Here is a 271,313-nt window from a genome sequence, read left to right on the forward strand (position 1 = left end):
GCTCCTTCTGCCATCAACTGCATAATAATGAGAAATTCAGCTGTTTGTAATCTTCATTTTAATAAGAACGCAGGTCATAGTGGAAATGAACTGTACCAGATCACTAAGAATAGTACCATTCTAACTCCCTAAAATGTCAGAATAGATGAGTTCTCTCTCATAATTAAATATAATTTATAACTTGGTACCATTTACCCCCAGTTCGAACCAGGCCGCCACCCTCTCTGTTTCGGTTCACGCTGCAGGTGAAAAATGTCCCACATTCAAAGGCTTTTCCAGGTTCTCACGGGAATGTAGTGGTCCTTTTTAGTTACCACTGTTGGCTGCAAGATAGAATTTACAACATAGGAATTTAAACTTGAGCAATTCTATTCAGAGTGTTTTCAGGATTACTAAAAGTGCTGTTGGATGTGTGATAATTGGCAATAATTCAGATTACTACCGTATGACGTGATTCTAAATTATTTCAGACGTCTCTGTTAAGTCGGAGAGCCAGCATCAGATTGTTCCATTTTCTGCATATTTACTGGATATTCATGCTGAAGCAAAATAAAAATTGCATCCTTTGCATGAAATGCATTTATTCACACAAATGCTTGATTCCCAAAACTAAGCGTTTGAAGGGGCTCAAGATACTGTGTAATGTTTGGACCACAAACAAATTCAAACTGAATGATTTTATATGAAAATACACCTAACTGATTCAGCGTAGGTTCACAGTGACCCGACGTTGATTCCTTGAACTTTCGGAGAACTTTTGGAGAGTTCACCAGTGTCCCACACCGAGGAATTCCCAAGTCGACACGATTAAGATCCTATGAAAACAAACAAAAAAGATGTGTGAAGACATTTCCCATGCCGGACTAGTTTTTCAGTGATGTATACGGTGTCTTACACTATATGCAAAACAGACCACCTATGATAATACTCCAGATACACGTATATACGTGTTATGAGCTATATATTCATTTACAAACAAAACTGGAACAAAAATTCATTAGCGTCATCAACGTGAACATCAATGTAAAGGTCCATTGCATCAGCATAATATTAATTATGTGATTATAGTATAACGGAAATGTTTTGGAATACCGATAAACAGGACATTGTTATTTAAATTCTAGACTCAAATTATTTCAAAAGTAAGAAAATTTTGGATTATTTAAAAATTTGTAATTAAAATAAAAAATAGTTATTCGGTTTCAAATCGTTAAATAGACTCATGTAATGATACCATGTCATTACATAAGTCTATTTTACGATTTGAAACCAAATAACTGCGTGTTAATTAAAGAAGAAACCTTAAAAATATATTTAAAGGGTGCTCTGGATGACTCATGAGAAAGAAAAGAGTTACAGTTTGGCTGCTGGTCCAAACCACACGTTTAAGAAGATTGGCGTTTGGCTTCCGTAGACATTAGCTGGTCCAAAGCGGCCTGTAAAGTGTGCCACTGTGAAGCTGGAGCATGGCAATCAGATGAGCTTCTAGTAGTCGAGGTGTGAGGTAGCACCTCTAATGACCCACATGAGGCACAGCCCTGCGACCCCTGTGCTCCTACCAGAGGGAGATGATAATGTATTTCACACATGACGTGTAATCTGGTAAATAGGAATTATTAAACGCAACCACGTGTTACTAAAGGAATCTTCCATTCTTAAAACCTTAAACAATCATTTATTAAGATGATGCTTTTCTCCAAAGCAGCTTACAGTCTCAAGCTACTCAGCACTACTTACCCATTCACACAGTGGAGTAATTTTACTAGGACAACTCAGGGTCAGTACCTTCTAAGAGAGTAGTAGAGATGGAGGTGGGATCTGAACCGGTGACCTTTAGATTCAAAGGGCACAGCTCTAACTACTACACTACCAGGTGCCCTTACAGAGCTTCTCCTTTCTAGTTTCTGTTAGAAATCTTCATAGTTTGTATGCAATATTTAGCAGCTCATTTCTGGAGTCGCCAGTGAGCCAATTGTTTCAAATCAGTTTTGAAGTATTGTGATATTTCAAAAAAGATTATTATTGAAATTATAATTTTAAAAAAGCACAATCATTAAATTCATCACATAATATGAAATCAAAAACAAACTTTTTTTAATCATGAAATGTAAGTGCTGTGACCAATCATTAATCCACCATGACCAATCATGATTTGGAAAAAATACAGCAGAAACATGGCACAATTTGCAAGTTATTTAACAGACACACTGGCTGTCTTTTTAAAATCTGGCTTTAAAGAAATAAATGCATCATGTGCCTCTAGGTTCATTACACAGTTAATGAGCAGCCAAGTAAAATCTACAGGCTGAAATACAGAAACCAGTGAAAATGGAAATGAAGCTATGTTTATTGTTTTGGAGAGGATAGAAAATTCACACTTTCTGTCCTGTGTCGAGAGTTTCCCAGCCACTGGGTATACCTTGAGGCAGTCTGTAGAGGTGTCACCTCGCACCTCTGAGTCCAAGATAAAATCAGGCATCTCCGACAGACACTCACAAGCCATCTCACTTCTGAGAAAGAGACCACAGAGACCACATGGACATGTCTCTTCCTCTGCCCAGTAGCTGTGCACGGGAGCAGTGGAACTATCTGAGCTCTGAGTCAGAGCTGGACAGCATATCTTCTCCTGAGACCATATCCCCAAGCTCCTGCATGGACTTCAACTTCTCCTCCTCGTGTCATCCCGCCATCTCGGTCACGACCTCATGCTCGACTCACTCGGAGACAGCTGAGACGCCCGGCGCCTCGTCTCAGCACAACCAAGGAGCTGCTCCGCCTGCAGGTAAGGTGACGAAGCCCAGGCTGAAGAACCCTAGCAAGCGGAGGCAGAGTGCCAGCGAGAAGGAGAAGCTGAGGATGAGGGACCTGACCAAAGCCCTCCATCACCTCCGCACATACCTCCCTCCCTCAGTAGCTCCTGTCGGGCAGACCCTGACCAAGATCGAGACCCTTCGCCTCACCATCCGCTACATCTCCCACCTGTCAGAGCAGCTGGGCCTCAGCGAGGAGATCCTCTCCCAGAGAACTAAATCAGCGCAGAGTCAGGGCTGCTGTCCGCACAGCTCAGCGCCAGGGTACCAGGGAGGAGTTCAGGAATGGAGACCCCATGCGCAGCAGCAGCCGGATCCATTTACACCCCGCTGTTCCCCGCAGCTCCCCAAACTGGACCACTGCATGTATGCAACTGTGCTGAGATCACCTGTGCAGAATGATCTCTTCAGCACAGGCTCAGATTCCATTCTGCAGCTCCCCTGTTCCACAGTACCTTCACAGCCATCTCAGGTATGGATCACTTCTGGTTTTACAAACTGTACTGGTTCAGAACGATTAGGTTTTCCTGTTAATGAGTGGCTTCTTAACAGTTTAAATGGGGGAAGCTGCCACTGGACCCTAAAGTTGCAGGTTCAAATCCCACCTCCAGCTGTAGTACCCCTGAGCAAGGTATACATGCCCTAAATTGCTCCGGTAAAATTATCCAGCTGTATAAATGGGCAAATGATTGTAAGTTGCTTAACATTGTAATTCCCTTTGGAGAAAGTATCAGCAAAATGAATACAAGTAAAAGTCTATGTGCTCAAGCAGGCTTTTTATTCTTAAATAAAATTCTGAGGAACACTGTGCAAATGATAAAGGAATGACCTAAAAACTGCTATCTTTTTCTTTCCATTTTAGGTATACAGCAAAGGCTTCCACTGTGACACTGTTGCACATGACTTTTGGATTTTGGAGCAAGCTTTACAATAAGCTGGACCTGCAGGATCGTTGAGATGAGCAAAAGAAGAACATTCTGTCTGACAGTTTTCATGTCACTGTATTTATTTAAACTTAAACTTTTGTAACGTGACAAAAATATTTATTTTAATTACAAATAATATATAACGTACTCATGCATATAATGCAGACGTGTGATTCATATTTTATTTATTTCGTTCTTTCTTTCAAGACCTCAGAATTGCCATATTTAACGCTTGGATAATTTTTACAATGCTTTAGCCTGGTGTTATTTCTTTTTTTTTTTTTTTGTAGAAAATACAGAAAAGCATTATTATGTATTGGATTGGATATTGTATAAATATAACATGATAATACCAAGATTGTCCACCAGCATTTCTGAGCACGTAAATACATGGTGAGAATTAAAATAGACAATGTCGCCCCTTGCTGGTACCATGTATTCAACCACCCTCCAGCATGATCATTAAACCGTTGTCACTTGAAGACAAACCGTGCTTGTTTTCATCATTTGCCATCTAAAGAGGTCTCATCCAGAATGTTTCTTTTCACTAAAACACCTACATGCCACCGAGAAAGACTGTATTAACAAGGGAGACCTCATATTTAGACAGAAAACCACTGAAAATTGCACCAAACTTGACAATGTGACAGTGACCGCACACAATCCTACGAAAATCATTCATTCTGTGGGCAAGTTAAAACAGTTCTTTGAGCTGAACATGGAATTTGTCATAATTTAAAAGCAAAATAGCTGAAATAAAATAAAACTGTTGCAGATTAACCGGGTAAAAAAACATCGAAATGCGACAGAAAACGTACAATAATAAAGTTGTAATAATGGACACCAGCTTGTAACCTGAAGGTTGTTGGTTCAAGGATAAACACACTGCTGTGAAGTTCTTAGGTACACATACAACTTCATTAATGAATAAGAGTCACACACGGACAACTGCTTCACAGCTCACTGGTGACTGCAGCTTGGAAACCTTAGAGAATCACTACCTTGTTAGGAGATGTGTGTGAATATACCAGAAAGAGGCCTGTGTGTTGTAATTCTGCCCATTTACATGAAGCGTGCTGAAGCACTTGTATGTTAGATGGATAAGTGCATTTGATGTGTAAAGGAACGTCTTAAGGGTCGTCTACACAGAGCTTAGAAAAAGTGTTTATTTAAAGGGAAAAAAACCAGAGCAAAGAATTCGCATTGCTCCGATAATTAATCCTTTAACTCCTGCTTTCAAATAAACACCATAAAGCTACATAAGGCTGAACCGTTTCGAACTGCAGCCAAAGAAATTATTCCTCTGAAATGGCAAGTGGGGGAGAGAAAACATATACAAAACAGAAAGAGTCAAAATTATTGTATTATTTAGTTATCTCAACAACTGTGCAAATCACAGATTTTCAGTGGACAAAAAATTCTGGTAAAAATTTCAGTAACTTTAAACTTCTGATTAATTTTTAAGGCTTTGCTTAAAAAATGATTCATTTTCGTTTCAAGGCTCTCAAATGAATAATCACTCATTGAAATCCATAACAAATGCTATTCGGCCAGTCAGTCAAAGATTTATTACTGAGAGTAGTAAAACATTCCAGCAATACATCTATTAGATTTACCTATATTTACCTTCGGGACAGACACATGAAATGATGCATGTTCTGAAAAACTGTTCTTTAAAAGATAAAAAGAGTGCCAGTAAACTCCATGCGTTCACAGCAGTTGTGCCACAAGCATCTAAAAAAGAGGTATTCAACATACGCAGTGAGGTGTAAGACCATAAGACCACAGTGTGTGTTCTACTTGACACCTTTTGAAACTTGGAGTAACACTTAACACTTTCTTCTGTGGGAACACAACCTACTGACTGACTCCACAGTCAGTGCAATCCAGGTACCCCTGTAGTGGCACGTGTAAAAGTGTTTAAAAAAGGCTGAATATTGAGTATAAAAGAATATTGTTCCATTAGACTTAAAACGTGGATTTTGTAATATGATTGATATTAACTCCGAATACATTGGACTATAAACGCACATTTCGATATACAAATATCTTTAAAAGTATAATCAAGGTATCTGCTCATCAAGCATTAAACCATAGGTGAGAAATACTAGAAACAGTTTGAACATACATGCTAATGAGTTATTACCTCTATTTTAGATCTAGTGTTTTAAGTATATTAACACCTTCATTGTTTTGAAGAGTGAGGGTTGGGTTGTGGTTTTCAATAAACATATTTCTAAAAACGAAATAATAAATGCATTATACATTACATATGCAGGCAGATAACGCAAGTTAGAAGCCGCAGAAGGAAATAACAAATAGGTAAAGGTTTTCGTAAAAAGTTCAGGCCCTCGAAGTAAAGCGCGTACATGAAGAAAAACAAGAACAATGTGAAATAAATCTGGTAAGAAATAAGCATCTTCAAAGCCACAAACTGAAGGTGCCAGAAGTTCTGCCTGTGTCTTCCAGGGAAGCGGTGGAGATCCAGCTGCTGTGTAAAGCAGCAGTGAGGTGTCATCTGAGGGCAGCTGGTGCACATCGCACCCCGAGAAATTAAGCCGAGGCATGCGGGGCTATCAAAACATTTTAAAAGTGCAGCGTGTCACTCTTCGTTGCTTCCTCCAGCATTTTCCGCGAGAAGTATCGCAAAGACGAGACAAATATGTAACTGGTTCGCATCTGAACCGCGGCCCGGCCGCTGCGCAAGCTCCTCAACCTGAGCTGGAAAATAAGCTCCAGAGACACCGAATCATACGGTAATCAACAGAGTACCTCATTCTGTGCCGTTCCAAACAATACCTTAGTGCTGAACTTTCAACAAATGAACAAACTGGGCTCTCGAAATGTTGTGCTGTACGCAATAAAGACAACGTAACGAATGTCAAACCCTAACCTACAATGCCACGAGATTGCGACTACGTTAAAGAAAGCGGGCAGAATTTTTTTGTCCTCTCGTGGCCGGCTCCTCGCACCCGGGCCCGGGAGAAAGTTCTTTCCCAGAGACCCCCCCTGCGCTTAGCGTGAGCTCTGCTCGAGGACTTTGAAGGCACAAGGTGTCTCTCTAAGGTGCAACATCGCGCCTCGCAATGCAGGATAAATGGCAGCACGGCGCAGACCCTCTCAGTATCACCGGCTCTTAGAAGAAGCGCAGCGGCCATGGACTGCCTTCTTCCGCAGCTCCTGCACCGCGAGGACGAGCGCCTGCCCTTCGACTGCGAGGCTCTGCTGGAGGAAGTGTGCACCAGTCTGGAAGCGGGCTACCGCAGTGTCTGCAGCAGCCTCTCGCCGGCCTCCTCCAGCGACTCCGACTGCTTCTCCCCCCTGGGCCTCCGGCGGGGAGCCGGACAGGATGCAGACTACCCTGCCGCTGAACAGTGCGCTCTCCAGGAAAAGATACCGCTGCTGACAGTCAAGGAGAACAGAAGGTCCAGGTCCAAGTATCCAGGGAAGAAACGGCAAAGTGCCAGCGAGAGAGAGAAGCTGAGGATGAGGGACCTGACCAAAGCCCTCCACCACCTCCGCACCTACCTCCCTCCGTGGGTGGCTCCGGCCGGGCAGACCCTGACCAAGATCGAGACCCTTCGCCTCACCATCCGCTACATCTCCCACCTGTCAGAGCAGCTGGGCCTCGGCGAGGAGATCCTGTCGATGAGAACTCCGGATGGTTTCTCGCTGTCCCTCACGGCCCCTCGGGACACCACGCAGAACCTGTACCGGGCATCTCCCCGTGCCGTGGAAGAGCGGGGAGCCGCGTGTCTCTCATTTTGCCCACATCTACCCTCTGAGAATTTCTCCGGTCAGTCAATGTCACATCAGGTATGTTCATTCATTGTCGCACTGCAGGCGAATGTACGCTCTTCTTGTCTGATGTTCAACTCAGTTTCACGAGCTGAAGTCAAAAACATATCGAGACGGCTGAAGTCACAGTTTGCAGAATAAATGCGAAAGAAGCAGCAAGCCAAGCCTTACAATCAACTCTTTTCTTCTCGTGTTTTTTTATTTTTTTTCCTGCAGAATCCCAGTGGCACCTTGTATCCCGCTGTCTCACAGAACTGCTGCGTCCCAAAACTGCAAAACACCTCCTATGGATATTTTTGACCGGCAAAATAAGAATCATCAAGACCAGTCAAGATCATTTTAAGAAGTCACAGCTCTGAACAATTTAGAAGGATTTGCAAAAATCTTTATTTGAGAAGGCTATTTAATGTGAAGTATTTATTGGTACACTTTGTAAATGGTGCTTATAACTATTTATTTCAAATGAGATTAAAGTGGCGTATTCCATATTTAGCATATTCCTTCCTATGATGAAGGAAATTGTGCTCACATATTTTTGTTGACGTATGCTCTGTAATTTATTATTGTAACACTGCATAGCAACATTTTTACCAGCCTTGACTGCATGTAACTTGTTTTTCGTGGGACTCATTAATCTGGCTTATAAAATGTACATATTTAGTATTTATAATAGTTCTCCAAAAGTAGTGCTTCAAAATGTATTTAGGTTTCCTAATCGAGCTACCTTAGGAACTTCTTATGAATGTTTTAGGAGAAAGTAAATATTCTATGCTCTACTTGTGTTTCACGTTTATTTATTCGATGCATTTCCACAAGCCTGTCCACAGAAACAAGTTTTTGCCCATGAACCTATATATGAAAGGAGCCTTTCTTTATATTGTCATACACATATTATACTTAACGGCTCTTAATTTTCTTCTGGTTTTTAGCAAAAAAGATGCCTTTCAACTTCAGTGAAAGCACCACTTAGGCTTGTTTTTACTCCAGACAACTGCAGGCATAGAGAAAAAAATCAGCTCACGTTGGAGTGAAGCAATTTGCTTCTGAAATTGATTTGCACAGTTTAAACACAAGGCGCGTAAGGAAAATTACAGAAAGCACGGACTGAGAAGGGAAAAAAGTATAACGTGTGGTGGAAAGGAGGTTTAACAGTCAGCGTGTGAGGTTCAGAAATGCAGCTCCTCCGAGGCGACGGTTTCCCTTGTTCTTCAAACAACGGGGTCCCTTTCAGCGGTGACGTCCCCAGGAGGCCACTTCCGGTCACACTTCTCGCCCCGCACCTGTGGTTTCTCGCCAAAGTTCTTGACAGACAGTGAAACGTGCAGCATTAGGGAGCACCTGTGACCGTGTCGTGTTGCACTCTTCAGCCAGCCACGATATTCTCTATTTCCGATTTGTACGCCACCATATAATCTGCGTTGTGCACCACGCGGAAACCTGCATTTCGGGGCCTTTCCGAATTATGGATACAACGGTGGTCATTTCTTACTGCCGACTGTTCAAAGTGTCATTTAAGTGCTATTTTAAGAAAACTATTCAGGCAGAGGCATGTTTTACAAAGAGGAATTAAACTATCGTTTATTTTTGCAAATAATTAGTGTAGCACAAGCGATTGTATGCTATTCTTTTACGAGGCAATGGTTGACTCTGAAAAAAATAACCATAAGGAAGGAAACAAATCATTTTAAAACACACATTGTCTGAAGCTGCTTGTCCCGAGCGGGGTCGCGACGAACCGGAGCCTAAAGGCTGGAGGGGGAGGGGACACACCCAGGACAGGACGCCAGTCCATCACAAGGCACCCCAAGCAGGACTCGAACCCCAGACCCACCGGAGAGCAGGACCCAGTCACCCCACTGCACCGCCATGCCACCCAATTTTAAAACACACACACACATTTTCAGAACCGCTTGTCCCAGATGGGGTCGCGGGGAACCGGAGCCTACCCGGCAACACAGGGCGTAAGGCCGGAGGGGGAGGGGACACACCCAGGACGGGACGCCAGTCCATCACAAGGCACCCCAAGCGGGACTTGAACCCCAGACCCACCAGAGAGCAGGACTGCGGTTAAAACAATTTATTATATACTGTATAAAAAACTGCAGGCACTGTTTTGGTTTTTCCAAAAGAACTGATTTTCAGTACATTGAATAAGAAAATATTTTCCACAGCTAAACTCAGCAGTAGGTTGTCCTTTTTATTTCAGATGAAGACACTTATGAACTATATACAGATATCGAATGGCTGTGTGTTTCTAGCTTCATATTGAAAGCACTCAAAGTGCACCGCAGTAATACAGTAAAGCTGTTTTCGGATAGGTTTTTTCATGGATCAAGTACTTTTTAAATGTAAGTACAGTGATTTAACCCCATTATTTCCTTTATAGATGTTAGAGATTTTTGAATATTATGTTACCTAGTGAGAAACTATTTTTGCATATTTAGTAACTACCCTTTTAAATTGAAGCCTATATGTTAGGACTACATAAATTAAAGAAACACATTTCAGAATTTAATATTGAATGTTTTATTGATGCACATCTTGCTTTCTAATATTTGCAATTATTATCACCGATGGGGAGCGTATAGGTGAACAAGAAACATGTAAAAATATAATCTGAGAAAAATACAATCCATGATCTAAAAAATCAAATTCAAGAGACCACAGGTACAACCAGGAACGGGAAACAATCAGCAGAGTGAGTCTGTGGAGCTGTCAATATGTTCCACTCCAGCAGCTGTCCCACTGAGATAACACAACTTCATTATTGACATTTCCCCAGTAACTGTTTGACGTCCTACTGAGGTTTTATGCTGATTCACTGGTAAACCACTTCAAAACTTCCTCTTTGTTCTTTGCCACCCACTGGATATTCGCTTTCGTCTTCTCAATAGCTTGTTCCAATGCCATTGTGCCAGAGCCAAACCCAGCCTTGGAGTTGTCCTTGAACTGCAGTAACTGTGTAACGGTAAAGAAAGACCAACTGTATTATAAAAGCAATTGTAGCTGAGGATGGGGAGAAGTCTTTGACCCAAATGTGATGTAAGAACTGGCAGCATTGTGATCACATGACTAGTTTTACAGAAAATAGTGACATTTACCTCCCTGAGATCAAATTCTGTTGAAAATCTCTTTGTCACTCCTTGTATAAGATATGGAAATGAAAACGAAGCCCCACCAAATCTATGGAAGTGAAGAGAAGCATTAGACACGACCCAAAATTCGGAGAAAAAGTCACTCAATCCTCACTATGATCACTGAACGATCGGACAAACCACACACACACATTTTCAGAACCGCTTGTCCCATACGGGGTCACGGGGAACCGGAGCCTAACCCAGCAACTCAGGGCGTAAGGCTAGAGGGGGAGGGGACACACCCAGGACGGGACGCCAGTCTGTCACAAGGCACCCCAAGCGGGACTCGAACCCCAGGCCCACCGAAGAGCAGGACCCGGTCCAACCCACTGCGCCACCGCACCCCCCTCGGACAAACCAACAGCATATAAATTTATGAATTTTTTTTATATGATGTTGAAGGTAAGTTTAAAGGCAATTTCATAAAATGTAATTTTCTATCTGCTGGAATGACCAGGACCTCAGGAAAGATCAGTGATAGTGACACTCGGTTCAACTCACTGTGAATATATATATTCCCATCTCGTTCTGACAAAATTCCAAGCCAAAATCTGTCCGACTACATTGCTAGCAACGTAAACAATTGTTGATGTAGCATCTTGCTTTCGAATTTTAGTCGGATCCAAGGTGTATTGCAGATACCTGGGTTGAGACATAATATGTAATGTGTTGAACACTGACACAGATAAATTTAATTTCATAGACACCTCTAACAGCAATGGCGATCAACCTTAGCCAAACCTGCCTGTTCAACAACCAGGGTACTTTTGTGCAAGCCAAGGCAGCCCGCAGCTTATCTGCCTCGCTTGCGATGGAGGCCCTCTTGAACATCTGCCAGGCAAAGTCCCATTCCTCAGAGCCTCCGGCAGCAATCGCACTGCAGTACACCGCCGACTTCAGGTTTGGATGAATCCTGGTAAACCCAACGATAAGCCAACGATAAGCCAACGATAAGCCAACGATAACCCAACGATTCTCACATTATTAGGTTCAATCCGTGAATTTTTTGTTGAATTGGGAAGGAAAAGAGGGCGTTGAAACTATGCAGCAAAAACATGGATAATCATGATTCACCAAACTCACGGGTTTTTGTCCGGGTTCTGCATCCATTCTCTAAACCAGCATGTTGTCAAATTCTGGCACTCCTTAAGACCGTTATTACAGGCTAGCATGATGATACTAGCCTGGTTATACCTGAACAAAGAAGACACAGAAACTCACAAAGAAGCACCCATTTCTGGTGGTGGTTGGCAGTGAAATACACTAAATCTCTAATTTTTAATGTGGAAAAATCCAGGTGCAGAAATGTACTACATTTCCTTACTGATCTGTGTGTCCAGCTGGCACTCTTGACCAATTTAATGTAATTGTCTTGAGGTAAGCAAAAACAGGAGCAACTTGTTTCCTTATGTAAGCCTGCAAAGCAGAAAAAAATACATTTTTATTCTTTTATTTAGTGATCGGGACAGGTTATTATCTCTGAAGCTCAAGGTTAGTACTATTAACAAACCTCCATTGGTCCATAAACTTCACTGCGATCGAACATGAGGAAGAAGTAGTTCAAATTTCTGATTGCTGCTGCCCATGGCATATACTCTCTTTCATGGGAAAGATATTTTGTTGTTCTCAGAGCCAGTGTTATCTTCTGTATTCTTGCTCTTTAAGAACAACACAAGACTTAGTGTCATTGAATTTACAGAAAAAACAGGTAGCAGCCCTATATACTTTATGAAAAATGTTCACCTCGCAAGACTGAAGGCATCATCCAGAATCTGGGCCCTGTTTATCACTGGAATATCCTGTGCACAAAGGTTTAGAAAAGCTTTCATGTGGAGTTTATTCCATTTACATTTTGCCATGAAAGAACTAAATTAAAAGTAAAGAAATTGCACAAATAATTTTACATCAGTTTAAATCATGATTCTTCTTAAACTGGAGAGCAAATTAAATTAACAATGTAAATGTGGACTAAACCAATATTGGGAAATACTACAGTGTATTCACAAAATATTCAGACAGGATTAAATACTTATGTCAATATAATATTTCAGTTTTTTTATTTTTAATAAATGAGCAAAAAAAATCTAAAATCCTGTTTTCATTTTGTCATTATGAGATATTGAGTGTAGACTGATGAGGTCTAAAAATTAATTTAAGCAAATTGAACATATGGCTGTAACATAAAAAATGTGAAAGAAGTGAAAGGGTCTGAATATTTTCTGAAAGCATTGTATACTTGTACTTCAATGTATATTTGCTCTGACCCAGTGACAGTTTTGGCTGAATTTTCATAAATAATAAATAAATAATCCATCCATGATTTTTTTCCTAATTTATTTAAATTACACCGATTTCTCATCTTACAAACACAACTGGTACCAGAAATCAGAAATTTGGTTTGCAGTCAGCAAAAGGTTACAATCAAGTCCTTCATCGGTGTTGTGCTTATGAATCCTTTCACAGTCCAACATTTAAAGTGCAAAATAATGCACCTGATGTTCTTCATACAAGAAGCTCCATATGGCAGTGACAAACACAAACAACAGAATTATCATTTTCAAAAGAACTGAAAGTATTTACCTTATGGTTCTCATTCAGCTGAGTGAGCAACTTCTCCCAATTGTTTAAATCGTAGTCTACTCTGTAGTATCCAGAGACATTGATATTGGCCAGCACCCATTCCGTTCCACTGGTTTTCATTGCACTGTGAGTAGCTGTACGATTGCGTATGAAAATACAAATGGCAGCATATTCAAAGGCAACTCAGAATAGAGAAAACTGAACCAAATCAAACTGAAATCAGAACGGACCTGTTTTACTCAGTAGCCAGTAGCGCTTCTTTTCCACACCCGTCTTCATCCAGTTTATTGGCACATACCACTCATAACTGGGAAAAGACATTGTAACAGGATTAAAACTTTTATTCATTCCAAAAACTCCTGTTTAACTGATTGGATCTTCTATTTTCAAAAGTCATGGCCATTCAAGGCCAATGAACTATCATGAGCATCTCATTCAGGTTGTTTTAGTAAGAACATACTTGAACTGGGATGGCGTGTCAACCACTGATTCAGGGTTGAGAAGAAAGTGCTTCTGGGACAGCTGTCCTGTGCGAGTATCAATGGTGACCACTGGGAAGCCCATCTGGAGCACCCAGCGGTTCATGATGTCAGTCACAGTGTGTGGCAGCTTCACACTGGGTGTACCGTCTACGGCCTAACCGAGAAATGAATACACTGAATTTATGTTTTACGAAGAAACTGACACATGAGCACTTTTTCAACACTACAGCAAAGAACAGGTCGGTAGGCATTTGAACTGGGTGCGTATGTGGGTAGGAACTTACTTTTTGAAGATGATTCCAGAGGTCTGTATACACTGTGTTGCCATAAGCAAACTGATTCAGATAAGTCTGAGGAGAGATATTTTATTTCAGCTTCAACATAATTCTGGTAAGTGTTTAAGGAGTAATTCCTAGCACCGTTGGTAACCTTGGGCAAAGGCATCGGCTATAAAGTATAAAAGTCAGTCAACTTGACCATCAGACAGCATTTTTTATACTTCTTGGGACTCGGCAAGTAACCAGCAAGATAGCGTTGTCAATCTGCAACTTATTATTCATTTTCCGTACTTTATTATTATCACCATCATCATCATCATCAGCTGCTTTTGATACTATTACTATGACCTTTATTTGTCAGTTTTAAAGCATTGGATTTCCTTTCCAGTATGGTTCTGTCGAGGCTTACGTTCAGTCCTTTGGCAAACACTGGCTCTGACAGGAAATTAGAGAGCATCCTTAGTACCGCGGCCCCCTAGGGAATACACAAAAGATGCTCCATCAATACGTGGTAAACTGGCACACACGTTGCGTCCTGCTGATCTCATTACAGGAAGGGCTACAGTACCTTACTATAGGAGATGGAATTGAACACCTCACTGATCTCCTCGGACTTGCTGACCTTGGCTTCGCTGGATGAGAGTGGATGAGAGGATGCCAGGGCATCAACAGCAAAGACCCTGTGCACTTCAGAGAGGACCACAAAGTCTTTCTGCAGAGGGAAAACAATCTCAGTTCACACAAATAATGACTTGTCTCTTAATACTCTATGCAACTTTTTCCATCAGCTCTCCAGATTTGGGAATTCCTAGGCAAAAGGAATATACGTTAAAATAGATCTAACGGTTTAAGAGGGCCACACAAAAAAAAAGTTTTTCCTTTGTGCATTGCCACTGAGAGATTAAAAGTACTTGAAGAAAACAGAAAACAGAAATTTAATATTCATTTTAATAAAGTGGTCTCACGATGTTCCAAGTGGGTTCAGCATAATCAACGCCAAGGTAAGACACGTAAGTGGCGAAGCCCTCGTTCAGCCACAGGTCATTCCACCATCTCATTGTCACAAGGTTTCCAAACCACTGAAAGAAAGAAATGTCCCAAGATCAGTCCAAAAAAACGTAAAAAAACGAATGATAATAAGGATAACGTTATTGTTTATGGTGGACAGACCATGTGAGCCAGTTCATGAGCAATTACGCTTGCCACTCGCTCCTTGTTTCCATTAGAGGACATTTTTGGGTCATAGAGGAGAGATGTTTCTCTGTAAGTAATGAGTCCCCAGTTCTCCATTGCGCCAGCATTGAAGTCTGGTAAAGCAATCTGGTCTGGAAGGAGGAGGAACAAAAGCTGGTTTGTAAAGCATTATCACATGGTCTGTCAAACAAATCATAAGGCGCAGACATGCGGGAACATGTGCACATTTTCAGATCACAAGGAATTACTAGACTACATTTTTATCAAGACTTTAATGCAGAAACATGCATGATGCAGTAAGTCTTCTACATTCATTTGATGCTTTTCTCTAAAGCAATTTAGAGCGTTAAGATTCTTACACTTACGTACCCATTTACACACACACAGTCTGAAACCGCCTGTCCCAAGCAGGGTCGCAGCGAGCCGGAGCCTAAGCCGGCAACACAGGGCGCAAGGCCGGAGTGGGAGGGGACACACCCAGGACGGGACGCCAGTCCATCACAAGGCACCCCAAGCGCGACTCAAACCCCAGACCCACCAGAGAGCACCCACTGCGCCACCGTGTCCCCTACCCATTTACAGAGCTGGGTAATTTTAGTGGAGCAATTTTAGGGTAAGTACCTTGCTCAAGGGTACTACGGGGGAGGTAGGATTCAAACCCGTGACCCTTTCGAAAAACATAACCATATTAAAAAGCTAAGACTATTATTCTTTTTAGAAGGCTCCACATGACGAGTTTTTTTATGTTCCATTTTTCATGTTTCATTTTCTGAGTCTCAAGATCCAGCACTTTTCCATGACATGAAAAATTCCCTGTTTGTGAGCAATGTGAGAGTCCTACCTGACTTTGGCAGTGGATAGCTGACATTGTAGTATTTCTCAAAGAACTCCAGAATGGGACCTGTCACATTAAGAGCATATTTCGACTGTCCTTCATCTGTGGCTTTTTTTCGAGCCCAAATTCGGACCTGAAATTGCAAATAAGGACACTTTTGAAATGTAAACATTTAAATTCTTGCATCCGGGACTTTGTTAAACTTGCCGGATATATTTCTTTATGAAAAAATGCAAAATATCATAAAAGCAATATGAGGAAGCAATTATAAAATTTTTTACCAAAACATTATTTTTCTTTTGCTCAGTGCTGACAAATGTAAAGTCACTGACAATAAATGCCAGCAGGTAAGTTGACATCCTCTTTGTAGGCTGAAACACGGTCTTCTTGACAGTATGGCCCTCTATAACAATCTGCTCTGTGGCTACAAGACAGAGCAGAGACAATGTACGGTGACCCAGAAGCTTCAGCAGCAGGAATTAATGACAGAAAACTAAATTCAACACCATGTATTATTAAGAAACAAGACTTCTCTCAATGCACCACTGAGATTTATTCGGAGAAATTCCATTGTCATAAGCATTCTTTAAAAGACACAATTTTTGTTCATTTTGCCAGTAATGCGACTTATACAAATTGCGTATGAATCTCCGTGCCCCCTATATAGGTATCCACATCTGAGTCACGTAGTACTGAAAATCTGTGACAAGGAGCACCGGAAGACACAAACCGGCTCATATTCCTTCACCACCTTGTTGCTCTCAGCGACACCTACGCAGCTGGATGCCGCAGAACAGCAGGTAGAACTGGGCAAATGGTGAAAGAGTGATACGTTGCCTGATGAAGCAAGTATCCTGCAGAATGAAAAAAAAGCAGCTGCAAGGTGGTAATATATTCCTACTGAGGATGTGTGTACTTACCACTCTCCATGCCATTAGATAAAGCCACCATGTCAGAATCGTGGATGAGAATGACACTGAACACAGCTTTCATCGCAGGTTCATCAAAGCAAGGAAAGGCCTTCCTGGCACTTGTGGCCTGCATCTGAGTCGTGGCAATAACTCTGGGTAACGGCAAAATTAATTTGAGAAAAACAGCGGCGGCTGACACTCATGGAAATGTGACCGATAGCGAGAAGAACTATCAAACTTTATTAACTAATAATTTCTTCTTTAAATTTAAAGAGGCAAGAAAAGAGCAGTCACGGTGAATTAGGTACAGTAAACACATGAAATGCAGCATGTTTAGATCAGTTTTGGGTACTTGTTCAGTTGAACTCCAAGGCACTGTGATCATTTGCTGTGTTTCTAGGGTTGTGCTGTTACAATGCGGTCCTTACTTTTTCGCACCATCCTCGTAATATTCACTCCGGTAGAAACCTTCCAGATCATCAGCCAACTCCCCTCGAAATTGCGTGTCCAGCTGGTAGAACTTCCCGACCTTCAGGTTGCCGTTCAGCTGAATAACAAGGAGCTGCGTCTTCTCCTGCAGCCAGGTGGTCTTCAAGGTTGGCACAGGTGAGCCATCTACGCTCAGCAATTTTGCGTGGTAGCCATCGACCATGGTCAGGTTCAGCTTATGGCAGTGAATGAGAATCGAGTCAGTTTCCTTGACGCACTTGAAAACCACACTAGAGTTTCCGGTGAATATGTACATCCCGTGCTCGTTGGGCTGCAGTCGTGGCCACAGGACAAGGCTGTAGTTTTCAGGTACCAGGGTGTCTGGGAGTCTGTATCTGTCCCATGGCTTGTTTGAAGGCGCAGCAGTTGCAGCACCAGCAGGGTGTGTCGTGGGTATTGCTCTGTGGTGACCGACTTTCTCCTGGTTTTTGGATTTCTCTTTGGCGTAGACAACGGACAAAGCAATGATGGTGGCCACGGCACCCGCAGCAAGCACGACAGCTGCAACGCCCAAGTTTTTGCTGACGTAAAAGCCTTTTCCCATTTCTTACAGCGATCGCAAAGCGGGGCAGAACATCCAGCCCGTAATCCTTAGGGCGCTTTTATTTGTGTTTGCAGCTGCCTTCTTTTGTCAGGATAAATAGCTTATTAATAGCGTGTAGGTTTGGTGGATGTATAGTTGTACTTTTTCGCTGCTGTCTGAAAGTTTCATAGAGACCTGGGTGATGAGACAGATATAAACATTATTTCTTCCAGGTTTCTCAAATATCACCTTACTGTACAGCCTTTACAATGCAATTATGTTATGCGGTTGATTTTTTCAAAATCCTGACCTAGAACACTTCGCAGCTTGATGTTTTAAGTCAAGCAGGATCAGAGAAATCAAACTAAGAAATATGTTAATATCATACGGTGCCATAGAAGAGTATTTGTCCCATTATACTTTTCACTGTTTCTGTAGCTCTTTAAATTTAACCAAATATTTGTCAGTTGAGGGGGACGTGGTGGTGCAGCGGGTTGGACCGGGTCCCGTGGGTCGGGGGTTCGAGTCCTGCTTGGGGTGTCTTGCAGTGGACTGGCGTCCCGTCCTGGGCGTGTCCCCTCCCCCTCCAGCCTTGTGCCCTGTGTTGCCGGGTTAGGCTCCGGCTCCCCGTAACCCCGTATGGGATAAGCGGTTTCAGATGATGTGCGCGTGTGTATTTGTCAGTTACAGTGAAATAGAGCACGGTATCTACACCCTCCTTTCTCCAACTACAAGTCGATGAACAGTTCTTGCCTATGCTTCACAGCAAGTAACATACAACTTACACTGTTTTTTAAACTTTTCTTAAAATTATGCTTGTATTTGGTATTAGTGAATTTCATGCGATATGTGGGTCAAAGAAGGAAGAGAAGAGCCGCAGGCAAGCAGTAGTACTATAGTCAAGCTCTGGACCAGGGTTCTATACTGGGCTTTCTTACTGGCACCGTTGTAAGCACTCCTGCCAGAGGAATGTGAACGCTCAGGTTCATGCACCAGCCATCCAGGCTCACCAGAGCAAGAGACTGTCTGCAATCTGCTCAGTGCAAAACAGAAACAGATGGTTGACGTTGACATTGATCCTTTTAGCAGATGCTTCTCACCACAGTGCCATAGAACTCAGAGTAAACAGAAGTGCCGTTCACCAACAGAGATACAATTTTAAAAGTACATTCACCAGGTCAAATAGAGTTTTTGCCAGCAAACGTTACGCTGATAGCTGCATTTAGAATTGATGATGTGCCCCTCATCCGGTCGTTGTCACATTAAACTGTCAAAGGTTTGCAGGAACAAACCAACTTTCCTCCCAATAACGTTTGCAAGTCGACAACCAACCGTACGTGAATAGAATGAGATAAAAAGAAATGACACCAGTATTGTTCTTATGTCGTTTCCATTGACCATTAGTCAACCTAATTAAAGGGGGAATCAGAGTCAGCGGTTGGAACACAACGTGGCCCGATTTGAAGAAGGCCTGTCCAGTGCAACTTTCAGTTAATGATGCCTATCAATCTGGAGAGGATTACTCAAGCATTTATTCAAAAATACACAAGTTTTAAACAGTAGTGAATGTACCTGGAACTGGAGGTCCGGCCAAAAATATCTAAATAAAATAATGTCAGTGTTAAAGTCCGTCCGAACCGCTCGCCCCACGGGGAGCCAGAGCCTAACCTGGCAACACAGGGCGTAAGGCCGGAGGGGGAGGGGACACACCCAGGACGGGACGCCAGTCCATCGCAGGGCACCCCCAGCGGGACTCGAACCCCAGACCCACCGAAGAGCAGGACCCGGACCAACCCACAACGCCACCGCACCCCCATCAGTGTCAGAGTAACTCGTGTAAAAAAAGAACTTGGACTTTTGAAATAGGATTTTGTTGTACATGATTCCCCAGATAATGTAACTGATGGCAGAGCAGGATGTGCAGCCGCCTCGCAGCACCTGGGTTGTTTGGGTGGAGGTTAAAATGAAGTGTAGTCGCTGGAGTTTGCATGTTCTCATTAGGTACGTGTGGGTTTTTTCTGGGTGCTCCAGTTTCCTCTCTCAGTCCAAAAACATGTGTTTCGGGTTAATCAGTGACTCCAAATTGCCCAATGGTGAGTGTATATGTGTAGCTACCATGTGATAGACTGGGTGTACTCTGATTGGCCTTATACTTGTAGGATAGGCTCCAGACTACCACGACTCTGACCTGCACAAGCGGTAAGAGTGAGTGTCACTGACTGTAGTTCTGTGGAATACTGAACTTTGTCTAAACTCAGTTATAAAACTGCAGGAGATTACTGGCAGGCTATTATGAGTCAAACCTTGTTCCAGCAGCAATATACTGTTTAACACAATCATGGACTGTTGACACAAAACATTGAATTGTTTCAAATTTGACATATTCCTGAATAGCTGACAAAATTAAAAGGAAACTGACTGAACATAAATGAAATTATGTTCATATTAATAAATTTTTGTTCAGTTTCAGCCAACCTCAGGAAACACCATGATTAAACAAAAACTGAAGCATAAGCTGGAGCAGCTGGTAGTGTAGTGGGTAGAGCTGCTGTCTTTAGACACAAAGGTTGTAGCTTCAATTCCTGCCTCCAGCTGTAGTACCACTCGTTAAGAGATTTACCCTAAAATTGCCCCAGTGAAATTATGCAGCAGTATACATGGGTAAATAAATGCCTGAAGCTGTCTTAAAGATTTTTCACATCAGATTTCGCACACATCGTCTAAAAGCAGATGTCCCAAGCAGGGTCGGGGCGAACCAGAGCCCAACCCGGCAACACAGGGCGCACCCGGGACGGGGCATCAGTCCATCACAAGGCACCCCGAGCAGGACTCAAACCCCAGCCCCACCATACAACGGGCCCTGGCCAAACCCGCTGCGCCACCCACATCAGATTTCAACATTCATTAAAACATGATGATGTTTTAAGGAGATAACCTTGTAGGGTTTCAAAAACTCTTTAGATGAAAATGCCAATACATTTTATCCAACCTAAGACACACTACTGGCCCAGAGAGTTCTCTTATACTTGAGAACAGTTAGCCCTGCCCGAAGTTCTGTGCAAAATGCCTAGTATGCCTGTTTACAGCAACCATTTTTGTATTGCATTACTAATTTCCTTTCATGTTTTCTGAGAACAGTTACACAATTTTCTCCTCAAATATGTAAAGAGAGGGATTTTTTTTTTTTTACCAATCCCATCCATTCTTCTGCACATAAAGACTGATTGAAGAGTCAAAAGTGTGGTTAAGGAGATGGTATATGCAATGAATTCCATTCCTGAGTACTGACCATACATACCATTTCTGAACAGTATGTAACCTGTGTTTGTAGCTCGAAATACACCTTAACATATGGCTTTAACAATGAAGCACTTATAATAGCCACGAATTGTTGTAGTTGGTCTTTGATACTCTGTAACTAAGATGCTTTGTGGTGACCCCCTTAGGTTCTGTTTGTCTGATTATGTTTTATATTCATACCAGCAATATACTTCAAAATACACACTGAAAGTCTTACACTGTACAAAAGATTGAAATATTTCTTAATTCTGAATGTATGTATACTATTTTAAAATACATTTGCTAAAATGAAAGATTTCCACGGAGATACACACACATCACCTGAAACCGCTTGTCCAATACGGGGTTGCGGGGAGCCAGAGCCTAACCCAGCAATGGAGGGCGAAAGGCTGGAGGGGGATGGGACACACCCAGGACAGGACGCCAGTCCATCACAAGGCACCCCAAGTGGGACTCGAACCCCAGACCCACCGGAAAGCAGGACCCGGTCCAACCCACTGCACCAGCGTACCCCCCCCCCCCCCCCCCCAAGGAGATACTAGATTCATAAAATTCCCCCCCACAGAAAGGATGCCATAACTTCCAATGGAGAAAAACACAAAAATACAAGTTTTTCGTGCGCTCAACTTCCAAGACCAAAATATGCAATGAATTGGGAAGATGTGATAGATTTTAAGTTTTCTCAGACATATTTTTCTACAAGCAATTTTTTTTTTTTTTAGCATTTTTAACTTCTATCTTTTCAGCTTGACTGGAACACTGACAATCTATTCCCTGACATACCATAACAATGTAACACAAACTCTCGTGTTTTCCCCAGTGCGTATTTGATTTCCAACACAATTCACAATATTAATGTGAGAAAAAATGAGACAGTCCAGCCAAAAATCCCTTTCCTCATTTGGACAGCAACAAAGTCGGTCTCTTTCCCATTCTTTCATTATTTGATTTACAAGGGCACTCATTTTGCGTAAATGGTTTAAATTTGCAAAACCTGCTCGCTTACCACATGCTTGTGCAAAATACCCGGGATGCCCATTTACCGCAGCTATTTTTGTATAATTTTGAGAAGTTCGTTGTCTTGACATTCGCATGAAACTGGAAATGTTCACAAGAACAATTGTCTGCAGTACTCTGTATGCAAACGATCGGACAACTTTTACGACTTCAACATTTTGAAAGACAAGATCACCCACGGACATTCTGAGAAGAAAGGCTCACTATACTTTCTAAAGACAGGATATTCTCTAGCATACCCCAAAACCAGCAGAATACCAGATGTGGATTCCAGGCGTGGAGCTCAGTACTTCATGCAGACGGCTGAAAAGCCACATAAAATCTAACACCCATCAACTACCATTCATCCATTCTCTCCAGATATGCATGTCTGCAGACCTCACAAAGTCTAACAAGGAGTGCGACATAGCAAGCAGTTATGAAATTTCCAGTGTGCGCATTCATGTATGGAGCATAGAGAAAAGTATGGAGGAAGTTCCAACTGAAATGTCCCACCTAATCACATACCTACATACACATCTCTGGAAAGAAATGATAAAGCAGTGTCTTCTACCATCAAACAAAGCTACATCCAAAATAACACAAACACAACACACCCAAAAGGGACTTACCCAGCGAAGCAGGACGAAACGAAAAGAAATGAGAGTTCAAGAACAACCAGCTAATCATCCGCCACAGATCCGCAGGCTCCTGCCAAACATGACGCAAAGCACCTTGGATTCATCTGGCAGAAACACATGTACAGCCTTCACTGCATGCAGGGCCAGCCGTGAGAAACAATGCTGAAGCAGACGAGGAAAAAGTAACACCCCCACAGTACTTTTTCCTACACACTGCCCTCACAGCTGGTAATCGCATATGCATATGATGTGTCGTTGCTATGACTATAGATTTTTTTGCAGGAGAAACATGTAATAAGTTATAAAAAGCAATGCCTGCAGCACTTAAATTACTCCACAAGTTTCCACCCAACTTACAGTGAAATCATACAATTATTTTCAAGAACCTGAAATATGCAACATGCTGATAGTGATCAAGAATGAAATTACTTCTTTTGCTCAGAATATAAAATGTCAAAGTAAAAACAGTGCCAAAAATGCATGTTCCTGTCTACTAACGAATTATTTGTAAACTTAAAAATACATAGTTCTGATTAGATTAATGGTTTATTTTCCAAGAAACAGAAATCACTTGATATACTGGATTTTATTCAAAGGATTAGAATTGTCACAATTATTCACAAAGTATTCAAAAACCAGTGGTACAATGATGCATGTCCATAACTTTAATTTTCTTCAATGGAAATAGTTTTCAAGAATGTATTTCTGAGAGCCTGACATTTTCATGACAGAGGGCTCATAATGAGCTTGCATTTGTCTCACAGCACTTACAAGAACAGTTAGCAATGGTACCACTCATCCTTTCAGATTTTTTGCAACACACATTTGCCATCATCATTAAAAAAAGATACCATGTTGGTGTATAGATCTTTGTACACAAGAAATTTGGAATGGAAATAAAGATGTTACATATTATGTATGACTAAAAAGGGAAAGCAGAGGGGGTAACTGCTAGCTAAATCAGTTATTTACCTGTTAACATAACTATCCTGAACAAAATTCTAAAACTCACCTTATGGCAATAAACAACACTTAACACACATTTCCCAAGCCATTGCTGCTTGTTAGAAATAAGTGTTTTCTGATGATCCAAAAATTCTTCCAATCAATCACAGCTACATTGTTTAGCTTGGAAGAGCTCAGTCTACAGCCTCAAGAGGTTAGGAAAGCCACAGAAACAATCTGAAGTGACTGGAGATGAAGCATTCAACGGTTGAACTCCAGCAAAAACAGTTTTTAATTTACTTTTCATCTGTTCCAGTTTTCTTGGCTTACACCTTGCCAAACCAGACAAGACCCAGAATCACACAGCAATTCGGCAGAACTGTCCCTGAGTTTTTCCTCATACACACCAAACTCATTACAGTCTTCTTGCTTGTGTATTCACATTGTTGCATCTGAAGCCATATTACCCGTCAATGCACAGCACTGTTCAAAATGTCTAATATGGATTCAAAAGAAACTACATAAAACTGAACAGTTAACAGGCCTAGTTTTACATTGTGCCTTTTTGAAATAATAAAAATGTCAGCCATTTAACACCCTTCAAGCCTGCTGTAGAACAGCATCATATAACATTGCTCGTGAGCCTGCAAAACATCCCAAGACTTGCATATAAACAAATGTATTTTAAACAATAATTACACATCTAACACCTACTAAAGTTGAATGTATAAGTTTAAAGTAGCATTAAACTATATGACTAGATTATCTTAAATATACACTTTAATTTATCTGACGCTTTTCTCCAAAGCAACTTGCATCATTATGCTACCTTCAATTATTTACCCATTTATACAGCTGGGTAATTTTCAGTGGAGTAATTATAGGGAAGTAACTTGCTCAAGGGTACTGTAGCAGAAGGTGAGATGTGAACCTGTAACCTTCAAAACTGAAGGCAACTAACCAGCAGCTCTAACCACTATGCTATCAGGTGTCCCAGAAAGATTTCAAGTCACTGTTCTCATCTACTTACACACATATGCAACAAAAGCTGCTGTGGTTCCAGTGTAATTATTACTGCCTGTCAGACCCTTAGGTAAGAGTTTAGGGAGGACAGGGAGGGTTTACATATCAGCTCTGTCAGCATCTTCTAATACATAATTAACTACAGGGAATGAGTGACAACAAAAACAAACTCCTGGAGGACATGTATTGTCTTAATGAAAAGGAATGGTAGGCTCTGTGCCAGCTCTCAGATCAGAAGGGGGAAAGGTTGGGCACTTTGATGTTGATGTCGCCAATGTTTATGTTTCGTGGTATCTCAGGAAGGTTCATGTTCTTCACTGCAGACACTGCCCGTGCCGGGGCCGCAGACAAGCCACCCTGGTAAATGACAGACAAATGGCTAATTTCAGTGCAAAGTGCTGAACTCAACGGTTTTGCTAGAACATGGAATAAACTAGACTTACATCCTGGATATAAAAACAAACTGGGTGCCAAGATGTCTGCTGACTGCACACCTATTAGCTATGATGACCCCGTTCTTTTTACTAAGGGTTCTATTTAGCATTCTACATGCTTTAAGCTCTTTAGACCAAAGAATCTGATAAATCCCACTTAACTCAGTATGTTTGCATGCAGTCTGTCTTCCAATAAGACTTCCTCTAAGCTCTAGCTCACAGGTAAGAAGTACAAAAGGCATGTAGACATAATATAATTTTAAAAAGTCATTATTAGGATGTACTATAACATTCCTTTTCCATAAATCTATTACTTGCAGGATGAACATAAAATGTCTCTCTGTAGTTTCTTACATTGATCTTTCCATCACTACTTTTGAACTGGCAAGCAAAAACTTGTCCAGTTGAAAGATGGGTAAGTGTCTCAGTACTCATGCAGAAAAAACTTCTTAAAAACTGAAATTCACCTCTGATTTCTCCATGCGGTTCTGAAGCTCCACCTGAGCAACAATCTCATTCATGTTGGTCTCCAGCACCATCCCACCCATCACAACCTCCTGAAGAATGTAATGAACCTGAGAGATGAAATGAAACTGTATATGAGCTATTATTTCTGCTTATACTTTACATAATATTTGTACAAAAAGAGCCAGCTATTATACAGTTAAACAACATTTAAAATTTTATCTGAAATGTGGAAAACACTCCCCTGTTAAGTTAGTTTACAACTATTACAAGTCAGTTCCATTGGATTGATGAATCAGTCACCAATGGATGACATTGTGCTCCAAAAATAAGATCAACTTAATAAAAATAACTTGATACATATAACCAACAAATTCTGTTCCAGTTCTAATGAGATACTGAAGTTGCTGTGTATTCATTTATTCTTCATCTATGGAAATATCCAAATGTTTACCCTCTGCAGTTGAAGCCAGACATTTTGCATGTGACCCTGCTACATTTAATCTAACTGAGGCTTGTACATCAAAAAAATACAGCAGATGTGGAGAGACTGGTTAAAAAAAAAAACATGCAATTAAAGAACAATTAAACAGATTTAACATTGTTTAAAAGCCTCTGAACAAAGGTCATACATGCCAAGATTGATTTTACCTTATCCATGTGAAATATGAGGTCTAGCTCACATACATTTTCAAAACATTTATCCAGGGTTTCCACAAAGACCTGTTAAAAGTAAATAGTGCAATAAAGTCACTTTAAAGTGCAGAACTGTGCTTTATTTAAGTTCAGATTTATTTTCAACATTAAATTTTCCATACAATTTTATATTTTAATGACAAAAAAAACATTTTAAAATTTTTTATTTTAATATAAAGTAAGAACATTTGTCTTTGTTTCAGTAACATTATAATATGTAACGATTCCTTGGAACATTTTATCTGAGTAAAAGTGCAATATGCCTTCTTTTAACTGTGGTAATAGCCAATTACAATGTTCCACCAGATTTTTTGAAGAATCACTTTAACTGAAGTGAAACAAAGCTAGTCCGAATATTAAGTAATACTGCAATAATAGGGTGCCTCATCACCAGATTTCTTCCTCCACCTAGTGTTAGGAAATGAACATAGCAAAAGCTTTCATTTACATTCTGACAGGCAAGGCAGGTTAACCAATTAATATGGAAAAAGTATTGGTTTGAAAAAGTAGTAGACTGCAAATTGCATCAGAAAAGTAGTGCCAATAAGAACAAAATAAACTGCAATTCCTACTACAGATAAATTGAAATATGTAGAACAGTCATAAAAATGTAGATTGTGCTTACCTGTATCAGATCTAGAATCCCAAGCTCACTTTCCGAAGAATCAACACAGAATACAAAGTAAAGTGTTGCATAGTGCCTGTAGATCAGTTTGTAGTCTGAGCCACCAATTAAACTGCATGGGGGGGGTTAAATTTTGTGAGAGGCAGCAAAAACTTTGGTAAATGTACTAAGCAGAGCTTAATATGACTGCAGAAATTCAACATGGCTTCAAAAACATTGCAAAATTCAATCTTTATCTTGGACTTTCACAATGATTCTTCTGCTGGGTGAGCAGGGCTGAGTGGGCTAAAGCATCCCTCCTAAAACCCAGACATTAGATGTTTGCAAGCTGCTGGTTTCATGAATCAGTACTTCTCCTATGGTACTATGTAAAGAAACCATAGAATCTCAGCACCTTGGCTTTGGGGAACTCTAGACAGCAGTTGTACTTGTAAATCAGGCTCCCATTTTTTTTAAATAACGGTAAGTAAATTATTCCCATAACCATGCTTTATTTTTATGACATTAGGTCAGGTACAAGAAGAAGTACAGTTCTTGTTCCACACCTTGGACAAAACATCACCTAGAACCCAGAACCCATATTTATGCCTGATGAAGTTCACTGGAAATAACAGGAAATTGCTAAATTATATAATGGCTATATTTAATGGAACCAAACAACCAAAATATGCAACATAATAATACAGATAGACCAGCTTTTTAATATTTCTCTTTTCTGCATTACAACATAAATTGTGATTATTCTGCTCTACTACAAAGACATTATTTGTAAGGCAAATCTATATTGCTTAGGCCTACACATTTATTTAATAAATACCTTCCACCTTCCAAGAAGTTGCAGACATTATCATCCCTCTTTGACACAAGATGAAAGGTTTCCCTTATGATTTGCTGTTGCATATCTTCTGCCTGGAAATAAATGACTTCACTTCAAACTTAAAGAAATTAAAAAATATTTCAACCTGAATTCTACAAGAAGCTAATTAGGCTAAAGTACTAGCAGCAGCACCAACAGCATTATTCAGGCCAAGGGCACTTGACTTGTAAACTTGCTGAATGTTAATGTGATGAAAATGACAAAAATCACACAATAATTTCATACCTCCTATAAGATCAAATAAAAAAAATAGCTAAGGCGAAAATTCCGTCAACGCAATTCTCTGTCTGTGTAAACCAGGAGCAGGCAGCTGAGCTAAACAAACACAAGAGTAAACGACTTACGAAATACTGGTAAAACCTGATGAGCCGCGGTTTTCCGTGGTTGTTGAAAATTAAAATGGCTTTTATCATCTTTGTCTTACTCTTATTCGATAATAAGATTTAAAAAGCGGGGAAAAAAAGCTCTTTTGAGCTAAACCCTGTGCGTTCAATGACTGTGTGTAACCTCTATGTCGGCTCGACTGGAAACACGGACCTCCGGAACCGAAAGAAAGCTCTCGCTATTGTTTCGAAAATATATCAAGATTTAAAACGTTTCAATGCTTCACATTCTGAGGAAAAAAAATCACATACACGAGCGTCTGTTGTATACATTTTTGCACTTATTTTTGGGGCTCTTTTTCGTGGTTCTCAGTGTATAGCTTTGTTTCCATTTTTTAAATTGCATTTTCAGATCCAACCATACATAATTGAAATCCAACAGCTAACAGAAGAAATTTGACAAGCAACAGAAAAAACACACATCTAGGTACTTATTTATTTGTGACTGCTTACTAAAAAGGTTGGTGATCCATTCTGATCCGTAGAAAAAAAAGGGGGAAAAAAGTGTTCACTGTATCAGAACGTTACCGTATGACTCTGCCGTCGCTTTTTATTGTTATGTGTTTCTATAATTTCCATCCATTTTAACTAACTCCTGTGGCAAGTGGGGGTTACAGTGAATTCATTGATTTAAGCCGGGAAACCTAGGAGAGCATACGTTACAATGTACAGTACTAGTCGAACGCTCTCACACAGAGAGAGAGAGAGAGAGAGAGAGAGAGAGAGAGAGAGCTTGACCATTCGAATCCACCTTGGGGTGCCTTGTGATGGACTGGCGTCCCGTCCTGGGTGTGTCTCCCCCCTCCAGCCTTACGCCCTGTGTTGCAGGGTTAGAGTTAGCAACAAGCGGTTCCGGCCAATGCGTGTGTGATTTCAGAAGCATTAAGTATACATGTCAAACACATAAAAACTGGCAAACCACAAAGACCAAACTCAGCAGGCTGACAGATGCAGACCCATGACCATATAAACACGCTGCGCCGTGGACTGTATTACACAGAGAGGTGCAATAATATCGTGCTTCTAACTCAGTTTAAATTTTGAAGCCAGAGTTATAAACAAAATACTTAACTAAAAGTATACACACGGAACGACGTAACTAAAAGCAACAATACAAGCACAGAAGCCGCGTAAGCAACAACAATAAGTGTACGGTGTGGTTCGGCTCGTCTGGGTAGTAAGTCTTAGTAAGTGTTAGTGTGAAAACACGCTAAGCTCTGTACGGACTATAATTTATAAATAAACACTCCGTCTGTTTTCGGTCTGTTTGTAAAACAATAAACAATTGGAAGCTATTTTTAAAAAGGCGAGCGCGGTTTAAAAGTTCGAATGATGAGCATTTGTTTAAACGCGCGAACCGAACGGCTTCGTTCCGACTGAGCTTTTCTTCCCGCTCGATCGATGCTAATTTGTTTGTTAAGATACTTTCTTTGCTAATAAAATGCAGACGAACCTACTCAAGAATTCCACGAGCGAAACAGTGAAAATACTGAGCTTCCTGTAACTTCTCATGGGACAGATTATTGAAAGTCTCTTATGAGAGGAGTCTCAATATCGTGTTTCATACTCCACCAATGAAATATGAGAAATTAAACGTAATTTCTGTCTGCAAAGTATAAAAGAATAAAGAAAAAAAATAATTCTCTAAAGCTCATGAGTTTAAAAAACCCCAACAATTTCTTGCAATGCTTCAGCTTCTAGATGGTATCGTAATTCTGTTGTTTCTATAAAAATTATTAGAAATTATGTGCGAAAGGCAACTGCTGCTGTGTTATTACACTTATATATTATACACTACTTATTGTTTACTTCTGGAACTTTCATAAAATACAAGCTGGACCCAAATTACAAAAAGCTGTCTTAGGGGCTGGAGTCATGTCGGTAATAACAGTAAATTGCAGCTTGTATTTGCCAGTTGAGGAACAAAACTAACCGGGGGGGTTATTCAGTTATGCAGATGATCTGTGAAGCAGTAAAATCTACAATGAGTATAACCATAGTATTTGTAGACCTTTCGTCTAAAAAAAAAAAAAATCACAATTTTTATTTTTGTTGGGGCGTGACTTCCCAGAAATAGTGTTTCTTGTAGAACTGGAGCAGTGGAGGCGAAAAAAGGGGGACCTTCTTCCAGGAATGTGATAAATTCTCCTGTGACCTGTGCAACACTCCCACATGATTCCAACATATGCTTCCGATTTTCCAACTAAGTACTCGCTCTCATGTCGGTGGGATGTGTTTATCATGTTGCAGTACGAAACTTGGGAAACACTTGGATGAGGGTTATTGTAGGAGCCGCACCAGTTTCGAACGGTAAGCGCTGCCATGATGATTTCTAAGGAGGACAGTGAGTGAGTGAACGTAAAACGGCATTTTTTGTGTACTCTCGAGAGACCTAAGAATGAATGAATGATTTCTGGAAGTGAATATGGAAGCTAAAAAAAAAAGAGACATTTGCTCTGAAATCATAAATAAATAATTTTTTTTTTTTTTTTTTTTTAAAAAACGAACTTTTTCACATGATCTTATCTGACTTTTAATGAGGTTTTCCCCTTACTTTATTGGTCTGTGGGGGCACTTTCCATTATCTATTCCCATTGTTCTGCTAAGGGAAGCGTTTGCTTGTGTGATATACTATATTTATACATAGTGTGTGCCAACCAAGCTAAAGAAGTTAGAACGGTAAGTACCCTGACACACTGTAAGACTGTAAAAGCGCGTGGAAGAGCCAGGGCTCCTTTCTCTCGAGCTCTTCCGCAGCACCAGTGTGACGATGTCGCGAGGAGCGCGCCGCGTGTCAAAGACTGCGGCGCGCGCCGCGGTCACGGCCGCCGTCCTCGCGCTTCTCCTCGCCGCCATTGCCGTAATCGCTGTGCACCAAGGAAAGTGGAAGCGGGACCCACCTGAGGGGCGTCCCGTCGTCGTCACCGCGGTCCTGTCTGAGGCGCCGCCGAACATGAGGCTGCCCAAGAGCCTGATCCCGGACAGGTACAGAGTTTACCTTCAGGTTCACCTGGACAGCAAGGCGAGCAACGTGACGAGGGAAACGTTCACTTTCAGCGGAAACTCCACTGTGAAATTCAAGTGCACGGAGGCCACGGCATGGATCTACATCCACTGCAAAGATCTCAATGTAACTTTCCTGCGTGCGATGGATGAGAAGCAGTCGACCGTAGAGGTGAAAAATGTCACAGTGAAAAAAGATGAGAGCAATTTTTTAGAAATTGAACTTAGAGACACACTGAGAGCTAATGAGACCTATTACCTTATTACTGCTTTTAGTGGGCCGCTGGTTCATGACTCAGCTGGTCTTTACATTATTGAATACAGAGAAAATGAGGGCAGTCAAAGGTAAGTTTTATTTCTTACCTCTTGTCTTTGTATTACATGTCATGTGTCTCTCATCATATTTCGTAAATCAGCCCCTCCGAAACATTATCAAACCTCAGTTATGCTTGACTTTTACTCACTACATAAACTTGTACAGAGCAGCACAGGCTCCAAAGACCATTGTGTTTCTTCTGTTCTGGACCAGGGTAAAAATGGTTTGCCTTAAATCATGAATTACAAGAAGCTGAGAAGAATAAACATGGTAATGTCACACCGAAAAGGAATGACCAGTACATTTCTATTAATGCTTAAGCGATGGACCAGACAAAGCACCGCATCCTCAGCAAACACAATAATAATAAATACATTGCACTCATGGCGAACAGCTGTTTCAGTTCAGTTAAGCTTCAGAAACTATTTATTTCGCTAAATATGCGTACCAGTAGGCTCCATTGAAATAAATGTTGTTTTCAAACTTGCCTCGGTTACTTGTGCTTATAAAAACAAAAATGAAAACCTGCATGAGCCATATAGATTTTAAGTGTTATTTTAATATGTTGAGAAAGTGGTAACATTAAACAGCGGTGCAATGAGGGCTGGGTGGGACGGTGGCTCAGCGGAGGCATTGACGTCCACAGCTCCAGGGATGTGGTTTTGAACCTGGGCCCTGCCGTGCCTGTGTAGCGTGTTCTCCTCATGTTTGTGTGGATTTCCTCTAGGTACCCTGGTTTCCCCCAACAACATAAAGACACGGAGAATTTGGAACTCTAAACTGCTTGTGCTGTGATTTGATTAAGCTTGGGTCCATGAGGGTTGCTTCCAGGAGGTTTTCCAGCTCTCCGTATAAGAGTTGGAAGTTAGACAAGAACTTAATTGATTCCATCAAGGCAAGATTAGTGAGATCCTTCCCTTTTTGACTAAAAAAAAAGAAAAGACTTCAGACTTTGACCTCGACAGCTAAGATGAAAAACAATGTATTCTTGTGTTTGCACTTCTCTTACTGAGAACAATTTGATCATGTTATATTGCATGGAAAATAAACTGCTGCCATAATCACACGTAGAATTTACTTATTACTGAAATGTATCTTGTACGTTTTTAATATTGTGGGTTGTTTAAATCCTCAGATGTTTATTGTAAATTTTCTTCAGATACCTTGCAACTAGCCATATGCAGCCTACAGATGCTCGAAAAGTATTTCCATGTTTTGATGAACCACATATGAAAGCTGTGTTTGAAGTCACCATAATCCACAGAAAGGATACTATAGCACTTACCAACGCAGCTCAGAAAGGTAGGAATATTAATTTTGTTATTCCTAAATATTTTTGGCATTTTGTCTCCATCTCATGACATTTTATTTCTCTTTTGCTACAAGTTATTGTTAAATATTGTATTTATGTAAACAACTCTTATTTCACCTTAATCTTGGACAATCAAAAGTATAAGAAGATTATTTGACTCACAGTTGTACTGTAGCCCAGTATTTTTCAGCAGAATGACATCAGTTTCAGAAGGTAACATTAAATGTCCAGAAGCATAAGTGAGAAGAGTACAAAATGTTAGACCTTGTGTTGCTATGAACTATTTGGAATTATTTATGAAAGTGGAAGTCAATGTTGATTGTTTCATAGACCAAAAATTACCTTGATAATAAATGAATGCTACAGCTTCAGCACAAACAAAAATTGACTATGAACACAATTACTGATGAATGAGAAAACATCCTTAGAGGTGGATAACAGATGTAGCCTAACACAGAACAAATATGAAACATTTACTAACAACTACTGAACAAGTGCTCATTTCCTGGTTATCTTGTGTTTACTGTCCAAACTAGTCATTTCAGTAATATCAATTGCAATGTCTACAGCTCAAGCGGAAATTAACATTGAAGATGAAGCATGGTTAATCACTGAGTTTTTTCCAACTCAGCATATGTCAACATATCTCTTAGCCTTTACAGTCTTTAATTATGAAGCCAAAATGACTGACTATGGGAGATATGTAATTAAGGTAGGTTATCTTACTGTACATTTGGCATATAATACTCAATACCAATTTAAAATACACATACACACTGGCTGAAGCCACTTGTCCCAAGAGGGGTCACGGCGAGCTGGAGCCTAACCCAGCAACACAGTGCGCAGAGCTGGAGGGGGAGGGGACACACCCAGAATGGGATGCCAGCCCATCACAAGGCACCCCAAGCAGGACTTGCCCACTCTTCTGCAGTTATTCCCAAAAATGTAGGGTGCGATTGGGTTTCTCTTCTTTCACTCTTGTCTCCAGTTCATCTTGTTTAAGTGTGGAATTAGGCACTTGGCCCAGGTGCATTCAGACTTTCGACTGGTATTGTAATTTACACCCACACATCCACATTACCCCCATATTCTTCTGCAGTCCTCTGAACAGTTGCAAAGTGCCAAATTTCTGGCTGTCTCACCTCCCCCTGTCCAAAGAGGTCAGAATCAGTCTTCACCTTTTGCAGTACCACCCTCCAGATATATCTAGCATAAGTCTTGTGTTTCCGTCACCTTTTTAACTGTCTGATTTTTTGCAGACATGGGGCCCACCTGAAGCTATTGTGGCTGGGCATGCAGATTATGCACATAGAATTTCTGGACAAATCCTCAAATTCTTTGAAGATCATTATGATATGAAGTATCCATTGCCTAAACTTGGTCAGTCTTTTTGTTTAGGGTAATATTTCATTGTGGTTTGCTCAGTAATTTGTGATATATACATATATATATATATTAAATATGTTTCCATTCGGGGTAATTTAGCGACGTTGAAATACCTGCAAGGGCATTTTAGAGTAATTGTTGCAGTACTTTGAAATGGGAATTTTCAAAACTGCTTTCCTGTTTTGCTTTTTTTAAGACCAAGTTGCTGTGGCAAAATTAGCAGGCAATGCTATGGAGAATTGGGGTTTGGTAATGTACAACAAAAAAGCAATTCTATATGAAGAGGGTGTTTCTACTACAACAGAAAAAGAGAACATTGCTGCAGTAATTGCTCATGAACTAGCCCATCAGGTAAAAGTGCACAGTGTGCACCTGTATTGACTGCAGTTCCAAGTATATATCTTTTTGTTCTTTTTAAAAACAAAATAATCACATCTCTGTTGTTACCTTGCATGTAAGATTTACACTATACAATTGTTTTCAAATAAATATGCTAGTCATAAGATCAAATAATTAAAGGTTCCAAAAGAAAACACCTTAAAATCTATACATTTAAATTCTGTGCTCCATATTTGTGTCACATGTTAGTACATCAACCAAGCTCCAATCTCAAACATCTAACAATAAATAGTAATTCAAAAGAACACATGAAAAGCACTTTTGAATACAATTATATATTATATGAATTTCAGATAATTTTTCTTGAAGTTATAGAGACATCCTGTTCTAAATGCTGTAGTTCAACTGTTTTTGAAACAGCATATGTCTGAAGATTGTGAATACTGTAACTATTGCAGTTTAAGTCCTGATGTAACTATCATAATAATCTTTTTGTTATAATATTCAAAACAGTGGTTTGGAAACCTTGTCACAATGAAATGGTGGAATGATTTGTGGCTCAATGAGGCATTTGCAACATATTACTCATACCTTGGAGTGGATGGAGTGGAGCCAGCCTGGAATTTTGTATGTTTTTCTTCTGTCTTCACATGGCTATATATACATACATACATACATACATTCATAGAGAGCATTCAGAAAGAATTAAGACCCCTTCTCTTTTTCACATTTTTAAATAAATAAATTTTTGCAAATTTATTAAAAATTTTAAAAACTGAAATATCAGACTGACATTAAGTGTTCAGACCCTTTGCTGTGACACTTGAAATGTACACACACACAGTGTCTACAACCACTTGTCCCGAGGCGAACCAGAACCTAACCCAGCAATATGGGGTGCAGGGCTAGAGGCGGAGGGGACACACCCAGGACGGGATGACAGTTTGGTGCAGGGCACCCCAACTAGGGCTCGAACCCCAGATCCACCAGAGGGCAGGACCCAGCTAAGTCTGCTGTGCCACTGCCCCCCCCACTTGAAACCTGGCTAAGGTGCATCCCATTTCTACTGATCATCTTTGATCAAAAATTTCTAAAATCCTGTTTTTGTTTTATCATGATGGGGTATTCAGTGTAGATTGTTCAGGGAAAAATTAATGTAAATGATTTTAGCATAAAGGGAGGTGTGGTGGCGCAGTGGGTTGGACCAGGTCCTGCTCTCCGGTGGGTCTGGGGTTTGAATCCCGCTTGGGGTGCCTTGCGACGGACTGGCATCCCGTCCTGGGTGTGTCCCCTCCTCCTCCAGCCCTCCGCCCTGTGTTGCCAGGTTAGGCTCCGGTTCCCTGGGACCCCGTATGGGACAAGCGGTTCAGAAAGAGTGTGTGTGTGTGTGTGTGTGTGTGTGTGTGTGTGTGTGTGTGTGTGATTTTAGCATAAGACTGCAACATAAAAAAATGTGACAAAAATAAAGAGGTCTGAACACTTTCTGAATGCACTGTGTACACACACTCATACACACATATATAGAAAAAATACTTTTTTGTTACTGTAAACATGTGTTTGTTCTTTTCAGAAAGATTTAATAATTAGTAACGAAGTTCAGTATATGCTACAGTTTGAGTCTCTGGACAGTTCTCGTCCCATAATCAAAGAAGAAGATGAAGTGCAAAGCCCAGAAGATATCGCTGAACAATTTGACATCATCACTTACAAAAAGGTTCTTCTTTCACACTCATAATGTACCCAATACATAGATATGCAGGTTTTACAGTAATACATGCATTGTTGGGGCAAAAGGCTTACAAAACTGCTCACTATGTTTTTCAGGGAGCATCAATACTGAACATGCTGTCAGATTATTTATCAGAGTCAGTCTTTGAAAATGGCCTGAAGGTGAGCAGAAGTTTTACTTTATTAAATGTTAAGAAAGTTATATTCAATTTTATTCTTTGCTCAACTCTTTAATTTACTTTAGATGACAATTACCAATTATTTATAATTGTAAGCATATGCTTTAATAGGAAAATACAAATATTTCAGTGAAACTGCACAATTTTGTGTAGAATATTATGAAATTGCTACAGTAATATTTGATATGGTTATCATATATATTATTCCTTATTAGAATGTGGATACTGAATTTGCATGTGTGTAAATGTATGTTTAAGTCATATTTAAAGGCTTTCAAGTATAAGAATGTAGACTCCAGGGACCTATGGGATCACTTACAGAAGGTATGTTAATTAAGTGCACTGTAAGTATCTTTAACCAACCAGTAACACTGAAGACACTCTAATTTGTTATGTGCTATTATGTACTATGTCATCTTTGTGTACTCAGGAAATTTTTGTGTAAAACTAAGAATTTTTTGTTACCCAGTTCAGATGAATATCTATAACATCACTGTTTCTGTTAACTGTATCTCTTCAGTGCTGATCAGTGTTGAAAAATAAAAGTTTTTTTTACTGAAATAAGTAAAGGATTATTTTTAACATGACTTTTAGGCAACAAATGACAGCAACAAAAATATACAAGTGGCAGAAATGATGGAGAGTTGGACTAAGCAAGAGGGCTATCCCGTAATAACCATTAACACCAGTTCTGGAGAAGTATCTCAAAGACATTTTCTTCTCAACCAATCTGCCGAACAAAAGTGAGTGTTTTTAAATATGAGTGAAACAATTCAGAGATACAATGGGATGCTCTTTTTGTGTGATGAGGGTAGGTTCTCTGCCTTGTCCCCTAACAATGAGTATAAAGGGAAACTTATTTTGAACAGATAAAAATTTACAATGTTAATTGTTTAGATTTTTTTCTTTACAATTTTGTTATGCTGACAATTACAATGGAAGTAAGTGCCCTCCCCCATTTTCATGTTACAGTCTTACGTGGCACGTTCCGATAAAAGTGATGAAGTCTGGTTTAAGGGAAGTAAAGCTGGACCTGCTGACTGTAAAAGGTCCAGGTAATGAATATTTTTATGTATCTGTTCCAGTAAAATATATGCAGATGTTTGCATATTACTGAACATTTATATTACTCATTGGCAAGGTGAGTGTATATACTGAATAATGTAAATTTTTAATAATTTTGTTGTGCATCACTGGTTCAGACTTTCATAAGAAAAATTCTAAAGTCAAACATATTTAACAAAGCAGGTGAATCTTAAGTACAATCTTAGGAATGTGAACTGTATCAGCATGCAGTATTCTCCCTTAACAGTTTCAAAGCCAACGTATAAATCCAGAGAAGAAGAATGGATCCTAGCCAATGTCAACAGTACTGGATATTACAGAGTTAACTACGATCTTGAGAACTGGAGAAGATTGGTAATGCAGCTTGAAACTCAGCACCAGGTAAATTTTGTGTACCGTATTTATTTCTGTCGTTCTTCATGTACAGCATATTCGCAAGATAGCCATCAAAAAGCTTCAGTTCAAGGCAACTTTGAAAGTAGCGGTGTTGAATTACCAGAGGGTAAATACATGTTAAAATGTGTGAAATACATAAAGACAGTTTGGTATCCACAGTGGGTTCACCAAAATGTAAATGGTATCATTCTTTTTACTGAAATTAACATTACTTATTTGTTTTCTATTTTATTTTCCTTACTTAGATACGGACAAATAAAAATGTTTTTTTCTGGTTTTTTTGTTAGTCTTTGTTTAATTACAGCATCATCGTGACCTACTATTTTTTCTTTGTACATTTAATTCTATTCGTCAGGAGATTCCAGTCATCAGCAGAGGGCAGCTGATTGATGATGCATTTAATCTTGCAGTGTAAGTTTGATATTATTTTATAGAAGATATAAATAAGGCAAGGAATTTTTGCATTGTTACTTCTATGGCATATATTAAACTTCAGCTAGTTGCTGCTGGAACACTGTCATGGCCCACTAGAAATTTACGGTGTTTTACAATGTAGCACAACAACACACACCAAATAGCAAAAATTGAAGTTGTAAAACCATTAATGGTGTGCACATGTTTCAAATGACTTTTACATTGTCAGATTAATTGTTATGTTTGTCTAATTAATGTTCTCTTTCATTTAGAGCCAGACAGATCAACTTCACTTTGGCACTGGACACAACCAAGTTCCTACGAAAGGAAACCGAATTCATTCCATGGAACTCTGCCATAAAATCATTTCAGTATTTGAAACACCTACTGGATTTTACTGAGGTGTCTAGCCCCATGAAGGTTGGTTTTATCAAGGAAAACTAGTCCAAACTTTACACTGACACAAGGTTTTTCAAGGCCTTCGGAAAATTCTGCAAGCATTTTTCCATAGTTTCAAAATATTGTTTGTGTGTTTGTATTGGTCTGTATGTACTTTAAAGCAACATTTTTAGAACCTTTATATAGGATGCCCACAAATGTTTGGTAATTCTTTGGTAATGTTTTGATTTTTATGAATTAATCATAACTTTGCAAAATTGTGGAATGCCAAAATACTTTGTTTTGCTACATCAGCATATTACTTTGTTTGTAACAGTGTTAATGACATCAGGAAAACATCTACTTGTATTCTAGGCATACATAAGGAAACTTGTCGCTCCACTTTATGACCATTTTGAAGCTTGCACTGTTAATTCAACAGTCCCAGACAGCCTGACTGCACAGTAAGCAACATGTCTACATTATGAGTTTCACTGCCTTCAAGCCAGGATGTTTATTACTGGAGGGTGTCACTGTCTTCTTGCTGTTTTTGCAGGTACAACCAGATTAATGCAGTCACCCTTGCCTGTAGCAATGACGTTACCAAGTGCCACAAGATGGCAACTGATGCCTTCAACAAATTGGAAAAGAACCCTGATTCAGAATGGTGAGCAGCAGCTTCTTTTATCCAGTTTGCTAGGTCTGTTGGAGAATTACTGGTAAAGGACACACACACACATTGTCTGAACCACTTGTCCCACATGGGGTCGCAGGGAGCCGGAACCTAACCTAGCAACACAGGGCAAAAGGCTGTAGGGGGAGGGGACACACCCAGGACAGCACACCAGTCCATCACAAGGCACCCCAAGCAGGACTCAAGCCCCAGACCCACTGGAGAGTAGGACCCGGTCCAACCCACTGCACCACCACACCCTCCGACACACGCACACTGACTGGAACTACTTGTCCCAACAAGCCGAAGCCTAACCCATCAACATAGGGCGTAAGGCTAGAGGGGGAGGAGACACACCCAGGACAGGACACCAGTCTGCCACAAGGCGCCACAAGGCACCCCAAGTGGGACTTGAACCCTCAACCCACCCAAGAGCAGGCAGAGGCCAAACCCACTCCACCACACCATCCATTGGGAAATGAGAATCATGAATATCTAACTCCAGATGTTTGTATAACCTGTGCTTGACACTTTACACTTTTGGAATCAGGTAGTTCACAAAATAGCATGAACTATGATCTAAGTAACTATGATTTATACAGTGGGTCCATGCGCAGCTGCTATACAGTAACTTACTTTTATACATATTCATTATTGTGATCTCAGTGAACTTCTTGTCTATTGTAGGATTCATCCAAACTTGAAAAGAAGAATCTACTGCACTGCCATAGCAGCAGGAGGAGAGAAGGAATGGGACTTTGCTTGGGAGATGTTTCAGAATACCAAAAGTATGACTGAAAAAAAAGATTTACTGTCAGCTCTGGCTTGCACTAAGCAAACCAGTCTTTTAAAAAGGTGAGGCTTAAAACTTCATCTGTACATGCATGATAATGTGCATAATGAATATTGCAGCAAAATTAGTACATACATTTTATTCCTGCCTTTAGGTACCTTGAATACTCCCTGGACCCAGACAAGATAAAGAAGTCTGATTTCTTTTCCATCATCCAATTCATTGCCACAAATGCTGATGGGCAGCAGTTAGCGTGGGACTTTATCCAATCCAAGTGGGAATACATTATCCAAACGTTAGTTCTCTAGTTTTTCTTTCCATTTGAAAAAGATACATTTCTAAGCTCTGACAAATTCTGTATGGAACAGAAATAGTTGTCTTGCAGTCTGTGTGACTATGGGTAAACGTAAGACGACAGTGTATTCCAGAGCTACTGTCAGAAAATGTTCTTAATTTCAAGGTGACGACCTGTAGCAAGTGTTTCAACCCTGGTCCTGAAAAACTCCATATTTGCTGGTAGTTTTGACTCTGAGCTGAGCTCTTATATAATAATGATTGAATACATCCAGCCATTTAAATAATGTTTGATTGTGCTATGAAGAACTCGTGAGTGATTTCCACTGCGTTATTCATGGAGTATCTTCAATGAATGAAAAATGCATAGACCATTATTTTAATGAAAAACTTATAAAGACAATGTACTTAATAATTGTTGGTTTTGCAACAATTGAGTAAGTACTGGATTGGTTAAGTTAAATAATTTTCAATATTTACTGAGTTTTTCTAAAATTTTCGGAATGATAAAATAAATGAAGTATCTTATACTGCGGTGAAAGCTCTGTTACACCAACACAGATTTGGTTTTACACAACTGAAATTGTGGACTTTCAATTAAGAATTCCAGAATGAAAAAAGAATTACATGGGGGTTTACCGTTTCAGTCTGTAAAATTAACCCAAACTGTAGGATTTTACAGTAGGAATATATTTGCCAGCAGGAGCATTCATTTATCCCCATTGCACAGTTTTTTTTATAATTAATAACCTACTTGGGTGTAAACTGTGCATTTTGTTATGGTCCAAATAATATTTTGGAATGCCTTAAGTCATGTTTTTTGAAGGAAATCACACTCACTTAAATTCTTCTTTTAGATATGAAGAAGAAGAAGTTCCAGTGATTGATCTAATTCATGGAGTAACACAGAGATTCTCCTCAGAGGCTAAACTGGAAGAGGTGAAATTGTTTTAGCCAGAATATGCTCATGCATGCAGATCTTAGCCTCTCCAAACACATCTTAACATTTCTGTGTTCCTCATTTGTTGTGCGAAAGTGTTGTTGTGATCCCTGAGAAGACTGAAGAGTGTGGCACTGAGACCACAGTTTATTCGGTGTATTCCAGAATGTCCAACATTCTTCTCTTCCCATCTGCGTCTTGATTCAGCTCAGGCAGTTCCTGAAGAACCAGGGGGAGGAAGCCATCCCTTCTGTCGTGTGGGCCCTGGAGTCCGCCATCGAAAGTACACAATTTAACATCCAGTGGGTGCAGGAAAACAAGCAGAATTTTCTGGACTGGTTTCACAGAGAGTCTGTAGCCCATTAAAATTCATCACTTTTCCAAAGGAAATGAACAAAGAATGCCTGCAATGAGAAACAGATGGAGTGGCGTGGAATGATGTTGAAACAATGTGTTCTGTAAAGAACGCTAAACTCTGCGAGGTCCTGTTTCCTAGACACATAATTTTCAATACAACAAGAGCAGAGTTCTTTTTGCATCTTTAATGATAATGTTTTATACATTGAACAGTGCAGTTGTATTGAAGTACTGTATAGTATGCTAAGTGACTATGTCACTATTTTTAAAAAGAAAACTATTAACTATTAACTTTTGCATTAAAACCAGTGTATTAATCTTGAAGGTATTCTTTTATGCAATTTTTTAGGATGTGTATTACATCATTACTATCTCAGGTACATGAATTATATAATCTTGGTACAGAGAACAATTGTAGTCTTGCCTTTCTGTTTAGATTTATAGCTGCAGTAGACAGATGCAAACGGGTGATCTCCTACTTACATGAAAGACAAAATTTTTTTAAAAATTCTGTAAACAGTACAAAACTGAATATAATGTTCGAGAGAAATGAAAACCATACAGACAACTTTTGGTTTCTCTGGGTGTGTTCTGTATTGCATTCATAATTCTTCTTGTTGCACTAAATCCATGCAAACACAGTCAAACGTGCCCAAAAATCCACTCTTCAGGGCTCAATGAAAACAATGTGGTCTCATGGTGGGAGTGTTGAGCATTGGATAGAGACAAATTGCAGGAAGCAAGAACTGGCTTGTAAAAGAGTATGTGATTCATGGATCTTAGGCCTTGGAGAATACTTTGACAGCCGATAACAGACATTCACATATAATTTCGTTATGCCTTCAAGAAGAGGCCGTATGGGAGAATTACAAATTAATGGAATCGCAAACAATGAGACTCTGGGAAAACATCTGGAAAAACATGCATCTCCAGAAAAGTAATCTACAGCTGATTGACTTCTCTTTGTGTTCCAGCAATGCAGAGCACTTCACTCCACCTGTTCTCAATAGGTGAAAATACACCACACTTCCACTGACTAGACAAACTAATAATCATTGTCCATAACTCCAAGACCAATGTCTGCTCTTCCCTCATGATTTCCTCTGTGCCAAGTTCCTCGTCCTAATGATGGTGATCATTAGTCAGTAAAAGTGTGAGGTGTTGTTCATGCAGTGCTACCAGCAGTCCATGTGGTCTCTTCTTCCTGTTGGTCCTCATGCTTCTCCATGTCAAACCATCCATCCAATTTCAATAACCTCTTGCTCTGAGCAGGGCTGTGGTGATAAGAGCTTATCCTGGAAGCACTGGGTGCAAAGCAGAGGGGGGTACATGTACACCCAGAGAAGCCAAGCCATTGTAGGGTAGCCCCACCCACAGTTACATTATTCATTTGGCTGATGCTTTTCTCCAAAGCAACTTACAATGTTAAGGTCACAATTATTACATGCTTACAGTCATTTACATAGCTGGGTAATTTTACTGGAGCAATTTAGGGTAAGTACCTTGCTCAAGAGTACTACAGCTGTGGTGGGGATCAAACCTACAACCTTTGGGTCCAAAGGTAGTAGCTCCAACCACTACACTACTAGCTGTCACTCATCCCTTCACACACTAACTAAACAAACTGCATGTCTTTGATAGGAAACCAGAGTACCTAAAGGAAACCCACACAGACACTGGAAGAACACGCAAACTCCACACAGACTGAGTTGGGATCAAACCCGTGTTCACTCACACCAGTGAGGCAGTGCTGTGCCACCATGCCACGCACCCATGTCAAACCACACACACACACACACACACACACACACACACTTTCTGGACCGCTTGTCCCATTTGGGGTTGCGGGGAGCCAGAGCCTAACCTGGCAACACAGGGTGTAAGGCCGGAGGGGGAGGGGACACACCCAGGACAGGACACCAGTCTGTCGCAAGGCACCCCAAGCAGGACTCGAACCCCAGACCCACCGAAGAGCAGGACCTGGGCCAACCCACTGTGCCACCGCACCCCCTCCATGTCAAATCAGAGTGATTTTATTTAAGTATACTGTAACAGAAGGGAGGCCAAGACAGTCACGTGCGGTGCTCGTTACGGGGTTATATTAATGAGTAGACGGGTCAGGGGACAGAGGGGCAAGGGGGAAAAGGGGGCACAGAGGACTGGTGTCGTGGGGGTGGTGCTCCGGGTGTGGGATCGGGGGCTGTGTGCTCTCGCTCGTGCTTCCTGGGCCTCCGGCTTCGTCTCCGGGGTCCAGGCTCCACACGCTCTCTTTCACTGGTCCGCCCGAGGGAAGAAATAGAGGACCTGATTAGAATCCGGTGCTGTGACTCCGGCTGGCCCTTAGCCCGCCCCAGCGTGCTACATATACATATGTCTGGCTCAACATATATTTGTTAGTATTATGCAGGAAGTTAATTTACAGGTGAAATCTGACAGTGTATTGTTTATACTACATTAAATCTGCCTAGAGAGCATGCTTGTAAAGCATGGTGCTGTTTAGAGGCACCTATCACAAATTTGGTGTTTCAACAAATGGCCACAAGGTGGCGATGTAAATGAAGAAAAGGGAACATTCTCAATAAATTAGCTGCTTTCTCTTTTCACACTATCTGATGTGTAGGAACTGGTTTCTGTTAGATTTTATCAGTTTAAATCCTTTTATTTTATAAAACATGTCTCAGCTTCCTGAAGCTTTTAGATTAAATGATATATGACATCACAGAATACTGCATTTATCTTTAAACTGGAAGTTCAAAAGAAGAATGTTATAATAAGGGCTGAACTGAATGAGCTCCTACAATGTTAAACAAAGCCATTCTTTTACCCTCTACCCTCTTACATGATCCACAATCCAACAAACCCAAACTCTTCACATGGAAATAATATGCATTTTTTTTTAATTCCTCAAGGAGGGAACAGCTTTGGCTTCATTTAGGAAGCCTGTTGTTACAGCACTGCAGACTGTGGGAGATCAGCTGTCCGTCAGCTGTTGGGCTGGTGGAGACATTTGGTGTTAAAGATATGTTTTTCAGAGGACCTTTAGAAAGAAGGGCTTCCACTGAGCTTGGCAGCTGTACAAGCTTTGTACATTGGATATCCTCAGGATGTCCTCTACGTGCACCTGGAAACCACACGTGAATTAACAACATCCTCCTTCTCAGCTGCTCTCCTGTAATCATAACTGTGTCAAACGGAAATAATGTTGTTGCTGTTATTTCTGCCTGGAAAAAACAATGTTTTTAAAAAATTATCCAAACCATAAACCACTGTGCTAGACAGTAAATGAAACTTGACAGAAGTGTAGACTTTAATATCTGTATAGAGTATATTTCTATATTAATATGGTTTGCATGTCTATATACAAAGGTTTTAGGATTTTAGCATTTTAAAAAAGCTACCTACAGAACGCTTGACCTGTAACAGACAAATGAGAAATTAGGGTTTGGTCAATTCAGTTTTTCTCTCCCTCCGAAACAAACTGCTTTCTAGAGTTTTGCATATCATATCTTTGGATGTGATTCATTGTAAAGATTCTGTAAGTTATATTCTTATGTCATCAAAACAAAGTGGCAATTCACAGTGAAAAATTAAAATACAAGAATTACATTAAAAAATTATAACCAAATTAAGTCTTGTGTAGTAACGTGCTGCATTTTTCATTTGCTGTTTCCATGCAGTGTGATGTTACCAAAGCCTGAGAGGGGCGTTTCTTCCAGTGTTGAATGGATGACAGATAACTCAAAAAATTGCTTGCTTCAGTTGATATTTCTGTGTAGTATTTCACATAATTAGGATGTTTTTTTTTTTTTTTTTTGTTCCAGATAAATGAATTAAAAAATCCTGCAGCCACCGGCAGGTCAATTAGGCTTCCTAGCCATCGTCTATTCTTTGCTTTTTCGATTCCTCCGGTCCGAATCCAGTCAAAAACAAACAGGCTCTCATTAGCATGTGCAATCTGCTGGTGATGAACATTTAATTCCACTTGAGTACACAGGGAGAATGATGCCAATGAGAGACTGTCAAGGTAGGTGGGCCAGCTGCCTCTTGTTGTGAATAACTGTTTATGAGGACTTAGCAAATGCAAATAGACAGGCATACAATTCAGTGGGGACTGCAGGGTCACAGCAGTACAGTGTGTACCAGTCAGACAGAGACCCACAGCATCTCTGGCCCTGGGTGGCCTTTAATATGATGTTCGTTTTTAAATTAGAAAAGCGAGAAACAAATGCTTGGCTTCATTCAGTTTCCTAAGGCATTCTTGTATGTTTTTGAATATTTCTACGTGACTGCTTTCATTTTGCTGGTATGATTAATTATTTCAGGGTGATTAGGTTTGATTATTCCTCAACTGTGGATTTTTCTAGGGGGGGCAAGGGATCACCAACTGTCAAATGGCACAGAATAGAATAAGACTTTCCAAACTTTGCAGGTCATCTGTTGTCCCCCAGCTGTTCAACTGGTACCCCTGTTCAACTAAAAATAAACATTCCCTTCCGATGCGACTGAAACACACACGAAACAAGAAAGGCCTGAGAGAGAAAGAAAATTCTAACTCTGTGAAACAGATTGCCCTCTGTGAATAAATCCAGGAAAACCTTGTGAGATTTAGAAAAAGCCAAAAAAGGGAGTTCAGGGCCGATTTAGAAATACTTTCCTTCTGCCGCGAGGTGGCGCCAAAAACACAGTGGGAGGCGCACTTGCTTCACTTCAGTGACTGCAGAAGAGACTCAGAGCACAGCGCTGAGAGCGAGGAGACCAAGACTAAATCTGTTTTATATCGTGTCTCTTTTTGCGTAAATATGCTTATGCTAAAATAATTAATATTTTCTAAAATAATTAATATTTTCCACAAATCAGCAGGGGACATACAAATTTTCACTGTAACTTTTCAGTCAAGAGGACCAACTCATAACCATTTCACATGATTATGCTCCAAATGACTGTGTGTGCAAATTTAAAAGTAAAAATGTAAGATAATAAAACACTGCTGTACACCGAATGTGTCATCTTGTACATGTAAGGAATGCAGAAAAGTGAATCATGTAAATTTGCTACTGTACTATTTTGTGAAAACATTAAACCTACGTCATCATATTTTCTTCTGTCTACCTTGGACAAATCAAATGTCACCACTGAGAGAATATGCTGTATGTAAACAATACAAACGTACCGTCCAGTGGCTCAATCAGCAATGTACCTATTTAAAGTGTCAAAACAATGTACAAGTTCATAATGAGCATTTTATGCTGTTACTTGTGCTTACATCGTCGCACTTTAATCTGAAACTAAATGATATAGGAAATTTGGTAACACAAAGCAGTAGCACATCCATGTTTTGAGTTATACACATGTTAACTTAAAGGTATTGTATAAACATTTCTAAATATTAATTAATATGCATGAATCAGCTCATAGCAAAGGCTGACAAATATGTCAGTATTTTATGCCAGACTCAGACTGCGTATTACAAATTTTTATGATAAGAAATTTCTATGGTAATTGCCTTTGTAAAGAATTACCAATTACCATAATACAGATATGCATAATATATTGAAATTTATTTATCCAATATTCAATTAATATGGTTTTTACAGAATCTAAATTTAATGATAATTCTTAATTTTCATAGCTATCACGCTTAAAATGAGTAATTTTTTATAGAGAAACTTATTTTGATAATAGTGTAGAACAAACTGCGATGTAGGCTACTGGCGTCCCATCCAGGTTGAAGCCCTTCTAGCCCAGAGCCCAGTGATTCCGGAATAGGCTCCTGACCTCCACCACCCTGACAATGACACGCGGGTAAAGTGAGTGAGTGAGAGATTTTTAGACAGACTGCATATGTACATTCATCGCGTTCATTAGCGCTGAATATATCTGGATGACAAAATAATTTGTGGGTGTGCCTTCAAATAATCCGAGTTCAGATTGAGTCTGTCTTTTTCTCAGCCTTTTCCTGGTAATATCTTACAGCCTGGACGTCCTTATAAAATCAGGCAAACACCGAGACTTTGGTGGAGCCCAGAAACTAGATGTAGGTCCTGACAACAGCTCCTTCAAGTGGTTCTTTTATAACGGTGGAAGTGAGAGCATGCTCAGACAAAAAGTAACAAGTTTATGTAAAAATGTGGCCTCGTGGCCAAGGAAATTATTAGTGTCGTAACAAAACCATAACACAAACAGAGCCTAAATATAGAGTGCTCTCGCGCCCACGGGCAACACTGGTTCACTGCGTGTCGTGCGCGCCTTCATCATGAATGGGGGATCCCACGGTTCGGTCCATGTATTTGAATGAAAGTCCGTTGCGGGTTTTCACTTTTTCCGCCGGTGACGAATGAGTCATAGGCAAAATATGTGCAGGGCGAAAACACGGAACTGGGGACGAAGCGGCGAAGGTTGGGTTATGGAATCTCGTCGCTGTACGGTCCTGTTTGTTTACAAAGGCTTTTGCACAAGGACCACTTTTGTTCTACAAGCATAAAAGGACACGTGACTCAGTAGCACACAGTGTAAACTTAAGATAAGAATTCAGCATCCTGCATTTGTACTACTGCTGGAAAATTTGGAAAGCTCTGAATATTTTCTACAAGATTTCTTCCTGTAATATCTCCCAAAACCATCTCTGAATGTCTTCCCAGATCAGATATTTCAATTCAAAATACATGAGATAGAACATTTTGAAATACATTTTGGTATTTTTTTTTAAAAAATATCATGTTTGAAAACGGGATTAATCAAGCCAACATCACTTTGAGGAGGTGTTTCAAATGCATGAGGCTGCATGTTAACATGATGAGGTAAAACAGCATTAAAGCAAATTCCTCCACTGTTTTACAAAACAGTGCCCAAGTACACGGGGTAGTGGCTTCTGAAGTTCACGTTCCTATTACTCTTCCTTTTCATTCCCCCATCCATCTTTTACACGAAAACATATGGAAGTTGATTGTCCATGTCACAAATAATTTGAGCAGTCCCCCCCCCCAGATGTTTTCGTAACTTGTCCATGGTGACACCTAAAAACTGTTTGTGTTCAGTACATCTAAATACAGTTATAATATACATGGGAGAATTAGTGGCCTGTTGATAATGCTAATGTGCATCTATTTTTATTCAGTTGCTCGCATGCAGTGAGTCTGGAAGTTTTTTTTTTTTGAATTAATGGATTTCTAGTGTGAGCTGAGGTTGATAAAATCACATAGCACATGGAAACAAGGGAAAAGAGGAGATGCGCTGCTCGTCAGTCCGCGCCTCAGGACTTATCCACTCCGGGTTTTTCAGCTCGCTTCGCCCATCGTACATGTATGTGTGGGGAGTGTGTGAAAGAAGCTGCCTCTTGTTTACAGCGCTGATTTTACGGAGCAGACACCGACAGTCAAGGCTGCTTATAGCGTGGCCGCTGAACTGCGCTTCTCCCTAAAACTGAGAAAATTACAAACGGCGCAGTTTCGCCGCATTGTTCGTGCGTACTATGTGAGCTGTAAACAAGAGCAAAATTACAGGTGCCTAGCATATTGGTGGTATTTATTTGGTGGCAAGAAGGATATTATCGAAGTAGAATTGTAATACCAGAGACGGGTCGTGAGAGCAGACGAAGAGGAGGGAGAGGCGGGGTGCAGTTGCTGTGGCCGTCTTTTTCTTTTTTTTTTTTTTGTTTTTGCTGGGTATTTTGGATGGATCTGATTTCGTCGGAGCGGCCCGTTGAACCGAGGATGCTCGACTTTTCCATCATGCACGGACATTAACGCACCTAACCTCGAATCCGGCCTCACGGCGTCTTCCACCTCCGCTCCGCCGCCGGTAACCCCCGGTGTTCAAGCGCGATGAGAGGACATACTTGGGCTTTTTTGACTCTCATTTTGAATAAGGCTAGCTAGCTACGTACGTGTCCTGCTACGTAGGCTACGAGGCTTCGGATTTTTTTTTTTGTATTTCTTTCTTAAAGAAATGGAGGCTGAAGAGGCGGATTACTATCAGACTGAATTCTTCAACTTGTGCTTTTTGTTAGCAGACAATCATACGTCGCTGCATCATCGACAAGAATAACAAACAAACAAAAACCCAAGTTTATATGTCAGCGCATTTGTATTTCTCTTTAACAGAAACGGAGACGTAGGAAATCGGAGAAAACGAGTGTAAACAGCCACTAAGCGCCCCGTTTTTCGAGTCTGAACGGGAATCGCGTGATGCCGGGCTGCTGAAAGCCGTCGACCAACCGCTCGCCTCTGTTCTTCTTGTCCCGGTTCCCCGCGTGCCTCCATCTTTCTGGAAAGTGCGAAGACGCGGCCGGCCCCGAAGTCCGGGCTCTTTGGCTGTTTTTGTTTCACTGTGGGCGACACGACTGCGGACATTCGTACAGGAATGTGGTTCGGGACAGAAAGGCACCGGGTGACCTTGTTCTGGGGTCTGCTGCTGCTGCTGTCCGTCTGCACGAGCCGCCTGTGGCCCGCACGCGCAGAGAGTAAGTTCGCAGCCTGCGTTATTGTTGGTATTCCTTGGCAGATATTATTGAATGCCGAGACTTTTTTTTTTTTTTTTTTCCTGTTCCGTTCCGTTATTTTCATTTATGCACCTCCAATGCTCTCACGCCCGCAGTATCATTTATATATAATGTAAATCATTTTTCAATTTGAATAATTTTGTCGTCGACGAATGTTTAGCTATATATAATTATACGTATAGACTAAGTGTATATAATATATATATATACCGCTTATTTGGTACTAGTAGTGTGTCAAGAAGTCGTTTTTGCCTACAGCTGAGGAAAGCACAGTTTACTCAGTGAACGATTACTTGTCTTGTAGCGAGTGAGGAAAAAATACGCAAACGTTTATGAAGTAATTTTTCATCACATTGTTTTTCATGGAACCGAATGATTGCAGAGTTGAAGTAGTTCGTTATTGAAGAAATGAAGTAGTGAGTGTGGTGGACAAGTTCAGTGGGTGGTTTGATGGAAAGAACACACTTCTTCATTCCACACAGACACGAGATGTGCGCTCCAGATGTTTCCATGGAATCCATGCGTCCGTCCCGTGTCCAGGCACTTCAGATACCTTTTTTTTTTTTTTTTCCTCTCCCTCTTTTGGTCGAATAAGTTGGGCTCATTAGTTGGGTTTTACTCCCTGTTTGTCCTGGTCAACATATTCAGCAGCGCAACCCAGCTGTTTTAACTATGTGTTTGGCTTTTTGCCCCACCACAATGAGGTCAGATATCATTCATTGGCTGTGTGAAGAACAATTCGATGTCTTGAAGCGCCGAAGATAAACTATTTTCCATTAACTTTTTGCTCCCCCATTTAATTGTAGCCTGGCTCGTGAGGTGGTGGTTATATCAAATGAATAGAAACATCGTGAATGTATTTGCGTTAAGTTCATAGGTAGGTAGGTATGCATGCTAGTTAGCGTCTAGCCGTTTAATTGTGGGTTACGGTTTTTTTTGCGCGTTTTACACACTCGTTTTCGCGTCCCCCGTTTTGGTCCGGTGAATTTCTGTAACTTTATATATAGTTTATTGTGCTTAGCTCGTGTGCTTGGGGAGCTGTCTTTGGAAGCTGGTGCCCAGCCGTTGGGGTTTGCGTCTGCGTGGTGAGCGTGAGGTAACAAAGTGATGGAGCCTGTAGCTCGTCAGTACAAGTTCGCACTCTTCCCAACTTCATACAACCGACGTAGATGTTTTTTTGCGATTTTTTGTGTTCCTGGTACACTTATGGTTTTAACACAGCTTTACAAAAGTCATATACGCAGTTGACCTGGGGATCCAGCAGCAGTTACAGTGGTGTGTAACTCCACTGAGACTAAATGTACACTCGTCACGTACGATTTTTGTAGATTGGCGTGCGCGCGCACGTGTGACTGATGATGGGGGGGGGCGGTTTACATACTAACAGTCCTTGTGAAGAAATGAACTTTTGCTGTCCTGTTCATACGGTCACTGTTACACGTAGCTAATTTTTATTTGTAATTTTGGTTTTACTCTGCACAAGAAGATACTACAATCGCTCCCGGCCACTCAGTGAGTGTTTCTCAACATCTAGTTTCATAGACAAGTGTTTCTTTAAAAGTTGCTCTCTGGTAATGTCATCATGTCTCTACGCTTTCACTGGCCATTTTGGCATTTGTACTTTTGTGTCTTACACAGTAACATACTACAGGATGTGTTGTGATTGGGTATTTCATCAATGAAATATACATTTTATAACTTTTTTTGACTTGAATTGAGGGGAAAACATGGTCCTTTGACTGTAAAGTTGAATTCCTAGTTCTGTGCTACAAATCATCAAAACTGGCTACGAGTTCCTAATAGCTGTTAAAAGTTCTGCCATTTTTATTTGTAATTTTGGTTTTACTATGATGTTTTATTACATGTAATCAGTTCCTTCTAAATACTTACTAGTCTTGACAATTAGTTATAAGAGCTCTTTAAGTCTCGTACATACAACTTAGTTCCTGTAATTTCACTACAATGTTTGTTACAGTATCAACTTTGGCTTTTTATAAATCCTCTGAACAACAAGGGAATAATTGGAGCAAAATATTTCAGATAGTTGTAGTTGAACACTTACCGTTTTGTTTAGTTTGATAATGAGAACAGCTCAACTAGGAGTTACTGAGCACATTCTTGATTGCAACATGATCACATGTATGCTTTTTAGTTTAGATATTGTTTGCTGCTTTTCATTTCATCTAATACATGTAATTGTTAGAAAACTTCTCTTCTAAAACTTTCTCACTATTAAACTCAATGTGCCTAAGATCTGAGTTATCAGTAATTACATCATATATGCTACCTAAACCATTGTTCTTTGTTCAGCAGCATAACTTTTTTAAATTAGTCCCTTTACGTCACTTTATTTTGGTAAGATTGTTTTTGCCCTTCCTAAAGCTTATTTACACTTGTTAACAGGTGTTGTTGGCAGTTATCAGTGTTTATTTTAATGTGTATTACACAGTTTGTTCAATGAACAGCACAATCAAGGCAAAGCAAGATCTTGTTAATCTGATGTGGCACTTACTTCCTATTTAGTAAGATCGTCATTCCAGTTGCCTAAATGTTTTGTTGATCCTGAGAAGCCATTATGTGGTGAGTGAGAAGGAAAAATGGAAAATACCTTATTCTGAAATTATTTTTTTTTGCATCCAACACTGAGTTTCAGCTTAGCTCAATGTTTGTGAAACAGGATATTTTATTTTATTCATTTAGCAAAATGTTTCAAGGTTTTTTGTTATAGCATAAGTTTTTGATAACCTTGCTTGTTTTTACACTTTGTCAGCTATCATTTTTGTTTTATGACTCGATTTTGATTTGATAATACTCTAGCTATGGAATTCAATTTTAGCTACTTATAATTCCATTCATGATCCCAGCAACTCAGTTGGAGATAGAAATACGTAGCTTGTGAAAATCTCAATTACTGGTTCCTCGAATGCAGATCAGACCATCAAATTTAGTAAATCAGGTAGGCTTTAGTCAGATTTTCCACAGTAACATCCTATATTCATAAACAAGTTATTTGAGTTGAACTCAATATGTTGCCCGATCTGTGGGAATCTGCTAGTGGATGATTTTAACCACATGCACATTACATTTTCCTTTTTTATAATTTATGTTGTAGTTTAAAACGTTTTAAATCTCACACATCCAACTAACGATTGTTTTAAGGTTTGTACATGCATAATAGATACCTGTATCTCAAATTAGCTTGTCAGCTTATCTGCCTTGTCAGTTTACACCTTAAGTATGGATATTCATTGAAGGACATGTAGGAAAGGTTCCAAAAGCCTATCATAACGGCAGCTAAATGAAGGTGGGCTTTAATGCAGAATAATAAAAGGGCTGTTCCATTTGGCCTTTGAATGTTGTTTTAATAGACCTCAGTGAGAAAGCAGCCAAAAGCACGTCTATAAGTTTGGTTTCTGACATTCTTAGCCGCTCAACTAAATTGTCCAAACCAGAATGTGTGGAAGGAATAATTGACTACATTTGGTGACTTGGAGTGGCACAGTGGTGCAGAGGGTAGTGCTGCCACCTTGGGTAGTGTGAGGGAATGTGGTTTTGATCCCTGAGTGGAGTTCGCATGTTCTTCCTGAGTCTGCATGGGTTTTTTTCTGCTTGCTCTGGTTTCTTCTCACAGTCCAAAGACATGTAACTGAGATGGTTTGGTGACACTAAATTGCCTGTAGTGGGTCAGTGTGTGTGTGAGTGGCTACTCAGTGATGACCTAGCTTCCTGTTCAAGGTATAACCTACCTCAGCCTTGCACCCATTGCTTCTGGGATAGGCTCCAGTTCACCAGACAGGCGGTTATTGAAATTGGATGGATGGTATCTTCGAAATCACAAATACATGATTGGAACATGATTCACAGTAAGTGATACATATACTAACATAGTTTGAATCACCTTTGCTAAAAAATAAATATGCTTCATTTTACCTTTTGGATTATAAATGATTAAATTTTGGGGAAAAAAAGTCACCTGTTATCCTTTGACCTCAACTCTCTTTGCAAGCTTAAACTTTGTAACGTGGTTTTTAATATGGCACCTTACACACTCTCTTTACAGGTTGCCAAAAAGCAAATGCTGTCAAGTGGCATGCTGATACTTGTTTGTGTCTTTTGTAAACGGGAAAAATTATGACCTTAGTCTCCCAGGCAAGAACAGTCCATACCCATGAATTATGTATTGTATTCCATATCCAGTATTTTACTTGACAGTATGTCATAATTTAGTGCAATTTCTCGTTCCGCTCATAACTTTAATATGAATAGGTTTATACAAAAGTATTTTTGGTTCAGCGTGGCTGCTACTTTGAAAATCTACTCCTGTTTGCATGTGTGTCAGATGTGTGTTCTTTGAGGTTGTAACGTGATGGGAGAATGGTTGGTATGACCAGTCATTAGTGTCATAATGGAATGGGCTAAATTAACTGAGAAGCAGTGGGTTTCCCAGCACCCTGTCGAGACAAGGACTGTAGGTACTGTTTACTGTGTAGTCTAATTAACTTTTTTTTATTCTATTGCTTTTAATCCTGCTAGTTTTCAGATAACTTTTTTGTGTAGTTTTGAATAAATTTCTGTTCAGTATGATGTGCCGTTAGAGCCGTGTAATGGTATAATACTTTGCTTTATCAAATAAGAAATTACTAAAATAAAAGGGGTAGATCTTTTGAGCAAAATGGGAATGCATTTTTCTCAGTGTTTACCCACAGTGTATTTGTTCAGTGGTTGTTGCCATCTTCAAGTGCATAAACCAAATTTGAAAGCTTTTGTCGTTTTGCATTTGTGTTGCTCTGAATGAGTTTGATTTCATAAAGACAGTGAAGGAAAACTGTGAATCTATAAGGATTAGATGTGGTTACAGGGAATATTCTCACCGTGTGGGCATGCTCTAATAGGACTACTGCTTGTTCTCATGTATTTTGTAAGCTATTAATTTTAATAACTTGGTTGTACTTATGAAATGTAGTAATGCTTTTAAGGTTCACCGCAGTGAATTGAATTTTTTCCATGCTTTTGCTGCCAAGTATCAACAAACAAGACTCACTGATTCATCAGTGAGACAGAAAGCTTGGGTTTCCAGAGATAGATGTATTAAAAAAAAAAAAAAAGTTAATATCTAAAACACTTTTTTAGTCAACACAAAGTAAGGCATCTTTGAGTTATTTTTAATTGGGTTTTGCTGTTCCCCTCAGTGGTTTCTGTACAGTCTGACAGCTCTTATGCCATATTTTAAAATCAGCCACCATCTAATACAAGAATGGAGTTGTCTTTGGGTCCATGTCAGCCCTTGTTTTACCTTGCTAGTTAACAGTATTTGTATGGGCTTCTTTAGATCAAGGTTTTCAAGCATTGCTGCTTATAACTTTGTAGTCCTCACCTGCAAGAAATCTTATTTTGAATGAAGAAAACTCTGCTATCCAGTGTTTTGGGTGTACTTGTCACATTTATTTACACTTTATGCAATTTCTTTGAACAGTGCAGAGAGAGACTGCTTATAAGTGTGATGCTTAAAGCAGTGAAAATATACCGTAACTGGCAACACCCAACAGTTGTAGGTCTGGTAAACCTTTGTAAACGATCATCTTTTGCCCTCAAGGAAGTTCTTTAATTGACTAGCAGGTGAGCTCATAAGTTCAAGGAACACTGAACCAAGCCATGATCTGTTTCGTTCAGTCTCTGTGCACAGGATGCTGTGCAATTGCTGTATCTGTTGACAAATCGCAGCATGATGGGGAGAAATTGTCGCTGTGCTACTTTGTCAGAGAGAGTCTTGTTGGTCACATTGCAGCTGCCAGCTGAAGGTCATAATTTATAATGAAGTCCTGGACTGGCCTCAGTTTACTTTCAGTGACCATAAAATGAGCATGTAATATGTAGACAGTGAATTAGATAAATGAGTACTATATGTTTAATAGAGCACATGTGGAAAATATCCATTTGTTGAATGCTTCTTAGTGGTTGCAAAGTCTAAGATGTCTCTTACTTAGTTTTCCAGAAAGGTAAGATAATGGTGCTGTTGTCTTATCTCCATTCCGTGGAGCTCAGGTAGAGGGATTAGAAAGGGTAGAAACCAGGGATCAGACTGGAGTTATGTTACTGGCTGGGCTCTGATACCTGAGACCTTATTTTTTTTTCTTTGAACAAGAGCAAAAGCAGCAAGGAAGCACATTGAGCAATAATCAGATAACTAGCAGCATGTAGGGGATTACTCCCAGCACAGGTGGGTGATAAAGTTCCCTTTCTGTCTCCTCTGTTCCTAAAGCAAAGGAAACGAGCATGGTCACCATTGGAGCCTAGAACTGGGTAAGAAGTATTGTACGGCTACATTTATTAAAATATGTATCTGCTTGCTGAATAAAACTGATTAAAAAGCCGTTGTGACAGTGTCTGTCAATATATTCATTCAGTGCCAGGCTTTGGCTTACTCTTGTGCAGTTCCACAACATTTAGCTGGAGAAGATAGTGTGACCGTGTTCCGAGAATGGGTCACAGAGGTCACGCCCAGCATGCCAAAATGTTTCCAGTAAACTTAGATGGCTAAGTAATTTTCTCTTCTCTGATACTAATCTGAACATAAAAGCTTAGCCTATTTCCCCTTAAACTTGTTCTCTTAATTTTGCTTGTATCTTTTGAATTCAGATTTGTATGTGTTTAATATTCCACTGAATCTAGTTTGGAATACAGAACATTTTAGTAGACTTTTTAGTCTTTTTTTTTTTTTTTAAAAAAAAAAAAAAAAACCTAAACTGTTTAATTGGCATTAATGACGTTAATGCAATTTGGTAAGAATTCATATATTTCATATTGGCACCAGTCCAAGGTGAAGTACTTTGCTGCGCATGTACAGCTTAATTTCTAAAGCAGTTAGTGAAGGACCAAATTGGGTACATCACAGCTGTTACTTGTAATGTGTATGCAATTCCTTTTAGAAGTATAGTATTTAAAGGTATCAGATTCTTATTTAGCATTTCGGAGCAGCTCCATCCTGCTGGACACTTCTGGTGTGAAGAAGCTATTGACTGTAAAAATGAAATTGAGTTCTACCACTGTGACAGAAATGTATTTCTTTACTTTCTGTGTGAAATTCTAGGAAAGCTTCAGTAAGGGAAGAATCTGTTTAGATGACCTTTTCTGTATTGTGATTGTTTACATATACGTAAACATGTTTTATTCACTTCTCCAAAGCAACGTACACCTCAGAGGGAAAAATACAAAAAAATGCATTACTTCAGCGGAAGGAGAGATTTGCATGCAGACATGTGATTCTTGAGTAATTGTTGAGGATTGTTGGACTTTAAATTTTTTGCGCTTGGCACTGGCAAGTAACTACTAGGGTAGTTACTGAACAATAAACTTCACCTATTGATGTGTTTTTATATTTTTGACTGTAAACCTTTTTCTTCAAGGATATTAAATTGTTGGTAGAGTTGATTTGTGGTCAGGATGAGTTAGTCAAGTTGTTTTCTGGCATCCTCTGAAAACCTTCAGTTTTGGCCTAATTTAGTTATTCGTCCCAAGTAAACAGATCAATCAAGCAAGACTTAAAGTTCCCTGCTGGCCTCAAGGTACTTAATCCTCCTTTTTGACAATGACTGGTATCCTGCTACTTAATGTGGGTATTCAGAATGACAAGGATAATATAGCAAGAAGTGTTCCTCTGACAATTGTCAAAATAAGCCATATCATCTTTTCCCCTTAAACCCATTCTTTCTATGTGCAGCTGACTGACCCTAACCTCAGATGCACTTCTTTGGCTGATATTTTTCTCTTCACATTAACTTCTGTTGCTCTGGCCAAGCAAGCATGTTTGACAGTGTAATTTTAATATAAATTAGTGTTCTGTTTGAAATATACAAAATACCTAAAAAGGGAGAAATGCCAAAATTATGTTGTAAACAACAATCTCTCAATGTTACCATGAACACCATAATGGTCTTACTTTGTAGTTGAATCAGACCAATAGATGCCAAGCTTGTGCTGTGGAACACAGTTCCTGGATGTGGATATTTTAATGGAATAATATATATATATAATATGCATGCATGCATATTTTTTTTTTTTTTTTTTTGTGACAGACAATGGAGCTCAGGAGTCATAACATCCTCTGTTTCAGGGCTGTGGTTGTATCGAATGGTTTTCTCTTTTGTAGGGTACAGGGCTTCAGTTTGTGTTTTCATAGAGGAATGTGGAGTTTTGAGACGCATGTGAGCGAAGACTTTCCTTTAGCCCTTGGGCTAAGAAGATTATCACTGTCTGCTCAAGACTGATGTAATTGGTATGTTTGAATGCAAGTCTAGAGGGTGCATTTCACAAGTGGAGATGTCCATATGAGAATGGTCTTGTTACTGTCTGATTGTTTCAAGTTCTATATTTTATGCAAAAGATAGTTTGTGGCATTAGAATTTTCAAATAAGCCTTTTTCACCCTTGAACTTTTTTAAACTTATACAGTAATTTGTGCAAAATGCATTATCTTTCCCCCCCGTTCTTTTAAAAGTATTTTCTTTTAATAACACATACTTCAGCAGTTTTCATGTTTCCTAGCATGTTGTCTTTTATGGGGATTCATAGTGTGCAGCTAATTTTGCAGGGCTGTGCTTTTTTATGCCGCAATTGGAACACCTTGAGGACTAAGCAGAACTAGGTCCTAAGAAGATCCAGCTGGAGGGTTATTTCCAACTAGTCAAATATAGTGTTGCATGTTTCCTCATGGCACTTCTCCAGCGTAACTTTTAGTGTATCCCCTGCAATGTGTGTTCTTTGCAGTATTTTGGCTCAATACCACAGCATTATCTTGTAGGTTCTAATTCAGCTGACAAACAGCATCAGTAATCAGTAAGACTGAAAATATTGAGCTCTTGTTCCAGTGTTGTACCCCATCCTAGCTCTCTTGCCAGGCTTCTTAGATTTTTATTAATGGATTCTGCCAACAGGAAGTGAGATCTGTATTTCTCTTCGACAAACAAATTCCTCTTTGTGTTCAGGTCTCTCTGGCTCTCTGTTTCTCTCTCTCTCTCCCTCTGGCATTCATGGGCAGTCAGGGGGAGTATCAATGAAATGGGAGACGAGCAGCTGGATGCCTTCGCTTCAGGGCATTTGTGATGAAAGGAAAACGCAAATAGTGGAGTGCAGAGAAGTAATCGTTTCCTTTCTAAATTTGGGAAATGACTTTAAACAGGGTGAAGTAAATGGAGCTCATAACTTGTATAAATAGTATGCTCAGTTACATTTGAATATTGTGTGACTGCTAAGCTCTGCTGAGCTATTCATGGATGAATTTGTTTACACTTAATGTTTTTGTTTTTTAGTCCATTTTATCCCTTTATGTTATTTAAAAGCGACTAGATTGGTGTGAACAGGCCTTTGGCTCGAGCAGACCATAAGCTTTACAAATATCCAGCTCAAAGCTCAGGAATTCGGTGGGAATTTGAGAGGAGAGTTGAAACCTTTGTCTCCTGGCCTTGGTTTTATATGTTGTGTTCGGGTGGACGCGCTGACCTAAGCTTCTGTAAGAACTTAAAAGGTTTAGGAGGGAAGCGCTGCCATGCCAAGACATTTCTCCTCTCGAATTTGCCTCCTGAGATGTTTCAACCTTTGGAAATGTTTGTGGCCCTGATCTCTGTGGCCCTACTTTAAACGTGCTTTGTTTTTCATCTGTGCACCAGTGTGGGGGCAGTTTGAAATTCCATTCCTGAGTGCTAGGTATGCCTTTACCAGTGGAATTAGTCTAAACTGTTTTGAACATTTTTTTTTTTTTTTTTTTTTTTTTGGCTTCCCTACTTTTAGAAGCTTTGTTTTTCCTATTTTTGTTTTGCCATGTTGTTCTCCTGTGCAGAATGTCCTATGCAGTCTATGCCTCCATTTCTCTCTGTATAGTGAATATTGATTGGTTAGAGCTTAAGTTGTACTGCTGCTGTCCTGTTCAGTGTCACTATAGTTCTCAGAGTTCTCCAATATAGGTGTAAATTGTGATGTTTAGCTAAAAGGAAAGAAATCCATCTGGTTGGTCTATCTTGGATTAATTTAATATTCGATCACCTGAGTATAGTTGAACCTTTTTTTTGTCTTTTCATGTTACATGGTTACAGCTACTAATGTCTGAACAAGAAATACAAATAGCTTGAGTGTGTCTGGAGATGAAAGCTTTTTTTTGCACATCTTGAAATTTCAGGCTAAAATATTCTTGGTTCTTCCTCAATATTTCCATGTTAATGTCTAAGTGTAATAAGTCATCAGAAGTTTGTTTTTATGTTTTTGGGAGGCACTTAAAAGTAGGCATGAAATGGTTACATGAATTAAAGGCCTTCTGAGTGAAGAAGCATGCCTTGATTGCTTTTTGTGTGCCAAGTATGGATCCACAGGGTTATTGGAGGTGAGGAAGTAGTATATTTCCAGAAGAGCCTGCAACCCAGGCTTGTTGAGGATACAGCCAGAAGTCTGTCACAAAGTAAAAGCAATTTAACACCATGTAAAAGAACCTTAAATGTGAAAAGTAATATGCATTCATTATGTACATCAGAAGTGTTGTACAGCAGTGATTTTACACTTCATGAGGTCAAGTTCCACATGTGCTGTGTGTGATTGTTTTTAGAAGACTGAACTGAAAAAGGGACTTTATTTTGTAGGAAAAATCTTAAAAATTGTCTTTTCCTTTCAGTCTGTAGTCCAAGTATCGACATTGGCAATGACATCGCTGAGTTCAAGAGGCTGGAGAACTGTACAGTGGTGGAGGGCTACCTGCAGATCTTGCTCATCGGTGATAAGACCAACAACAACAATCAAGAGGTCTTCCGCACCCTCAGCTTCCCCAAGCTGACCATGATCACAGATTACCTGCTTCTATTCCGTGTCTCGGGCCTAGACAGCCTCAGCGTGCTCTTTCCCAACCTCGCAGTCATCCGGGGACGCAATCTCTTTTACAACTATGCCCTGGTGATATTTGAGATGACCAGCCTGAAAGACATTGGCCTCTACAGCCTGCGTAACATCACCAGAGGCGCCATCCGCATAGAGAAAAACCCAGAGCTGTGCTACCTGGACTCCATTGACTGGTCACTCATCATGGATGCCGAATCTAACAACTTCATTGCAGGGAATAAACAATCCAAGGAGTGTGCTGATGTGTGTCCAGGTATTATGGAGGACAACCCTCAGTGCATTATGACCAGCTTCAATGACAACTACAACTACCGCTGCTGGACTTCTAACCACTGCCAGAAAGGTAGGAACTTGAACTGACTTCCTCATTCAGAGCTGTGCTAATGAGGTATTTAGTGCATTCTTTAAAGCTGAGAATGTATTTAAAGACTAATTTTAAAACAAAATCCCTACTGTAATTTTTGTCATGTAGGCCTCAATTTTAGTACAGGTTTGAGATATAGGAATGCAGTTATAAGGATAATTAAAATTATAAATTATTCAATTAATGAAATATTTGCATTTTTTCTTTTTTAAGCCAAAATGTACTTTTACTTGTTCGTCTTTTGACGTATTATGTGGCAGACTGCTAGAAAACTTTTTTTTTTTTTTTAAATATATCAAATGTGTCGAACGAGGGTTGACTTCTGGGTTCCGTGTCCATTCCTTTTGGTCTGCTGTATGTCCAGAAAAGCACAGAAGCTCACAGTGGTATTTTAAGTGTGGTTTTTATTTATTTTTTTTTGGTAGTGGGGATAGGGGGCAACAGTGAGATGTAGGTGTACATCGGGGCTTCAGGTCTCACATATAGTATAGAAATGATGCCTGCCCATGCACCAGGCTGGCTTTGTTGAAGGTACTTCTCATTCTTGTTGTGCAACAGCCCTACAGTTTGAAGTTTGGCCTTACTCTGGGCAACACCATGGACTCTAAATTTGGCGGGACACTAGCTTACTGTGCTCGCTGCACCCTTTTGTCTGCTCAGGGGTATTAGACTGGTGGGAACTTGCTTTTCATGAGAAAAGTCGACTGCCCACAACCCCACCCCGTAGTTACATTCCGCTGCTACCTTTGTTGTTGGAGTCCTTCCTCTTTGTGTTCCTAATGAATTAAAATAGGATATAAATTGAGCTTCCTGCTTTCCTTTTATCAGCTCTGTGGTGCAGTGACCTCAGGGGAGCTTTCCTTTACAAACAATGAGGTCCCTTATCTACTTGTATGTATCCTGTGATGAGCGCCGTCTGGGAACTTCTGCCTGAATAGACTACTCTAACTCTCTTTCGATTACTACTTGTCCTGGTCAGGGTCTTGGCAGTCCGGAGCCTATCCTTAGATAAGCTCATGCAAGGCTAAGGGGGTTGTACACTCTTGGAAGCTCCAGTCCAACACAGGGTAGCCTCACACACTACAGGCAATTTAGCATCACCAGTTTACCTGAACTACATGTCTTTGAATTCTGGGAGGAAACCAGAACACCCTGAGGAAACTCATACAGACATGGGGAGAACACACAAACTCCAAAAGGACTGAACCAGATTCAAACCTACACCTGAACACCCCACATGCTGCGAAACAGCTCTGCCACTTGCTGTGCCATCGTGCCTCCCCTAAATAGGTTGCTACCATACTGAAGGACCTTTACTTCCTTTCCTGCTCAAAGTATAATGGTTTACCTAAGAAAAGAAAAGCAAGGCATTTGACTGTGTTGCACTTGGAGGGGACTTGTTGCACTATACTATTAACCTGCACGTCAGTTTACTGCCCTAAAATTGATACTGAAACACAGGTCTTCAAAGTACAGTATCTGCTTAGCACAGTTGACAGGGCAATTTTTTAAATAATGAGCTCATTTTTACTAAATCACAATCAGTAAAAGCTTAATGGAGACATTAAGGGGTTTGAGTTAGGTTGGGTAAACATCTGATCTAGTTATAAATTTAAGACTAATGTTTCTATTAACTTGAAACTAAACTGAAATTAAAACAAATGACAGAATAAAAATACATTGTCTTCACAAAATCCTGGATGTGAAAATACATGTCTTTGCACCACAGCAGTTAGAAATTTTGGAAAATAGATGAGTAAAATGCAGTTATGAGTAAACTAAATTTTTAAAGATATTTTAACTTGACCTTTCATATGAGGGGCCAGTGTATCAAGTATGTTCCCTTTGTTTTAAAGCAGGTGTGAATATATGTTTCCCATGTACATGGGATTGTCTGTACTTGTGCTGGCTTTTACTCTGGTTCTACGTAACTTTAGCGATTAGCAAATTAGACTTGCCAAGATTTACTCTGGAGTTAACTTTATGAGAGAATTATCCCTTAAGTGTTGTAATTCTTAAGTTTGGATATATACTTCCTGTGCTGAGTTGTGCTATTTAAGTTATCAAGTTTATGTGCTTGGTTACTACCCCTTCTAATGCTTCTAAAAATAATGAACAAAGAATTTGGCCTGCAATAATCTCCAGGATTTCTCATGTGTTTCCAGGGAACACATAAGTTGGTTTAAAACCTGGGGTGTATGCTGTAACTTTTCAATTTGTCATTTTCAGCATGCAGTTATGTTACTTGCCATAGCAGAATGCAGCCTTGGGCTTGTGAGCATGTTTAGCTGAAGTTTTGCATTTTCTTTTGTTTTTCCTCTTTTTAATAATGGTGTAACCCCCCCCCCCCCCAAGCATAACCTATGTGTTAACACCACCCACTGTGTACATGCTGTTTAAAGTCTTTTTTCACATTTCAAAATTGTCCAAAATAAACACTCGAAGGCAGGGCTATGTTCTGGCTCACCTTATGTACAGTTTTTTTTTTTTTTTTTTTTTTTTTTTTTCCCCCCCTCTCTCTCTTTCAAACGACATGATTCCCCATCCTGCTGGTGGATGTTCTGCCGCATTACTGTGTTTGGCTTGTGGACTGTTCCACTGTGTCCTGTTCTGCATGTTCAGAAAGTTTCATCCAGACCCTTCATCTGGCTTAAATGGCCAGATTAAATAGTGGACAGTTTTGAAAGTCCTCTGTAAACAGTGCTGAATCAGGGGATTTTAAGTTTTATGTGCATTTTGGTTTTGCATTTTAACTTGGGTAAGAGGGAGGTAATTACTGAACAAGGACAATGAGTTCAGGTTCAATGATTTGGGTTCTTTGAATGTATGCTTTGCAAGAAAGAAAAGGTCGTCAAGTACAGATACAAATCCTTAGCCATGCAACTGATTGGATCTAAAATGTAACTTGCTTTACATAATGTTTTTTGTGTGTAATTACTTAAATTATAACACAGCCTACTTTTTTATACTTTTTTGACCTATTAAAAGGACTGTCTGCAAAAGGTATGCCCCCTTCTTGATCATTCACGAGCTTGCGTATGTGGGCAGAACAAGCTATTAAATGGCGTTCCCCTCCTTTCATTGTCGTCAGTTGTTGAGGTTTGAAATGTATAAAATAACACTGGGTGATATGGGAGATGTACTGAAAGACCAGGCCACATGGCTGTCTGTGTAGACGCACCTTACTGGTGTACTATAGGAGAGGTTTCTCCTTTAGTGTACAGGCTTCTCCTGCCTGCCCTTGTGAATGTTGTACAACCATCATACTAACTTCTGTCGTCATTATGGTTGTACTGAACAGCTTAGGCATGTTTGATCTCAGTTACAAAGGGTTTTGTACAGCTCTCACTTTCTGTAGGCCAAAATGTTTATAAGCATATTAGGAGGAGTTAAGATTGTCTAAGGGGAATAATTCTTTCTCCATTAGTCCTGTCATTTGTCAATATTTTTATTAAATTATTCAGATACCTGAGTAAGTTCACTTGTGAAATGCCTTCTCTAGCACATAATTTTAGCATAAATATGTAAGAACTGAACTTCCACCTTTTTTGCAGCAGTCAAGATTTTAAGGATAATACAGCAATTCTGTAAACATTTTACTGAGAGCACAAAATAATATGCTAATAGTGTTTTGAAGCCAGTGTCTAATTTGGAAATCTTTTTTTGTTTAATGTCATTTGGTATACATACAAAACTTTAGGTGTATCACCTTTTTGGTACAGCTTAACTCCTTTAAAGCAGTCATTGTAAATGGCTGGCTTGACATGCGTAACTTGCGTTTATTCAGTACACGCAAGGGTTAGTTTATGTGTGTGATGTGCAGTGATGATTCTGGTATTAAACTACAGGGGATAGGATGCAGGTTGGAGATTGACTAAATTGTTTTCTTCTGGTTGCAGCTTGACAATATGGGTTTGCTGTCTGGCTGCATTTGGTCTTTAGGGGTGGTGCAGCGGCAGAGTTTCCAGCTGTCTTTGAAGGGCAAACACTCTACCAGTCCTCCCCCCTCCACATAATTGCCTTGTTTTTCTTGAAGACAGATGTTTCTTGAAGGGAATGGGGTGGTTTCCAGTCACTCCGGACCAGCTCTTTCCTTTGCCTTTCTCCAATTACTCAGCCGAGAGCCACAGGCTGCCGAGGCTTGACCTCCTGGTCTTGTGGTACTCAACTGGATGATGTTTAGAAAATATACACAAATGTACACAAAATATAAGGAAGGAATGAAAACTGTTTTGTTCTGCTGTTGCCAAGCTGCATTTGTTTTCCATAGGTTCCCCCTCAGATCTCCTTCACTCTTGTGATTTAAAGCTTCTTGGAGAACATCTCAGGTGATTGTAGCGATGATGAACCAATGGAAGCGCCTGTTTTTCTACATGCACTGCAGTGCAGAGTCTGTTGGCAGGTGTTTGCAGAATGCTACTGCTTTCTTCTCACTGATGTATCAGTCATTCACTTGCATCCCAGAGTTTATGGGTTGGTGTAATTTTGCCTCGTTCCACAAAGGATTGAGGAAAGATCCTAAATTTGATATGCAGTGAAAGTGTGGCTCTGTACTTACTGTAGTTATTCCAGTGTTGTTGGTTTCCTTTTGCCAACTTGAAATAAAACGCATTCCACTTGATGTGTAACTTTTCTGAAGAGATGCTGCTAATTTGGTGTTCATGTGAGATGGTGGGGAGGCATTTAACAGTTACTGGGAACCTTCTGCTTGGGAAATTCATTAGGGCAAAGTGAATTGTTACTGAAATTTGAAGTGTACAAACTGAATTATGTAAAACCATTCTCAACATCTATTCACTTCCTGTATTGAGCAGCAGTTTTTATGTGTGGCCATTTCTGTCCACCCCCACCCCCCTTTTTATTTTATTTAAACTGCTGTCTAATGTCCTTATGTTGATGGTGCTTTTCTGTGTGGGGTTTTTTTTTTTTTTTTTTAAATTTATAAAAATGAGCTTTTTAAGATTCTGGCCTTTTCCTGGATTGGCAAGTCATTGCAGGAGCCTTCAGACATTGCTCCTGTACTGAGTAAAGTCGGATCTGTGCACCAGTCCTTGACTGCCCCTATTTGCTTGATAGTGTTGACAGGTCTAAGAATTCATCTTGTAACGGGGAGTCCTCTGTGGCTTGGTTTCCCCTAGATCAGTTTGGCCTGTTCAGTCCAGTGCTGTTCCCTGCTGAATGATTTGCAAATGCTGGTTGCCTGTACCAGAGCAGGGCAGCCTGTACAGTGATGATGCCCTTCATGTTAAAATAGGTTTATGTCATTCTCTCTACATTAACTCAGGGGGATCTTCAATTCCTGATTTATTTTTGCCAAAACAGTCTTTTGATTTGCAGATCTGTTTTCTTAATCGAAGTTAAGGTCATAGTGTCTCATAACTAAGAGAAGGTGAAGTTCTTTGAGTTGAAGGGACAAGAACAGTTGTGAGCTACAATCTACCATGAGTTAAAAGGGCACTCCCAAAACTAGGTTTCAATGTTAACTTATCCGACTTAGCTTGATGTACACTTTCATCCAACTTCCACAGCACAGAGTTGCCAGTAAGAAACTTGGCACTGGCCCTCCGTTTTGTTAGGGCTTCTACTGTATCTGTTTACCCCCCCATGCTGAAGATAGAGCTGAAACCTAAGTGTCTTTACCAAAAGTATGGTGAATAGTGACCCTTGTTTTCACACGTTAACCATTCATTTAGAAGATTTCTCATTAAATGGAACTCCCAGTATTGCTGTTGTATTTGCTTTGAGTATATTCTACAGCTATTGAACTTACTTTGTTCATTCTTCCCTATAATGTAAGTCTGTTTTCCTACAGCTGTTTGTTTGTATGTCAGCCTTTTGCAATATATGGTATTTTTGTCTTTGCTTTGAATACTTTGTCTCCCCTCCACCCCCATTTTTGTTGCTTCCTCAGAAGTAGGCAGTTTCTTGTCTCCGGGATGAAATTTAGTAAGGGTGTAATTTCCAGTGCCTGTGTGTACATGCAGTGGGGTAATGAGAAGTACTGAGTAGTTTGTTTGGGGTAGTGGGCCCAGAGTGGCGGCTGCTTGTCCCTTTAAGTGGGCATATAATTAGTGAGGAATGGCAGCTGGCTCCACCACCACTGCGTGGGGAGCGTGAACGAGAGAGAGCTCCGAGCTTGCTTCTTACTGTGCCCGTCGACTTGCTCTATCATTGCTGAAGAATGCATATGGAAAGTGGGGGTTTGGGCTGGGGGTGTACCAATGCTGATGGAGGTTAAAGGGGGAGGTGTCGGGGTAGGGGATGGTTGCCCATGCTGTGTGATCCGCTTGCTTTTTGTTTTTACCAGCAGCATTCCTGGCCTCTGCCCTGACATGCTGGGACAATTTGGGCTCATAAAAGAGAACAGGTGAAGAACAGAAAACAGGAAGTGCCAACAATGTATCTGTGTATCCTCAGGGTAGGATGAAGGTTCATCACCAGCCCACATGAGTGAGGGGAAGGGCTCCATGGGCCACCATGTAGTGCCCTTTCAACACGGCCTCCAAGTGCTGTGGCATTATACAGGCTGAGGAGGGGGGAAGGGGGGGAGGGAGATGCTCCCTTTATTCCCGACATCAAAAGCAGCATGTTGTTACTCATTAACTCTTCATGCCAGATTGTTAGTCCAAAGATTTTCTAAAGGTTCTTAATCTTCTATAGTTCTGCTTAAATTAACATGAGGGACCTGGTGTTACTTCCAGAAGAAATTTCTTAGCTTTTTGTTCAAAGAACTAAAGAAGCATTGACTCGGTAAGCTAGGAAAGATACTGCATGGTGCAGATGAATCAGGGTTACTCTGGTCATTTGTTAGGATGCAGAGATGCGAGTGGAAAACCATGGAAACACAGCACTGCAATGAGTAGACTGTACCATGCAGCCTGCATGGAGAAGCTCCTTTAACTACTACACAGATTAGCTACAGATGTTTGCTGAAGCCTAGTTCTCCAGACTTCCTCTTTAGACTTATATTTTGCAACTAGGAGAAGGGGCAAAGTCCCAGTCAGTACTCAGAACTAAAGACAGTTTTGGTATTTAGGGGTCGGTCATTGTGTGTGTGTGTGTGTCTGTCTGTCTGTCTGTCTGTCTAAGTTAGAGCTCAGGAAGTGGTGATTGCAGGGTTAACTTCCTCCCACTAGCTGGGCTGGCCTGAAAAGATTAAAAGAGATCATAAAATTACAAAGGAAACCTTGTGGCATTACTTGGCTAATTAAAATATCTCAGATTCTCCCATCCCCATTAACCCGGGACCGGGAGCATCCGAGGCAAGTCTGAGGACTGCAGCTACAGCCATTTCTGTTGGCTTTTGAGGTACCAGATCTGCCAGAACACATCTGCAGTTCAGTGGAAGAACTGTCTAAATTGAGACATCTACCTTCTTAGGTAGTAGTACACACACACACACACACACACGTATGTATTCATCTCACAAGTCTTGCCTCAACAAGGTAGGTAATGCCACATGGCTGATGAGTACCTGCAGCCAGAGGTGAGAAGGCAGGTCGTCCTCTGGTCCTCAAAGGGAATGTGTTCTCTCCAGGATCTTGGCACTTGGAACGTGCTCTCCAGGGCACGATGGAGAATAGCTTGGCTGCTAGCATGGTTTGGGAAGTATCCCCCACTCCTGCCACCCCCCAGCCCTTCCGTTGAGCCCATTTGATTTAATCCTTGAGTACACTATGGCTGTCAGCGCCCATCCTTAATGTGCACAGGTGGTTGGTTTGTGGCCCTGCTGTACTCTGTCACTCCTGGCAGACATGCCTGGTGCTCCCTTGGCCTCTGGCCACAGCAGAGAATGCTTTAAGGAGCCCACCCCCCTCCAAACAGCAGCCAAAGACAGTGAGTTGTGCTGGTGGAGCCACACAGAGCGAGCAACTGTTATGCTCATATTAAATGTATCAGAAATTTGATTTGAACATGTGTGTAAATGTCTCTCTGTGTACTTGAGATCCAGTTTGGCAGGACTGGGAAAAATAAGGGAGTGTAAGTCCCCCCCTCACCCTTAATTTTATTTATCTACAACCAGTGTTTTATTGTCACATGGTTACAGTGGAAGGGCTGTCTAAAGTGTTTTTAAAAGTCTTGACAAAGTGGCATAATATGAAGGTCTGTTTTACTGGAAAATAAGTTTAGCTGTGGTTTTACTCTGACTCAGTAATGCACAACTTTTTCATCCTTTTAGTTTTTCTTTGCCCCTACTATAGGAGATCATTTACTATATAAAATGTGTAGAATGACAGGCTAAAAAGGTCGCGTCTCCGAACAGGTTTTAGACCAGAATGATGCGTGTTTTTAGTGGGGACGAAAAATGTCTGACTGCCATTTTGTAACCTTCCGTTCCCGTCATTCTCGCTGTTGAGGCCAAATTGTCCCTGTAGTTCAGGGATGCCAGTCTGCATGTGGTCAGAGAACAGCCTGCATGTCAGTGAGGTGTGGCCAAAGTTGCTTTAGCAGGGCCAGTGGTTACTGCTGCTTCTCCACACATTGCTTAATGAGGAGCCTTACTTTCACACCTTTTGCCTGAAACAAATGCATGGGGGGCTGTTGGTTGGTAATGCTTCAGGCTGACTGTCATTGCTTCAGTGTATTGTTTCAGGGAGAGGAATTACTGTCTGTTCCTTAACTGTAAGAGACTGAAGACACATTCATGTAACCCCTTGTTAAGGACAGTTTTGCATTGTTGGGCACTCTGAGTCTTACTGAATCCTACTGGATACCAACATTTTGGTGTAACGATAAGTGGTTCAACATATGTTTAAATATTTTGTTGGGTTACTAAATTGATTTAATTGCAACAGCATCACCACTGGGTGACAGTGACATGCAGAGATGAGCAAAGGCAGCAATTTGGAGTAATATAGGAAACACCTGTGAGTATAAATCCAGAAGAGCAAATTAGTGTTTCTCAGAAGTGGTCAACTGCCATTGTGCAAGTCTGTCCAAAAGACTATGTACTTAAGTTGTTCAGATCAAATTATTTTATCTGATGGGAGAAAATTCATCACTAAGATCTTCCATATATAAAATGCAGAATACTATTAAGACTAAATGTGTAACTTTCAGTCGTCTTCTGTCAGTTCTTCCACTAAAATTATGAACACTTTTCCCATGTAATATACAAATTTCAACATATTTAAATTCTCCAGCTGATGATTGGTAAACATCCAAAGTGACATTTTAACTGGAAACTTTTACTGTACAATATTAAAAAACAAAAAGCTTTCATAGCAGTGCCCCCCAGTTGATTTGATTCTTCCAAATAATCTTCTGACTAGACCCCCTTATCAGTAGAATAGAGAGAATGAAGCCCCGAATGGATGAGACAGTAAATCCTAGAGGAAACAGGAACCAAGAAAGAAACAAAGTTGTATAAGAACACCTTTGCTTTTATAAGAATAACTTGGGAAAGCAGTGGGAGGTGCTTGGCAGTCAAATAGTGGAGCTTTCCTACATGGAGACACCTTAATCAGGCTGGGGGGGAAAAAAGCACAATTTCTTTGTTTGAAACACTGAAGTTTTCAACGTGGTCTTTCCTTCAAATGATTTCAGCTGGCAAGTTGGAAGAATCACAAACAGGAATTTTGAAATATGATGCTCCGTGGCTTTGCTGCAGCCTTCTTGGTGTTTCTCGTCTTTGTCAGAGTCACAGAAATCAGACCTGAATGCTCCTTGGATGGGTGTTTGAGTTAGGAGTGCACCCAGGAAGTCAGTAGTCAAAACTTTCTCTCTGTAGGAGGCAAATCGGCCTGTGGGAATGTGGTTTGTCCTGCAAAATTTAAGAAATGGTTCCTTTTGTTTTCGTTCAGTCCCAGTTTTCAGCTTATTTCAGCAGTTTTTATAATCCATTCTGTCTGGTTTTGCTTGGTACAACTCATCTTTCTGCTCCAAGATGGTCGCTGATTGAGCTTTTGATTAGTCCTCAAATTCGGGAATCTTGGATTCAGCCCAGACGGGGTTTCAAAACTATCATGGGGAGCTTCTCCAACTCACCATTGATAGTGTCCAACCAAGTTTTCATACCATTTCACTTAGCTTCTATACCTCTGATCAAAAATCACATTCATAACTCAAATGTATCACTTGACCGTATGATACCTTGTTCATCCATGCTACCTAATCTACCTCTGATGGTGAAGTGGAGTAATTGGCAATGGACTGGGCAGCAAGAGCCCTGATCTCTTCAAACACTTCCTATGTGTCCATAGTAATGTTTTGTACTTACATGGTCCCAGTGGGCTCTGGTCTAATTCCTTTCCCTTCCTGAAAGTGTGTTGAGAAGAAAATTGGATAATCTTTGCCAAATTCTGTTAATTGTGGCAGCTTAAAATCATCAGAGAGGGTGAAAAGTTTATCATTTTCGGGTCTCTGGAGTGGAGACAAATTTTATATGGCCATCTGGAAAACAGCCGTCTTTTACCCCACCCAGGTTATTAAATTATTCTAATAAGTGGAGTGGTTTTCTGATCCCATGATAATTATGGAAAATTAAGTATTCATTAGTTTAACAATTTCCTTACATGTGGTATGGCTTTTTCTGTGTGTGAATAAGTTAGAAGACTGTAGTTTGTCATTCACCGTGTGTCAACTTCCAAATGTGCCAAAACTTTGGCACTTCTGGATAATGTGGATAAATGTGTCCAGGCATATGCAGTTGTGATGTTTTACTCCACTAGTGATTTGTATATAATGCCATATAACTAGAACTATGAAAGTAGGTGTTTCGTATTTATTTATTCAATTCCTGTGTTGTAAATCCATAAATATGCCATGTAAATGGCATTTATTTCCCCCAATAAATGTCTGGCACAACAGTGTATTGTACAGCTGTTTCTGCAACTCTTAAATAATCTGAATATGTTGGAGTCTTGTGGTGTAGTCTCATTTAGAATATTAAATATGCTGAACTTGAACACAGCAATACAGGACAGTGTGCTCTAGTGTTTGGTTAATGTTTCCTCTACTAGATGGCAGACTGATGGCCTGCTCTACTGATTTCCCTGTGGAATTAGGTGGCGGTAACGTGGTAAGCAGGCTGTAGGGCCTCCCTTCACTGCCTACTTTTTTCTTCACATTCATGAATGTCAACTGGGTGTTAGGATCCAGAGCAGCGACCAGATTGGGTTGAGCCGGACCTGCAAGGACAGCAGACATCTGGGGATCCCCGCTGGTTCTGGTGGTGAATGTGGACCAGTCCCTAACCTCACAATCCCCTCAGCCTGGAGACAGCTCTATGATGGAGCACGCTGCCAGGCGATTCTCTGGTCTGCGGACTTGTTTGCATCTTATAAAAAAAAAAGCCAAATGCATGCTTAATACCTTACATGCGTCTGTGTTTCTGTAAAGTGGATGTCTCCCATCTTGAATCTATTGTCCAGTATAATACACGTGTTTCATCTCCAGCTCACGTGTAAGATCGCTGTGACTTAAGTTACCCTAGGCTTGCTTTCTTGGATCGGTAGTTTGTGAAGAGGAACCCAGCTCTACCAGCAAGACTGAAGACATGTCCTTTTTCCTCTTGATTAACTGAATAAAATCTAGAGTTTTCATCAAGCAGGGAGTTCTTGTGATGGGACTTAAGTGTTATGGCTTACTTTTTTTGTAACATTTTTCTCAGTGGCTCCCTTGTAACAGCAGATGAATGGCACATCTTCCTTTGTAGAGTGCGCACACGTTTTCAAATGTTCCTGTAAATGTAGCGGCTTGGCTCCACATGTTTCCCATGGCAATAAGACTTGGTGTGTGAAGGCTGGGTGGATTTTGGTATCAGAGGAGAATATAAGGTACACTTTGTAAATTGCTGTGATATTGTAATTCCCTGATATTTTTCACTGTGTACATGCTCATTCAGTCTAGCTTTGTAGGGTCATCTGTAGCATTATGCACAGTCTCCCCCCCAGATGAGTGCCTCATTCTGTTGTTACGGTGTTGATTAGATGAACATGACCAGCTGTTGTGCAGGCTTGCCGATCTTGTGCTGGAGAGCCGCAACCTTGGGTGCACAAATGGACTTGTATGATGATGATTATCATTAGATTAAGCCATTTGTCTGTCTGTCCTTTAGATGTTTATTGTTCAGTGATTAAAAAGTAATCTTGATACCTCTGAGTCATCTTGTGTTTATTCAAAATGTATTGTGGGAAATTATAAACCAATTCAAACTGGCTTTAAGTAGTCAATACTGGGAGTACCCTGGAATGTGTTTAACAGGTGAGGTAATTCAGTTGAGTAAAATGACTGGAATATGTTGAAGTGCAGCGTACATTGAAGAATATTTATGGTTTTGTGTAGCTGAAGCATTAAGCAGTTGTCTCAAGCCTCCTTTATATTCATCTCAAGTAAGCCATTGTCTTAACTGTATTTTGAATACATTTTTGATCCCTACCGACAGACTCTTTGTCTCCCCCCCCCCCCCACCCCTTTCCTTTCTGCTTTATCGGCTATGTTTAGTATTATTTATCATCAAAGGACCTGTATGTGCCACATGAAAGTTGCCAACATAGGTCACAGGGACCCACACAAATGGCAACCGAGTGATTACTGGTGGTTGTTCCTTAAATCTGTGATAAACCAATCAGCCGAGCCATCTTTCCACTTCACAACCCAGTATGGAGGCCGAGGGCAAATGTCCGCCTTCTGTACTCCGCAGCTACAGAGGTAATCTTACAAGCCAGCCTACTAAGGCAGGGAACTTGAGGCCTTCCTCTGAGGGCGCGCGTAGTAAAACCTCCCACTCCAGGAAACACATCCCTATCCGTTTATAAATGGACTAGCAGGGTGCCCGCATGGCTTAGCCCTCACCGGGAGAAGCAAGAAGGCAGCCATCTGTGTGGCACACCCCTATAAGCTGCCCTTTCTCCAGAGTCAGCTGGCAAGTGCTTTACGAATCCTTTCGTGCAGCTCCTTGACAGTCTTGTTTTGGGTCATTGTTTTGCTGTCCCTTTTGTTTTGAATGCCTGCACTGCGATAAGTTGTCAGAACTGTGCCCTTCCAAAGTTTATCCCATACTATTGAACTGAAGGTCATCATGTCCCTAATCAGAGTTCGCCATGGAATGAGGGTTGACCTGTTGTGATGACTGTGAGAAAAAGGAGAGGAGTTAGAGTTCAGCAGGGAGTCACAGCCTGCCATGCAGCTCTACTAGAGGCAGCAGGTGCTCACGTTTGCAGAGGTGCAAGAGGCACTGCGGCTGCTTTATGCTCACTTTGGCATCTTCGTAGTTTTCTTTCACTAGTTCCTGTACAGCAGAAAGCCCGGTGTTACATGGTCAGTCCTACTGAGAAGAGTGAATTTCCATTCTTAGCTTCCGGGTCTTGTGTTTCCTGAGCTTCGTTTTGCCGCATTGCTGAGGGAGTTTGAAAGTAGCTGTTCCATTAAGACTTGAGTTTTTCCACATTTAACTGTAACCCACTTTCAGGCTACTGTTTAACCCGTAAAGTGAGGACTGTTGTTGCTTTCTGTAGTTGGTCTGGGGACCCAAAGCAGCTGTAAGCTTTTTTATAAGTGGTACTGTACATCTATCGATATTAAACAGAATTATGGTATACTAAAATGTAATTGCGCTTTATTAAACCGGAATTCTGAGATATTGCTTTTCTCAGTGTTGAAAATTTTGGTAGTATAAGACAAGACTGGAGAATTCTCAGAACACTCAGTTTGAAGTTTCATGCTTTGTGGTGCAAAGTGATATTTAAAAGGAGAAATTTTTAAAGTTGGTAGGGATTCTCGGAATCGGTGCTATTCTTTCAAATCAGGCCCAGGCCTGTTGTGTAATAACCTTGGCTGGAATTTGATCTGTCACCTCCTCTTTGAATTTTGTCCTTGATGTAAAGGAATCCAGTTTGAGTTCTAATGACCATCTACAGATAAGCGTTGTGCACAAGGATTTGTTTTCAACCTAGTGAGCATTGAAACGTTTAGAAAATTCTAGTATGAGACACTAGATACCTTGTTTTGTGCAGGAAAAATACATGCTTTAATGGATTGCAATATGTAGAAAATTTTGCACCATCAAGCTGGGGATTAAATGCAGTCCTTTCCAGTGTTCTGTCTGTCAAAGATTACCAAAATCCCGATTGAAAGCACCTGATAGTAGTATTCATCTGTTTCCAGGCATATCTTAAAATGTAATACTTGTAAAAAGCATGTTTGGTCAGTTTGCTCTTCTTTTTAATAAATGTGAGCCTGTGTGTGTGTGTGTAGTCATTCTTTCCTAGGTATAGTGTTTATTATGACTGTAAATACAGCCAGTCCTGCTGTGGCTCTCACCCTTTCTTGACTTTATCAGAATAGCACTGTTGTAACTGTGTCTGTGTGTGTACAGTTTTCTTTGTTTTGGTGGAAGTTCGGAAGTAACACACTGCCACATTGTACTTTTGCACCAAACTGTACACAAACAGGAAAAAGGCAGTCCTTTCAGCATTCACAAGTACATGCATCAGCAAAGTGCTCCGTGTTACCATGGGGACAGACACCTCTGAGCTGCATGCGAATATTCCCCTGTGTGCTAGAAAATGCTGCTTGTAGCACAACCAATTAAAACGTGTGTGTATGTGCGCGCACACACACGCCTGTTTGGAATTTACCAGTGGACACATGAGACTTTTATGCACCAGGCGTAAAAGTGTCATGATGTGGTCCCTGGGGCTATCAGCATCAGTCCAAGAGGCTGACGTGTCTTCTGCCCAATCCATCCTTGCCCCATCTGTGCCTGATGAAAAATGCTTCCCGCTCTGCTTAAAATAGGCTCAGATTTTCTTCTACAAAGTGTTTATTTTTCTGTTGACAACAACACTATTTTAAGAAATGTAGGACTGTAACCTACTAAAGAGGTTATTTATAAATGAGTAGCAAAATTTTAGATGCTAATGGCTGTTCATTGTCTTTCAGAACACTTTTCCATAGTTCCATCCTTGTTTGGATTAATTTGTCTTACTGTAAATGCAGGGCTTGTTCACAGGTCCATCCTTCCTCTTGTGGGCATGTTCACACAGCTGACGATGGGGGGGGGGGGCATGGGCCACCACGAGAAAAGTTAAAAACAAAAACAGATCCGTCTCCATGTTGTTGTGAATCGGTAATTGCAGGGATGGCATTGTGCTAAGTCTGTGACTTTCCTTCTTTTTTGGTAACTTGACACACCCATTCCAGGAATCTCTAAGGAACTCTGGTGGATAAGACTGTGTTTTAGCTTTCCCATGTAATTACATAGTGTTTAGCTTGGGGAAGAAGACGGTTGTCATCAATTGATCCAGATAAGCTTGAGCACTGCACAGGGCCACTGCCCAACATGCTGTGTTCTTCACGAAATGGTACGTGTGACAAGTGGTCTCTGAATACTGACCTTACATTTATGTACAAGCATAAGAAAATGTTTTATCTTCACTTTAATCCTAACACTTAATGTAATTTTATCTAAATATTTAATGTCTTAGTAAAACTGACAAGGACTGTTGACCTACTAAACTGATTCAGTTTGCCTCAGATGTCTGCTTTAATGTTGCTGCTTTTTAAGTGTTGATCTGCAGTTTAAAGTGTACTTTGCGAAGTTAGCAATATGTCATTTCTGCATTAAATTATACATGTCACTACAAACACAACATGACCAGAAACAAAAATGTCAGAATCCTCTAGTGTCTTAACCTTTCTCCTGTCTGGTTTTGTTACATTAAACTTCCGCCTACCTTCGCTGCTTGCTATATTGTGAAATGACTGTTTTCTAAAAACAATATTTAGTTATGTTAATCGGTGCCCAAAATTCCTAAATACTCATTCCCTAATCAAATTGGCAGTGAAATGTATGTTTTTATAACTCCGTAATGTCATTCCTAATCAAATACTAAGTTCACGCTTATTTTCCAGTGTCAAACTCAGAGTTTGCACTGGGACTCGCTGTCTGCCATAGTTGGTTTGCCTTCTAAACCTTTTACATAAATGCCAGCTAAACCAGTATTTCTTCAAAGTAACTTAAAATGACTTACCCATTTATACCCTAGTTCAAGGGCACTACAGCAGTGGGTTGGATTTGAACTTGTAAACTTCAGATCCAAAAGCTGCAGCTCTAACCACTATTTTACCTGCAGCACTCAATTTTAAGAATATACTTTACATCTTCTGCTCTGGATTGTATGTATCTTATCTAAGCAAACTAATATTTTGTATGTGACCAAGTTTTCCATGTACTAAATTTACTCAGCATGTAAGCAGTTTTTTTGTTAATTTAAAGGGGTAATTGTTCTTGGTTGGACTTTTCATTTTTTTTTTTTTTTTTTTTTTTTAAGTGATTGATTCATGTATCTCTTTCGTAGTGAAATGTTGCATGATATTACCAGTCTCGACTTATTTACTTCATAGAAATGAGTTTGCTACAAACTTTTTATGCGACAAGGCTGCTCGATTCAGTCCTGGAGGTCTGACTCCAGGTGGTTTTTGTTTAAGTTGGGCAGTAAAACACATGATTTAAAGTTACTGTGTTGACTGAACTCATTTCACTCCCTTTCTGAGCTCTGAGTGAGTTATGCAGAGCTTGGAAAACCTTGTTACTCAGCCTTCCTAGACTGAGCAGATTCTTTTTGCCAGACCCTTGCTGCAAGTTCTGTCTGACAAGGTAGCAAAACTGCAGTAGTGGCTGATAAAGCTGAAGTTAAGAATCAGTGGGGAACCTCTCCTGAACCTTGTTTTCATTATAGCACACTAGCGATGACTCAGTGTGGGTGCCTCAAGAACGCGTTTTCCTTGCATGTATCTGGATGTGCTTTTGAAGGTGTAGTTCTTCACCGAGGCACTGTTTTGGCCCCCAAAGCTTGGTCGAAGCAGTCCGGGGAGAGAGCTGCAAAAATGGCAAGGGTAACAGATTCAAGCTTCAGTAAAGCTGATGTGCAACAGTTCTCTCAATATCATGTAACTTCTTGCAGGTTTAACATTTATAATTGGCCAAGCTGCTGCAGGAGGAAGTGCTTCGTTTGCTTCCATAATTGGTTTGGTTAGTTGCACATCTAAGAGCTTTTCAGGATGATGTTAGATAATTAAGATTGATATTCTACGGATTGAGACGTGCATTGGAGGCCCTATGCTCCGACTGGAGCGAAGAGGATTGAAGTAGATGATCTTCCACAGTGGAGGAGGTTGTAGCCTTATATCCTGCTGTCCTCCTTTGTTTCTGAGCATCTTCAAGAATTGAGTGAAGTTCTCTCTCCCCCTCTCACCCTCTGTTTTACTTGTTTTCATCGGACCCATTGAACTTCTGTTGCACGTGTCAGGCTTCAGCGTTGGTAAGGCGGTGCCATGTTTTGGCCGTGTTTTGGCGCTGTGTATTATGTCAGGCTCAGGAGGACTTCTGGGGCTTCAGTAATATGACTGTATTCCCTGTTTGGGGTGAATCTCAGGAATTCTCATTGTTTTCACAGTACCTGTCTTTTGAGATGAGCTCAGGACAACTGTGTTGGTCTGAAAGCTGTTGCACTGCTTTGAATTGGAATCTCATTTACACCTGTAACGTGAGGTGAAATAACAGTATAAAAATCTAAGGTTGGCTATTCTGATGTAGACTGTATTAAATAGCCATTACAATTCTTGTGTAAAGATTTTGTTTTTAGTTACCAACCACTGTATTACAATACTCTCCCATAACCAATTACCGTTAGTAGCAGCGGGTGACATGTAGTGGCAGCAGTTGCGGCAGCCTCTTGGTGCAAAGACAAGGGAGTCTACCTGCAGGAGTCCACTGAGGGAGGCCACCGTTACAGTTGTCTTCAAGGGAGCATGCGTCCAACATGTCGGCCATCAAAGTCTTCTACGGTAAGCGAGCCGTGCGGTTTCGCCACGGCTGGAGACCTGGGCACTCTTGCTACTACAGCAATCTGGTTTATCCTCGCCTGTCAAACCGTCCATCTTGCTTCACTTTCTCTGTGGGACTCTGGAACTGCCAGTCTGCTGTGAGAAAAGCTGACTTCATACCAGCCTATGCCTCCCATCTCACTGGACCTCCTGGCCCTAACTGAAACCTGGATCACCCCAGACAACTCAGCCACACCTGCAGCACTCTCTACTAACTATTCCTTCTCTCACACCTCTTGTTACTCTGGCAGAGGTGGAGGCACAGGCCTGTTCATCTCTCCCTAGTGGGAATATTCTGTTCTCTCTCTTCACCTGCATGATCTGTCTTCCTTTGAATGGCATGCTGTCTCTATCACTGCCCCAATCACTCTTGTTGTTGTCCTTTATCGCTCTCCTGGCCCTCTTGGCCGCTGCTTGGATGACCTTGACATCTTGTTGAGCTCTCTGCCAGGGGACAACTCTCCACTGATTCTCCTGGGTGACTTCAACCTGCATGTCGATGACATTCATTGAAGCGGCCTTCTGTTGCTCCTACAGTCCTTTGGTATCTCCCAGTCCCAATCCCCTCCTACTCACAAAGTGGGCAACTGTCTTGGCCTTTTATTTTCCCGCAACTGTGGCTGTCCCGTTCTGTCATTCCGCTGCATGTCTCTGACCACTTATTCATTTCCTTTCAACCCTCCCTCACCACTAACTCTTCGTCCCTTCCTGCACCCGCTGTCACCTTTCGCCGCAACGTAATCTCTGTCACCTTCCTCCTTTGCCTCTGCTACTCTGGCCGCTCTGCCTTCTGCTCCACAATTCTCAGATCTATCTACAGATGATGCCACTAACACTTTCTTCTGTCTTATCTTCCTCCCTTGTCTCTCTGTCCTCTTTCTTCTAGACCAGCACGCCTCATTGCTGCCCCATGGCTGTCTGATACGTTACGTGTTAACAGGACCAAACTGCGGGCTGCAGAGCGAAGATGGCGTAAATCCAAAACTCCATCGGACCTGGATGCTTACCAGTCACTCTTAGCTGGGTTTCAGTCTGCTGTCTCTTCAGCTAAAACCTCCTTCTTCCCCAACAAAATAGTCTGCATCCAAAAAAACCACACAGACTCTTTGCCACCTTCTCATCCCTTCTGTGTCCCCCACCACCTCCTCCTCCCTCTTCTCTCACTGCTGAAGACTTTGCTTTGTTTTTCAGAGACAAAGTCAGAGCGATCACTGAAATTCTCACCATCAACCTGCCTTGTGCTGGACCTCCCTGCAAAGCTATCCTCTCCAACTTCAAGCCACTCTCCGAATCTGAAGTCGCTGACCTCCTGATATTGCGCAGCTCATTTGATCCGATCACATCATTACTCCTTCAGAACATTTCCCCGCAACTCTTCTATCATCAACTCCTCACTCTCCTCTGGCTGTTCCCCAGCTGCCTTCAAAACCGCTCTAATTTCACCTCTGTTAAAAAAAAAAAAAAAAAACCTCCCTGGACCCCAGTCTGCTTGAAAATTGCAGACCGGTCTCTCTTCTCTCCCTCCTGTCCAAAACCCTTGAGCGGGCAGCCTGTGATCAACTGTCTGATTTCCTCACCTGGAACCATCTCTTTGATGGATATCAGTCTGGTTTCGAAGTTGGTCACTACACTGAGACCGCCTTTCTGGCAGTATCTGACGCTCTCCAAGCTGCTAGAGCTGCCTCCTTATCTTTGGTCCTCATCGATCTGTCTGCAGCATTCGACACTCAATCACTGGATTCTACTCTTCTCTTCTTAACCAGCTTGGGATCAAAGGTGCGGCATTAAGATGGTTTGAGTCCTACCTCTCTGACAGATCCTATCAAGTGGTCTGGTGGAGCTCCCGTTCTTCTCCTCTGCCTCTCTCAACCAGTGTTCTGCAGGGCTCGGTATTGGGTCCTCTGCTTTTCTCCATCTACACCTCCTCCCCCGGTCCGGTCATAGCCTCCCATGGATTCAAATACCACTGCTATGCTGATGATACCCAGCTCTTCCTCTCCTTTCCACCTGGTGTGTCAGACATCTCCACACGCATTGCTGCCTACCTGTCGGACATCTCTGCATGGATGTGGGATCACCACCTACAACTCCACCTCTCCAAAACGGAGATCCTCCGCCTCTCAGCTGACCTGTCTTCCTGTCACGACTTCTCGATTAAACTGGACAACTCACTCATTTCGCCTAGCTCCTTCACGAAGAGTCTGGGGAATAATGATTGATGCGAGTCTGTCATTCTCTCAACGTATCGAAGCCACAACCCGGTCCTGCAGATACATCCTGCATAATATTTGTAGGATTCGTCCCTACCTCACTACTGACTCCGCCCAACTACTTGTCCAGGTTCCCGTCTAGACTACTGCAACTCTCTCCTGTGTGGCCTTCCTGCTAATGCCATCAAACCTCTGCAGCTTCTACAGAATGCTGCTGTACAAGTTGTTTGATTTGCCAAAGCGCTCCCATGTATCGCCTCTACCCTTTTCTCTGCACTGGCTTCCTATAGCTGCCCGAATCAAATTCAAAACCCTGGTTACTGTGTACAGATGCATCAATAGAACTACTCCCAGCTATTTACAAGACTTAATCAACCAGTACATCCCAGCCAGGCCCCTTCGCTCATCTACTTCTGCTCGCTTGGTGGTCCCACACACGAAAGGCAAAGCTCGAAGGTTCTCGGTTCTGGGTCTGTTGTGGTGGAATGACCTTCCCCTGTCACACAGAACTGCGGAAACTGTCTATTTTCAAGAAGGGTCTGAAAACCCACCTTTTCCAGATCCACTTCGCCGAAGATCTCTCCATCTCATTTCTGGTGTAACTGTTCACGCATCGTAACTCCATAAGCATCCCCAGATACAATCTTTATTCAGCCATTACCCTGGCATTGTACTTGCTTATTTGTGTATCTTATATTTATTTAAAAAAAAAAAATAATAAAATATTGGTGGGAGGGTATCGGGATTTGTCTGTCCTATGTCTTATGCACCTACTCGAATGATGAACCTCGGTGCAGCAAGTGGTAGAGGAAAAACTAGGTTTGCTTGAGACTTTCATGTCTGCAGCTATGTCTCTTGTAATGTAATGCATAAATTGTACTTTTGCTGAGATGTATGTCGCTTTGGACAAAAGTGTCTGCTAAGTGAATAAATGTAAATGTACTGTTGAATAACAGTAACACTACTTGTCTGGAATTGACAGATTTAGGTCTTGAGTATTCAGCCCTGTCTTCTGAGGCAGCAGCGTCTGCTGGTGTCTACTTCATTTAATTCCTTTACTGAGCTGCTGTTGTTTCCCCCCCCCCCCTCCCTTGTTTCTCTGGTTTAGTCAGTCAGGTGCAAGTCAAATAGTCTGAATGATGTGGTCATTGTAGTTCACTAGTTCCAGAAAATTATGCCTGTTTCTAACTTTTAACTTGGGAAAAGACTGAGACATTGTAACGTACACAAAATACTGAAGTGGTCTTTTTGGAATGCATTAATAGTAAATGCTGCAAGAGTGTTTGCTTTGCACCAGTAAAGATGTGCCAATATTCTCAGCATACTGATCTGCAGAGCTGGTTCACTGGGGTGTCTGGGATGGTCTGTTTAGCACTGCATAGTCGTTCAGGGTCTGACTTGGCTTTTGAGGATTAGGAAAATGGATATGGTCGTGGGCTTTATTCGAACATACAGAAAACATGAAGTTTCTGTGGCTAATATGCATGCAAGTGGTGTATAAAGAATCCAAGAAGTAACCAAAATAGATTTTGTGTCTCAGGGTTTTTCATGTGCTGTGTAGCAGTGGAAGTAAGAGGATAGTAGTGCTCGGACAGTTCTGCAGCATCAGGCTTTAAAGTACCATTGGTGTCTCTTGTTAGGTTTTGAATGTGAACACTTTGACCAGCATCCACAATGTCACTGCTGTAAGTTCAAATTTATCCCCCTCCTTCAACCCAGGCTTTGGCTAGTAGGCAATGAGGCCTAGTGCAAGTCATGTTGGAGTGAGGCACACTGCAGAGGGAGAGCAGAGCACTCAACTTTGCACCTAGAAAAAAAAATTTGTTAGCCTCTCACTATTGCAGTCACCTTGCTGTGGTTTCTGAATGATCAATGATCTGCATGAAAAGAAGTTGCAGGTTGGCCCAGACTGCTTTGTTTCTCCTTAACTTTGGAATACAAAGCATGCAGCTGTCACATATTTCAGTTATGTCCAGCTTTAAAGAAATGAACAGTGAGTGAAAGATTTGGTCTCCCACACACTGTGGGTTTGGCATGAAGCTGAGTACACAGCTTGATTTACTGGGTACTGTAGTGGCACCCACTGCCTCGAGCAGTTCCAGGCAGCAACGTGAAGTGGTGTTTGAGTAGCTAAGATGGGAGAAGTCGAATAGAAGAAAAACAGAGGCACCTAATCACTCCTGAACTACGAGGCAGATTTATTCTTTTGTTCATTCTGACTAACATGTTGCGGCAAGGTTGAGTGTTTAACCCGATTTACTGTCCTTCTACAACTTTGTTGTGGTAATTAGAGCCTACCTTGGTCTTCGCTCATGTGTCCGAGCTACTACAAAACAAATCAGGGCTCGGATGGGGGAGCTCTCTATGCTTTGATCTCTCAAATGTTTTCTTCCATGTGTACTGCTGCTGTGTTGAGGTCCAAGGTCATGCCCACACTTACACCTTTCCTGTGTTTCAGGAGAATCACTTCCTTTGTTTTTGCCTACCATGTTGGAATACACACATGCTAGGAGTAAATCTGAACTCCTTTGCTACCCCCACATGGACCCCGTTGATGCTTTAGTGCTATTGCTGGTTAATTTGGCCAGGCCAATTTGAGGTTTCTTTTGTGTATGTCTGAGCGTGTGCTTGTTGTTGTGGGAAGGGATATTTACTATATCCGGGCAGTGGTTGTGAAGGGCTGTTTTTTTTTTTTTTTTTTTGTCCTGTGGTTATGGACAGCCTGGCATGTCTGCTTCTTGGGGTTCTCGAGGGCTGTACGACTGGAGAGGACTTTAAATGAGGACCACTGGGACACTGAGTGGGAGGAACCACCACCTGGGTTTTGGCTGCTCGTCGGTTACCATGCAACCGGTGTGTGTCTGCTGTAGTCTTGGTGCCCACCTCGGTACAGCACAGACACCCAACTCATCCAGATGATGGCCTTTTCTCCATCTGCAGGAAGTGAGCATCCAGTGGTGCTTATGTCACACCAGAGAAGACCTAGAAAAGTACATGTATATTCTCATCTACCTCGGGGTTTTGTCAAAGCACCACATTCCATGTCCATTTTAGGGGCCTGGAAAAAAGTGACTGTTTCCACGTTCCTCTTCCCTGTTCATTTGAGCTGTGTCCAGCACGACATGTCACTCTAACCCATTTCCACTGCTTTCTTGTTCACTCATGCTACGCAACTGGGCAACAAAGCGGAGTTCACGTTTGAGAACAAAATCGCACATATTGTGTGCACCTTTCTGTTTTAAGCATCAGTTTCTTGTACATGCTTAGCTAGTATTTGTGGGTGTAGCAGGATTCTATAAAATTAAAAAAAAAAAAATTTTCTCACTTTAAAAGATTGAATGAAACAAGTTATGTGTGGTTTGAAAGAGTAGTTTGAAACAGCTTTTACATTTAATTTAGAAGATGCTTTTCTCTGACTTACAAGCGAGACAACTCGGAGTAAACGAAAGTACATTTCACCCACAGGCAGAAAGGTAGAGATAGTCATGAGATTAACAACTTTTGTCAGCAGATTTTACACAAGTACCTGCATATGGGATTATCGGATAGGGGTGTTTTTTTTTTTTTTTTAAAAAGTATCGTAGTGAAAGTTTATGAAACAGACAGAACTTTTTTAGGGATGATAGAAAAACTGCTCCGGAAACTTAGTTTACATAACTTCTTTGGACAGTCAAATTGTGTCCTGTTGTACATTGTGGCATGTGTACAACAGAAGTATTACAGCAGAAACAATGTGTGCATCCATGCTTTGACTGGCTAATGGGTTTTGTTGTCTGCACTATCATTTCTACAGTTAAACTTGTAATATCTGCAATTCCTGTGGCTAGCAAAGTCATGAAGTTATGTTTTTGGTACTCTCTATAGTGTGTCAGGAATCCTACTTTATATTAACATGTTTGTAAGGACTAAATATTTCAGTTGGTGTCTTTGCAACAAGTCCAAACAGTCTTGGATTTCTTCCTGAGGTGGAAAAAAAAGCAGTGAAGTTATTTGGACTCGAGGTATGAGTAGAGGTCGTCCCAGGATTCCTCCCCTTGGTGAACCAGTAAGACTTGGCCCTGTATAACCTAGTGAATGTTGAGGGGGCAGTTAAAAAAAAAAAAAAAAGTCTGGACAAACCCAGTAGAGTCTTCCGTCACAGTTTTAAATTGTGAAAGTCATGTTTCGTCCTGCTTTTGATGTCTGTATTACTTTGAATTTTTAATTGAGTGTTGCATCGCTGCCAGGCATAGTGGAGAAATGAGTGTTAAGCTGGCAGATGGGTTTGAACAGCAGCCCATGTCCTTAGTAACAGGCTGATGCCACCCTCCCCATCTTTGGGTGGCCAATGGGTCAAACATGCTTAATAGAGCAGTAGATAGTCTGGACACCACAGCCCTGATCGTTGGCTGGGCTGCTGAGTTTGAACTGGCGTTCTGTGTTTTAGTGCTGCTAGTGGGATGCACTGGGTTAGGGCTGCTGGAAACTGGCCTGAGCCCCTTTGCTGATGGTGGTGCATCACATGCCTGATCTTTCCCCTCCAAACTTCCTTCCACCTCCAGCCAAATCTGTTCAGCTGTTATTTGCCTTGATGCTGTAATTCAGTGCCTTTGTTGTGCAGTACATATCAGAAATCAGCCCCCCCCCCCCCATGGTTCTCTATCACTCATTGTGTTTCTGTTCAGAGATTGAGTTACAGTCAAGGTCCTCCAAGTGCTTGGAATTTTTTCATCCATCTGGGAGCTCTTGCTGGTTTGGGGGGGGGTTCCTTCTCAGGTCAAAAGGGGCTTCAGTATTGTGATCGTCTCCCCATACAGGCCTTGACTTAAAAAGTACTGCCCCATCTCTTCCAGAGAGATGGCCTTGTATGTTGAAAGTGAGTCCCACAAAAGCCTCGGACTTTAACTCACTTTCATTATTCATGAAAAAGTCTTTCATGTGAACGCCATTTTGTGGTCTTCAGCTGAGGCCTCACTGCCTTGAAAAAACAGGTCTGTGCACCCCTGCCTCCCCCTCTCCCATCTCTCCATAATTAGTACTTAAAATATTTATACTGGTGCATGAAAGCATCTCTGTGTGTGTGCACAAGCTCCTCTTTCCCCTTGCTGTTCTCTACGTCTTACCCCCCCTCTCTCCTTCATGATGTTAATAGTCTAGGCTCAAATAGTCTCCTAATAACTTTCAAACAGAGTACTGGGATAAGAGTATGGTTCTCTGCATAAAAGATCGTCACAACTTTGTTCTAGCCTGTTGACCACACTAGAGTCAGGTAAACATGGTGATCTACTGAGTGCAGCAGAATTTTCTCTTAATAGTCACCGGTGCCAGTAATCTTCCTTATGAGTGCTAAAATACATCAGTTTTGTCATGCTTTAGAGGTAATATATTCATACGGTCAGGTTCCTGGTAGTACATGTTTCAGTATTTCTAATGTAATTATTTCAGAATTCCAGTTGTCTGTCTGAAACTGCTCGTCCCAAACGAGGTCGTGGCGAATCAGAGCCTAACCCGGCAGCACAGGGCACAAGGCTGGAGGGGGAGGGTACACACCCAGGACGGGACGCCAGTCTATCACAAGGCACCCCAAGCAGGACTTGAACCCCAGACCAGCCAGAGAGCAGGACCTGGCCAAGCCCGCTGCGCCACCACAGTGTACTCCACAGTTGTAGGCTGCTCTATCGGGGTTCGTCTTGTAGAGAGTTATTTGTTCGGAACAGAAGATTTTGGGGCTGGAAGTAGAGGACTTAAGACACAATAGCACAGCTCGTTCCCATGGTACAGTGAGATTACAGCCTTGATGTGCAATGGTGGGTTTCGTTGCACAATGGATCGTATGCAGTATGTTGACATGCAGTGCTCCTTGGGAAGAAATCCAGAGCACAAAGAGCTTTGTCGCTTGTTAGTCATTTCCCATCCGTCTACATATTTGCAGGTCTAACGAAAAATTGCAAAAGGAAGGAAGTGTTGCAATGGTGTCAAGTGACTTGGGTTATTTATTGTGGAAAGTGCAAGTGACCTTACGCTTTGTTTCAGTTGGCTTCACCTGTGGTTCATTACCTCCAAGACGTTTGACCCAATCTTCCAGCCTTCGTGGCAGCCGAAACTTTGCAATCTTTAAAAATGTGGTGCCACAGCAATCAGGCTGGTGCTCTGATGCAGATTATATATGTAGCTTGCCCACCTAGCCTAGTAGATCAGATGTTGTGTTGCTTGGCACTCCCAACTATCAATGTGCTCTTAGCCTAGAGTAGCACCAGAGATTGCCGGATCATCACAGGCACTCAGAACTAATTTAGCTCCAGCCTTAAAACTCACTGTCATATGGGCAGAGATGAGACAGAGAACTTGGTAAAGGGTGAAGTGTCCAGAAAGGCTGGTCCAGCCTTCTTATCACAGCATTTTATTTGCTGAAAGTCATCAATTCCCCCTTGAATGCTGACCTGGACCACTGAAATATTTAAGGATGCTGAAAAGCCTGCAAACACACTGGTCACCTTGTCTCTTTTAGCATGACCTACTTCCTGCAATCCTGTTGTGGATGAGTCTGTGTCTCACATCTTGGAGGTACTATTCCTTTGTGTGAGAGTGTAAGAAATGCATGTGCTGTGTGGCTTTAGTGTGTGTGTGTGTGTGTGTGTGTTTGTTTGTTTGTTTGTAACTGTTCTTCATGGTCCTGCTGGTATCATTTCTGCATTGTCCTCCATCTGGATGATGGTATGTGTTGTTGTTGTTGTTGGGCTGCCAGTAAGACCACTTTCAAATTCTGTATCAGCATAACAAAGGAGCTACTAATTCCCTTGATGACTAGTGCTTACCTGGTGTCAGTCTAAGTGAAACAGGACCAGTTGTGGAAACCAGAGTCACACATCAGCACATTGTTAGGGGACTTCTCTTGTTTTTATCTAGATTTTCTTTTCCAGGTATTTATATTGAATACTTGCATTGCTCTCAAAATACTTAGCTGTGACTTAGCTCAACAAAAAGGTAAAATCAGACTTTAAAAACAAGATGAACATTAATGGATGTGTGAATGAGTGTGGGGATGTGTATAATGTTGCTGTTTAAAGTTACAAAACATTTTCACTATTATAGGCATCATTTAGTGTGATTTCAGGGTGAACTTGGGATGGAATGTTTATCCAAAGCAATTGATTGAATAATTTCGTTATTCAGTTTTTCGATATTTTAGTTTTCAAGAACGAATTAGAACTAGTTAGTGGGGCATCAGTGTGGTATCTATGACCGACTTATCACATCACATTGAATCTTTGCATCTTTGGTGGAATTATTCCCATACTTGAATGTTCATGTACATTGCACATTTTGCTACCCTACATTTTTCATTGAGCACATTTCTGATTTTTAAATTTATGGCGGTTGCAGACTCACCCGTTCTTAATGGCAGTAATGTAGATGGCCTTTGATCCATGAAAGCTGGTTTCTGTGTAGAGGATTCCAGATGGCTCCCCTCCACTTCAGAATGTCAGTGTTGTGTCCCTCACACAGCATGTCCATGTTCTCCTGCTCCCTTCTGCAGGCCTCCCTGACCAGCTTCTTGCAGACTGGGAGGAGGTGAGGGAGGGGCCCAGGCAGAGAGATGAACAGATGTGCTGTGCATCAGATGGAATTACTGATATAAAATAGAGCAGTGCAGAATCATGATCGCTGACAGGCACGAGACTCCGAAGAAGACCAAGAACTATGAAAACAAAGCCCCCCAGTTCCAGCCCCCACATGCTGCCTTGTCCACTCACGACCCCTCTTCCACAAAACTCATGTCAGCAGCTGGAGTTCTTAAGCAGCCATTTTATGAATGAATGCGAAGGCGGGCAGAATGCGGGGAGGAGTGTCAGGTGGTTCAGCATCATTCGGAAGCGCTCGGCAGAGTTGATTGGGGGAAAGGGCTGTGTGGGTTGTGTTACACGTACAACACTCCTTTCCCAGACTTTTTCCAACTTCTTTGGGAAAGGCTGTGTTTCAAAGAGCCCCGCTTTGTTACGGCTTTTAGTAAAGCCCCGGTCTAGGTTGTAAACAAAGTAATTTGTGTACAAGTGTATGGGCTTACATGTTCTCAATTGCATCACGTGAGAGAGATCACTGTCTTTTGTCTGTTTAGGTCACATTGTGTCTTTTTTGTTTCTTCCCATGAGAAGCTGGGAAACGGACATGATGGTCTCCAAATTCTAGGTCTCCTCACTTAACAGTAGAGACATTAAACACTTTAATATTTTGTGGTGAGGATTTTAGGGTCGGACTGATCATTTGCTCTGTCTGCATATTGCATTTGTGTTGTTTTAATGAACATCGTTTCTTTGCTCAACACAGCCATTGGCTCATCCAATCTCTCTGTGTGAAAGCCTTCTGATGCTTCGGACTGAGCTGTGCCATTTGGGAAGATGCTACTGTTTCTAACACGATAGCAAACCTTTTTCAGCTGGGACACGGCCAGTGGGAGTTTCGTTTAGTCTGTAGATTCACTGTTTCATTGCATTGTATGTGATTACAGACACTTCTCCTTCACCCAGATTTATAATGAGAAAGTGGGCATCAATCTTGAAAGTATGAGAAAATGGAAACATGAACAGCATCTTACCAGGGCTCTTAATGTGTTCATGTGAGGGCAGTTGGAGGTGCTGGGAGACTTAAGTCCTTTCTGGTAGCTCAGCAGATGGGAGTGTGTGATGCTACACAGGCAAGGAGACCCTCATTAATGTCTTATTGCAAAACTCTTATTTTCTTTAAAGGTGTGGTTTCCACCTTAGGAAATGGGTAAAACCACAATTTACTATTTTTGTTTGCAGAATTGGCATCCCACAGCTAAGAGACATGTGTAATATATACACATACATGGAGGCCCCTGTTTGCCCCCCACCCAGCACCTGTCCCTCTGGAAGGACAGCTTGACACCAGGGTACTCAAATGATTGATTTATGGCTGTTAACCCCCCCCAAAAAAAAAAAAAAAAAAAAATGTTGAAGCTATTTTTAGGGAGATGGGGGGGGGTAACATAACACCAGTATTTTTATCATATGTGTGATTTAATAAAGCATATGCAGTAGCCATAATGTTCCATGAAAATGTCAATCAGAACGGTATTGTCACCTGAAAACACAATCACATCTGTAAAACAAATTATTTGGGGCAGAATTGTCTGTGGAAAAGACGTTTTAATAGGTTTAATGTCTTTTAAACCACATAAGTTCTTTTACACAAGTATCTAGAAAATTTCCTGTGAAATTTCCACCACACATTTTCTTAATTTAAAAAATTTTTTTACAGTAACGTAAAAATGGTTTATGTGAATTTGTCAGTCTTTATAGATTTTCCAGTCTTTTTATAACAATGATCGCAGTGAGAAAAAGCCAAACAAGGTGTTTGTGAAGGATTTGGGTTTTCATAACAGATGAGAAAGGTTACATTAATTTCAGCAGCTAGGTGGTAAATGAACGTTCGTAGACGGTGAATGACATTGTGTGTTCCATTCTGTCTAGCTGGTTAATTGCCAAGGTTTCATTAACCGATAGCTCTAAAATGACAAATTGACAATTGCAGCTTACTAGAAGAACATGGGAAGACTTGCATTGCACACAGCATCTCTTCCGACCCCTCATATGTGCTACGCAGCGAATACCTGGTCATGCCCTCAAACAGATGGTGTACACTCAATAGTTTTAATTCATTCCTGAATGAGTCAGGCTGCTCAAGCAAAACGGTAGAATATAAAGAAGTGTAGTTTAGTCCACAAAAATTGTAATGCAACAGTTGGCGCACATTATAATGTCCAGTATGTGACATCCTATGTTTGGCACGCATGTTCACTTGGAAAAGCACTGTGCCTAATTTATCTATATGTATTCTTTTCTCTGTCATCCTTGTGTGTGTGCCCTTGTTCTTTAAAATGACATTGTCCCGAAGGTGCTACGATGCAAAAAAAATTTGAGAAAATTGATGATAAACTTATCTTTTTGTTTTGTACAGGCAATCCCCTGCTTACGAACGTCCAACTTATGTACAACCCATAGTGATAGACTACCACCCCCACCCCATTAATGTTTTTACCCTCCTAACCATGGCACCAAAGTGTAAATGTGATGCAAGTGATGGCAATGCATCAAAGAAAAGGAAAACGATCACAATTGAAACTAAAGTGGAAGTAATAACGTGAACATTGAAATGCCAATTAACATTGGAAAAGCAAAGTCTCTCTCTCTCTCTCTCTCTCTCTCTCTCTCTCTCTCTCTCTCTCTCTCTCTCTCTCTCTCTCTCTCTCAGAGAGCACTCGGCTATAAAAGACACTTCTCAACCTCCTCCCAGTTGTGGTCTCTCACTCTAGACAACTGTCCCCTCTGCTCGCTTTGCTCATCCAAATGCTGTCACTCATCGTTCCACATCTCTTTGATAACGACCGCCCGCCTTGTCCCCAGACAATTTTGGATTCTCGTCTCTGTTCAGTTCGCCGATCGACCAACTGTTCGCTGGACCATGAGAACACATGTAGTCCTTCGTTTCTGAATAAACGATCTTGCACTTGGTTCCAGCCTCGGAACTTGTTCATAATCCGGGGACTGCCTGTGTTGACAAATGCACACTTAGCCTAATGATGCTAATGTGAGTAAACCAGCTGAGTTGGTAAAGTTAGTGCAGTGAGTGAACTGTTTTCTCCCTGGCCTAGTAAACCAAGATGTATTCTACAGGTAGTCCCCGGGTTACGAACAATTTCTGTTCCTAAGTCTGTTTCTGTTGGATTTCTATGTCAATCAAGTGTTTGTCTTGGTATATAGTGTACCTTTACAAGATATGCACTTGCTTATGTTTTGTGTGTGTATAAGTTTGAGGGTCTGAGATGCATTTGGTGCCCTAGAATATCAGTACAATAATGGGCTTGTGTAGTCTATTGGGACTGGGTTAAACTGCTGCTTCCTGAAAGTACACCTGTCTGCTGTGTGTGACTCATGAGTATAGATGAGTTGAACAGCAGCACTGCAAGGAGCTCCCGCTAAAGCATTTTAACCGTGTGAAAAGCAAAATCAGCAGTGTTGGAAGTCCCTATTTATCCCAATTTAGCTCTGACTGCTGTTCCTGTCTCCCACCCTCCCTCATCCATGCACATTAATAAACCAGGAATATATTGCAAAATGTTACACAAATGTTGTAACACTAAAGCTCATAGAGGCTTTTTCTTATTCAGCCATAACTTTTCAATTCTTGTAACAGCATTTTTAAACTAGAGGATGTGATTGTCTAAAACACAAACCTGTTACTTTTGATCGCATGAGTTGCAGTCAGGTCTGAAGAATTCTTACCTTAAAAGTATTTTCTCTCTTGATTCAGTTTTTCCTTTGCTTTAGATTAAATGGTTATTGCACTTTTGTTAATTTTTAATGACAGTTGCCAAGGGAGATGTTTTCTTTGAATGGAAAATTTTGATTTAGGCACTTTTTTTTTTTTTTTTCTTTTTGTCTTTGTACACATTTAAAGGATGACAGGCTGCCTGAAAGCATACCACTAGCTTTGGTGGGTTCCCACAGTCAGAGGAGAAGAACGCCAGTGGTTAGATGGAGCTTGAAACACTCAGCCTGTTCACAGTAAATCGAGTCTATTCAAAACCGAATGTGTAGGTTGCAAAATTTCCATTTAATATCAGTCTGTGGGAGAGCTTGGGCTTTAGTTTCTATCTAAACACTGTGCAGGCAGCATCTCATAGCTTTTCTCCCTTCTTCCAGGCTTTTCCAGGCTTTTTTGTGAGCTTCAGTAATTACCAACAAGGTTGAATAATTACACCCATTGATTCATTGTGAGGCTGTGCTTAAGTAATGCTGTTTATGAGTGTAGTCTCCCCTTATCGTTTTTGCATTTACTGCAATTTGGGATTGACCTATTACGCAGATGGGTGCATGTGCTCAGACACAAAAACCATACACACATACATATGCAACAGCTACTCTAGTAAAGGCCAACTAGAGATTTACCTCTAACAGACTTTCAGCTAGACTGCTCTTTATGTTTATTCATTTAGCAGATGCTTTTCTCCACAGTGACTTCCAGTGAATGCTATGGAATAGAATCAGGCATTCACCCAAGGTAACTTACACTGCTAGATACACTACTTGCAGTGAGTCACTCATCCATATACCAATGAAGCACACTTTCTCTTTGTAGCACACTATGAGTGATTTTAAAGTCACCAATACATTTGAAGAACATGTCTCTGGACTGTGGGGATGTAACCAGAGCACCTGGTGGAAACCCATGCATACACATGGAAGACATTCAGATATCTTACTGAGTGGGAATCGAACCTACATCCTCTTGAACCACCCAGGTGCTGTGAGGCAGCGATGCTGCCTGCTCTGCCACCGTTCTGCATGTTTGGCCAGTGAGTGTTTTTCCTTTGTCGTGTGTTGTATATTTCAGACTTCTCGGGAAACTACGGTGCAGACAAGTCGTGTGTTTGTTTGTTTGTTTGTTTTTTGGTTTTCCATTGTTTTCAAGCCACCCACTGTTTGTGTATGATCACTGTACAGTAAAACTATTACAAATGAATTTTGACCTGTTCAGGCAGTTGTTTGCCATTGACTTATGCACAACAGTGGCCTAGTGCCTGTTGGCTGGCTTAACAGCTACGTGTGTCAGACTTTCACAAGGTCCTGTTGCTTGGCTGTGTTACTGTGGGAGCTTTGAACATGATAGGGTAGGAGGGCATCAGATTCTAGTAGGAGGGTGTCCTCCTATACACACAAACCACACCGAGATACTATAAAGTGACACTTGCACCCAGATCAAGTAGAGTGAGTACTCAACAGCAGCATGAGAGGTCTTCTGCCAGACAGACTCACCTCCACGTGGGAGGATCTAAACTTCTCAAATATCCATAAAACAGTTAAATTGAAACTAACTACATACATAAGTGTTCATTTGATATATGTGTGTGTGTGTGTGTGTGTGTGTGTGTGTGTGTGTGTGTGTGTGTGTGTGTCTCTAGTTATTTTGGCTGTATTAGTCTTGCAATTTTGTAGTACTTTGCTTAAACTTTGATTATTTGGTATTTATTGACCCTACACTGAGGGGGGTGCGGTGGCGCAGCAGGTTTGGCCAGGGCCTGCTCTCTGGCAGGTCTGGGGTTCGAGTCCTGGTTGGGGTGCCCTGCAGCGGACTGGCATCCTGTCTTGCGTGTCTCCCTGCCTTGTGCCCTGTGTTGCTGGGTTAGGCTCTGGATTGCTGCGACCTTGCTCAGGACAAGTGGTTGTAGGCTGTATGTATGTGTGTGTGAGAGTGAGACCTTATGCTATCTACTGGTTAACACCTCTTCACTAGATCATACGTTTTATAATGTGTAGCATGTGAAGCAGTGATTTGGAGCATGTGACCTGTTGGTTTTCTTACTGTCACACTGGACACATTATTTCCTCCACTTAGACTTTCATTTGTACGGAGGTTTGAGGGTTAAGGGGTGCAGTTGTTAGCCTTGTAAATGTTTCTTGGCTTTCGTTTGTCCTAAGTGGATTCCCAAGTGATTTAATGAGATATAGAATTGACCATTGTTGTTGTCTGGCCCCCTGCTGGCCAGCTATGGCAGTGCAAAGCTGATCCTCTGTGAGCTGTGTGAGGTCTGAGGCAGGCGGGCAGGCAGGCGGGGGGCAGCCAGAGCCCGTAGGCAGTGGCACAGCCTTCCTTTCCTCGTCACTGTCACAAAGCCTGTCTTTATGTACCTCCTGCTGCTTCCATGGCAAAACACACTACAACAGAGCCATTGTCTGCTCGGGAGAAAGCGATGGTGCTCTGTTTCAATTGTTTGGCTGCATGTTTTTTAATAGTGGCACATGCACTTCCTGTCAGTACTGTTATGAGCTTCCCTTTCTCACATCCCATTTTCCTGCTCTTTCAGACATCTTTTTTTGATTTACTTATTTTGTTTTCCTTTTCTTTGTAGACTACACTCCTGTCACCCCTTCTGAATGGCAGTATTGTGCTGGTGAAAAAGTATTTTGTTGACTCCTCACCCTTGGTGCAGTCACACCGCTGACCATGTGCCTGACAGCTGACGCAGTTTACAGTTGGAAGCACTTGAAGATGCAAAGGCAGCGTGGTGCTCTGAAGCATAAAAGCAGAGCTCTCCACTTGTTTGTCACAGTGCAGTGCTGGCTGTCATCTTCACATGTCAGTGGGATTTGTAGTCTAACAATATAGAAGGAGCCCCTTACTGAATTAGTGTAGTGTGTTGTCTTCTAGATAGTGCGGCTTCTTGCTTTATCGGTATTTTATACACTTAAGCCTGCTTTAGGATAGGACTGCTCTTTTCATTTGGCCTGTTAGAGATGTCACTTGAGCTCTCTCATTTAGTTGAATCCTAAGTTTTCTCTCACTAGACTGTGTTCACAGTTTACTGTGATTATTTCTGGCACTTTCCTAATCCTTAGGGGTCTCCTTTACCTCCGGTTAGCTGGGATGGTGCTGCGGAGTAGAAGGCCCTCCACTCGACAGACAGAGACAGACTGATTGACTGACTCACCGGGCCTCTCGAGTCAGACAAAGGCCACCTGTCTGTTTCAGGGATCAGCGCCTGTGATTCAGACCTGTTTGAACGGGCCTCTGTTGACTCACCTATAATCTCTTACAGTCAAACATTGTGCAGGACTCCACTTGAGCAGAGAACTGTTTTACTGTTGTTGAAAACCGACTCCCCTTTCATTCATGGGGAATGGGTCAGAACACGTGCAGTAGCAAAACAGCTGATAAATATGTAGCAATTAGATCTGTAACGTAATAGATGTCCCTACCCTGCTGTAACCCTAGTATGACACCTTTGCAAATGAAAGTCTTGTCTATAGGTGGCAAACAATTGAAGTTTTTTGAGTTATGAGATGTAGAGCTCTGTGCCGAGTTACACGCTGCTATCACAATGTGATCCCATCTTCACTGAACATGTGGATCTCTCCTTCAGACTATCGACTGAGAACTGACATGTTCATTTGACATCCGTGTGCATTCCCCTAGAGCATCAAGACACATTTGCCTTTATACCTTTGCCAAACTCTCAGCTACAATGTTATTAGTTGTAAATTTGGCTTCAAAGTCTGTTTTTTTAATGTAGAATGTCCAGGAGGGGTGGGCAGGCATTGGCACTTGGACCCCAGAGGTTTTTTCTCCCTTGACTTTCAGTTGAGTTTTTTTTTTTTTTTTTTTCCTCCTCTCTCCCCCCCCCTCCGCCTTTCCTCCCTGGCCAGTAGACTTACTTATGGCTTAAATAACTGAATGGATTACTCTAGTATATAGTCAGCTATCTTATTTGTCTTATCCCTTTGTTCAACGCTCTGTGTGAGAAGAGTGCTTTCTGAAAATAAATTGAATTGAAAATTGAATGTATAACACCACCTAATGAAAATGTACTTTGCAAGCAAAAGTTGGAAAACCAGAGGGCCAAGGGCACTTTATCTACAGCAACATGCCAAAACATACTAATCTTTAGCTGTGCACCACCAGGAAGAGTTGGATTAATCAGAGATGCATTTTAATTTTTCTCTTGCGAAGAGTTAGATGGCCTGTCATGGTTAGAATTCCGGTAGACCGCATATTTGGATATTAAACCCCAGAGGTGGGGAAATGAATCAGAGCTGAATATTAGAGCATGAATCACTTGGGGTGGGCCTGCCCTGTCCTGTAAACATCACACACCCTCCTCAAGTAACACATGAGCAAGCTCTGTCAAGTGCAACCGATGTTGAGTCTCCAGTGTGTTCGCAAACATGGCAGCATGGGAAAACATGGAAAGAACCCTGTTTTCATAAACATTTCCCATTTTCGATCATAAGCCCTTTCTTGCTCACGCCAATTCTCTCGCTAACTTATGGCTGTCAGCTTGAGGACCCCAGAGTGGTGGGCAGAGACTGAAAATGGGATAGGTTGAGCAGAGGTGATCTTTTGTCTCTGAGAATGAGGAGGTGTGTGATGTCATGGACAGCGAATGAGCAGTGCCGACTGGGGAGTCTGCGAGTTCCCATAGTTGGTGGGCTGGGGGATGTCGGGGCTGTCCCACTGCATCTACATCAACTGCTTGCTCCACAGAGTGGACATCCAGGACTGCTGCCCCCTCACGCTCTCTGCTTAGGGAACTGCAACTATTGAGTTTGGGGTTGGGTAGCGGTATTAGCCTGGGAACATCTCCGCGAGCCCGTTCTCTCAGACGTGAAGCACGGCTTCTCCAGCTCAGCCTCCTTAAATGGCGTGAACAGAGGTGCCACAGGTTGAGAACTGCTTTTAACAAAACAAAAAACAGACCTTCATAACAATCATAAAATGTGTACAGTAGGGGGTAATTAAAGATGTTATGATGGCAGAACTATAAAGCTGATGGTTTCAGTTTGGGAACACTATCGTGGTGGCGTTATGGTGCTCCTGTAATAATATTCCCAGAGCTGTGCTGAATTTTTTTTATTGTTCTAACACTTAAAAGTTGTTTCCGTCTTCATGTTTTTTGAAAACAAAATGACTACACATACCCCCTGTTTGGCTCTGGCCCTTCTGAAACGAGATAAATATTAGATCAAGGGTGCCCAGTGCCAAATGGCAGATCTGTAGGGCAGCAGCCATCCTGGTGATATCCTATCCTTCCAGAGAGTGATAACAGACACATCTTTTCAGGCCTGAAATAAAACAAGATGCCAAAATGCAGTGCACTCAACCACATGCTACTTTCATGGGAGTGGCTCAGCAGCTTCGTGGGGTGTTCTTTTATTCAGAGGGGCCATGGTACAGCAGTGTAGGAGGAGGTGTCTCTGGGGCTGTTTTAAGGTCAGACAAGCACATGTTGAAGGCCGACACCCCCAACTCCCCCCAAGTCAGCCAAGGCACAGGTGCAGGCCAGATCATGGGGTCAGGGCTCTCCCAAGGCTCTGCTCAGTCATAGGGAGGCAATTCCTCTATCCACACTGACCAAACAATGTTTCCCTTCAGCGGAGACCGACCTAAGCTTAATGGCTCTGAGCAGGGTTTGTTTTTCTTGCATACTGATGTACTATATTTACTTTTTTCTATAGTATTGAATTGTCTACTTTATTTACTTTGTACTATTGAATTGCAACATTTCTTGTCCCAGTAATCATTTTAAAAAACTTGTTTATTTGCTTGTTGTCATCTCCGCTTATTGTAACTTTAATACGGTTTGATAACATCCCCGTTGGTGTGTCTTCGCCAAGCTGAAAATGAACAGGTGTGAGATGGGGGATGATACAAAAGCAGGACTGGCCCTTCACCACCCTGGTGTATTTCCCCATGATGACACCAGGACAATTTGTGTTCAACTGCCAGAAGACATTCTGCACTTAATAAAGACTTCTGGGATTGATAGTATTTTCAACAGCTACAACTGTAGGAAATGCCAGTGGTGTTCTGGAGAATAATAATTCTTATTCTGATTTCCGTACAACTGGCATATAAAGCCAGACTGTCTTGACATTACTCAGCTGCAGTTACTGGGTTGTTATGGATAAATGAAATAATTCTGCAATAGAAAATGTGGCCTTGGGAAACCAGATTTGTGGATTTTTAGATAGATGGGCTATATCAAGTTGCAGAAATTGGTTGCTTGTAATTTTCTCTCTCTCACACACACACACACACATTTTCAGAACCGCTTGTCCCATATGGGGTCACAGGGAACCGGAGCCTACCCGGCAACACAGGGCGTAAGGCCGGAGGGGGAGGGGACACACCCAGGACAGGACGCCAGTCCGTCGCAAGGCACCCCAAGCGGGAGTCGAACCCCAGACCCACCGGAGAGCAGGACTGCGGTCCAACCCACTGCGCCACCGCACTGTGTGTGTAATTTTCTTTGAACTTCTTTAATTTCATCAGCTCTGAACTACCATTGGTTCTGGAAACCTGTATTGTCTCAGCATCTGGTGTCTGGGTTTGATTTCCCTTCTAGATTGTGTCACACATTGCCTCATACAGCAGTATGAGCTTGAACATGTTTCATGGTCTACCAGATGCTATTAGGGCACACCATGTATACTGTGCGTTGTGATAAATCACAAGAGAAACGCAGCTTCCGATAGTTTTCCTTCCTAAAGCAGCACACGCTCTACAGTTACAGTACCTTCATTACTCAAGATAAGTACAAATGAGCATATTTTTTCTTGTGTATATTTTGGGCAGGTTGAATTTGAACTCTTTATTTGTATATGGAGGGAACTACATGCTTTTAATTACCGTGTGTGTAAATGTCTGTTCAAGCTAAATGTGATGCAGCTTTTTTTGATTCGTGCTGTGCATTGTGCCAAGCTTGCATTTTCATATTTTAACTTGCATAAATTACAACACTTTAATTACAGCCCCGAGCTGTAGTACTGTAACCATTTCTTTTGTTGAGTTCCTTTAGATTTTTCACAGGAAAAACCTAGTGTTTCGGTATTTGCCGTACGTTTAATTATTTTAGGCTACAGCTCTAGTGCAATGTAAAGGCAAGCTTGTATGAAACGAGTTTTATTCCAAAAGTTAATATTTTAACAGTCGAACAGGTTGAGTTATGTTGTTAAAGTAAATGCTGCATGTGTTCAAAGGTGGATTTTAAAAGCTTCAGATAAGGGTCACACCTGGCAGTAAGCCATGTGTTTGGGATGTAGCAGGGAGTCCCGTTACAATCTCAGAAGACGAGGTGTGAGGGCAGAGCAGTGAGAGGGAGGTACTTCTGTGCCAGTAAACACAACCTGTTTTTGACAAATATGCCGCCTCATGGCAGCCAAAATCAGCGGCCACTAGGAGTCCTCATGTGAACTTGGAGAGTGTCCTGAGTGAGTGAGTAGGGAGAGAGACAGCGGCTGCTGAGCAGGCAGGAAATTTACTCCCCGATTCATCCTCCATCTCCGCATCCCTTGTCGCTGCAATCTAGGGACATGTGGAATGAGAGCAGCCCACCGGGTCCGGCTAGCTCTACACACTCCGCTAAACCTAATCTCTCCCACTTCAAACTAGAGTATACAGTGAACCACAGTAGGACCCAAATGACGTCACTGATGATTGCTGTAATGATACATTACTTTTTGCTGCTCAAATGGTCTTTGTGTCCACAGCAGGGTATGTTGGGGGAAATTGAAACAAAGAAAATCTGTCCGTCATTCCTGTAAGTAGCTACTTCCAAGGCCAAACCCATCTTGACCCGCATGAGCTCCTGGCGTTCCTTCAGCTTTTCTGTAGTAGTATTGGCTCACTACCTGTGTTCTGCTGCAGGAGCGCAAGTGTCAGAGGATGTAGAGCAATGCAGTATTGACCCAATTTCTTTGTAGAAAAACAAACTTAAAATGAGTTCTTGTACATTAGGCTTTATATAACAAAATCTGAGAAATTAGTGCCGTCCCTACCTGAAACATTTCATTGACATTTTCCACTCAGACGTGCTATATTATAACCCAGTCATATAAAAAGGGCAAATTCATGATGAAGGTCTAGTTACCAGTTTACCTGAAATCAAAGAAAATCCATTTTTGTTTTTCTGCTGTTGTATTTCACATTGTGTGTGGTTGTTTAGGATGTCCATGACACTACCACGCTATGTATGGTTCAGTATTTCGAAAAATGGCTAGTCCACCGTTAGTTGGTAAGAACAACTAAAGTGGGATAGAAATTTCAGGACAAGGCTTTTTCCTTCCCCGAAATATGAGAAATACAACTACATTATCTAGTTGGCTGCTTATTGTATGGTTTTTGACTCTTTCAAAAGTGTCTCTTTAAATGAGGCTGAATTACATAAACATTTGCCACACCTCTCAGTTGTGGGCTTTACAGTTCTCGGCGTCAGGCTTTGTGTCTACGGTTACTCGTGTCCCAGTGTGTATAGCAGAAAGTGGAAGCAAGACAGCAAAGTTACTCAATCAAAGCCAAGGAAAAACTCACCTTGCTAACATTGTATTACTGGCATTTCACACAGGGCATACAAACATGTTTTGCTATTTTCTGAAATTTTGAATTTTATGCCTATTTCAGTGTTGGATATGAGGTTTTGTCTTTGTGTGCTCGTATGAAAATACAAGCAGGTGGAATACACCCAAGATTTTTGTTTGCAAATTTAGAATGTTTCTTCCTATCTTGTAAATTTGGAATGTTAAAAAATGTGTATAGTTCTTAAAACCAGACATAATTACATAATTATGTATTTCTTAAACATTTTCTATAAAATTTTGCCGCCTGGCTGAAATTTTACAATTTGCCTTTCCTTTTATTAGTAAATAACTTGTGCTTCAAGCATGTTGTAAAAATGCAGCTATTCATGTTCAAATGGTTAAGCAATAAATGCAATGGGTTTCAGTATGAAAGATAAGTAATGATGCAATGAATGCTTTGTCTTTGGACTACAGTTGAGGAAGCAAGCTAGGTACTGTACTGCTCATAACTAGAGCAAGAAGACTTTCACATGGTTTCAGTTTACTGGGTGAGGGTAAAACATGCCATCAGTGTTGTAAAATGCAATATTGAGATGGTACCGTGGTCATAAAACTTATCAGTTAAACATATCTTAGTGATAGCTGCCCACTTCCATTTAGTATTTATTAACCGAAACGTGATTCTGCTGAGGTGCTTTGTTTTTCTTAATCTTCAGCTGGTTCTTTAACAAAATGGTGAACTTCATGACTTTGAAAACAGTTCATTAAAATTAGCAGAGAAGCTCAAGCGTAGCTGTACTGGGGTACAAGAAAACAGTTCATAACATTTACTTCCATCTCTATGGAAACATGATGTGCTACGAGAGTCACTTGGAGGAAGTTTTTCTTGCGGTCACGTTTGGCTTTCAGAATTTAAAATAATAATAATAATAATCCAAATATGACCCCTGATGCCTGTTCTCTGTGTTGCCCCTGCCCATGGCCAGAAAGCCTGTGAACAATAACAAGAACGACTGTGAAGGAACACGGGCATGGAAGGAAGGGGTGTGTTGTTGTGACTGAACAGTGGTGATAGGAAATGCCTTGCATGCCTGAACATGGAGACCGGCACATAGCCCCTCTGTGCTGGCCTGCAGTGGGCCGTAGGTCAGCCGATGAGCAGCTCCCCCTTTCTTTCACTTCAAAGCACAAAGCTGTAATTACGTGGAAATGCCAGTGGAAATACCTTGAAGGTCCAGTGAACCTCAGCACAGTTTTTTTTTTTTTGTGGGAGAAAAACAGCTCTTTTAAACAGTACCATGGTGGGGACTGTGACACTCCTAATATGTAGCAATACTTAATAGACTTTTTCTGCTTGACTAATTGTGTGCTTTGCACTAGAAGAAACTAGAAAGTGTAAATGTGCCGTCTTATGTCTTTTCTGACTGTACCACACATAAATAGCATATATTAGAGATCATATTTTTATGTTTGCTTAGGTTCTTTTTTTTCCTGGGCTCTTGCCATGTGAAGATGAATTGTGTTGTTGTGTTTGGTTTCAGACAGTTCTCTTTAGCTCTGCACAGTTAAGGAAGCATTGGCTCTATTCTAGTTGAATATAAGTTGGTAAAATTACCAACCTTCCGCTTCCAGTGAGGAGTGTCACTGGTGGAGGAGGTGAGCTTGAGTAGGATGCAAAAGGTGGAGTCATTGCCCAGAGGTAACCTCCAGTCCAGTGCTGCGCTGATATGAGAATCGGCAGAAGAGCTCATGTCCTGTCAGCTGTTGCGGGAGCTGGTGAAGGGCAACATCTCAGCCATTCTTCCATCATAGAGCGTTGAGGCCCTTTTACAATGTGTTCTGGCAATTTAGGGTAATGTATAATGCATTATAGATGACTGTATTGCAGTCAATCTTTGACAAATATTAAATTGAAAAATGAGATAAAATTCATATGAACATTTTCCCTAAAAAGAGCAGTAGGAATTTGGTAAATTTATCACAGCTCTTCCATATACTCTATATTTTCATAATGAATTTCTTGTTCAGGTCATGGTGGTTCATCGCAACTGGAAAAAGATCTGTAAGAGTTTAATGTTCTTCACATTTTTATTAAAGTATCTCCAAGTGGCATTGATTTCTTGTGTAATGTGATCCTGATGCATTTCAAAAGGCTTAGGAAAGATAGTTTGTCACGTTTGCTTGCAAGTAGTCATTTTGTGTGGGGCTTGTGCTGGATGTAGTGGAATCAGTAGTGCTAGTGAGTACTGTAGCTGCAGTTGAATGTGTCTGTGTGCGTAGTAATAAAAGAGCTCTTCCAAAACCAACTAGGAGAGGATGGTGTTCTGAGACTTGTGGCTGCTGGTTCTCGCTGCCTCCTCTCTCCTCGTCTCACCACTGTTGCTCGCCTGCAAGGTCACCAACGGCCACCTCTTACAGCACAGCTCTCCGCTCACTCGTCTGTTCCCTTGTTTTCACAGCGCTCGGCATATTTGCATTCGGTTTGGCAGTGGACCCACACAATTGGAGCTCTGCGCATGGAAACGGTTCGCGAGGCATTGCTGGTTGCATATCATCACAACACTTTTGTTTTTGAGCATCTTCCCTTGTCCCCTTCCAAAATGTTTTCTTAGCGTAACACTTATGTAGGTCTTTCTTGTGCTTTATCGCACACTCTCGCACGCAAATAAAATGACAAGCGGCCACCATTGCCAGGAGAACACGGTTGCACGAGGCGGTTTAGTTTGTGCCATGGTCTGAGCTGTCTTCCAAGCACTGATAGCACTTTTTTGAGATATAAAAAAAAAAAAAAGGTGTGGTGGCAGTGGAGGAAAGCTTTTCTAAAAACAAGTTAACTTGATCTAGATTTCTTTTGTAAATGTCTAAATTAACAAATATAAAGGAGACAAGGGAAGATGGTCAACTGTAATATCACTATTGGAAAAACAGGGCTGAATGAAGTTTTACTGCCTAGGCTTTTTTTTATAATTTACTTTCTAATTGTGTCTCTATTTGTTTGTCTGTTTTTACTCTGCTGGGTGTCCAGGCAACCAGAGCAGCGAGGTGATGTCAGTGAAATAAAATCTTTCTCCTCCTCTCGCTCGCTCGCTCTCTCTTACGCTCAGTGTCCCCCAGGGTCTGCTGAACTTTTTAGGGCTGTATATGTATACAAGGATGGCACAGTGCTACAGGGAGTAGCATCATTGTTTCACTGCTCCTGGACTCTGTGTTTGGTTGTGTTCCGACCAAACCTGTGCCAGCTGTTTCAATTCAGTCTCTGCATGTTCATCTGGAACCATAGGTACTTCTCTGTGTGTTCCCTCCTCTTCATGTGGGCTTCGGCTGGGTTCTCCGGTTTCCTTCTGTAGTTCAAAGATAAGTGTTTCAGGTGGATTGGAAATTTTTAAATAGGCTGTTTTATGTATGTGTGAGTGAATGAATGTGTGTAACGGACTGGTGGCCCATCCACAGTGTAGTCTGCCTTGTGCTTTAAGCTCCAGGATAGACCACTTCAACCATGCATTAGACAAGTGGTTGCTGTTAATGAATGGATGGATAGATTAATGGATATGTATACAGCGCTCTAAGGCCCTATGCTCTGGCTGGAGTGAAGAGGATTAAGGAGATACAGAGCTCTACATTTACATGTATTCATTTAGCTGATGCTTTTCTCCAAAACAAATTACAATGTTAAGATACTTATTTACCCATTTATGCAGCTGGGTAATTTTTCTTTTAGGGTAAGTACCTTGCTCAATGTAACCTGCGACCTTTGGGTCCAAAGGCAGTAGCTCTAACCACTACACTACCAGCAACCTTACCAGCTTTATATTTTTATCTTGGATAAAACTTCTTTGTCCCCCGGTTTGTGCTTCTGGGACAATTCCCAGACTGCAGTGGCACCTAAACTTAAATTCAGCCTTAAGTGTTTACTGTAAGAGCAAATTTTCTTTTTCCTAGTTCACAAAACCCCAAACAATTGAATAAATTCTTAACTATATTAAAGCATTCCAGACCAATGGTGTTCCAGTTCATAGAAAAGTTCAGTGTAAAGAACAAAAAGGTGGTAACTCTGGACGGTCTGTGGAATGAGCCCCGTGAGCCAAGTGTTGGAGTGATCAACGGGGTGACATGAGGACAGAGGACTAGACACAACAGCATTGTTTACTTCTGCTCAGAGCCTGGCCTGCATCCAATAGTGCATGTCTGGCTTCCTCATTCCATTTTTCATCCTCAAAATAATTTTTTGTCCTTTTAGACAATGTGGAAAATACAAAATGGCCCAAACAAAGCCCAAGATTCAGTGGAGTCCTAATGTTTTGCCCTCAGCATGAAATATTATTATTCCCACATCTTTTTTCTTATGCTTTATAAAAATGCTATTAAGGTTCCTAGACAGGTAATGGAGAAAATGAAAGCACTGGAAACATTATCAGCCAAGCAGGGCTGAATGGTTGCTTTATCAGGGAACTGAGGGAACTACAGATTCCCTCTCTTCAGCCCAGTGCCTGCGGTTTTGTTAAGGGTACATAATTTACTGCTCGCAAGAAGGTCGGCTGTTTGCTACCCATGGGCACTCCATCGCTAGAGCTGCCAGTTTCTTGGTACCTGGTATGACTCTCATCACTGCTAATGTCAAAACACTTATTTATAATGGTTGCTTCATATGAATTGTTTGTAAAGAGATGTGTAAATATATTTAGCACAGAATCAGATTCACATTTTATGTCCCCCTTCAGTTGACTAAAAAAATTTCACGGAACAATATTGTACCAGGTACAAGGCACACAATGTGTGTGACACTGGGCAAAGACAACAGCTGAATAAATACTTATTATAGTGATAATCAGGCTCACCTGCAGCTATGTATGTTGGACAACTTTGCCTCATACTTTCAGTATGGTTTTTAAACGTTACCAGAATGATACTGATGCCTTTTAATAGTTTCGCCTATCGTTTTACCCCAACGTTTTCTTTGTTCTGTCGTTCAGACGTGTATGCACCAAATCTCTTGTGATGAAGACATGTTTACCAGCAGCTGTGTCACCGTAGTTAATGTTTACACACCTTACCTGAGATGCTGATAGCTACAAATTAATTGGTCCCATTATGCCTCCTTTGAACTATGTTGTGCTGCCAGGCTTGTCAAGATTTGCAGTGTTTTAGATAAAAGAAGACAGTCCAAGGTTTAGATGATTATGACTGCCTAAGGGAAGACGCATTTTAAATGTTAAAAAAAAGATAGATATATAGCACATTTTTTACTGTACCTCTTCAGAGTCCTCAGTTTTTTCAATTTACAGTAGTTTGACGGTTTTGTGCTGTAAGATATGCCTTAAATATATGCTTTAAAACCAATTACTGAAATACTTGCTCAGTTCCTACCTTAGAGCTTATTTACTTCAGTTTTTTTATGCTAAGGTCAAATTGCCCATTTCCACAGTACTTTCAGTCACTTATTTATTAGCCTCTGCCTTAGAATCCCCCCCCCCCCGCATGAATACATGGCCAAATCTAAAACAAGTAATTGGAAGTAAAGTTTCCCTTTCAGAAAGAGTGACTGTACCTAGAGTTGTGTGATTGACCTTATTGCCAGCACACACCTCAGTGAGAGACTGTCTTAATTTCATGGTAATTAGACAGAATAACGGGAGATGAATCTTCCTTCTCTCACACTGGCACGTTGAATCACAGTTACATTGTTACTGTACTGCAATTAATAACTTGGGGAATATTGCAATAAATGGTGTTTTTGTTGTGTAGAGCTGTGGCCTTGAACCAGATAACGCAAATCTTATTACGTGTCAGAGTCATATCACCCTCTCCTACGAGCTCTGGTTGTACCTGGTGTTCTGGGTGTGTGGGAGGTCTTTGTTGCATGATCAAGATAAGATCCCAAACAGCTCAGGGTGACATTAGCAGACTACACGGTTCAAGCTACGGCAGCAGACCAGCAGCCACTGTCCTTGCAGTCCTTGTCTCCTGCATCGTTGTGGTTTAGTATACAAAACAAATTGCTTTGTGGGCTAAATCATAGGATAACTATCCTGTTCAGGTGAAGCATGGAATACCATCTACATGTTCTGTGTGCGCATCTGAGCTGATGCACTGATGTTTCTTGTAATGTGAGAACTCGGCGTCTCGCTGGAGCAGCCTGCCCCTTCTGTGTTCAGGAGCCATTTAATCATTTTGTTCAGTTCGCCTGAAATGACCCCACAGCAAAAATCACTGTGGTATTTTTGGTATGTTTGTCAGAATTTTGTTTAGAGCCATTTCAGTTGGCACGTGGAACAGCTTCCTGCGCCGTGGACTCGGGACTGTTCGTATCACACGTTACGCTATAACATGGGAAGTCGTCATTTAAAAAAGAAAATGGTGACAAAATTATTACGTATTCTGGTGTCGTCTTTAAGGAAAATAGATTTGAAAGACCATTTGTTTGCTTTTCTGTGCTTGAATTTCAGTTTTCCCCTGGTGTACATGTATACTGCAGGGTGGAACAAAGTTACCAAGTGTTTCTCTCCTTTACTCTTAAATAGAATGCCTACCTTTCCAAACATTTTCATACAAGAACAGCCAAGAGTATGTAGCTGGATGTAGCGGCCAGGGGAACGCAGTGATGTGCCTCCTCTTAGTTTATTTGCAGTCCTGCAGGCCATCTGCATCAGCGGCTGCACGTCGGTCAGCTCCTGCTGTAAGGGGTCTTCCTGAGGGGCTGGACCAGCATGTGTCACCTTTGCCTAGCGTGTTTTCTTTGTGGAGGAGGTGACCTTGCCCTCAATGCCTACTCCAGGCAGACATGCCTGTGAGGGAGGCTCTCTGATTCTCTGGAGAAACAAATTTTTCTGTCTGGTTCAGGTTTCTGCTGTTTTACATAAAGACATGCACCTGCAAGCTGTGCTCACTGTGCCTGGCTGACAGATGGTGTATTTCCAGTGCACCATTTATGGTATCCCGGTTTTCTTGCCTTTTCTTGGTGCTCTACGGGGGTATTCAAGGCATGTTTTCTTTGGTTTACTAAAACAATTCTTCCCCATTCTTGAAAGGGCTCTATTTCTTTTCTCGTGCGAGTCTGCAGTTCAGTGGAGTGAATTAGGTGGAGTGATGTTTTTTGGGGGGTGGCGCTGTGGTGCAGCAGCTCTTTGGCTGTGGGATAAAATGTGGATTTGAATGCAGCTCAGTCTGTGTGGAGTTTGCACGTTTTCTTGGTGTTTGTGTGGGTTTCCTCCCAAATTCTAAAGAAATGCGTTTCTGGTGAGTTGGTGACTCTGGCCATAGTGTGTGTGTGTGTGTGCGCGCGCAATTTCTGCATGATGGACTACCTGCTGTCTAAGGTGTATACAGCCCTATGCTTCTGAGATACTCTGAACCACCACAGATCTATACTAAGCAGTACGTGACAATAGAAATAGATGTAAAAATGAGAAAGAAATTAGGAAAAAGAAAAGTAGAAAAAAATTTTCAGTGGAAAAGAATTCACTGAAAATTCAGTTGAAAAACTGCCTTCACTGGATTCTATTCAAAGTGAAGCCAGTTTTTTTAGTTGTGCTTAAGGCTTTGTCCAGACAGCCTAAAATATGAATTTTAAAACTGCGCTTCGTACTATTTTTAAAGTAAATTTTAGCTTTAAATTCGTCTATCCATTACTTTTCACCACCATGCCTTTCCCGATTTGGGTAATTCAGCACATCTTATTTAGAGTTGAAATCCTTATTAGTAAATTCTTGGCTTCACTAGAAGTTTAGCAGCAGTCTTGGGTGGGGGGAGAGGGTCAGTGTAGTCATTCCCCAGAGAAGTCTCTTCCATGTTAGGTAGTTCCCCACTCAAGTAGTGGAAACCCACAATGCCTGGCATAGCTGTGCATGTAGCAGTGAAGTGTGGAAATAGGACGGCACTTGGGATAGCTATAAATAAAATAACATATCCTTGATACCACGGTTGTTTGGTCACACAGGAAAACAGAGTTGACTTATATGGGTTGTCGAGCGTGAGCACTTTTTTTTATTTTCATTAAGCAATTTCTGGAAATTATTTATAACGTTTAGTAAGCATACTTAGTATTTGAACAGTCTGAGGTAATTAGTTTTGTCAATTTTTTTTCCATCTGTAAGTAGTTGCAATATAAGGGTCATGTGGCTGTTTAAGGAGTTATAAGTGCAAGTTCCAGTTACTCGCTGACCAACCAGCCGCTGATGTATCCATGAATGGATTTATCATGGCTCAGTGACGCTTCTCTTCAGGGTGGCCTCGGAACTTGTGAATAAAATGGGTGAGGATATAGTGCTGCTTGCTTTTACCGCAAAATCGTTAAATCAGAACCAGTCTTTCTCATCTGATATAATAGGTGCGTAATGACCAATTTCTTATGTTTGTTTAGAGGGACGCAGTACTGGTGCAAAAATGAGTAAACCTCAAGTTGCATTGGTTAAACCAAATGAATAAATATAAAATTAATACATTAGGATTCTAAGTTTATTGTAACATTTCAGATTTTGCTTTTCATCTTAGATTTCCTGAAATGTTTAGATTGTAGATTCTATTGTAAAAATCCCAGGATCCCAAAGTAGCTCCCTCTGCTGTTTCTCAGAATGAAATGCTGTCCGTATGAATTTTGGTTTGCTTTGCAGCAGTGCTGTTGTGCAGTGTTTGTGTTAGTCCCACAGATGTTTATGAAATATTCATCTGCAAATTGTGGCTCTTTTGCCTCAATGTTACACCAGAGCATAGCAGAGAGCTCATGAATCAACCCCTTTTGTCTCTTAACAAATGAGAATTAACTACCAGGCCCTTGTATACGCCCAGCCATTGTGTACATCTATTAGATTAATAAACATACCGCTCACTGTCCTAGTAATTCCATACATTCCTTTATATAACAGTATATAAAAGAAAAATCTCATTCGGGTAGATCTTGGGCTTGCCCTGAGTGTGCTGGGCATGATGCCAGCCCGGAGTCTGTTGCTAGGAGACCACAGGTCCAATGAAGACCCTCGGCCATTTACCTGGTGTGGAGCTGGAGCAATTCGTTTAGCTGGTCACTCCACTTCGGGGAATGATCCTGGGGGGGGGCTGTTTCAACATTTGGCCAGCCCTCAGCCCATCCTTCTGGGGGGACCCACCTCAGACAAGGGAACACTGCCAGGTCACACTGTCATCTCAGTGGCAGGCATCTGGGAGCGGTTCTGTGTAGGGTAGCTGGTCCATTTCAAACTCTTTACAGTGCAGTTGTTTGGAAAAAGAAGACACGTCAGTCAGTAAATCAGTCTTTTTGGCTTGATTTATTGCTGCTGCAATTCTGTATTTATTATGAGCAGACCAGTGCTAAGTGCCAGTTAAGGCAACATGCGTTTGTGAAATATGGCAATGTAAAAATCTGTTTTGCCAAAGTACTTAGAAAACAGGCAGTTGAAAGCTTTTCTGGAAGGCTGTGGAATCATGGTGTTTTTTTACTATGTTAAAGTAAAAGGCACTGTTAACAAGTAAACCAGCTGGAATGTCATTTATTTATGCCATATCTTCCAAAACTGACAAAATCTGTCCACAGCAAACATTGAAGTGTTTTATATTGCATTGTAGTGAGACAAGCAGATATCCTGCCCATGACCTGTTTACTTTTGATTCTTGTTCTACTAACAAAAGTCACATCTCTGTCATGTTTTTAGTGTGTTCATGCTCTGGTCGGTTTTGAGAAGTTCAGTGTTTATCATCCAGCAGTGGAGAGAAGTGAACGAGTCATGTAATTTATAGTGATAACCAAATTAGCTTTAACTTCAATTTCCTTTCTTCACATACATTGCCGAGATTCACCGAATGCTTTAGTGTTTTATTGGTTGTTGGCCTTGTGGAATTCCATCAGCACTGAGGGATTTTTCCGCAGTGGTTCTCTACACACAGAGAGAAGGATGCTCCAAAACAAACACCAGTGTCTTGTCTTACATGCACACCCCACACAGACACTATGCGCCCCAGCCGAAGCTGGGAAATCCAGCTATTAAAATGCTGATCAGCATCAATGCTTCTCAAGAAGTAGCAGAAATTCCCCTCCCACACTCTCCCCAGATAGCCTTCTCATTAGACCTGGACAAGACTCTCATATTTAGCTATAATGAGGCTGCCTCTGCAGCTGACTAACAGTGCTGATGTGTACGCTGTTCCTTCGTTCTCTATGCCCCTCTACAAGCAATTCCTGAGTGTTTACAGGGTTACTGCTTACTAATTGAAAAGTTGCTGTCTTGGGCTCCATCAAGAATTTGTTGGACTTCTTGAATATTTGAGCTGATTCTTAAGTTGGCAAGACATTGTCTTATGGTTTGGCTTGGGGGCTCATCTTCATCAAGTCTTTATTCCCCAGAGAGTACTTTAGTGTATTTTCCCTGTAACTGCAGAAGTTGCAAGGCAGTTTTTTTTTGTTTATTGCCAGTAATTTTTGTACCTTTCAAATTTTGATTAGTCTGTATGGTTCTCAATATTGAGAAGTGGCTCGAGACCTCGCAACCTTTTCTGTACTGATATTTCTGAAAATGTGCACCTGGGAACTTATGGCCTTTGTGTGCTATGTGTCTCTTGCAGTGTGCCCCAGCAAATGTGAGCGAAGAGGTTGTTCGGTGTCAGGAGAGTGCTGCCACCCCCAGTGCCTGGGCAGTTGCACAGTGCCTGACAGCGACGCAGCCTGTGCCGCCTGCCTGCACTACTACCACGAGGGTCACTGTGTGCCAGACTGTCCCCAAGGCACCTACAAATTTGAGGGGTGGCGCTGCATAACCATGGAGACCTGCTCAGAAGTACATCTGCCCAACGACTTGGACAGGTTCGTCATCCATGCTGGCGAGTGCATGCCAGACTGCCCCCCAGGATTCACTCGCAACGAGAACCACAGGTAAGTGCCTGTGTGTAGCTATCTAGTGCCAAAAGCCTTATTAATAGATGCAGTTAGTTGGTGATAATAAAGAGGACATACCACTTGAAAGTTGTTAAATTTATCTGGACATGTTTTATTGTTTTTATGTATGACAGTAATGGTAATGCATCATCAAAACTTATTTACTATACTAACCCTGGTGCTACATTTAGTGAGCTGCAATGCTAAAACAATGCACATCTGTTAGTGAACCGTAAAGACTGAGTTCATGTACAGGAGTGGGACGATGAAAACGCGGTGAACAAATCCCTTGAGTGAGCTGAGTGCATGGCATCTACCAAGTGTTAAATAAGCTATTTCTAATTCAGTAAGCTTATTAAAAGGCGTCTTAAAGAGTAGATGTTATATTGCCTCTTCTTGAGACGGATATGACATTAAGTCAATTACGGATATTTTAAGCCTCTTTGTATTTGCAGTTTAGACTTAAGCACATGTAATGCTCACAGAGATTAGTGATCATTGCATATGTTAGATGCTTTATAACCCTTTTAGGTAATCTTCAGAAGATGTGCTGTGTTGCCAGTTACAGAATTACATGTTTTGCAATTGGTCTTTGCTGTCTTTGGTTGTACATTTCTCATTTAATTTAAAAAAAAAAAAAAAAAAAGTCAGGATGTGCACTAAAAGCATCTATCACTTTGGGGAGAGTAGTGGTCTTGTATTCCAGGCAGAACCACTGAATAGCTGGAGGTGTGTTCTGGAAGTGGAGTTCAGGTTCTGGACCTGGGTTGATTGCCTTGTCCTGTGCACTATTCTCCCAGCATGTTCTGCAGCGCCTGCGATGGCCTATGCGACAAGATCTGTGAGGAAAAGGTCATCGACTCGGTGGATGCAGCTCAGTCTCTTAAGGGCTGCACAGTCATCAGAGGCAATCTGCACATCAATATCCGACGGGGCAGTAAGTACTGCAGGTCTCTCAGGCTGTCGAGCGTTCATTCCCTCCTTACACTTGAAACGGGTTCCCGGAAAACTGCTGCGTACACTGTTTTTGTTTGTTCTGCGCTTTGTTTGGCTTAATTGAACAGATCAATCTCTCTGTGATTTTACTTGCTTTGTCATTTTTATAATCATATATGAGTATTTATTCAACCTGAGCTTGTTGTCTGAATAATGTTAGTAACATTAGGGAGAAGATGCTTGCAAAATGAATCCACCTTTTGACATTCAAGGGGAGTAACTGTCCATCTGCTAAAGTGCACTCTGTTTTCTGCAGCTTCCATTAGACACAGAATATTGATCTAATTTTTTATAATGGCTGATTCAAGTCTAGTTAAGATTCAAATGAAAACCAGCTAACATGTTGGAGAACAGAGGTCCTGAGGTGTAGTGTGCATGAAATGTTATCCCAAAAACAGAAATATGTTGAATTAAAACTGCATTATTTGCTTATTAACAACAATATTTTAAAAGCATTCATTGCACACTGGGGTGACTTCTGGTTAGTGCGCAAAAATAAGTTTGGTTAAAATGTTACTTGAAAATAATCTCTTGATGTATGTGATGGAAGCTATAAATCAGTGCTGTCACCACAAAAGTCTTGTGTTAAACATTATGAATACTCAACTTGGGTTTGGTGGTGCTGTCTACTCCCAAGATAATATTGCATCGGAGCTGGAGAGCTTCATGGGCCTCATCCAGACCGTGACGGGGTATGTGCGGATTCGGCACTCGCACACTCTCGGCTCACTGTCCTTCCTCAAGAGCCTGCATTACATCAATGGCGAGGAGCTCCTGGAAGGGTACGACTGCAGCCTGTCACCATTTGAAACATTCATTTTAAAAAAAAAAAAAAAAAAGAAGTTTTTTAGTAAAACAAGTCCGCTATTGGTGTGTGTGTGTGTGTGTGTGTGTGTGTATGCCCTTTATTTATTGGCATTTACTATAGATGGAAGTTGGAATGCAGCTGGTTTGGCATGGGCAGCTGTAAAATTTCTAAAGATGGAAGAGAAGGTCATGGGAAGGCCTCTCCTCCTCTGGTTGTTGCCTCTCCCTGGATAGAGTTTCAAACTCACACACACTGATTTGAGAGCACTTGCCTTCCTCCCATTCCTCACCATTCAGTAGTACATGGACAGTTGCAATGTGTTGCCCTGTTTTGAGCCTGGCCATTTTTGAGAGCTGTTTTTTCCCTTTTTCAGTTGGGCACATTCACACAGGACTTGGTTCTGGTACCAGCTCTATGTGGTGGAATGGTGCTAAAGCTACTTTGACTTGACTTAGATCTGTAGAGGACAAGGACTCGGCCAAATATACTTTCTCAGTGGCAGCATTTCAGCTCAGTTCTGTAAGCCCATATCATCTGATCTAGTGTCCATTCTCTGCATTCTTACATTTCAGTGTCAAGCAATAAGCACTGTTTTAACTACCATATATTTGTGCCCCAGCCAATAGATAGGATATATCAACTGCCATATGTTTCATGTTAAGTCAACTGTTTGTGTGTGTGTTCACCTGTAGGATGTATTCTTTTTCTGCGCTGGATAACCAAAACCTTCAGTACCTCTGGGACTGGTCCCAACACAATCTCACCATTAAGGCTGGGAAGCTGTTTTTCCGCTTCAACCCCAAGCTGTGCGTGTCTGAAATCCGCAGAATGTGGGAGAAGACAGGCATCACTGAGAAGTTTGAGGAAGGAGACTTTCGCAACAATGGGGACAGAGCGAGCTGTGAGTAAATGTCCGATCACATCTGGGTTTTGTTCCAGCTGTATCGTTTTTTATTCTCCTCCTCATAAATGTGGGTTGTCAGCATTCTCCTTTTGTTTATAGCTGTTTGATTCCCCCCCCCCAACTCCCCATTTTATTTCATTACCCCGGGTGCACAACAGCTTATTCACTCCGGCATAACAAGTGTTGGTCAGTGTGAAGGATCAGAATGTATTCTGGAAACACTGTTGTCTGTGCTGACAGAGGTGATCCTGGCTTCAGTAGGCGGGGGAGGTTCAGTCTGGAAGGTTGGTTGAGAAAAGACAGGCCTGGGTGAACCTGAACAAGACTTCAAAACCATTTACCTATTTATCGAATGCTTAATGAGGTCATTAATGGGTATGTTTCTAGGCAGTACATTTTATAAACAAATTATATTCAGTAGATGGCAATGAACATTAATGAAAATCTTAAATATACATACAGTACATATAATTTAAAACCAACAGTGTAATTTACTGTAATGAACTGTAAACAGCTGATGCACGATAGCACTAACTGCAGTACTTTACTGCACTTACGTTTCATTTGTGCAACTTTCAAATTTTTTTTGGACACACTTCAGATAAATTTCATTATACTAATACTTTACTATACTTTTTTACAAAATAAAAATTGGATATCAAAATCCAAGAGCCATTATACTTTGCATAATGAAAGGTTGTAAATTGAGGGATGCCTGTATTTGTCTAATGTAACACTCAGATATTAGTTTTCAATTTACTCTGTCCTGGCTGGTGTGTACCATACCAGACAGTGCAAAATTCTGTTCAGAAGGTAGAGAAGTGTTTTAAAATTTTTATGCAAAAATGTTACATGGCTAACAATTTATACCTGCAACTGCTGCTTACACTGACCGATACAACAGTTTATTTTACTGGGTGTACAGTATTATCTGTTTAAGCTGACATCCCTCGCTTCTGATAGTGTAAGTGAAAATTTCAGCAGTAATGCATTGGCCTTTTCTTACAAAGGAATTGCAAAAAATTTTCCCAGCTGAACTTCATATCTGCCTGGCTCCCTTGCTCACTTTCATAGTCAGCCATTAAGAACATGTCTTTTGTGTTCTGTCCCTTATTCCCTGCTGGAAAATTTCTAACGCAGATTTCATAACTGCTGTAATAAACTTTTAATTTTTTTGCTTAGATCTAAATGGTAAGATTTATCATCGGTGCTAATTTGAAGACCTGAGTGCTCGCAACACACTTTCATTTAATAAATTGTGTTCATGTATAGAATATGGAGTTTTTGACACATCCATTTTTCCCTAAACAGACTCAATGCATTTTAACACTGGCGGTGCACATGTATTTTGATAATACTGAATGATGTGTAGATGATGAACCTTGAGCTTCAGTGCCACTTCTAGGTAACTCAAAATAGCCTACTCCAACAAAAGCTTTTGTTCTTTGTAGGTGAGAGTCACATTATCAAGTTCAAGGCCAACAGCACAAGCAGTAACAGGATCAAATTGACCTGGGAGCGCTACCGTCCCCCTGATTACAGGGACCTCATCAGCTTCATTGTGTATTACAAAGAAGCGTAAGTATTCTAGTGTTGCGCTGCAGCAGATATCTTACTCCTGTCTCTTTTTCATGAGCATTGTGTAACCACAGAAGAATGAAGGCTGCATTGGAGGCTGACAACCTATGAGCCTTATAGTGATGTTACTCAGCCTGGATCAACTGGGGAGTTTTCTTAACTTTTACTAAACAAAACATCCACAGTCACTCAGCTCCCCCTTACATACCCACACACAACAGTAGTGAAGTTGTTGAATATTAAATATATATCCTTAATTCACAAGTCAACAGAAAGCAAATAATTGTAAACTAAATAAGCCCACATGTATATCCTGAGTATAGTCAAAAATATTTTGGGAAAAATTTGAAATACATATTTCTAATTTTGGCATTTTCTTTGGTCAGTTATTAGAAGTATATTGGCAAGTGGGTGGTTTAGCTGTGGCTGGAATCGAAAGATAAGGTTGCCAGAGTTTTTGTTTTTTTTTTTTTTTTTGTTTAAGATTAGGAGGTCTCCATGTGGTTGTCCATGCAAATAGGAGACTTCTAATGAAAAACTTTTTTTGCAGTTTTTTGCAGTGTGACTTGGTTACAGAATATGTAAAGTGATCAAGAACACCTTAGCATCAAATATTGAATAAAATGTCATTTAAAGTGCAAGTAAATGCTGTAGATATCTCTGGAGAAGGTATGGTGCGTTTCTCTAAATGTTACCGTAGTCATTTATTTAACTGATGCCAACAGTAAAATCACTACAATGAATTTGTGAAACGACTGCGGTTCTTTCAGGGAACTGGGCATACAAAAGCTTGCAAAAGCTGTGTAGACATCTTTATTAAGGCAAACATCAGAACTGACAGCACAAAGGTATAGCTGACCATGTTAAGCCTGCAACAGAACATGTCTGAAATTACACTTAGATGCATTTTTTAATGTATAGCACTCCAGACGTGGATGCTTTTTCTAAACCAAGAAAGACATAGAAATAACATATTTTCAAAGGAAAGTGTAACATGGCTTTTGTGACAATCTGAGTAACAATGATGTAATACAGTCCTTTATCTGCGATTCTTCTCATGGCAGTGTGTTATGTACTTCATTTGCAGACCCTTCCAGAATATCACAGAGTTTGATGGTCAGGATGGATGTGGATCCAACAGCTGGAACATGGTGGATGTGGAGCTACCAAAGGACAAAGACTCTGACCCTGGTGTTCTGCTCTCCCCGCTGAAACCTTGGACTCAGTATGCCATCTTTGTCAAGGCCATAACCCTCGTTGTTGAATACAAGCATGTCTTTGGAGCCAAAAGTGAGGTGATCTACATACGCACAAAGCCCTCAGGTAATCCATCTTCCAGAACAGGCTTTGTAATTTCACGTATGCTTGCAAAAAAAAAAAAAAAAATATTGACCACCTCCTTACATTCACATTTATAAATCTAACATTTATGGATTTTAGCTGAATTCCTTTCTGATTCCTACCCCCCCAAAAAAAAACTTACACATTCTACTGGCATGTTTTTCTAAATTCATAAATATTTCTATGCAGACTTTCATGTGTAAATATTAAAAAATGTATAGAAAAACAGAGGCACTCAAACAAAAAATGTTGCATAACCATAACATGTTTTAAATAACAGAACCCTCGATGCCTTTGGATGTTCGATCCTACTCCAACTCTTCCTTAAAGTTGCTGGTTAAGTGGTCTCCTCCGCTCTACCCTAATGGGAACCACACCTACTACCTGCTTCGTTGGCAGCAGCAGGCAGAGGACAAAGAGCTTTATAAGCACAACTACTGCTCCAAAGGTACACTGGGAGTACAAGCCCCTGCTTTACTGCCAGACTTCAGTGCCTTTTTTTCCCTGAGAACACCTGCATTTAAGGCAATGACAGGGAATAGAACATAGTGTGCTGAGATGTAAGGCTGTGTTCTCATCAATAAGTGGAACACTTAGAAAGTCTTGTCACGCTTTGCCTACCTGTGTTCAACAGAGCTGAAGATCCCCATCCGCATCTCAGCCACAGGCGTAGGTGATGTGGAGGAAGAGAGCAAACCCTCCAAACCAGAGGCTGGTACTGGGGATGGTCCATGCTGCCAGTGCCCCAAAACTGTGGATGACCTGAGGGCTGAGGCGGAGGATGCCTCGTACCGGAAGGTTTTTGAGAATTTTCTGCACAACTCCATCTTCACCCCCAGGTAAGCTGACAAGTTCTTGCTTTGTAAAGCACTTGCATTGGTCCATAGGTCCTGTGTAAAAAAAAAAAAAAAAAAAAAAAAAAACACATTTACATATATATATATTATTAGCTCACACTTTATTCACCCAAGGTGATTTACAATGTACTAGATACACTACTATGGGTCACTGATCCATACATCTGTTGAACGCACTGTCAGTCGCACACTATGGGCGACTTAGTGACCAGACTACCTGAACAGCATGTCTTTGGGCTGTGGAAGGAAACTTGAGCACCCCGAGGAAACTCGCACGAATACAGGGAGAACATGCAAAATCCACACAGACTGAGCAGGGGTGGGGTCAAACCCATGCCCTCCTGCACAACCCAGGTGCTGTGATACAGCAGCAGTACTAGCTGTGCCACCCGTATACGTGTGTGTGTGTGTCTGTGTATATGGAATAAATAAATATATAAGGTTTTTATTTTGCTCTTGTAAATAAATTCTTTTGAACCTTCTTTACATGTGAAACAAACCTAATGCAGTCAGTATTTTGATGCAAATTTTTGGCTCTCCTGGTGAGTCAACAATTAAAATATTTCTCTATGAACAAAAAACACAGTGACCCTCCCTCCCTTCCATTTTTTCCTTCAGTGTTTCTTGTATTGTTTTGCTTTTCTTTCTTTGGCTTTTTGCCATAGTTTAGCTGTCTAGGAAAATGTAGATGCCAGAAGTTTGTCATGCTAAGAGGCCCTTGTGGATTTGTGTGTGTGTCTGTGCGTGCGCACCTGGCCCTCCAATCATGAGAGGCCAGCTTTATTGGAAGTGGAACACTCAAAGTGGCCTACAGTCTCAGAAGTGAGAAAATTCAAGATTTAAAAATCAAGGGTAGGGCACCTGAAAGGAGGAAATGTTTTCCATTACTCTTCTTTTCTGTAGTCTCCCTATTTTCATGCACACACACACACTGTCGTCAGCACTCTTCACAATGACCAGCTGCTAAGAAATGCACAGCAGAACCATCTGTGTTACAAATGAAGTGGAGTTGCTTGCCACTGCAAAGAATAATTGATTTGAGTCAGAAGTGCATTAATTTTGGGTGGGTATCACTAGCTGGGTGTCCGTTTTAAGAAATCCCCCTTTTCTAATTTCTTTTGGGGGCTGACACCATTTGTGACTCTTAATGATGGACTCAGTACCCTCTCATTTCATACACGCATCAACATGAAAGCATTTCAAGACTACAGCAGCTGGAGAGTCTTTGAATCTACTAGTTAAAATATTTACATTGTGCATTTGGTGTTGAGGGTTGCATACTTGCAGTGAAGGGTTTTTAGTTGCAGGGTTGGGGCCTTGCTAAGGGCGTTAACAGCTTTGTCCTTGTTGCCATTCAGTGGCAGAAGAGAAAGAAAATGTGGGAGGCAGGGGGACATGCCACAAGCTCCAACAATGGCCAGTGGGGGGAGGGGTGCGTGAGTCTTCTCCGGGTCATCTGGGGACAGTCCTGCCTTGCAGAGGCCATGTTTGCCTTGGCAGGGATGTGTGTAGCTCCATTGCTTGGGATAAATAAAGCCAGCCCTGGGGCTGTCCCTTCTTGCTCAGTGATGGGTACAGATGTGACCCTCCATCTTGGATAAGGTCGTCTACAATAGCACCCCTTCAGGCCTGTTCCTGCCCCCTCACTTGTGCTCTGGCTACCCACATTCTGCAGGATGTCCAGGCTGGGTAACCAGCTGCTCCATGTCGGAGCCACTGTTCTGATGTTTTTATTTCCACACACCTAACAGGCTTTTCTCTCTTGGTATAGCTACCTGTCAGTCTTTCTCCTGTTCACCTTTTTTCCTATCCTTCACCAGTATTTTTTCTCTCTTTTTCTTTAGTCACATGTTTCCAAGGATTCCTGAGATGGCCTTTTTTTTTTTTTTTCCTTTGGTGACCCTAGGAGGTCCAGCTTTGAAATCCTTGTAATAGCTGGAAAATTTGGGAAGGGAAATTTTTATTACTCATCTCCTTCAGTTATACATGCCATTTCTGGTTTATACAAACAGCACATACCGATCACCTCAGAGCAACCACAAAACCATGGTACTAGAATAACATCATCGTGATTGTTTTGATTTATACACTTGATTTATTCCTGATGCCATTATGCAAAGACTGGCCTTAACATAATGATCTTTAAGAAGTTATTGAAATATGTGTTTATATAGTTTGTGTTGTAACAGGTTGTAGATGTTACTGGTACAGCAATTAAATATTTTTAGTCCAGTGTTTTTCTTAAAATTGTTTTGTTTTATTTTCAACAGAATTTTGATGAATGAATTTGTTGTTGTGTGAGACTCAGCTGAAAAGAAAGCCAAAAAGTAAACTTTTCATACAAGTTTTAAGACTTTCATACATGTCCATATTCTTTCCCTCCTCAGAGTAGTAGTTACCTAGCATAACACCCTTTTTTTTTTTTTAAAAAAAAAAAAAAAAAATAGAGCCTTTAGAGAATTTATGGATCTGAGAGAAAAGTAGCTTACCTTTACCTGTATTCATTAAGCTTCTTGTTTACTCCCAAGTCCTAATTGCTTAGTCACAAGTATGGATAGATGAGGCATGAAGAAGAATGTGTTTAGTGAGAAACATCACTTGTTCATGGAGCTTAATGTGTCCCACACCCACCCCTTAAGCCTCCAAAAGCACTTTTCTTTGCTATTGCTTATAGGAGAAATACTTTTCAAAATTTCAAATTTTCAATGGAAGAGTTGTTGGAAAGCATTTATTTCACTATTTGGTTTCTTGGTTAGTTCTTTTTTGCACTTCCCATCAGCTGAAGTTCTCCATCTTCCTCAGGCCCCCAGACCGGCGTCGTAGAGATGTTTTTGGTGTGGCAAATGCCACCCTGCCATCTGCTGTGGGTGGGAACACCACAGAGCTGGAGGGCAACAGCACAGTCATAGAACCTCTGGATGTGGAATATCCATTCGAGGAGGAGACAGTGAGTGGGAAGGAATGGATGGAGATCTCCAACCTGCAGGCCTTCACGGTGTACCGCATTGACATCCACGCTTGCAACCGTGAGGTCAAGCGCTGCAGCGCAGCCGCTTTTGTGTTCTCCAGGACTAAACCGGCAGGTTGGTTGGCAGCTGGTGTGAGCACAACAGTTCCACCTAATGGATAAATAAACTTGCTGAGCACCACTTCACTGCTAAATTGTTACTGTTGTCCAGCTCTTTTGAAGCCTTACATTCTGGGTGTGTTATTTTATCAGATAATGCAGATGACATCCCAGGGCCTGTAACCTGGCATGGTGGTGAGCAGGGAGACGGCACAGTCTTCCTCAAGTGGGCCGAGCCCATCAAACCAAATGGGCTCATTTTGATGTATGAGATCAAGTATCGACTGGCTTCAGAGGTGAGGCTCAGCGTTTAACTGTAGCAAACTCCGCACTTTTTCTGGCAGAGCTCTGTGATAATGCTTGTGTCTTCTATGTTGCCCAGCCTGAGAAGCACGAGTGCGTTTCCCGGCAGCACTATAAAGAACACAAAGGAAACCGCCTGAGCAACTTGAGCCCTGGAAATTATTCGGTCCGGGTTCGAGCTACCTCATTAACAGGGAACGGATCCTGGACAGAGCCTGTGGCCTTCTATGTGCTGCAACGCAAACGTACGGCTCTTAGTCTCGAGCACACCCTTTACTGAACCTAAGTAGTTTTTGTTAAATTGTCATTATTTGTAATTTTACATGTTGTGTTTCAGCATTGTCTTTTGTTGATGCTGGTTTGAAGGTTATACACTAAGCACACTGCATTGAAGTAGGTACTGTGTTCATATTCAGAGCTTCTTTTGCAAATGTCTGTTTTTAGTTTAATCTTATCTTTTGTCTTTCTTTCCAACAGCACCACATGAGAACTTCCTCTATGTCATGATTGTCGTTCCTATTGTAGTATTACTAATCTTTTTCAGTCTGGTGACCGCCCTTATTCTGATTAACAAAAAAAGGTAAATGTGAAAAAACAGCAAATATTCTCTGAACTATAGATCCAAGCCACTGCATGGAATTCTGTAGTAAATATTTTTAAACTTGTTCATTATAAAAGTAATGTAGCTGCTTTGTCTTCTCAGGAATAGTGACCGGCTGGGAAATGGAGTCCTATATGCTTCTGTCAACCCGGAGTACTTCAGCGCTGCTGAGAGTAAATACAGAACTGTACCGGCTGAATTTGTTTTAGTCTACAACTGTGTACTGACCTTGTAGGTGCATTGACTAGTTGTACGTGGCAGTAACACACACTCTCTGCTCTGTCCAGTGTATGTACCTGACGAGTGGGAGGTGGCACGTGAAAAAATCACCATGTGCAGGGAGTTGGGCCAGGGCTCTTTTGGCATGGTGTATGAGGGCATTGCAAAGGGTGTGGTCAAGGATGAGCCAGAGACCCGTGTGGCAATCAAGACTGTGAACGAGTCAGCCAGTATGCGTGAACGAATCGAGTTCCTGAATGAAGCATCAGTCATGAAGGAGTTCAACTGCCATCATGTGGTGAGAGTGCCAGACTTGGTCTGGTTGCTGAGGGATTTGTTTAAATGCTTTGCCACCGATTGTTCCAGGTTTAATGCATGGTGCCTGATCATTCAAAGCCAAAGGTCCGCTGCTCCTGTGCTAACTCAAGCTTATCATGTCCACAGTCGGCCCAGCACACACCGACAATGGTTGTTAGAGGCTCGACACAAAGTGCCCTTTGTCACTGCACACCTAGCACATACTGTCAGTCAAAGCTATTGTTCCAGCTCGTGCTGGAATTGTGTAAAACTCTCTAAACTTGCTTTCACAGGGAAATATTTCTACAGTTGAATAAATGTGCAAAAGATTCTCAAAGAATGAGGTGGCCTTTTGCATTAAGTGCTTTTCGATGCTCAATTTAATTCATCTTTAGTAACAGACTACTGTTTATACTGACTTTCTTAAAACCTTTGTTGTACATGTATGAAAATGTGCATATTTCTGTTTTTTAACAGTTCATACAATTTCTTGTTTTGTACAAGTAATTCATTTATAATTTAAAAATGCATTCAGATGCATATAACTTTAGAGATTAAAATTTAACTGGAAAAACGTCATGTCGTGATTCTGGTCCCAGTATTAATAAATGCACCTGTGTCTAGGTGCGCCTGCTGGGAGTGGTTTCCCAGGGACAGCCCACCTTGGTCATAATGGAGCTGATGACTCGTGGAGATCTGAAGAGCCACCTTCGTTCGCTTCGATCCAAAGAGGTCAGTGCCTTCACTGACTTTTCCTCACTAGCTCTTACCCATTGCCTCTGCAACCTAAAAGCAGCCAGTGCTGAGTGGACTCCACATTCCAGTTTCCTCTTCTGCCACAGAACTCAAATGGGGACTCACTGCCACCTCTGAAGAAGATGATCCAGATGGCAGGGGAGATTGCTGATGGCATGGCCTACCTCAATGCCAACAAGTTCGTCCACAGAGATCTCGCCGCCAGGAACTGCATGGTAGCTGAAGATTTCACTGTGAAGATTGGAGGTGTGAGCTTTAGAATTTTTTTTTCAAAAGAAAAATAAAAAACACCCCCCCCCCCAAGGATTGCTTTTGTTCCTCCTCCCAATGTACAGTTCTAAAATGTTTTTGAAAATACTCTTTTTTAAATATGTACTTCTGCCAACAATGTTGAGATTCTGAAGTTAAGGTGCAGCTGCTTCCCAGCTTTGCCTTTCATTCTGTTTCTGAAGATCTTCCCAGTTTGTTTCTAACAGTTGACGAATGTACAATTTATATGTAGAAAACTTAGTACAGGATTCAAGTAATCAGAAACCTTCAATTGCTTGAAGATGGCAAATTTCATCATGCAGAGGAATAGCAGTTCTCTTTCTTCTCTCCTACAGATTTTGGAATGACACGAGACATTTATGAGACGGATTACTATCGTAAAGGGGGCAAGGGTCTACTCCCTGTCCGCTGGATGTCCCCAGAGTCTCTCAAAGACGGAGTATTCACCACCAACTCTGACGTCTGGTATGAGTGTTATTCCCTCTCATTCCTACATATGTAAATGTGCTCCTCGGCAGCTTGCTAGATAGATGATTATACTTTATTAATGTCAAGGGGAAATTGCACACATATGCAGCAGCACACATGCATAGTTACATAAAACAGAAGTACAGATAGTGTGCAAATAGGCAGTAAATTTTCAGACAAAGAAAAATAAAGCAGCACTGAGCACAATTGGTGATGAGTGACATCACATTCTACTACTGCCAAGCAAGATGATGTCGGGGAACGTGAGCAGACCACAGATCCATTCCCCAACTGTGACATGTTCAATACCAAACCACCCTCTCTTCATAAGCACAGCACTCCTCCACTGCAGCACCGGTAAATTCCGTCCGATGCTGGGGTCTGAGACCCTGTTCTCCCTTCTGTTGCCTGTCCTGCTCTAGCCCATCTGCAGCAGACAGATAGGGTAGCCTCTTCAGGACCAGCAAATGTACACACTCCACCATGATCAAAATTTCAGCCTACAGTATGTTAAAGCCTCCCACAAAGTGACGACAGAAGCATACTCTGCTCTGCTGCCGATAGCATTCATTTTGAACAGAGTGCAATGAACAGAATAATGCAGCTGGAATGGATGTGTGAACTTGTGGAACACCCCTCCATGGGATTTTGGGAAAATGTGCCAGTTCATTCACTGAGGCTTTTCTTAGAGGAGAACTTCAGAAACACTGCTAAATTTCAAAGTATAGAATTCTCCTATGCCATGTGCCATTTTTTTAAAATCAGTTACTGTGTACAGTTCATGGGTAGGAGCGGTTAAATTCCTGTTAAACCTCTGGGTTTTTTTGAACAGAAGGCAAACAAGCCCCATTAGAATTTGTGTGGATAGGCATACTCAAGGTAAATCTGAGCCGGTCCCTTAGAGCTGTTCCCATTGCTCATGTTATTGTTCTGTCTCCCCAAGTGTTTTGAGTCAGTATGTAATCCCACATTGCGATAAGAGGCCACTTCTGTTAGATGAGTGTAAAAGTCTCTCCATGGGTGCTTTTTTAATTTGTGTTTCTCAGACTGAAAGTGCCCCATGGGCCTGTCTCCTTTTCAATTTAAACTCATCCAGATGTTGTCAAATTACAAGTTAGGAAGCCAGCAAATCCCACCTCAAACCCCTCCATGCTGTATCTACTTTGATGTAAGAGAAATGAGAGGGAACAATGGAAGAGCTACCTCTTTACTCCCATTACATCCAGAGAGGGATGACCCCCATTCCCTTTACCCTCCCTCAGTTAAAATTCTCTCCGTGGCTTTGCCTTCTTAGTCACCGATGTTTGTGCGAATTAGATACAAGTTAGTACTGTAACTTTTATGCTGTGGTGTTATATCAGATCTGCTGCCAAATGTGAAAATGTGTCAGTGGAGAACAGATGAGTAATTGCTGGCATCAAATTGCTCTTTTTAAAAATTATTTATTTGCTGTCCCCACCTCTGTAGAGCAGTTTTCTGTCTGGGGTTTGGATTGTTGAAGGTTCTCTGTATGAATGGACAACCTATGCTTATTTAGGGATTTTATGATATGACAGTGATGGCCAAGGCAACTGGTGGTAATGGAGGATGGGACTGGGCAGGGGTAAAAACAGCACAGTTAGATGGATGTGAGTTCTGTGCACTTCTTTTACAGCATAAAGTATGTAATACAACTTCACTATATAACTTATCATACTTCATCTCTTTACCCTTGCTATGTATTTGGCCTTTGGAAGAAATATTAATCTGACAAATAACATTTTTGTCCTTCATAAGCATTCTAGACTTCTCTGTTGCTGAGAATGTTATTTTTATTCCTGTGTACTCAAGATGTTCGTAAGGACTGAGTATTGAAGGTGTCTCAGTAATATAAAAAGCTTTCATAAAACAGCAGTTATTTTTTAATCTGTCATAATTCAACAAACTTGCTGTTTCCTGTTGCGACAATTAGCCAGTTTTATATGTTGTGTAAGATTTTCTTCCTTCAAGCCAGATCTCTTTAAAATAGTACTGAGCTTCTACATTGCTGAGGTGGTACATCACTGTTGCTTTTCCTAATTATATTGTAGACTTATGACTGCAGATCTGGAGGTTAGTTGAGGCCATCATGTGCAACTAGTGCCTGTTTTCCATGCCGACTCCATGTGTCGATGCACAACTGCTCCCTGTCCCCCCCTGCAGGTCATTTGGAGTGGTGCTGTGGGAGATTGCCACACTGGCAGAACAGCCATACCAGGGTATGTCCAACGAGCAGGTGCTCCGCTTTGTCATGGAGGGTGGTCTGCTAGACAAGCCAGATAACTGTCCTGATATGCTGTAAGTACTCTCCTCAGTTCTGCTTGGTTTTGAAAAAAAAACTGCCCTCTGAAGGTCGGGTTCCATTTAGCTTGTAAACGTATGGCTTCACATATTTGACAAATACACTCAAGTTAACCCTCAGATCATGAAAATTCCTGTCTGAGATAAAGATGTGGACCCGTTTTTAATATGGTATTACAAGACTGGCTATACAAAGGCCCACTGACGCCATCCACACCGTGATATAAATAAAGAGTTGTGACATCATGGCCTGCTCCTCAGCTGGTTGACAGGGCTGCTCGCAGTGAGCCAAAGTCCATAGAAGGGATGCCAGAGCCGGTGTGTTGGCAATGCCTCTCATTCCCGTAGATTCAGAGGTTGGCAAGGGGGCAGATCACACTTCATTCTTCAGCACTGCCGTTTATCCCTTGTTTTCTTTTCCTTTTCTGTATCTACGCTGCACTTTTGTGCAACTAAATATTTATCTTTGTATGTTTAGGGCAGCAGGGAAGAGAACCAAATGATATTACTCAATTTTTCTTGGGGAAAAAAGATGTAGTTATGCTTGTCTGTTCCATTAAGAAATGGTAGGCGATATGCTTCAGATTTTTTGGCCAGTCATATTACTGAGGCAGCATTTTCTTGATTTTTGCATTGCTGGCTGTAGCATAAGTGAAAGGGAGGTGTTGCAGAGAAGCTGGCTTTGTATGGTGTGCCCCATGGAAGCAGAGCACCCTCCGGGGCAAGCCCTATAGCACCTCAACAAGGGTGGTGAGCCAGAGCGAGACGCAGCAATCGAGTGTGTGTTTGCTTCGTTTTAATGAGCCAGTGGAGAATTCCTCAGGGCTACAGAGTCAAGTGAGAGCAGAATGGAGTCGTACCACTTGGAGCCCTGATAGGGGTGAGCGAGCTGAAGAGTGCCGAATTCAGACAGCTGTGTGGCCAAATCCTTCAGTTTTCCACCACCTTTTCTTCTACTCATACCAACATTCAACTTGTAGTGTTTGAATTTTGCCCATAAATGTAATTAAGAAGGGATTGTTTGAACCCAATAAAATTCCCAGAAAGTCTTTGATTTGTAAAGGCACAATTCACAAATAGTCTGTCGTATTATTGTGCATGTACTGTTAATGTAATCAGAAACTTTAATTTGCAGTTAACTTAGATCAAAGCATGTAACAAGGTATTTTAAAGTCATTAATCATCATTTTAAGCAAAGTTCTAGTCCTTGGAAGAGACTCAAGATGGAAGCAATGGAATTACTTTCAGCACTGGGTCTATTTACAATACAAAGGCATACTGGTAAGGTAGTGACTGCCCAGTAACACATTTATTTTTGATGGCATTAAAATTAAGGTTAAGTTTACAAAAATGATGAATGTTTGTTTGTAGGGGCAGCATAATAAAAGGACTTACTGCCATTTATTTTCTGATTTCAATCAAGTGCACATAGCAACTGATAGCCAAGCGCGAACTAACCCCAATGATCAACAACCAGACAAGTTATTTGAGAGTGCAGGCCTGGGGCCAAGCATTACAGTCATTTTCACAGGAGGTCTTGGAATGCCTTTGAGCTATCTGAAGTAAACCTATATGCTCACTACCATGCAGAAAAACAAGTCCAACCCCCCAGCCCTGTGCACTAAGCTTTAAAAGGAGAAGCATGAGATTGACGTGAGCAGTGTGCTCTGGAATGTCTTGACCGCAGTGCCTCTCGCTATGGGGGCCATCACTCTTCCCTTCTAGCCACGGAGCCCCAAGGAAGGGGAGTTGATACGGGCAAGCAGAGGTGTTAGTTTCATGGGGCTCAGGGCTTCTGGGACGTACTTAGCTTGTTTGGTGTATAATTAAATATGCATTGGAGTAAAAGGTACCTCAGTGTAACTTCTTTCATTGCTGTTATTGCTGCTGTTTTTCCGTTCTTTGGATGTTTTCTTAGCAGCTTGGTTTGTAACACTTGAATTCATTTTATAGAGCATAATTATCTATAGACTGCAATGAATTACAATACATGCAATTCTGATAAAATAAATAGCAACCTAATGTAGTGATACTGGTCTTGTTACATTGACTTTGTTGCATCATTTTTATGGATCCTTTTCATTTTTACTTGTGAAATCCACTTGAGCTCTGGTATATACTGCCACCTGTGGATAAGAGAATGGAGTCAAGAATTCTTGCTTACTCACGTCTCATGTTTTGAATTTTTAGAAGCAGCACTTTCTAAGAATGGATTAGTGATGATATTGTCATGACAGTGTGTTAAAAAGAAATATTTAGAATATTATTTTCCCCTATTTCCCACTTATTTTTACTCCTCTGTTCTGTTTGCCTGGACATAGGTTTGAGCTGATGCGTATGTGCTGGCAATACCATCCAAAGACACGGCCCTCCTTCCTGGAGATCATCAGCAGCATCAAAGACGAGTTGGAGCCGCATTTCAAAGAAGTGAGTTTCTACTACAGCGAGGAGAACAAACCGCCGGACACAGAGGGCCTGGACATTGAGGCCCAGAACATGGAGAATGTTCCACTGGACCCCACCTCTAGTCGACATCCCATAATCGCTCCATCCCACGTCCCCACTCATCCACCGGGGCCCCCAGAGCAGGGCCCTACAGGGCAGCTGGGGGGTGGTGGTTCTGCAGCGGTCCTTACCCTGGACAAGCACTCAGGACACTCGGCAGCCAATGGGCCCGTGGTCCTCCTACGGCCGGCTTTCGATGAAACTCAGCCTTATGCACACATGAATGGGGGGCGCAAGAACGAGCGTGCCCTGCCCCTTCCCCAGTCATCCTCCTGCTGATCCAGTACGGAGCACACTCTGCTGGGCTGCCTGTCTCACAGGGCAAATTGCGGGAAACACGGAAGCCTCCTTTTCATGTCTCTCTGTGTAGTCCTTTGTCTTCCCTTCAAACAGAAAACTGAGGGGAGATGGACCTTTAACACAAGACACTCAATATTCTGCTGTACCTCAGTGGATTGTTTTTCATCTTTTTTTTTTTAAAAAAAATATACTATTATTATTGATAATATCAAATGACAATTGAGAAACAAAAACCTGCTGTAGCAAAATATGGAGGTGGAGTGAATGACTGAAATTATAGCATTGAGTATCTTTTCCTCCAGTCTGCAGAACTTTTTTGTATAGTTTTTGTTACTTTTTAAAATTCCAAATGGATTAAAATTAGTTGGGGCCTAATAGACTGCCTTTCAGAAAGGTAATGGGGAAAGTCATTAATAAAAGTCAATTTAGCATATCTGCCAGCAAATCCAACAGAAAAGCACTTTTTATGTGGGTTTTAGAGAGGTCATGCGTTTGAGCGTTTGTGTGTCTGTGTGCGAGTGTGTGTCTTTGTGTGTGATTCTATCCACATATATACATGCATACATTTTTCTTTACATGAGGGTATATCTCATCCCAACTGTTCCTCTCTTTACCGTTTTCTCTGGTGGTGTTTTTCCTTTTCCTATGCCTTTGGAGGGGAGAAAGTTTTGAACTACTTTCAGCATCAATGTTCCAATTTTGGTATGTGTGTAAAACTCTCAGGAGTGGGTCATCGAGTTCCAGTCTTCACCCCCTTTACTCATTTTAGTCACTTGAATGAGAAGGGATGGGCTCATTTCAGATCTGCCAAAATGTTGCCAAAACATTGTAGCCCTTTATATATATATATACACACACACACACACACACACACACACACACACACACATGCGCGCACACACACGCAGTCAATGCAAAACCAGTTCACTTGGTACTAATCTTTTGTCTGGATTACAGTCAAGGATGATTGTTTCCAGTTTGTGCTCCTCTGTCCATGGATGTCAGCAGGAGTAAGACAAAGTGCTGTTCAAGAAACATCGGGCCAACCCAAGACATACAGAAACAATTTCACGAGGGATTGGCTTCATGAACTAGAGAACAGAAAAAAATCACTTAACGCAACCTCATATAGATGTGCAAGAAGCACGTGTGATAATACAGAGCCTCTATAAAATAGACATTTCTATTAACGTCTTACAATTCTGTTAGACAAAAGTTAAGAAATTTGTCACTTTTATACCTTTTTTACAGTTCATATTTTTCAGTGTCTATAAAAAGCTGCTAGTTCTTTCCCTGTTTGGGGATATTTACACAAGCACCCCCTCAAGAAACACTTTCTTCAGGTTTAGTCTTTCCACTATACTTTCAGTACAGTCCATTTTATTAACTCTACACTGGCAAAGAATATTTTTTTCTCCCTTGTTTTGTTTTTGCCACACAATGTCCAATGCTTTGTTTTTGTTCAAAAATGGATTTTTGCTCCTCATTTCAGCCTGTATGATTGGCATCGTGTTATAGCTGCCTAGCACTACGCCTGACGTTGCTCAGTCTCAGGTCAAAGTGAACGTTTGGTCCCCTCCTGGTTTCGCATCGAGCCGTGTCCCTAGCCCTCACCACAACAACAAAAAAGAAAACAAGCAGTCTGTCACAATCCATAGTACCAAAGTTTGCAGTGAGTATTAGATAAGTAATTAACCACTTTTCTGTATTTCCAGTGTTCATTTGTTTGTCCAGTTTCCCCCGTTTTGTATTGTACACATTTTTTAATATCAGAGTTTGCCACCAAAGGATTATGAGCAAGAAACTGCAGTTTTTTGGCTACTGAACAAAAAACTTTACAAGCACTGCATAAACAGGAGGAGGAAAAAACTTTTTGGAGGGTTTTTTGGGAGGGTCTTTAACGTTTCAATTCAATTAGTTTAAAAATTGTGTTCAAGTTTGCTGGGCCACTTGGTGACAGAATAGTCTAATAAAATGGCATAAATAATACTTTAGTGTGACAGTTGACACAGTTTGACTGGGGTTCGAGTGGGATTTTTTTTTTTTGGTTAAATGTTTTGATTATTGGTTTGAATTTTATCCTGACTCCTGAAGATTTGCCTTGTAGAATTCATTGCTCCTCTTTGTGACTTGGAGGTCTTCTGTCTTTCTTCCTTTCAAAACATTTATCTACCTCACTCTTTTTTATACACGTATGTTTGTGAAAAGAAAATGCATCTCACTTTTTCTCATTAGCCTATAAGGACAATATTACTGTTCCCTGAATCCGGGTAAACCTCACAGACACTACAAACCACAAACTCAACAGACTTGGAATGGATTGGAGCTGTCTTTGCTGAATTCTCAGTGGACACATAGAAATGGGCTGTGTGTAAAATGGTCACTTTTAGGGGCAGGTCTGCAACAGCATGAACGGAATTTAAATCATATGTATCACTGGCTCAAAATCTGAGAGAATCAAGTGCTGTGTAATTTCTCTGTGGTGTGCAATGTCCATGAAAGACAGCTCCTCTCCAATCTACCGCACATATTGACTTTCACAACCAGAAATCCTCAGATCATACCGCTGGCTATGAGGGTTTTGCTATAACTGTATATGTATTTTATTGTATTTAGATAGATTGAAAACAAATCAGATAAATGGAAAAAGGAATCTGTGACCATATATGGTTATCCATACATTTGAGTGCTGTTTATTATGTTAGGTGACTAAATGATGAAAACAAATGGATGTTTGTGTGGCTTAAGCTTTGGAAAACTAAACCACTACTGAGATTGAAGAAAACGGCTGTTTTAATCAGATTTCAGGCAAGTTTAAGTGCTGGATATACATGCTTGCAGTGGATTCATCTTTAACTTTAGAAGACTTGCTGCATTTAAGTTCAGTTGGTTAACTAAACTGTGAATCTTCAAAAAAATTAATGCTGAAATGGAAATATTCATTCTTAGTTTCATAAAACTCTAAGGCAGCCTTCATGAGTAAGGTACTATGACTACAGCTGACCATTTCTCCCCAGTTCTGATAAAATACAAAAGCATGGGTACCCAATTCAGTGTGTCTCTGTGTCTCAAGTGGTTTATTCCCAAAGCTGGAGCTGCAGTAGCGTGGGGTATCCATTGTATGTGGTGGTGTTGCCTTTGCACTGTGGCACCAGAGGCATTTCCAGGGTTTAGGGCTTTCTTGTGGGTTGAGGGTCTAAAACCACCAGGGTTTGAAAGAAGGATGTGGTGAACGAGTCTAAATGGAAAGACTGGTTGAAAATAGATGGTGGGGCAACACCTCTGAGTAACCATGTGAGCTGCTGACTTGTCCATGTTTTGGGTGGGAGGGGGCAGAGGGAGGCACTGTGCCACTTACTAATAGCCCACATTCTATTGCTTTGCCTCAAGTTGAACCATGTGCCAGTTTAACATACATTGGAGTGCAGCTTAACAACCCATGTGCCACTCAACAATCAGTAGAGCATCTTGCTGTATCCCTCAGGTGGCACATCGTACACACTTTCTACTTGTCTTACTGCAGAGATCAGCCTTTCTGAAGGGGTCCTTTTAAAAGCATCTCATTGGCTGTTCTAACCAATTAATGCAGATTGCCTTTCTACAGTATTTTTTTGTTATTCTGGGGTGGGGAGGCATTTGAAATTTTTCAGAATTTGAATTTTCTGCCCTTAAAACCATTCCATTTTTCTGGCTCATTCCCCCAGTACAGTTGTTGGGTTTAGAGTAGTTCTCAGGGTTTGTGGCCTCTCATCCTTGTGAGCGGAAGTGGGGCAGGACACTTGCTACCCCTTGGCACCTCCCTCTGTTCTGCTGCTGAAAATGTTGCTGCTTCAGAGAGTACTCTGATAACATAGGCCAAATTTTTTTTTACAAGAATGCTGTTAGTACATAATATTGAGGGATGGTTTTGGGCACTGCCAATGTAACACCAGATCTGCATCTAAGAGTAGCTTATGATACCTGCTTGGGATGGAAACAGATGCTGGCAGCAAAAAGTTTGCTAATATAGTGAGAATGATGGAACTGTGAGGCTAAAGTGACGGACAGCCATTCCGAAACAAGCAAGACTGAGAAGAGATCTGGACGTTTCTGCGTTTTCCCCAATTGTTTCACATTATTCTGTTTTCATGTAGGAGCTGTTGGAGCTGAAATAAAGGAAAGCAATTGAAACTGGGCTAGTAGAGTGGCACACTGCTGAGTAAAATTTTTCTTTGTGGTATTTCAAATTCAAATCACCATTATCCTAAGGCCTTGCGCTTGTGTTGCGTAACTATATGGGTGCGAGTATATCACATTAGGTCTAGTGTCAAGTTTTAATGTCTTCAATAAAGATATCAGTGCTATTTATTTTCTTTTTTCATTTACAGTGATGCAAAGGACATAAGGGTAGGCCTGTCACAAAGTGAATGTCAGTTTACATGGAATGCTGCCAGAGTTCCTTAGTTTTACAAACTTACTAAAACATGCGTATACACCAACATTAAGGACAGCAATGTCTAGTAGATTACGGGTAGTCATATGACAGAGAAAAAAGGTAATGAAATTTAATAAGTTTACAAAACACTCTTGGCAATTTTTAGATTAAAAAAAGTAGTAGTTATTGCCAGTTCTATGGAATCCTGGAGGTGGATTGAATCATACAAGTTATTGTGATAGTTTTTTTCCATAACATCTGTATATGCAAACCTCAGGTTTAGATAAGTGTAATTAATGCATAAAATTGCAATAACATGCTTGAGGTTTATAAATATTTCCAGGCACTGTTTGTGTTTTTTTTTTTTTTTTGGCTTGGCATTCCTCCATGCTTTTAAAGGGGCCTTGATCTACTGAAACTTACTTCACCTGCATTCGTTTTTCCTTTACCTGCACCATTGCTCCAGGTTTGTGTCACTAAATTGAAATGACTTGTTTTTAGTTTGGCTAGTACTGTGTTTTCCTCAAAGTTCTACATTTGAAGGCTCTTGGCTTTTACCTAGCTATGGTGGGATCAACTTTTCAGTTATTTCTCTTAATATATATCTCAAACTTAATGGATTTTCTTTTCTTAATTTTGGATTTTTTGTAAGGAAATGGGAAAGGCCTTGCCGTGAAAGACTTTTACAGGCACTTGTTAGTGAAAACATTCATACATAGTTTTAGCTGCATTATACCTGAATAAATAGATGGTTGAAGAATATATGATGGATATATAATTAAGATTGAAATATATCCATTACAAGGTGCCTGTAAAAGTCACAAATTTGTATATACAATTGTTTGTTGAAATGTTTAAAAAAAAAAAAAAAAAAAAAAAAATTACGGAAGCATGCGAGTAATGAAATGGGGTTGGAAGAAGAATGGCTGCGAGTGGTGAAGTTCAGAGGAAATGCAATGACCTGGTTTATAAATGAGGGGAAAGTGAACCACTGACATTTAAGGTAAACCTTCTAAAAGGAAAATTTTAAACATTATATGAAGGGCTGCCCATCTTGGTTAATATAAAGCACCTCAATCAAAAGCCTTGATAGGATAATGGAAACGTACCCATCACTTGCACGCAATTTGTGCCCCATTAAGTTCAGCTCACACCCAAATAGACCAACATGAAAATATGAAACCGGCAGTCTGTGTTCTTGTCATATATATATTTATATTTTTATGTTTTCTGAGTACCATTTTCCAATTCTAATACAAATGCATATGGTATAGCTCAGTTCAGGCAGCGCAGTGTATTTTTGAGAACGGGTACTTGTTTGTCATTGCTTTTGAGAAACTTTTTTTTTTTTTTTTTCTAGTCCCTTTTTGAATACATCATTGGACAGTAAGCAATTTGATGTAAAGGTCAAGCCAACTTTTCCAAAGATTTTTTTTTTGATCAGTTACACTATCGTTGTATTGATTATTTAGGTCTGTTTGCTTAAATTATACGCGGTTTCTACTTGTAGGTTGAACGTTTTATTAAAATATAATAGAAAGATTTGCCTCAGTTTTGCCACTGGAAATGGATTATAAAACTGACACAAGAATCATATTTCACTCTTTTTCTTGTTCTAAAAAGATGGCCAAGAATTGCTGTGTGTAAATTATTCATACAAATTCCTGTGTTTATATTAAAATGAGTCAGTAGATTGAGAAGGTTTTCAAATGTTTTTGTTTTGTTTTTGTATATTCTGTTGTAAGAATTTATTCATGTTATCAATATATTCTGAATTCTTAACAATATGGGGAAAAATACTGTATTTTGAATGGTTGAAGCAGAGGAGAATTTTAGGTTCTTGCATTCTTGCTTTTTCTAGTAGTTAAATTACAACAAAATTTAAGTTAAATAAAAAATCTGTATGCAACTACCTTGATTTGTGATTGTTTAAATTGCTTTGCTAATGCGGGAAATTAGTTGTGCACAATGAATAGTAAGTAGATGAATAACAGAAGAAAGTTATAACAATTGTGAGTTGTTATGATGTGAGAAGGGCTACTTTGTGTTCAGAGCTGATTTGCTGATCAGCAGATCTATAGATCTGCAAGCTTCAGTTCTCAGGTTTGTATAGCCAGGCCTATAAAGAATGGTGAGAAATTCTGAGCCATGAACCTTAAAGGATTAATTTAAAGGCCATCCTTTTCTGACTCTGCTACTGCTGGTATTTACAGAGAACTGTCATGTTAGCGGATACCTGTTCAGTAACCTCAGGGTAAGAAGTCCAATTAGCTTAAATATTCCATAGGAATCAAATGGTCTTGCATTTTCGTGTAATTTTTATGTAAAGTTGTTTCAAGGGCCAAGCTATTTAGTCTTGTGAAAGAAAGCAGATGGCAACAGTTATAAATTCAGAAGCCAGCTGTCAGGAAAAGAGGAATAGCTGGTAATAGAAAGCATTTTTCCTTAGAATAAAAAAACTGACATGTCTTCAGTTCTGTCATTCATTTAAATGTGAATTGACTGCATGGAGTGTCATAGTGAGACATTTCTGCTTTTACTTGGTGTACAGATTATTTTACACCATAGTACTTTGCTAAATTAGAGATTTCCAAACATTAATGGGCTAATTCACTTGAACCCATGATAGAGGGGAAGATATGACTTACAGGCTTTTTCAATAGACAGTGTATATATATATAATAAAACTCACTTTCATTCATTCAACTTGCAGCTCAGTTTCAGTATGCAATCCATCTTTTTTAAAGATGTTATGTTTTGCAGTTTCATTTTTTGTTAGGATTTTAAAACTTCTCTCCAACTTCCTAGGAATCATCATATTATAATTGCCACACCAAGATTAATGGTAAGACTTGAATGATAAAATCAATATAATATTGATCTGTTTAACAATTACTCATGAGTCCCACAAGTACGGTATTTGGATCTGAATAGCCCTATACAGTACTTAATTTTTTCTCTGCAAAATCCATGAATGTGTTGTAACAGTATGTTTTACATGTCTACCTTAATCTTTTGGCATTAACCACTTTATTTCTGAATATGGACCTTTGTGTTAAACAGTCAAAATAAAATTCAGGCATTATATGTAGTCCAATATATAGTGGAATAACCCATGATGTCAAGTCCAACATCATGGATAAACTGTTCACCATAAAATGGAATATCCTAAGTTTATGCTTGTAGAACTTCTACGTTATTGAATTTTGTAAGTTTGAAACAACATATGCGACATTCGTCAGTGTCTGGCCATTTACGTGTACATTTTTTCCATTTAGGAGACACTTTTCTCCAAAGTGTCTTCCAGTGAACACTACGTAGCAGTATCAGGCCACACCTTATTTAGCCAAGGTGACTTACACTGCCAGACACACTACTTACAATGACTCGCTCATCCACAGACCAGTGAAGCACACTTTCTCCCTATCAGTCGTACACACACGCTGTGGGTGACTTTTAGTCACAATCCACCATTTTCCTTAACTGCCTATACAATCAATAAAATGTAATTATTGAGATGTATTTGCTGCGTAGGTCCCATGAAAGCCTCTGACATTGCTAAAATAAATTAACAATGCCTGGTAGGACAAATTTTTGAAAATAGATTAATGAAGAAAATATAATGAATATAAACAAATGGGGAGATGTTCATCCACCATCCATCCAATTTCAATAACTGCTTGTCCTGAGCAGGGCTGGGGTGAACCAGAGCCTATCCCAAAAGCACTGGGTTGGGGGGAACACCCTAGATAGTACACAGTTAATTGTAGAGCAGCCACACATACGTGCACACTAAGGGCAATTTAGCATCACCAGTCAACCTGAACTACATGTCTTTGGACTGTGGGAGGAAACGAGAGCACCTAAAGGAAATCCACGCAGCCACAGGAAGAAGACGTAAACTCTATACAGACTGAGCAAGGGTAAACACCGTGTTTTCCCCGTACCACCCATGTGCTGTGAGCAGCGGCGCTACTTGCTGCACCACCGTGGGGAGAGGTTGATATTTTTGAAAATTCATAACTCTGACATTTGTGACAGGACATCTTTGTATATGTGTTTGTATGCATATGTAACATACTCTTATGAGAGGGCAACTCAAGAGAATATGCATTAAATGCGAAATAAGATGCATTATGGGGTATCTGGGCTGTCATGTGTCACCTGGAAGACTAGTGCAAGAGGCACTAGTAGCTTAATGGGTGTGTAGTGCATTCACAAAGGATATTTGTATGCAGAAATCCATTTTTCAGATTTTTTTGATGGGGAAAAAATTGGGGTCTCCTCAGACTGCCTAAATGAAATGTAAGAAGTGACTGCCTTGTATGCTCCCCCCCTCACGTAACAGAGCTCCATATAATAAAAACCTGCCATAAGTTTGTGATGATGTACACTTTCTTCTTCTTACAACCTGTTTATAATTCAGTACAATGGCATTTATACCTGCCAAACATGTAACAGGTTTACCACACATATGATGTAAATATCACATTGGCGATTCCTCACAACTCTCATCCCTGGCTGTTGGTTCAGAGCAGTCAACGTGACAAAGTAAACATGGAATAAACACTCGCAGAACATTTAAGGGAATTACAGAGCACAATTTCATTTAACAATATACAGAAACTTCATTATGATTTGCGTAACTCAAGGGAGAACGACATCCTATGGCACTATCTCAATCCTTGATTACAGTCTAACACCACAATTGACACTCATTCTTGTAATTATTATTAGGGTGGGCTTGTAGTGAACTGCTGCCTTCGCACCCAAAGGTCCAAGGTTCAAATCCTACCTTAAGCTGTGGCATCCTTGAGTAAAGTACTTACCCTAAAATTGCTCCAGTAACAGTTACCCAGCTGTTTAAATGGGTAAATAATTGCATGTATATTAAGAATGCAAGTTGCTTTGGAGAAAAGTGTCAGTAAATGAAAAGTATCGCTAACACTTTTCTCTAAGGCAACTTGCAATGTTAACATTATTGAAAATTATTGTCTGTGATACTGCGCTGGAGCAGCGCTTATTAACAGAGGGAGCGAAAGAAAGTATAATATTAAAAGACAATCTGGAAATAATCAACATTATATATATACTGTATATAAAAACATGGTAGTGCTATCATTGCCTCCCTTAGAGACAGAGCTCGCCTATCGGTGTGATGTGACGGAACGAACACGACCTGCTTAACGAGCGACAAATCCGCACTTTCTCGCTGCAAGTCCCCTATTGCGCTGCCTTTGGCGCCACATTTGCGGCGCATTTGCCGTCTCGTACCAGCAGAGTGCGCTGTTTCGCCAGAAAGGCGGCGTGGCGCTCGCTCGCTCGCTCCCCGGCAGAGTCCCGGTTGATGGGCGGTCCCTCTCGGCTCGCTCCGTGTTCCCGGCGCCGCTGCACTTGTTTGCGCGGCCACACCTGAGAGCACAGCGAGCAGCCCCGCACGAACCTCCCGCTTCGAAAGCAGCCCCCTTCTTTTTTTAAAAAAAAAAAAAATTATTATTATTATTTATTTATTAAGCGTGACACCAGAGTCACCAAATTGTGTGCCCTGAGACCGAGAAAAATCACAAAAATGTTGCCGTTCAGAAGAACTTTCGAGAACGAAAAACTGCAGCTGCAGGAGCTGAACCACAGACTAGGTCAGTATCTGTCGAGGGTGAAGCAGCTGGAGCAGGAAAACTCCGTCCTTATAGCGGAGATAAACGCGACTCGACACGCCAGGGGGGCCGAGTGGGAAAAGCAGTACAAGGCCGAAGTGCGAGAGCTGCGGAGCGCCGTGGGTCAGCTCGCTTTAGACATGTCCAAGGCGGAGGTGCAGCGGGACAAGTTACGGCGGGAGGCGCAGCTGCTCGAGGCGCTTCTGCGCCAGGAGTCGGGGCTGCGCAGAGACATCGATGGGGAGCTCGGCGGCTGCAAGGCGCAGCTCCAGCAGTCCCACGTGGACAACGTCGCCTTGGAAGAGCGGCTGCTTGCGCTGGAGAACGAGTACGTGCGTCTGGAAGACGAGCACGGGCACGAGATGGCGCGTCTCCGGGAAGCGCTGCTTTTCCGCGGAGCTCCCGCCGCGCTCGCCCCAGGGCCAAGCTGCCACGCTCTGCCGGCGGTCACGGTGGAGGAGGTGGAGCGCTACGCGCTCGGCCTCTCCGACAGCTGCGCGGAGACGTTTGAGATGTACTGCAGGAGGGTCCAAGAGCTGGAGGAGTGCGTGCGAGCGGATGAGGCGAAGCTGCAGGAGCTCGAGCGAGAGAAGATGCGGTACGCCGCCGAGCTCGAGGAGCTGCGCTGCCGGGCCGAGCAGGAAAGCCGAGCGCAGCCGCGCCTGGAGGAGCAGCTCGCGAGTCTGCGGGAGCGCGCCGAAGTGGAGCTCGAGCACTACCAGGTCAGATCGAGCGTCCTCGTTGGAGGTGTCTTCGAGCTCTTGGCGGCGGCGGAGCTCAGCGCGAGACACACGCCTGCGCTTCCTTCCTTGGAGCAGTCTTTTCTTAAGCCCTCAACTCGTGTTTCTTTCCACATTTCATTTCATTTTCCACATACTCAGTCTGTAGTCGGAAGAACAAGCTTCCAATTTTTTTCCCCTCCATAATTCATACAGCTGGGTAAATAAATGTATTAGAGTCATTTAGGGGAAGTACCTTGCCCACTACTGCAGCTGGAGGTGGGATTTGAACCTGCAACCTTTGGGTCCAGCTGCAGTAGCTGTACCCCCTGTGCGACCAGCTGCTCTTTGTGGCGTTTGTCTTGTGAATTCTGTTTGAATGTTACACTTTTTATGTTCATCTGTTTGTTTTTATGAAATATTTAGCAGCATTATTATGATTTTTTTAAAAAGAATATTACTATTGTTTTTTGCAGATCACACCATAGGAATTTGTTAGTAACTGCAACTTAATATGCCTTATGTTGTTCGTTCATTAAGAAACATTTTGTTACAATGGTAAGTACTAAATTTGCCTTCTTTGTATGATCATGAGATGATTTTGCACATTTGGGTGGAAAAGTAAAGGTTTTGAACTCAAGACATTGTGTTTTTTTTAAACATATAGTATATGTCAATTGTTATTTGGGCTTAATGTACAAGAATTGTTTTTATAGTAGTTTTTTCCACAAAGGAATGGAGTCAATACTCTATTGCACTACACCTGTGGTTCTTGTCCTCCTTCAGGTGATGATAGAGGAGCTGGAGCAGGAGCGTATATTGTTGGCTAATGCTATTGCAGAAAAGCTGAAGGAACACCAGGAGCTCATGCAGGTCAAGATAGGTTTGGCCTTGGAAGTAGCTACTTACAGGTATGTCTATTCTGACTTTGTGAAAACTACTTATTATACAACTGTTGGTATGTAATAGAGATGGCTAATCATACTCATAGTTCACATCAGACATATCTAGTACGTGCACACTTTTCTTCAGTGTTTGCTGAATCAAAACCACATCAAAATTATTCAGTCTTCCCCCTAAAAAGGTGTAGGGGGTGTTAAAAGCAAGCTTACTTGAATAGTGAACTTGCTTAACTGTTGTAACTGCTTGGGGCACCTGTTTGATTCTGAGATGGATTTGAGGTTTCAGAAGATATGTGGTGAACCACCTGCTGACTGACCTCAAGGGATTAAGCTGTGTTACAATGCACCTGTTTTGTACTGCTGAGACAAATGTTCAAGTCGTACAAGTTGTGTAGTAAAGCAGCTGTTCCATGTGGTTGAGGTTTTAAAATCTATGTAATAAAGCGCTAGTTCTGTGTTTGAGTTGGATGGTAAGGTTGAAAATGCTTAATTTTTATTAAAGGTAAATGAAGTATGTATTCTGTGTTCACTGGCAGCATAGGGGTTCCATCCTGCCATGCTTAAACAATGATCAGGACAAGTGCACATTGTTAGTGAGGGTTAGGGCTACTTGGTCATTGCTTTCATTGATATTCCACATTACACAATGTTTGAATCCCCCAAAAACTAAATTAATATTTTACTGCACCAAGGTAAAATATAATTGTCACTTTGTCACAGTGCCGTACTGAGGATAGCTCTTAATAGATTAGCGTATAAAAAACTGTCAGCTGTCGGTATATTCTTGGGTACTTTCAAAATTTTTCCTTGATTTGACCTTCAGCATGGATGTCTTTGTTCTCTCTAGAGCACTACTGGAAGGAGAGCAAAAAGACATATACCTCCAAATAGATCGATATGCTGGAGAAGCACCAAGAAAGATAGGTATGGTCTACTGCCTTTAAAAGTAACATTAAAGAACAAATTATTTCACTTTTTTCCCCATATGTATTAAAATGTATACATGCTTCTGCATTCTTAAAGGCTCATCAGTAACCAGACAAGAAAGAAGAAAGTTCTACCCAGTAAACACAGGTTTTGAGAGCAGATACATGGAACAAACAACAAGGGTGAAAACCACACCTGTATCAACTCAGTTTACATCTTCTGCTGTCTCAAGAGCACTCCCTGTTACAGTGCCTGGTAGGGATTATCGAAGTCCTCCAAACAGAAGAGACATGCTTGCATTCAGTAAATCAGAAGTTGCTACTAGCTCTGTAAAACCAGACAGTTCTGACATCAGAAAGAATACAGTGGAAGAAAAGGTTGTAAGAATTAAAGAAATGTCACAAAATTCATTTAAGAAAGGTGTTGCAAATAAATTAAGCCCTATTTCTTCACCCACATTGGACCAGAAAGAAATAAATGTAGAGGAGTCAAACAAGAAATATGTTAGAGTTGTGTCACCGCCAATGATGAGTTTAAATGCAAAATCGGAGGAAGAGAGTGAACAGAAGGTCTTAGCTGGCAAGGTTACATTTAAGAAAGAAGCTGATATGAAAGTCGCTGGGAAACAAGGAGAAATTCCAGCTATGGCAAAGCTGGAGAACGTGCAAGGCTTTCAAAATGTTACAGAAGTAACCAAAGATCACCTTGCAAAGAAAGAACCACAATATGATGCTTCAGATTACTCACAGGTTAAAGATAAGTCAGACAGAGAAACAAAAGCATTAACAAGAGAAGACAAGATTGTTGAAATGGTTTGCCTGGAAGAAATAATTGAAAAAGTTATGAAGCCTGCAGGTTTAGACACAAAACTTAGCACCTCACCAGACTCAAAGGTTGTCTTCCATGTTGAAAAAACGGAAGAGGAGGATGGTACAGCTAGGACACAGATCATCTTAGAGTCAAAGGTAGAGGAAGATCTAGATGTCTCAGATGACTCTGTTTTGGACGAACTTCTTAGTAAAGGAGTCAAGAAGGTTACCCTAGAGGATATCAAAGGAACCCCTACAGGAAGCATGATTGAAAGTCTGCTTTCTTTCGGGCTAGAAAAAGGGGATGGCTTGGAAAGCAAGTCAGTTAATGTTGAGATCATTGAGGAACCCTTAGAAGCTTACAGTGATGAAGAAAGTGATGTCAAGCCAAAGTCAGTGCACTTTCAGCCTTCTTCAAAATATGTCAAAATTGAAGAGCTGGACAATGATCCTCAAACAGCTGTCCACTTTGGACACAGCGCTGGGGTATTGAAGACTTCAACTGAATCTGGCAAATACAGAAAAGATGAATCTGTACAAATGCAGGAAAGTCCAAAAGATTCACCATACTTCACCCAGATTCAAGAAACAGAATATTTTGTGTCCACACCAGATGATGCATCAGAGCCAGAAGAAAGTAGTTTGTCATCTTATGGACATTATAGAGTGGTAGATGACTTGTCCGATGAAAAATATTATCAACCAGAATCATCTTTCGACCAAAGGTTTGAAGAACTTGATAGTTACAAAGGTGCAGCTAAAATTACAGATATGACAAGTGAACATGCATTTAGTGAGCACAGATATCCAGAATGCATTATTGAGGAAGAAATTCAAGTTTATCCCACAGTGCAAAAGTCGATTCTTGAGCAATTGCAAGAAGAGACAAAGGACCCACAGCAGCAGTTGACAGGAGTTCTGAAGCAGGTCCAAGGAGAAGTGAGTGGGACGTTAAAGGAAGAGTTATCTTTTTTCACTAGAAATGATCAAGAATCCTCTGACAAACTGGCTGTGGATATTAAAAAAGTGCAGCAGGGTTCAGACAATAAAACAATGACCATTGTTGCAGAGGTTAATGTTTCCCAAACTCTGGAAGATCCTAGGCTGTTGAAGGAGCAGGGTATGTCTGAAGAGCAGGTAATTCAGTATGATGACCCTGACCTTGAGCACATCAGCAGTCGTGGAGCCAGTATTTCAGTTGGTGGAATGCAGGAAGGATATACAGTTAAAGTTTCGAAGGATCAGAGTATGAAAGTTCAGGGTATGCCTTGGGTTTCTGGTAACAAAGGACAGGGAGTAGGTTCAGTGAACGAGGTCAACAAATTGAAGACCCATGTGGAGGTTGGTCCACCTGAGAAGTCTTTCGGTTTCCGTTCAGATGTCAGTACGAGTGGCATCGAAGAAGGCCAAGCCTCCTATTCACAAACACGGAGAAGTGAAGAAACCAGTGGAATAGAGATGACTGAAGATGTATACAGCTACGTACAGAGCGGAACTGCGGGTGAACACAAGGGTGAAGCATTCAGCCAGAGTCTAGATGAGGGTAAAATGGGGAAATGGGAAGACTATACTAAAGCCCCTGTTGAGTTTGGCCATGTATTAAAAATCCAAATAACTCAGCCCCAGATAAAGACAAGTCAGGAAAAAAATGTGTATTTTGAAAATCCTGATGAAGATTAGTTAAGATGGTTGTATTCACTTAACATTTACTTAACAGAAATCCAGTCAAAGGAAATTTAATAGACAATGCAGTTTAGGTTGCGAAGTATTACAAAAGAGTGTACTTGTCTCATTTAATGGACAAATTCTCTGTTAAGTGGCCAAGTAAGCATGTAGCAACTAGCAGAGGTTTATACACACACACAATGGGCTGTTGGTAGTATTATGTGTGTTATGGGTAGGGTCGTGAGCTTGCATTTCAGGGTCTCCAGTTCAGTTCTTCTTCTGCTGTACTATTCATGAACAAGCTAAGATAAATTAATCTAGAAGAAAAATAGCTGTAATGACGTTTATCTAATACTGTGTGTCATTTTGGGCTAAAGTGTCTTCGTTAGAAAATATAATAATGAGTGAACAGCTGAGGAAATCTGGGCAAAATTTGCTCAGTGTTCTCTCTACTTTCCTAGAACATTTTTCGTTTCTGTGATTATTTACCGTGTGTGTGTGTTTTTTTTTTTATTTAAAAAAAAATTTAAATCAATTTTGGCCTTTAAGAGTGAAGTACACAAGTGACATAGAAAAGCTAAAATTAAAACGAAAATCTGTCATCAGTGTGCAGTTGTAAGTTATAAAGCACACGTAATGAGGAAAGATGAGCACAGATGCATTTATAAGTTTGTACAGTGTACAAACTTTGCCGAAACAAGGTAAAGATTGAAAATTTGCTGGAGGCACTGTTGGTGTTCTGAAGTTAAGCGGAAATGCATGTGAAAGAAAATGCAAATGGAGTGGGATACAAATCTAGCTTGTCACTTTCACCGTCACTTACAAACCGACTCGTCTGCTGGTTCAGCTCTCAGCGGACTCCGCTTTTTTCTTCCAGCAGTAGTCACTTGTTAGACGTTACGTTATCATTTTTTTAAATATTTGAAAGGCAAATACATTTGTTTTATATCGATAATGATATGATTATCATCGAGATGCAATTGTGTGTTTCACAGTTACTATTGTATTGAAGAATGTCTTATTTTTCTGAATTTGGGCTGAACACAGGCAACATTTTGGCAGTCTAGAAATGCATTGCAGTTCTCTTCATTTAAATTAATGAAAATAGTGTGCAATTAATAGAGATTTGCTTAATGTGCAGTCTCCATGGAGCAAATTGTGTTCGTTAAACTGTTGAGTATACAGTGCTTAAATGAATTTTAAGTCATGTTCCAGTAACGATACAGTATGTTTAACACAAAATATATACTGTATCCGATTGACAGTTGAACGTCTTCCTTTATGATATATTTTGTTTTTCGTTGAGCAGTTTTACAAGTAATGGTGTAACCATCACTTTTTGTTGTGCTTTTTTGAGAACTTCTCTTGCAGCAAAGCATTTGCTTTTTTTGCAGGTGCTCGTAAGGGGAAGTTCATGCTTATCGCATCTGGGAAATTTAACATTTACCAGGACATATCAGTACTTTGCACACTTCTTAAACATTTGACCATTTAATGTCAAAGTATTTTTTTTCTTTTCAAACACAGCATGCTTCTTTCTGTGGCTGAAATGCAGGATCTGGACAAAAACACCTAACAATATATGTATTAATACCAAAGACCTTATAAGGATTAGGGCCCCCTTTGCCTTAACTTGAGCTTTGTGAACCTGACAATGCACAGTCTATGTTGAGATTGGGTCACAGGGATGCTGACTCAATTCTGTGGTAATTTCTGAGGCTCTACTTTTGTGACTTTTAGTAATTATCCTGTGAAGTGTCCATCTATCCCTGCGAGATCCCTTTTAGCTGAGAACGCTCATCCTCTTTGCCGATACAATTTGTCAGTGTTCGGCATAAGCTGTCAGTATTTTTGAACTCTTCCTCTTGACACACTAAATAATTTTGGAGTTCTTGTGCCCAGTGCACATGCAATTTGAACACTGACTGTGTTCTCTGGAATCCTATTAGTTGCCTCATGCTGCTTTGAAAAGTCAATTGTTTTACCCCATACCTCTTAAATTTGTGAAATTGTAGGTATTTCGGTCTGTGTGAGACATTTATTGCAACTGGTAGAGTATCTTGTTTTGCACAAAATTTTGCCTCTTTATAGCTTTTTCGGGGGTGTGGTGGTTCAGCGGGTTTGGCCTGTGCCTGCTCTCTGGTGGGTTTGGGGTTCGAGTCCCGCTTGGGGTGCCATCCTTGGTGTGGCCCCTCCCCCTCCAGCTTTACGCCCTGTGTTGCCGGGTTAGGCTCCGGTTTGCCGCGACCCCGCTTGAGGCAAGTAGCTTCAGACAGTGTGTATGTGTAACTTTGTCTAATACAGAAAAACTAATTTTGTGGGTTGTTGGCATCTTTGTTTACAAATTTGATAGTTTGTTCCATTTTCAGCGTGCATAAAATGAAGACTTTTGCTACCAAGAAATTATAGTTTCTTTAAACTTTTTGTTAGTTTTCATTATAATTATATATAAATTTAACATTAATTGCATAATACATTCGTGTACTTTTTTATAGCTATCGAGAAGTTAACATTTTGAGAAATTCCAAATAATTTAAAATGCTAGTGGCAGATCTGAAGACTGAGGGTGAACGTAGTAACAGGAAAGTCAAAATGTACACATTTTGAATAAACTTGTTCAGTGTGCTTTTCCATTTTTGATTTTTGAGCAACTTAATTTCTCCATTTTTGTATTCTGTGGCAAATTTCATTTCTCACTTGCCACACCTGTGGGTACAATGAAAAATAAGTTGCCCAGCAATGCTCTAATACCTTCCTCAGTAAATTTAGCTTATGTCATTAGAATTGTTCATATTTTAATTGCAGCCGTAGATTATAATTATTCTTATGGAACATTTTGCATCTGCGATTTTCAGTTCATGCCTTAAAGTGAGATATCTTGCCCTTGCCCATTTATTGTGCTTTTTAAATCGTGGTGAAGTGGAAGCGTAGACATCCACAGATTCTGATGATGAATAAGGAGGTGCCTGCCTGCTTTTTTTTGATAACGAGCACAGATCTGTGTATTTTTAAAGTGAATAATATGAGAAATTGAACCCTTTGACTAGAATTTTAAGCATGGATTTTGGTTACCTTGGCTGCGAAGCAGGTGAGCCTTCGCCAATTCTGCAGCCACTGCAAACTTGTGTTCTTAAGCTGCATATTTGGAGGGGAAGCTGCCTGTTAATGGAGCTTAAGAATCCACACTGTGTTCTTTTCATTGGCTCACACCAGTTACCTTTGAACAGTAATGGTTTTACCCTGATTACAAAGGATACTCAATTCTAGTGATGGTAATATAGGAATTCTGAAATGTTGTGATACACACTATTTTTGCTATATAAATTTTGTTTCTACTTTTAAAAACAAACTTTCCACAACCAGTTTTGTTCAGAAGTTCAGAACTTAACCTATTAAATGGGATACCAGATGTACTGTTCTAGGCTGTTTGATATCCAAGACAAATCTGTCCATTTTTACAGCAGTAGTTTCTGTATTTACGAGTGGCATCAATACAATAAAAGCTCTTTAGTGCATCTTTGAGTCGGTCTTTTTTCCCCCCCCCCAAATACTGAAAATGAAGTTTTCTAGTTTTAAATAAATTATTTAATATCTGCAAGACTATTAAGATGTCACAGAGAAATCAGTTTCTATTGCTGAATATTTCTTGTGAATACTTGGTACCCGTGTCAGTGTTAAATCCCCAGCTGTCCTCATGGGATGCGGAACTGCGGGTTTCTTGGGTATTACGCAGGCTGCGCTGCTCGAATCGAAAAGCTTTGTGTGTAAACTCCCAAACACCTACGGGACTCCTGAAGGGGCTTGGGCGTGTGCGGCAGACCATACCCTGAAAAACCCTCAAGGACAGACATGCCTGTGGAGACAGGTGCCTTATATAGCGTAAGCCCTCAAGGAAATCGGGTGGCATTTAACCTCCTGGTCTGTCTTGACACTCCTGCTTCACCTATAAGTCAGTCACTGGATGTGGAACAAAATGAAGGTAGTGAGTGCTCAGAGCCAGGCATGTTTTTATTCTTGCTAAATTTCATTTGTGTAAGTATGTTGATGTATGCGAATAACGTGCAACGCGTGATGCGCTGCCCAGAAGAACGATAAAAGATGTTTTGTTCAACCATAACTGACCAATGGTAGCAACGTCCACAGAAGAACTGCCTGAAGAGATGAGAAATGTTTGTCTCTGGGGTACTTGACAGGCGTGCTTCATGCCCACAAATAACTGCCTCCCACCAGTCCGGGAATGCTTCTCACCCTCATGACAGAGTGAGTGACCAGCCTGAAAAGGTTCCGTTACAGATTTTGTTGGGAACGGGTCTCTGCTGCGTATTGGAAGAGCAGTTTCTCAGATTCTTCCTTTTCTCTGTTAGTTGAACAAGTTCAAGCACCGAGTCGTGCTCCTCGGGCAAATGAACGCTGTCTATTCCAGGCCAGCGGAGCCACACGGCTCATTGTTGGCTCAGCACTCTTATAGCTGGGTGGAGATTCCCGGCAGAGCACCTCCTGCCTGCTGGCCTCTACTTCTCCACTTTCTTTGCTCAAGGAGCATGGAAACTGTCTTCTGAAGTCCTGCTTCTCAGATATCCCATATTGTTTTTCTCAAATACTCTGCATTCTCAACTTGTTAAACATATCTGCAAACTTTAAGTGATGCGAGTAGCAGTTCTAATGCGTCGTCTTAATCTCAACTGGTGAGGATCTTTAAAACCGATATTTAAAATTCTGCGTTCTTACAACGTCACTGTGGTTAGCCAAGAGTCGGCCTCGACTCAAAGGTGTCTAACGGCTACATCGTTGCAGACCTAAATGAGAGAAATTTGAATAACTGCTATAAGAAATGAATTTTTCTTTTCCTAAAAGCGTGTCTTTTTCAGCCTTATTGTTTTCCTCATGCACTTATTTCCTTTCGTATATCAAGCTTTGGCCTTTTTTGAGTGATTTATCTTGCAGTGGAAAAGTCTTTTAGAAGATGTTGTTAGGAAAAAATAATTTCTCTAAGAAGTACATTTGTGAAAATTCAAAAAAGTTGTTGGAATTCATACATATGAAAATACAGAAACAGAAAATGTGAACGATAAATTTTCTCAACCAAAAAAACAGAAAGAAGGAATGGAAGAAACCAGCCTGGACTGCAATGGGGCTTTTTGTTATTTTCTTTTCCAAGCCAAGTATGATGTCATTGAGGCCCATTTTAACAAGAAAGGTGAAAGCTGAAAACTTTCTTTCAACTACAGGGTGCCTTGCTTGTGGGTACATTTGTTGTCAGAAACTCGATTTTGCTCCACAACAGCTTCCAAACTCAATGTAATTGACTGCACAGCTGTTGATGAAAGTAACTTGGTATCACTCTGCACTAATCTGGCAGAGGTAAACTAGGGTAAACCGGGAAGGATGTTGGCCGAAGAACAGAGGGACACTTTGTAGCGCCGGTGCCATAGATTCAACAACAAAGAATCATAGCAACAACCCTGCTAAGGTTCCACACATTATTACTTACAAATTTCCTTTGCTATTTGACCCTGAATTCGTGGAACTGTAGTACTGCATTGATGATATGAGACTCTTGCCTTCATATATGTTTACCCCTAAATTTTATAAATTCATATCTTCAGGGATACAACGGCTTTAGATGAAATTATTCAAAGAATTAGAGCTGTTGAGACTTGAAATAGAGTAAGGTTCCAACAATCATTATTTAATGATTATAATAATAATGAAATTATTGTAATTGTATTTCTTAATAAATATTAAATTTAATTTATTATTAAATATAACCTAGCTACATGCCTAGTTACCTCCCTGACTTCCTGTGTCAACTGATCATAGTCAAGTTGTGAGAAATTGTGTGTTTGTAAGAGTAGACGCAAGCTATTCATTCCTTTCTGAATGATCACCGGTGATGAGACTTGAGACCATAGCATGGGACAGGATGGGACATTGCTTCAGTGATCCTTGCTGGGAAATGGTGTAACTCGTTTATTTCACGTCACGTTTATTTCTACCACGTGGACTTGTGATTGACGGCACATCTTTAAAGGATGAGGTGGAACGTCTTAATGCTGCTTAATACACTTGATATTGATAATGGACACCCCACGTGCCAGTGTGATAACATGCAAAAGAAAAATACTTCTAATGTGATATTCTTGCACCTCTTTAAAGAGCCACGATGAGCCGGTAGGAGAGAAGAAACGCAATGCTTGGCACCTGGTTTAAAAAGAATTTCTCGTCTGACAGCTCCGTGCCGTCCTCTCACCCCTCATTCCTGGCAGCCCCATTTCAAATAGCTTTGTTAAAAGTTCACTTCTATGAAATTTTACATATACTGGCATTGCACTCCCTCACTTCCATCGTACAAAGTGCCCTTTTGGATGATTTCCAATACATATTTATATTGTGTATTTGTCATTCATTTCTCATGGATTTTAGAGAGTGCTAGAAAGCCTGATTTTCTCCACCCCTGAAATGAAATGTTGTGTTTTAGCCACATACTTAGTTTGAGAGATGAGTGAGGGGGTGGGCGAGCGGGCGGGAGGGAGGGAAGGGGCCGAGTTGGCGGGGGTTGCCGAGTACGGCTGAGATCAGGAAAACAAGCCGCACCCAGTTGTGCCCATGTGGAAATGTCTGTCATTTGTGCCAGTAGGTTCTGTACAGCAGGAGTACACCAAGCCCAAATGCCCTGCAAAACAGCTATACTGAAAGCAGCACCTGGACCTTTAATTTATGCAATTTACTTTTTATTCTGTTCTTTGATATTTTGCTTTTGTTTTCCTATTTTAATGTTTTGCTTGGGGGAACCAAAGTGGGGAAATGTGTTAAAACAAAATGATTTTTTTGCATACCTCACAGCCTTGCTGAATTCATCAGTGTGTCATGTGCCCTGTGCTCTACCAACAGTCATTTCTGATGTATCAGTCATCTGGGAGAAAATACCATAGACATTAAAATAGCAAGACACAAAATCCAAACACACAAATAGCAAGACACAAAATCAGTGTCAGTATTGAAGGAGGCGAGTGTCATATCATTGCTTCCTGTTCCTGTCTAATCCTGTAGGGGATATGATAGCACAGCTTGACATTATACTGTGTGTGTGTGTGTGTGTATTTATGTATCTATCCCTGTCCATGAAAATGTGCAGAATACAAACTGAAAGTCTCCAAGTCCAAAAGGGAGACACCACCAAAGGTGGTTGAAACAGTACAGCTAAGGTCCTGTTGGACTTCAAGTTCCAGAATGACAAGCAGTTGCTGGGCAACCAACCAGACATAGTGGTGGTCAACAAGGAGGACAAGAGGGCAGTTGTGATAGGTGTAGCAATCCCAAGCGATAGCAATATCGGAAAGAACCAAGGGCTAAAGGAAGAATTGGAACGGATGTGGAAGGTGAAGTCCGGAGTGGTCCCAGCGGTACTAGGAGCACTTGGGGCTGTGACCCCAAACTGGGAGAATGATTCCAGCAGATTTCAGGAACAACATCTGAAGTCTCTGTCCAGAAGAGTCCAGTCCTTGGAACAGCTAAGATACTGTGCAGAACCCTCAAACTCCAAGGCCTTTGGTAGAGGACCTGAGCTTGAGGAAGACACACACACCACCCCATATACTATTTTTACTTATTTTTCTCTAAACTCCACAGTTAATGAGCAGTAGCAATTAAGACACACTTGTACATAATTAGAGAGAAAAAGATAGGAATAAGAAGAGGAGGAAAAAAACAGGTGGTTCCAAGGGAAGTTGACTGCCTACCTGCCCTGGGTACCCAGCACTACACAGTTAGGAACAAAGTATAACATTCATTTTAGCTTAATACAACAAGTACCCTGGTGCATCTACTCAAACGCATATAATGAAAAGGCACAATTATGGAGTTTATGGAAGTTCTTCCATTTTTCAGATTGACCTTAAACAGAAATGAAATGTCCACATCTCTGCTGCTGTAGAATCCAGGTGGAGAGCAGTGAACAGTACAAGTGAACTACAGCATCTCCTCAAGATCCAGTTATACCTTCATAGGTCTGCTGTAGTGCTGCTATATCCAGGAGCCCAGGAACTATTGGAAAGCAGGACTGAAGCCTCCAGCAGCCTAGCATAGGCTTTATTAGGCGATCTAGTACAAGGTTCCAGAACACTCTGTTTATAATGTCTCTGCCTGCTCTCTTCCAAGTAGTGAAAGAAGCTCTAGGCACACCCACTGGTTGACAGCAAGGCCAAGAGCTCCGTGGACCAAAATAACTGGGGAAATCCTCCTCTTTTACCAAACATGTCCACTCCTAAGCTTGTGTGGCTACAGGAAAAGCACAACGTTATGCCTTTATTAGGTTTATAATCTCACTTTCATGGAAGGATTTTAAAGTTTCAAGATTAAACTTGAGAACGTCTGATGCGTAAGTACACATACAGTACATCAGCCCACAGGGCATATTAGTGCATTTAATAGTGTTCACATAGACCTGGTCATCATGAAAATGTATTTTAAATTTGTAGTAGCTATCAAATATAGAATTTTGCACTCTCTAAAGTAATGTAGCTCCTCTGGCAACATTCATAGTGATCAACAATGAACTTAACATGGAGCATTTGGAGCTTGATTTGCCGAACAGAGAATATCTCTATTTCAAATACTCCCTTCTTAAACTTGGTATATTTCATTTCACCATATGGGTTGACTATAAGCAGTTAATGTAAACGCAAAAGATTTAGTAGACATTTTGAATTACTTGTACGAGTTAATTTTAAGGAAAGTCATCAATGAAATTACGCTAGAGGTGTGCTGTCAAACACGGCACTCGTGTCCTTGGTGATGCTGTGATGCCGATTTAGAAATATAAGTAGAGTTTATGTGAGCCACACTGAAGCCACACAGTCTGGTATCGTGCATGGAATGATAACATAATGAAATTAAATAATAAAATGGGAGGAGGTCTGGCTTATTAGTTTATGCTGCAGAAAGCTTGGAGCCCAAAAAAGGATTAACATTTCCTAATGGGCTCTTAATTCAGTTTCACATTCACAAGCAAAGAATGGCCTCAGACGAAAACAACCACCTCATTTGCTCATTGCAAACGATTAAAAGAGCAATCTTTAAAATGGCCACTAATGCCTCAGCAAAAGAATAACTCGTAAAAATCAAATGTTTTGCTTCCGACTATAAAATCGTCATATAATTTATTGTGCGTTAGTTGCTGCACACGGATTTGTATAACAATGGACCACGTGCTAAAATCTCAGCGTTTCATTCTGACAAATGTTTATGTGTTCGACAGACATACTTTTACACGCACACCAAAATAAGCGCAGTTAAATCTAAACTCTGAGCACCAATGTAACTACTGGACTTGGAATAGAGAGCACTATATAGACCAGCAGTTACATGAACACAGGTCTCGGAGGCAGTTTGGGGGCCCTGAATATGCCTTCTCCATCACATCCTCCCTGGAGACCATCTTGACAGGCAGGAACGCCGTGGTTCAGTGGCTCTGCTCTGTGCAGCGTTCATAACCACGTGATTCTCTTTGTGAGCGGGCAGCCTTATAGGGCAGTAGTGAGGAGTGGAGCGCACTCCGTGGGGAATGTGTCCTTCCTGCGCACTCTGTAGCAGAACCAAGCACAGGCTCACAGCTCCCCTGTACAAACAACACGCGTCCTTTTGGCCTCGGAAAGGAAAATGTGACTCGACAAAGCTTGCCGTGTGGTCATTCTCTCCATTTAATAACGGGTAACGCACTGATACTGACATCAGTTTCACTGCAGCCCAAGGATATGGTCTTGCTACGGTAACAGAAACGAACGAAATACAAATATCGGTGAGCACAGCTGAACTTAAAACCTGCACCGTTTAAATAATTTCCACAACAGCATACCAGGATGTTCCAAGACGGCACGATATTGACGGATAACATGACTCAGACTTTCATTGTGTCTGGATTCCGGATCGCTTTAGGCAGCTTTTGCTTTCCACTATGAAACAGTTTTGGAATCTGGGTATTACAGACCTCTTTTGTGAAGGAGCTCAGAGTGACGTTCGCACAAAAACGGCAATACTGGGCAACGCAGTTCCAGCACGGAGAGCTTCGCATCGCCATCAGTGCGAAGCCTAAATGACCAATTATTCATTGTCATGGCATTGTGACAGTTCCCGATTTACCACTGCATTTCGGGTCTTACCTTCACTGCACCTCTTGGTCAGACACTACAGAAAACTACATGAACAAAGTTATTGGCCAGATATGTGTGACATGGGTTCAGTTCTTCCTTTCCTCCGACATTTTCAAGCAGCACAACAGTGAGACGGACCACCTTTGAGAATCTGTCACATCTGCTCCAGCCATTTATAACCCGACGTAGTCTCAGGCACACAATTTTTACACTCCTTCGGCAAAGCAAAAACCATACTGACCGTTGAACGTAAATCAAATACTTTTGGTCAGTTTGCTCGAGGCCGATGAAGAGTTAGTTGGAAAATGTCCATCTGGACCCGAAACTGCATTTTGTTTTCATTCATTGTTCCTCGATTAGTATGCATGCGGGGCGCTGTCAAAACACTGGGCCGCTGTTGGAGCCACAGGCTTACCTCTATCCAATGACGCTAATTATAGTCACCAGCTAACAATGGACACCAGTAAGCAAGCTCCCACAACAGCCAGCGTTTGCACATTTTTCTCAGTCTTTCAAAATGGGTAAACAAATGTTCGTGTCAAAAACAATTCTCCCCGTGACATAACGGTCATGTTTTCGTTTGCTTCACCTCCTGCTTTCCTGTAGCTTCAGATTTTCTGAGTATCATCTCTGTAGTTAAAACGCTCATGTAACCACGGTGAGTGGAGCCGCTGTGATACATTATTAATGCCGTTATTGATAGAGTATGTGGTGTTTCAGAGGTGCAGCCCAGCATGTCCACAGTGTACAGTCAGATGTCCAGTTGGGCCCCTACGTGGCCTCTCCTCAGACCTCAAGCTGACCCTCCAGGAAACTCAACAGATCATCATGAAGCCCAGGTCATGGAGCATTTTAATGGATTTGGCATTGGCAGCGGATCCATCATAACCATTACTTCCCATTATTATTATTACATTTATTTATTTAGCAGACGCTTTTCTCCAAAGCGACTTACAATGGATGCTACGTAGTGCTACTAGCCCACACACCTTATTCACCGTGGTGACTTACACTGCTAGATACACTACTTACACTCGGTCACTCATCCATACATCAGTGGAACACACTCTCTCTCTCTCTGCCACTCAAACACTATGGGGGAACCTGAACAGCATGTCTTTAGACTGTGGGAGGAAACCAGAGCACCTGGAAGAAACCTACGCAGACATGGGGAGAATACACAGACTCCACACAGACTGAGCAGGGTTCGAACCCATGTCTTCTCGCACCACCCAGGCACTGTGAGACAGCAGCACTCCACTGTGCTGCCCACTTATTATTATTTATTATTATTTCTTCACTAGTGTGTGCAGATGCCATGTCAAACACAGCTGTCAAATAACACATTTTACAAGATTTTACAGAACAAAGAACTGGCTAATTTTGCTTTACAGAACAAAAGATTATCATGCTCACAAATCTGGTAATGACTTTTAAATACAGGTAGACCATTAATGGTTGTTAACTTAAGGTTAACGTATTTGTTGCACAAACCGATTACGGTTTAATACTGTTTAAAATTAGGCCAATCCCATGAGCCAAGTATAAAACGTCGTATGTCATAAACAGCTGCACATAATATGAACGCGCTTTAACATTATGACGCAGATTCGTGTGGTTCATTTGTTGCGCTGGACCGCCCCCTGGCGGTCAAACTCTGTTTCACGCTGTAATTTGAAGCGCTTTCAAGTTCCGTTTCAGATCCGCGCTTGCGCCGCTTAGTAGCAAGTTCTACTTTTATTATGCTCGATTCGTTAATTTCGTGTGGGGAAAACATATAAAAGTGCCAAAACTCGCATACCATTTGTGCTTTTAACGTGCATTGATCCCTAATATGTGTAATACTCACACACTGACACATGATACCGCGGGAAATAAGATACTAGCGCCAAGCATATGACAGCGATGCAGAAGCATGCGAGCGCGAGCCGTAGCTGTCTTGAAGCTCGAACTGATGTCAAAGTGTTTAAAACATTGACATGTTTGTGACATTATTCCATTTATTTCTGGCTTCCGCTGACTGAGCAGCTGTTCACGAGCCTTTTCCTCGAATGTTTATCTTGTTCACATCTTATTAAAATGTAATTCGTAAATAACAATATTGACAATAATGTAAAAAAATAATATCATAATAATCTTAATTTTGGACCTCTGGCGATGAAAAAGGCAACCACCACAAACGTATGGTATGAGCTGCAGCGAATACGTGGTCGCTAATACTTCACAGTGGTTACTGGACTACAGAATCTATCTTCGGCAGCGCGACAACATTTTACAAAGACTACAATAACCGGGAGCCTCACTATGTGTCGCGTTTAATATACATTTTAATGAACGCGACAGGCCTCGCCACCAATGACGTCGCGGCTTGGTGACTTCGGCGAATGACAGCTGAAAGCGTCTGGAGAGGAGATCCGTGACTTCAGCAGCAATACATACTATAGACATATAAACCTGGTGAGTTTTAAAATGCGTTTGTTAGTGAACCTTTCTGTGGAGAAATGTCATGTGCAGAGAAACTTTTTGGCTTCCTTGGTGTCGGCTGTCAGCAAGCAAGCAGCTTCATGCATAAAACGGGTGTGTACGTGATGATGTCGATGATGCAGTGGGTGGACGGATTAGCTTAGCAGCGAGCCGAGCCAGGAGTCACCGTGGGAGAGCAGAGTCGGATGGGCTCGTAGCTGCGAACGCACGCGGAAATGTACGTTTCTCACAGGGGGAAAGAATCACGCAGAAGAACTGATGACGTGTTGTGAGGTTAGCTAGCCTAGAGCTGGAGGAGCTCAGCTTGCTGCTTACCGTTCTCGTTCGCAACTCTCAGTCAGTGAGTCACAGTGAGTGAAGTACTTATAGTAAACCAGAAACACAATGTTGGTCAGTCAGTCATGTATAGAAAACGGTAATAATGACATGTTTCGACCACTCAGCCGTGTTCTGTGTGAGCACTGAACATGGCAGTAAAACGGACCCCACCAGGCAGGCACTGTGTTGTTGAGTCTCTGTCTCTCTCTCTCTCTCTTCTCTCTCTCTCTCTCTCTTTCTCTTTTCCTCTCTCTCTCTCTCTCTCTTTCTCTTTTCCTCTCTCTCTCTTCTCTCTCTCTCTTTTCCTCTCTCTCTCTTCTCTCTCTTCTCCTCTCTTTTCCTCTCTCTCTCTTCTCCTCTCTTCTCTTCTCTCTCTCTCTCTCTCTCTTCCTCTCTCTCTCTTCTCCTCTCTTCTCTTTTTCTTCTTTCTCTTCTCTTTTTCTCTTCTCTTCTCTCTCTGCCCATCTTTGTCTGCCCTCTCCTCTCTCCCCACTTCTCTGCGCAGCTCCATGTGTTCTGTACACCATCGCATATAAACACATTTTTCACCATAACTTACATCTCTTTAACATGGAAGCCTAATAATTGTTGTCACAGACATGTTCAGGATAAACTACATTCATTGAAGTATTGAAACGCCAGCACAAGATATATAAGTTGTCCATCATATGTTTATGTACGCAAAGATGTGTTGCTCATTGTTCTTTGCTAGACAACAAAAGAAGACACTTTCAATGAAATAAGATACTTAAATGACTCTTTTCACGGAATGCAGTGTAAAAATGACAGTTGTAAACGGGGGGAATGCAGAGTGAGTGGATGCTGTTGTGTGCAAGTGGGCTACGTCGATCATGTATTTGTATTCTTTAATGTGTGGCTCTTCAGGAGGCAACAATGGTATAGCAGAAGAATCTGAACCCACGAGGTGATGGCCCAGCAGCTACGATGGCCTCGGAACTGCAAGAGACGATATCCAACGCCAAACAGGAACGACACAAGAACCTATTCCTGAACTACAGGAACCTCAACATCTTCCCTGTAGAGTTGCTCAAGGATGAGGGCCTGCAGTTCCTGGAGAGGTTGTACATGAAGAGGAACTCCCTCACAACCCTGGTAAAAGCTCTGCGCTGCCGCACTGCTCCATGCGTATCGCCCTGCCTTTGCTCCGGTATTGTACTGAGAATCAAAATGCCAAATCTCTGCTCTCTGAGTAGCAGTATATGGTAGCCGGGGGGGACGGGGGTTGAAAAATGCTGTCGAGCCACATTCAACTCATAGCTACGCTTTTCATGGTTTTTATGTCTAGGGAGGGTATAGAAGTATGAGGAAAGGAAGGAGGGAGGGTATGATGTATGGATGAGTGACCCATTGTAAGTAGTCTATCTAGCAGTGTAAGTCACCTTGGTGAATAAGGTGAGTGGGCTGATAACACTACATAGAGTTCATTGGAAGTCACTTTGGAGAAAAGTGTCTGCTAAGTAAATAAATGTAAATGTAATTAGTTTAGCACTGCTTTCTGTGTATGTCTCTGGATTGTGAGCAGAGGGAAAACAGGCAAATGTCACACGCTCTGAGCCAGATTCGGTCCTGGTCTTGAATGTGCAGCTCGGACACCCTGAGACACCGATGCAAACTGCTGCAACGCTGCGTTGCTTAACATACATACTGCCTGTTGCTATATAGGAGTACTTCTTTCTGCATTGCATTCTGACAGTTGTTTTTATAGTTGTACATTTTACAGCAGGACAACTGGTAGTATAGTGGTTAGAACAACTGCCTTTGGACCCAAAGGTCACAGGTTCAAGCCTCACCTCCGGCTGTAGTGCCCATGAGCAAGGTACTTACCCTCAATTGCTCTAGTAAAATTACCCAGCCATTTAAATGGCTAAATAATTGTAACCTTAACATTGTAAAGTCGCTTTGGAGAAAAGCGTCAGCTAAAAATGAATAAATGTAAAAATTTTAGTTCACTTAGTAGAGTAAACATGGTTAAAATGTCAGTACATCATACAGGAACCTTTATTATGCAGTTATGAATGCTGTGGAAATATTGATCAACCTTGTCAAGCCCTGTCTTTGATTGTTTATAATGTAGTTGTTTTTTCATGCTGTCCTGGTAATATATAATCTGCAGTAGTCTTGGGAGGATTTGCAAGATGAGGAAAAACAAAATAACTCCCACGTAGAAAATTTTCTAGTCCTTATTTTTTAGTAGGAAAATTGCGATGTGGATATTTTGTTTCCTAATCTGGTTGGTCATGGTACTGTTATTTCTAAAGAATTTAATGCGAATACCCCTTTTATATTTTCATGACAATGTTAACCTTTTGAAAGTTTTTGATCAACCTGTGCAGGTACACTGAAGTACACTTAGTTGCAGATTCAGTGCTTCAGCCGTTGCTGTTCATTTTATATGAGGTGTGCTATTCATACATTTTCTTCTGACCCCATTTTTTTCCACAGCCTGAAAATCTGGCTCAGAAACTCCCAAATCTCATAGAGCTGTGAGTACATTCGGACAGATTGTTTCATTTCCCCTTTTTTAATTGTAACTGTGGGGCTCATAGCCAGTCACTTAAGTGTACAGTGTTATAACTCAAAGCAAAAAAAAAAAAAGTTCACATTTCAGTGTTTTTGCCGCAGCCTCACCTGCTTTCATGTTGGTTTACATGGTCTTTTTGTTGTGATCATGTCTGAGGTTGCAGTCGCTCTTGATCTCTCATTTTGGAATACCCTCCTTTGAATGTCATTTGCAGCACAACACATTTTATGCCCGAAAGTTCAGCAATACAGAAAACTTACTTCCAAATACTGTATTGCGAAGTTCTTGAAAATACCCTGTGGAGGTTGGAGTGTTAAATTGGGTAAAAGTAATTTCAGTGCTTATTGCTCCATTAAAGTCTGTGGCTTGGCTTCATTTTATACGGTTTTGCCCCCTGGCCTTTGGCGATATAGAGATGGCTACACAGGAGTGCTATGTAGCAATAATTTTCAAAACAGACATTTAATAAAAGCTTGCTTCACTGAAGTGGAAATCTAGTTAGCAGAATCTCCATTCATCAAAGGTGTTCAAAGGTCTCAGTATATCGTCTGTTGGCAGCGTCCCCTTCTTGTTTTGCTCTAGCAAATTTTTGTAGGGAAGAAGAGAATTGATAAAAGTCCTCAGCTTGCGTTGACACCCTGCTGAATGGATGACGTGCATTTAAGTGTAGTTTCTGATCATTTTGTTTGCCTTATTAGCTATGATGCCAGCTTAGTTACCTGTCTCTTGCCAGTACAGTTAGGTAAGTTCTCGCTACTGTTTTCACTACTCTCACAGAGGACTTACTAAGCGTTGCTGTTGCAGTGTGATGGTGTGCTCAACACGGACACCCGATCAAAGCCGAGGTGTGTGTCGGCGCAGTTTGCCGGACTCTGCTGACCTTCCTTTTGGTCTAGAGGCCGTTTCCTTGCGATGGAAGGACCCGCGGGTTCAAATCACACCTCCTTCTGTAGTACCCTTGAGCAAGGTACTCATCTGAATGGGCACAGTAAAAACTATCCAGCTGAGTAAATGGGTCACTGTAAGAAGTATAGTATAGAAACCTGACTTTCGAATTCAAGTTCAAGAAAAGTTTGCTAAATCAATAATAGGCAGTGAAAACACTGTGGAGATGGAGAGTTGAATTGAGGTATGTTAGTCATCCACTAGGTGTCACTGAAAAACAACAAAAAAGAAAGGATTGCGTTCGCATGAGCGTGGTGTCTGGCACTGGGGTGTAACTGTACCATGGGTACATCACAGCTCTGCTCGGTCTGTGCACCATTGGCATCTCCTCCTCACGTAGGTTTCCTTCATGTCTTTCACTTTCCTCCCACAGGACAAAGCATGCTTTTTAAGTGGACTGGTGACCCCGGTGTGTGTGTGTGTGTGTGTGTGGCTACCCTGGAAAGAACTGCCATCCTGTCCCTGACTAGGACAGTGCCCTATGGTGTCAGGATAGGGTTAGGCAAATGAGTAGCATGGTGTCTTCATATTGCTATTACCACAGCTCTGCTGATAATCTGATGATTTGAGAGACAAGAGCGTCAAACTTTGTTGAAATTGATTACCGTTTTTTGTTTTACAGTGTGATGCATTTTTGAGACAATGTTCTGTATCCAAAAAAATCACAAAATGAAAAAAACGGTTTTGATAACAGCCGATGGTGACGTGCGACACCTCTGAGGATAATGAAAGAAATCAAAACGCATTTAGGAGAACAGAAACCTTCTGAAGATGCATGTTTTATTTGTATATAACACGTCATCAATGAGCTGTGTACAGTACCTTCTGCAAGCAGGGAAGCTACGACAAAAAGAAGTGAATGTTTTGTGTGGGGCGGCGCGGTGGTGTAGTGGGTAGCACTGGTGCCTCGCAGCCCCTCGGCTGCACTATCAGACATGGCTGGTGGTGGCTAGTTCCCCAGTGTTCGCCTGAGTTTCCTCCACGTGCTCTGGTGTCCTCCCGCAGTCCAAAGACGTGTTTCACGGGAAGTGGTGACTCTAAATTGCCCGCAGTGTAAGAATACATGAGTGAATGACTGTAATTGCACTGTGATGGACTGCTTTCCCATTTAGGATGTACCCTGCCTTGGGCCCTATGCTTTCTGTGTAGACTGTAGGCCTTCACAACCCTGCAGCCGAATAAGATGTTGAGGATAACAGATGGATGGAACGTTTGGTGTGTAAAAAGACTGCGGAAAAACAGATGTGCACAGCTGTTGTGGTGCAACCACTGTGTAGCTTTTGTACGAAACAGTACATTTTTAAAAGCTTTCATTTAGGGGCCGTGGAGCAGGGAACTGAGCACAAATCACTTCTGATGATGAGCTGTGCTAACCAGTCGTCTGCTGTACTTGTGAAAGATACCGAAATCGGTATAGAAACTAACAGTCGTTGATCCAGAGCAGTGGTTTGATCCGCAGTTTGAACCCAAATGCCGTAAGTTGTTTTTCTTCATAGTGCGTAGAATAAATTTGTCACATCATTTGAGACATGTGATGGTTGAATCCTGTGTTCTCTTTTTTTTTTTTTTTTTTTTTTTTTTTTTTTAAAGGTATCTACATTCAAACAACATTGTCATTATGCCTGAAGGTAAGTCTTATGTTGATTCAGAGTACTTTCAGCACAATACATTACATTCCTTTGAACATAATGATCAGCAGTTTTGCAGTGGAGTAATTGGGTGCTTGTGGGCTTGCTGGCCGTCATTAGCTAGCGTACAGAGACCCACACTACAACTTCTGTACAGCTGACATCTGCTGCTGAGGGAGGCATCCGTGTCACAAAGATAAGAATCGGATGATCACAACGGGGGAAATAGCGGTTTGCGTGCATTGCAACGTGCAGCCAATGCCAAAGACTCTGCTAGTAGTGCTGTTGCACTTATCTTGATTCACTAGTAAAAAAAAAAGAAATGCCTTTTGGCAGCCCACCTGTTTAACACTTTGCTGTCATGGGTGGTACGTGTCTCCAGCCTCCAGCGGAAGTGAGAAGATGCACTGCTCCCCAGAGAGGGGCCTCACACTACAAACATTTCGCACAGCCCCACAGTCATTTACACCTCCAGAAAAAGGGGATAGTCAAACTCTATTCGCTTTGTATGCTTGCCGGCATCCCTGAATCTGCTCTTCTGCTTCGGCCCTCAGCCATCGGCAACCTGGCCAAGCTGCAGTCCCTCGACCTCAGCGACAATGCTCTGCAGGTGATCTGCCCCGAGATCGGCAGACTGAGGTCGCTGCGCCACCTGAGGCTGGCAAACAACCAGCTGAAATTCCTGCCTCCAGGTATGCGGTGGTCACACAACTAGGCTCATGACCACCTTGATCGGGGCGACCTCCCACTGGACCCCGAGTCTGGGAAGTTAAACTGAATTACTGTGAAGATGGCAAAACTTAAAAGCTATGCATGTCTCCATGGATAAAAGTGTCTGCCAAGCTAATAAATGACTTAATTTAATTACTGCAGCACAACAGCCTGAGTGTTCGCCCATCTCTGTCCCTCCCCCTTTCTTCATTCCCTGCTGTTCTATTTCTGTATCTGTGTCTATATCTGTGTCTATAAATGGGCCCTGTAGCGCCCAGAGAAGAGAAAGAATGAAGTGTTGTGTGCATGACATGGAAAAATTCGTAAATTATAGTCTCATCTTTTAGTCATCCATCATCATCCTGCACATGATCTAAAAACATATGTGTGCCCACAGCGGCAATCAAACAAACAAACAGACTGAACGTGGTGTGTCTCTGTGCTGCTGAAAGGGATTATTCACAAGGAAGTGACCATAGATGTCTATTTAGGGCCTCTCTGGGGCAGTGGCAGAGCACTGCGGCCCATTTTCTGAACGCACACCGCACACACCTTGTTTGCCAGCCTGCCCAAGGTATCTTTTTATAGCCATGTGGGGCGGCTCGTTCCTGTTGCCCCTGGCAGGGAATTAGAGAGCTGTTTGTTTGTTTGTTTGTGTCTCTGGTTTTAGCTGGGTGTGTCCAGCCCTGGCTTTGGCAGCACTCCCCGCCTTGCTGCTATTTCGGAGCCGTAGCGGCTTGTCGTGGCGCGTCCGCCAGCAAGATCTGGAAGCCGCCCCTCTCCCCTTGGCAGCTCTGCTCCCTCTGCTTTTTGGCTTCCTAATTTAGTAACGACGAGTAAAAATATGTGCTGGCGGATAGGCTCCGGGATGCCTTGCAGGCCTGTGCGGAGGGCTTTTGCTGTTGGGAGGCTAGAGAGAGGGGCTGCCTTTGCTCAGCTCTGCTCCATTCGCCTTCCAGCTCCTGTTACCACCCTTTTAAGAAATACTCCTTTACAGTGCAAAATGCCAAAGACCAGCTAGCGCTGCCAACCTGCTGGAGTGCGTTCTCCTGCTGTACCAGGCTCCTGGTCGGGCCCGTCCACAGTGCTGGCGTGTTGTACTTGGCTTTTCGCAGTAAATAGCAGAGGTGCCAGAGCCAGGGGTGCCCCGCAGGAGTTCGTGCTCATGGGGTGTCAGCTAAGGCTGCTCAGGCTTGTGACATTCAGACAGGGGTACTGGGGATCCTGCAACCACGTGCTGTTGTGGCACAGCACGACACAGAAGGTCAGGACCAGTGGGGAGTGCAGTGGTTAAAGCTTCCAAGACCAAGGTTCAAATTCTTGCTCTCACTGTAGTACACTTGACCAACATACTTGTCTAACATTATACGTGTCAGCTAAATGAATGAATGAATGAAGACAGGCGATTCCAGGTTGCTCAAGGGACAATGTTTCCAGGCCTGATTTTTTTTTTTTTAAATGAAATGAAAAGTCATTAAGAGAGAGATTTTCATTGTGAGGCGTACCATTTAATAGTAACATTAACACGCACTGCAGGGACATTCTTAAGCTGCTTATGCTGAGGTGTTTTGGAACTACACCTCATCTAACTGTAATGATGCTTAATGTGACTGTTGCCATAACAATTTAGACAGATGTTCAGATCAGACACAGTGGCTCAGAACCACCACTTTTGGAATTTTAGAAACTTGCAACAGTGTGTTTAGTAGTTTTTTTGTTCCTGACTGTCATGTTACATGGCAATTTAAAATAAAATAATTCTTATTCCTGTTATGCTCTTAATGTAATTTAACAATTTATGTTACTGTCAGTAGTTGTGCAAGTAATATTAAAGTGCATCTAAACTCCTCAGCTATACCAGACGGCTTGGCATCAAAATAAGTTTAAAGTCCAACAGCACAGCTATGAAATGTCAGTTTTGAACCCAAGCTTTACGCTTGCTATAAACCCTAATTCCAGTTCTGATCCCTTTCACTTTGCCCAGTCACACAGTGGAATTTGTCATTTTGGAACAGTGGTAAAATTATGTGAGTAAATAAAACATAAGTGTACTGTTCATCTAGAAATAAAGCCTACTGTGTTGTGGCACTTGGAGTCTCTTATTCAGTGTTAAATCCAAGATTAGTGAAAGCTTTGCAGACAGCATGGCCTGTCTTGGGTACCCAGCTTTGCGGTAAAGCATTCAGTATGAAAATTCATGTACCAGCCGTTTTGCCCCTTTTGTAGCAGGGCATTTGTGGTGGGACATTGGTTTTACATGCAAAGGTTTGCTGCTTTTTCTCACAGTTCTCCTGGCAGGTTACATTAGGTCAGCTCCACCTGGTGCTCCACTAAGTAGGCTGCTTCTGATGAGCTGTCAGTCATGGAGGTTGTTAGGCTTGTTTGTCAGGCACCCTCTTGAATGTCAATGCAGTTCATGGCGTGATGTCTGCCATGTCTCCCAGAAGCCCCTGGAAAAGTTTCCTGTGTTGTCTGACTGCCTTTTTGGCTGAATTTCTTTGTCAGGCACCGGAGAGCTATGAGAGGCAATCTGCCTTATTTGGGGACCAAGAATCCACAGTTTATTGTGCTAATGCTTATGTAAAGGCCCGTGTCAATGCACATTGAGGAAGGTGGAAGGTGGCATGTTTGTTTAAGTGAGTTGTGGAGATGTGCAGGAATTCTCTCCTTGGTCCATGTTGCTTCCTCCAGCAGGGGACCAGGTATCAGCTTGGATTTCACACTCACTTTGATAAACTTCAGCCTGGAGAGAGTTGAAATGCAGCTGCTCCTCGAGTCAAGGTCATCTAGAGAATATACCCATACTAGATTCTCTTGGAAGTTGCTTTTTCTTCTTTTTCAAAGTAGTTAAAGTTGATGCGAGATGCTTAATAGCAGTTGCCAGCATACCCAACCCAATTTTATTGGAGGAGTTCAGGGTAAGTATCTTGTTCAAGAGTACCGCAGCTGGAGCAGGATTCAAACTCAGGTGGCTTGAGTAGTAGATGAGGGCTCCAGCGCCTACCTACCAGCTGACATGAAGTGAAATATAATTCAATTGTAAAACGTAAGAATATCTTGCGTGTGTTTTGTGGCCTGTTAGCTAGCAAAAAAAAACTGTCATCTTTACAGGTAAAATTAATTCTGTTGAAGAAATAAAGATTCTGCTTCATTTCAGATACGTTGGTTTCACGTAGAGCGAAGCGCGGAGGTGGTCCGGGCTGCTGCGGACAGAGCTACTTATGTTCTTTGCTATCAATAATAGAAGTAGGAGCGCCCACAGGGCCTCCCTGGGTGATAACGTAGGTTGGGGGAGGCTCTCATTGGGCGTGGGAGATTGATGAAGAGTGCAAGGGAGCGGCGTTGTCAAGGGGGTGGGGTGGCAGGATGGTGCTGTCCCAGCTGGGGGCTGACGCTCTTTAAACGACCTTCAAGTTATCCTTGTTTTCCCAGCCTAGGTCTCCAAGGGTTTCAAGGAACAATGTTCTTCTTAGTCCACATCCTCAGCAGCCCCTTCTCAAGAGCAGCATAGAGTACAAGTGGAGGGGGAGAGTGGCGGAGGACTGAAGTCGAGCAGTGAGGGTGTTGGTGTGCAGCGACAGTCATCTCACTGATTTACAGCTGTGTCGTATTGGTCATCGGACCGCGGTCAAGCGTGTGTCTGACGGGCTGCGCTCACGTCACACAACACACCCTGCTTACTGAAAGTGCTCAATTTGGAGTGGTGAAAATCAAGGACATGGTACTGACCTCCAGTAACTGTAAATTAATTTCTACAGCAGTGAGTGTTCACTAAGGGCATTTAATTGATTTGAGAGTCGGTTTTTAGCGGGAGTCTCCAGCTGTTCTTTTATTATTTAGTTTCGTGGAGTGTAAGCATTTGTCAGAATGAATGTGCTGATTGTGTGATGGAAACAGTATGAAATGTGACGGTCTGCTCTGGGGTAGTGTAATGTCATAGAAGGTTCCTAGTGTTACTGAAAAAGACATGGGCTTCTGCTCTGGGCTCCCCTGTCCATAGATTGCTTCCTGTCTGTCCGACTTTGTCCTCTCTCTCTCTCTCCCACGCTGACACACACTCTCACGCTGACACACAGTCTCTCTCTCACTTTCTGTCCCTTCCTCCTCCTTTCCCTCTCTTCGCACCCTTTCAAGAAACTGGAGCGCTGCTGTTAAAGTGATAGAGAGTCTAATTTGCACCTTTTTTTCCCCCTTGATATCAGCACCCTCCCTTTTTTAAGAAGCAGTACACACACTCACACAAGCTTGCCGCAAGTGATGATATTGCAGCAAACAGGTAGCTCTGAGTGCTGATGTCAGACAGTCTGGCCATTGTGGCTTTCGCTGCCTATGCTGCCGTTTGTCCCTTTGCCCTTGCTGGCAGCAGTTACGACAACATTCACGCTCCCGAGCACCCTGGAGTTAGCGCTACCATGGGGGGGGGATCATCTCTGGGGGCAGTAGCACATGCCCTGCTTTGCTGGATGACAGAGGAACACACTGGCGCACAGCTCATTTCTCACACTCAGTTTATGTGTACAACTCGTATTGTTCAGTTGACACCCAGACCTGTGTGCGATACCTTTGTTAGCACAGGAAACACAGAGAATAAGCCCCTTCCGGAATGAACATTTGCATGTGCTGAGCTGTTTCTCCATATGTCTATTCTTACTTCTTGGGAGGCCTCTGTAGCTGTGCTGCCATCTGTTTTCTATAGCCCTTCTTACATGAGGCTTTTACATTGCATCCACTCTGTTTTATGTAGCACATATCTGCTTCCTTAAGGTTACCTTTGAAAGATGGAATGTTTTGGCAGATTGTTTTCATGCAGCATAGGTGTCTAATGGATGTAGCATTGTGCAAATTTCAGCTTTAAGATAGTTTGAAAATGTTTGTACAGTGCCAGTCATTGGTTTGAGTACCCGTGGACAAACCTGGGTAATAATTATACGGACTAACTGGATAGAACAGTTAAAGCAAAGCAACTCACAAGTGTCCTATGTCTTGAACTTGCTGTAGAAGAGCTGAAAGAATGTGAGCTGATTTCCTTGAACTTGATAGCCAAATGCCTTGTGCAAGAAATTTCTTTCCAGCAAGACTTTGATTTTTGACTGGTACTGTATATTTAGACTAACTGAATTGCCAGAAAGACCTAGTACCAGACAGTAGAACCTTAGCCATTGCAAATTTTGTTTGCATTGCCTGATGTCACAGACATGATGCTTTTCTGCGAGTTGAGCCAAAGGGCACAACTTGCTTAATTCGCTCCTCTGTCTTTCAATGGTTCTCAGTGACGTTGGCCATTTTTATGTAGCTGGTTCTAAATGCATTGAATCAGAGGACCTCTAATGTATTCCAATGCCTTTGTGTTCTGTTGCAGAGATTGGGGATCTGAAGGAGCTGGAGACCCTGGATGTGTCGGTGAACCTGCTAAGCACACTGCCAGAGCGTTTGCATCACTGCCTCTCCTTGCAGTGCCTGACTGCTGACCGCAACAGCCTGCGCTCTGTCCCCCGTCAGTTGTGCCAACTGCACAACCTCAATGAGCTCTCCATGGCAGCAAACTGCCTGACCTCTCTGCCACTGGGTGAGTGACTGTCTCAGGGTAAAGGCTGTTAGTTCACCTTTGCCTTATGGTGCTCCTTGAGGAGCATGTCCTTCCTGGTATGATTGAAATATATCTTCTTTCCATGATGATGATGATGATGATGATTATTCTTATCATTATTAAATTATACATTTAAGTCTGGTGTTACAGCGAATAACTTGTTAAAGTTGTCAGCCGCTGTGGGAATTAGTCTTCAGTACCTGTTGATCTCCATTGGTGAGCCATTGATCCTGGCTGATTGTACACATTCAGATCGTGAAGTGAGAGAAATGCTTGTGTTCTCTCTGTCCTTCTAGCTGGCTCTGAAATCATTATTTTACCAATTTTTCCCATTCATTCTTAATAAAGAAGGTGCATAGCATAAATTCTTCTGCCTTGCAGTCACTTACCAAAATAAAGGACAAAACGTAAACACCTCAAGCAAATATGTCTTGACAGCGTGCAGCCTTCCTGGTGTGATACCTTTTCAAAATTGAAAAAAGAAGGCATGGTAAATGATTCAGATTGAAGTGTGTAAAGTAAGAATGAGGCCGGACTGCTAGAATGCTTCAGCTCTTAATGGGTGAGTCTTCTTAGAGGGACAAAAAGCCCAGTGGAAGGGGGCCCATTGCTACAGATTTTTATTCTGATGAATATTGATGAAAGTCTTTTGAAAGGAAAGCAGAGATCAAAACTCTTGGAGAAGATCTACTCCTTGGTTTCCCTCCTTCTAATGCCCTACCAGATTTTTGAGTTCAATCTCCAGTTCCTGAGGTGGAAGATAGAGAAGGGACATGCAGAAAGAGATGGATATCAGTACTAAACCCACATTTACCTTCTGAGTAAAACTGGTTATGAAACACCTTCACGGAAATAGAATTAACACATTACTATTGGAGTTCTTTCTTTAAAGGTTATGTTTTTTTAGTTGATTTTGGCTAAAGTTTCATAAAAGTCCTTAGGCAAAGTGTACAAAGTGTACAAAGTGAAAGATACAGCTGTGATGCAGAAAATGAGGTTTTAATGTTGAGTACCAAGTAGTTTTGAGACATGTGAAGAGGACCAGAAGTTGGGGGCAGGTTTGGGCAGAAGCGTGCATCCGCACAGCACAGTAGCCCTTTGTTGTAAAACCAGCACCAACCATTTCCTTCGGCACACATGGCCTGACCACGGGCCCCCAACTAAACACGGGACCCACAGCCAGGTCTCCCCCCTAAACTGCCTCAACGCCACATTTCACTGTCGTCTTACCACTCATTCAGGAACCCCGGTTGGCTACCAGGCATGTGCAGGCCAGACACAGTCCATAAACTTAGATTTCCTGGGAGCCATTTTTACAAAGCGGTTGCAAGGGTGTGGAAGACAAAGTGTATGCTTAAATAGCAGGACTTGGGCTTAGGAGCATGCGTTTATGTAGGGCAACCACACCCACACTGAAAAGTCACAACTGGAGCCTGAATTCCTGTGTTTTTATGAACAGCCCACAGCGATGGCAGAGCGCCTGGCAACTAGAAATTCCTCAATTTCCGGATTATAACACAATGTCTGTGATAGAGCAGTCATCATTTTCGTACCCGTCCAGAAGTAATTTTTTATATTAGTATCGTTATATTCTGGAACTCTGGAGTTTCATCGAGTGAAAATGTTGAGTGGTTCTAGACTGATTGCCTTTTGTATTTAAGATAAGCCCCCAAATCTTTCCTGATGCTTCTTCATCCCAATGTGAGTTAAATGGCAGATGCCAAACATCCCAGAATAAAAACGTTACTTTCACTTAGAGTCAACACTGGTACTGTCAATCTGTGCTTCTCTTTATTAATTTAATGAAAGTGGTGTTTGTTTCTCAGAGGACATTAAAACTCCCTCTGAATATGAAAATGATGAAAATACAGAAAACAAGTCTATTCTCCACAGCATGCTTCTATGTGAAAAAACATCTGTTTACCACAACATTGTAAAGCAGAAAATATACAGGTCCAAAAACTGGAATCTGAAGAATCATAATAACAGTAACCTTTTTGAGTGATTTTCTGGGCTGGTCTGAAAAGAGGAGCTGATTTAGTTTAAAATATTGTAATGATTTTTAAAACAAGAGTAGGAATGAATTTGCAAGCATGCTGTATAAGTCACACTGTCCCTGTCAGAATGCCTGCAGTTTACTTCTGTGCCTTCCTAAAATACAGTCTGCCTAAAGCTCTTACATGTAAATATGACAAGACAATTGCAGTACCTCACAATTTTGCAAAACACCACGTTTTTCCATGTCACATAATGCAGTTTGTTCTTTTTTTCAAGGAGCAGGTACTTTTAGCCAGACTGCTAAGATGTAAACCACTTCAGCTGGCAGGAGTCCGTTGCATACCTCTAATTATTGCCAAATGAATTACCATTTAAACAAAATTGCGCAGATCATACATTTCAGTGTAGGGGGAAATTATATGCAATTCGAGTACATGTCCTGAGCATGTATTTAGTTTCTTCTTTTATTTCTTGGTAAAGAATTGAAAAAATAATATTGTGTAGCTTGGGAGGTTTTTTCTGAAAAGGTCAAATGTTCTCATGAGCTAAAAAATTAATCACGCTGGCAGCATTTGAGACATGTTAGTCTGAGGCATGATCCTTTGTCATTAGTGGGGAGAAGGACTTTGTAAATTGATACAGAAATTCAACACATAATATGATCCTCTCCTGAAAGACCACTTAAAAATAAATTCAGGGGCTTGGAAAAGTGTGTCATCCATTAAACAACCTTTGTCTCTATGTTTATTTGCTCATTAGTTGAGCTGTGACTTTACTAGGAACAAATGGGAAAAACTTATTCATGAATACAGATTGGTGTCCAGAAAAATAAACCAGTAAGTGAAACAGATAAAGGTTCTAGTGCTTTAATCTTCAGGTTGGTCTCTTCCAATTTTCTGCAAGCTGTTGAAAGCTGCACTGGGTTTTTGCATAGACGGGCATGTGTCTGTAACACTTGGGCTTAAAGGTTTGTAAACCTTTTGGAATTATCTGGATTTCTGCATTAATGGCTCCTACAATTGTGATATGGTCTTCGTATAAGTCAACATAATAAACAGTCTGTCTTAACACACAGTGTTTTGCATTTCCATATCATTATTGAATAAATAGTTTAAACAATCTGGGTCATAGGTGGGAAAAGAATGTAAACTTGTGGGATAATGATATTTTAAAATGAGGATAATTGAAGTCAGGGGTTCCAGTCAGTTCACGTGTAGACTCAACTTGCTGTGCCATATGGGGGGGATAAAAAAAAAAAAACTACACAATATTGGTTGTAATATGGCCCAATCAAGTGAGATTTCAGTGGACCTCAGAAGAAGGGTTTTATTGGACCTCCGACGTCCACAGTCAGGCAGATAGTTTATAAATGAAAGAAATTCGGCACCACTGCTTACCCTCCCAAGGAGTGGGTGTCCGACGAAGATCAGTGCAAGGGTGTGGCGTATAATCCTCAAACAAGTAACAAAGAGCTCTAGGATGACAGTCTAGGATTTTCAAATGTCTCTTGCACTTGATAATATCTGTGTTCATATCTACCTTAAGAAAACTGTACAAGAGTAATGTTCGTGGAAGGTTACTGTGGAGGAGAACACTGCTCCCCAAAAGAAAACGTTACCACCTGATTCACATTTGCTAAAGACCACCTGGATGTTTCACAACACTAGTGCAACAATGTTCTGTGGGCAGATGAGACAAAAGTTGAACTTTTGGGGAAATTTGCAGTGCTTGGGAAGAAAAATACAAAAAACTGTGTTTTGGAAAAGGCACTCGTATACCAACAGCAAAACTTCATCCCAGTAGTTAAGCAGGGTGGAGGAAGTATAACGGTGTGGGGCTGTTTTTCTGTCTCAGGCTCTGGACAGCTTGCAGTCATTGAGGGGCCAGTGAATTATCAAGCAATTCTATAGCAGAAAGTCAGGGTGTCTGTGATTTGAAACTCCAAGTTGGGTCATGGAACATGACAGTGACTCAAAACACATGAGTAAATGGACAACAGACTAGCTGAAAGAAATTCCATATTTTACAATGGCCAAGTCAGAGTCCTGACCTTAGTCTCTTTGAAATGCTGTGGTGTGATCTGAAGCAGGCTATACAAGCAAGACATGCCAAAATATTCATGAGCTGAAACAGTTTTGCATAGAGGAGTGGACCAAAATACCTCGTAACTGCTGCACCATCTGAAAAGGAGCTATAGTAAGCATTTGCTAGCACTGGTTCCTCTAGTTACTAAAAGGGCTCATGTCCTTTTTCCAATCGATGACCATGATAGTTTAAACCATTTATTTAGTAAAGCTATAGCAAAGTAAAATGTTATGTGTTGCCTTTTAAAAAGATAGTCTTTCTTGTTAAGATTTTCATGAAAAAAAAATCACATTTCAAGAGTCATTCATGTGGCAATCTGGATAATTCCAAAGGTTTGCAGACTTTTTCACAAATATTGATATGAATAACAATAATAATAGTTGTTATAACTTTATTTATGGAACCTCTCAAACAAATTTTGCTGCTCAAAATGATTTACAAAAACAACAAGTTAATCTCCTCCAAGTAACCACTGTAATCACTCTGGAGTTAATTACTGCAGTAGCCAAATATGTTGTTTAATGGTTAAAGCTTTCTTCCAGTCAAAGGACCCAGGTTTTAATCCCACCTACTGTAGCACCTGGTTGTATAAACTAGGTATATGAGGTTAAGTAGCTTAGTGTACAAAATAAGTAATGCAAATTGCCATGATCAAGGTAATATATTATATTGATATGAATGTATAATATTGATGTTTGGATGAGTGACCCATTGTAAGTAGTGTATCTAGCAGTGTGAGTCACTGCGGTGAATAAGGTGTGTGGGCTGATAACGCTACATAGAGTTCATCGAAAGTCGCTTTGCAGAAAAGCGTCTTGTAAATAAATAAATGTAAATGTATGTAAATGTAATATGTTTAAAACTATAGAATAATTAGGTTCAGTCATTGTCTTCTCCACCTCAAGACTTTTCACTCCAGCCTGGTTGCTTTGCCTGCCTATGGAGATTTTGTTTCCAGCAGAACTTTATTAGTGTTTCCATCCATCCATTCATCCATCCATCCTCAGACTTTTGATCAGTAGTCCATGTGAGGGTGTCAAAAAGGAGCCACAATAATTGCATTTGAACAGATCTTTAGTATTGCAGATACTTTTTGACTTGTCATGTATGCATAGAGACAGGAGAAGTAATTCATACAAAGGCCCATTTGACTTGTCAGTCAGCTCTGTAGCAGTAATGCAAACTGGAGCTTTTCAGAATGTGCTTTTTCGTGGTGTTGTCAAGATGATCTGGAAGCAGAAGGAAGTCTTCTCAGAAGTAGACTGCCAGTGCTCTAGTTCTTCTGTAGTTCTCCCATTCTAAAAGCTGAACTTAATCTCTTCTACAGAAAGCTAAAGTATTTGAATCATCAGGAAGAATCCAGCCCTTCAACTCGTAGAGGAAAAGACTGATTGTAAAGTTTAACACCATGAACACCTGTACACATCTCGAGAAGAATCTGAAACTTGTGCCATGTGGAAAGCATGTGCTTATGCTCAGCAGCAAACTGCTTGCCAGGAGTTCATTGGCTCTGGTTATTTTCGGGATTCAAGTTTTGATCTCGGAAGTCTGAAGCATGTGGAATTGTTACAGTAATGGCCCTGAAAGTACCTCTTAAAATGAGATTTTGTAATATGGTGTTGCAAGTCAGATGATAATATTGTAGAAATCCCATTTGTCCAGCCTTATTGTTGACATCCCACAAGGAATGAAAGGAAATTGCTATAACATAGTGCTGAAGCAGGTGTTTGGGAAGCTTCCAGAGTTTGTACCTTTGTATGCAGTATGTGACCGTTTTATACTGTGTGGTGTTGCTTAGTGCTTAAACTGGTGTATAAGTTCATATTGCTGAAAGGTTTCAGTGAAAATTTCCACAAAGACTTTCTATTACAGGGCATCTTTATTTCATGCAATGATGTAAATAGGCATCTGTCATTTGTAAATGGAGCAGAGCATCTTCATTGCCTGTCACAGTTCAACAGATTTCCTGAAAGTAACACCTAACCTAGCCAGCCCCAGGGTCACCCCCCGTGCCCAACAATCCAGTTGCCTGCCTGGAGAAGTGTGGCAGTGGCAGACAGTCCTAATTGGAGGTGTAGCGTAAGTATGTAACCAGAGGTGAAGTAGTTAACTGTCTGGAACTGGAGAGGTGATACTGGGATGCATTCCAGAGTCATCTGCACCCTTATCTCTGTCCCCCTTTGAGGTGTTCTGGTCGGCTGGAGGTGGGGTGGGGGTGGGGGGCAACAGAGGGGTGCATGTCCCTAGGTGCCACACACATACCAAATGATAATGAGCCTGGCACACTAACGAAACAGGATCCTCTATCCCTCCGAGGGATTCACACCACCTCACTCCAGTGCCCCCCCCTTTAAGTCAGCCAGCAAGCGACTGCCAAGTCCGTCTTTCCTCATGGGCAACATGAAATATACCTTGTTTTGAGAAAGAAAAAAGAGTGCTTACACATTTCCTTGCCATGTGTCATGTAGCAGCATGAGTAGGATGAAATATGTGCACAGAAAAAGCAAAAAAGGGAGATAACTACATGATTGAGGACATTTACGGGCATACCAGTGTAAAGGTGCCAGTTCTTATCGATTCACACCGTTTAGGATCCTGTACAGTTCCTGCCAGTGTGCTGTATTTGCATCTTTTCAGAATTACCTTCGTATTAAATGCTTGGTAAGAGACAGATCAGGCATGTGTGGACGGGATCCTGTTTTCTGTCAAGGCTGTGTGTTTTCAGTCTGTTGCTGTGTCTTGCATTACTCTGATTTGCTGAAAAAGAATGAAAAGTGTGTTAACGAGAGTGTGCAGAGAATCTGCTTGTGGCCGAACCCCACGAGGAGTCACACGGGCATTACTGAAGCTTGTCCAGTAAGCTGGGAGAAGTGACTGATGACAGGGATGTCTCTGTCAGATTTAGGGCGCTCCCGGGAGCTGCAGTTCGTCTTTGTCGACAACAATGTGCACTTGAAGGGCCTTCCATCCTACCTGTACAACAAGGTGATCGGCTGCAGTGGGTACGAGATGTTCTCCTCTTTCCGTTCGTTTGCTCAGTGTGCAGCACCTCATTTGTGCATTCAGTGTAACTTCATAAAAGGAAATGAAAAAGAATGTTAAATGGCTTTGTTTACGTCGCTTTGAAGGAAAGCGTCTGCTAAATGAATAAATGTAAATGTAAACACTCCAGTGTTACTGATCTCTGAAGGACAGGGAATGTTTTACAGTATTACATTCTGTGTTAGGATGTACCTCTTTACTCCTGCAGGTGTGGGCTGTCGGTGCAGGTGCCCGATGGGAAGCTGCTCTCCATTTCCCTTGGGGATGTGAACATCCCGCTGCCAGAGGAGGTGAAAGCCATTGGCTCAGAGGCAGAGAGTGTGGTGCCCCTGGAGGAACTGGCCATGCGGGTGCTGTACGGCACGTACAGCCCGTTCCTCAAGAGTGAGTGCGCTCTCACTGAGCTGTGGCCGCAAGCTGCCAAACACTACTTCCTATGCCACACACACATTCCGTAAGCAGTGTGGGACGTATGTGGAAACCGCAGAAGGATCGGAGAAGAGCTCCCACTCGTCTCCCTGTTTTCTTTTCACGTTCCGCATTTACTCTGAGCTACCAGCACCGTTAATCATGCTCTTGAGTTCCTGAACAATATTTACCCTACCTATGCCTTCTGCCTGTATCACAGGTTCACTTTGTTAGTAATGAAACCACAAGGGGTCTCCAATGTATGTGTGTCCCATAAACAGATAATAAATTCATAGGAGTTAAACCACAGCCCTTCCGGGATTCAGCGTGGAAGTTGTTCCATATCCTGCTAGTTGCATTTCCCTAATATCGACATGTAAACAATGCAGAACTCAGAGAGCTGCTGTACGGTTAGATACAGTTACGTGTGCACCCTCACTCGTTGGTCTAGCACTTGGTAAAGGGTATTTCCATCTGCTAAACGTGTTGCAAGACCATACTACGTAAAATCATCTGATCAGTAAAATTGTAAGATTGATTGTTATCAGTGTTCCTGTGCGCTGTTTTCTCATTGGTGGAACCATTTGATGTTCGACTCCACCGTGTATACCCTACATTTCATTCTGAGATGCCATAGAAACAGAGAGAAAATATTTTGGCAACACGCAATTCTGCTGGATTCATATGCTCAAGCGAGAGCATATGAATGCATGAGAGAGAAAATGTCTTTTCCGCTGTCCGTCTGGCAGATAACAGTCGGGCTGAATTCAAGAGGACGGCGATGTGCCTTAATGTTTTTGAATATTCATCTATCTAGCTCAAGTCACAAATCACTGCTGGGTGGGAATATTTGAGTCAAATCACGTAGAACTTTGGGATGAATTTTACAGGTGGCTGAATCTCTGCATGCTGCTAAGAACTTGGCAGAGAGGGCCTCTTCAGTGGATCAGGCCACATGGAACTCATTACAAAAGGACTCTTTGGTTCCGTTAGAAAAATTGGGTTGGAACTAATTGGTGCAGCATACCAGGAATCCTAGTAATTTTATAGTCTGATTTCCTCAACCCGTGGGCTGCAGCCTGCTAGACCAGAGCTGGAATACACAGGATTAATGCAGGGAAAGCATTGGCAGTAGAGGCTCAACAGGGTTTCATGGATGTTTTACAGTCTGAAAGTACAGCCCTCATCTTGCCGTTGACCTTGAAAAAATACACACCCCTTTCTGTAAAAACGTGGTTGTTAACCGGAGAAGTTTTCAGTTAATCTGTAATAAGTATTTTGTGTTATACTGAAGTGGATAGTAACTTGTAATGTGAGTGTTGCTGGTTCATATCCCTGGACAAGCACTGCTGGAGTATCCTAGAACAGTGCATCTGACTTCATTTGCTTCAGAAAAATATCCAGCGGACCGACTGGGTAGGGACAGCTGGTAGCGTAGTGGTTAGAGCTACTGCCTTTGGATCCAAAGGTCGTAGGTGCGATTCCCACCTCCGGCTGTAGGACCCTTGAGCAAGGTTTTTACCCTCAATTGCGCCAGTAAAATTACCCTGCTGTTTAAATGTAAATAACATTGTAAGTTGCTTTGGAGAAAAGCGTCAGCTGAATGACGAAATGTAATGATTAAAGCTGACCAGCATACAACACTTTTGTAATGTGAAAAGCAAATTGAGTTTTTTATTAGATATGTCGAGATTCAGCTATAGGAAGGTGCAGGATGAAAGTCATGTTGTCTGTGTTTTTGCTCAGACTCAGACTTCCTGCCTCCCCTGTCGCTGTCGCTACCCCGGAGTCTGTTGGAGCTGTTCCGCTGCCCACTGGGACACTGCCACCGCTGCAGCCAGCCCATGTTTACCATCGTCTACCCCAAGCTCTTCCCACTGAGGGAGACACCGCTGGCGGGTGTGCACCGCAGGTAATCCCACCCGGACGCCGAGGAGAGCACTCCGTAAACAGTCCCCCTCCCTGCCTCAACCCACCCGGCCGAGAGAAGGCTGCTTTCCCTCAAATAATAATCTTTCGCACCTTGTTTTTTTGTGAGGACTGCGTTGCAGCCGGCTGGCAACAAGCCACTCGTACCCTCGCTGCGGCCTTTTCTGTCATTATCTGTTGGCAAGATTGGAGGCGTGAAGTTGCACAAACTTTTCCCTCACCGAGTGATGTGTTGCTCTTTGCTTTCAGTTGTTTCGCTAATCTGAAGACACATACTCATTTTGGGAATTGCTTTTCATCCACAGTAATTTGCCTCGCAAAAAAAAAGCAAAAACCAAACAGCAGCCCCCGCCCACTCCACCACCCCCTGTATGCTCCTGCTGTTGCTGCAGTCAGTGATGGGAAGCTGGTACAAGTGTCATCGAGAGGAAGGCTAATTGAAAGGGAAGGCGGCTGCGCTGATTCCCTGTGACAGCCCTGCTGTGCTGGAGCCAGGCGTGCCGTCTCACACTGGGGATCCGTACAGGGGCCCTGCTGTATCCACTTGAAACACGGCACTGTGCAATAACAGCCCCTGCCAACACCATTTGGGCTCACGCCAAAGGCTCCGCATCAGTTCATTAGGGGAAAGAGCCCTTATACCTGCCCTTCATTTCCTGAGGCATGCTGACCTGTGTGCCGGAGCCGACGTCAGCACCCCGGCTCTGATTAATCTCCCGGCGCTGCGGCCTCCGGGCCAGAATGCCTCAAGGTCCGAAACCAGCTCCAGCTCGGTGCCTTTTCGGTTTGCCTGAGCCGAGACGGTGGGTTAATCGTCTCATTAACACAGAGTCCTCGGGGACTTGTTGTGCTCCTGGAATCTCCCCTGTCAATCACAGCAGGCGCTACGTGAAAGTCTGACTCCTATCTAGTAATGCATGCGTTTGGACACAAGGGCCTGCAGTGCAGTTGCTGCAGACATCCGTGAAAGGTCCTATCTGACTGGAAAAGTGAGAGAAGGCCATAAAGTGCTGGAAGGATCACACAAATGCTCCAAGATTTAAAATGCTCTCAGCTGACACTGTTTGCCCTGAGCCTGTGGGGTATGAGCAAGGCTTCACACCCTCCGTTGTCATCTGCTGTCATATAATCCATTTTGTCCTCCTCTTTCTCTTCTCTGCCTGGCTTTTTTGCACCGCCTCTCGCTGTTTCACCTTCTTACTGTGTTTTGGACAGGACCACAGTAAGCTTTGTGGCCTACTGCTGTTCCAGCCAGTGTGTGCGGACATTCGACCTGCAGAGCTAATCCCCGGACCCCACCTCCCTCCCCCTGAGTGAGAAAACACACGGGGATTCCCACTCCGGATCAACTGAATCCAGACCCCTCCCAGCTGCCGATGACCTCCAAGTTGGAAGTCTCAGTCATCCTTCCAGCTCGTCGCACGAAGCTTGAAAGGAGAGCCCCAGTCATATGAGCACCAAGCTAAGTGCTCTTCTCTCTATGCTGTGATATGGATTTCATATTACAGCTTCTCCAGTCATAGTCTGTTGTTAAGATTGTGTAATACATATTAATAGCAGCTTTTACACTAAATGACTAATTTGGCTGAATGGAGTGTAATCAACATCAGTCTAAATAAGAGCTCCAGCACTTCATAATTGTGAACTGTTCAAACTGTTCTTCACAAATGAGTAACGTGCACTAGGTTTAGACAAAAATGATTGTTTAAATTATTTTAAATGTCTTTATCCCTCTCGAAAAGGAATGCGTCGTATTTTTGTAAATTGCGCCAGATGAGAGAGTAAAACGGAATCCCGTTAGAAAAGTAACATAAATCTGAGAAGAAACCTTATCAGAAGTAGGTTTTCTACTGAAATGCTGTCTAGACCCGGAAATCCCATAAAGCATTTCACTTCCTTAATACTGTTAGATTTTTTTAAAGTAATCAAACAATCTGAATACGACATTCAGAAAGCTTTTCTCAAACCTGGAAACCAGGATATTTATTTATAGTTATCTTTCACAATTATCTGATTTTTGCAGATCTCTGTGGACAGTCTGAATAAATACTTCTATAAAACAAATATTTTTAAACGTCGTATTAAAGTTTGCTTAGTGTTGGGACAGTGCATGCTGATGTGAATGTGTGCATATTTACATAAGTACATGTTTTGTTTTCGGACTTGTTTAATGTTGAATGTATTTCAGAACTTTTCCCCCACTGTGCTTCTGTCATTGTGTTTACATGGGTTGAAAAATGTAATGTGCCGTAAAGCCACCATACACACATTTACATTCCCATAACTGCAGCAGACGAGAAGCGTGATCTTATAAAAGGAAGAAGAGTGCTCCTAACTCTCTAATGCACGTCTGTCTGTAAGGCAGCCAGTCTTCTGTGTTGTCCCTAAAGCCCTATGGGGAATGAGGAGTAAATCCCTGCTTTTCAGTTTTCAGACACTCTCCAGATTGCATTGTTTATATTTTTCAACTTTGGGAATAACTCAACAAGAACCGCACATCTTACCAAGGCTCCAGTGTAGAGGGCAGCAGAGTTCTGTCCACGTACGTTCCGCACAAACTTGGAATGTGTTCCACAGCTCCAGGCAATGAGGTTGAGCACTGTGAAATAGAATCATAATTAGAAATGTCAGTTTCTGAGCTAAACGAAACATGATGGAGGTATTACAATATTAATACCTTATTGCCGCATTCCCTGTTGCTTGAAACACTTAACGCCACGAAAAATATCAGAATACATTGGTGAAACTGAAGTGGTGGATATGAAGCCTTTAGTAAACTTTAAAGTTGTGTTTTTAAATGTTTATATTTGAGTACCCTAATAACAGTTTTTAAAGTGTTATTTAATGAAGGGGAGGAGTGTACAGTGGAAAATCCATCCAAACTGGTTGCATTGTGTTGTATAATCTATTACCATTGGTTGTGTTTCTTTTAAACCTCAGCTATTGCAGATGACATGTTTTACATGTGAAGGTCTGACATGTAGAACTACGGTACAGTACTGGAACTAGAGTACAGTACGTATTTATACTGAGCTCAGACTCTGGTGCAAAGCAGTTCCCTCTGTAACATACTGACAAAAGGAAGCTATAATCGATGGACTAAATAGTATTACTTTGTGACTTAAACCTGACTAAAAAAGGTAAAAACATTTTCTCAGGGTCGAGTAATTTTAAGTTCCTTAAGACGCAGACAAATCAAGCTTTTCAGCTCAAGATCGGTTTTGCAGGCGGCAAAACAGGCTGCCGTGGCTGTGGGGATACACACTTTCTTCCCACAGAGCCGCCAGCGCGCACTGAAGACGTCATCCAGGAGCGCGGCATACCTTGTGCAGTAGGATCCTGTGAGACAGCAGAGAGGAGGGACGTGGCTGGACTTGCCCCCGACGACAGCCCCCTCTCCCAGCCCTGCTGTGCTGTGTGTAAGGAGCGCCATCCGCAGAGATTTGCAGGCACACTGTCAGTGCTCCACCTTCTACAGCCCCTTCTAAAGAGAAAAACAGCGCGGTACTGAAGCCGAAAACATGCAACGATTGGATTTTTGTTGGGAAAAAAAATGCCTGTACACAGCAGCCAGTTTACTTGGAACTTTGGTCTGAGTGAAAGAATAAAATATTTTTGTGGCGAGGGAATGCTTCTTACTGTGTTTTATACAGTGGTGTCACAGAGGTATGAAATTGACAGTAGCATGAAATTGCTCTTGTAGCTTCACACCTCAGTTCCAGGAGAAGTTCAAACATGCCACATGAAACTAAATTGCAGAAAAAAATCTCCAGTGTTGTGCAATACACAGTTACTTCTTTCCATTTTGACTTGTTCTTTTTTTTTTTTTGAGGCACCAACAGTCTGCAGAATGAGCTTTACTGTGGAGGACAGTTAAACAGAGGTGTATGGTGGGAAATCACAGTATTGTTTAGCTCAGCTTGGGACCATTAGTTCCACACCCTTAAAACCTGACCCTGCATCATTCATTAACCCGCCACTGAACGCTTGGCCTTGAAAGGGGACGGAAAAGTGTCTCGGGTACGCGGGGATGCACCGTGAGAGTGTTAGATGTGTCACAGTGATCTAAAATCTCCTTGTCTGCTCAGGTGGAAATTCTGGAAGTCAAATTATACTACAATTGGCACATTTCAATAAGCTACGATAGATTGGTGTCTTGTCCGGGGTGTACCCCAATGCCTTGCACCCAGTGCTTCCAGAATAGGCTCTGGTTCACTGCACCCCCCCTCAGGACAAGTGGTTACTGAAATTAATCAGATGGATGAATGGATGGACAGGAATTATAATAACACTCAGACGGGTGTTTGTTTTCCTTTATGATTCACTTGTTTCGGCTGTCTGTACCCTATGGAGGTGCACACCGGCACAGTTAATAGTGCAAGCCCTGAGCAACACATCTACCTGGGTGCGTGTGCGGTCTTTTGGGTCGTCGTAACTTTTCCTCCGGCTCCCGGCTGCGTGCTTTCGGCTTAACCCTCCCGTATTCTCGCAGCGAGGGGCAGAGAGGTAACGTACTGAGAGCAGAGCTGGGAAATGAGGCCACGTGTCTCTGCCACCTCCGCCCAGCACGAAAGCAGCTGTTTTATTGAATACATTTGTATATTTTAAAGCGCGCTGCAGTTACCCAGGCTCCTTGCAGACCTACTTTCCCTGAGACGCCCCAGAGGTCCCCCAACACCCAGCAGAGTGGATCGGGTCTCCTCGGGCTGCGCGGCTCCTACGGTGAATCTTTAATCGGCTGCGTGTCTCAGATGAAAGAGAGAAAACACCTCGGGAAAACACAAGTCAGAGGCGGCACCTCCCCTAACCGCAGCCCGCTTTGACATGCTGGGATGCTGAGGGGAGTGCTGCTCTTCTGCGCCGTGTGGCTTCCGCTGCTGCCGCCTCCTCAAAGCTCGGTCCACTCCAGGGCACAGGGTGTTGCTGGCCTTTCCTGCCGAAGAAATGGCCACGGGGTTTTGGGGTTTTTGGGTTTTTGTTACGCATCGTATTTGTTTAAGTTGTTACGTGGGTGGCGAGTCCCATGTTTCCTCTGTTTCAAGTCCATCTCCAAAACCCGCACTGCTGCAGGCCAGAAGAACCGGGATCATCTGCTGCTCCAAGGACTGTGCGTTCCCGGAGGCTAGCTGTAGACCTGCGTGCGCTTGTTTTTACCCAGGGCCCTGCAGGGTCCCTTCCTGCTTCTCCGGGGCCCTCGGCATGCCAGAATTTCCAAAAGGACCATGTTGTGCCTCTGTGAACTCTTTTTTTTTTTTTTTTTTTTTCCCCCCCCACATAAACTGCGCATTTTCCATTATTTCCCAGAGCTCAACGCTTCTGACGCAGCTGCCCCATGGGCACCCCACCTCTTTCTTTCTGTCCCCACTTGCTCTCGGTATATTCCGAGCCCACTCCCCACTCTGAGTCCACTGGGGGCAGTTGGGCGCCGGCTGTTATGGTATCGTGTTGCGGGTTGCTGAGATACAATGGCTAGGTGTGCCCGCGAGCCGCCCGGGCAGACAGAACAATGGCTCTAGACAGAGATGTATGAGCGATGGACGTGTCCAGGCTGCTCCGTCAGCGTGGATGGAGTGCTGGACTCTGCCTTCCAGCGACCCGCTCCCATATACAATGGAAGGTTGAGGTCAACATCATGGGAAACAATGTGAATTCCCTACATAAACGGATACAGCTAACTGGGCTATTTTTGTTTACTTTGTAGCGGTACAATAAGTCAGTATTTATTTTTACACATGCTGTTTGAAAGCAGTAGTTTGCTAAAAGAAAGATAAAATATTGTAAAATTATGCCGCAGAAAATATTTGCCAATATGTGTGCTGGCTTGTTTTTTCTAGAAACGTTCAACATAGTTCAGTATCAAGTCCCAAAAAACGCGGTGACTGAATAAATTGCCTCATGCGGGAAAATTGATTGGCATAAAAGGATGACATTGCTTAAGGCTGTCCTGCTTCTCGGCTCTGTTTGCATCATCCCCATCGCAACATGAATGCGTACAGGGCTGCGAACAGCACAAGTGTTTCTTTCCAGTATCAGCTCCCGTATTTACATAATGCACTGAAAATGTCTTTCTTTAGTTTTTCGTACAAACCGCATTTTTCCTTTCGCTTTCGGTCGTCACCAAAACCAAAATTAATGCATTCTTAGCCGTGTCAAAACACCGGTTCTCTCCGTGCCAAATGTAAACCTGTGTCGAAAGCAGTGAGATCCTCCACTCGCATCCTGCATATATATTCTATGGTCCCGTCCCTTAACCGCCGTTGGCCGTGAATTGGTTTGTGCTTGTAAGAAAAACCGTGATCTTCATTAATCTTGCTTTTTACTTTCAACATTCCTACATGGGAAGGTCGTGAGAGAATTTCTGGGTCCCCATAGCTCAGTGTCTGCCGTCGTGGGAAACAAAGGTCGTTAACCATACCTTGCCTGTCAGACGGTTGAACGGATGCCAGCGTGCTACATATTCAGGGCCCGTTTGAGCTCTTATCTTGTATTTCTAAAAAAACAAAATGTATTGCACATTACAACTGTCATCCAGCATTGTCCGTTTTCCTGAGCTCCGTCGAAGGTCTGACAGAAAGTTGGACCATGTGGCGCTGTGGGATCGGACTGCATTCGGGGGCACGCAAGACCTCAGACCGAAAGGCCTGCTTGTTGTGTGGGAGCTCCTCGGCGCTGATAAATGGAGCTTGGGGGGACGGCGCACGAAGAGCAGAAATCCAAGCCCACCGCCGACCGCTCAGGAACTGGCACGCGTTCGGCCGCATTCCTGAAACGGATCGCAAATGTTTGGCAAGGCAAAAGACAGGCTGACGGTGCGCGCGGTGTAAAATACGAGGTGATGCTCGGCGCGCGGGAGTAACGCTACGAGCCAGAAGCGGGAAATTATTCCAGAGATGGCAGGAGGACGACGAAGCACAGAGCGGAAGGCGTTGGTTTGCGAGGGGGATTGCGCGGGGAGGGGGGCGACGTCAGGTGCGAGGAGGTCTGACGGAGCGGCGCGGGCGCACGCTGACGGGTACACGAGAAAGGCCGCGAGAACGTCGCTCGGCCCGAGTCGCTCTCCTCACGTGTCCGCGTGGCATAAAGTGGGAAATTCACAGCATTAATCCGCGACAATTCCGTTTCGAACCCCCGAAATACTGAGCTGCCTTTGTCCACAACGGCAGCGCAGACGGAGAGAGAAAGGGGAGTGCTCCTCCTGCAGGACTCGGAGCCACCGACCTGCTCGCTCTCTGTGACACGGTGACAGCAACTCTCCAGGAGTCTCCGCTTCTCCTTCGCGTCACTCTTACGCTCATGCAAGCCACCCGGGCAGACCAGGAGCTCAGTAAAGCCGAAGCCCGAGGCGTCTCTCTCTGCATTTTGTACTCTCGCGCAGACGCGGAGCACTCTGGGTACCCCCGATCATCGGACATACCTTTAAGAATTAACACCAGACATGTTGCTGTGGGCCACATTTCCATCCGAGTCCACTTATGAACAGCTCAACTAAGCCATGTTTTGGCAGAACATCTACCGACAGAAGAACGTGAGCGACATCCGACCGAAAAGAAGAAGATCACGCCAGCGTTGCAAAAAACTGTATGAAGACGCAAGAAGGTAATGACGGCTGGATCAGTAATAGCTGAGCTAAATTGTTTTTAACTGAAAAAACAAACATCCAAACAATATTAAATGCAGTACTATAATAATACAAGTGTTACAAGGTGGAGAACTGCAATTGAACAGCCCCCTTGTTACCTGTAAAGGAAAGAGAGCCGGAATGAGAGTCGTCCCAGCAACACGACGCCAGTGTTGAGTTTGTTCATTGATTCCCTGTCGTCTACAGTCTCCTACCCGAAGATCCTGGTCTCTCACAACACTGGACATACTTGTATATACTACACTATTTATCTCTTACAAGTATTACGTGTGTTACGTAAAGAACAGCTTGGTCTCGAACCGACATGAAAAGTATTGAGTGTATGCACGGCGTTAATTATTCGGTGTCTGTGGGTGTGAGAAAGATGCTACAGGGCATGGTAAAATGAAAACATAATCATATATGCTTACCATATTTGAATCTTGTATACTCTGAAAAGAAAACATGAAAACAAAGCATGTTTATTTGCTAAACCATGTTTTTAAGAGATGGAGTTGTGCCACATGAGACGGGACCGACAAGGGACTTGGCCAAGATTACTGTCCATAACTATAATCTGGGATTCTGCATCATTTATATTTCTCCATAAATAACAGCAAATGAGTTATTTGAGCTGTGATGGTTCTTTATGGACCGTCTGAGGATTTACACACACCTGGAGGACATGATAACTGTCAGCATGTAGCCTTTTTCCGTAGGGCCACGAAGACCCGCGTGAAGGCCACTCCAACCCAGCTCGACTTCAAACGCACTGCCCTTGCGCTCCGAACGCCTCAGCACTTGTGATCTTCGCAACACGTTCTCTACACCGTTTCTTTCCAACAGCGGCTCACCGAATAACCTATGTACTGTACTTAGTACGCACCGCCGAAAGGAAAGCCACGCTCAAAAGGTATTAAATTCAAGGCAAAAAATTACACACCGTTTTTGCAGAAAACCTGGTTTGAACCCCTGTTCGCCACCGAACGAAAGCTACGCTCCTGTTACATTAAACGAGGCACTGCCTCTCTGTGTGTTTCCAAGGAGAACTGCAAGGACTGTCCGGCTGCCTCGGAGCCTTCTGGAATAACCTGGGGACACTTTCTGCTCCCAGGACTTTTGGCGCACGAGGAACGATTACAGTACAGGAGATCTGGCTGCGCTCTGTGTATCTGTGCAGGTGAGTAGTAACCAGGATGAAAACCTGGGAACGGGCTGAAGAAAATAAAATACCTACACCAGCTGCAGCAATTCTATTATTACATGAGGTAACGGAAATATGACACCTGAAAAATTGAGGTTCTTGAACAGCGTCACTGAAGGTTTACATTTCAAGACTAATTTACTGGTCTGCTCATTTTAATGTCTATAAAATGTCCCACTTTGGCAAATCCTTCAAAGAATTCAAGTGAGCAGAAAATGCGATGTCTGGGGCACCGGTGTATCGGCACGGTGAATTACCGAGTGTTACTCTGCCTGAAACGGCTAGGCAAGGACACAGGAAGCCCCCGGGGATGCACATTGGGCACGAGATCTGGAATCAGTGCCAAGGGTTTTTTTTCTACATTTTGTGCCAGACTGTACAAAAGGGGGGAAGACAAAGAACAAAACTTTGCGCCTCTCGGCATCCGCTCTTGATGAACATGATTAATAGCAGAAGCGTGTGCTTTGGAGGGCACCCTGGAGCAGAGACACACATCAGTCCTTGTGTGGAACAAGCTCAGCACCCCCTGCCACGCTCTCCACAGCTCCCACCGCCACCTCCTCTGCTCCCAACCAAATCCAGCCTGCACACTTCGGGGCTCATAAATCATCCCAAACAAAACATTGTGATGTGCTGGTCTGACGCGTGAATGTATTACCTGTGCCAGGCAGACAGATGCTGCTTAAATCCCCTGTGTCCACATTTTGTTAGTAGCCAAAAAAGGACCTAAGAAATGACTTAGAGGAAGAATTCTGGAAAATACAAACTGCTGGTGAGAGCTTGACATTTAAATAAGGAAGATGTGTAAGCAGCTTGGAAAAGGAGATGTGAACTGTACTGCCCCATTGTGAGTGACATTCCAAAGATGACCTTGCCAACCAAAGGATTAAATTATTTTGCTGATGCATGCAGGAATTTTTACATTTTTGAATACCTAAGCCTCCTTTCTGGCCTGGCTTGGCAGAGAACATGAAGATGTAGGAAACGCATTGTACTTCTCATATGAAACTAAAGGTCTTTGGAAAGACTGCAGGGTCAAGATGAATGAAAGGTACAGTAATCCTTTGATGAAAGAAATGAGAAATCGCAGTATGGTACAGTTTACATTTAAATGGCACAAAATCTTTGCAGTTAAATAAATTGTGTCACACAGATATTAATCTATTATGTGATGAAAGCAAAGGGGGGGGGGTGTGGTGGCACAGCGGGTTTGGCTGGGCCCTGCTCTCCGGTGGGTCTGGGGCTCGAGTCCTCACCGCTTCAGACAATGTGTGTGTGTGTGATGGAAGCAAAGCAAGTCGTTATAGAGAAACGTCGTTCGGATTACACTTATGTCACTGCAATTACACTGTGCATTAATATTTCATAGCCACATACCAGGAACGCAGGATTTCACTCCTCCGGTTGTCATTTCTCTTTATCTAAAAACTGTCAACATACGAGACAAAGGACAAAGGTGTCCTGTTTATGGGGAGCTGAGTAAACAATCACAAACGTGCTATTAACGCAGTCCTTTGGGGTATCTGTTTCACTATCACATCCCACTGTTCATACACTCAATATAGGAAGCCATATTGAAACCGTGATGAAATAACGTCTTTTGGCGCAGGGTTTCTTTAGGTTTTAATTCATTCCTTAGGTTTTATTATGGAAAAGATTGTTATTTTACCTCAGTAAATATGGAACTACTGATGTCTGTAAATAAATATAGACACACACTGGATGAAACGGTCACGGTGAGCTGGCGCCTAAGCCGGCAACACAGGGCACAAGGCTAGACGGGGAGGGGACACATCCAGGACAGGATGCCAGTCCATCACAAGGCACCTCAAGCAGGACACGAACCCTCAACCTCCCAGAGAACAGACGGGGCTAAACCTGCTGTGCCACCACATCCCCCTAGATATAAAGACTCTCATTTAATAATTATTATACGATTTAACTCATTTTAATGTATGTGAAGCACTAAGTATACTGTATATAATAGTCTTGACATTTCTAGACTGGATAATAATTTACAAAATTCTTGTTTTCCAGGGCTTGTATTTGATGACCCTCGTAGCCGACTGTATGTGGTGCAATGTCCGTGTCTGCAAAACTTGAATAAAGAAAAATCAAAACTCAAAGAAAGTTAAGCGGGCAATTCACAGATTTGCTGAGGGTACCTGGAAGAAGACCATGGTCTTAAGCATGTTCTTGTGAACTGAAGTGAGGATATGAAATGAAGTGTGATTTAAGGCAGAGTGTGGGAACAGATGAAGTGGTTGTGGGCTGTACACACCATGCAAGAGACTAAAGGAGGGGGAGATGGTAAACCTCTGATATCGCTGTGCTTTCATATTACACAAAAATGTGGCATCAATTCAACCAGCCTACTTGTACCTTCAGTGGCTAATTTTATGTAACATGTTTTGTTCTCATTTTTAATGGACTTTGTTAGAGAAATGTGTGGAAATTGCAGATGCATTGTCCTGATTGTTTGCTACTCAGCAGCTGTACTTGCTCAAGGACCAGAAACATTTGATTATTATAACCCCTTAATATGTTTTTTGGTCTGTTATTCTGACTTCTATTGACTATTGACCAATGGGTTTATTATTCAATGTCTCACTCATTTTGGCTTCCACCGTTAATACACCTTTTGCTTTTCATTCTCGAGACTCATCATTTCAACTAAAAGAAAAACGCAGGACTGTGTGAATTCTCTAAGAGAATTAAGGCCAACTGAAACCTGCAGAATACTTAGGTTATTAGTATGTTTGAACAAAAGCTTAACTCTTTTACCAAGGCTTCTCAACAAGTTGGCAACCTCAAATTGTATGCCGTACTGGATTCCCTCACGTAATCCAAAGAGGATATTTTCATAGCCCTTTTCTTTGTTAAAGAGAAACAAAACATGAAAAAAGCATTGACCCAAAAAGTCATATAATCTTTTTTTTGTACCTAATAGATATTGATCACAAGGTCTGGCCTATTGAGGATGACATTTGCAATAGTTTGACAGCAAAGAAAGAAAAAACAGCCACCGGGTCACATTGCAGAGGGAGATCAGTCCAGTCATATCTGTAGAAATGATATGATATTTGCCCCTTAGCTCAGTTTCTCACTTACAGTGATAGTAATGAGGGGAAAAGAAAAACAATGTTCACTGTGAGACTGACAGATGTGGCTGGTCCAGTTGGCCTCCAGCCCTCTGGCGAAGCCCTGTCACAAAAAGCATGCCTGAAACGTCAGGCGGCTGTCACCCAAATGCCTCTCGGCCGAAAGAGAGCTTGAGGAACGAGAGAAGGAAGAGGATGTGGAGTCAGGGCTCATCGAGGCAAAGATGAAGCTATCCATAGCCAGCTGGTCTGCCTCTGAAGCACAAGAGAGAAGGGATGGAGGGGAAAATGGTTTCTCTTTGGTGGAAAAACACCTGAAGACCCACTGCCAGCAGCACAATCTGTGATGCTATGTTGAAAAAAGAAAAGCTGTTCAGACATTAGGGGGGTTCAGAGACAAAAGAAAATACCAGGAAGCGTTGGACTTTTCAGAAGGCAGCTGTTAGAAATACACCATGCTTAGAGTGCAAAGTGAAAGACATCGCCATTCCATAGCGGAGGTGCCATTTGATGTAATGCAAGAATACGAAATAGAAGTGACGGAGGTGAGAAAATTTAACGTGTGAAAACAGTCTGAATTATACGGAAACCGCTAATGCTTGAGCCAGAGTAACGTGTTCACAAGTAATTTGCCATAGAACAGAGTGAGGAATCCTCACTTCTTACTGATCTTCAGATTCCAGATGGCCTGGTATTTGGTGTATTTTGCAGAGTTAAATGCCAGCGGATACTTTTGCTGCGGTTCTGGAGCACAATGCAGAATCTAAAAAGAGACGAGATGAAGGTGACTTAGTGAAATCTTATGGTGTTAGAGAGATTGCCATAAAAATGACCACTATTTTGATGCTTATTTTCAGTATTTTCTCAGCAAACCTGGGATATCGCAACCATAATTCATTTTTTTATGTGAGCTGACAGTTAAAACGACAAGAGAGCTGGTGTGCAGAATGAGACAGCCCCAGAAGAACCCCACCCCGCGTGGAAGATATGCTCTGTTACTAGATGTAGATGGAGCAGCCGTTCTTCAAAGGATCAGGATATGCTGACTTTTCCTTGTAAAGGATGGACAGTCCCATGGTGTGATGAGAAAAGAACACATTCCACACTATTATAGAGCTGAGTTTTTGCTTTGGGACCAAAGCACACGGCATGTTCTGTCGACTCACTTAACTGGCCGTGTTACTGTTTCACTTCTTTTTATTATTTATTTATTTATGTGTGTTATTTTTAGGTATTTCACGTCTGCTCTCCATACGTCCTGTGCGGTGTTCAGCAGGACACTCCACTACAGCAGATGGCAGTGATGCATGCAATATGCAACCTGCCGTAAGCGACAGAACGAGCAAGACGAAGAGCAATGAACCCTTGTGAGGCGCCGTCTTATAATCGATGTTTCGGTCCAGTCAGCCTCCACGGTGAGATGTTCCAGTGTGCTTCTGTTTATGCCAATGTGTTCTAATGAAGGCCGAGAGTTAGACCAAGGTTCTTTCTTGTAAGCCTCATCCTTCTATGTCGTAAGAAGTCTGATCTTTACAACATTTCAGAACTAAACTTCCGTCAGATGCTATATATGTGGAGTAGTACAGTACACCATTGTAAGGTCACTAGGAGCTGAGTGATGTTCAGTGCTGAGAGCACACCGCAGGAATGAGTCCTGGTCCTGCATTATAACAGGGAACCATGCACTTTCTTACAGACTTGTAAAAACACAACAAGCGAACGCAAAAACGGGACATGTCCTGTTTTTTAAACCAATACAGTGTCTGATACTGCTTTGAATCCTGTGGAGCTCAGAGTTACTGTTTTTGTGTCACATGCTGCTGTTCCCTTCAGCAGTATAGGAGGTTTCAAAGTTACAGGACATTAAAAAGACAACCCACATTATTTCTTTTCTCAGATGTATTTTTTTATCTGATAAATTATGGGATGGCCAGTGCAATTATTTAACTTTGTACCTTTTCAAGCTTTTTAATCTCCTCTCACAAGTTCACTAACTGGGGTCAATGTCTCTTTAAATCGCAGTAAAACCAGTCCCGGCAGGGCACCACACCTCTTCCTCAAGTCTCCTAACCGCTTGCGACTAAGCCAATTGCCGCTTGCGGTCGAACCTCCGCACGAAGCCAATAGGGTAGCAGCAAATCCCGAATACTTTAATTGGGTTAGCGAAGCGCCTCTTCAAAACCCGCCGCCCTATTGTTGCTGTAATCTGTGAGGATGACGTCAATGGTATCGAAGCCAACGGAGTGACGTCACCCCACCGATCCGGCAAAGCCAAGAAACGAGAAAACAAATGAGCAAAGTAGAGAAGTAAACTTTGGAACATGTTTTCTAAGGAATATTCATTTCGAAACGTAGGACTGGAGTGCACTTTTCGAAAAGCGATATTTTTTTTTTTTCCCCCCCCCTCACAGTTTATCCACCACCAGTTTTACATCTCAGCATTTCACAGCGCCTTTTCCATCGGCTGACACAAAACGTTATCAGCGACCACTTAGGCTGGGCGTGGGCACCTTGTTCAGCACGCGCTCTTTCGTTCTTCGGTGCACGGTGACGTCATACGACAGCTTGCCACTTTCTGCGCAAACTCGGAGACACAGTTATTTCAGCTTGCCTGTCGCTCGCTTCTCTTCAGCGTTATCATTTCTTAACAGTTAGGGCGTTACTTAAATTATACCGAAGCGCGTTAAATTTTGTTCACATGATTCATAGTCAGCAACTGGAAAAAGAAATAATAATACTAAATGGAAGCTGTATGCTGAGTTTTTGGGGTGTTTTTAACTCCTGAGGGTGGGCAGTAGAGTAGAGTACAGGAGAGGTGACTGACTGACAGTTGGAAGGGCGGAGCCTCGCGGTGACACGCGCCCGGCGCCCCTCACTCTGTCAGCCCCCCTAAAAATAGACGGAGTGACCGAGAGACACGCTGGTTTGTCCGCTTCTGTCCGTCTGAGACACCGATACACGGACACCACCGGGGGAGACCAGGGTGAGTAGCAAAAAATAGCAACGAACGAAAAACCGCACGGAGAGACTGTTGTGTGTGTGTGTGTGTGTGTGTGTGTGTGTGTGAGTGAGAGAGAGTCAGAGGGGGGGCTGACGCGTCCCTGTTATTTACACCGGAGCTTTTCGTGTTTCCACAGCTGTGCTGAGGTGTGTGTGTGTGTGTGTGAGTGAGAGAGCGAGAGAGAGAGAGAAACTGCAGCGGTGAGCGTCCTCTTCGGCTCATCATGAACTGCACTTCAGCCGCTCGAGCGTTTGCTGTAGTTCAAATCATCGCTGTGTGTGTCGTGTGAGGAACGCTCGAGTCTTGGCAATAATAAAAAGTCTTTTCTGTGTTTTGCGGAGTGAACTATTTGTTTGTTTTTTTTTTTTTTTTTTTCTCGCATTTCTCTGTGTGTAACTTAAGTGGCAAATGAAAATGGGGCGAGTTCTTGTCGAGCGTCATCCAGCAAAGATGTGGCGTTAATGCACCAGCGCAACTTGGACTCCAGATTCGTGGTGCTCGTACAGAGAAAGAAAAGCCTCGTCGTCCTCATCCTGAACCTGATCTTTCTCTTATGTCGGTCATTCTGATCCCGATGCCGACTCAGAGAGCCAGATTCCAGCATTTCTACCCAACACACACACACGGCAGTGCACTGAAGAGCACAGATCATCTGCGCACCGCGACGGGCTGTCAGACGGACACACGTGTGTCTCCCGTGGGGTTCTGCGAAGTTGGACGAGCCACGCTTGTCCCCCCAGTTCTGAGCCGGTGCGTTTGCTGGCCACTCTTTTTCAAGCAACATTTTACAAGCTACCAGTGCACTTTATTACTTTTTGTGTCACTGAGGGCCCACAACACAGTGACTGCAGCCCCCCCCCCCAATCTGGAGGAGAGGTGTGTGTGTGTGTGTGTGTGTGTGTGTGTGTGTGTGTGTGTGTGTGTGTGTGTGTGTGTGTAGTGGCTTCATGTGCCCATGCCATGTGTGGCTCATTGCCTTGTTTGCCAAATGTCTGAAGCAGAACCATACTACGTTTTAAAGAAACGTCATATTATTAGGCATCTTTATCTGGCCTAAGAAAAATAGTGTGTAACCAGTTGAGCATTTGTAGTGGCATCCCTTGTACTTATTTACATTGTTTTTTGTAAAGCACAGAGCCAGAACAAATTTTGAACCGAAGGAGTGGTTTCTAGTCCAGAATGCACCCTGTTTCACCTTGCGCTGTATGTTTCTGGGATAGGCTCCAGACTACTGTGACCCTGCCTTAGGATGAGCAGTTATAGATATGAGTAAGTGTGTGTGTGTGTAAATGTGTAAGATTATGTTAACAGTTGCAGTAAAATAAGTTTGTTGCGTATGATCGTTAACAGTAATATACACACTCAGTGAACAATCAGCGCAATACATGTTTTGAGTGATTTGCTTAAGTGTTATCAGTGTTTTTCTTGGTTACAAAGGTCTATATCGGAGTGACAGTATTGAGACTTTTTTTCTCACAGTCACGGTGGCACATCAGTGCTGGGCAAAAGCCTTGCACATACCGACAACTTGGTATCTGCCATAAGCTATTAATGCTGTTTAATTGACATAAAAATATCTGTTGTTCTTTCACGCCATGTTTTACTAAGGTTATCAGCTGCACCCAGATTTTTCCCTTTACTTAAGAATCCTTACATCATGATGTTATTGGTTCCTTTGATATTTGAAGCTACAGTAAATGTCTTATCTGCTGAAGCTCTTCTTCACCCTGGCCAAAGCTTTTCTTAAAACACATACAGTATAACTGCTGTGCATGAAGCAGTAGGTGGAGTTAATAATTAAGGACTTGGGCTTGTGACTAAAAGATTCAGTGGAGCTCTCAGGAAGCTGTTCCACTGTACTATTGATTATGGAATCTAAACTGTTCTATGTCATGGAATAAAATGACTAGTTGTGTGGTTCAATGTTGCATAAGTATAGAAAGTTTGGGATATTTTATGCCAGTGATGATCCATCTACTTATTTATTCTGGGCTTATTAAAGCAAACCTCAGAGTTTTGCCCATCACTTGTATGTACACCTGGATGTAATTTTGTTTGTGCAAAATTGTGTTCCTTAGATGCTCATTTGCAATGTTATCAGGCAGTGTTGCTTAAAGTAAAAATACTGTAATAAATCTTCCCGGTTGCAGTGGACCTTTCTTTATAGGTAAACAGCAACATGTTTAGAAGCATTTCCTTGTGCTGCAGTTTTATTCACTTATTTGCATAATTGCCTGTTACTGTGCATGTTTCATTCATTTTCCTATAATTTGTCTAATACCTAATCAATTTAAGTAGTCTTAAGTTGTTTTTCATAATCATTTTCTGATGCTCTGTATGTTATGGTTTATTGAATTTGTTTTAATAGCATTAGCTTTATTAACCTTGATCATTCTCTGTTGACTTTTTTTTTAGCTAGAGGCAGATAATCATGGTATGTTTCAATGTCCAGAAAGTATTGGGAGCACTCATTGCTTTTTGCTACCCAGTATTATTTCATTAAGGTGGACTTCAAAGTTCTAACTATAGATTTTGTTTTCTGTACAGTAGTTGTTTGTTGTTTTTTTGATTAATAAACTGTGAGATGTTTCCACTCAGTGTGAGAATTGATTTGACTTTGGCCATTTGTTTAGCGAACTGAGTTCAGTATTTTCTTTGCCAAAAGTTTTGAAGAAGCAGTTCAGAATGTGTCTTAGTTACAAGACCAGTTCCTTAAAAGGAAAATTCCAGTTGTTTTACTGTAAGCCATGATGGAAAATGATCCTTTGCAGTTATATAATTTCCAGGTCTGAGTTTTGTCAGAACTTTGTTAGTTGACTATAGGAGCAGCCGATAGTTGCAGTGATCATATTGTGGAGTGAAATGACTGATGACCCTTCATTCCTTATTCCTCACTTGAACGTAATGTTGATGTCGTTAGTATTTGGCTGCAGTCCCGTTTAAGGCAATGCAATAAAGTCTGACATGCTTGTATTTCGCTAGCTTGGTTTCGTACTGTCACGTGACGTCACTGTTGAAGATGATAGCTCTCAACACAGAAATGTTCCGTTTTGTGCCAGAGGTTTTCTTTCGTTTCTACTGCTAACAATAGTTTTATTTCCACGGAGTTGTTTATTTTGACAAGCAGAAAGGGCAGTAGCTAAGGATCTAAAGGAAAGCTTGGCTCTGTTTGGGGAAACATGCCAAAGTAATTTTGATATCCCTTCACTAAATCCTGTATTTTGAGGCAAAATCTTTGTATAAAAACAGTTTGCAAAGAGCAGTGGTTTACTCTGCCATTGTCTGTCACTGACGGTTTGCTCCTGTGTTTTGGGCTAGAAGTCACGTCACTTGGCATAATGAAGATGGTCATCAGCTGTACTTACCAGACTAGAAGGGTGGAGCTCATGTTGCATATAATGCGTTTGGCTGTGTAAACTTTGCATTCTTATGTGTCGTTTACATCAAAAGGGCCAGTATGAAAAGTAGACAACTACAGAATTTGTTGTCCAGCTCTTTGCATTCATCTGCCTTGAAATGTTTCAGCTGAACGTTTCTGCCCTTTCGTTTTGGTTTCGGTAAGCGCTTACAAAACGAAAAAGTATATTGCTTTCTTTGGGCATGAATGTGTTATTTGTAAATGCAGTTGAGCTGATGGGACGAGGGAGCGAAGCATTGAGAGATATACACGTGTAGCTTGGTTTTATTTTCCTTTCACCCCTGCTTTCCTTATGTTGAGTTATTCCTGGCCAAACAGAAAACAGAAATAGCAACAGTTCTCAGGGACAGACATCTTTTTAGCAGCAATTGGCAAGGAAATAGAAGCAGCTCTGTGTGTATTTTTATTGACACTTCGTCTCTGGCTTTGACCGACTGAATATTTCTAGTTAATTGCGTTACATTACAGGCCTGCGGGCCGGTTCGGGGTGCTGACGCTAGAGACGAGCTCCCGAGATCTGTCTTTATCATGTTGAACGAAAGATGCTTCAACAAATGCGATGATGTGCCCTGTTGCAGAGAGTGCAGGTCACGTGAAATCGGCGCGTGAGATAACTTGATAAGATGCATGATCGACCCTGGCACCGAGCGTCTCGGTTAGGTCTGGCAGTGGCAAAGAAAATGACACTAAATGTAGTGACTGGCTGCTCTGGCAAGTTACACTTCCAGTCTGTGACTGAAATCTGTTACGTTTGCAGCCGTCGGAGCGCGTGTGCTTGTGTGTGTGTACGCGCCGGATCGTGGATGTATGGATATGAAGGGGTCTCAGTGTCGTCTGTCTTGTTATGTTAACTGCACGAGGTTTGTGCACGGCGGTAAGAGGAGGGACTGGAGGTGGGAATTGGGAGAATTTACTTCACTGTACTCGTTTGTAACATTTGGCTTTTCAACGCGTGCCAGTCTGAGCTCCCTCCGTATGACAAAAAGGAACGTGTGTAGAGCGTGGGTGCGTTTGATCAGCCATTAATGCTGGTTGTGAGAAGAGAAGACGACTGTTTACAAAATGTCTTTTCTTCACTAACAGAACACTTTTCTGTCTCCTTTCCTAGGACTATATTCCCCCCCAAGGAAGGGAACGCTGCGAGAAGCTCAACATAAGGCAGTACTTTTAAGACTAAGGAAGGGAAAGACCCGGATACTCGTGGTCCAGTTAAGAGGAATCGACATTTCTCGTCACTGGGTAAGAGCTATGTTGTTTTATTTATTTATTTTTTTATTTTTTAAAAGAAACAAAACATTGTGCTTTACAGGTCTTATAGGGAGTCACGTAGCTGAGGTGTTCTCTTCTGTGGCTTGTACAACAGTAGAACTCTTCGTTGTACCTTCAATTCCACAGCACGTAAATGCACAGTGACAAATTTGATTCACCATCTGTCTTTATTCACATCAGTTTTTATGTTCCCTTAAGGTTGACATCACTTGCTTCAGCAGGGGAGGTAGAGGTTATGAAATTTTGATGTATTTTTCCTGAAAAAAAGTGGCAAAACCCTTAAAATGGGTTTCACTATGACACCCCCTGTTAGTGTCTAGAAGATCCTACAATCTCAGCACCAAAGAATTGTTACAGGCCTACTTTTTATCTTTAGTAAACAATATGCTGGTTTAAGTATCCTGTGCTGTGTATCTTTGTCACATTACTTATTTATGACGGCTGTGTACAATACTTACGAAAGACACATTTGTAATAATAATGTGTTGACTGCAGTGGCTTCTTGAAGATGCTGGTGTTTTTTTTCCTTTCTGAAACTTGTCAGGGTAAGCAAATACAGGAGAGAAAAAAAGAATACACCTGCATGTGTGTTACAAAATGAAGAATGCAATAGCAGTTGCCAGAACTGGTGTAGTTTTCATTGTGAAATCAAGTTTTTTTTTTTTTTTTTGCAGTGGCTTTCTATTTCATGTTTTACTGTCCTTAGACAGTAATGCGGACCCCTTGTCAGGTGGTTTTTGTGCATGCACCTATGCACTTTTACATTCAAAACCATATGTTTTACTTTTCTTTTTAATTCACCTTTTCTGGTGAGTCCAGACAGGGTTTCAGGCTTATTATTTGATGGCTTCACCATCAAGAAGTCTATTCCAACTTGCCTTTGAGACTGTACACTGTGAGATTGTGTTGCTTTTTCATTCCTATGGATAGTTTACTTTTTTGACCCTGATGGCACATCCTATGTGTACCTAATGCTTGGCACTCTTTATCTTTCATTAGAAACATCTGGATAGCGTTTAATGAGAGTAATAATATAGAAAAGCATAAATTGCCAACATACATGGGTTACATCGGATAAATTTGACCTCATTTAATTATCTTTGGCTTTTGGAATACATCCTCAGTCCAGCAGAATGCCAAGAGGCCCTGTGGGGTCTCTGATGAATCGCCTCCAAAATGGCTTCAAAACCCAGAAACCTCTGGCTGCCTCCTGTCTAACCACAGGGCCACATGGCCACATGATGCTAGACAGGTTCACCTATATGTATAAAATAAATAAAGAAATCAAACAGAAATGTGTTTCAAAATATTGGCTACTCATTCTCCTTTCCTGTAATCATATAAAACACTCTGTGTCAGCTCCTCCTAAGCTTGCCAAATAAAACCAACCATTAGGTTAGAAGCAGAAAGCTGAGCTTTATTAAACTCTCTGTTAATATGCAGTGATGAGTTCCAACCCAGAGGGCTGGGGTTTGGATCAAGCCCTGGCACAGGATGGTAGACCACATACACTTTATAAATACTCACTCCTTTGGTTACAGTTATTTACCCCCCTGACATTAAATAAAATTTACAAAGGAAATATTTGTGTTGAACAATAAATATTCTTTTAACATCTCATCACAGCTCAGTACTCTAATGTAGAATCATTAACTGTATATAAAATTATTGTAGTGTAAGGGAGAATGACCATTATTATCTAGACATGCCACCTATGTGTATTTCTGTATCCCTTTTCTAATTTTGTTTCTTTTATATGTTTTTAAACAATAACTCTAGTTTATATTGTAGGTATGTTAAAAATTATGAAATCCAGAGCACTGGTATTCATACAAGAACTGAACCATGATTTTAAACAGCTTTAAAAAAAAAAAAAACTGTAAAACTGCATTTCGCAATACTGAAATAATGCACGACTTTGTTTAGAAGAAAAATATATTTAGTTGAGGGGGGGGGGGGAAACATCAAGTAAAATTAAAAGCAGAGAGAGGACTGTAGGTGGCATGCTTTTGCATACATGGTGGTTTGCATAAACAAAACTTTCAGCAATGAGATTAAATGTAAGCACAGTTTACTTATTTGCCCAACATACTTACCTTTGTTGATTTATACAGTGCTGCTTGAAAGTATGTGAACCCTGTTTCGGTTATTTTTCTTTTATAACATAATAAAATAGACTTATGACATGTGAATATTAAACTTCTAAAGTGGATTGATTTACAATTGATTGTACTTACCTACTTGGTTTTACCAATGCATCTTGAGGTTCGCTTATTTTTGCACCTGCGCTACTTTCCTTCGACACAAATGAGCTCCTCTAAACCAACGTATGGAGCTTTGAATTACATGCCTCTTCTGTCAGATGAGAAAGACTGGTTCTGATTAAATAACCATTTTGTAGTAAAACTAAGGGGCACAAGGGGTTTGCATACTTTCAGGTTGCACTGTGTGGCCATAACGTACGAAGAGCTGGTTAGCATGTTAAGCACACATTGCAATTGCAGTACTCTGCCTTTCTCCTTACACCTTTATCTACTTATGAAGCCGCAGTATATGTTTTATTGAGTACTTTTGTATAACAGCAGTCTGCCTTAATGGCACAAATAATGCTTTCTTGGAGCTTTGTCTTAGTAGTGACAAGATGATAGAATCCAAAATGAATAGCTGGCGGACACAGGATCTATGTCCCGTTACAGAATGCGCTTATGGCGACCTTTCGCAGTGTCCTTCACTTACCTTTGGCCGTAAGCTTCTCCATACCTTGGCTTATTTAGCACATGTGCCCCTCAGCAGAGCAGCTTAAGGAGAGACAGACAGTGCTCTCCTCTGGCTCTTCCTGTCTGCCCTGCCCTTCCTGTAGCAGCCCTCAGTGGGGACACCCTTACCCTTTGGCCCTGGCTCGCTCTGAAAATCTGCTGTAGTTGAGCAGCAGCCTAAATCTCCAGTTAATCCCCTTGCTCTGATCAAACTCGTTCTCTACCTGCTCAAGGTCTTTGCTTTGGGTATTTGACCTTTGGGGTGAGGTAGCGTGGGGTGGATTTGGGTTTGTGTGGGATGGTGGAGCAAAATAATGCTGTTCGCAACATGTACTTCAAAGCCTTTCATTTGTTATAAAGCAAGGTAATTATTTATGATTAGTAAATCTTGTACAGTCTCATTAATTGATTAATTTTTATATTATTAATTTATACTGGGCCCTCAAGTTATGAACACAGTTGTTACCGGAAGTCTGTAACTGGATGTGTTAGTAACTACAAAAATTCAATAAAAGCTGAATAATACATACGTACCTCCACTTTCTAATGGTTTAGGTTCTGTAAAACCCTCGGTTGAAACTATAATAAATAAGAAATACTTTCAGTAGCCTACAGGATTGCAGTGGTCTGCTGTATCATGGGAACAGGGTACACATGAAGCCACTACATTTCAGTGCAATACTTTTATTTTTTTAAAAAATAATTTTTAAAGATTAAAAAAAACTACATTAAAATGAACTCTTAAGACTATTGACAATAAAAAAGCATCCTCTCCGTAGCCTCCCATTCAATGCTGTCGAACTCACGTAAGCACGTCCAATGTTTCTCAACTTCAGACCACTTTGTTTCTCTACACACTCAATAAAACTTAATATTAATAAAACTTAATAAAAACAGATGTCCCAGCGCACGTTATGTACAAATCCTGGATACAAATATAGCAAATAAAAAATACCCGAAGACTTTCCCTTTCGGTATTTTTATTCCACCAACTATGAGGTGTAAACACTGAAAGTGGAATGAACGAAAGCAGTCCTTCACCAAGTCATGGTGTGACAGAGAAAAGCGGGAAACGCTCCGCAACGCACAGAAATGGTAGAAGACAGGATGGTGAGGAAACTGGAATCAGAAGCAATTGGATACAAATGTTTTCCAGGTTATCTTTGACAGTTTGTAACTCAAATGTTTGCAGCAGGAGGAGCCGGTGTATAATAGGACATCTGTGGTGTCGGAGGATAGATTTGGTGTGATGTTTCGTCAGACTTCACTGTGGTGTCCTCGGCGTTGGATGTTATGGAAAAATAGTATTGCTGTAATCACAGCATTGCCATTGTCGCCGACACCCACCTGTAATAAGCACTCAGCATCACGTGTAAATGACAGATTTTTTCTTTTCATCAGATCGAGTCTTTGTGATTACATTGATCAAAATGATATAGCTGTGTTGCTGAGAAGTTCGCACGTTTTTTAAGTCCATTGCGCTTGTATTTTATTGTCCTTTAAGAGTGTAAATGCTTAGGTAGTCATTCAAGCAGTTTCCTTTTACCACTTTCTCCCCAGGGCACTCACACCGGGAGGGATTACCTTCGAATCGTTGAATATACATATTCATTAACTGATGTAAACTGTTGGTGTCAAAGTTTGAAACTTGTGTTAATCACAGTGGTTCTGGGATGTTTAGTATGGCTTCCCCTGCATTGTCTCCGAATAACAGTCATGGATTATATGGGACCTGCATTAGAGTTTCCTGTTTTTCCTTTCTTCCCTTTCCTTCTGCACGATGGGGGAAATGTCAGCTTTTTTTAGTCATTGATTATCTTTACCGAATCATACTATAAATCCCACATTGTCAGGTGCGTGAAGAGAAAAATAAAATTGTCTGAGTTGATCATAACTGAATGGGATGTTTGTGTACTGTAAGGGTATGGGGGGGATATGCAATAATGAATTGACTTAACATGTTTCACAAGTCTGCATTTTAAAGCTGTGCATTTGGATTCTGTTGTTTTTGGTGGGAAAAGATTTTCTTACTTGTAGAGGCAGATAGTATGTTAGGCACATCTGTCGTCCTGAGTAATTGTAGAGCAGCTGTCCATGCCCCACTGTTGCTGTTTCTCACCGTTCAATACCAGGCCGTTTATTTAGTATTTTAAAAACGTTTTTATAAGGCACGCCATAGTAATGCGGTGATTAAAGCAGTGAGGAGAAACAAGTTGCTTCGTGGGCCGTGATCACGGCTGTGATCAGGCACGAAGCGACGGGCGTGAGCAGCCCGCGTACGCGACTGCGAACGTGGACCAGAGGTTGGCGGTGTGGCGGTCCCGTGTCAGGACCGAGTCGCACCGCACCTGTTTTATGGGGGCTTTGAGGCCCCCCGATTAGTTCTGCTGTGGGCTACGTGTGTTGGGAAAGCAACAACAGCACGACGCGTGGAGTACACTGGCTACCTTGACAGAATGTGCTCTTTGCAGCATATAAACGTTGACCCCTTTCACTGCTGCTGCTCTTCGGTGGCTCGTACCCATTTCCATCTGCTGTGGAATTACCTGTCGAACACTTTGTCTAATAAAAAGAGAATGCTTTTTCTCCTCGTGACAGGTTTCATTGTAATTTGCTCCGTTAATTGAACATTTAAGATATCAGGCATTTGCGAATATTGTTACGGGTGGATTTTTGACGTTTAGTATTAGTGTGCTTTTTCTTTTAATAAATCGGAAATTGCCTAGTAGTTGTCAGTCTGACTTTCTGCGAACTGAGGATGTTTGCTAGTTAAAAATGCCCAATGTGTGGAGAAACTTGGCCAGAGCTCTATTTTCAGATCAGAACATTGTTTGGCGATTCCTTCTCATTTATAAGGGAAAACATTCCTGTGCTGAAAAGACAGATTTTTAATGAGGTGGAAAAAACAGTTCTGAAGAATACATTATAATGCAATTTACCAGATGAAAAGATCCTATAAAAGTGTGAGCCTACAAAATGTGCCCAAAAGATTATTCCTGATTTTGATGAAATGTCTTTCTGATCTGCGGTTACAGCCAAGATTCCTGTCAGCTTGTTACAAATTTCCAGCCTTAGCGCTCTGGATTACTGCAGTTGTTGTCACGATAGGGGTTTTGTCATGAAATAGTTGTTCTTCTTATGAGCAGCTCAAATCAAGAAATGAAAGCGTAAAAACTTGAAATGGACGTTTAACTTATTTAGGGGTAAGGTCGTATAAACATTTTTTTCGATGCATCTGTTTTAAATAAAGATAATTTGTAAGACCTCTCATTTTCATAACAGTTTTATTAATTTTGAGTTACAGTCTTGTGCAAAAGTTTTGTTAACAGTCTCTGCAGGGAACAGACTTAAACATGACATATTTCTTCATATTTATTTGCTGAATTCTTACTAATTGCAGAAAGAAAACGTGGCATTTGCAAAAGTTGTGTAGTGAAGTCAGTGGATTCATAAAATCATTTGTAGCAATGGGAAAGCTAATAAAGTATTAATGCTCTGCAAAATGCTGTGGACATTTAAACATTTAGCAGATGTACGTTTGCTGAATTGGAGCACGATTTTATGTCACAAATAGGAGCGGTCGTTACTGGATGTTGTTTTTAATCAGTAATCATTTCTAATGCATTTTCAAATGAAGTCATATTTAAGATTAAGTTTGGTTTAACAGTCATTCTCTGCGATGGGCTGGTGTGATTCTGGGATAGGCTCCAGACCTCTGCAACCCTGACCGGGACAAGCGGTTAACAAAAGTGAGCGAGAGAGAGATTTAATAGTCACTTAATATTTATGTAATGATAAATGTGCTTCTCTGGGCTGTAACCGTGACTCTAAGTGTTGTCCAATGGAAACCACCCATTTGAAGCAGCTTGTTTGTTTCCCTTTAAGGCATAGAAACGTTGTATTCCCAGGAGCCGTAGCCCTCAGTGCAAACACTCTGCTTTTGGTTGAACTGCGGCGTGCCTTTTGTTTCGTGTTTAAGTGCTGTTTGTGCGCTCGTATTTGTCCTGTCAAAGGTGCGATAGCCAGTGCCGTGTAACCGGCCTTCCTTGGCCTCCCTCTGTGTCAGGGTTCACCGTGTGCCACGCTCTGCTGATGTGCGTGAAACAGGAGACGGGATACCATTACTGGCAGCTCAGCTGCTCTCATGCTGTCTACTGCATCTTCTGCCCCAGCCTTTTTTCTTATATCCCTTTCACCCCAGTCAGCTGCCCACCTGGCAGGAAAGGGTTGGCCCGGGCAACGCCAACTCCCCGCACCAGTTTGCAGGCAGCGGACTGCGCCGGAATTGTGTCTTTAGTGGCTATATGCATGTACATGTGCACGCAGCGCTGTCCGTCTGCGTGGAGCATAATACTGTTCTATTTTGTGTTGCTGTTTCCTTCTGAATTGTGTAGTTAACCTATGTGTTTTATACTTAAGAGGGGGCTGCGGTGGCGCAGCGGGTTTGACCGGGTCCGGCTCTCCGGTGGGTCTGGGCTTCAAGTCCCGCTTGGGGTGCCTTGCGACGGACTGGCGTCCCGTCCTGGGTGTGTCCCCCTCCCCCTCCGGCCTTATGCCCTGTGCTGCCAGACTAGGCTCCAGCTCCCCGCGACCCCGTATGGGACAATCGGTTTCAGATGATGTATGTGTGCGTCTTATACCGTTTTACAATTCCTAGTGAAAACTGTTTATTGACGTCTTTCGATTAGCAAACTTTGCTTTGTGCGATCGTAGTTGATTGTAGTCTTGCACAATTTTGTATCTTGTACACTGAAATGATTGATTAAAAATTTAGTGATTCCTTTTTTATTTAGAATATTAACATTAAAATATGCAAAACAGAAAAAATAAATTTCTTAATTATGGCTTTTAATTAAAGACAGTTTGTGCATGGATTTCACTTTTTTGTGGTCTGGCTTTTAATAAATTCCCTCCATGTAAATTCCAAAAGTACCAAAACAAAACATGCAAATTTAAGGACTCATATTATCACTTTCATGGATTGTGTTTCACATGTCTAATACCCAGGACTCATCAACCATCAGAGCTTTGAGAGGTGGCTTTTAGACCTTTGCTTTGTGATGCCCATACCCCCTGGTGTCTCCCTGTAGCGGTGATAACAGAAGTCTGGAGTAAAAAGTCATCTACAAGGACAGTCATGCGTCAACAAATATGTTAAATATATGTTTGTGAAGGGATCCTTAAATCTAATGATTGAATGTTTATTAATTTTTGGTATTACGTGCAGACTTTCTTCTTATAGTAGACAAAAATAATTTGTAGCAAAATGTACTATGTATGAAAGTAATGGAAATAATTTATAACGATGGACCCTAACTGCACAGCTTCTGAATGATATTAGTGTCGCTGTGGAGTGACCTTACATTGACATAACAAGGTCACATGAGGTACTTTTCCTCATGAAAAATCAATACAATAATAACATCTCAGCTTCTGAATGATGCTAAGTGTGTCAGAGACAAATATGCCATTGATTTAATTTCTTAGGTTCTAGCCCATTGTATGAAATAAACCAGCGGTGGCCCAACAGCAAGACCCCAGATTTCAATCATCAGGCAATAGTTTTTCAAAGCTTCTTTAATAACCTCGTATTCCTCACAGGGACACGTTTGAATCAGTCTTGCTGTTCACCATTGATAGTTTGCGACTTTGCATCATCAAAAGACTGACATGTTTTTCACAGTATTTACAGTATGCCTATGATAAGCTCCGTCTTTCCAGTGTCCGCTTGATTATCTTTCTGGTGTGCTCTTTCACCGTTGATGGACAGTCATGCAAATGGGATGAAAGCGCGGTGCTCGGCCATGGACACATGCCCACGTTAACAAAATACTTTCATAGAAATGAAGGGGATGCAAACAGTATGTGTGCCTGTGATAGCAGAATATCTGCTGTAAAGATGCCTGAATTCAGATCAGTCTTTTTACAATGCTATTCATTTATTGAAGAACTTGTCTAGAGCGAGTAACATTATATTGACATAACAAGGTCAAATGAGGTACTTTTCATTATGAAACTTTCATTTACATTTATTCATTTAGCAGATGCTTTTCTCCAAAGCGACACACATCTCATAGAAAATATAATGTGTACATTACATTGGCAGAAAGAGAGACATGGATGCAAGCGCGTTAAGTACAGTTAGTTTTTCTTTTCACCGTATGAGCCAATGTCAGTTTGTAAAGGTTTATCCGGGCATGATCTTAAAGTTATGGTGCATGAACATTTACACCTTACATCAACTTAAGAGATCATGGGTGAAGTGAGTCTGGAAGAAGTGAATTTTAAGACCCTTTTTAAATGTGGGCAGAGATTCAGCAGTTCTGAGTGAGAGGGGAAGGTTGTTCCACCACAACGGACCCAGAACCAAGGACTTTCGTGCCTCACCTTTCGTGCATGGGACCACCAAGTGGGCAGATGTGGAAGACTTTAAAACTTAAAATTAGTTTTTCCTTGGTCTCATAGTTTCACATTTTGTTCACTAACAATATTAAAATTGCATTGAATATAGTAAACTAGCTCTTTTAAAGGAGCGTGCAGTGTTGTTTTATTGAATTGAGATGCTAAAAATACGTTTTTAAATGCCATGAAGTATTTTTTTCATTGGTCTCTGTTGGTATGTGGTTTTTATTTGACAGTACTGTCCTGCGGAGTGCATAATGGGACATTTCTGGACAGTTACAACCATGAAAAAACATCTTTATGAGTAAGATTTGCAGTGAACATTATTGTGCAAAACAGCCCGTGAAAGGAAACCCAGGAGTCTATTCCCAGATTTGCAGTTTGTCCGCTCACAGCAAGGGAGCTGCGAATGAGTGTACCACCTCCCCGGGAAGAACCAGAGGGTCATCGTCCTTTTCAGCCTTGATAAATCGAGAATCAGTTCATCACTTGAGCCGGAAACCTGACTGACACAAATGGATTAATGGGAATAGGAATGTCCCACTAGTAATTATATTATAGTGCCTGCTGCTGTGCCAGATGACAGTGAGAGGGTTTTTGATTGAACCGTCCCATCGCATTTGTGGTCATTCACAAATGTACACATACATGGAAATGTTGATTTTTATTTGAGTTTTTAAAATGTATTTATGTATAAGGAATAGGTGCTCTGAGTTTTTTCATCATTTGTGCAAAATGGTAGGTAACGCTGAAATACCCCAGAGCGCACAGGTCATAACTGGTTCATTTATTAAATTATTGAACAGACGATCTCAAAGATTTTTTTCCATTTGCCTTCAGGCTAATTAATAAAAGTCACCTTGCAGAGTGGTTCTATTTCTGAGAGTTTCTTGGATCCGAGAGCAATTGTGAAGCATTTGGAACGGGATTTATTTTGGTGCTCTTTGAAAGAATTTAAAGACACACCCATTCATTTATTCTGAAATGGACAAAACATTATGACCTCTAAATTTAACATCAACTTTCATGGGCTATTTAATCTTATTGTTAAATTCTTAAATTTCCCCCCCCTCTCTCCTTTCTTGGACCTCTTAAAAGTGGCACATTCTAAAGCCTCAGTGCTGATTCTAGACATAACTGTCGGATTCAGTTTCACTGTTAACATTTTCACGGTTATGCAATTTGTACATCTGTTCTGGGGTGGCTGAGATGCTGCAAGGAAGAACAGTGGTCTGAACTCACATTGATCTAGTGTGGGTTAACAGCTAGGCAGGCGGCAAGTGTAAGATGAACCCTCTGCCTCCACAAAATAATCATCACCGTACTTTGTCTGTGTTTCTGCTGTCAGATCACTCTACATCGGGCTCAGGCAGCATGTAAATGAATCTGCTTGTTCTGTCAAAATAAACAAACAAAAAAGAAATACTAACAAGCTCTTATTCCTCGCCAAGTCTCAGTGTTTTGATTATGACATAAAACACAAATGTATTGCAAGATAAGATGATAACTGAGGCAAGATTGTACAAGGTTTGAACTGAGCTCACTAATCCATTCATCCATCCATCCATCGTCAACAACGGCTTCTCCCGAGCGGGGTCGCGGCGAGCCGGAACTTTTCCCAGCAGCACAGGGTGCAAGGCCGAGGGGGAGGGGACACACCCAGGACGGGGCGCCGGTCCATCGCAAGGTGCCCCAAGCAGGCCTCGACCCCAGACCCACCACACAGCGGGCACCGGCTGAATCCGCCACGCCACTACTCTCCCCCCGATGCGTTGTTTCAGTGTACATTTCGTACATTTGTCCTAGCAGCGGGCTTTGCCTGTACACCAAAAAAAAAGTCATCAGTTTCTCCTTCCACATTAGCTCTGATTTAGGAGAGATTTCTTGACATTGTGCACAAGGTTTGAAGTCCTACACAATCTGCTGTCATCTAGACGACGTGTGTGAACCATCGCTGTGCTGTCCTCTGACGCTCCGTTCAAACAGATGCTGCTTTGCTAAGGTAAGCTGGTACTGGTGCAGCTTACTTCATTTTCACACAGGTACAGTTCTAGTGCTTTTCTAGGGTCAAACACGGCGTGTTTGGAAGTCGGCGATGCAATTTGGCAATATATTTTAATTTAAACTATGCTTGTTGCACAAAAAGGGAAACAGTCTTAAATCTAGACTGGCAGGCTTTCTTAGTAAAGCATATGGACACGTATAAGTGAAAACACACAATATACAAACCAGAAAAAAAAACACATTTTCTTTGAAATTGCACCGCTTCTTCTTGCATTGCATCACTTTGGAGAAACTACTTAAATGGTAATACCTTGTTTATTTTTTTTTTTATCACTTACATTTTTTATTTCCACACACCATGTGTAAAATTTATTTTCAAAAATTTTAAGTACTGTCTTAGAAAATCGAGCTGTGTACATGTGATTATTGTTTTCTTTTTTTTCCCCCCCTTTTTTCCAGTCTTGCCTGAAAAATGTATGATTACAGGATGTTTTCAGTTTCTGCACTGCAATTGAGGTTGACAACCTTGTGTTCCCCTGTGACACATGACCTGTGGATGTTGGGTCTGCTCCATTTCTCTTGTCAAATGTGCGCAAAAAGATTACAGTGCAATGGGTATGCCCGTCATAGCATGCTGTGGAGTAAATCCTACACCACACAGGCTAATCCCATCAGGAGCTATTTACAAGAAACACATAAACAGTCTAGATGTCAAGTGGGGACGGTTCTCATTTTATCTCTTGTGCCATGTACCTATCATTCAAGCTGAGATGTTTCCCAACATAATGCAGATCTAAAAACCTGGACACCTGTTTTTGTCAGTTTGGCGATTCCTTTGGCTATTATTAAATATCTTGGAATTAAAAAAAAAAAAAAATCACACTTGTGGGTTTTTTCAGTTATTGGTGCATGATAAATAAATATTCAGGTTAGTTACATTTACCTATGAAGAAACTGTAAACATTGAACAAATTATTTTAATACCAAATGTAATCTGTTTAAATTCTCTGTTTGAGGTATGTTAAGTAATGTTACCGAGAGATATACAAGCAATGTTTTCCAAAAGGGTGCCAGTGTGGCATGATGTTCTCTAGAGCTGTACATATTTTAAATGTTCACTTCGTTCCTTTAGAGCTGTCTTCTCTCGATCTCTTCCAAATCTTCTGTTCCCACAGATCATTTTGAAGACCTTATTAATTATATCTCATTAGTTGCCTTGGAAACTAAAGAGACGGGCGGCAATGTTCTGGAGAGACAGAGAAGGTCTTCAAGGTTCAGCGCATGCCAGATTAGCATCAGGGATTGCAAATGCTTTCAGGGCTGAGGTTGTATCTGGAAAGTTTGGCCTCTCTCAGGAAGCTTGGTTTGTTCAGACACATCGCTAATGTCTCACAACAGAATACACAGCTTCTGATCCAGACCGTGGTGACATCCCACCTGGACTACTGTAACTCTCTACTTGTACTGAATTTCCTATCAGTTCTCTATGCTATCACTCATGTGTGCTAGTTTAAATAGTGACATCAGACAAGCTTACTGTACTTTGAGAATCACGAGAATCCCTTTGTTGAAATGTGCATTTTGCTGAGTTGTATGTCACTTTGGGCAAAAGTGTCTGCTAAATGAATAAATTTAAATGTTGTCTAGATTTGTTGCTGGTCAAAAAATACCGGTTTAAGTCTTGAGGTTTTTCTGACTTTAGTTGTGTACACACTGTAGCAGAAGTTACATGTCATGTTCTGCCTGAAACCCACTGTTGCTGTTTTTGCACTATATTTTTTTCTGAGATTTCTGGTACTTTTCTGTCTGGATTTTGTATTATGCTCTTTGTCCATTATTTTATGAAAATATTGTGTTGAGGTTGACTGTAAAAACAGGATGGCACCCAATAAGCATCATACACAGTGAAGGAAGATGTGTTACACAACATAGCACCCCTATTTAAAGTAAGAACCAGGATAATAAAAAGGCAAGGAACACGAAGAAGGATCACTCACTGAGCTTGTGCTGGAGTCCTTCAAAATAGAAGATGGAGTAGGGAGCCAAGAATGTGTCAGGGTGCAGAGATAGAGAATCAGAATATTTGCCTTCCTCACATACGGTAATCACTGAATGAATCCACACTTCCTAGTATGTGAGATTTCTCTAACTTTGATCAGGGGTCTTGTATGCAGATTAATTACTACAAAACACTGTGTAACTCAACACTTACTAAACAGTTATGGCCCATAAAACGAAACAGGATTCATTAGACAAATTGCCCATCATTAACTGTTGTAGCATTATTAATAGCATGTAACATTTCCTTCTTTACCTCTGGGGTTCATTTCCTAGAATTGTGTTTGAATGGTCTGTGGAGGCAGAGAAGCCTTCGTCTGGTTTGCGTTTGCCCTTCTGTTAAAGCCCCGTTTTGCTTGCGTGCTTTACGGAAGGTTGACCGGGCATGTAGTCTTATTGATTTTTATGTCGCGTAGATCTAGTGTCTTCCACAGTAACACAAGAGTACTGCATCGGCATTGATTGCTGTGAAACAAATGTTTGGTCAGCACCTTCCAACCAGCGTTGAACCTGTAAGAATGTAGACACCAGTCTGGGTGTACAGCACTAAGGTCTTCTGGACTTGACCGGTTTCATAGAGTCTTGGGCTCACACCAGTTGCGCAGTGTAACCTATGAGCTACTATATGTATCGTGAGCTTGTGTGGGCTAACTCCAGCACACTTGAGGCCTGGAGAGGGGCTCTGTGGAGCTGTTAACTTGGCAGGGTAGCTCTTACTGCCTGTGTTGGTAATGTACAGTACTCGTAGAGGTGTTAGATAGCGAAAACCGAGACTCATTCCCCGAACGTCGAAGTCCTTCATCAGTATCCTCCTAAACACCAACATCTACACATGTGAGCTTGAGAACTTTGTGACAGTTTTTTTGCAAAAACCTCACCACATAGTAGGTTTTCACATGGCCTTTGTGTCTAATTGTGCAAGAGGTGCTGCTTTTTTGTTGTTGCCTTGCTTGAGGCGAGTTGGGAGAGGCTCTTGGCTGTGGGACTGAGAGGCCGAGAGGAACGTTTTCTGCAGCAGTGGGGCTGTGGCTCATCAGCCTGATGCTGCCTTCATTCTGGAGGAGAAGTGTAGCGTTGCTGTGGTGAATCCTGCCATCGTCACTCTACCTAAAAGACTTGCTATTGAACAGCCTATAGTTCCTTATCTGGGGCTTTGTCTTGTCTGCGTCGAAGTTACTGCACCTCGCCTGTCTGAAAATAAATAGTTAAATACTTAAATGATTATCTGAGGGGAAGAGAAGTCACATCTTAAGGAATAAGACGGCATCTCAATATGCACATTTTTACAGGCACACTTGGTGTTCGTCGTGAGCCTTCACAGTCTTGGTGCACCTGCAGTCTCTGAAAGGGAAACATGTCATTGCTGATTAGGCTGATGGGAATGTCATGCCACAATGCATTATGCAAAAGATCTGTGTTCTCCAAGAGTGCTTTGTCAAACCATGAAGTCATTCAGAGTAACGTTGGGCAGTACGTAATATCTGTGTGTTTCATTTATGGTTTTAAAAAAAAAGAAAAAAAAAAACTATTTACTGTTTATCTTTAAAATGGGACATCATTAGAAAGGGGGACCATGGTTTCCTCAAGGTTAAAATTTTACTTAGTTGTGGACATTTTTGCACTATGACAACATTGTATGGTTTTCATATTTACTACACGGATCTAGGAGGACATAAGTGCGTTATGATTTATCATTGTATGTGCGCATTTCTTCATGTGTCCATCCATTTTTTTTGTCCGTTTGTGAGAGAGGGGTGATGATTTTTGCTATTGTCTTGGATGCATTTCTTTCATTTTAAGTAATATTTTGTTCTCACTCCATTTGGTGTCAGTTATGCTTGTTAATACAGAAGCATCCTCCTCCTTTCTATATTTCAGTTGTTTCTGTTAGGTCTGATATGAACTGTGAAATATACATAATGAGAAAGCTGAAGAGGTTCTTCACCAGCATACTGTGGTATTACACACACGCTTATTGTTCCATGTGTGAGCATCAAAAATAAGAAGAATGTAAAAGCTGGCTACCTATAATTCTGTAGCTCAGTGTTGTTTTTTCTGGTACATTTACACAGTTTACACAGAATGTGACTAACGGCTTATTGTTCTGTTTTGAAGAACAGCATTTATTACACTAAAATTTGTGTGAAAATGATGTAAGAGACACAGGGGACAGTTGGATGGCATCATGTTAGACTGTTTTAGTTTGATAATGCAGTGGTTCTGTCTGTGCAGAATTTGCATCTTCTCCCCTTGTTAGTGTGGGTTACTAAATGGCGTCCTTGCTTCCTCCCACTGTCCACACAGTTGTCTGATTCAGGTGAATAGCCCTTGTTGATTGTGTGTGTTATGTCTCCGCATTGGACCGGTGTTGTGTTCAGGCTGTACTCTGGCTCGTGCCCTGTGCTATATGGACAACCACGATAATGCAGTGGGCAAATGATTACTGACCACTGGAAGAATGGATGGATGCACATGCTAAGAGACCGTGTAATTCAGAGTTTCCAGTTAGATATGCTCCAGAGTTGCAGGGTTGTGGCAAGAGAAGTCTAACGCACATGAGGGCGTTTGATGCTCTTACTCCAAAATAATTATATTTCCTCTAATCTGTCAGTGGGAAGTGTCTTTAAGTTGTAGCGGAACTATGTAAGCCTCCAGGACAGATGTCCCCTTGTCTGTGTGACTAGTGATAGTGTTGTGCTCTGGCTACGAGTATGGGAAGAGTCTGGGAGGCTTTGGTCGCAAACTCCTGTATGCTGCCTTCTGTGTTTTTTCAGCACATTTATTTCTTATTGGTGCCCTTTCATTAAATGGGAGATGTTGGGGAGAGCAGACCTTCAGTGTAGTGAATTCAGGTTTGGCAGTTTAGGGGGTTTGTATGGTTTTGCTTTCCCCTTCTGCTCCTTTTGTTGTTTAAAAGTTTTGTAGGCAGAGCTATGGTTGAGGTTTTGTGCTTCCATTTATTGATCTCTACCTGTCAGAGAGGAGCACTTTCCTCCAAGATTTAATGTCCCGGCACAGGAGCAAGAACACTGTGAGCTCCTCTAAGTCTGCAGGATCTGGACCGAAGTCTTAGATGTTTCTCACATGTGGATTTTGTTATCTATCTGAGAGGATTAGACTAGTGTCAACCTGAGGCTGGATGCACTCCTAATCGTCTTTGTGGCAAAGCTGCCAGGACTATGGGATGTGTGAGGTGGAGGGAAGCTGCTCGCTTTCTCATTTTCCCATTACTTGCCGACTCTTCTCCAAGCAAAGGAGGGAGGGAGAAGGAGAAGGGATTGCTAAGTGCTTTCTGTGACTAATTTGCTCGCCCTGTCACTGTGCATTAACCATGAGTGGGGCTTGATGTGTGGGCTCTCCCTGGTGAGGCTTGGGCAAGATGGACCAGTCCTGCAGAGACGACCGTCCTCTCAGGGCTAGAGACAGGCCTGCCTTCTGTTACAGCCAATGCAAAAGCAACCAAGCCACAGCAGTGTAATCCCATAATGTAATACACAGCATTACAGCTGCCATTGTCCTTTGTTCTCCATATTTGAATTATAGTAGAAAATGCTGTTGCTGCAGAGTAATTCTGAATAGCTTCTAAGCCGCATTTTTTTTTTTTTTTTTTTTTTTTTTAAATCCCGAGGACATACAGAGAATGAATAGGTCACTTTGACTATGTTTCCATTTGTTTGTAACAGTCAGTAAAGAGCTTTTTTATGGATGGATCACTTTTGATATTCACTCATGTACAGTATACCTTCTATCTAATAAGAAAGGAGAAGGAGAAAGTACACTAGTGTTCAAAAGTTTGGAATCACCATTTCAATTTTTTTTAAAGAATTTATACTTTTACATTAAAATGCCATTAAATTTATTTAAAAATACAGCCAAGACATCATTACTAATGTTGCAAGTTGCATTACTGCTTAATGCATCAGATTGCCAAGATACTAAAGATTACATACAAAGGTGTCCGCTGCTGTCTTGAGAGAAGAGGACAAACTGGATCTAACCAAGACATTAAAAGAAATGGAAAGGCCAGATGTACAACTGCGCAAGAGGATAAGTACATCAGAGTCTGTAGTTTGAGAAACAGATGCCTTACTGGTCCTCAGTTCGCTGCTTCCTTAAATAGTACACGCTAAATACCACTGTCATCTGCCATATCTGAAATTGGCAAATAAAAAGAAAAGGTTAAAATGGGCAAAAGAACACAGGCATTGCATGGTGGATGACTGGAAAAGGGTACTGTGAGTGGATGAGTGTCAGTTTGGGATCAAGGAGGAGGACATATGTGAGATGTTGAGCAGTTGAAGCGGCGCTAGAGGAATGCTTGATGCCTTCTGTCAAGCATGGCAGAGGACATGTAATGGTATGGGGCTGCTTTTGGTACTGGTAAGGTGCTGGATTTGTACAGAGTGGAAGGAATAATGATCCACAAAGGCTGCCATTCTGTTTTACGCTATGCCATCCCCCGTGGTCAGTACTTGATTTGTGCAAATTTCATCATATAACAGGAAAACAATCCAAAACATACTTCTGAGCTATGCAAAACCTATTTGTTGAATATACAGGAAGCCAGAGTACTGTGTTTGATGGACTGGCCCGCACAATGAAGGATTCCGTTTATGTTTAGCAGGCGCTTTTCTCCAGAGCGACTTCCAGTGAGCGCTACGTAGTGTTATCAGCCCATACCTCTTATTCACCATGGTGACTTACGATGCTAATTCTTTGATGAATGCAAAGTTTGATGCATAGGACAGTTACGTGAAATAAAATTAAAGTCGTGACATTGTCAATCTGTTCACTATCACTATTGATCAATTTAATGATACCTTGAAAATTTCTGGGTGGTTACAAACTTGATAATGATAGTGTATGTGAAAATATATGCTTTCAGAAAAAAAAAAAAAAAGTTGTGTGTTTTTTTTTTTTCTTTTTTTTCTCCCTCTGTAATAATGAATGTTGATTTCATACAAGGATATTCTGCAGCAGGAGACTACCTAAATGAGTGTTGCATTTTCTAATACCATGCCCATTTCTCCTCTCTTCTTTTACTGTCCTCTCTAACAGATTTACGAGAAGTGACGTGTAGAAAGGAAGAACTAGTGTGTACAATGTACTAGAAGAGTTCAAGAAGACAACTTTAGGTGTTTTTCCGATATTCTGGGGTGTCAGGAAGACCAAAAAGGCTGCAACAATGGGTCGAAAGAAGATCCAAATAACCAGGATAATGGATGAGCGGAACAGACAGGTAAATACCGTCTCTCTGCTGCTTCTGTCAGGTCTTCAGTTGAAACCATTTATATTTACATTTCATTTTGTTGGTGCCTTTGTCCAAAAGAACTTAGGGCTCTGTTGGTATACTGACAATGATGCACTCATTGATACAGTTGGATCCATTTTATTGTACAAAGTAAGGGTAAGTACGTTGTTTTGGGGTATTGCAAGGAGGAGCAGGAATATGAACCTTGGTCCTTGAGTTGTAAGGTGATTGCTTTTATCACTACACTACCTGCTGGCTGTTTCGTTGTTGACCCTCAGTGCTTTGAGAAGTGAAATTAGCGACTAAGACATTTTTCCAGACCATATTTATGGTCTGAGACACAGCACCCTATGGTTTCCATGCACAAGTTGATGAGGCTGCAGAAGGGAGCAGAGCAGAGCGCAGCTGCATTTGCATGTGTGCGTGAAATGCGTGAGTGTATTTGTCCGAGTCCATGTGCAGAACCACTGACCGACTGTGGCCTCTCAGGTTCTCCACACTGGAGTGCTTGTCCTTGGGCCCCTAGGGGCCGATAATTAGGAAGCAGCCATGATGCTAGGGCCCTCTCATTAACAGGGCAGGTCAGGTACACACATAGTACTCTTCTCTTCTAACCCATTGTGTTCTATATAAACATAAATTATTATAAACACAGAGCACTGTACACACCAACATAACAAATCCACTCCTTGAAAAAGGCCAGTTTTTTTATTTACTTCTCTGTAACCCCCCAACAAATTTTCATAACATGCATATTTTTGATATTTATTCTAAAACCATTTTAAGTATTTTGTAATTTTTAAGCACAAGAAGCATGCAGATTTCATCATGTTTGTAATTAAGACAAATACAGATGTGGGCAGTGTACTTGAATTGTTAAGGCCATCTTTACAGCATGATAAAAATGTTTGTGGCCGTTAAAGAACTCTTAGTTTATGTAATAATGCTTTGTAATGTTTTACACTTACTTTTCTGAAGTTAAAAGCATTATTACTGATCTTCACAGTCTTCTTGTGCTCCGTTTTTGGACAATGGATGTGTGGGTAGCTGTTCGTCCAAGTGTGAAATAAAGTCTCTCTGATGGTCCAGTTGTCAGTAACATGCCAGGTTTTGGGCTGCATTCAAATAAGAATGGACACACAAGGTGTCATCTGCCAGAGGCACACCAGCTTGTTGAGGTAGGGGTGTACCATCCAGGAAAGGGTCGCCAGGGTCATCCAGGGTCACCTGCTGTTGCTCAGTGTTAACCTTTAGAGCAACCCCTGTACCATATATTAAAGTTTGATTGGAAATCAGAAGATTAATGTTTCAATTAGGCCTTCAGATTAATTTTCTGAATTACTGAAATCTATTGTTAATTATTTGTGAAATGTGATATTATCTCTGTCTGGGAATTTTCAATATTCTTGACTTTAAAAAAAAAAAAAAAAAAAAAAAAAAAAAAAAAAATTCTGATTAAACTTCCCCTCATATAACTTCCCAGCTGAAAGCTTCAGAAAGTGTTATAAATATATTTACAGTTAACGCTCTGTAGGGTGTTCTAACTCAGAAGGACAATTACTAGTACAGTCCTAATGTACTGACCGAACATCATTGTTTCCATATAACTAGTCATTTATGTTCAGTGCCTTAAATGAAAGGTTTCTTCACATCAGCTGTTTGGGATTTGTTCATCTTTTATTCCTCATCAGTAAAACATGCTCTGTATTGAAAAAGTTTTAAATAGCCGTAGATACGAGGGTTGAATGAAAAGTAATGCCTCCACCTCCAAACCGTTTCTTTGAATGATGATATTTTAATGAATGATGGCTGAACATAATGCTTGAACTGAGCACTTTCATTTGGCTCTTTTTATTTTTCTACAGTCACCACCATTCACACACTTCTACCAATGATGGAGAAGTTTCTTAAAGCTGTCGTGAAAGAGCCGCGCACTTTGTCTTTTCAACCAGGTCCTCACTGTCCCTTCCACCTCTTCATTTGAGTCAAAACTGACGCCGTCTTATTTGGTCTTTGAAAGAATCTGGCACCACTATCAATTCAAAGTCTTATCTCGCAACTCTTAAAACTTTGACAGACCAAGTAAGAAGCCTTTAGAAGCACAATAAGGAAATTTTGCTGCAGCATAACAACGTTAGGCCTCATACAGCACGAGCAACCGCAATTGTGAGGTTGGGTCTCACTGACCCCATCTGCCATACAGGCCAGACTTGGCACCAAGCGCTTCCATCTTTTCCCAGAATAGAAAGAATACCTTTGTAGGCACCATTTTGACTCAAATGACTATATTTTGATAATCATTTCTTGCATGTTGCCTGTTTTATTTGTGGGTTATGATCTGCAGTTTAGTGTGTATTGACTAGGTAAAAGCACTGGAAAAACAAAGTAACAAAGATTTTTTTTTAGTGGAAAATAGCATAGACCCCGCCCCCCCCACACACACACATATATACACACACACACACATACATATATATATATTATATATATATATAGTACAGTTCAGAGACCCATATCATTAATGGAATAAATGCGAAGCATGTGCTGTAAAGGAGGAATTTGATAGAAACAGATTTTTGATAGACTTTTTCTGGTATTTTCCTTGACAGTGCCTTTCTCAACATGAAAAAACTTTTTATATGTATATATTTTTTCCATTTACTCCAAAGATTTCAAACAAATTTTATAAAGCGAACTTCATTTTGCTGTCTGGAGCCTTAGTTCTATGAAATATGAAAGAGGATTCTGTCCTCTCATGCATAAGTGGGGACTAAAACTTCCCCAGATGAAAGTGAGGGGAAGATAAATGTGGTTTAGAGTGGAGAATGGTTGTGCCTGGAAGCAGTCAGCCTGAATGAGCAGCCTGCTTGACATGCTAATTGCAAACCTGTGTATGAATGGATATGAAAATGGCATAACAGCAACACAACAACATCTCTCCCAATAAAAAGTCAGATTTACATTGTTTCACGAGCCATCTAAAATCATACATGCATTGACATGTTCTCATCTGTCTAGGGTTGAATTGACGGATTTTTCATTCCGAGATTTGTGTGTCGTCAGTGATGAGGAACAAGAAGCTGAGATCCAGGGATGTGTGTTACTGACCACTTGCAGAACAGAGGGAAGTTGCTTTAGTTCTTGGAACGTAATGAATAATCACAGGGAGTCTGCTGCCAGTGATGAGTGTAAAGAAGGACTGCAATGTCACAGTAACCGGAGAGCAAAAAGCAGACTCTGAAGTGTAAAAGTCCAGTGCATTTTATTACAAAGGGCAGTTGCCCGAGTCAGGAAACATTTAGCCAGTGTTGCTTTGTATAACTGCATGCTTTTTCCCGACAAGCATCTGAATGTGCAGGTGAGCCAGGTTTCTTTTTCTCCGGTGAAGTAGAATGGCCACTCTCCGTATTTTCTTTTTCTCTGCTTCAGAAGAGCTGGCAAGAAGCTCTACTTCCTTACTTGTGTAACAAAACCAGTAAGAAAATAAGGGCTGTAAATGAGTGGAGCAGTGAAAGATACAAGGGAAGCAAATGGCCACATGGAAGTACTTAACCAGCACTGCGCTCTGAACGATAACTCAAAAAAGGTGAAGCTATAGGTATAGTCAACACTGCCATTTAGTGATTCATTTAACATCAACAAGCACTTACAAGTAAAGCATTTGAAGGAATGTGACTACAAATTTCTGAATGTAATGAAAATTAAAAAGAATTAAGCTCTGAAACATTTTGGACAATACTAGGAAATTGCCACAATGAATATGGTGTAACACGGTTGGGGAGAAAAACGAGGTAGATTTTTCCCGTACCTTTTCTTTACATTTATTGATTTAGCAGAAGCTTTTATTCTAAGTGACTTAGTGTTTCGCTATTTACAACTATTTACCCATTTATGCAGATAAATGATTTTTCTAAAGCTATTTAAGTTAAGTACCTTGCTCAAGGGTGTTACAGCTGAAGGTACATTTCGAACCTGCAACCTTTGCATCCAAAGTCAGCAACTCTAAGCACTACGCTACCAGAATCCTGTATAAAATCTTTAAGTAGTCCTTTGGTGCAGTATTTACAGTACTGTGGGTGTAAATAACATTTAAAAGGCCCTGAAGGGTATGGTCCAGTCAGGTACCCAGTGAGCCCAGCTGTTTGCACTAACACACTCCTATAGCGAGAACAGGGCCACATTCCAAGGGCTGCTGGGCATTGCCAGACTGGCTCTGCTTCCTCTGAGAGCTGATAAGGCCGGACAGGAAGGAGTGACGTCTTTCTGCCTGCCCAGCAAGACCGCTCAGCTTGTGGAGGCGTGAGGCTGGAGCCGGGGGCCTGGTTTTGACTCCCAGCTGGGGCCTCGTCTGCATGCTCCCTGCTGACCCGCACACAAGCCCACAAGCCCACCCGTCGCAGGAACGCTCACAATGAGCCCCTCCCCCACTGGAAGGCGCACACATCCGTCGCTTGCTATACCCAGGACAATCAGGGCTCCTATTACTTGTCATTTTCACTTGTCTGAAGGTGACACTTCAGAAGAGCTTCCCTTCTGGATTTTTTTTCAGTTATGGACAGTTGGGCTGTCATGTGGAAGTTCACTGTATTCATAAGAGCACTAGTGCAGACAATATAACAGTGGCATTATTATTGTACCTATTATTAAATTGTTATTTTATTGAGCTATATAAGCATACTTGATTTTACATTTTATTTCTCTGTTTTTTTTTTTTTTTTAGGGTGACTAATAGAATAGCACAGCACATCAAAAATAAATATTTTTTTAAAATCTTCGTATCTTTGTCATACCGCTTTCCATTTGGTAACAGTGGACTTTTTCACAAAGTGTTAGGCCTAGTAGGAGGAGGACAGTGATGTAGGCCTTGTTTTTCTCCTGAATTATAAGGCTTTTGCAAAGGTGACTCCAGGTCACAATATTATTTAATAGACAACAAAAGCAAGGCAAAGTTTTGGCTTCATCTTTTTTTTTTAAGTTCCAGGGACACCCACAATGGTAGAAATAATTCTGATATAAATTTTTGGATTGGCCTTAATTAAAAAAAAAAAAAACAGGGCTATAGGTAACGTAGTGGTTATACCAGTTACCTTGCGGTCTTGATTTATTTTTCCATTCTGTTAATTAAGCTAATAAATAGTGATTTTGCAGTAAAATCGAAAAAAAAAAAAAATGTAATTTGTCCGGGAGCGTCCGAACCTTCACACAAGACTCTATTATTAGTAAATGCGTTTGCTCTGGTAATAGGTTCCATACATGTGTCCCGTGTTTTTGTTATCACAATGTAACTTGTTGCGGTCTTCCGAAAAGTCTTGATCATATTATGTGGCATAGGGTTTTCTGTGGCTAAACTGGACACTTCCCAAATGTGCGTTAGCCCTTACTGAATGCAAGTGCATGCAGAGGTGATATGAGAGCCTGCAGGCCCTTTAAGATCACGGTGAGCAGCTGCCAGTGAGGTGGTAATGCAGTTGGCTTTCTGCTGCCCCAGTGTGAAATGAACCAAGAGCCTGGGTCAGCAGGTGCACACTCAGCACACCAAGGAGCAATTTACTCCTGTAATGTCACTTTTCCCAGGGCTTCCTCCTGCAAGGTGTGAATGACTTGGCAGTCATAAAAAAAAAAAGTCTAAAATTTTCCATTTGTTGATCATTTCCCCATGTAGCAGCCTTTCTTTTTCACCCAGTAAACAAAGAAAATGGTGGTGGAATTTTATTCTGAGCAGGCATGCGTCAAAGGGTTTGGGATGCCTTTGGGGGAGCTGTTAATTTGCACTGAACTAGAAGGGATCCGACCCTAATGATAACTGGGAGCAGAGCGGCCTCTGTGGACTCGGCTTAGAGAGGGGAGCGTCACGCGCTCATTTGTGTCTTCGCGGAGCTTCCTGTTCTGACAGTGCTGCTTTGCCGTTGCTGTGCGGTGAGGCAAGCAATTGATATATCATGTTAAAGTGACACTGAGTCACGTCCCAGGATTTGAGGTCTCAATGAACGCTGAATTTTTTAGCTCGTCAAAATGAATACTTTTGTTCTCGTTTAGCAAGTTGCACTTCTTATTGTTACCGCTAACAAACGAAAGAGACCTGTTATGGCTTTCCTGTAAGGTATAACAATGTATGCATTTATCTGGCACCATCTGCCCTCCCAACTTTAGCAATGAGTAGCAGTTCTGTATTGCGTATGGTAATTTTATTTGAATGCACCTATTTCTCATGTAACGGTGTTAAATCAGTCCATGAAGTCATCTTGTTAGGTATATTCCCATTGTGAGGGTTGGCAAATTATATACATACACACACACAGATTTGGTCACTGGCTTGAAGAGATGCGACTGTGACAATGTCTCCGTCTGGTGTCAAAGGTGAGTGAGTGAGTACACTGTGAAAGGCCTGGGAAGCATCATCTTATAAGTACTTTACATCTTATTTTCAGCTTTTTTTTTTTTTTGTTCAGTCTGTTTGAGTTTATCCCTTGAACCCAAAGGCCTGCAAAACTTGGATACACGATTGCTCCTTGGACCAGAAAGAGAAATTGCTGTTACGTAGTTAAATTAGTGGCGTGGACTTTTAATAATAACGGGTGCGCTGCACAGCTGTACTAAGGATGTTTCTGTTTTACTTGTTGTCTTTCAGGTTACGTTTACGAAGAGGAAGTTTGGGTTGATGAAGAAGGCCTACGAGCTGAGTGTGCTGTGTGATTGTGAGATAGCGCTGATCATTTTCAACAGTTCCAACAAACTCTTTCAGTATGCAAGCACTGACATGGACAAGGTCCTGCTCAAATACACAGAGTACAACGAGCCCCATGAGAGCAGAACCAACTCAGACATTGTAGAGGTGAGTGTGTGCGGTGTTTCCTTCTGTCAACCTGCAGTAGGAGACTCAAGACGTGCATTTGCTGTTTCGAACTGGGAAACTGACTTGAAGCATTTTTGTGCCGTCGTTTATGCATTTATATTTACATTACATTTATTCACTTAGCAGACGCTTTTCTCCAAAGCGACTTCCAATGAACTCTATGTAGTGTTATCAGCCCACACACCTTATTCACCAAGGTGACTTACACTGCTAGATACACTACTTACACTCGGTCACTCATCCATACATCAGTGGAACACACTCTCTGTCACTCACACACTATGGGGGAACCTGAACATTCAGATGGAACCCCTGAAAGATTACACACGCATACTGCAGTGTCTACATGTAGAATGGTGTCAGACACAGGTTTAGTGACACAGACATACTTGTTGTGTGTTTTGATGCTGTGAAAACCTCATGAACAAACTGTAGTGTTATACATAAAAGGAAAATGGTCCAATCTTTATTCAGTAGTAAATGAATTGCTCATTCAGTGAAAACATTCCCCCCATTTGAAGTAAATTTACAGATAAATTGCTTTGCTTTTCTATCCACATGTTTTTTAATTGACTCAGCAATTTTTTAAAAGCCCAAACTGATTTGCTTTTTTCCCCTCTTCTCTGTTTTTACTAGGAGCATTCACGCGACTTCATTTTTTACAGCATGTAAACTGTAGTTTGCCTGATTGGCTTGTATGCATTTTAAAAGTTGTTGCATTTCATGACAATGCATAATTTAAAAAAGTATTAGAAACTGTTTAAATGTGTTGCTCCAGCTGATATCCAGATAGGACAAGGATTACATTGTTGAAACAGCGACCTAAGGCACATTGAGTCTGTTTGGCATCGGCTGTCCGCTGCACTTGACCAGGGGCTCATGGCGGAACAAAGCATGTGTTAACCGATGACTCTGAGTGTCCGGGCCAAGAGCATCGCAGAAAGGAGAAGAGAGCGTTGCGCACCCATTGGGAGCCAAATTCTGTTCACTGACGCACTTGTGGTTTTCAGCCTTTTCAGAACCTTGTCTAAGGCCAGTGTCCTCACATGTGATGAAATGAAAAGCAATTACGCAAAGTCTAGGAAAAAAAAAAATCGTCTTAATAGTAAAAGGCTTATTTGTTTTGAAAGCTAATATTCAGAGTGGGCGAAGACCAGCCCTGTATTTACACTTACTGAAATATACTTTGTAATGTGGTCCCTAAGCTGTGCGATTGAGCTCACTTTTTCGGGATTTATTTTGGGCGCAAATGAAGCGTGCATCCAAAATAAATTCAGTATTTGCCAGGGGTGAACGCTTGTTAAAAAAGCGTGGTATTAGAATATTTCGCAAGCAGTGTTTCTTTACCAGGCACGCATTGGTTGCATTGCGCCAGCACCGACTCAGTGGCTCGTGCTTTCCTTGCTCTGCAGTGTCTCGGTAGGTTAAGCAGCACTATGTGTGTGTTCGGCTCCTGTGAGCACTTCCTTCCTTCTTTGCTCTCAGGGCGAACCATCACCTGCATCAGAAATGAATTGGCCAACTTCCTTTGCACAGCGATGCCTTCCTCTTATGTAACAGCCAGGCTGGCGGCTTTCCTATTTTCTGTTGAATTGGTCACTTTTTGTGGCTGGGTTGGGTCATCTGGGGTTCATTCGGCCGTTCGGCCGTCTTGGGTTCCGTTGTCCCCCTTTGTGTGGTGAGACAGCCTTGGCTGTTGTGAAACAGACATGCTTTCATATTTAGAGCGACTAGGTAGAAAGGTCATAGTAATGAATGCTCTTCTTAAAATCACATTGTTAATGAATACTGAAGCAACTTGCATTTCTGTAGATGTCGCTCACCGCGTGTATGGGCTACTCAGGCTACTGTTTGCTGCCACGTGTGCTTTTAATGCAGTGGGAAGAAAGGGCCACTTCAGTCTTGCGACCTGGTTGCTGCACAGGTTGTGACAAAGTAGAGCCAAAGATGGAGGCTCGGCTCACGTTTTCCAAAAAGTGGGATCTCTGAATCACAGCTGTAACGCTAGCACAAAGGATCGTAATGACAGGCTTCATTAAATGAGCTTGATATCCGCAGAGCTGATTTTCTTATCGGATGATGGCTCTAGGGGATCCCCTTCTGTTACACTTTCAGTGGATTGCTCTGGGCTCTGTAGTACGAATTACATGGCTCTTAAAGTGCTGGAGTAAATGGGTACTGTGTCGACAACGTGTAGAGATTGTTCATGGGTGACAACGCAGACCGATCTTCGTAAACCACATTCTGTTTATCGTAATACTGTCAGTATGCATGGAACTACATTGTTTCAGGTCAGTGTAAATGAATGTAAGTTGCAAATTCTAATGTACTTTTGCAGCAGAATGAATTTTAAGATGAAGATTTATGGCTAAGTCAGTGCTGCATAAAACCTTTATAACTGTGTAAAAACATTCTCGGCCATTTTAACGTATTTAGTGATATTCATACATGTTTTGCTGAATATTACCGCTGATAAGTTGTTGTAAACTGTATAGCACTTTTAAAATTAATTATTCTCTGTGATAAAGTTTGCAGCTATGCAATTATGTGTTGTGTTATGACAGCAATACTAGCATCTACATCAAGTAAGAGCCATCATTTAAAAAATTATAGCAGTAAATTATTTTAAAATGCCATGTATGTTCACAAATATTCTCTGTAAACAAAAGATTTGTTCATCTGTTATTAAAATTTCTATTCTACTTTTTCCTTTATTAGCCTGGCTCATTCTAAGGAGAAGAGAAAATGGTTTCTTCAGCACAGCTGCAGTCGTTTTATCTCCCTGCACACGACTCTGTGATTGAGAAAGGCACTGAATGATCATTTAATGAATAGATCTCTCTCTGGTGAAATGTGCTTCACATGGAAATACTTTGACATCTATATTAAGAAATTGAATTTAACAGATCAGGGCAGTGCAAATGGTTTTGTGCTGCACGCTTCAGCCGGATGCCTCCCACCAGAGCAAAGGCCGGAGACGTATGTTCCTGCTCTGTGTGAGGTGGCAACCTAAAGGTCACTCCGTTGATCAGCAGGACCATCTGTGGAGGTGGGCTTGGCCTGAGCATACTAGTTCAGTGCACGCAGTTCTCCTTGACTGCAGCCATACTGCAGTTTACATGGGATCTCAAGTTGCTCCACCTGAAGAGTCAACCCAGCCAGCCCAGACTGGATGATAAGTGGTTGAATTTTCTCTGCTCCCTCCAGAATTCTCTTTTATTCACACCACTTCCAAGTGAACACTTTGCTATTACTGTGATGATTACTTCCGTACGATTTAGTCTAAAGTACTACTAATGTGTTGTTCATTATTTAAGATGAAGATGATTATTATTATTTGTATTATACAGTAGGGTACATTAAATTTATATTCATTCATTACGGGCAGATTCTGTGAATGTTTTACAGGAGGTTTCTTCAGGATTAGGTTATGACTTCACTGTGTTGGGAGGAGCTAGACTTGAGTTGATTGTTAACTCCCGGGGTCTTGACCAGCAAACTGGCTGAAATGAAAAAATTGTTCAGTTTGATTGTGTCTCCAGTTGCTGGACGGACCTGCTGTGAGGTGACGAATCGAAGTCTTCGAGAGACTGAGTTGTAGATTGTAATCTGTCAACCAACAATGCTGATGTACAGTATATGCAGTTAAGGGCAGATGGGAGCAATTCAAGGAAAGTGCCTTGTTCAAAGAAACCACAACATTATCTACTTAAGTCTGTCTTAGCTGTGTAACGTAAAAGTTTATATATATATATTATATATCTCAAAAAAATATATATATATTACTGGGAAGGTGATGTGGAATCGTGGCTATTCGGCTAAAGTTTTATGCAGCTACTCGTGGGATGAACATTGGTGCATATAGTGGAAAGCAACTAACTGCTACTTCATCTATCTCTCTTTCTGCTAGTGTAATGCACACATTGTATTTTCTATGAAATGTATGTCGCTTTGGAGAAAAGCATCTGCTAAATGAATAAATGTAAACGTAATGTAAATGAGTGAGATCTGAATCCGCAACCTTCTGGTTATAAGTCATTGTCTCTAATAGCTACGCTACCTACTTTGTGAAAGTTTCATTTTAAAATGTTGTTTCATTTCATCTACTTCATTGTGTCTTAGCTATGATGTTTGAAAGTAAATATAGTCTGAATTTAGCTTTTCATTAGAAATTATTCAATGTCATTTCCATGGTTTAAATCACATCATGCGTGGACTTGACAGGTTTAAACACAGGTCATCATAGGTCGACAACTCAGGAAAATCTTGACAAACCCACATGTGTACATGTGATTAAGCATGGAAATTGTATTGTTTGCAATCAAGTACTTCACTATTACGATAATGAAAGCCTGCAACTGGGTCTCTGATACCAAGTGAAATGTACAGTTCTTACAGTGTCCTGCTCTAAATTGTCTTTTATTCTGACTGCAAATGAAAAGTTTGCCGTTGGTAATTAGCATAATCTTATAATGACTGCAATTTTTTCATGAAGAAGTGTAACCTTTTCTTCATATCCGACTCACTTAATGCTATCTATCACTCCTGACATCCTGAGCACAGACCGCTGTCTCCATGTCTAGGGGATTCCTGCAGTAACACTGGTGCTCATTGTTCTCATAGTGAGGCCTTAAAGTGTAAGAATTCATTTGGGGGTGGGGGGGACTGCATTAAGAATGAACATTTACTCTGTGCTGTTAGAAGTTGTTGGTTCAAGGACTAGTAGGGGTCTTGCTGTTGATTGTCTCAGCTAGAGCTTTAACTTTAATAGGTCTAGTAAAGTACCAGGCTAACTGCACACAATTCTAAGCCACTTTAGATAAAGGTAATGGCTTAGCAATATGAATGCTGATATAATAAAACAAGATATTTAGAATAGATACAAAGTACTGTATTTAAATTGTGAACAGTGCAAGTTCTGTATTTGAACAGGACAATTTTGATGTAAATGAGCATGAGATATAGAGTATATTGTGTGAGGAAGGACATGGACACCTGTGGTAAGCAGGATTTCCTTATTACCATATGTACACTTTGTCTGCAAGTGTCATGCTGGATATTGGATCTTAGCCAGTGTGTTTTCTTGCAGTGTGTTTAATCTGATATTCAGCTTTGCTGGCATATTTTCAAAATATATGCACAATATTATTGGAAACTGATGGGGGAAAAAATCAGTTGTCCTTCACCTCGGCGACAATAATGGTCAGTGCTTGCTGAGATTTGTTTTTACTGTGCATTTGTTAACAAATGTATTGACAAAGGAGTGGAAGGCATAATGAAAACAGGTTAAGAAGAATATGACTGTGTTGAGGAGACGACGAAGAACATCCCTTCATGTAATTTCCTGTCTACCGAAGACTTCGGTAATCTGTAAATGTTGAAAATATCTTAGAACTTCCACATAAAGTACTTTCTGTTTTGCTTGAAGTGGCCAGTAGTATCAGAACAAACTCTGAACTTCTTTTCAGTAAGAAACCTTTGCAGTTTTTGCACAAATCTTTTAGCAAGAATTCCTGTTTGGATGTAATCGGTGTCGACTGCCTTTCTCACGCAAGTAAAATAGTTCTGCCGTCTTTCTCAACTTCACGACCACGTCTGCACCGTTTCAGATGCTGTCACAGTTTGAGAATTGAGTGACTGTAACGAGCCAGTATAATTTTGGTCACATGGAGTCTGGCGGCAAACAAACTCTGTCTGTCGCTCTGTAACCCAGTAATCCATCTCCTACAGTAAAATCTCCACGCAGATCAATTAATTAAAAAGAACTTTACCCAAACATGAGGTTGAAAAACCTGTGAGGAGATGGCATGAAATCTTGTGCTCTGCTCTGCTCCCTAGTGTTATGTAGACTTTGGTTTCACGTCTCTGACCACCCCGACTGACAGCGAGACATCTGTAATTTGATCATTTTATATATTTTTGGACTGTATGAGCAGGCCTTTTTGGAAGACTTTTCAAAAGTATGTTTCTGATTTAGAAGCCAGTGTTTTAAACGGTCTCTAAAGGAGTGGGATGTACATGGCTACCTCTGGGTCAGTACTGCGGAGGCAGGCAGAAAGCAAAGCCTTAACCCCCAGCCCCACCCCAGCCCTCATACACTGCACCAGAGCGTACCTGAAAGCAGAGCACTGTGTACGAGCAAACCCACTTTCTTCATGCCTTCAGCGGTGGCACTGGCTGCCCAATTGAGGCCCATTAACCTGCTCTGCAAGATTCATCAAAGAAGGGGCAGAGGCCTCGTTTGTGTTTAATATGCACACATTACAGCATGAAGAACCAATTTAAATTTTAAGTGGGGAGCGCTTAAGTTAGCAGCGCAACTTTGCCTGGAAAGTCACCGGATTCCTTGAATGATCCACTAAAGTATGGTGTGATATCTGAGATACAGTAGCTCGAGGGGACACGTGCTTTTCTGCAGTGTGCCAGCTTGTGCTGCTCCTCGTGGCTCTTAGTTTGTGCACTCTGCCCTCTACATTTTGAAATAGTTGTTCTCACATGGTTAATACAGTTGCTGTATTTTGTGTCTTTGTTATCCTGATTGCTGTAAAGACATTTCTTCAAAAGGTCATTTTTTGGGACCGATTGTATTGCTAAGCATAGAAGGCTGAGTTTTTCTAAATTCTTTCAGTTTATGAGATCAGTGTAGCAGTCCCTTACAATTGCTAACATAATTGAATAATATTTTGTTACATTTTTTTGTTTGGGAAAATGTGCAGACATCAGAATTTTAGTTTTCAGTTTTTAGTTTTCTTTCAGCACTTCGTAAGTGTTTCACTTTGCTTGTTTTTTTCATTTGTACACAGAACTGGATATGAGACATGAGGCCATTGAAATGTCAGTCCTGATGACACTGAATTCATCTTCTGAGTAGATTTTCATTTTCTAAGGTGCAAAATATATAAGGCGGTCCTGTCCTGATTTGCAATTAATATTTGAACAGTATAACTGATGGGATCCGGTGTGTGCTTAGGGATGCGTTGGCATTATTAGACTAATATTTATTTGGTTCATGTATTTCAAAAATTTTAGATCTCATAATTTAAAATTCATGGTTTCCTGGTAAGAGTCTCATAAAAAAGAATGCATTCAGCATCGACAGTGAGAATGGGAGTCGTTTTAAAGTATTGTGGGAATCCTTGCAGTGAAGTTTCTGTGTACTCCTTGCACAGTGTGAGTTGCTGTTAGGTCCCAGGTCTCTTTAGTCATCGCTGTCCACTTGAGCCTCGGGGGCTTGAACATCACAGGGCCGGTAAAGTGCTGTGGTAAACAGCCCCCTGACCTTGACATTTCAGAGTCGGTGGCATTGGACAGCGTCCTCCTTTCAGTTTGAGCTGACCGCTTATACTTCTCAAAATTTTCACCAGCTTTTCGTCCCCCAGTTCCTCACGGTCAGCTCAGAGATTCTGAGAATGCATTTTGGCTATTTATATTTAAAATCTGTGCAAAAGTGTCCACCCTGTCTTTATGGTAATAGCTATAGGTAAGCAGCCAAGTGTAAACATTCCAGATATTTTATTTTTTGTAAAAAGGCTATTAAATGAGCTCTTACATAATAGATTAAGTTTCATGTGAAGGCCACTTTTTAATTGTCCAAAATAAATGAGACGAGATGAGTTGGAGAAGAAGTTGCCTCTGTTGTGGAATATAGAATCTCATTGATTTTGGGACATGTGCACAAGTGTGGTGAAATCCATTAACTTTTCCAAACAGTTATAATTTCAATTTAACATTTTTTGATATGCTAGCATTAAATATAATATCTAAAGTGTTTTCTGATTTTCTCCTCTGTCATTGTGATGCGTACACGATTGTTTGTATGTGAGACACTTGTGGAATTTATAGTGCATTACCTAATAGATCATACTGCAAGCACTGGCACTTGTGCAGTTGCGCTGCCCTCTCCGATTACGATAACGGTATAGTCGCAACAAGCTGTGTTTCTGCAACGCAGTGTTGGTATATGGGAGAAAATGTAGGACGTGACAGCAAAAAATTGTAAATGTTAAAAAAGGATTTGTAATTCTGTCTTGATGGGGCCTGGGAGATGTCACATTTATTGCACGCTGTGCCAGTTTCTCAGAGCTGAGAGATTTGTTTGTTTCCATTTGTGAACCAAAGCAAATCTTTCTGAGGCAAAAGAAGGAAAAAAAGAAACATTTAGACAAATGCCCTTGATGAGGTTTATTAGCTCCAATTTACTGTGGCTCGGAGGCAGCGTAGGTAGAGACCCGGTGACACCAGGCGGAACAATAAAGAGCGCTCTTACACCATGTGGCATCATTAACTGCTGACAGTCAACACGATCAGACACCGTCAAGGTATTCATGGTGTCTTAATGAAATAGGCTTGTACTTTAAACCAGCATCTAACCACCATCCTGCTGATGTACGTGGAAGGCAGAAAATAACCATAGCACTTTTCAAAGGCTTTTGAAATTGCTTCTCCGTTTAGTAGGGTTTTGAATTAGAAAGACTTTGACAGTTTTACCAGGATTTCTCTGTTACGTTTGAGATTTTAATTAAAAGTTGCGTGCAATGACCGCGGTGCATATTAAAACTTTTTAGCCACAGTTCGTACGTGAATAATCCATGCATTTTCAGACAGTGCTGCGTTTTACCTCAACGGTCGTTAAAAGTGTTTTCATTGAAGAAGATTGTTTCTGTTTTTGTTTGTGTAGTTGCATTCTTCAGCCAGCTAAGGATGAAGGGGGAATAACTTGGCGCTGTCTTCTTGTTTTTCTGTTTTGTGTTGAACCATGTGTTTGAGGTAAGAAAGCACCGTCTGAAGTTCAGCACAGCAGGAGGTGGGAATGGTAATGCTTGTCTACCTGCTCCCATGTTGATTTTCAGAGTGATGTTTTCACAGCACAACAGTTCGTTTTGCCTCGTGGCGGTTGCCATTGACAGAGATGGGTTGCAGCATCAGACGAGATTATCTGGAATTTGTTCTTCGGGTTATCTAAGCGGCAAGAGTATGCGTATTTTTAGACATACATTGCTTATAAATACGTTTTTAAGAACCGTACTGTATTTCTGTACATTGGTCAAAAAATGAACAGACCCCGTTTCCTCCTTCACGTGTGCTCGATGTGATTTGGTTGCTATGGAAGCAGCTGCCTGTGTTTACTGTACAACAGTAAACAATCACACAAGGTGGAAATGAATGAGAAAAACACATTTGATTTTGTTGGTATGAAAATAAATGCTGAATTAAAAATATGACAAGACCCAGCAAAACTGCTAATGAATCATGTATAGTATGCAAATATTGAAGTACTGTACCTAATACAATTTTTTTGCTTGTAATATTTCAATGGGTTATATTTGAAGCAATTGCATTAACAGAGGATATGTCAGGAATCGGTGTTACAGCTATACTACTCAATGGTATGGAATTGTGATGATCGATATCCCAGTTCTCTTTCTTGTGTCACCTCCCTGAGCTTGTTTTCTTAAAAAGGTTCAGTGCTCTAGTGGGTATAATGTAACCCATTACACCTGTTGGTTACCTAGTTACTGGCACAGATTTTTTTTTTTTTATTATTATTTTATTTTTGCTGTATTGTGCTACATTGACGTCAGCATGTGTTGTTTTTTTGTCAGTCCTTTAGGTTTGAGATTTTTAATTTCAAAACTCTTCTGAAAAGCATATAAAAAGATTGCAACAAAAGGATCCCATCCTTGCTAGACTCTTGTAAACATTTTTCTCTGCAGTCACTAATGAGCAGTACTTATAAGGGCTGCTACAAAATGAAGTGTGTTTTGTGCAACTAACACAAGTGCTTATTAATGAAGGTAATGAGAGATTCTTTATAAATGCATGTTTGTTAGGTAAAGGTCTAATTTTATTCCAGCGTTATATTTGGCCTCCAATTGTCCCTTGAAAGCCTATGTATCATTTCCTCTTTTATAATACATAGACAACATCGCAGATGTCATAATCCACTCTGTGTGGAGGACAGTGCATTTTCTTCTGTTTGCCCGCTGGTTTATAAAGAAAGTGTTAGAAATCTGTTAAAATCGCTAGGGTTATGACCAATTAAACGCTGGTCATGCAGTGATTGTGAGGCAGGTTTTGAGGTGGCTTTGCTCTCCCAAGAGTAGTATTTGCATCACTACTGTGTGCAGGACTGGTCTGACAGAAAAGGATTAATCATATGCACGCTCCATATTTTGGCAGGGCATGGCCTTCCAGGGAAGAAGTGAGACGGAAAGATCTAGTCAACTAGTTACTGTACTTAGTCTCTTGGTACTGTACTGTAGTCTGAGTCGCCAACACCATACTTCTCTGAACATCTCTATGTCTGTCCAGTTGTGACTACATCTGTCCAGCTGGACTTTCGTTTTTGAACAGGAATACACTTGAAGAGACTGGTCTAAAAGATCTCAGTTCATTTGCTAATGACAAGATGACCAAGATGGATTGTAAGACTCTCTGTCTTGTTTCTAGGTGGTACGTGTTGGTTACATTTGACACTTGTAGAAACAGTCAAAAGAACATCTAATGTCTATGAAAAAAGAAAATCGTCTCACTTCTAGCATCATTATTGTCAGGTCTTACACATTTCACAGTCCATCCCACGTGTTCTGTGTTTTGATAATCATTTGCTGATGTAATTTCAATGTCTTTTTTTTTTTTTTTTTTTTTTTTTGTTATATTTGGGGAAAACGGGGTATAAATGAATGCTCAAAATGTGTTTTAGCTTTTCACAGGCACATTTATTTGATCAAGTTCAAAACACATCCTCCAGCAAAAACACAAAAAAAAAGAAAATGAAAAGCAATATAGTGAGAATGTCTGTCTAGTCAAAGTATAGCTTTTTTATATATATTAAATATACATAAGTTTTGTCTGAGGATATTGGGAGATGAGAAAACGAATGATTTGCCAAATTCCACTTAAACACATTTCATCTGTGCTCCGCTGCCTAACACCAAATCCCTTGGTAGTAAGTCCAGGCTAATGGCAATTTCCACTCACAATATTTACTCTGAACATCAAATTTTAAATTTAAAAAAAAAAAAAAAAATCAGTTATTATGCAGGGAAGCATCATTGAGTGTAATTTAATAATTTCAGGAAGTTAAGGCTTTATCCCATATAGTATTTTGTTCCCATTGCCAGTGGTCCTTCACATTTTAATTTTTTCAGTGGTTTTGAGATGGATCATCTCCATCTCAAAAATGGTGCTATTGAATTAAACAACTAAATTCACAAAACTGAGTTAAATCTTTGTTTAGAAGATCCCCTTCATTTTCATTCAGAACGAAGCCAAAAGTATGGTGGTTTATTTTTGGAGCACAAAATAACACTTTAGTTTTAAATTATTTTTAAAGTGTGTATAATTTTACTGTTCTAGAGTTCTGTTCTTGATTTAACAAGCAATGTCAAAACAGAAGTATGGGTGGATATTGCAGGGAAGAATCTTGCACGTTTTAGTTTTCTAAATTGGCTTTCTTAAAGGCTTTTGTCAAAATCAAACATGAATTATTAAATGTTGTTTAAATGATAGATTTGCGTATTACAGTTTTGTTAATTACCTGTTTTTAGTTGTGGAATTCAGCCTGATTGCCATTAAGGGTCAGTACTTTGTGCAATATAACTTGAAGTATAGGAAATTACAGTGATTTATATACTGGGCTTTGTCCCAGTATTGAGCCCACTACATATTCCCACAATTCACTGCATCTAGGGGTTGGACCTCACAGTCTGAGTGTGGGTAAGGAAGTAAACTTGTAGTGGTCTTTTGTCCAATTTTTTTTGTGCAGGCAGATCATGTGCCCAGGAGCTCCTATGCATTGCCACCCTTCTGCTGCTTTGCCAGGTGGGGTCACGGTCATACGGGAGTGAGACAGCATGGCAGCGGAGGAGCTCCTGGGCCTTGGACCTCCTTGCCTTTGTCTAACCGCAGACTGTTCTCCGGGTATTTAGTGTTGCAGCCTAAACATCCTGCTGGTGCATCCTGTCCTCTCCTCTTCCCCCGGCTGTATCAGAACTCTTCATTGTCCTCATGAATATTTTAGTAGGGAAGCAAGACATGGGTGTGGATGGTGACTACTGTTTCAGCGGCCAGCCTTACAGTGCACACTAGCAGGAGAGAGAGCATGACAGTGTATCCTACATGCACAAGGGTAGTGTTTCGTCTTATACCCTTTAAAGGGCACTTTGAGTCAGGACAGTTTTAGAAGTGACCTACAGTATTGTCAAGTACGAACAAAGGCACATTTCAAGATGGAGTTTAAAAGATTCTTGCAAGGTATCGGGGCAGTGTTCAAAGCGGTAGATAATTCCTGTATAATCTGAGCAACATATATGGATGAGTGGTGTAGTTTATGGCTGTTACTTTTTTTCTTTGTTGTAACAGAAGCACAGAAAGAAAACCTGTACAAATCACAGGCTCATCAGCACTCATGTCAACTACTCAGTTCTTCAAATTATATGTATGATTTCTTGCATAGTCAGAAATATGTTCAAATATGTAGTTTATGCACCTGTATTTTCATTATTTAAAATATTACCGATAAGAAAGGTCAGTTTCTTTGATGTAATATTGAAGGTTTTGTAAGAGTTCATTTGTACTGCATTACCAAATGTAAGGACTAGTTCAATGAGAATTTCACAGAAAGGTCGATGTTCTTTACATCATGTGCTGATATTTATATAGCTGATTATCAGTGAAGGTTAGAAAGTATACAAAAACACAAATGCTGGCTGCTGAACGTAATGAAGACACAAATTTTTGAAAAGTGTACCATTGCTGACTGGCTTCGCTAAACAGTTGGCATGCTCCTTCGAAAAAGACCTATGTGAACAACAGGCATATGGATGGCATTGCAGTGAAAATGGGCACACTCGATCAAACAAGCTTCTCTTAGATCTTATATGAGGTCAGAAATACTTCTTAGCCTTTAAAAGCTTTCCCATACTGATTTTCAAGTTCATTCACACTCAAAGGAGCTCTTTGATAAGTACATTAGATGGAACTAAGTGAACACAGTGGTGATGTCAGGAGGATTAACACAGTACCTTGTGTAGCTGCAAGCGCACAACAGCTATTTCACAGTGGACAGGAAGGGGGAGGGCTGGCATTTTAATGAAGTGGGCCACAAATTCAGGACCAGTTCAGATACCATCATGAAATAACAAGCAGCAGCTGGCTGCGTGCACTTAGGAAAGTTTTGGAGCTTTGTCTGAACTCCATCGCTTCTATCAGTTTTCCATCAAATAACAGGGAAAATTGTTATGATTATGGTTTTGATTATGCTGATCATAGTGATGATGATGATTGTTATTACTTTATTTTTACACTAATCTTGACATTACGTACCAAAAGCATTGCGAAAATAGAATAGGTTAGTGTCTCACTTTGGTCATATCTCAGGTGGTTTATATTTTCCTTAATCTCTTTTTTTTTATATTCAGGGCTTTTCAAATCTTGATCTATATCATGTTTAAATGTCAGCAGCCTCTCTCCATACAGCACCATCACCACTCTTGAGCTGTGATTGGAAACGAAGGTGGAGAATGTTTATCTGCTAATGCAGGTGAGGCCTGAATACCTGATGGAGGAGCAGACACTAGGAAACTGCTGTACTGTATTCCGTGAAGGGCGAGTGTCGCTGCTCTTTTATTTTCCTGCTTTCATTCGCATCCGTTGATTTTTTACATGAAAAGATGAGGTTTTAAACCTGTTGTTATCTGCCTTGAAACCTCAGCTTCATGCACATCTATAAATAGGTAAAATGTGAAGCCTGTGATGGAGGGTCAGCTACAAGAACAAACTGCAGTGGTTTTCCAAGGCATGTTGTAAATTACTTGTGCAAAGTTCACAGAAAGTGCTCCTTAAGAAATAACATCTCCTGCTAGACATGGTTCACAAAATAGTACTAACTGTGTCTTATTTTATCTAACAAAAATAATTTTCTGATATTACTTAATATGTTTTGAATGCAATTTTGCAGCCAAGCTTCAGTTATAGTTTAAAACAAGCAAACAGCAGGTCCAAATTGTATTCTGTTACTTTTTAAAATGTTTATATTGGTCCAGTATTCTTTGTGCAAAAAAAAATAATGCTTAATTTAACATTCAGAACACGTTCTCAAAATATTTAGACATTTCTTGTTACACTTTTAATATTCACTAATGAAATTACTGTAATTATATTTGATGACTGTATCTGTTATAACTAAGCTTTTGGCCCATTTTGAATGTAGGAAAATACAGCAGTGTCTTAAGAAGCAACTAAGGTGGTTTTTTATGTCTTCGGTGCTGTTGCTGAAGCTGCTGTCCTTGGCGCAGATTAGAGCTCTTTCTTGTTATTTTACACATACCGAGAAGTTTTTACTAGCTTGATATAGTTTTTTATGTTCTTTGTCTTTATTGTCTTGGAACCAGTGTTTATCGGCGCTCATCTGAAAGGCTGTGAGAAATTGATTTGCTAAAAGTGTAAAGATTAATGGTTGTTCACCACAGACACAGCATAGATGCTTACCAGCTGCAGTCCATCTCATAGTTTTTGCTGCACATTGTAAAACGTACAGTGATCTGAATTCTCCAGGCACAGCGGTCACCCCACTGTTGCTCATACACACTAAGTTTTACAAAAGTGGGTGTTTGAAGTATGCTTGCATTGCATACTGTAATATTGACAGCAGCTATCATTTTAGGAAGATGCAGCGTGTTGAGAGATTGTTTTTGCAAAAACAAAAATGTTGATGGTCCTATCGGAAAGAATGCAATCAATGCTAAACAGCACCACATGCGTGGTGAAATGTAAAAGTGTATTTCCTAAGTGTCTTGTTACACAGTTTTTGGTGGGATGAGCTCTACAAAGGAAGATGAAGCACATCCTATATGTAAGTCCGACAGACCAGCCAAAAAGAGTGCCCCAGTAGGCCAGTTTAATGCAAGTTTGTCAGCTAAATGTTAAACTTTTTGACTTTTACTTTTTAATATTATATATCAATCCACTTAATCCTTTGAAAAGCTATTGTTGTAGAAGCACATTTCAATTTTTATTACTTACAATCTTAATTTTTTGTATATGGATTACTTGAACCAAACGCAAAACAACTGGATCAACTAAACTGCAAAAAGCCTTACTTTGAAAAGAATACTTTACTTGTCAGAAAAAGCTGGTGTGTAGCTGATTGTCAGTTGTTTCTCTGTGATGGCAGTACCTGGCTTGCCTGGTAAATTTCCATCGTGCTCTTGGGGCGTAGAGCCTGTCCCTGCCGCCCAGCCCAACTGACTCAGACGTGCCCCGCTGGGCTGGCAGGCAATTCACATAATGAGCAGGCCAGAACTTACATTTGCATTTCTGATCAAATCTACTGCACCCTGGCCTTAAACACATAGCTACACAGTATGCCAAGCTTCTTTTTGAAAGACAGTCCGTGGTAAACAGGAAATGACCTATGAAGGTGTTTTCACTGTCAAAAATAGGAAAAAAAAAAAAGTCATTGACCACATTTTAATTCGGTTGAACCCCATACGGTTTACATTGGTTAGTTAGTGTTAGTTAAAAAATTATGGAATTAATAACTTGGAGATCTCTCTGTTTTTCTAAGATATGATGCCCGTTGAACAGGTAATCTAAAGAGAATGTCAACAGAATTGCGATTATATGCTCTATATCTATTCATAAGTTAGTAATATGCTGAAGCTGATCTCTGATTTTAACACCAATAAACACAGCTGTGATGTTGAAATCATTATCTTTCACAATAAACCCAACTCAGTATTATGAAAGCACATATGCAACTTTGTACAGTATGCACATAAGCACAATTAATCAGATCTATTTATAAGCACACTTTGTTTTGACCTTGCGGTGTTTAATTAGTTTCAGCAGAACTGTGTGCAAAAGAACCGGTTTATGTGACATAGTGTGTCTACGAATAGGATGCTTCAAGTAACGTTTTGATGAATGTGCTGTTGCATGGAAAATGAGTGATAAAATGTGTCAGTTTGCCCTACATTGTGGAGGCTCTGAGTGGGTTGGGCAAGCTGCAGATGGCAGATGAGTACAGGCTTCACTGTGCTGTCAGCAGTGTCTAACCAGAGGGGTTGCAGCAGCAGTGGCCCAAAACATGGGCCGGCTTGTTAGCGGCATTGAATTTAGGCCCAAAACTGAATAGGTGTAAATATGCATTCAGGTTTATGAGCTCATGTCTGCATGAGCATTGAAAGTTGGATCCAGCTTGCATGCTACAGGAGTTAAATAAGAGGAACAATTTTTGGTTGAAATCTCATAGTGACAGTAAGCCATTATAGGGACTGTTGATGATAATCTGAAAATTTAAAAAAAAATGTGTTAAAAGATTGTTTTTCAATAACTAGCACTAAAAAAGATAACAAATCTCAAGGTAAATAATGCCGCACCTGTAAGGAAATAATATTCATTGATTTTGGACTGACAACAGCAGTACTATATTCTGCATCATGCAGCTGCTTATGCACATCAGGTTCTGGCCAGATAACAAGGGGATTTAAGTGTCATGTGTCATCCAGCATCACTTTGATTTCTTAATTGGACTATCCATCATTTTGTCTTGTTTTTTACGTGCTGCCTTTTGCTGTCGTCGTCTAACAAATTTCTGACGTAACTCTTGCTTGCTGCTTCATACTGTACTTTTCCCTGTGATTGACAGAGAAAATCAGCAGCTTGGTAAACAGTGTGCTTTGTAAATGTCACCCAAGTTATTATGCCAAGTATTGACTTAGGGGTACTTGACTGATATTTTGTAGACTTCTCCAATTCTCTGGTGGAGTTGGTGATGAGGCCAGTTCAGAAGTTAAGTCGTGTGCCATCTTGCATGCAATTTGGAAGTAACCATAGCAACTGTGACGCACATCTCTAAACAAATGGAATTATCCTCCTCATTGCTGAAGAATAATCTTGTGTTTCACTTAGGCCACTTGTGGTTTTTTGTACAGATCAGTATGACACAACATCCAATTTTTTTGGGGGTTTTTTGCATAGTAAATGCATTCTCATTTCTTATCTCAGATGGAGAAATGTCACTGAAATCTTGTTCCACAGGATTGAAACAGAAAACATTTTTTAACTCAGTATTTCAAGATGAATTCATAATTTCCGTAAAATACAAGCAGGGACTGGATGTTTCCACTAAAGGGGAGGTTAAAGGACAGGATTCAAAGTACTGATTCTAGGTTACTGTCAAAAGACAGGTTTTTTTCTCACTACAGACCCATATTCAATAATTTCCTAAGTGTAATTTACATTAAAGAAAGGACCCAACAAATAGTCATTTCATATTTCAAATATTTACATGACTTACTAATGAGCCAGTGTTGTTATTCACCATGAATAACAAAATAATGTGAGTAAGCAGAGTAAGCAGAACTTTATTCCTGAATTATTCTGTAATAAATTTCATATAAGGTATGCCTTTTTATTTTGATTCATGATTTTCTGTTTTTCTGACCAAGAAGCATTATTCTATGTCAATCCATATTACATCACTGCATTTTGATGGTCATGTAAACGTTTTTGGCAAACAGGCCTATATTCATGACGTTAATAAGACCTATGAGCAGAAACCATGACAAGGTAACTTTCGAAATGGTTAAACTGCTATGCAGGATCTTCTTATGACCCAAGGGCCTTTCAGATGGATGAATCTTGATAGGCATAATGGAAAGTTGCTGAAAAATGCAGTGAAAAATACTAATCATCTCTATAAAAGAGACAGTTAAATTTCCTAAAAAGAAACCCTAACTTTCCAGTCAACTGTGAATTTCAGTTCATTTCAATGCAATTGTTTAATTTGTTTTATTTTTAAGTAGCAGTCTTCTCGGCAGGGTGATACAGCACTGAACAAAGTTCCAGGAAGGCTACAATGCAGAATAGCAGCAGTTATAGTTAACTCTGAAATTAATCCAGCTGGCAGCTGAGGAGAAGAAAACAAGAAACTCCAACAGCAAAGAAGGCATGAAAAGTAAATGTCCATGGTACTAGTGGTTACCCACCCTTCCTAGGCATTCTAATGTGGTCACAGGGGACCTGTTTTGATATTTCTAGTATAAAAGACTTTTATGTCTGTCAGCCAAAAGTGTAACCTGTGGAAACTAAGGTTGGTTTTCAGACCCATGGTTGCTAGTCCTGTTGTTTGAGGTAGGCACTTGCTGACTCCCAGCCACAGAACCCAGTGGTTGTTGTAGGCCCTCATCAGTTCCTGGCAGCAGGTGATTTGTCCAGAGGGCGGCAGTGTGCTAGTGTCACTGCCTCGTCTGGGGTGGTATCCTAGGGTGCTAAGATATCTTAGAGAAAAAGAAAAAAGAATAGAACAGCCCAGGAATACATCAGCTGGGCTATAGTACAAGATGAGAGAAATTGGCTTGTAGCCTGGCTTTAAAAGTTTAGGAGACTAATGACTAAATGCTCTGCCATCCAAAAACATTCGTCTGGATCTCTGGGACTACATGATGGTGGTGTCCTGTGAAAGTAGGACTTAACTTGTAGTTGTTGAGAAAATAGGCAATGTAAGCTGGTGCCAGACCCTTGAGTGCATTGTAACTTATGAGCAGTATCTGGAAGTCACATCTATGTGAAACAGATAGCCCAGTGAAGAGTTGGAAGAACTGGAGTAACATGGCAGTATTTCCAGGAGCTGGTGACAGTCCTGGCTGCAGCATTCTGGACAAGTTGAAGGGGGTGGGTATGACGTAGGCAGTGCAGCCAGATAGCAAAGAGCTGTAATAGTTGAGCCTGCTGGAAAAGAAGCATGGACTAAACTGTCAGTATACAAGCCAGAGAGAAAGCACATTAATTCAGTGATATTCCTCAACTCCAGGAAGTGAGCCTTCTTAACTCTGTTGACATGAGGTTTGTAAGACAGCTCTGAGTTGAAGAGAATATAGAGATACCTTGCAGATTATGCAAAGCTGAAATGTAGGTCCTTGAGATTCAGCTGTGAGAGTTTACTGCTTGGAATTGTTGGTCCCAGGAACCAGATATCCATTTCATCTCCATTCATGGCAAGATAGTCATGGCCCATCCACGCCTTGATGTTTGTTGAGACAGCAAGGTAGGTATTTAATAGTGAGCATTTCTCAAGGCTTTGTGGTCAGACAGAGCTGTGTATCATCCGTGTAGAAGTGGAAATTAATACTGTTTTTTCAGATAATCTAGTGTTTATATTTAACAAGAAGAGCAATAACCCCAGCACAGAACCCTGAGAGATTCCATATCAGACGATGAGGACGGAGAAGAGTTGTTTTTAAGATAAACGCACTAATATCAGTTTGTAATATAGGAGTTAAACCACTTAAGCACAGTGGGGGAAAGGCCCAAGCATGTCCCTGACCTGAGCAACAGGATTCTGCGACCGATGCTATCAGAGGCTGCAGTGAGACCCAGGAAGATGAGGACTGTTGAGGAGCCTCTATCAGCTGACAGGAGGATGTTGATTCTGACCAGAGCAGTTGCAGTGCTGTGGTGTGAACAAAAACCAGATTGAAATTCTTTGAACATATTGGTTGCAGCTAGATATAAGAGGAGCTATTGAACGACAACCTTTTCTTGGGCCTTTGGAAATAAATGGGAGATAAGCAATTAGCAATTGGTCTGAAGTTGCTGAGAGCAGGTGGATATTGGCTTCTTGAGGCATTAAAAATTGCAAATTGCAATTTTAAATGAATCCAGAACCACCCCAGCTGATAGGGACACCTTAATCATGCTGAGTATTGTTTTGGTGACCAAGCTATTTGAGGATTTGAAAAGCCACTTTGGCATGGGGTCCAAGGAGCAGGAAGTACATTTGGATGATAGGATCAGTGGGGCGAAACTCAAACTCACCAACAGGCTCAAATGATGCTAGACAGTACTCATATTGTGAAGCATCACTGGAGCTGGTGGGGACTGGGATTTGGATCCTGTTCGATTTAAAGTCAAATGTTGTACATTTTTTAATCGAAATAATCAAGGAAGTCAGTGCAGATGAACCTGGGGGAAGTGACAGCAGTAGGGTCATTATTAGTTAACTTTGAGATTGTCTGGAATAAGGAGCAACGGTTGTTACTGTTCTCGTTTATCTGTTTAGAGTAGTGTGTCGACCAGGCTGGAAAAGGGGCTTTCCTGTAACGGATGAAATTTATTACCTTTTTTTTTTATTTTTACTTATCTTAAGTAGTGTATAGTGTCATTTAACACTGTAATTCTGCATTTTTTTTTAATTAAAAATACAGAATGTTATTACTAGTATGGCATGGCTGAGGACTATCTAAGGTTTAAAACTATTGGTGTATCCTGTTGACATAGCCTCATTGACTTTGAAATATCATCAACCCTGTTTGAGGACACTATGCATGTGTTCAGTTTGCATGAAATTCTAGAATGAATTTTGAACAAATAGTATGCACTCAAATGAACTACTGGAAAAAATTATCAATTTTAAATGTTTGTCTGACAAGTTCTTAGTCCACATGCATGTGTGAATTCTTCCAATTTTATATCAGATACAAGGAAACAAAGGCAATAATGACTCTGGGCAGTCCTGAGCTAGATGGCTATTTTGGGCAAAGACCCCTTGTGAACTGTGATTTTGGCAAACACAATAAAGAGAGTGAATTATTCTAAGTACTGTGCTGTAAGTATTTTTTTTTCTCAACTTTCTCTCTACCATTTAGTAATTTTTTTGCCTTTCTATGTTGATATTACCGCAGGCTCTAAACAAGAAGGAGCACAGAGGCTGTGATAGCCCGGATCCCGATGCCTCATATGTCCTCACCCCTCACACAGAAGAGAAATATAAAAAAATTAATGAGGAGTTTGATAATATGATGAGAAGTCATAAAATCGTAAGTAAATGCACTGTTTTGCTTGGCATTGTCAAGTGTTCATTTTTTTCTGCATTTTTCAAAATCCTCACCCTCTTTCAACAAACTGCAAGCAAAAAAGGGACCTTTAAAGGTGTTTTCAGTTTTATTGGAAATGTTTGTCATTCATTCACTTTTTTTGCATCTTATATCTTGCCACATCCTGATACGATCACACCATGAACATAGGTGTAACCTTCCTCTAGTGCTGTCAAATGTATCGCTCCTTTCCCTAGATGGTTGCACTTCCTTTAAAGAGCACCACAGTTCCCTTCAGTTTGGCTGATACTGCTCTTTCTGCTAGCCCGAGTCCTTTTGAGCAGAGCCCCAATTTCCCCTAGTAGATGTGGAAATTGAATTTTTCATGATGACGTACGTCCATGCCCAGGTCATGGGGAAATTTTTCACTGTGACACACGCAGCGCCCGGGTCGTGTGGAAATGAGACAATTTGTCACTGAGTAGAGCCTGAGACAGGCTGTCGTTACAGCTGGCCTCTTGTTTACTGTTCCTGTAAGTCACTGACCTGGGCTACGTCCTCTCCCAACAGCACAGTACTCCTGGTTCTGTTAGGGAAATTGACGCCTTCTCTAAAACCACTGCTGTTTTTAAAGGATTTTAATCTAAAATCCAAAAACAGTAATTAGGATTTCAGGACATGCTGATCTTATTGCGGTTGGCAACAATGCAAGGTTCTGCTAAATGAAGGGCTGCTAATAATTTCAACCCTGAATGTGGCACTCACCACCTCACTGTTGAATGTTGTGTATGGTACTCACACCGACTTTGGTTGGCTAGTTAGTGCTGCAGGAAAAATAGTGGGGAGCAGCTCCAGCCTATCTCATTGTTATAGCGTACCGTATGTCTTATATAACACAAACTCAAAATCCTTTGAATCTTTGTAATGATTGTCTCATATGCTGTGACAGGACACTACAGATTTGTTAATGATCAAGCAGTATTAGTCAGATGGACAGTTTTAGATATTAGTGGGGGACAATGGAGTTGATTCCACAAAGTTAGTAAAGTATAACTGTTAGAGTCCCAGTTCAGTTACAGCTATCGGATTAATTATTTTAGCAAACTGTACTCCATAACACTGAATATAGCTCATGATACCAATAAATTTATGTGGACTTGCACATCTTCTTTCTGCCAAGGTGATATTAATTTTTTGAGATTTTATTTTTGTGGTTTTCTGAGATTCACACCTCCTCATATGATGTGCAAAATTTCCATCCAGAGCTGACATTAACCATGTAAGAAGGCATGCCTTCCTACTGTTCTGACCCCTTGTTAAACGAGATTGCTGGAACCCAAGTCTTATCTTTCACCACTGGGATTCTGCAATTACAGCCCCACATCCTCCTGTTTTGTGCCCTTCTCACTTTTTTCATGTCCAAATGCAATTATCTGAGTTGCACACACAGCCTTTGTGGGGCTGGTATTTGATTTGGAATGGCTTGCAAGCATAGAGCGTCTTTTGCTGCCTTTCTCGGGGAATGCTGTGTGACCGTGGCAATGTGACCCGCTTGGCACTGCCGGTAATTGCCTGCCACATCTACTACTGTGCATGTGTCCCCGATCTCCGGCCATTGATCTCGCACCTGTCTACCGCTTTCTTCCCTCCCAGCCCAGCACTTTGCCTCAGCAGAGCTTCTCCATGCATGTGGCCGTGCCAGTATCGAACCCCGGCAGCCTGGCATACAGCCCGGCCAGCTCCCTGGGGACTCAGGGCCTGGCCACAGCCACGGCGTCGCTGAGTGACAGCGGGATGCTCTCCCCTACTCAAGGCTCCCTGCACAGGAACGTCATGTCCCCCGCAGCTCCTCAGAGACCCCCCAGCACTGGTAGTGCAGGTCAGTGCTTCGCTCAGCCTGTCTATGTCCAGGACTGCTGTGCTGCACATTGTGTGCGCTTGTGGAAACATTCTCAACAAATCAATTACTGCATCTCATTAGTATCTTATCATTCATCATTTGTGTGTGAACCTTCTGTGATTTTTTTTTTTTTATTCCCCCCCTTCTTTTTTTCATTTCTGTGTCTCCTGAATGGTTAAAAACTGTTTGAAACACAGTCATTGTTTCTGCTCTGAAAATTATGATTTAGTTCCCCTATCCTGTCACAAGTAATTGAGACTCAAAGGTCCAGTGAACAGTGCAATTTGGAAGGAAGTCAAGCAGTATGCTGCTGCCTCCTAAAACAGAAGCACAATTGTGTTGGTGTGTTTTTATTGATTTGTCAAATGACTGTCACAGTTCACACCTTTCTTTCTTCTTTTTTTCGCTTGGGCCCATCAGCGGAAATGGAATTAATTAGTAATATTTTGCAAGAGGTTACTATGGCTACAGCGGGTGGCAAGCTACACACGAATCTCCTTCCTAAGCGGGTCTGACAGTCCTGTCTCTGTGGTGAGCTTTTACAGAGGCTCAGCAGAGGGAGAGGCACCTGGCACACACAGTCTCTCGTCAAATGCTTTGTGTCGTGTGACAAATGTCTGAGCCCCGCGATGGAGAGAATATCACAAATGTCAAACGAGTTCTTCGTCGAGGCTCTTATTTATTTAGATTGAAAAAGGCACTGACCTGTTATTTAATCAGGTGATGAATTTATTATATACAGCTGCCAAGTAGCTTATGTATAGAAAATATGTATAATAGAGTGTTGTGACATACCAAGGCCAAGTACTACAGCAAGTGTTTATGGTAACACTGTTGAATGGTTATATTCTTCATGATATCCAATCAGTAATGAATAAGCGGGGTTTTTGAGAAACCGTTGGGTTTAAATAATTCTTCTTTTCATATAAGTCAGTAAATAGGGCTGTATGCAAGTACTGTGTATATTGCAAAATTCTTGAATATTGGTTGAAATACTGGAATAAATCTCTTGAAGAATTATTTTATTCTGGGGTGTACTCATGACAGTGATAGAAGTGATACTGTGTACCAGACAAGCAAAAAATATTACTTAAAACAGCTGTCATTGTTGGATTCCTACAGAGTCGGCAGCTTTCAGATAAAAATAAGATGGATAGAAGAAAGCCAGAATAGCCAAGTCAGTATTTGTTTTCCCATTCAGGCTTAGGCTCCTTAGCCATGTTCAGGGTTGCAACACAATGAACACCTGGCGCGATACTCCTGTTCTTCTACACAATTGTTTTATTGACACGCTACTGTGACATGCAAGACAGCTAATGTGTATGGCTTGGCAGTCATTCTGTGGTCTCCACTCCAACACTGCACAACTCCTGTGGACAGCGAGCAGACGTCACCCTGGCGAGCCAGTTATAAACAAGACTTCACCGTCTCTGCTTTATCTTACGTGACTCGCACACATGCGTTGTGTTAATACTTACTAGGTACAGTAAGAAAAGCAGAGCACATTACTAGCGTGAGCATAATGTGCCAGAGCTTGAAAGGTTACACTACAGGCAGGCTGTATGCAGGCTTGAGCGCAGCTCTTTTGAATTATTTAAAAATTGTACTTCCCTCTTACTTTCATTTCTGAAAGTTGGGTTGCAAGAGCCTGTACGAGTACATTCTGGATGCTTTCAGTATGACTGTGCCAAGTATCAGAAAAGCAAGTGAGCTGTCTATACTTATGTCATTTAGTTTAGAAAATGTACAGGGGGTAAAATCTACAACACATGGGGTTAATTTGTATATTATTTGCAGTCAGCTCCTGAAAAGCTTCTTTTATGTAAATACTTAATTGTAAATATTGTAGCTTAATGTTAACACCATATTTTCAGATCTTTTGAGGGTTGAATCAGATGTATTATAAATATGTGAACAATGCCTCATGTAATAATAAGTGTTTTGTTCACTTTCGTAGAGGATGGAGTGTGTGGTGGACCACGTCAATGTTTTCCCTATGTGTGTTCTTTGTAGGTGGCATGCTGACTTCTTCAGACCTCACAGTGCCAAATGGTGCAGGTTCTAGTCCAGTAGGTAAGTCCTTAACAGAAAACACTTGTGGTGCACTCACCACTATGTGAGTCAGCATTTGCCCCGTTTCCCACCGCTGCCCCTACAGCAAAACATGCCTAGCAATGTTGGCGAGGTGATTATCAAGTTGTGAGGTGCACGGAATTAACAAGGGAGTCGGGAGGAGTTCCTCAAGTGAATGGTTGCAGAGTTTTGCTTTTAATTTAACGACGGTGCGGGCCTGTACTTTTTAAAATGAGTAATTAGACCATCTTAGGAGAACACAGATGTCAAACACAATTGCATGTGTAGTGCCAGCACTAGAGGAAGCTCAGTGAGAACATATTTTAGGGAGCTGGGTGGGTATCTCATTGTTCAAGTGAAAAGATTACAATGGAAGGAAATGGTGGCAGCTGCCTGTGCTTCTGCACGGGCGTCCGTGGCGCTCATGCTATCGGATCAGATCACCAAGGTGCCTCTAAGGATGCGTGGTCAACCACTCCCCTCAAAGAAGTAGCAGGGCTGGCCCTGTTTTCAGTCAGGCTAGCCCCTTTCTGCTCTTCCCAGCATTCCAATGGCTATGCCAGCATATTGTTTGAAATAAAAGATAAACACCCCCTTAATTCTGTAAAGCATTGCTTTATTCCTTAAGATATTTTGACAGGCAAGTAAAGGTGCTTTTGACTCGCCTTGTTGTACAAGTTGTTTTTTTGGAAGCACTGCGGTTCCTGTTATTACGATTTTACAACAGCTGATGAAATTACTGTTGCCCTTAATATACAGACTTTGCAATGGCATACAGTTGGGCGCATTCTGCAATGTTCGGTACACATGGCATTTGTTGAGGTTCCATTAAGGTCAGTCTGTCCAACCCCCCTTTTGCCATATCTAGTTTGTTTCCTCAGTTGACAGGTGCATCTGTTTATCTGGTCCTGCAGCAGTCCATATTTGGGCTTAGTGGGAGTCCAAGATGCCCAGCCCAGTCAGGCTGCCATGGTATTCCGGACCTAAGATTCCTCTAAGTCCTGTGTTCACAATGCTCCGACAACCTGTCATGGCTCCTGTGTGTCATGTGAAAGGCTGTGGCAGGTGTGCGGTAGCTTTGCGACTGCTCCGTAGCTGTGGTAAGACATGCAAGCATGAACACACTCACGTACATTATGGTTAAAGCGGTTGTATTCAGTTGATTAGACTACTAAGAATATCTCTGTTAAAACTGTTCTTCTCTTTAAACTTTGCTAAAATGTACATATTCGCGTAAATTAAATATCATGTTAAGAAGTCAGTGTAAATTATCATTCGCTGTGTTAAAATCTTAATTATATTGTCTCCTGTAAGAGGACAGATAGCATGTGAAAAGGGACAATATCCGACTGATAGAATTTTGATTTTCCACAACTGACAGTTACTCCAAATCATCGAACGTGGCCATTCAGTGCTGGGAGTTGAGAAGTTTCGCATGTGTTATCCCCCACGTTCTGCCGTTGCCTGCTGTCAGAATGCAGCCTTTGGGCCGCTGGGCCCTGGTAGTCAAACTCGCTCTGACCTTTGCCCTTAGCATGCTGGGAGGATCCCGCAGCTGTTGTTTGCTCCAGGCTGTAAGGAGCAATGTGGACTGCTTGGAAAGGAGCCCCTTTCGTATCAGTACCTACGCTAGATGGCCAGATCTTCCCTGCCTCTGCTTTTCGCAAGCATCTACTGGGAAAGGACCGACCTTTGCAGGCAGACATAAATATTTCTTGCATTGCTTTCTTGGTACATATGCGTCACAACATTAGGTTGTTAGTAAGAGGGACTTGCAGAGCCTTGGCTGTTTTTTGGCTTTCGGTTTTTCCATGACTCAGTACAGCTGCTTATATCTTTTTCTGTTCCCTCCAAATATAGGTGTCATCATATTCTTTGAAAACTGTTTCCAGTTTTATCAAAGCTCATGAAGCCACAGAGTGAAACATAATCAATTATTAACAAAAAGACATGGTTACCATATGATTGTAGTATTTTAGAATTGGTTGGACAATGAACCGCTCAAATTTATGCTTTGTCTATTGCAAGGGAAGGCGTGTGCCCTTACTGCCCTTTGCGTACTGCTTCAAACGTAGCCAAAAGGCTCCATAAGATGCATTTTAGTTCTACCAGGTATGTTTGTTAAATTCAGAAGTTAGCTCTTCCAGTACTGTGTACTCTAGGGAAAGTGTTGGAGACAGAGGGTAATGCAGGATTGCTCAGCAGGGGGCTCTGAGTTTTTAGGAATGTCCAGCATTTACGAATGGCCAGGAGTTTAACCAGAAATTGCATTTTTAATTAGCACATTTGTATTATATACAAATAAAAAGGAAGCAACATTATTGTTACTTAGAGTTATAACCTATTGCGGTGATTTCACTAGCAGTTTTCTCCTCTTTGTCTATCTGCACATGATAAGAGGTGTTTGAGTGCTCACCAGCTGACTGCCAGTGAGGTGACAGGGACACGCACAATTGCAAAAGTGGGGATCTTATCAAAGTGACACTTGGAAATGCCTTTTATTTTTACGATAAACATTTCCCCATATCAGTCCAATGCCTAACAACTTTGAGCAGTACACCAGGCAACTGAGGTTTTACAGAATGTCTACAGCTATTTCATGGGATAACTTTGTGCTTACCTAAAGTGCATTGCAGAAATTTAAAATTTTTATGAAGCGTTTTTTTTTTTTTTTTTGCGATAGTAGACAGGTGAAAATCACAACTATTCAGTATTGATATGAAAGCATTCCGCAGAAATTTGACTGAGTACTCGTTCTCTTACTATGTTTCAATGGACCAGTGGAACATAGTTTTATTCATAGTTTTATATATGCAGGCGTTGTATTTTAGAAACATGAAACTCTGCAAAGGTAAAATGGTACAGCAGTAATTTTTACTTGAGCTGAAATGTTGCCTATCTGTTGCGTTTGGCAACAAAACATTGGTTTTGTCTCTTTTTCCCCACTTTAGCAAGAAGTAACCTGCTCATCCTGTTTGTATTTACATAGCATTACAAAAAGCAAAAGAAATACTCTGTCACAGTTTGTTGAGGATATTCACTTTTCAGCAACGGTGGAGGGAAGAGAAGCTCACCATATGCACAGTATTACATCAGGGAACTTTTTAATATATTCATTGTGTTTGCTCCTTGGCTTGGTATATTTTGAAATGAACTCTGCAATTCTAAGGTGACTATTTGTATAGCTCCAGGAAATCTCAAATGTAGCTATAGTAGTTTTTTTCCATGTTCCAGGCAGAGGCTTTTTCAGAATAATACTAAAGAGGAGGGAGGTGTGTATACCTAGCTCTCTGAAGGCTTTATTTGATGCCTGAACACTAGAAAATCCAGTGTTTGCTCTCGCAAGATTAGCTTCTCGTACGGCCTGCGGTTCTATTACTGAGCTTATTTTATCCCGCCACTAACCCTGCCTTGGCTGTTGAGCTGGACAGTTTCTGGAAAGCTCCTTGGCCTGCAGGATGCAGACTTTGCTATCACAGATGTCATGTGATGGAGGCCAGGTGCTGGGTGAATGGCGGATGTGCGAATGAATGAAGGGGGCCGGCTTTACCCGGCCTGAGCGCGGCGTGTTTGAAGACCTTGACAGGCAGGCTCACTCGGCACATGTCCTCCGTGCCTCCCCGCAGTCATCTGCCCCTGGTGCTACTGTAAGTCAGGAGAACTCAATTTGCATTTTTGCCTAACTTACTTGGCACCATCTGTCTTGCTTCCCGAGGCTGATTCGCAGTGGCCGAATGTGAGCTGACGGTCCCTAAAGCCCGTCTGGCCAAGAGCACTGTGGCGTTTGAGTCCAGCGGTGGGAGCACCGGCAGCATTAGTCTTGTCCTGCAGCTTCACTGCCGGATGTGCTGCACTGGAGCGCGGTGTTTATCAAGAGAAAACCTTCAATATGCCGAAGTCTCTTATACTTGTTCGGCTCTCCTTTCTCGGTATGCAAATACAGTCATTGTATGGTTAATGCCAATTAAGGATGGCACACTTTTATGGCCATGTAATTTTTGGACTAATGTTCTAATATGACTAATGTTCACTAATGTTCATTTTCAGGACCACACCTATGTAAGTGCGTTTTCATTAAGTATCATATCTGGGCTTGACTGAACCTATGCGTTACATACAGACATAGGGAGAATAAATGTCCATAGTTATTATTTGCAAATACAGCCCTAATTCAGAACTGCTGGGTTTCAGGGAGTGTCCGGGCCTGGTGGGGGTGGTCTTAAGCAATGTTTTATTAAAAATGAAAAACAGCAGTTTTTGCTGTTCATAGTCCATTAAATGTTAAGATTAAGATATGGGTTAGGTGCAGTTGATGTTCTGGAAGGTTTGTGCAGCTCTGCTCCTGCGTGCTACAAATTTTTTGGGTTTTTTTTTTAGTACGGTGTGTAACGCCGGTGCTTCTTTTTAATTTGCAATGTGTCATTTCAACAAATTAATACTGAAACTATAAGATATTGCCATTTCTCAACTGTTTAACTAAAATGGTACCAGTCATATCACCTCATAGAAGAAGGAATTTAACCCAATCACATGTTTAACAGACAAGTACAGTTACCGGCTGCCATTCGGTCCCTAACCCCACTGTTAACTTTGCAGTGACTGTGTAGTTTATTTTTAACGTTTAAAATGTTTGATGTCATACGACTCCTGTGGACTTGCACTGCAAGTTGGTTGTTTTTTGTCTATGAAAATACAAAATTAAGTTACACCGTCTAAGCATCAGCTGCATAACAGTACAGTGAGAAAGCACCAGATAACGCCATCGGATGTCATCAGATAGCGCATCTCTCCCTTGGTCTATTTTCATGGCAGTTAGTGGTGATTACAAAAGGTTACAAAGTGCATGTTATCTACACAGCTGCCTTGGTTGCTGTATAGTATATATTTAGTGTTTCAACTATTGAGGAGGAATTGGAAGTGCTTTTATGAGTGATAAACAATCCGCTTATATTCATATATTCCTCCTTTTCTGATGGTGTGCATACCTAAGTAAAAAATTATAAAATTATATTGTACCTCCTGTATAAAAATAAAATTGAGTAAAATTGTGAATAAGTACAAAGGTACAAAAACATTTAACATGCAAGTTTGCCCTCGCTTTAATAAACATATAGGAAAAAGTAAAATAATATTCGAAGCATTGTTTTTGTTGTACTTTTTTTTTTTTCCTGTAAATGCAAATTGCGTGTGCGGGTGAGGCTTTCTTATGTAACTATTCTGATAGGAGACTGAATTATTTAAAGCTGTCTGCTTTATAAATAAAGCACCGTACATGCTCCATGTTCATTCAGAGACTTTATAATAGATGTTTTGTCCTTGAGGATATGTCGGAATCAAGAATGCAACACAGTGGTAACGTTGCTACAACAACAGACTTAAAAAGTATACAGGACAAACATCTACTGAATGAACAGAACTATTTAAAAAGATGCTTCATTAGACAAGAATTAGATTGTGATTGCTTTTTAATGCTAGCATAGCCAGCTTTTAGAGGATATTTTTACAACAGATGAAGTGAACATCTTAATTTTCTGCGTAGGGTTAGAAGTGCCTGCCTGCTTTTCTCCTGATGTTCTTCTACACAATGACATCATCCTTCTGCGATGGATATCAGAGCCCTGTTACTGAGCCTGAGTAATTTAAAGCTGTTACCCCCTCACCCCCTCCTCACTGCTGTCTCACACAGTCCATTGCCCCCCTCCCTGTGCTCTGTAAATCTTTGTTTGCCATGTGTTACTGCCAATAACTCCTCCACTGCAAGAACACAAAACAAGGGACATTTTGCTGATGCAAAACTTAATAATTCAGTTTTGATGAAAGAAAAAAAACGAAAAGACTATTCTGTCTACCAGATATTTCTTTTGATCAGCGTACGGTTGAGTAATCCCTTTTATTTTTAATATTTTGCTTCCCCCCCCCATGTTCCTAAAGGGGTTATGTTGCAGTAGTTAAAAAATGAGATTAGCAAAGGCTTTATCGTTATGTTAATCTGTTTGAAGTCAGCAATTTCTGCGGTGAATATACTGTATCTAAACCTTACATTTTAGTAATTAACAATGAAATGCTTTGAATATGTGTCATGTAACAGTAAAGCAATAACAATTGAACTAGAACTTTTAAGGATCATTGTTAAATGGTTATGCTTCGAAGTATGAAGCCTTATGAAGAGGTCTGTGTTCATGGGCCTTGAGGGCCACAGGGTTTGCTGGTTTTCTTTTTTGCTGAGCTCTCAACCGCTCACATTGAATTTGGATTTCAATTGAATGCATTACATCTCTCAGATCACAGCAAACTGTATACGCCAGTAGAGAGCTGTCGTTTTTCGGTCTTGTGAAACTAAATGCCATAGAACCACCACATATGCATTTTGTGTCAGTGAAATATGCCCCCTTTATGTTTTCTCTTTGGCAAGGCTAAACAAAACAGAATTTATTAGTACCTCATTTGGTTTAGGTTTATAAGTTCTTCAGTTCCTTGATGAATTAACTGTTTAATTTTAATTATTTATTCTTTTTTAACATTATAACTAAGAGCGAAAATTAGAAACAGTGGAGTATTTTTTTATAGCTAGCCTGGAACTGGAATGTTTAAGACATTAATAACACCATCTTTCCTTTTCGGCCTCCAGTGTGTCTTTTCTTAGATGTTGTTACTTAACTTTTAGAACTGTCCCACAAACAATTCTGTGCTTGGGTTTGAGTGACCTTCCTGATTCCCATGAGCGATTTGCTTGTCTTTCTGATATCATTAGTGCTAATAGTCAAGCAGAAATGGAGATGTCTTTTATATCTGCAATCAGCACAACTTTTTCTTTTTCAAATCTAGTAACCTAAACCTTCATAGAGCATTTTAACAAAGGGTTTAATTAACTGGTCGAATATATACCGTTTTTAGCGTGCGCTACGATTTTATTAGTTTTCCTGGAGATGTGAATACGAGGTTCAGAGAAGCTACATCTCTAAGACTATCACGACTCTCTGCGTGGTCTTCTCCAGAGTGTAACAGGCTTGCCCCTTCTCTGTTCACTCTATAGGAAATGGCTTTGTCAGCTCTCGAGGGTCCCCCGTACTCCTTGGCAGCCCCAGTGGAAATGGTTTGGGGAAGGTCATGCCCACCAAGTCCCCACCACCTCCTGGAGGGAACCTGGGAATGGGTGCCCGCAAGCCAGACCTGCGAGTGGTCATTCCCCCATCCAGCAAGAACCTGATGCCCCCACTGGTGAGTAGAGCAGTGTAACATCAGAAGAACTCGTGAAACGTGTTGGTGTGAAAGAGCACAGCTGACACATTACCCAAGGGGTGGAGAGTGTCTTGACAACGAAGCTGATGTTTCTCTACCTTATGAGCAAAGTTTTTTCCCCTCCCAGCAACCTTTTGTCTTTTTATTGTACAGACTTTCTAATGTTTTCATAGCAAAAAGTCTCAGTCATATGCAGGACGTGGATGTTTCAGGAAATGTTTTTGTTTTTGGACTTCTTGGTTTGACGTGGGCTGTCTCTGATCAACAGCAAGTGAACAACAAAGCGAAGAATGTCTCATACCAAATGAATTGCGCTGCTGGTGTGGTGTTTATGTGCTGCTTCTAAAGCGATTCTTCAGCTGTGCCAAGAATGCAAACGCTACTAATAGGATGGTATCTAACCGCTAAGAGGCAACTGCATTAGCAGCCAGTATGTCTTAGTGAGATTATAGGGTCTCCCTAATTATTATAATTAAACTGGAAAGAGCTCTGACCACACAGAGCACCTGAGGCCACTTGAAGGCTGTCATTGCCATAAATCAAATTACTACAAAACTGTTAAAAGGTTTACCCCTCAAACTTGTGTATTACTGTTTTCCCCCCGTAGCACAATTTCTTCTTTTGAAGAAATGGCGTGGTGCGTTCTTCTGGGATTACTCCTTTGCTCTTCGTACATTTGCCAGGAGCGAGACATAGACGAGTGTGGGTTACCATGCCATTAGCTGAAGGTCAGACACGGATCACAATTAAAAAGAAGTCAACAAGGACATGAAGATGTCCAACAAGGAACTTCCTTCTCGTCACAGCTGCGGCCATATTGAAGTAATGCTGTGAGCGTACAGAATTGTAAGCATTTTAGCAGTTTGCCTGGGACTGGAAACCATGAGTTCCCACGGTGCTGGTGAGTGCGCTAATCTCATTGATCGGAGGAACAGGCCTTCCCGCCAGTCGCCAGGCCTGCTACACTGCTTGGCATTTCTGGGGTTTAAAGCGCACTGAATCCAGGTTTCTCAAGGACCTTGTGCTCTCTCTGAAAACACAGTGTTAAGAACTTGGGAAGAACCGAGGTTGAGGCAGAAACCCAAACTCAGCCCTGTGTGCCTGCAGACAGCCTGTCATTAGGTCATAATGGTATTAAATTAATCACGCCTCACTGTGACAGAGTGAGGCGGAGGCTTATCAGGAGCCCAGAGCATGAGCCAGATAATATCTTGTCACCCTTGTCATGTCTGTCTGCCTTTATTCCCTGAGTGTGGGTATTAAGACGGTCCCAGCCTGGTCTCAGACTGTCCCAGCAGAGACAAACAGACGGTCTCTGGCTCAGCTTCTGTCTACGCAGCAAAGTGTCGCACTCTGGCAGCATCTCCTCTCAATCTCACTGCTCCTCGGTCATGCTCCAAGCAGGCCATGTATTGTACGCGCTGCTCACCCACCGCCTTGCTTTAGTTTTGCAACGAAAGCACAGAATCTGAAATTGCAGGACTTTCGGTGTGAGTTATAGACGGTGAACAGCCATTAATTTGCACACTTGAATGCAACAGCATCCTAACGTGTTTATTTTGACCCGTGTTTTAACCACGGCTTTGCTCAGCTTCCGATCGTGAAATATCATGTCACTTGTTACCATTTTTAAAGAAATCGTCTACGAGGCACAAAACTTTCACTTCTGTATAATAATGATGTTTCTGAGAGCCCCCTCGAAATTTGCGTCACTGTAATTTGGCTCCCTGAACAAAATAACTTGTGGAAGCTGGGCTGTCTGTATCTGGAGATAATTCTTTTGAGCCTGGGCTCATCTGGAAAAATCTAGGCTGAACTAAAGGCACTTTTTGTGTCTGGTTGCTGGAACAGAGTGGATCCTGACTTCTGTAACAGTGCTTTTCTTTTTGTCTTCTGTTGAGAGCAGTCGGAGGAAGAGGAAGTGGACTTGGTGAGTTTGGTGAATTGCTTGGATAGAAAGGATTGCCTGAAAATGTTTTTGGACTCACAAAATTGTAAAAGCTTGGCATTTAAGGGATTAAAGCATGTACAGCTTTGTGTTAATTGCCTGCAAAGGTGGGACTGAAGCGCACTGATTGAGATGCCACGGTGCATGTTGTGGACCTGCTTGAAAATTGCAGACAGCCTGGAGAGAGAGCTCACTGCCACTGCAGTCCTCACTTGGCTTTGTGAAATGTCGCTCACTTCAAATTTTGGAGGGATCCCAGAGAATGGAGGACATGGAGCCTTAACTCAGAGTGCAGACACATCACTGAGCTTGAGGCACATCCAAGATATTCATGTATACGGGTGGTGTACGAATGAGTTTGTAGCACCGTGACGTGTACTTTGTAACATGTAAATAGCAGATATAGTTAATGTTACAACTAAAGTTTTAACACGGCTTGCAAACAAAGCTCAAATATATACACATAAATTTTTGAACCAAATGTCCCCCCCCCCCCCCCAGTGATGTCAGCTATAGTGACACACTGCCCTGAATGATTTCATTTGGCAAGAGAGCAGCAAACCGCAGGGGGGCGTGATCTAGTGTTTGTGTCACACAGCAAATGTGTGTGTCTCACAGTGTACTTCACCCCAGCGGTAATGTACACACTCGGAACTCACTATCAGAATTATAACTAGATTTGTTTCTCAATGTTTTAAGAAAGAAAGTGTTAAATGGGAAATAGATTTTCATAGAGTGTGTTAAAGAATTAGTGTCACGGCAGTTTTCTGTTGGAAAAGGAGATTGATGACTTGTTGCTATTCATGCACTCCAGAATTCCTCTACTATTTTATGCGTTATGCTGCGAATGAAACCCTTCAACATGAGCGTATTTGGCTCACAGTTAGCGCATGAATGTCAGTTCTCTAGCTCAGACTGCATGTTACTCCCATTTTTCTAACCTAACATGGAATCATTTCACACTCTGCATTATTTTGCTCTCCAGTTTTTAAATTCTTCCTATCCTCATTGTCTCTGAAAAGTTGTGTTGTTTTGGAATAATAATTTTGTAGAATAAAAACAACTTTACTCAGTGATAATTGGCAAAAGCATGGCATGACTCAAACCTGTGTAAATGTACTTTCTTTTGAATGAAAACAATGAATGTGGAAAAAATATAGTTTCATGCACTAGGACCTTATTCCTTTAAAATTATTACCTTGCAGTAAAGTCAGTTGGACTTTGCAAATTTGGAAGAAGGTGGCAAATATTTGCTCTCTGTTGTAAGGCTTTAGCACCACTTAGTGGGGGAAAAGATAGTTTCCCCATCACAGCTGGTATTTGCAAATCAAATTACATTCCTATATTGGTTCCATCTTAGAACTCAGTTGGGAGCAGCATTTCATTCATAACTTGGGTTTGTTTGTAAATCCAAAGTTGCTCAAATCACTAATTCACACTCAATAAAAGTTTGCATGTAGTACTCAGAAGTCCTTCGATTTATTTGTTCTGTACATTCTGTAAGACCTTCTCTAAGATTTTTTAAAAATTATTTTGTACTGGCATCAACACTAAAATTTAAGTTAATGTAATGAAAGAACATCTGTTATTTTCACAAATTCCTAGTCAATCACAATTCATGCCAGAAGTGTGTAATGTTTGCTTCCGGGCAGTTTCAGCTTTCTTTATTGTCTGCGCAATCAAATGGTTAATAATTCAGACATCCCTTGGTTTATTTGTGGGTTAGGTTCCTTAAAAGTGTCAGCTAAAGCTATAATTTGTGGAAAAAAAACATCGCTATCATTATCTGTCCAGTCCGTTTCTGTCTAGTCTGTTACGAGTTTTGAAGTTGTGCAGCACAAAACATTCCCATCTTACACACAATAACAACACAAATTGGCTTACAATAAGTGAGTAATTTATCAGCCACAAGACCATATATCAAGAAGACAGTAACATTCATACAAGCACAGGCACAGTTAGTTACGCACTTAAAAGTGTGTGATTCAGTTTAGAAGTTTTCAAGAATAATATTGCAAAAGCTGGTAACAGAGTACAAAAAAAAAAAAACCCACACTAACCTCTAAGGGTTGAACTAATTTAGAATGACTGGAAGTAAAAATACAAACTCGTATTCAATGCCGTTTGTTGCCGTTTCATCCCATAAACGTGCAGCATTGGTCATGTTATTGATAACGGACACTCACAAATACCAGACCAGAGCTGTAAACACTGTGGAAGGCAAGTTGAATGAATGCAGTCCTTCACTCCTGTTTTTGTGTTTTTTACTGCTAACTAATGGCTAGTCTTGGACATGCAGGTCACTTGTGCTCCGCAGCAGGCAGAAATTTTAGGAAACGGGCAAGAAAATGCAGTTTAAAACCAAGTAATCCGGAAAATGTTTGTATCTTGGAAAATTCATAATTTGAACGTTTGTATCACAATGGGCCAGTCTACTTGTGTTACGGAACTGTGGAAAAATAATGCAGTTCACTATACCTTTTAATGTAGTGTATTATTTCATGACATGATCCTAATCACAGTGTGGTCAATTTATGTCACTGCTGTCTAATCTGTATGGCTAATAGTTTCAAAAGGGTCAGCAGATCACTTTGCATCCCACCCAGGGCTTTTGAGCTACACACTCTGAAGCCTGTGTCCTGTTCACAGAACACCCAAAGGATAAGCAGCTCCCAGTCCACACAGCCTCTGGCCACTCCGGTGGTGTCTGTAACCACACCCAGCCTGCCGCCACAGAGCCTGGTCTATTCCGCCATGCCCACTGCCTACAGCAGTGGTGAGTCGCCATCTCGTGTCCTTGCTTGTCAGTTTCTTGATGGTACGTTTCTGGGTGTGAACGTGTGCCCCCTACGTGCCTTTCAGACTACTCCCTGAACAGCACGGAGCTCTCCTCTCTGCAGGGCTTCTGCTCCCCTGGAGGCCTGCCTCTGGGCTCCGTCTCAGCATGGCAGCAGCACCAGCTCGGCCAGGCTGCCCTTAGCTCTCTTGTGTGAGTACTAAACCTCTCCGGCCACTCCAGAGTCCAAGCCACAGGTCCAGAGCGAGTCAGTGTCTGCAGAGAGATGATGCGCTGCTCTGTCCTGCTCTTCTAGAAGAGGGCAACCCTGATCTCCCATCTGTTGTTCTTTGCAGAGGCAGCAGTCACCTGCCTCAGGGCCCCAGTCTCTCCATCAACACCAGCCAGAACATGAGCATCAAGTCAGAGCCCATCTCTCCGCCCCGTGAGCGCGTGGCCCCGGCGGGCTTCCTGGCACAGCCTCCCCCATCCTCTCGGCAGGATGTGGGCCGCTCCCCCGTCGACAGCTTGAGCTCGTCGTGCAGCTCCTATGATGGCAGCGACCGCGAGGACCCCCGCACTGACTTCAACTCGCCGCTGGGGCTGAGCAGGCCTCCAGCTGGGGCCGAGGATCGAGAGAGCCCAACGGTGAAGCGTATGCGCGTGGACACCTGGGTGACATAGAGCATCCCAGTGTGGTCGTTATTACTGTCGTAACTGTTGCTATTATTATTATTTAACTCTGTCTTTTTTAATTGGAGATAGTGCAGAGGAAAATAAATGTGTCCCAACATATCAAAAACAAGTATGTTGCTCCCACCAAGAACACCAAGGAGCTGAATATATTGTATGGAGACAAAATTTTTCAGGTACTTGATGCAGATTAACAGGTTTGCTCCAGCCCAGTGTTTTAAAGAGGGTATCCAAAAAGTCACTGGTCCAGTCTCAGACTTTTATTTCTGCTTTTATAATATTTTCTGAAGAACACAGAATTAAAAAAGTAAAATATCTCCCTCTGCTGGAAGGCTCTCGTTGCAACACCAGATTTGGGACTTGTTGAATCTGTTGTTTAAACCGGTTTATTGTTCTGAAAAGTAGATTTTTTTTTTTTTGGTAGATGTTATTACGTTTTACGGGATATAGATCAGAGAAATATGGCAGGAATGAGCAGTGCTGTAGTAAAACAGGAAAAGATCCTGATTGTCCTGTTCAGTTGATGATGAGGAGGAGGCAGAGGAGCTTGTTTGACGCACTGTTTGAACACATTGGGGAACGTGAGTGAAAGAGAAACTGTAGTGTCTGCTTCAGGCAGCAAAACTGGCCACGGATTTAGAATCAGTGTAAAAGAGTAGAAGAAAAGCAAAATGTTGGACATTTTTGTTTTAATGCTCGTTTAAATTCAGTGTTGAAACTGATTAAATCACAGACGCAAGAGTGAAATACCTAGTTCATAAAAGCAAAAAACCTTTGCTCAGAACAATTTATTTATGTCAATTGTAGATTTTTTTTATTAATATTGCTTTTCTTTCTAAATGTTTTTCTTTTTATTTTGCTTGAATGCAAACGATACAATGACATGCAAGCAAGACCTACAAATAATAACTAAAGCCATGAACACTTGTTGTTCTGTTTGTAAATTAGAACTTTGAGCCAAACTTTTCTCTTTGTTTTGTATATAACAACTTTAATATATATCACCTTTGGTGTAAGTACGTATGTATTGTACCTTCACCAGATTTAAGAAAAAAATATATTTTTGTGGATTACTGCCAAGTTTACAAGGCGAAGTCCATATTAAGTAGAGTATTCACTAGTTGATATTTACTATTTTGTTAAATATGCTGTATTTGAAAAAGCCTATTGTCAGTAACCCAAGTTATTTCAGAGGGTAGTTTCTGGGTCGTTCTCCCTTTAATGGTGGTGAATATTTGTCCTACAATATTAGTAACAACAGTTCTGTATGATTAAGGTTCACTGTATCGTTTTCATAAAGGAGAACTGTTAAGTTTTGTGGATATGATTTCAGAGGACATCAAGGAATTGTCTTACAGCCCCTGTATGAAGGATTGGTCTGCAGCTGCTGAAAACACTGCCTACTTTCAAACATAACGTCACACCTCGACAGAGAAGGCTTAGTTTTACAAATGTCATGTTCAGTAAATGTCACCGAAATCTTCCGAGTTTAAGTCAAGTGGATTTAACGTGAATACCAAGGAAACCAATAAAACATTTATGACACTGAGCTTTCTTGTTTAATATGTTAAACATTCTATGTCCCTTTCAAATTAAATGAAAGTTTCAAAAAAAAAAAAAAGAAAAGAAAAGAAAAAGCTGGAATTGTACTGTCTCGGTGATGATGTGGCTGTAGCATACTGCAATTCCTCTTCTAAATGTAAACCATACTTAATTTTTCTTCCTCTGCAAAGTTGTTCCATATATTTTAATGTTTTTAAGGCCTTCTGTAAAGATACATTTGGAAAACGTGTAGCTTACATATAATGCACTACATGTTTCCATCTGAGAGACTGGAAGAAGTGTTTTCCTTATTGTGCTTCACTGTGCTTGCCAAAAGGGAGAAGCACAGTATCGTGTGTAAATGTAATCTTCGTTTGAACCATATTACTCCCTTTGGTGACAAAGAGTTGGGGAATTCAGCAGTTTCAGCTAGAAGTCATAAAATGTCATGTAATTTCACTGCTGGATTGTTTGTACATGTACAGTTTGTGATGTTGGCTAAAAGGATCCCCTCTGCTTTTGCTTTCGCGATCTTGTGTCTCTTTTTCCTTAGGCATCCCTACACCGTCAAACCATGGCAGCTCTCAGTGGCTGCTAGAGGATCTATGCAGTCTCCTGTTTGCCTGTTTTTCAGATGCAGTTCGTCTGTACTGTCAAAGGAGTAGACGATCATTATGAACCAGAGGTTGTGTCACATATGCGGCATGATTACTTGCAAGACGCATTTTGTGGATTTTAGATTACCCAAGACTTCGCAAGTTGAGAATATGACTGTTAACCCCTTCTCCTGAAGTGCTTGCCTGACCGGGATGTTGCCAGTGCTACATGGGGATGGAGGGGGAGCGAGCACAAGGCAGCTTTTGCACTCCAGATTCACAAGTTTAAACCTTTGGGTACATATATTGCAAGTTCATATACTACCAATAGATGGATTGTACTTAAGAAATCTTATGTAAATCACTTGCATTTCCAGACTGAAAATGCAGAGGTACATTCTCATTCACAGAATTACACGGGAATTCACAGCTATCTTAAACCAGCACACTACAGAGGTCGAATTGCACGGCCATAAACTCACCCTGAGAAACTTGCATTTGAAACATTATTACATACAGAGCACTTAGCGTGTGAAATCCAGTCATGTACCTTTCATAGTTGGTGACAAAAGCAATAAAGCATTTTACAATTACAATGTTTAATATCAGCAACAGAAAATATTTCTTACGGGAATCAGGGATTTTCCCTCGTTTTGTTTCCTCTGTAAAATTATAGAAAAGCTTAGTTCCAAAGAAAAGCGGTATTGTTATTTCCAGACAAGTTAAACCTTCTTTTACATTTCAAGACTACTTGGACTGAACAAAGAACTGACTGAACAGATGACCTTGTAAGGATCAGAGAAGACTTTTGAATTCAGGTAGACTCCCTCCACTAACCCCTTGTTGTTGTTCTTACTATGCTGTGTACACACAAGAAATAAATAGTAAGCATAAAGAATAATGTACTGATTACACTCCTTGGTCTGTTTGTGATTTTTAAATATTGGACATGCAAAACTATTGAATGTTTAAAAGGGATGTGAAGAATAAAACAAAACTTTGTAGAAAACGTACGTCACTATGCTGCGCAACAGTGCACTGCTTCGCTGTATGGCTTTTATAAACAAACCTGCATTTGGTAATTGTTTGTAGACAGTCGTTCACTCTGGAGCTGTTTTGCGGTTTTAAAAGCATAAAATGTTTGGCAGCACAAGCTGGACTTTGTTGCCAAGAGAGAAACGAAATGTTTCAAAAACAAAAGAGGATTTTCATATTTGTTTTATTTCCCTAAAAAGTGTTGTTTTATCTGCATTATACACTGAAGATTATCGTGAAATTTTTATTGATCCTAAATATGCTAAGAATTGTTGTATGGATTTGTATCCTGCATTCACAAGTAAAAATTTTGGCTTTTACTGTTTACTCAAGGCTCCTTCCCTTTTTCAGTCGGAAACAATGAAATGACGATAACGATGAACATGTATGGAGTGCATCTAGTGCCGTTTCCATATTATGTTCTTTTCCACGACAAATATTATTTCTGCAGGTTCACTCAGCTGTCTTCATTTTAATTTTACATGTACATTTATACTGTACATCAGCGTTCTAACAACTGGAAATACTTTTCAAAAGCAGCACTTTTTTTTTTCTTGAGGACAGAAATGCAACTTGGATAGTGGCAAACTCTGCTGCAGTTGAGTGGCCTTACCATGTCAGATCGCGTGTGTGTGTGTGTGTGTGTGTGTGTGTGTGTGTGTGTCGGTTCTCTGTAAAGTACTCAATATCTTGGACTGGGCCACAGTTTGTCTCGAGATGAGTCCTGTACAGCTCCCTATTTCATCTCACTGGTATTCGTCGTATGACCCCCTACATATTTCCTTTATTCACTTGCTTCTCGGGTGACAGTCAAATTATGAATTTTAAGAGAATAGAAACATTTTTCCAAAAAAAGTAAAAAAGATTTATGTGAGGACCACCCAAACAGTTCTATAGTGCCACTAACACGAGGTGTTCTGCTACCGTGAAGACAAATTTGGAGATGATAAATTTGAAAGAGGGAACATAGCAAATGTTGCAAATGCTTATAGTGTGAATCAGTCAACAACTGGAATGGAACTGTAGTTTGTAGAAATCGTATTCTTATTTTCAGACATGTTAATTTTATTCCAATTTTAATCTAACTAAAAGTTTTAAAAAAACAAGTTTTGCAGTTTTTTTTAGAAACTTACCATTGCTGTGTCTGAGGTTTTTACAGAACCTCATCAGTGAATAAATTGAGGGACATCTGTATGGTTATGCTTTTGTAAAAACACGGTTTGGGAAAAAGGATGGTTGTCGGATCTTTCTAATGCTAGCAGTGGACAGATACAACTAGTATTTGAAAAGCAGTTTTTATTTAAAACAGGTACACTTTGAAGCAAAATTCCAGCCCACCACTACAAACTTCCTCCTCATAATATGTAAATCAACCATTTACAACAATCTTTAAATATCAATAACAAAATGTAAATTATATCCTAAAAAGTAGATTCTGTACTTTCAGAAACAAGTTATAAACATGTTAATTGAATTATTTTTAAAATGCTAAAAACATTTATTCCCCCCCACAAAAGAAATAGCTGCATTTGTGAAATAAACACAAAACATGTAACTATTAGAACTGAAAACAACAGGAAAGCTGGGAGAAAACTGTGCAAAGGTCACAACTGTTAACAAAAAATTTTTTTATCTTTGTAAACATAGCCTTTCAGACAATGAAGTATAACTTGGTGTAGGTCTGGATGAAGAGAGGAAACAGAACACTGACCCTGGAGAAAATGCAGGGAAGCAGCAGTTTGATCCTCCACTGAGGGCCCAGGTTGGGCAGTGAGTAAACATTGGGTTTGGGTTTAGGGTTAGGGAGGGTCCGCTGTACAGCGTGCCCTAGGAGCTGTCTTGCAGTCAGCCTTATGGTCTTAAAGGGTTAATGCCTTCAGGTGTGTTGGGCGAGACTCTGAGGGGAAACAATTCATCTGTCTTTTCCCTTCTTGCCCCAGGTAGAGGGGCATTGTATGACCACAGTTTATTATAACAAACCGCATACTCACACACGCTGTCTTAAACCGCTTGTCCTATGCAGGGAGCCAGAGCCTAACCCAGCAACACAGGGCGTAGGGCTGGAGGGGACACACCCAGGACGGGACGCCAGTCCGTCGCAAGGCACCCCAAGTAGGACTCGAACCCCAGACCCACTGGAGAGCAGGACCTGGTCAAACCCACTGTACCACCACACCCCCCCCCCGAGCTGCACACTTTGTACCTCAATTTTTGAAAGTGACTGGAAGTTGATTTCTAACTCTGAATTGTTCAGAAGCTCACCCACCACATCACAATAAATTAAAACTTAATATAAATTCCTTCCTTTTATTTACAGGTTGTGCTCTGTTGAAAACATCAGATAAAACTAAACCAAAGTAAAAATTCAGTAAAATACCTTTACTGATTTCCTTTTAGAGGGACAGCCAGTAGTGTAGCGGTTAGAGCTGCTACCTCTGAACCAAAAAGGTCACAGGTCCAAATCCTCCCACCAGCTGTAGTACTATTAAGTAAGGCACTCACCCTAAGTTGCTCCAGTAAAATTACCCAGCTATATTAATGGGTGACTAATTGTAAGTAGCTTAATGTTCTAAGTCAGTTTGGAGAAAAGTGTCAGCTAAGCGTGCACACACATTTCTGAACCGCTTGTCCCATACGGGGGTTGCGGGGAACCGGAGCCTAACCTGGCAACACAGGGCGTAAGGCTGGAGGGGGAGGGGACACACCCAGGAGAGGACGCCAGTCTGTCGCAAGGCACCCCAAGTGGGACTCGAACCCCAGACCCACCAGAGAACAGGACCTGGTCCAACCCATTGTGCCACCACACCCCCCATCAGCTAAGCAGAAAAATGTAAATTTCCATGGTCAGCTCATTCAATGCAGTGTAACAGTGTTCCCCTACACTGTAAATGCTGGATATACTGTGGGCTAGATGGCAGTTTATTATCACATATTAACATGAAGCAATTTTAAAATGTGTGAAAATAAATAAAAAATAGTTCCTTTCCATAACAGCATGCAGTGTCATGTTCTGGTTTATACATGCAAGACGGTGCTGTGTTTCTCCTGTGGATCAGGCACCACAAACTAGTGGGGTACAGGATTGTGAGGGGAGAACGAATTAAAAAGTATTTCACCTTAAATGCTGACTGTGTGTCTGATGGTAAACTTCAATTAGACTGGCCATGAGTGAGAGAAAAAAAAAATCTATCAATTCTATATACTGCTATTTCTATGTAAGCTGGCAATTCTATGTTACGTAATTCTATGTAAGATGGCAAATATGGTGGTATTGGAGTAAGCGACTTTACGTTGTGAATCATACATTTGCATCTCTAACTCTGTTGCTGAAATGCAAATTTTGTATGTCACTTTCGAGAGGAGAGTCTGCTACACGTAAAGCATCTAGCATGGTGACAAATGTCATGTGACATAAATGGCCAGTAACAGCATTGCTGTACGTGATACCCAGTTACAAGACTGCTATTAAAGAATCTGAGCACATCTTCTTGTAGTGCTCGTAGCATAGCAACCTGGAAGCTTTACTGGGAGCCTGGTACAACTGAAGACAGAGTAAATCACTGACAAAACCGAGCCTCTGCAGTTCATGCCACAGCATCTTCTCTGCAAGGGCATGCATTGTCATGCTCCAGTGTTGTGCCTTGTGCCCTTTAACTTTCCAGCTTATGGCCTCAGATAAAGAGGGAATCTTTTGTGGTTGCTCTCTCACAGAGAACTGCTGAACACACATAGAGTCTCCTTGCAGTACTCTGCTAGTTAGGCTGAAACACTGAGGACGTAACAAGTGTCGATGGCTGTCCGAAGCTCGGCTGAGCCACCATAGCTGCGCTGTTGTGATAGATCGGAAGACAGACAGACAGAGACAGACACACACACACACACACACACACACACTGTCTGAAACCGCTTGTCCCGAGAGGGGTCGCAGCAAACTGGAGCCTAACCCAGTAACACAGGGCAGAAGGCTGGAAGGGGAGGGGACACACCCAGCACAGGATGTCAGTCCATCACAAGGCACCCCAAGCGCAACTCGAACCCCAGACCCACCAGAGAGCAGGACCTGGTCAAATGTACCGCGCCCCCTCTAGATGGGAAGAGTTTTACGCTTTTACCTGTGTGTCTTGTAGGCTGGCAAAGGAGGCTGTCGTTGGTTGGCTCATTTCTGAGCGACACGACAAAGCACCTGCACTGATGACTATGTCCTTCTGGATGAATGACTGTCTATTCAAATAGCTCTTGCTCCAAAGACCAGCATGCATGATGACCACTTGTGCCGCTACTTGTCCAAACAGCCTTTCTTTGTTCCTACTGCCCATACAGTAGCCCAAGGCTCTTAATCATAGCTTGACCACTTTCCTTTTGCTGTTTTGAAGACCTGCCAAGCACATGTGACAACTGTCTCGCAATTCGCAGGTTTTGGACTAACGTAGCACCAGTGGCAGAAGAGGAGGCATCTGTGTATAGGTAGAATGGCAATGTTAAATCTGGGACTGCAACCACAGGAGGATACTAGAAAGCATGTTTAAGGTAAGAGAATGTCTCCTAACATGCCGACGTCCACTGAAAGGATAGTTTTCTCTGCAAGCCTCTGAAGAGGAACATAATGGTGTGAAGAGTTCCTGGTAAATTTTCAGAAGTAGAAACAAGGCCCTAAGACTGCCCTGACTTGAATTGGTGTGTGTGTGGCTTAGGTCAATCTTTCACGCTATGCACATTCTTTCGGTCTGGTTGAACTCCAGGAACTGGACATTATGTTTGGCAAGACAGCATTTAGCTGGTTCAGTGGGAAGCCACTGGCTTTAAATCTAACAAGAACTTCCTCAAAATATTTAATATGTTTGTTTAAAGGACCTAAAGAAGATGAAGACATCATCCAAATACAGTAAGCACGTTTCCCATGGTAGGCCACGAAGTACCATCACCATCAACCTGTGAAAAGTTGCTGATGAATTTGTAAGGGACATGGACAAAACCTTAAAGCGATAAAGATCACTCTCTGTTGTGAATACTGCCTTTTCCCGCTCCTGTTTGTTCAGCTCCACCTACCAATATCCTTGTTAAAGATCTATGGTGGATAAACCAGGCTGAACCAGCTAAGACATCCAGTAAATCGCCATCTCTAGCAAGAACATGAGAACCCTTAAGAGTTACAGATTTTAACATTCTGTAGTTGATAATAAACACCATGTTCCATTCTTCTTAGAAAGTAGGACAACTGGTGTAGCCTGAGGAGCGTAGTTTTTTTGTTGTTATGTCACCTTTCAAGACATTGTCCACCTGGTTGTGCATCTCTTGTCTTTGCTCAGGCGTGACACGATAAGCTTGATCTTTGATCAGAGTAGCATCACCTACTATGATGTTTGATGATACCTGTTCTCTCTCGAGTTGCTGAGAGTTCACAGAAGACAGAGGAATACTTTCTCAGGAAGGATTTCAAAGCCTGAGCTTGGGCCGACAATACGATCATGTCATCTACACACGCAGGTGGTGTGTCCTTTACGTCAGCGATATGGAAAAGCAGGCGTCCTCAACAGCCCTGGTGTCTAACACAGCAACATAGTCAGTAGACACTGGAGATGCAGCTGTAACTCTAGACATGCAGACCATAATAACTGTGCCACTTGTTGCTGGGATCATAGTAGTTGTAAGCGCAGACACTGTACAGCAGGTTTCTTCATCAAGTCCCTTGCGAAGGAGAAGCAGCTCCATGTTCACTAATGTACTGTACTGACTAGCCAGGGAATTGAGCCGAACTGCGTTTTATCACATCACCAGCAGGTGGCGTTGAAATTCCAACGTTGAAAAAAGATGTCCGCTCATGTTTATTATATCGTAAATAAATTTTATATATAGTACAGTGATTAAGGGGTGGCACGGCAGGTAGCGCTGCTGACTCAGCTTGGCCTGGTTGGTTCGATCCCTGCTCAGTCTGCATGTTCTCCCTGGGTCTGCGTGGATTTCCTCTAGGTACTCCGGTTTCCTCCTTCAGTGCAAAGCCATACGTTAGATGAATCGGTATCTCTAAAATTGCTCTTAGCGTGTGGTTACCCTTTAACTTAACTAGTACTAGCGTCCTGTCGAGGGTGTACCCCCGCCTCCCCAGGCCTACATGAAATGCCTGGGCATAAGCTCCAGCTGACCACGACCCTGATAAGGACAAGTGGTTATTAAAATATTTGTAACGAGGGGGGCTGATGTGGATTAATGTAAATAGTTGCTGTTAGTGTCTATCGCTGTACATAGTTCTGTTCTGATTGGCTGTTATGTTGTTTATGCTTAATTGGCCATGGGGAATTCTGGGGGATTCGAGGGGTGACCTCCTAACCATTGGGTGGAGTAGGTAGGGGGGCTAGAGTGGCATTGGGGAGGGCTCCACTGTTTCGGAACAAAAATCATGTGAACTGTAAGTGTACAACCCCCAGAGACATTTCTGACGAAAATGATGGGGTGACTTTGCCAGTGGGAAGGGAGAACCTGGGGACGATAAGCAGGCTGGGAAGGCTAGCTGGAAGCGCAAGGCCCTGGAGGAAACGGGGTCCTCGAGCTGAGAGCATTACTTCCTGTGTGCCGGTATTCCGATAAATCGTTCAAGATGAACGCTGCCTGTGCGTCTTTCTTCACCCCATCCAAACCCACAGCGCTGCGCGCCACAATATGAAGATGACCGGTCCATTCAGTTATATGACGCAATTTATTAATTTAAGGGTCGTGTGCATGTGCTGTGTGTTCATTTATTTTTACGTTGCTCTTCAGCCTGTTGAGGGACTGTAAGTGTTTACGCTATTTAGATTACACGTAACAACAGGTTTTTTTTTCAAACAGAACAAGGTATTCACAGGAATCAGCT

At 41.4% G+C, this 271,313-nt stretch overlaps 9 protein-coding genes across 16 annotated transcripts; 7 read left to right on the forward strand and 2 right to left on the reverse strand.

Moving 5' to 3' along the window:
• Positions 1-2,535: 2,535 nt before the first annotated feature.
• Positions 2,536-3,744, forward strand: LOC114911893 (uncharacterized). Its single transcript, XM_029256362.1, has 2 exons — positions 2,536-3,282; positions 3,673-3,744. The coding sequence occupies exons 1-2, from the start codon at positions 2,536-2,538 to the stop codon at positions 3,742-3,744; spliced, it is 819 nt and encodes a 272-aa protein (XP_029112195.1).
• A 3,148-nt stretch (positions 3,745-6,892) lies between these two features.
• LOC114911894 (mesoderm posterior protein 2-like) lies at positions 6,893-7,834 on the forward strand. Its single transcript, XM_029256363.1, has 2 exons — positions 6,893-7,552; positions 7,751-7,834. Exons 1-2 carry the CDS (start codon positions 6,893-6,895, stop codon positions 7,832-7,834), a joined length of 744 nt encoding a protein of 247 aa, XP_029112196.1.
• Positions 7,835-10,070: 2,236 nt separating this feature from the next.
• On the reverse strand, positions 10,071-23,274 carry LOC108941302 (aminopeptidase Ey-like). Of its 2 annotated transcripts, none has more exons than XM_018764047.2 (21): positions 22,892-23,274; positions 17,380-18,158; positions 16,961-17,103; positions 16,322-16,464; positions 16,047-16,173; positions 15,182-15,336; positions 14,977-15,090; positions 14,580-14,723; positions 14,421-14,486; positions 14,018-14,083; positions 13,712-13,887; positions 13,482-13,558; positions 13,252-13,385; positions 12,415-12,470; positions 12,182-12,329; positions 11,996-12,087; positions 11,755-11,865; positions 11,417-11,584; positions 11,173-11,313; positions 10,636-10,717; positions 10,071-10,492 (listed from the first exon to the last, which is right to left on the reverse strand). In XM_018764047.2, exons 2-21 carry the CDS (start codon positions 17,982-17,984, stop codon positions 10,343-10,345), a joined length of 2,898 nt encoding a protein of 965 aa, XP_018619563.2. In that variant the 5' UTR covers positions 17,985-18,158; positions 22,892-23,274; the 3' UTR covers positions 10,071-10,342. The 2 variants fall into 2 exon arrangements, with proteins under 2 accessions (XP_018619563.2, XP_018619564.2); XM_018764048.2 differs by lacking the exon at positions 22,892-23,274 and adding an exon at positions 22,788-22,845.
• A 1,506-nt stretch (positions 23,275-24,780) lies between these two features.
• On the reverse strand, positions 24,781-28,473 carry ap3s2 (adaptor related protein complex 3 subunit sigma 2). The gene is made up of 6 exons (XM_018763412.2): positions 28,310-28,473; positions 27,906-27,997; positions 27,089-27,200; positions 26,419-26,490; positions 25,770-25,877; positions 24,781-25,225 (listed from the first exon to the last, which is right to left on the reverse strand). The coding sequence occupies exons 1-6, from the start codon at positions 28,376-28,378 to the stop codon at positions 25,100-25,102; spliced, it is 579 nt and encodes a 192-aa protein (XP_018618928.1). The 5' UTR covers positions 28,379-28,473; the 3' UTR covers positions 24,781-25,099.
• A 2,384-nt stretch (positions 28,474-30,857) lies between these two features.
• Positions 30,858-42,482, forward strand: LOC108941278 (aminopeptidase N-like). Of its 3 annotated transcripts, XM_018763995.2 has the most exons (21): positions 30,858-31,333; positions 31,406-31,696; positions 32,827-32,969; positions 33,549-33,691; positions 34,239-34,359; positions 34,562-34,716; positions 35,218-35,331; positions 36,275-36,418; positions 36,529-36,594; positions 36,870-36,935; positions 37,206-37,354; positions 37,584-37,666; positions 37,924-38,057; positions 38,428-38,483; positions 38,759-38,906; positions 39,240-39,328; positions 39,421-39,531; positions 40,225-40,392; positions 40,485-40,625; positions 41,482-41,563; positions 41,730-42,482. In XM_018763995.2, the coding sequence occupies exons 1-21, from the start codon at positions 31,119-31,121 to the stop codon at positions 41,928-41,930; spliced, it is 2,820 nt and encodes a 939-aa protein (XP_018619511.2). In that variant the 5' UTR covers positions 30,858-31,118; the 3' UTR covers positions 41,931-42,482. The 3 variants fall into 3 exon arrangements, with proteins under 3 accessions (XP_018619511.2, XP_018619509.2, XP_018619510.2); XM_018763993.2 differs by having other exon boundaries at positions 30,858-31,696; XM_018763994.2 differs by having other exon boundaries at positions 30,858-31,696; positions 41,772-42,482.
• Positions 42,483-50,105: 7,623 nt separating this feature from the next.
• Positions 50,106-130,409, forward strand: LOC108941092 (insulin-like growth factor 1 receptor; the record flags this gene model as incomplete). Its single annotated transcript, XM_018763573.2, has 21 exons — positions 50,106-50,379; positions 61,072-61,635; positions 112,097-112,403; positions 113,207-113,343; positions 114,040-114,184; positions 114,903-115,111; positions 116,566-116,692; positions 117,780-118,015; positions 118,314-118,481; positions 118,668-118,872; positions 121,693-121,973; positions 122,111-122,253; positions 122,340-122,505; positions 122,738-122,840; positions 122,964-123,034; positions 123,149-123,378; positions 124,002-124,109; positions 124,220-124,379; positions 124,739-124,868; positions 127,053-127,187; positions 129,512-130,409. Coding segments are annotated over 21 exons (4,362 nt in total), but the record flags the coding sequence as incomplete, so codon positions are not given.
• Positions 130,410-139,792: 9,383 nt separating this feature from the next.
• LOC108941297 (synemin-like) lies at positions 139,793-147,264 on the forward strand. Its single transcript, XM_018764032.2, has 4 exons — positions 139,793-140,785; positions 141,569-141,693; positions 142,532-142,608; positions 142,708-147,264. The coding sequence occupies exons 1-4, from the start codon at positions 139,979-139,981 to the stop codon at positions 145,098-145,100; spliced, it is 3,402 nt and encodes a 1,133-aa protein (XP_018619548.2). The 5' UTR covers positions 139,793-139,978; the 3' UTR covers positions 145,101-147,264.
• Positions 147,265-157,581: 10,317 nt separating this feature from the next.
• On the forward strand, positions 157,582-182,530 carry lrrc28 (leucine rich repeat containing 28). 2 transcript variants are annotated; one of them, XM_018763876.2, is made up of 10 exons: positions 157,582-157,690; positions 158,921-159,148; positions 160,499-160,539; positions 163,113-163,150; positions 163,705-163,842; positions 169,221-169,427; positions 176,431-176,533; positions 176,782-176,957; positions 178,728-178,893; positions 180,126-182,530. In XM_018763876.2, exons 2-10 carry the CDS (start codon positions 158,981-158,983, stop codon positions 180,193-180,195), a joined length of 1,107 nt encoding a protein of 368 aa, XP_018619392.1. In that variant the 5' UTR covers positions 157,582-157,690; positions 158,921-158,980; the 3' UTR covers positions 180,196-182,530. The 2 variants fall into 2 exon arrangements, with proteins under 2 accessions (XP_018619392.1, XP_018619391.2); XM_018763875.2 differs by lacking the exon at positions 180,126-182,530 and adding an exon at positions 179,216-180,083.
• A 10,895-nt stretch (positions 182,531-193,425) lies between these two features.
• LOC108941142 (myocyte-specific enhancer factor 2A-like) lies at positions 193,426-262,253 on the forward strand. 4 transcript variants are annotated; one of them, XM_018763728.2, is made up of 12 exons: positions 193,426-193,816; positions 198,361-198,491; positions 216,800-216,980; positions 223,621-223,824; positions 244,533-244,667; positions 246,318-246,543; positions 248,578-248,637; positions 255,671-255,855; positions 257,783-257,806; positions 260,474-260,600; positions 260,687-260,813; positions 260,957-262,253. In XM_018763728.2, exons 3-12 carry the CDS (start codon positions 216,927-216,929, stop codon positions 261,282-261,284), a joined length of 1,470 nt encoding a protein of 489 aa, XP_018619244.2. In that variant the 5' UTR covers positions 193,426-193,816; positions 198,361-198,491; positions 216,800-216,926; the 3' UTR covers positions 261,285-262,253. The 4 variants fall into 4 exon arrangements, with proteins under 4 accessions (XP_018619244.2, XP_018619245.2, XP_018619247.2 ...); XM_018763729.2 differs by lacking the exon at positions 257,783-257,806; XM_018763731.2 differs by lacking the exon at positions 248,578-248,637.
• The last annotated feature ends 9,060 nt before the right edge of the window (positions 262,254-271,313 follow it).

The sequence above is a fragment of the Scleropages formosus genome, chromosome 11 (assembly GCF_900964775.1).
Source record: "Scleropages formosus chromosome 11, fSclFor1.1, whole genome shotgun sequence".
In the NCBI taxonomy this organism is placed as follows: domain Eukaryota; kingdom Metazoa; phylum Chordata; class Actinopteri; order Osteoglossiformes; family Osteoglossidae; genus Scleropages; species Scleropages formosus.

What these genes read in the sequence shown, in the direction of transcription:
- LOC108941278 (XM_018763993.2), top strand. Translation starts at nt 31,119, where the DNA reads ATGTCGCGAGGAGCGCGCCGCGTGTCAAAGACTGCGGCGCGCGCCGCG. An exon ending in TGGAGCCAGCCTGGAATTTT is followed by an intron (nt 35,332 to 36,274) that starts GTATGTTTTTCT and finishes TGTTCTTTTCAG; the next exon opens with AAAGATTTAATAATTAGTAA. An exon ending in CAAACCAGTCTTTTAAAAAG is followed by an intron (nt 40,393 to 40,484) that starts GTGAGGCTTAAA and finishes TCCTGCCTTTAG; the next exon opens with GTACCTTGAATACTCCCTGG.
- LOC114911894 (XM_029256363.1), top strand. Translation starts at nt 6,893, where the DNA reads ATGGACTGCCTTCTTCCGCAGCTCCTGCACCGCGAGGACGAGCGCCTG. An exon ending in GTCAGTCAATGTCACATCAG is followed by an intron (nt 7,553 to 7,750) that starts GTATGTTCATTC and finishes TTTTTCCTGCAG; the next exon opens with AATCCCAGTGGCACCTTGTA.
- LOC108941297 (XM_018764032.2), top strand. Translation starts at nt 139,979, where the DNA reads ATGTTGCCGTTCAGAAGAACTTTCGAGAACGAAAAACTGCAGCTGCAG. An exon ending in TTGGAAGTAGCTACTTACAG is followed by an intron (nt 141,694 to 142,531) that starts GTATGTCTATTC and finishes TGTTCTCTCTAG; the next exon opens with AGCACTACTGGAAGGAGAGC. An exon ending in AGAAGCACCAAGAAAGATAG is followed by an intron (nt 142,609 to 142,707) that starts GTATGGTCTACT and finishes GCATTCTTAAAG; the next exon opens with GCTCATCAGTAACCAGACAA.
- lrrc28 (XM_018763875.2), top strand. Translation starts at nt 158,981, where the DNA reads ATGGCCTCGGAACTGCAAGAGACGATATCCAACGCCAAACAGGAACGA. An exon ending in GCTGAAATTCCTGCCTCCAG is followed by an intron (nt 163,843 to 169,220) that starts GTATGCGGTGGT and finishes GTTCTGTTGCAG; the next exon opens with AGATTGGGGATCTGAAGGAG. An exon ending in CCTGACCTCTCTGCCACTGG is followed by an intron (nt 169,428 to 176,430) that starts GTGAGTGACTGT and finishes TGTCTCTGTCAG; the next exon opens with ATTTAGGGCGCTCCCGGGAG.
- ap3s2 (XM_018763412.2), bottom strand. Translation starts at nt 28,378, where the DNA reads ATGATAAAAGCCATTTTAATTTTCAACAACCACGGAAAACCGCGGCTC. An exon ending in GGATTCTAGATCTGATACAG is followed by an intron (nt 26,491 to 27,088) that starts GTAAGCACAATC and finishes TACTTTTAACAG; the next exon opens with GTCTTTGTGGAAACCCTGGA. An exon ending in ACCGCATGGAGAAATCAGAG is followed by an intron (nt 25,226 to 25,769) that starts GTGAATTTCAGT and finishes GTCATTTACCAG; the next exon opens with GGTGGCTTGTCTGCGGCCCC.
- LOC108941302 (XM_018764047.2), bottom strand. Translation starts at nt 17,984, where the DNA reads ATGGGAAAAGGCTTTTACGTCAGCAAAAACTTGGGCGTTGCAGCTGTC. An exon ending in GATGCCTTCAGTCTTGCGAG is followed by an intron (nt 12,330 to 12,414) that starts GTGAACATTTTT and finishes TTGTTCTTAAAG; the next exon opens with AGCAAGAATACAGAAGATAA. An exon ending in CCAGCTGGACACACAGATCA is followed by an intron (nt 11,866 to 11,995) that starts GTAAGGAAATGT and finishes TTCTTTGTTCAG; the next exon opens with GTATAACCAGGCTAGTATCA.
- LOC114911893 (XM_029256362.1), top strand. Translation starts at nt 2,536, where the DNA reads ATGGACATGTCTCTTCCTCTGCCCAGTAGCTGTGCACGGGAGCAGTGG. An exon ending in TACCTTCACAGCCATCTCAG is followed by an intron (nt 3,283 to 3,672) that starts GTATGGATCACT and finishes TTTCCATTTTAG; the next exon opens with GTATACAGCAAAGGCTTCCA.
- LOC108941142 (XM_018763728.2), top strand. Translation starts at nt 216,927, where the DNA reads ATGGGTCGAAAGAAGATCCAAATAACCAGGATAATGGATGAGCGGAAC. An exon ending in CCAACTCAGACATTGTAGAG is followed by an intron (nt 223,825 to 244,532) that starts GTGAGTGTGTGC and finishes ATATTACCGCAG; the next exon opens with GCTCTAAACAAGAAGGAGCA. An exon ending in GCTGCCCTTAGCTCTCTTGT is followed by an intron (nt 260,814 to 260,956) that starts GTGAGTACTAAA and finishes TGTTCTTTGCAG; the next exon opens with AGGCAGCAGTCACCTGCCTC.